This window comes from Scyliorhinus torazame, chromosome 1 (genome assembly GCF_047496885.1).
Source record: "Scyliorhinus torazame isolate Kashiwa2021f chromosome 1, sScyTor2.1, whole genome shotgun sequence".
Taxonomy (NCBI): Eukaryota; Metazoa; Chordata; class Chondrichthyes; order Carcharhiniformes; family Scyliorhinidae; genus Scyliorhinus; species Scyliorhinus torazame.
The window spans coordinates 55,284,459-55,526,600 of NC_092707.1; the positions used below are offsets into that span (position 1 = coordinate 55,284,459).

Genomic DNA, 242,142 nt, shown 5'->3' on the forward strand with positions numbered 1-242,142 from the left:
GCAATATGCAATTGCAGTCCTTGAAGATTCCTGTTTGATAGTTAGTAGGAAGCATTACTACGGAAATAGCTATCACCTCAAGTAAATACTTTTCAAGGATGTGTACAGGCTAATATCTTATGATGAATGTCAAACTGCTTATGTTTATTGATTAGAGCGACTGCACCACTGGGTTCGATTCCGGCCCCAGGTCACTGTCCGTGTAGTTTGTACATTCTTCCCGTGTTTGCATGGGTCTCACTCCCACAACCCAAAGATGTGCAGGATAGGTGGATTGGCTACACTAAATTGCCCCTTAATTGGAAAAAAAAATTGGATACTCTAAAAATTTATTTAAAAAAATGTTTATTGATTAGTTGTCAATTATATGGTTTGTGCACAGAAGCAAAATTAATAACATGCTTTCTGTTATTCAAGACAATTACAAATAATTTCTAAACAAAAATATAATTCCAGAGGAATATATACAGTGAATTGAAGTGAATTTTAACATGCCAAAACATTTTTTGATTGCAACATTAAAGTATTGCCAATTTATTCAGAATTGATTAGCTTTCTAGATATGGTCCTGGAAACCAGAAACTATTATACAATAAAATAATTCGTTTTTTGGATGAGATAATTGAATTAATTAAAAGGCTGTCATACATTAATTTACAAAATATCTTTCTCTTGGATATGTACAAATCTTAAATTAAAATTGTTCTAAGATTGTCTGTGTGGGTCTCACCCCTACAACTCAAACGATGCGCAGGGTAGGTGGATTCACCACGCTAAATTAGCCCTTAATTGGAAACAAAATGTACTTTAAATTAAAAAATGTTCTGATATGGCTTAACCAGGTATGAATTCTAAAAATGCAAATGATTATGTTTTTAAAAATTCTCCCTGCATAGAATACATTTGTAAAAAAACAATAATGGTACCAGACCATTTACAACACAGTTTAAATAGCCCTTAGAAAAATTGACTAATGCTATATACATTTTACAGTACTTCTGTTGTGCTTTACATGTATGTGTTTCAGTGCTGTTAAAATAAATCTCTGTTACTTTAGTTATTGATGCATTTCTTATTCTGTCAATACAGTCCATTCAGAAACCTGAGCTGAAGTTTTTAACAAAAATTTAAATAAAAATGCATATAAAATGGTTTGATTCAATATCTAGCAAGAAAACATAACACTTTAGGGAATTTAAGTTGAAACATTTGAAAAAGTCAGTACAAATTACTTTACAAAGCAGACACTAATTCTGGTTGAATAATTCCAGGTAACAGTTAATTATAATCCTGCCCCCACAAAAGCAGCTCAGAATATTTCACACAAAAGGAAAGAAGAAACCGTAGGGTAATTTGGCATTGATCTTTGGTCTAACTTTGTATCCAGGCTGTGCAGATGCTGACACATCTGTAAAAGTAACTGAGGTAGTGATGTGTAAAGTTTTTGCAGTTTTCAAAGGCATCTAGAAAAGAAAAACAGTTAGCTTACAATTTTGTAATGTAAATAAAATATCAAGAGACTCCAGCATTGTCTGAGAACTGGAATTAGATTTGGACTGGTGTTTGTGATTATTCCTCAGTTCAGGTCCTCCCTGCTTAAGAATTAGGTTTTGTTCACTGGGAATGTTTTAATTAATTGGTGTAATCTCGGAGCAGACCCAATTTCCTAGAACTACTCCTTTGTGTTAACTGTTTCTAGATCTTTAAAAGAGATCTTGCTGATTGCAGTCACTTTTTTTGTTCATCATGTAATGGGTAAATATCATTAATGTTTTTTAATGTGTTACTGATTTTTAATCTAACACTTTTCTTTGTGATTTTGTATTGCTCTTTGTTCTTTAGGGTTTTGGCCAACAGTGGTACATGACTGGCACAGGCTTGGAGGGCCAAAGGGCCTGTTCCTGTGCTATATTGTTCTTTGTTTGTCGGTATGAGTTTTCAAAAATTAAATTTATATGCTGATAAGAAATGTCACTGGTGTAGGCTTCCTCTCCCTTAGTTACTCAGCGTCATACACTTCCTGCATGAGATAATGCAGGGGAAAACTCACCTGTGCTCAACAATGTATGCTAAATTCACACACTCTGGGGATATTTTAGTTTGTTTCCCTTTCTTATCACAAGCCAGCGTCACGGAGTGGGATTGCCAAATTATGGGCATGTTCAAGATGCAACCCATAAGCACTGAGCTCACATTAGGTACCTTTATAAATTACAATTAAGAGAGAAGAGACCTTTAAATCTATCTTGACTGAGTGTAGGTTGCAGAAGTCAAAAGAGAGGATAGGTATGATATTCTATTGTGCTCATTTTGTTTTGAGTTGTATTGGCATCACTAAACTATGTTGTAAAGCTACCTTCACAAACGGTAGTGCCTAATCTATGGCTGCAACTTCATTCCAAAATGATGAAAAATGCAAGCCTAATTTTCCCAAATCAAACTCTGCAAAGGAGACTGATTAAATTAATTTTGTCCTTCTCTTCCCAAAATGCTGCTTTTGTTTTATTATGATGCTTTTTCTACTAGTCTTAACAAAACTATTTTTAATGAAGACTGGAGCACAAGTCCAGAGTGACATGCAAAGATGTTTGTCTCATTTTAGTTTGGTGGCTGTTCCTTTAAATTTAGAGCAGTTAGAAAGAAAATGACTAATTCAGATTTCGGTACCAAGTTTCATCTGACACACCATTGCAAATTTCACCAGTTACAGGCTTGAAATATGCTAAAGTCTGAGTGACTGAGTCAGTTTGTATGTGACTAGAGCTTCCATTAAATTCATGAGGTTAGGTATTCAAACTCCAGGAAGCACTAGTAAATGTTTTGGACGATATAAAGAACAAAGAACAATACAGCACAGGAACAGGCCCTTCGGCCTTCCAAGCCTGCGCCGATCACGTGTCATATCTAGATCAACCGCCTGTATCCTTCTTTACCCCGTCTGTTCATGTGTCTATTCAGATAAAACGTAAAGGTCGCCAACGTATCTGCCTCAACCACCTCATTTGGCAGTGCACTCTTTTTTTTGAAAATATATTTATTCAAATTTTTCAACACATTTTCAACAAGCCGCCCCCCCCCCCCCACAAGAAAAATAAACAAAAACACAGCAAGCAGAAATTATACATTGGATTTCCCCCAACTACAATAACCTCCCATATAACAGTAGAAAACACAAATAGGAAAACCACCCACCTTAACCCAATCGCCACCCCAAAAGAAACCCTCCCCCGCCCCTGGGCTGCTGCTGCTGACCTCCTCCTAACACTCCGCGAGATAGTCTAGGAACGGTTGCTACCGCCTGAGGAACCCCTGCACAGACCCTCGCAAGGCAAACGTTATCCTCTCCAGCTTGATGAACCCTGCCATGTCATTGATTCAAGCTTCCACACTAGGGGGCTTCGCATCTTTCCACAGTAACAAAATTCTCCGCCGGGCTACCAGGGACGTAAAGGTCAGAATACCGGCCTCTTTCGCCTCCTGCACTCGTCCGATACCCCAAATAATGCTAATCCCCAGCTCGGCTTGACCCGGGCGTTCACCACCTTGGACATAGTCCTCGCAAAACCTCTCCAAAACCCATCCAGCGCCGGGCACGGCCAGAATATATGGACGTGATTTGCTGGGCTCCCCGAGCACCTCCCACATCTGTGCTCCACACCAAAGAACCTACTCAACCTCGCCCCTGTCATATGCGCTCTGTGAATAACTTTAAACTGTATTACGCTGAGCCTGGCGCAAGAGGAGGAAGAATTAACCCTACTCAGGACATCAGCCCACAGACTCTCATCTATCTCCTCCCCAAGCTCCTCCTCTCACTTGCCCTTTAACTCCTCCACCGAGGCCTCCTCTTCTTCCTGCAGCTCCTGGTAAATCGCCGAAACCTTGCCTTCTCCAACCCATACACCCGAAATCACCCTGTCCTGAATCCTACCTGCCACCTCACAAACGCCCTCACTTGCATGTGCCTGTAAGCGTTTCCCGGGGGTAGCCCAAACTTCTCCTCCAGCGCCCCTGGGCACGCAAACGTCCCATCGATTAACAGGTCCCCCATTCTTCTAATCCTTGCCCGATGCCAGCTCCGAAACACCCCATCCATTCTTCCCGGGACGAACCGATGATTCTCCCGAATCGGGGACCAAACCGAGGCTCCCACCTCGCCCTGTGTTGCCTCCACTGCCCCCAGATCTTTAGCTTCGCCGCCACCACCGGACTCGTGGTGTACCTTGTCGGCGAGAGCGGCAGCGGTGTCGTCACCAGCGCCCTCAGGCTCGTGCCCACACAGGACGCCATCTCGAGCCTCTTCCACGCCGCCCCCTCTCCCTCCATTACCCACTTACGGATCATCGCCACATTGGCTGCCCAGTAGTAGCCACATAGATTCGGCAGCGCCAGCCCTCCTGTCCCTGCTACACTCCAGAAACACCCTCTTCACCCTCGGGGTCTTATTCGCCCACACAAATCCCATGATACTCCTGCTTACCCGTTTGAAAAAGGCCTTGGGGATCAAAATGGGACGGCACTGGAACACAAAGAGAAACCTCGGAAGGACCGTCATTTTGATCGACTGCACCCTACCCGCTGGTGAGAGTGGCAGCATATCCCATCTTTTAAAATCCTCCTCCATCTGCTCCACCAACCGCGTCAAATTGAGCTTGTGCAGGGCCCCCCCAACTCCTAGCTACTTGGATCCCCAGGTATCGAAAGCTCCTTTCCACCCTCTTCAGCGGTAGCTTGTCTATTCCCCTTCCCTGGTCCCCTGAATGCACCACAAAGAGCTCACTCTTCCCTACGTTGAGTTTATACCCCGAAAAGTCCCCAAACTCCCAAAGGATCCGCATGACCTCCGCCATCCCCTCCACTGGATCCGCAACATACAACAACAGGTCCTCGGCATACAACGACACCCGGTGTGCCCCCCCCCCCCCCCCCCCCCCCCCCCGGAACCAATCCCCTCCATTTCCTGAACTCCCTCAGTGCCATGTCCAGCGGCTCAATTGCCAGCGCAAACAAGGGGGATAAGGGACACCCTTGCCTCGTCCCCCGGTACAGCCGAAAGTACTCCGACCTCCGCCGGTTCGTAGCCACACTCGCCACAGGGGCTCTATTTAGAAGCCTGACCCAACTGATGAACCCCTCCCCGAACCCAAACCTCCACAACACTTTCCAAAGATACTCCCACTCCACCCGATCAAAGGCCTTCTCCGCATCCATAGCTGTCACTACCTCCGCTTCCCCCTTCACCGAGGGCATCATAATCACATTGAGGAGCCTCCGCACATTAGCATTCAGCTGCCTACCCTTCACAAATCCCGTCTGGTCCTCATGAATCACCCCCGGGACACATTCCTCAATTCTCGTAGCCAGCACCTTCGCCAGCAACTTAGCGCCAACATTGAGGAGCGAGATCGGTCTATACGACCCACATTGCAATGGATCCTTGTCCCGCTTCAAAATCAAAGAAATCAGTGCCATGGACATTGTCGGGGGCAAGGTCCCCTCCTCCCTCGCCTTATTAAAAGTCCTCACTAGCAACGGGCCCAGCAGGTCCACGTATTTCCTGTAAAATTCAACCGGGAACCCATCCGGGGCCTTCCCCGCCTGCATGCTCCCCAATCCTTTAACCAGCTCCTCCAGCCCAATCGGCGCCCCCAAACCAGCCACCTCCTCCTCCATCCTCGGGAACCTCAGCTGACCCAGGAATCATCGCATCCCCTCCTCCCCCGCTGGGGGCTCAGACCTGTTCAGATCCCCATAGAAGTCCCTAAATACCTTGTTTATTCTCACCGCACTCCGCACCGTATTCCCCCTCTATCCCTAATTCCACCAATCTCCCTCGCTGCCTCCCTCTTACGAAGCTGATGTCCCAGCACCCGACTCGCCTTCTCCCCATACTCATACGCCGCCCCTTGTGCTTTCCTCCAGTGGTCATCAGGTTGAATTCCATCTGGGGGTTCCGTCGCTCCCTAAGTAGCCCCTCTTCGGGGGTCTCTGCATAACTCCTGTCCACCCTTAAAATCTCCCCCCCCAACCTCTCCCTCTTCTCCGTGGGCCCTAATGGAGATTAGCTCTCCCCTGACCACTGCCTTCAATGCCTCCCAGACTACCCCCACCTGCACCTCCCCGTTGTCGTTGGCCTCCAAATATCTTTCAATACACGCCCGCACCCGCCCACACACACCCTCATCCGCCAACAGTCCCACATCGATGCGCCACAGCGGGCGCTGGTCCCTCTCCTCCCCCAACTCCAGCTCCACCCAATGCGGGGCATGGTCCAAGATGGCAATGGCCGAATATTCCATTCCCTCCACTTTTGTGATTAGCGCCCTACTCAAGATGAAAAAAATCTATCCGGGAGTAGGCTCTATGGACGTGGGAAAAAAAGGAAAATTCCCTGGCCAGCGGCCTGGCAAACCTCCATGGATCCACTCCTCCCATCTGGTCCATAAACTCCCTGAGCACCTTGGCCGCAGCTGGCCTCTTACCTGTCCTGGACCTAGTACGGTCCAGTGCTGGGTCCAGCACCGTGTTGAAATCCCCCCCAATTATCAAGCTTCCTACCTCCAGGTCAGGAATCCGACCCAGCATGCGTTTCATAAATCCGGCATCATCCCAATTCAGGGCATATACGTTCACCAGTACCACGCGCACCCCTTGCAACCTACCACTCACCATCACATATCAAGCTCCATTATCCGCTACAATATTCAGTGCCTCGAACGACACCCGCTTCCCCACCAGTATTGCAACCCCTCTGTTCTTCGCATCCAGCCCATCCCCACCCAGCACCAAAACAAAAAGAACATTCCCCAAACGCAGTAAACACCCCCCCCCCCCACGACAAACCCTCAGTTTGAGTCCAACATTTCAGACTGAATAAAGTTCCATGCCCCATCAGGCATCTCAAAATAGTGGTGCCGATCTTGGAATGTGACCCACAATCGCACTGGCTGCAGCATCCCCAACTTCACCCCCTTCCGATGGAGAACCGCCTTAGCCCGGTTAAAACCAGCCCTCTTCCTAGCCACCTCCGCACTCCAGTCCTGGTAGATTCAGATCCCCATATTCCCCACCTGCTGCTCCGTTCTTTCTTGGCCCATCTCAGGACGCACTCTCTGTCCATAAAGCGGTGGAACCTCACCACTACAGCCCTTGGCGGCTCATTGGCTTTGGGTTTCCTTGCCAGGACCCGATGAGCCGCATCCAGCTCCAGGGGCCTCGGGAAAGCTCCCGCAAACCATCAGCGAATTGAGCATCGTGCCCATATATGCCCCGGCATCGGGACTCTCCACTCCTTCAGGGAGACCCAGAATCCGAAGATTCTTCCTCCTCGACCTATTCTCCAGGTCCTCAAATTTTTCCTGCCACCTCTTGTGCAGCGCCTCGTGCACCTCAACCTTCACCGCCAGGCCCAAGATCTTGTCCTCGTTCTCCGAGACTTTTTGCCGCACCTCCCGGATCGCCGCCCCTTGGGCCTTCTGGGTCTCCACCAGCTTGTCGATCAACGCCTTCATCGGCTCTAGCAATTCTGCCTTCAGCTCCGCATAGCAGCGTTTGAGGAACTCCTGCTGCTCCTGCGACCACTGCGCCCACGTTGCTTGGTCTCCACCTGCCGCCATCTTGCTTCTCCTCCCTCGCACTTTCCGCTGCACCAAAATCACTTTCTTAACCGCTCCGCTCCTGGTCCAATCCATACAGTGCCGGGGGAACCTTGCGGTCACCTTCCCACACTGGGAACCGTCGAACAAATGCCGTTGGGGCCCCTCTAAAGAGCCCAAAAGTCCGTTCCTGGCGGGAGCTGCCGAACGTGCGACCTACCACGGCATAGCTGCAACCGGATGTCTGGCAGTGCATTCTCGGTCACCACCAACCACTGTGTAAAAAAACTTCCCTCGTACATTGGATTGGATTGGATTTGTTTATTGCCACGTGTACTGAGATACAGTGAAAAGTATTTTTCTGCGAGCAACTCAACAGATCATTAAGTACATGAAAAGAAAAGAAAAGAAAATACATCTCCACTGAACTATGAACTTGTGCCCCTTTATAATTGTCATTTCCGCCCTGGGAAAAAGCCTCAAACTGTTCACCCTATCTATACCCTTCATAATTTTATAAACTTCCATAGCAGACTATTATTTAAAAAAGACCCACTTCTGTTTGAATTTGAGAGCTATTTGAAAATCTGATAAAGAATCACTCAGTTTGAAGCTTTTCTAAGAGTAATATCATTGATATGTGGAAAATGTATGGCACATTTGACCCATCACATCAGTGCTGGTTGAAAAAGAGTAATCTATCCAAATCCCACTTTCCGGCTCTTGGTCTGAAGCCCTGTCGATCAGGGCACGTCAAGTGCATAAGGGCTGGTTCAGCACACTGGACTAAATAGCTGGCTTGTAATGCAGAACAAGGCAGCAGTGCGGGTACAATTCCCGTACCAGCCTCCCCAAACAGGCGCCGGAATGTGGCGACTAGGGGCTTTTCACAGTAATTTCATTGAAGCCTACTTGTGACAATAAGTGGCCTACTTGTGACACTAAGTGGCTATTATTATTATATCCAAGTATTTAGTAAATGCAATTAGGATTTTGCCTCTACCACCCTTTTGGCTGTGAATTCCAGATTCCCACCACTATCCTATATACACGGTTTTAAACGAGGGTCTTAAAGACGGAGAGAGAGAGAGAGAGAGAGAGAGAGAGTTGGTGAGAGTGACAGAGATGGACAAGTATAGGGAGGAAATTCTGAACTTTGCCGCAAATTCACTGAACAGCAAGTCTTTCGGGACATGTGGGGGGAGGCCGGAGCGCCCGGAGGAGGCCCACGCGGACGCGGGGGGTGAACGTGCGGGCTCCGCACGGGCAGTGGCCCAGGCTGGGAATCGTACCTGGGGCCATGGCGCTGTGAGGCAACGGTGCTAGCCACTGCACTACCGTGCCACCATAACCAGGGCTGGAGGAGGTTACAGAGATAGGGAGCGGTGTAGGGGCTGGAGGAGGTTACAGAGATAGGGAGGATTGTAGGGGCTGGAGGAGGGTACAGAGATAGGGAGGGGTGTAGGGGCTGGAGGAGGTTACAGAGATAGGGAGGGATGTGGGAGCTGGAGGAGGTTACAGAGATAGGGATGGGTGTAAGGACTGGAGATGACAGAGATAGGGAGGAGTGTAGGGGCTGGAGGAGGCTACAGAGATAGGGAGGGTTGTAGGGGCTGGAGGAGGGTACAGAGATAGGGAGAGGTGAAGGGGCTGGAGGAGGGTACAGAGATAGGGAGGGGTGAAGGGGCTGGAGGAGGTTACAGAGATAGGGAGGGTTTTGGGGGCTGGAGGATGTTACAGAGATAGGGAGGGGTGTAGGGGCTGGAGGAGGGTACAGAGATAGGGAGGAGTGTAGGGGCTGGAGGAGGCTACAGAGATAGGGAGGGTTGTAGGGGCTGGAGGAGGGTACAGAGATAGGGAGAGGTGAAGGGGCTGGAGGAGGGTACAGAGATAGGGAGGGGTGAAGGGGCTGGAGGAGGTTACAGAGATAGGGAGGGTTTTGGGGGCTGGAGGATGTTACAGAGATAGGGAGGGGTGTAGGGGCTGGAGGAGGGTACAGAGATAGGGAGGGGTGAAGGGGCTGGTGGAGGTTACAGAGATACGGAGGGTTGTGGGGGCTGGAGGAGGTTACAGAGATAGGGAGGGGTGTAGGGGCTGCAGGAGGTTACAGACATAGGGAGGGTTGTAGGGGCTGGAGGAGGGTACAGAGATAGGGAGGGGTGAAAGGGCTGGAAGAGGTTACAGAGATAGGGAGGGTTGTAGGGGCTGGAGGAGGGTGCAGAGATAGGGAGGGGCGAAGGGGCTGGAGGAGGTTACAGAGATAGGGAGGGATGTAGGGGCTGGAGGAGGCTACAGAGATAGGGAGGGTTGTAGGGGCTGGAGGAGGGTGCAGAGATAGGGAGGGATGTAGGGGCTGGAGGAGGGTACAAGAGATAGGGAGGGGTGAAGGGGCTGGAGGAGGGTACAGAGATAGGGAGGGGTGTAGGGGCTGGAGGAGGTTAGAGAGATAGGGAGGGTTGTGGGGGCTGGAGGAGGTTACAGAAATAGGGAGGGGTGTAAGGACTGGAGGAGATGACAGAGATAGGGAGGGGTGTCGGGGCTGGAGGAGGGTACAGAGATAGGGAGGGTGAAGGGGCTGGAGAAGGGTACAAGAGATAGGGAGGGGTGTAGGGGCTGGAGGAGGTTACAGAGATAGGGAGGGTTTTGGGGGCTGGAGGATGTTACAGAGATAGGGAGGGGTGTAGGGGCTGGAGGAGGTTACAGAGATAGGGAGGGTTGTGGGGACTGGAGGAGGTTACAGAGATAGGGAGGGGTGTAGGGGCTGCAGGAGGTTACAGAGATAGGGCGGGGTGAAGGGGCTGGAAGAGGTTACAGTGATAGGGAGGGTTGTAGGGGCTGGAGGAGGGTGCAGAGATAGGGAGGGGTGAAGGGGCTGGAGGAGGTTACAGAGATAGGGAGGGGTGAAGGGGCTGGAGGAGGTTACAGAGATAGGGAGGGGTGTAGGGTCTGGAGGAGGGTACAGAGATAGGGAGGGATGTAGGAGGTTACAGAGATAGGGAGGATTGTGGGGGCTGGAGGAGGTTAGCGATAGGGAGGGGTGTAGGGGCTGGAACAGGTTACAGAGATAGGGAGGGTTGTAGGGGCTGGAGGAGGGTGGAGAGATAGGGAGGGGTGTACAGAGATAGGGTGGAGTGTAGGGTCTGGAGGAGGGTACAGAGATAGGGAGGGATGTAGGAGGTTACAGAGATAGGGAGGATTGTGGGGGCTGGAGGAGGTTAGCGATAGGGAGGGGTGTAGGGGCTGGAACAGGTTACAGAGATAGGGAGGGTTGTAGGGGCTGGAGGAGGGTGGAGAGATAGGGAGGGGTGTACAGAGATAGGGTGGAGTGTAGGGGCTGGAGGAGGGTACAGAGATAGGGAGGGATGTAGGGGCTGGAGGAGGTTAGCGATAGGGAGGGGTGTAGGGGCTGGAACAGGTTACAGAGATAGGGAGGGTTGTAGGGGCTGGAGGAGGGTGGAGAGATAGGGAGGGGTGTACAGAGATAGGGTGGAGTGTAGGGGCTGGAGGAGGTTACAGAGATAGGGAGGATTGTGGGGGCTGGAGGAGGTTCCAGACATAGGGAGAGCCAAGTCCATGGGGGAATTTCAACATTCCTGATGTGGCTAAGAGCTAACAGATTGGCCTCTTACAGCGTGGGTGGCCCGGGAGGCGTGGTGGTGGTGGTGGTGGGGGGGGGGGGGTCGCAGTGGTGAACCGTTTCTGGGTGTCTTGGTCTGTCGAAGGAGGGGGGAAGTGAGATTGAGGGTCTCTCCGTGGAGGTTGGGGGGGGGGGTGGGAGGAGGAGGTGAGATTGAGGGTCTCTCTGTGGCAGGGGAGGGGTGTGAGATTGAGGGTCTCTTTGTGGCAGGGGAGGGGTGTGAGATTGAGGGTCTCTCTGTGGAGTGGGGGGGGGGGGGGGGAGAGCTGTGATTGAGGGTCTCTCTCTGGAGGGGGTGGGGAGTGAGATTGAGGGTCTCTCTGTGGAGGGGGTGGGGAGTGGGATTGAGGGTCTCCCTGTGGAGGGGGTAGGGAGTGAGATTGAGGGTCTCTCCGTGGAGGGTGGGGGGGGGGGGGGGGAAGGTGAGATTGAGGGTCTCTCTGTGGAGGGGGTGGGGAGTGAGATTGAGGGTCTCTCAGTGGAGGGGATGGGGAGTGAGATTGAGGGTCTCTCTGTGGAGGGGATGGGGAGTGAGATTGAGGGTCTCCCTGTGGAGGGGGTGGGGAGTGAGATTGAGGGTCTCCCTGTGGAGGGGGCGGGGAGTGAGATTGAGGGTCTCTCTGTGGAGGGGGTGGGGAGTGAGATTGAGGGTCTCTCGGTGCAGGGGAGGGGTGTGAGACTGAGGGTCTCTCGGTGGGGGGGGTGGGGAGTGAGATTGAGGGTCTCTCTGTGGCAGGGGTGGGGAGTGAGATTGAGGGTCTCTCAGTGGAGGGGTTGGGGAGTGAGATTGAGGGTCTCTCTAGAGGGGGTGGGGAGTGAGATTGAGGGTCTCTCTGTGGAGGGGGTGGGGAGTGAGATTGAGGGTCTCTCGGTGGCGGGGGTGGGGAGTGAGATTGAGGGTCTCTCCGTGGAGGTTGGGGGGGGGGGGGGGAGGAGGAGGTGAGATTGAGGGTCTCTCTGTGGCAGGGGAGGGGTGTGAGATTGAGGGTCTCTCTGTGGCAGGGGAGGGGTGTGAGATTGAGGGTCTCTCTGTGGAGTGGGGGGGGGGGGAGCTGTGATTGAGGGTCTCTCTCTGGAGGGGGTGGGGAGTGAGATTGAGGGTCTCTCTGTGGAGGAGGTGGGGAGTGGGATTGAGGGTCTCCCTGTGGAGGGGGTAGGGAGTGAGATTGAGGGTCTCTCCGTGGAGGGTGGGGGGGGGGGGGAGGTGAGATTGAGGGTCTCTCTGTGGAGGGGGTGGGGAGTGAGATTGAGGGTCTCCCTGTGGAGGGGGTGGGGAGTGAGATTGAGGGTCTCCCTGTGGAGGGGGCGGGGAGTGAGATTGAGGGTCTCTCTGTGGAGGGGGTGGGGAGTGAGATTGAGGGTCTCTCGGTGCAGGGGAGGGGTGTGAGACTGAGGGTCTCTCGGTGGAGGGGGTGGGGAGTGAGATTGAGGGTCTCTCTGTGGCAGGGGTGGGGAGTGAGATTGAGGGTCTCTCAGTGGAGGGGGTGGGGAGTGAGATTGAGGGTCTCTCTGTGGAGGGGGTGGGGAGTGAGATTGAGGGTCTCTCTGTGGAGGGGGTGGGGAGTGAGATTGAGGGTCTCTCGGTGGCGGGGGTGGGGAGTGAGATTGAGGGTCTCTCTGTGGAGGGGTCGGGGGAGGGGAGTGAGATTGAGGGTCTCTCTGTGGAGGGGTCGGAGAGGGGAGTGAGATAGAGGGTCTCTGTGTGGAGGAGTCGAGGGAGGGGAGTGAGATTGAGGGGATCTTTGTGGAGGGGTTGGAGAAGGGAGTGAGATTAAGGGGGTCTCTGTGGAGAGGTCAGAGAGGGGAGTGATATTGAGGATCTCTCTGTGATGGGGGGGGGATGAGATTGAGGGTCTCTCTGTGGAGGGTTCGAGGGAGGAGAGCAAGATTGAGGGGGTCTATGTCTTTGGGCAGCACAGTAGCATTGTGGATAGCGCAGTTGCTTCACAGCTCCAGGGTCCCAGGTTCGATTCCGGCTTGGGTCACTGTCTGTGCGGAGTCTGCACATTCTCCCCGTGTGTGCGTGGGTTTCCTCCGGGTGCTCCAGTTTCCTCCCACAGTCCAAAGATGTGCAGGTTAGGTGGATTGGCCATGATAAATTGCCCATAGTGTCCAAAATTGCCCTTAGTGTTGGGTGGGGTTACTGGGTTATGGGGATAGGGTGGAGGTGTTGACCTTGGGTAGGGTGCTCTTTCCAAGAGCCGGTGCAGACTCGATGGGCCGAATGGCCTCCTTCTGCACTGTAAATTCTATCTATCTATCTAATTAAATCTCCCCTTTGCTTCCTCTGTAATAAATAAAAGCACCCTCAGCCTATTCAATCATTCCTCATTCAAGGGCAGTTTTTTTTTACATCTGACAACGTTCTGATAAATTTCCTATGTACCATTTCCAGTGGGATCACATCCTCTCAGGCAGTGCGTAGAACTGTACACAGTACCCTAGCTGTGGCCATTTTCTTTTATATAAACAGTTCTCATATAACCCCACTGCTCTTCCACTGTATACCCCAGCTAATAAGGAAGTATTTCATATGCCTTCTTAACTATGTCATCTGCCTATCCTGCCACCTTCAGGGATCTGTGGACATACTCCAAGGTCCTCCTGTTCCTCTAAATTTCTCAATAAGCTTCCAATTATTGTGTATTCCCCTGGCCTTGTTTGTCCTTCCTAAAAGCATTACCTCACATTTCTCTGGACTGAGTTCCATTTAGCATTTTTCTCCCTACTTCACCAGTTCATTGATATATTCCTGCAGAGTACAGTTTTCTTCCTGAGCATCAACCACAGAGCCAAAATCAGCACAAAATTAAAGAGAAAACCCTTCAGGTTAATATAGGTACCCAATGTTTTTAAAAATAACAAGACAAACAAAGAGTTAATGCAGCTCTTGAGAGTTGGCTATGATCGATTGGGGAATGTTACTTAAAGGGGTGACAGTGGATAGGCAATGGCAAATATTCAAAGAGCGCATGGAGGAACTTCAACAATTATTTATTTCTGTCTGGCACTAAAGTAAAACGGGAAAGGTGGCCATTCCATGGTTTACAAGGGAAATTAGGGATACTATTCTATCCAAGGAAGAAGCATATAAATTGGCCAAGAAAAAGAACGGGTCTGAGGATTGGGAGCTGTTTAGAATTCAGCAAAGAAGGACGAAGGAATTGATTAAGAAGGGGGAAATCAACTCCGGTGGAGGAGCTTAAGGGCAAGTGGGAGGACGAGCTAGGAGGAGAGATAGAGGCGGGTCTATGGGCGGATGCCCTAGGTAGGGTTAATATCTCCTCATCATGTGCCAGGCTTAGCCTGATACAATTTAAGGTAGTCCACCGGGCACACATGACAGCGGCTAGGATTATCAGGTTTTTCGGGGTAGAAGATAGGTGTGCAAGGTGCGCGGGAAGCCCAGCAAATCATGTCCACATGTTTTGGCCATGCCGGAAGCTTAGAGGGTTTTGCTAAGGCAATGTCCACGGTGCTAAAAACACGGGTGGTGCCGAGTCCGGAGGTAGCGATCTTTGAAGTGTCGGAAGAGCCGGGAGTTCAGGGGGCAAAAGAGGCTGACGTCTTGGCCTTTGCCTCCCTGGTAGCCCGGAGACGGATCTTGTTAATGTGGAGGGACACAAAGCCCCCGAGTGTAGAGACCTGGGTTAGTGACATGGTTGGGTTTCTCAGTCTCGAGAAAATAAAGTTTGCCTTAAGAGGGTCAATGGTCGGGTTCACCCAGAGGTGGCAGCCGTTCGTCGACTTTCTCGGGGAAAATTAAAATGTCAGCAGATGCAGTATTCCAAGGGGGGGGGGGGGGGGATTGTTGTTGTATGGTTGAGGTGCGTGAAGATTGGGCTGTGGGGGAAAATGTTTATTTTACCATGTTGATGTCATTGTTTATGTTATTGTTATAAAAAAATTTCAAATACCTCAATAAAATATTTAAAAAGGGGGAAATAGAGTATGAAAGTAAGCTTGCAGGGAACACTAAAACTGACTGTAAAAGTTTCTATAGGTACGTGAAGAGAGAAAGATTGGTGAAGACAAATATAGGTCCCTTACAATCAGAAACAGGGGAATGTATTATAGGGGACAAAGAAATGGCTGAGCAACTAAATACATACTTTAGTTCTGTCTTCAGAAATGAGGACACAAATAAGAGACCAAAAATGTTGGGGAATGCAGAGTTTAGTGAGAAGGAGAAACTGAAGGTGATCAATATCAGTAGAGAAATAATGTTGGGGAAATTGATGGGATTTAAGCTGATAAATCCCCAGGCCTGATAATCTACATCCCAGAGTACTGAAGGAGGTGGCTCTAGAAATAGTGGGTGCATTGGTGGTCATCTTTCAGCAACCTGCAGAACAGTTCCTGCAGATTGGAGGCCGGCTAATGTAACTCCGCTATTTAAAAAGGGAGTAGAAAGAAAGCAGGGAATTATAGACCAGTAAGCCTGGTGTCAATAGTCAGGTAAATTCTAGAATCCATTGTCAAAGATTTTATGGTAGAGCATTTAGAAAACAAGTGGCAGGATAGGACAGAGTCAGCATGGATTTATGAAAGGGAAATCATGCTTGACAAATCTACTGGAATACTTCAAGGATGTAACTAGTAGAATTGATGAAGGGGAGCCAGTGGGTGTGATGTATTTGGACTTTAAGAAGGCTTTTGACAGGGTCCCGCATAAAAGATTAGCGTGATAATTAAAGCGGATGGGATTGGGGGTAGTGTATTGAGATGGATAGAAAACTGGTTGGCAGACAGGAAACAAAGAGTAGGAATTAATGGGTCTTTTTCAAATTGGCAGGCATGTGACTAGTGGGGTACCGCAGGGATCGGTGCTGGGACCCCAGCTATTCACAATATATATTAGTGATTTAGATGAGGAACCAAAATGTCATATCTCCAAATTTGCAGATGGCACCAAGTTGGGTGGGAGGGTGAGCTGAGAGGAGGATACAGAGATCCTTCAGTGTGATTTGGACAAGTTGAGTGAGTGGGCAAATGAATGGCAGATGCAGTATAATTTGGATAAATGTGATGTTATTCACTTTGGTAACAAAAACGAGAAGGCAGACTGCTGAATGGCCATAAATTAGGAGAGGGGAACATGCAATGGGACCTGGGTGTCCTCGTACACCAGTCACTGAAGGTAAGCATGCAGGGGCAGCAGGCGGCAAAGATGGCAAATGGTATGCTGGCCTTCATTGCGAGACAATTCGAGTACAAGAGCAGTGCTGTCTTGCTGCAATCATACAGGGCCTTGGTGAGCCCACACCTGGAATATTGTGTGCAGTTTTGGTCTCCTTTTCTGAGGATGGATGTTCTAGCTATAAAGGGATGCAGCAAAGGTTTATTAGACTGATTCCTGGGATGGCAGGATTGACGTACGAGGAGCGATTGAATCGGTTAGGATTGTATTATCTGGAGTTCAGACGAATATGGGGGGGGTCTCATAGAAACCTATAAAATTCCAATAGGACTGGACAGGATAGATGCAGGAAGGATGTTCCCGATAATGGGTGTGTCCAGAACCAGGGGTCACAGTCTGAGGATACGGGGTAGACCATTTAGGACAGAGATGAGGAGAAATATCTTCACCCAGAGAGTGATGAGCCTGTGGAATTTGTTACCACAGGAAGAAGTTGAGTCCAACACATTGTATGGTTTCAAGAAGCAGTTAGATATAGCACTTAGGGTGAAGGGGATAAAAAGATCTGGGGGAGCTGATCTGTCAAGGTGGGATGGTCACCCTCTGTCACTGGCGGGTCGGGTACAGGTGGTTAAAATGAATGTGTTGCCATGATTTCTGTTTATTTTCCAATGCCTGCCGATTTTCCTGCCAAAGGCAATTTTCAGAGATTGAAGGAATGATTACCTCGTTCATATGGGGGGGGGGGGAAAAGGTGGCCAGAGTTAGAAAGGTGCTGCGACAGAGGGGAAGGCAGGCAGGGGGTTTGGGTCTTCCGAACCTGATGGGTTATTACTGGGCAGGCGGCGAATGTGGAGAAGGTGCAGAGCAGGATCAGAGGGGTTGATTCCCAGTGGGTCAGAATGGAGGAGAGTTTGTGTAAGGGGTTGGAATTGAAGGCACTAGCAACAGCCCCCCACGATGGCCCCAGGGAAGTACTCGGGGAGTCCGGTAATAATAGCTTCATTGAGAATTTGGAGGTAGTTTCGCCAACACCAGGTTGGGTCAAGGGAAATGCCGATTTGGGGGAACCACAGATTTGAGCCAGGGAAGTGGGATGGAAATGGGAGGAGAAGGGGATTAAGACACTAAAAGATTTGTTTCTTGGGGGTCGGTTTGCAGGATTGAAGGAGCTGGGAGCGAAGTATGGGCTGGAGCAGGGGTAAATGTTCAGATACAGGCAGGTTCGATATTTTGCCAGAAAGGAGATAGAGTTTCCCGGTGGAGCGGGCCTCCACATTGCTGGAGGTGGTGCTGACGACAGGGGGACTGGAGAAGGGGGTAGAGTCGGCGGTTTACAGGGCTATTTTGGAAGAGGAGAAGGGATCAAAGCAAAGTGGGTGGAAGAGTTGAGAGAGGGTATGGAGGAGGGGTTCTGGTGTGAGGTGCTCCGGAGAGTGAATGCCTCCACCTCGTGCGCGAGGTTGGGGCTGATACAGCTGAAGGTGGTATATAGAGCACATCTCAAAAGGGCAAGGATGAGCCGGCTCTTTGAGGGGTAGATGATGTTAAATCACGTTCATATGTTTTGGTCCTGTCCAAAGCTGGGGGATTACTGGAAGGAGGTTTTTAGGGTAATGTCTAAAGTGGTGCACGTGAAACTGGACCCGAGCCCTCGGAAGATCATATTCGGGGTGTCGGACCAGCCGGGGTTGGAAACGGGTGCGGTGGCAGATGTTGTAGCCTTTGCCTCGTTGATCGCCCAAAGGCGGATCCTGTTGGGATGGAGAGCAACCTCTCCACCCTGTGCCCTGGCGTGGCGGGGGGGGATCTGTTGGAATTCTTGACTCTTGACATTATATTCGTTACTGCTTATTGTTTATTGCTGGGGGTGCAAATTTGGGAGAAAATGTGAAAAAGGAGAATAACAATATTTAAAAAAAAAAGATATGGGAGAAAAGCGGGATTCGGCATTGAGCTGGATGATCAGCCATGATCATAATGAATGGCAGAGTGGGCTTGGAGGGCCAAATGGCCTCCTCCAGCTTCTATTTTTTTCTATGTTTCTTGGTTGTGATATGGGAGGGCAACACGGTGGTGCAGTGGTTAGCACTGCTGCCTCATGGTGCTGCGTTCGATCCCAGCCCCGGGTCACTGTCCATGTGGAGTTTGTACATTCTCCCAGTGTCTGCATGGGTCTCACCCCCACAATCCAAAGATGTGCAGGATAGGTGGATTGGCCATGCTAAATTGCCCCTTGATTGGAAAAAAACCGAATTGGGTATTTTAATTTCTTTTTTTTTAAAGTTGTGATTTGGGAGATTAAGATAAGACTTACTGTTGAAAATGGCTTTAGTCTTGTTAAGCAATCATGAAACAAAAAACATACGTTTGGTTTAATAGTTTGAATTTAAACAGGATCCAAATGAAGCTCTGCCACTTGAAAGGAGATCCTGTGGAGCTATGTATATATTCTAGTAGCAAAAATAATTAGTAGACAAAGAGTTTGGTGATCTCAAAGGGACACATTTCCCACAAGAGTCATCTATGATTCAAAGGACAAGATAGAAAAGATTCAAAACGCAAAAGTAATCTAGGTGGGAAGCTTAGTTTACTGTAAACTTGAAAATCTTAATGGTTTGGTAAGACTATGCTGAATGCATTAATAAGCCTCAAAGGCAAAATACGTATTTAAGCAATCTTAATATCTGTAGTCAATTTAGAGGCTTGTGTGTTCTTAACACTTCTCATTTTAGCAACTAACAAATGCCAGTTTTCAATTTTCTTTTCAGCTGGTACTGCACTGTCTTTAAAAAGGGTTAGCTTTTTGTTCACATACCATAATGCAGGTTTCTCGGATTGTTCGTGTGGCTGCTACTACTTTAGCCTGTGAGTTTATTAAGGATCCATACTTTGTCCACTTCACCTCCAGGGCTAAAGACTGAGGAAGGTCACAATCACAACTCTGCAAGCAAATGGTACTTTTAGTTATTTTATTGATTAGAATATAATTATGAAATCACATAAACTTCCACTTGTAACAAAACTAAAGTTGGAATAATTTTAAAGGCTTACAGCACCCTCACAAGCATTTCCCTACAGAGTTCAGAATATATAGAAGACTTACTTGGCCTTAGAGAATGTATATTCCTAGTATTTATGGCTAACACTTATTCAAGACACTCTCTAATTCCTTGAATGGAAGCTATAGGAGGAGGACTTAATTATTCTGCAGGTTACAAATAAGTGATGGGAAGAAAGGACCTTTTTGATGCTGCAAGTCCACATATAAAAGATTTTTAAAATGATTTTTGTGGCAGGACAATAAGGCATTGCAGAATTTGCACCAGATTGAAATTATAATGGACACACTTTTATCTTTATATCACAGTAAATTGCTTGAACAGAACAAAATTAAAACCACAGAGTTTGAACAGCACACTGGTGGGAGAGGTTGAGAAGCAATTTAATCAGCTGGTTGACATTTTTTTTGAAAAAATATTTTTATTGGAATTTTGCACTTAATGTCAAAACTTTGCAGAACAATACAGAGACGACAATAATAATCAACACTGTAACAACACCGACACAGGCTGTCCCCGTGTCTGTGACAGTGGTCCCAGTTTTATCGTTTCCTTACTCTATACATTAGTGTGTATCTTGTAGTTTTTTTTAAAGAAGCGTTCTGGTCAGGACTCTTGGATACGCATTACACACAACTTTACATATTTATTTACAACTGTTGTCAGGGCTCTTTACATCATTCATTATCTATTACAGTTACGTTCATTTTGCTGGGGAGGGAAATCCTATTCCCCTTAGAGTTCTCTGGGTAGGTTAGACAGGACCGTTATCTTGGTTTGGCCCTGTGGGCAGAATCTATATCCCCTCCTGTAAATGGACTCACTCCCCGAACGTTTTCTGCTATGTGCGGGCTCCTTTTCGTCCAGGCAGTGTTCCCTGCCTGCCCGTAACCGCCCCCCCCCCCCCGTGTACCACCTTGAGCTGCATCGGGTTTAGCCCAAAGAGGTGGAGTTGATCCTGTGCAGCGCCTTGATCCAGAGTCCTCCCCCTATCTCTGCCCAGCCCCTCCTCCCATTTCCATGTGTCCTCGTTTAGTGGGGTCCTGACCTTTTCCATGACTCGTTCGTAGATGTCACCACATTTGCCATCCCCTAGCCGTCCAGCCCAACCATAGTGTCCAGAAATGGGTGTCCGGTCTCTGGGGGAATGCTTTTGTCTCCTTGAGGAGAAGTCACACACCTGTAGGTATCTGAGCTCGTTCCCTTTTGGGAGTTTGAGCCTCTCTGAAAGTTCCCCCAAGGTCGCCAGTCTATCATCCACGTACATGTCCTTCACTCTCTTTGACCCTCTGTCCCCCCTCTATGTCCCGAATGTGGTGTCTATCCTCGCCAGTGTGCACCTATGGTTGTTGCGGATGGAGGTCTCTAAAGACATCGCAGCAAGTTTGAAATGGCTCCAAAACTGGTTCCATGTCCTTAGTGTGGCCATTACCACCAGCCTCCTGGAGTGTGTGCGTGTGCGGCCGGGAGTGGAGCGGTGGCCAGTGCTTGGAGAGATGTCCCCATGCAGATGGCCTCCTTCATTCAGACCCAGTCCACCTCCAATTCCCTTAGCTACCCCTCACCCACTCTGCACTTGCCGCCCAGTGGTAGAGTAGGAGGTTCAGCAGGGCCAGGCCTCCCATGTGTTGCCCTCGCTGTAAGATCGTCTTTCGTATCCTAGGGACTGGCCACGGGGTTCGACACAGAGGAGCAGGTCATCCGTATAGACTGAGACTCTATGTTCTCCACCCCCTCTTTGAATGTCCGTCCACCACTCTGCCAATCTAGTGGTTCGATTGCCAGTGTGAACAGGAGCGGGGATAATGGGTAACCCTTGCTTCATTCCCCTGTGGAGCCGAAACTATTCAAAGCTGGTGGCATTCATCCATACGCTTGCCGTAGGAGCGCTGTACAGGAGCTTCACCCACGCAGTGATCCCTGCTCCAAACCTAAAACATTCAAGTACCTCCAGGAGGGACCTCCATTCTACTCGATCGAATGCTTTCTCAGTGTCCAGGGAGATGATCACTTTTGGTGCCTTTTCCCCGGATGGGGTCATTATTACATTCAGCAAGCGTCTGATGTTCACTGTTTGCTGTCTGCCCTTGACAAACCCAGTCTGATCTTCCGCGATCACTTCTGACAGGCAGCTCTCCAGGCGCCTCTCCAGTGCTTTCACTAGGACTTTTGCATCAGTGTTTAAGAGCGAGATTTAAGCGTTGCGCAGGTCAAAGAGATACAGCCCGAGTGAGACACATCCAGAGGGGGAATTTGGAACAGTGAGGTAATCAGGAAAGGTAAGTGGCAAGTCTAATTCTGCTGTTTTTCAGTCAAAAGTACAGTGTGTAGATTAGTGTCCGATTGGCTGAAGCTGCCCCCACCCTAATTGCTGAGGCGCAGTTATCTGGCAGTCACCGGAGGCCTGTTTAGGGGCACAAAGGTACACATTGTATTCTTCTCTTTGAAGTTTAAGTAGTGCGAGTCATCGTGTCAGCTAAAGTCTGTATAAAAGACAGACAGAAAGCGCACTCAGTAAGCGTTGCGCAGGCCAAAGAGACACAGCCGGAGTGGGAATTTGGAACTTGGTAATTTGGTGCAGTGAGGTAATTCGGTGCAGAGTGGGAGAAGATGCTCTTTCCCTACTGTTTTGTTCTTTCTCTTTCTTCTGGCCTGTAACTTTTAATCTGCAGGGAGAGAACCAGAGAGCATCTGAGAACCTGGGAATGCAAGTGATTTTTATTTATTTTTATTACCTTTTCAAATTGTGTGTTCGTGTGTGCGTGTGTGTGTGTGTGTGTTGGGGGGGGGGGGGGTGAAGTGACATCACAGTAAAGCTGTGACCTGATTGGCTGGTTGGGAAGCTACACTAAATTAAAAAAATTAAGCATTGTTAAACTAATTAAACATTGTTACTTATTACTTAATTATAATTTAGAGGGGTCTCCAAGCCAGAGATTGGAGAGTACTATATTTAGCTTTCACATTTATAGTAGAAATCCAGTGCTAGGAAACATATAGTTAACAGTAACCTTTTAAAAAAACTTTTAAATTTAATTTACTAATTAATTGACGCAATGTCAATTAGAGGGGCGCAGTGCTCTGACTGTGAGATGTGGCAGATCCGGGAGGCTTCCAGCTTCCCGGATGGCTTCATCTGCAGAAAGTGCACCCAACTGGAGCTCCTCACAGACCACATGGTTCGGTTGGAGCAGCAGCCGGATGCACTTAGGAGCATGCAGGTGGCGGAAAGCATCATAGATAGCAGTTATATAAATGTGGTCACACCCAAGGTGCAGGCAGAGAAATGAGTGACCACCAGAAAGGGCAGGCAGTCAGTGCAGGAATCCCCTCTGGTTGTCCCCCTCTCGAACAGGTATACCCCTTTGGATACTGTCGGGGGGGGGGGGTGGAGAGATAGCCTATCAGGGGAAAACAGCAGCAGCCAGAGCAGTGGCACCACAGCTGGCTCTGATGTTCAGAAGGGAGGGTCAAAGCGCAGAAGAGCAATAGTCATAGGGGACTCTATAGTCAGGGGCACAGATAGGCGCTTCTGTGGACGTGGAAGAGACTTCAGGATGGTATGTTGCCTCTCTGGTGCCAGGGTCCAGGATGTCTCCGAACGGGTAGAGGGCATCCTGAAGGGGGAGGGCAAACAGGCAGAGATCGTTGTACATATTGGTGCTAACGACATAGGCAGGAAGGGGCATGAGGTCCTGCAGCAGGAGTTCAGGGAGCTAGGCAGAAAGTTAAAAGACAGGACCGCTAGGGTTGTAATCTCGGGATTACTCCCTGTGCCATGTGCCAGTGAGGCTAGAAATAGGAAGATAGAGCAGTTAAACACATGGCTAAACAGCTGGTGTAGGAGGGAGGGTTTCCGTTATCTGGACCATTGGGAGCTCTTCCGGGGCAGGTGTGACCTATATAAGAAGGACGGGTTGCATCTAAACTGGAGAGGCATAAATATCCTGGCCACGAGGTTTGCTAGTGTCACACGGGAGGGTTTAAACTAGTATGGCAGGGGGGTGGGCACGGGAGCAATAGGTCAGAAGGTGAGAGCATTGAGGGAGAACTAGGGAATAGGGCCAGTATGGCTCTGAGGCAGAGCAGACAGGGTGAAGTTGCTGAACACAGCGGGTCTAGTGGCCTGAAGTGCATATGTTTTAATGCAAGAAGTATTACGGGTAAGGCAGATGAACTTAGAGCTTGGATTAGTACTTGGAACTATGATGTTGTTGCCATTACAGAGACCTGGTTGAGGGAAGGGCAGGATTGGCAACTAAACGTTCCAGGATTTAGATGTTTCAGGCGGGATAGAGATGGATGTAAAAGGGGTGGCGGAGTTGCGCTACTGGTTAGGGAGAATATCACAGCCGTAATACGGGATGACACCTCAGAGGGCAGTGAGGCTATATGGGTAGAGATCAGGAATAAGAAGGGTGCAGTCACAATGTTGGGGGTTTACTACAGGCCTCCCAACAGCCAGCAGGAGATAGAGGAGCAGATAGGTAGACAGATTTTGGAAAAAAAAAAGAGTAAAAACAACAGGGTTGTTGTGATGGGAGACTTCAACTTCCCCAATATTGACTGGGACTCACTTAGTGCTGGGGGCTTGGACGGGGCAGAGTAAGGAGCATCCAGGAGGGCTTCTTAAAACAATATGTAGACAGCCCAACTAGGGAAGGGGCTGTACTGGACCTGGTATTGGGGAATGAGCCTGGCCAGGTGGTAGAAGTTTCAGTAGGGGAGCATTTCGGGAACAGTGACCACAATTCAGTAAGTGTTAAAGTGCTAGTGGACAAGGATAAGATGGGTCCTAGGGTGAATGTGCTAAATTGGGGGCAGGCTAATTATAACAATATTAGGCGGGAACTGAAGAACCTAGATTGGGGGCGGATGTTTGAGGGCAAATCAACATCTGACATGTGGGAGGCTTTCAAGTGTCAGTTGAAAGGAATTCAGGACCGGCATGTTCCTGTGAGGAAGAAGGATAAATACGGCAATTTTCGGGAACCTTGGATAACGAGAGATATTGTAGGCCTTGTCAAAAAGAAAAAGGAGGCATTTGTCAGGGCTAAAAGGCTGGGAACAGAAGAAGCTTGTGTGGAATATAAGGAAAGTAGGAAGGAACTTAAGCAAGGAGTCAGGAGGGCTAGAAGGGGTCACGAAAAGTCATTGGCAAATAGGGTTAAGGAAAATCCCAAGGTTTTTTACACGTACATAAAAAGCAAGAGGGTAGCCAGGGAAAGGGTTGGCCCACTGAAGGATAGGCAAGGGAATCTATGTGTGGAGCCAGAGGAAATGGGCAAGGTACTGAATGAATACTTTGCATCAGTATTCACCAAAGAGAAGGAATTGGTAGATGTTGAGTCTGGAGAAGGGCGTGTAGATAGCCTGGGTCACATTGAGATCCAAAAAGACGAGGTGTTGGGCGTCTTAAAAAATATTAAGGTAGATAAGTCCCCAGGGCCTGATGGGATCTACCCCAGAATACTGAAGGAGGCTAGAGAGGAAATTGCTGAGGCCTTGACAGAAATCTTTGGATCCTCACTGTCTTCAGGTGATGTCCCGGAGGACTGGAGAACAGCCAATGTTGTTCCTCTGTTTAAGAAGAGTAGCAAGGATAATCCAGGGAACTACAGGCCGGTGAGCCTTACGTCAGTGGTTGGGAAATTACTGGAGAGAATTCTTCGAGACAGGAGCTACTCCCGTTTGGAAGCAAATGGGCGTATTAGTGAGAGGCAGCATGGTTTTTTGTGAAGGGGAGGTCGTGTCTCACTAATTCGAGAGTCTTTCAAAGAGGTCACAAAGATGATTGATGCAGGTAGGGCAGTGAATGTTGTCTATATGGACTTCAGTAAGGCCTTTGACAAGGTCCCTCATGGTAGACTAGTACAAAAGGTGAAGTCACACGGGATCAAGGTTGAGCTGGCAAGGTGGATACAGAACTGGCTAGGTCATAGAAGGCAGAGAGTAGCAATGGAGGGATGCTTTTCTGACAGGTGGGCTGTGACTAGTGGTGTTCCGCAGGGATCAGTGCTGGGCCCTTTGCTGTTTGTAGTATATATAAATGATTTGGAGGAAAATGTAACTGGTCGGATTAGTAAGTTTGCAGACGACACAAAGGTTGATGGAATTGCGGATAGCGATGAGGACTGTCCGAGGATACAGCAGGATTTAGATTGTTTGGAGACTTGGGCGGAGAGATGGCGGATGGCGTTTAATCCGGACAAATGTGAGGTAATGCATTTTGGAAGGTCTAATGCAGGTAGGGAATATACAGTGAATGGTAGAACCCTCAAGAGTATTGACAGTCAGAGAGATCTAGGAGTACAGGTCCACAGGTCATTGAAAGGGGCAACACAGGTGGAGAAGGTAGTCAAGAAGGCATACGGCATGCTTGCCTTCATTGGCCGGGGCATTGAGTATAAGAATTGGCAAGTCATGTTGCAGCTTTATAGAACCTTAGTTAGGCCACACTTCATAGATTATCATAGAATTTACAGTGCAGAAGGAGGCCATTCGGCCCATCGAGTCTGCACTGGCTCTTGGAAAGAGCACCCTATCCAAGGTCAACACCTCCATCCTATCCCCATAACACAGTAACCCCACCCAACTCTAAGGGCAATTTTGGACACGAAGGGCAATTTATCATGGCCAATCCACCTAACCTGCACATCTTTGGACTGTGGGAGGAAACCGGAGCACCCGGAGGAAACCCACGCACACACGTGGAGGATGTGCAGACTCCGCACAGACAGTGACCCAAGCCGGAATCGAACCTGGGACCCTGGAGCTGTGAAGCAATTGTGCTATCCACAATGCTACCGTGCTGCCCTTGGAGTATAATGTTCAATTCTGGTCGCTACACTACCAGAAGGATGTCGAGGCTTTAGAGAGGGAGATTTACCAGCATGTTGCCTGGTATGGAGGGCATTCGTTATGAGGAGCGGTTGAATAAACTTGGTTTGTTCTCACTGGAACGACGGAGGTTGAGGGATGACCTGATAGAGGTGTACAAAATTATGAGGGGCATAGACTGAGTGGATAGTCAGAGGCTTTTCCCCAGGGTAGAGGGGTCAATTACTAGGGGGCATAGGTTTAAGGTGCGAGGGGCAAGGTTTAGAGTCGATGTACGAGGCAAGATTTTTTACACAGAGGGTAGTGGGTGCCTGGAACTCGCTGCCGGAGGAGGTGGTGGAAGCAGGGACGATAGTGACATTCAAGGGGCATCTTGACAAATACATGAATAGGATGGGAATAGAGGGATACGATCCCAGGAAGTGTAGAAGATTGTAGTTTAGTTGGGCAGTATGGTCGGCACGGGCTTGGAGGGCCGAAGGGCCTGTTCCTGTGCTGTACTTTTCTTTGTTCTTTGAGATGGATCTGTAACTTCCACTCTCTGTCGGATGTTTGTCCTTTTGGGGGATCGGTGAGATCGAGGCCTGGGCAAGCGTGGGCGCAGGGCCTCCTTCGACAGTGAGTCTTTGAACATCTCCCGCAAGTGCAGGGCCAGTGCTTTTGCTAATTTTTTGTTAAAGTCTGCCGGGAACCCATCCGGTCCTGGGACTTTCCCGGACTACTTGGAATTAAGATATTCCATGATTCAGGCCAGTTCTAGAGGTGTTTCCAGCCGTTGTTTCAAGGTCCCTAGTCGCCGTCCCCTGGGCCTCTAGCCTCCGCTCCATATTGTCCATTGTCTCCTTCCTGTACCAGCCTCCCTGCATTTGAAGCCTACTTGTGACAATAAGCGATTTTCGGAATGTGGCGACTAGGGGTTTTTCATAGTAACTTCTGTTGAAGCCTACATGTGACAATACTTGTGACAATAAGCGATTTTCATTTGCATTTCTTCTTGACGGCTGCCATGACGTCCCCCACACACACCCCCACACACACCCCCACACACACCCCCACACACACCCCCACACACACCCCCACACACACCCCCACACACACCCCCACACACACCCCCACACACACCCCCACACACACCCCCACAAAAGAAATGGAGTTTCCCTCAAAATAAAGTTCAATGCTAAATTTTTACTTTTAAAGGAGGGGTAACTTAAAGAGCACTGTTACGGTCATGAATTGCCTCAGTGTGAACAAAGTTCATTAAGCTGGTTCCAATGTAATTGCAGGCTCCTTTCAACAGGAAATACATTTCACAAACTGTCAGGAAAAAAACGTAATGAAACATTTGATTTATTTCATGCAAGTTAAAGAATTCAAAATTTTCTTCCTAGTTATTTTCTATTGCTTGAAAGCACAGACTATAAACCTTTCAAAGATAGCAATAAACACATATTCATGATTGTTGAAATCTGCCTTTTCAACAGTAGTGCACCCCGGTATCCATATATTTATCTGCTGATCTGATTAATATTGCAACATATTACAGATCTTCATAGAAAGACATGAAAATGGTGACCCTTTTTCCCTCTTTTCGTATTTTATTCAGCTTATTACCTGAGCTGCAGACGTAACTTGCTCAATGGCCACCCAATCTTTCATATTCTGCACTGGGGAATTTCCAAACGATGCCACAATTTGAGGAAAGTTTTGTCCAAGTAATAGATTCATGATGATTCGTATCCAGTGATGGCATGCTGTCTTGTTGTTTAGTCTTTAAAGATATATAAGAAAAACCTTGGTAACTTATAAATGAATGTTTTTTGTTCAAAAGGACTATAAATAAACCCTTTCAGCCAATGAGATAATGGAGCTGATTTTACTCAAGATCAGCATCCGGGGAATGCATATTTCCCAGTTGCAAAGTTCAACAAGAGGGGATTGGAGCCTCTTTACGACAAATCTCTACATTCTTTTTGCAGCACATGGATTTCCAGGCTTTTGCCAATGGTCAGGACAATGCCTGCAAAGGATCCATGTCAAATATTTTCATTTAAATTAAGTGTGATGGCATATTCTTGGGCCATCTGCCTCGTATTTATCGTATATCCTATGTTTTTCATGTATGGATCTGCCTGGACTGCACGCAGAGCAATACTTTTAACTGTACCACCGTACTTGTGACAATAAATCGTGACAATAGGGGCTGGTTTAGCACAGTGGGCTAAATAGCTGGCATGTAAAGCAGACCAAGGCCAGCAGCGTGGGTTCAATTCCCGTACTAGCCTCCCGGAACAGGCGCCGGAATGTGGCGGCTAGGGGCTTTTCACAGTAACTTCATTTGAAGCCTACTTGTGACAATAAGCGATTTTCATTCATCTAAATCAAATCAAATTTTTCTGTGGCTCTGTCAGCAGGGTGCTCAGCTGCAGAAATGATCCGAGGGAGAAAGACAACATTTCAAGGAACGCTGAATAAGGCTTAAAATCCTTTGCTTTTCGTTTTTTTTATATAAATTTAGAGTATCCAATTAATTTTTTCTAATTAAGGAGCATTTTAGCGTGGCCAATCCACTTAGCCTGCACATCTTTGGGCTCTGGGGGCGAATCCCACACAAACACAGGGAGAATGTGCAAACTCTGCACGGATAGTGTCCCAGAGCCGGGATAAAACCCGGGACCTCGGCGCCGTGAGGCAGCAGTGCTAACCACTGCACCGCCTCCTTTGCTGTTCTGATGAAGTCACATGCTTGAAACATTAACTTGTTTATTCTCTCAATAGAAGCTGTCAGACCTGTTGAGTATTTCAATAATTTTCAGTTTTTATAGCACTTTTTGCTTACTGCTTCCACAGTAATCATCAACATTGGAGACCATGAAAACAGTCAGAAATTCCCGGCCATAGTAAAGCAGCAGTCATATTTCCTGCCTGAATTCAATAGACATTCCCACCAAATTAACCTTTTTTGAGATCTAAACACAACAGATGCTGAATTTGAAATAAAAACAGAAAATGCTCAAAAATCTCAGCAAATTTAGCAGCATCTGTGGAAAAAGAAACAGAGGACGCGATTCTCCAGAAAGATTTCCAAGTGTGATAGCGAGCGGGAACTGCCGCGAACTGCCCGGTATTCGGCCCGGCAAGGACGGGAACGCTATTCAGCGTTAATTGGTCCACTTAATGAGGCCCCTTGTGCTTCATGCTGCAAATGAAGGCTCATCAGCCGATTCGCCTGGACCGTGCTCGCCAGTCCCCCCCCCCGCTAACAAGGTCGAGTAGCACTTAAATTGCAGTTGCACAGCCAGGCCCCACTCTACTCGCAGCCATGGCGCCAAGAAGACTGCCCCAAGTTTTGGAGCTGCAGAGGCTCCTACATGCGGTCAAGGCCAGGAGATTTGTTCTGTTACCCAGAGGGTCCCGGAGGGTGAGCCACAGGGCATCCAGTACGCCTGGGATAAAGTGGCAGCGGCTGTCAGCTTGGGAAGAGTGACCAGGAGGACTGCCTACCAGTGTTGCGAGAAGGTCCATGACCTACACCGGGCAGCACAGGTGATTGACAACAACCCCTCCCACCCAGAGACATTTCTGCCCCCACGCGAGCATCCACTCCCCAACCCTCCATGCAGCCCCCAACCCTCCCTTCCTTCAACCCTCCCACCCCCCCCCCCCCCAACCACTGTGAGCCACGCGTGCAGTTAACGATGCTCTTCTCCACAGGAGAAGCTTTCCCACAATCGCCGGGAGAAGGCCCAGACTGGCGGAGGGGTGCTGGACAGAAGGGCCAGGATTCTCTGAGCCTCCGCGGCAAAATTGCGTTCAGCACGGGGCAGAGAATGGGGTCTCAGACCTACGGCGTTGGACGCGATTCTCCGCAGATCGGAGAATTGCCGCCAGCCGCACGTGTGCAGTCGACGCGGCGCCGGTCGGGGGCCATTGAAAGAGGCCCACGCGATGATTCTCAGCGATCGACCAGCCAAGTTCCCGCCAGCGTGGTTCCAACCTGGTTCCGCCCGGTGGGAGCTCGGACGTGCGGCCCCGCTGGCCGTCCTGGTATGGGGAGGGGGATCAGACTCTGGGAGGCTACCAATCGGCAGGCACTTGCAATCCAGGGTGGAGCGCTTATCTTCTGCACCGGCCCGCTGCATGGCTCCGCCATATTGCGCGGGGCCGGCGCAAAAACGGCCGCTGCGCACATGCTGGGACCCGCAGACAGAAGTGCAAGGCCCCATATCGGCAGCAGGTGCTGCGCGGCACACGCTGTGGCCCTGCTATCCCTCTTAAAACCGGAGAATCACTCCGGACTTTTTGAACAAAGTCTGGAGTGAGTCGAGCCCGTTTTCCAGCGGGCGTGGGGATATAGCCCTATTTTCGGAGAATCCCAGCTTTTTTTTTTTTAAATTAATTTTTTTTTATTCTCCTCCTTTTTCACATTTTCTCCCACATTTACATCCATCAACAATAATCAACAAGATATGTCAATCCCCATAATAACAACGATCCCATCCGCCCACCAACCCCCAAACATCAACCCGCATGTTTACATAAATAAATGACAAAAAGGAATCAGGGATTACCCGTAGTCACCCTTAATCTTACACAGCTCTCCACCACCACCCCCACCCCCCTCCCCCCAAAAAATCTCCAGCTCCTCCCGTCCACTGCCTCTTGTAAAACTCCTCCTCCTAACCTCGGTTCCTCCCCCCAACTTTCCACCCCGGCTAGACCACTCGGACCCTGTTCTGCCAGGCTCCGATGGCCGCAGCCCCTCCCCCCACCTCACTCCCGTTCACTGGCCGGCTTAAACCGGCCAGCGTGGAGGCCCCCGCCCGGGTCCCTTTCCCGGCCCTAGGAAAGCCCAAAGATCCCCTTTTAGCACACAAACCCCACATATCCACCAACACCCCAAAGAGCCCTCCTTTCGAGTGAAAGTCCGGTCCCTTCCCTTGTCCAAATATATGCAACATTGGCTCCTTTAGCCTCTACACCCGCACGCAGTGATACAAAAAAAGAAAATACAGTCATGCGGTTACATCGGTACATGACCATTCCTCAATTTGTCAGTTCTGCCACAGTCCTTCTGCCTTCGCAAACTCCTCCACTGCTTCCGCCGTTCCAAAATAAAAGTCCCTGAGCTTATAAGTCACCCTCAGCTTCGCTGGATATACAATGCCGCACTGCACCGTACCAATGTACAGTGCCCTCTTCACCCGGTTGAAGGCAGCCCGCCTCCTCGCCAGCTCCACCGTAAAGTCCTGGTATACACATATACCAGCTCCAGCCCACTGCACCACCAGCTTCTGCTTGGCCCAGCTCAGGACCTTCTCCTTCACACTGTACCTACGGAAGCACAGAGTCACTGCCCTTGGCGGCTCACTCGCCTTTGGTACAGGCCTCCACGACCGATGAGCCCGATCCAGTTCATATCGGGAGGGGTCCTCCCCACCCCCCCAATAGTTTTGCCAGCATCGGGGCAAAATACTCAGTCGGCTTCGGTCCTTCAACTCCTTCGGGCAGCCCCACGACCCTCAAATTCTGTCGCCTGGATCTGTTTTCCAGATCTTCCATTTTTCCTCGCAGATTCTTGTTCGTGTCCATCACCTTCCGCATCTCCTTCCCCATCGAGGCAAGTTGATCACCGTGCTGCAATACGATCTCCTCCACTTCCTTCAGCGCCTCCCCTTGCTCTCGCACCTCCGCCACTGCGCTCGCCACCGCCGTCTTCACCGGGGAAACCGCCTCCTCCACCAGCACATTCAAAACCTCCCTCATCTCCTTCCTCATCGTCTCCATGCATTTCTCAATCTCCGCCAACTGCTTTTGGAATTCCGCAGCCATCACCTTAGTTATTTCTTCAGCCGTAAGCACTGTGGCCTTCCCTGATGCTCCAGCCTCCATTTTCTTTGTTGACCCCGCGGTGACCTTTCCACTATCCAACAGACTTTCATCCGCTTTTTTCCCGGCCGTTTTTTTGGTGTTTTTCGACATCCTTCTCCTTGCGCTGTCTCTCGACTTTTACTGCCGTCGCTGGCCCTAGGACTGGGCGTTAGTCCCCGAAAATGCCGTTCCCGAACAGGAGCCCTCCAATGTGCGGCTGCCTCCTGCCCGCCGTCACCAGAAGTCCCAGCCAAGAATCCTGACGACCTTCGAGGATGGGCCCTGGAGGTGACGGGGACAGAGATGTCACCAATGTGGAGGTCGGCGCAAGCTGCAGAGTTGAGGATCCACCGGGCCCCACCCGCAGGATCTGCCACACGCGAGTTGTTATTGCCATACACACTGACCCATCCCTCCCACTTACCTTGTGTTCATTCTCCCGCAGGCTCTCCAGCCGACGGTGTTGGCCCATCTAGGGTGGCCCCCTCCCTTGCCTCCCATGAGACCACCTCGGAGGAGAGCTCAGAGGATGCCAAGATCGATGTGTCACATCTGTCATCGCCACATTCCACCAGAGCAGATACACACACCTCGGTGGGCAACATTAGTTCTTTAAAAATATATATATTTTTTTAATAAAAGAGTACCCAATTCTTTTTTTTTCCAGTTAACGGACAATTTAGCATGGCCAATCGACCTAACCGGCACACCTTTGGACTGCGGGAGGAAATTGGAGCACCCGGAGGAAACCCACGCAGGCACGGGGAGAAAGTGCAAATTCTACACAGTCACCTGAGGACGGAATTGAGCTGTTAAGCAGCAGTGCCTCTGTGCCACTCTACATGGAGAAAAGAGCTGAACACAAGCTGCAAGGTGACATCAAGGCAGCATTTGAGCAAGTGTGGCATCAAAGAATACCAGCAAAATTGAAGTCAATGGGAATCGGGATAAACCTTCCACTGTTGAGTCATATCCAGGACGAAGGAAGACAGATATGGTTGTGGGAGGCCAATTACTCAAACTCAGAACAAAGCTGCAAGAGTTTCTCAAGGCGATGTCCCATCCCAAGCACCTTCAGCTGCTTCAATCACCTTTCCTTCAATATATGGTCAAAATGCAGTTGAATTCACAGTGTTCAGTACCATGGCGACATGGTAGCACAATCGTTAGCACTGTTGCTTCACAGCACCAGGGTCCCAGGTTCGATTCCTGGCTTGGGTCACTGTCTGTCTGTTCTCCCTCTGTATGTGTGGGTTTCCTCCGGGTTCCCCGGTTTCCTCCCACAAGTCCCGAAAGACGTGCTTGTGAGGTGAATTGGGCATTCTCATTTCTCCCTCAGTGTACCCGAACAGGCGCCGGAGTGTGGCGACTAGGGGAGTTTCACAGTAACTTAATGTAAGTCTACTTGTGACACTGATAAAGATTATTATTATTGCAATTCCTCAGATGCTGAAGCAGTCAGTGTCAGCATATAGCAAGATCTGAAATACATTCAGGCTTGGGGTAAGTGGCAAGTAGTATTCATGCCACACATGTGCCAGACAATGACCAACTCCAACAGGAGAGAATCTAACCATCTTCCTTCAACATTCAACAGTATTACCATCAGTGAACTCCCAAACATCAATATCCATTGATCAGAAACTGAACTGGTTCAGCCACATAAATACTGTGGCTAGAAGAACAGGTCAGAAGCTGGGAATTCTGCAATGACTAACTTGCTTCCTGACTCCTCAAAGCCTGTCCATCTACAAGGCACAAATCTGACATGTGATGGAATATTCTCCACTTATCCAGATGAGTACAGTTCCAACATTCAAGAAACTCAACACTGTCCAAGACAAAGCAGCCCACTTAAGTAGCATCCCATCCACCATCTTAGATATTCACTTTATCCACCACTGGCACATAGTGGCAACAATGTGTACCATTTACAAGATGAATGCAGCAATTCAGCAAGATTCCTCTGATGCCATTTTCCAAACCCTCAACCCCTACCACCTAGGACAATGGCACTAGATGTATCGGAAAACCACAACCTGCAAACTCCCTCATTAAGGCACACACCACCCTGACCTGGAACTGTCTCTGTCACCCTCACTGTCACTTTATCAAAATCTTGGAACTTCCTTCCTAACAGCACTGTGGGTGTATCTACATTACATGGACTGCAGCAGTAAAGAATATGGCTCTCCACCACCTTCTCTAGGGCAATTAGGGATGGGCAATAAATGCTGGCTTTGGCATCCCAAGAATTAATTAAAAAACAGAAGCTGCAGAGGCACCATCCTGGGTGGAAATAACATCAGAAGCGAGAGTTATATCCAAATGTCACCTGTTGCATTAACTAGCAGTGTCAAAACTCCAGGTGGTTGGATAAAGCTGGAACCTAGTCTTTATACACCTTCAAGTTTTCACTTACAGAGGGAGGCATTATAAATAGTGTGCCTCCAATCCAACAACAACTGTTTAATAAGAACGCAAGACCTAGGAGCAGGAGTAGGCAATTCAGCTCCACGAGCCTGCTCCATCATTCAATACAGTCATGGTTCAACTTCACTTTTCTGCCTGTTCTGAATAACCCTTCAGCCCATTACTAATTAACAATCGGTCTATCTCCTCCTTAAATTTACCCAAGGTCCCAGCATCCACTGCATTCTGGGTAGTGAATTCCAGATTCACGACCCTTTGAGAGAAGTCATTTCTTCTCATCTCTATTTTAAATCTGTTACCCCATTTCCAAAACTATGACCTCTCATTCTTGATTGCCCCTCAAGAGGTAACCTGCTCCTATATGGATGGGTACAGGTGAATCCCCAGTGAATGCCTACAATTGGAATGTGATTAAACACTTAATTAGTATACAGTTAACAAATAGTGTCATCACAGAAACTCATTCACATGTACGTTAATTTTCTACATTGAAATAAGGCATCAGGTAGCTTCCCAAAATGTACAGAGAAAAAAAAAAATCAGAGGATAAGACACAAGCATTGCTTATTGTAACCAGTTGAAGTGGTATCAACATCGGTCTGGCATAAATCATTAGGTCTGGCATAAATCATTATACGGTATGTAGAGCCTGGCAATACGCATTTAAATTTATGTTTGAACACGATGTGTGACGATTTGAAAATTTTAGGAATACTGGCTTCTAAATATTGGGACAAGAGTTAAAAACAGAGGGATATAGGGTGCTTGGCTGCAATGGGTAGTGTTTTAAAAAGGACTTTGTTTTGCATCTAGGAAATAAAAGCTAAAATTGACGAAGGGATGTGTTTTTCAGTCTAGGCTATTGGACTGTGGTTTGACTGAGGAGGTCTCTGCCTCCGGAGTTAATGTGATTTTGCAGTCTGCAGAGATACTTTGTCTTTGAGAGGGAGAGAGAGACACAGAGACAGAGCGAGAGAGAGACAGACAGACAGAGAGAGAGAAACAGAGAGAGAGAGATCTGCCTGACTCGGAGTCCAAAGTAGAGTAGTCTTGCCTGAAGACAAGGGGGTGAAACAACCAAGTTGAAGCAGCTATTTAAAGATACTCAGCCAGAGTCTGAAGGGGTTACAACCAGAGCTAAATCTGTTTTATAAAGCAAGTATTACTCCATGCCTTGCTAATTTCAAGATAGATTAAGAACTGTATGTTTCTTTTCTTATTGTTTAATATGGAACTGTATAGTTGTGTTAAGGGGTAAATGTAGGCTGTTCTTGTGAAGGGTGAAGTTAAAAGTTTAATATTGTAATCATAATAAAGTTTTGTTGCAGAAATACCAAAGCCCTATTTTATTATGCAATTATTCCTGGAGTAATCATTTTTTCCATACAGTTTTAAAATAAACTAAAGTTTTGGGGTTTCGGTATCCTAGCCACAGTTGGGGTCTGGTCTGGGATCGTAATAAGAGCCCCATCAGCATTGCTGCAAGCTAAACTCATTTTCCTGATTTAGAGAACATTATTTATCAACATCCGGTTTATAGCGAGATTTCTGCTTCCGAGAAATGCCCCCAGGTACAGAGGAAGAACATTGGGAAAAGCTGCTACAATAACTAGGAGCAGAAATCTGATTTGCCACTGAATAATATCATGGTTGATATTAGGCTTTTACTCCACTCTCCCACCCATTCCCGACATTGGTAGATTCCCTAATGGACCAAAAATCCGTCCCTCTCGGCCTTAAATATAGTTCAGTACGAAGTCTTACAACACCAGGTTAAAGTCCAACAGGTTTGTTTCGATGTCACTAGCTTTCGGAGCGCTGCTCCTTCCTCACCTGAGGAAGGAGCAGCGCTCCGAAAGCTAGTGACATCGAAACAAACCTGTTGGACTTTAACCTGGTGTTGTAAGACTTCATACTGTGCTCACCCCAGTCCAACGCCGGCATCTCCACATCTTAAATATAGTTAGCAGTGGTATGTCCGTAAGCCTCTTGGGTAGAGGATTCTAAAGATTCTAAATCCTCTAAGTGAAGAAATTTCTCCTCATCTCAGTCCTAAATGGTCAGCCCCTTATCCCGAAGCTGTGCCGCCTTGTTCTAGATCCCCCTGTCAAGGGAAACAAAGGCTCAGTGTTTACCCTTTCAAGCACCTTCAGAATCCTGAATGTTTCAATGAGATTACCTCTCTTTCTTCTAAACCCGGTATTCACTTGGGCTCCTATATGAAGGAACAGACTAGAACTGGGCTTTGAATTTAGGAGCGGTGTGTTTGTACTGTGCATCTCTGTGAATAAATTATCATAAAAGCGTGCAAAGACTGGCTCCCTAGGGCAGCACGGTGGTGCAGTGGTCAGCACTGCTGCCTCACAGCGCTGAAGAATCAGGTTCAATCCTGGCCCAGGGTCACTGTCAGTGTAGAGTTTGCGCATTCTCTCCATGTTTGCGTGGGTCTATCTCACAACCCAAAGGTGTACAGGGTAAGTGGATTGGCCACACTAAATTGCCCCTTAATTGGAAAAAAGAATTGGGTGCCCTAAATTAAAAAAAACAACAAAAAACTGGCTCTTGTTCCATCCTTCCCCATTGGGTTTTCTGGAGGGTAACAAGTTGGTATTGCAGTTTTATAAGTCATGCCAAAATTTAGATTGAGGTCGATTGGGGGCTGGGTGAGGGAGAAGAGAGGCCCCTTCTAGAACCTGGGGCTGGGTTCTCCGTTCCTGCATCTAAGTGTTGATGCTAATGGAGGATCTGTGGAGTTCCACGACTGAAAAACCGGTGCCACACCTGCACCGATTCTGCATCCGCAGGGTCTAGCACCGGCGCCGCGTGAAACACCCTCAGAACATGCGAAAAACGGTGCGAATCGTTGGGTCCGTGATCAACACGCTGACAAGCTGCAGCCGCGGATACACTTACACCCCCCACACACACCGATTGTGCCTGAACAGATGGCGCCGGTTTTGCTGGACAGCGAACCCGTCCACCCCAACCCCACAGCCCACCTCCTGGCCACCCCCTACTACTCCCGGCCAGTGGCAATACTGTCCGTACGCCCTCTCTCTCTCTGCAGCTGCCACGCCAGGCTCATGGCTGTTGAGAGCACACGTGGACCGCACCATCGGGAACATGATCCATCGGATGCGGAGCATCGCGGGTGGGCCTGATAAAGAGATGCGAACGGGGTTGCAACTGCGCGAGTCGCAAAAACTCCGATTTGGAGGGGGCGGCGCATTGCAACCCGGCATCTGCTGCGATTTAGACGCAGGAGCTATTCTCCGCCCAATCGCCGTTCCCGATTTCAGCGTCAGGCAACGGAGAATTCCGCCCTGGGTCTTTTATTTGCAAATTGACATCATTGACATCACTTTCCGAAGCCTAGTGCCACAAGAAACACCTGGCCAGAACCAGTAATAGACAAGGGCAGGCTAGAAGGAAATGGCACAGGAGGCTGGCTGTGCCTCCCTTCTGTTCTTACCTGCTGCAGATGGGCTGGAGGGGACTTGAACTGTCCCTAGTGTAGCTGAAGAGAAACATATCCAGCAAAGTGACTCAGAGGTCTGAGCATTAGGCTGCTCTTTTTTCCCCACTATCAAAGCAATGGTGGAAAACCCACTCCCAGGCAGTGCTTGCTGAATAGTCTGGAGTTTCCTTTCCCCCAGTCTGAAAACCCACTCCCAAGCAGTGCATGCTGAATAGTCTGCTGTTTCCTTTCCCCCAGTCTGAAAACCCACTCCCAGGCAGTGCTTGCTGAATAGTCCCCAGCAGTACTTGCTGAATAGTCCCCAGGCAGTGCTTGCTGAATAGTCCCCAGGCAGTGCTTGCTGAATAGTCCCCAGGCAGTGCTTGCTGAATAGTCCCCAGGCAGTGCTTGCTGAATAGTCCCCAGGCAGTGCTTGCTGAATAGTCCCCAGGCAGTGCTTGCTGAATAGTCCCCAGGCAGTGCTTGCTGAATAGTCCCCAGGCAGTGCTTGCTGAATAGTCCCCAGGCAGTGCTTGCTGAATAGTCCCCAGGCAGTGCTTGCTGAATAGTCCCCAGGCAGTGCTTGCTGAATAGTCTGCTGTTTCCTTTCCCCCAGTCTGAAGGTTCCAGGTGCACGAATTTATTTGATGTAAATTAAGATAAACACTTTATCAGTTTAATTGTCATAATACTGGCTTCTATAACACTAGTGGCATATCCTTGAACTGTTGCCAGCACTGAATCTCAAGGAGTGTTCATGAATACAGTAAAATGATCTTGTATTACCTACCGCAATAAACAACCAGACTTTAAATTATACCCAAAAAGTACTGGTGTCCGAAGTCCTTCCATTTGTAAACAATCCTGATTGGCTGAACTTTTAATGACAGTCAGCTGTCCAAGTCTGTTTTTGCTCTGAATTATGCCAAACGTGGAAAGAGTCAGTTAAGGGTAAGCTTCCAGACAAAGTATGAAAAGATTAGGGCCGTAATTCTCCGACACCCCCGGCCGGGTCGGAGAATTGGCGCCGCGCGAATCGTGCCATGCCACCCCGATGCAATTCTCCGCATTCGCAGGCGTGGTCGGCGTGGCGCCGGTCAGGGTAGGCGCCGACTCTCTGGCCCGGGCCGGCGTGCCGCTTCTCCGGGCCATATAGGCCGAGCTGCCATCAACAAAAAGCCGAGTCCCGCCGGCGCCATTCTAACATCCTCTGAGCCGATCAGCGGGCCAGCATCTCTGCCCCCCCCCGGCCTCCATTCCTCCGCGTTGGCTCCTGTAGCCCTGCGCCATTTGGCGTCGGGGCCGCCGTGCGGAAGAAGGCCACTGCGCATGCGCTAGTTGGCGCCGGCTCAACTGCGCATGTGCGGATCCCGCGGCGCCAGGTTCAGGCCGGGATCGGCAGCTGGGGCGGCGGAGGCCACTCCAGCACCATCCTAGTCCCCTGTGGGCCGCAGAATGGGGTCCCAGAACGGGCGACGCCGCTGGAGTAAAACACTGCCCTAGATTTCTGCAACCAATAATCAAATAAATGTTGAACTAATTTATATTTTTTCAACTATGCTTATTTAAAAAAAACTATTTTAGAAATTCCCTACTTTTCCCAGTTTCATGGTTTGTTTAATTTACTCCAAGGCTTTTGACATGGCAACAAGGATCTAATCCTTTTTCATCCTCCCCCAAAACCAAAAATAACACCCTTTTGTTTATGTCACATGCTAAAGAAGTACAAGCCAAGTTCAATATAAAATTGAATCAACTGAACTTCCCCTACATTGACCGGGACTCACTTAGTGCTAGGGGCTAAGATGGGACAGAGTTTGTAAGGTGTATCCAGGAAGGCTTCTTGATGCAATATGTAGATAGTCCAACTAGAGAAGGGGCAGTACTGGACCTGGTATTGAGGAATGAGCCTGGACAGGTGGTTGAGGTTTCAGTAGAGAAACACTTTGGGAGTAGTGACCATAATTCCATCCGTTTTAGGGTACTTTTGGATAGGGATAAGCGTTAAGGTGCTAAATTTGGGAAAGGCAAATTACGATAACATTAGACAGGAATTGAAGAATTTGGATTGGTGCGGCTTTTAGAGGGTAAATCAACATCAGACTTGTGGGAGTCTTTCAAGCGACAGTTGATAAAATGAAGGAAGTGAGCCTTGGATAACGAAGGACATTGTGAACCTTGTCAAAAAGAAAAAGGAGGCTTTTGTACAATCTAGAAGGGTGAGGACAATCAAAACCCTTGAGGAGTATAAAGAAAGTAGGAAGGTACTTAAACAGGAAATTAGGAGGGCTAGGAGGGGTCATGAAAAGTCCTTGGCAAGTAGGATTAAGGTGAATCCCAAAGCTTTTTATTCATATGTAAAAAGCAAGAGAGTGACCTGGGAAATGATTGGACCACTTAAGGACAGTGGGGGAAATCTATGTGTTGAGCCAGAGGAAATGGGGGAGGTACTAAATGAGTACTTTGCATCAGTGTTCACCAAAGAAAAGGACTTTGTGGAAGATGATTCTTGAGTAGGGTGTGTGGATAGTCTGGGTCATGTTGACATCAAAAAGGAGGTATTGGGTGTTTTAAAAGACATTAATGTAGGTAAGTCTCCTGGGCCGGATGAGATTTACCCCAGAGTAATGAGGGAAGTAAAGGAGGAAATTGCTGGGGCCTTGACTGATATCTTTTATCCTCATTGGCTACAGGTGAGATCCCAGAGGACTGGAGAACAGCTAATGTGGTACCGCTGTTTAAGAAAGGTAGCAGGGATAATCCAGGAAACTATAGGCCGGTGAGCCTCACTTCGGTAACAGGTAAAGCATTGGAGAGAATTCTCAGGGACAGGATTTATACCCATTTGGAAACAAATGGATTCATCAGAGTAGCAGTAGAAAGGTGTTTTACTAAAGGGCAGCATGGTGGCACAGTGGTTAGCACTGGGACTACGGCGCTGAGGACCCGGGTTCGAATTGCGACCCTCGGTAACTGTCCGTATGGAGTTTGCACATTCTCCCCGTGTCTGCGTGGGTTTTGTGAAGGGGAGGTCGTGCCTCACTAACTTGATCGAGCTTTCTGAGGAGGTGACAAAGATGATTGATATGGGGAGGGCGGCGGATGTTGTTTGCATGGACTTCAGTAAAGCCTTTGTCAGAGTGCCTCATGGTAGACTGGTACAAATGGTCTGATTAGCAAGTTTGCGGATGACACTAAGATTGGTGGAGTGGCAGATAGAGTTGAGGATTGTCAGAGGATTCAGCAGGACATAGATAGGTTGGAGACTTGGGCAGAGAAATGGCAAATGGAGTTTAATCCAGACAAATGTGAGGTAATGCATTTTGGTAGGTCTAACATAGAGGTGAAATATATAGTAAATGGCAAAATTCTTAGGAATATAGAAAGTCAGGAGATCTGGGCATACAGGTCTACAGATCTTCGAAAGTGGCAACACAAGTGGCCAAGGTAGTCAAGAAAGCATATGGAATATTTGCCTTCATTGGACGGGGCATCGAGTATAAAAACTGGCAAATCATGCTACAGTTGTATGGAACCTTGGTACGGCTGCACTTAGAATACTGCGCACAATTCTGGTCGCCCCACTACCAGAAGGATGTGGAGGCTTTGGAGAGGGTGCAGAGGATGTTTACCAGGAAGTTGCCTGGTCTGGAGGGTGTTAGCTATACGGAAAGGCTTAATAGACTCAGACTGTTTTAATTAGAATGACGGAAGTTGAGGGGGAACTGATAGAAGTCTACAAGATTATGAGGGTCAAGGATAGAGTGGATGGGCAGGCGCTCTTTCCTAGGGTGGAGGGGTCAATCACTAGGGGTCATAGGTTTAAGGTCTGTGGGGCAAAGTTTAGAGGAGATGTTCGAGTCTGGGTTTTTACACAGAGGGTGGCGAGTGCCTGGAACGGGTCGTCAGGGAAGGTTGTGGAAGCAGGTAAATTAACGGCGTTCAAAAGGCATCTCGACAAATACATGGCTAGGATGGGTCTAGAGGGATACGGCACCAGGAAATGTTGAGGGTTTTGGCCAAGGGTGGTATCATGCCGGTACAGGCTTGGAGGGCCGAAGGGCCTGTTCCTGTGCTGTATTGTTCTTTGTTCTATGGTCAAAAAGGTGACAATGAAAAATAAGTTGAAAAAAAGGGGAATAAAATATTTCTCTAAAGATAGGGACCAAAAATGGCCATAATGATGGAGAATGAAGTAAAACAAACTTATATCATCAGACCCTTGAAACACATTCCCATTCATTGAAGATTTCTTATGTTCTTTACACAATGATGAATACATAGAATGGACTTCCAGGCAAGGTACGGAGGGGTAACCTGTAAAATTGTTCAAGAAACAACTCAAGCCTTATGATAGAGTGTGTGGGAGGAGGGAGTGGTGATAACAATTAAACCGGAAAGACTCTGCATTTGCAGATGAGCTGAAAGACTTTCACCGCTTGTATTTATTTTATGATCTGAAAGGCAGCGTGTGAAGGATATGAGGTGTTTGGTCCAAATCCAGCCACTAGAGGGAGTCCAACAACATAGCCTGGATTTCCACTGAGAGCAAGTGATGTAGTATTGTACTGAAAGTTAAAAAAGCACATTTATTAGTGGTAGATAAGACTAGCAGAAATGAGATACATAATGAAGGTGAATTATTATTAAGTCTGCCAATAAGTGAAAATCACAATAAAACATGATAATAAGTGGAATAAAAGCAAAACACTGCAGATGCTAGAAATCTGAAATAAAACAGAAAATGCTGGATATACTCAGCAAGTCTGGCAGCATTTGTGGAGAGAGAAATAGAGTTAATGTTTCAAGTCTGTATGACTCTTCTATAGAACTACAATAAGTGGAATGTTGGTCTATCAAAAGAATCGATGCTACTGAAATGGTGCAAGTGAGATATGAGAGCGGAAAACATTAAAATGTGTCAGCCCTCTGGCAGTTTCTCCGAGAGGGATTATTATGCATCTCTTAGCTATTGACTCAATCATATCGAGGGCCTTGAGAGAAGGTCATTTCCATCTTATTCCGTCAACATTGGTGTCTTCGAAGCATATAATTATGGATTTGAGCTCCATATTGTAATTTGTGCACAATTACAGGGAGTAGCTGACCTCTGGATGAGATATTAAATCAATGCCCATCAGTTTGTTCTGTTCACATGAGAAACTCCACAGCAGTATGTGGTGATCTTTGTGAGGGGTTTCCAGGATGGAAGGTGTAGTGATCACAAAGATACACAAAGCTCTTTTGAAGAACTAAACTAATTTTCTTAACACTACTAAATTTGATTTGACACTTATTCTGAATAGCAAACATACATGTAAAAATTAAACTACACTCACTAATACTATCTTTATCTACTAATTATAACTATTATATCTTAACTAACTCTGGAATACACTATGAATTTTATCTTTGTCAGCTCCAGTTTAATCTCCTCTCCTTAGCTTAAGAGTTAGTGCAATTTATAGTACTGTCCCTTAGCTCCCTATAGTGGCTAGGCTTAACATAACATTAACTCTTCACATTAACTCTTCACATGCTGTTTATTTCTATAATGTCACACAGTACTGATAAAAGAAACATGGAGTTTCCCCTCTGTCCAAGCCAACATTCTTCCTTTAACTGTGAAAGAAAAAGGTCATCTATTTCCTTACTGTTTGTAAAATTAATTTTCATAATTTGCTATATTTTCCTTCATAACAACAGCATTTCGTGAAGTGCATCGAGATATTTTGAGAGATGATAAAGCATTATAATAATGCAAATCGGAGAACCGAAAACCCTTAAAAAAAAAACTGAAATTATATATTTTGAAAAGTTTTAAACCAAAAAGGCCCAAGAATGGTTTCACATGCTTGCACTTCAAAAGTGGCTCATGGATAACCTTTTTAATATTAAATTTTGAAAAGGCATAATCCTGATGAGCCAAATCTTTACGTTAGTTCAGTTCATACCATAAAAAGATACAAACTCAAAATGCTGCAGTCATGGGGATTAACTGTGTTTTAATCAGAAAAAAAAAAGTTGTAGAGGTTCTCACAAAACTACAGCAAACCTCTTAAATATCCTGTCCTCATTATTCTCTCCCCCTGCCCCAGATTAAAGAATAAGGCCACCCTAAGGAATGTGAAGAACATAGAACATAGAAAATACAGCACAGAACAGGCCCTTCGGCCCACGATGTTGTGCCGAACCTTTGTCCTAGATTAATCATAGATTATCATTGAATCCACAGTGCAGAAGGAGGTCACCCGGCCCCCCCCCCCCCCCCCCCCCCCCCCCGAGTCCACACCGGCCCCCGGAAAGAGCACCCCACCCAAACCCAACACCTCCACCCAACACCAAGGGCAATTTTGCACACCAAGGGCAATTTATCATGGCCAATCCACCTACCCTGCACATCTTTGGATTGTGGGAGGAAACCGTGGGAGTTAAGCAAGAATAAGAGAAAAAATAAGAAATCATGCAAATCACAGTGAACGCCAAACATATTTTGAGAATTATATCGCTAATGCAGGAGTCCCTAGGTTCCAATAACAATAATTGAGCATTTACTCAAAACCATCATTTAAAGGGTCGAAAAAAATGGCTATAATTACACTAACTCACATTTTCCAAAAATTAATTTTTCCAATTACTGTACCTGAATGAAAGTTATCTGGAAGTGTTGTTGTATTGGTACCATGCTATTGCTAATGGTTCCAAGAGTGAAAGCAGCAGAGGCATTTACAATTTTTCCTTTATCATTATACACAATGATATAGTTCACCTACCAAGATAAATAAAAAACATGGTTTAAAGAAATCATATGGGCTTTCTATTACAAAATTCAACAGAAACACCGAACATGTTACATTCTGCAGAACTTGGAAGCAGTAATAAGACTAAAAAATGTATGATAATGATATAGCAAGGTGTGGCTTTAATAAGCAACCAGTAAAACTAAACTTACCTCTAGCACTACATTTCTACACACATTAACATGCAATCTAGGCGTCCAATCATTATCAGCTGGATCATTTAGACGTATTTGTGTTCCATTTAGAGATCTCAAAGTTATAGAGGCAAGAAAGAATGGGATCTGTAAGATAGATAAAACTAATTAGTAAGTGCGTCTATTTGTCCATAATATGGAACACAAAACTGTGTTTAGGTAGAATATACTCGCAACATTATAGACCTGTTGCCAGGACATTTAGATTTAAAAATAAAATGTTGTTGTATCCCAAAGAAAGTAAAAGGTCATAATTTAATTAGCTCCTTAATATGTATATTTTAAACAATTGAAAATCTAGGCCAAAACTAGAGGTAGATCTTGTTCCCTGCTCTTAAGCTATATTTGCAAAACTCAAAAAACAGGAACTGAAGTATTAATAAAACAAGGCATGGAGGATCAATAGTCCTATTAAAACACATATGAGCCATCGGAAGAATGCAACACAATGAACCTACTTTATCTTTAGCAGGCTTCCTCCATAATGTAAGAATTCAGACCAATTTACCAACATTTCTATAACACACAAGATTTAAAAGTTAAATACTTACACTCTTGTTCAATTTTGGATTAGGGCTCTGAAAAAAATGTATTTAAATACATCAGTTTCTAGTGTTTTAAAGGATACGTTTTGGAAAACTTGGACAGAATTATTATTTTATTCAATACAACATTAAGATATTTATACCAACAGGTTTCAAACTTTGGAAACACCCTACAAATCTGGGCACAATCCCAGAAAATCTCTTTCCTTAATTAAAGAAAGACAGTGTCAATACTACGCAAAGCAAAACAATGCTATCATTGCAGAAAATGTATTTATTAAAAGATAAATAAATTGGTCATAGTACAACTAACTTAATTAGTTGGTCATAAATGTTTCATATAATCATACACTTGGAAGTCAACAAATACAGAAATTGGATGATCTGGCATCAATTTGAATTGTTAAAATATTGTAATTGATGTTAATGAGCAATTCATTAACTAATCATGATTATTTAGTACATTTTACGTCAGGATGACAACTTAAATATTTCTAATGAAGTATAGCATTCATAACTTACTGGAAAAATATTAGAACCGAGGTAGTTTTTCATGCTTAATGCTGGGAAACTACCGCAATCTATTACAATGTCAAACTTTCTACTGCAGCGTGTTGCCTGATTTACTAAAAAACCTACAATCCAAAGAAACAAGAGTCAACGGTCAATAAAATATAACTTTACATAAAATCAAAACTATATGTTTGAGGTGGTTCATCATTCACAGTATTAAGTTATTATGGATTAGCAGTATCAATGCACGTTGTAATGGCCTGAATTTTGTGATAGATAATGGTGAGGCTATCAGCATGAAATCAGAAAATTACTGTTTGAGATGCTCTGCTGCCCTCAAAGCAGAGATATACCAGTACCTTGTTGAAAGGCTCTGCAATGAAATATATAGAATGGTGTGAAGTTGCAGTACCAATGTGATAGATATGCACAAGATTCACCAGAAAAAGCAGGGCCTGACTGCTCCAGTGTAAAGAGAGCTCTGCGCTGAAATTACTCTCTGTCAGCAGGGTCAGTAGGCAAGCATAAACAAAATGGCACCGACTGACTCACCACTGACCATTAATTCCAACCCAATGCTCCAAAAAAATAAGATTTAAAAAATCACTTAAATTTTAATACAACTAAATGCAGCTTCAAATATGAAATTTCCACGTAAATACATTTCTGCTATCCTACTCTAGAAAAATTAGATAAATACCTCTTACCTGCAGGGTTGTTGTCAGCACATGCAGATGTTGCCAGAGGAGCAGGAAGTCTCAGAAAACCATCAACAACTTTAACAGGAACACCATACTAAGTTTAAAAGAAAAAGGAGTAAGTGGATTAGTATTCACCATTTGTTTTTGTCTATATTGTTTTGAGATACTTCTATATGTCACCATACACATGATTATCTAAAACATTTGCTCATTTAGATGGTGAAATCAGTTTTGGCATTGACAGTGCTGAATAACAATTATGAAATACCTCCATGACAACTAAATGCAGCTTAGTTAATATAAATGTTTTTATTGGTTTTCACATTTTTATGCTACACATTTCAGTTTGCATGTTAAATTACAAGTGTCATAACCGTTCATAACATCAAACAAAAGCAACCGAGGAAAATTAAAAGTACAAAAAAAGACAGACTAAAGAGTAAGAAAAAACCCACAAACGAGGATCACTATAAATATTTATATCTACATGTTTTGACCCTCCCCGTGGCCGTCGGCCCCATTTGGCCAATCCACGTTGCCCAGCATGATGTTGGATCTAGCGTGTATTTCCCTGTGTATTGCTGCTCCCTCTGGTTCTCCGCTTGCCCTTGGACCGGTGTCCTGCGGCTATGCCCCTTGTATCCAGTTGTCTTTTTTTAAAAATGAATTTCCTCCCCCCTCCCCACCCACACGATCTGTGGCTTGTCTATGCACTCCCTCCCCCTCCCCCCCCCCCCCCCCCAGCTTTATTGGCTGTGCTGCAGTGCATCAGGTGAGTCAACATTCACGTGATGAAGGAACTGCGCTCCAAAAACTAGTGACTCCAAACAAACCTGTTAGACTTTAATCTGGTGTTGTAAGACTTCTTGCTGTATCTGAACAGGAAGAGGAACCTGGGCAACAGGTTCATCTTGATCTTCTACACCCTCCCCGCCAGGGAGAGTAGGAGCGTGGCCCACCTCTGCAGTTCCTTCTTTACTTCCTCTACCAGACTGGTCAGGTTCCATTTGTGAATCCGTGTCCAGTCATGGGCAATTTGGAACTCCAGGTAGAGGAATTTGTTTTAAACTTGCTTGAATGGCAGCCCCTCCAGCTCTGCCCCTCACCCTTGCGGAATCACCAGGAAGATTTCACTTTTGCTCAGTTTGAGTTTGTGGATATGAGAAGGCTCCAAACTCTTTCAGAAGCATCATGATTCCCCCCCCCCCCTGCCAATGGTGCTTTGGGGGTCCAAGACGTAGAGGGGCAGATCATCGGCAAAGAGATGCTCTATATTCCCTCTCTGGATCCCCTTCCATTTTTTTGCCGTTCTGAGGGCGATCGCCAGGGTGAATAAAAGCAGGCATAGCCGGAATCCTGGCCATGGGAGTTCACCCATGCGTGAACCCTGCTCCAAGCCTAAACTGCTCCAGTACCTCTATGAGGTACTTCCTCATTTGGATCTTCAAACTTTTGGATCTTCAAACTTCAGAGAGTCGTGAACACTGCCCAGTCCATCATACAAACTGGCCTCCCATCCATTGACTCCATCTACACCTCCCGCTGCCTGGGGAAAGCGGGCAGTATAATCAAAGATCCCTCCCACCCCGCTTACTCACTCTTCCAACTTCTTCCATTGGGCAGGAGATACAAAAGTCTAGGAACATGCACGAACAGACTCAAAAACAGCTTCTTCCCCGCTGTTACCAGACTCCTAAACAACCCTCTTATGGACTGACATGATTAACACTATACCCCTATATGCTTCACCCGATGCCGGTGGTATGTAGTTACATTGTGTACCTTGCGTTGCCCTATTATGTATTTTATTTTATTTTCATGTACTTAATGATCTGTTGAGCTTTTCGCAGAAAACTACTTTTCACTGTAGCTCGGTACACGTGACAATAAACAAAATCCAATCCAAATCCAAATCTACTCGATCTGTCGAAGGCCTTTTCTGCGTCCAGGGAGATGATCACCTCTGGTGTTTTTTGATTTGATTTACTATTGTCACATGCATTAGTATACAGTGAAAAGTATTGTTTCTTGCATGCTGTACAAGACCATACCATACACATACCATACATAGGGAAGGAAGAAGAGACTGCAGAATTTAATGTCACGGTCATAGCTAGGGTGTAGGAAAAGATCAACTTAATAAGAGGTACGTCCATTCATAAGTCTGATGGCAGCAGGGAAGAAGTTGTTTTTGAGGCGGTTGGTAGGTGAGCTCAAACTTTTGTATTGTTTTCCTGACGGAAGAAGGTGGAAGAGAGTATGTCAGGGGTGCGTTGGGTCCTTAATTATGCTGGCTGCCTTTCCGAGGCAGCGGAAATTGTAGACAGAGTCCATGGATGGGAGGCTGGTTTGCATAATGGATTGGGCTACATTCACAACCTTTTGTAATTTCCTGCAGTCTAGGGCAGAGCAGTATCCATACCAAGCTGTAATACAACCAGAAAGAATGCTGAGAAAGTAGAGTCTTTGGTGGACTTTCTTAACTATAGTGTCAGCATGCGGAGGACCAGGACAGGGTGTTGGTGATCGGGACACAAAAACTTGAAGCTCTCGACCCTTTCTACTTCGTTCCCATTGATGTAAACAGGGGCATGTTCCCCACTCCGTTTCCTGAAGTCGATGACAATCGCCTTTGTTTTGTTGACATTGAGGGAGATTATTGTCGTCGCACCAGTTCATCAGATTCTCTATCTCGTGTCTGTACTCTGTCTCGTCATTGTTTGAGATCCGACCCACTTCGGTGGCGTCATCAGCAAATTTGAAAATCGAGTTGGAGGGGAATTTGGCCACACAGTCATAGGTATATAAGGAGTATAATACGGGGCGGCGGACACAGCCTAGTGGTGTTGAGGATGATCATGGAGGAGGTGTTGTTGCCTATTCTTACTGATTGTGGCCTGTGAGTTAGAAAGTTCAGGATCCAGTCGCAAGGGGAGGAGCCGAGGCCCAGGCCACGGAGTTTGGAGATGAGTTTCGTAGGAATAATGGTGTGAAGGCGGAGCTGTAGTCAATAAATAGGAGTCTGACATAGGTGTCTTTGTTATCTAGGTGTTCCAGGGTTGAGTGCAGGGCCAGGGAGATGGCATCTGCTGTGGACCTGTTGTAGGCTGGTAGGCGAACTGTAGTGGATCCAGGCAATCCGGGAGGCTGGAGTTGATTCGTGCCATGACTAACCTTTCGAAGCACTTCCTAATGATGGATGTGAGAGCCACTGGATGATAGTCATTAAGGCACGCTGCTTGCTTTTCTTTGGTACAGGGATGGTAGTAGTCTTCTTGAAGCAGATAGGGACCTCAGATTGTTGTAAAGAGAGGTTGAAGATGTCTGTGAATACCCCCGTCAGCTGATCCGCGGAAGACCTCCGTGCTCGTCCGGGTACCCCATCCAGGCCAGTGGTTTCCGTGGGTTGACCTTCGAGAATGCTGCTCGGACATCTGCAATGGTGACCTCAGATACAAGTTCATCCGAAGCTTCTGGGGTGGAGGGCGTGCTCTCCCTGACATCTTGCTCAAAGCGTGCATAGAATGCGTTAAGCTCATCAGGGAGGGGTGCGTTGGAGCCGGCAATTTTACATGCCTTCATCTTTTAGCCCATTATGTCTTACAGACCTTGCCATTGTCGGCGGTGGTCTGTGTGGCTAGTCTGGGACTCGAGCTTGGTCCGGTACTGTCCGGTTTGCTCCCCTGGTAGGGTCATTACTACGTTCAGCAGGCGCCTAATGTTGGATGTTAGCTGCCTACCCTTAACAAAGCCCATTTGGTCCTCTGCAACCACCTCTGGTACACAGTTCTCCAGTTGCCTAGCCAAGATCATGGCCAGTATTTCCACGTCGACATTGAGCAGCGAGATGGGACTGTAGGACCCACATTCAGTCAGGTCCTTGTCTTTCTTGGGTATCAGCGAGATTGAGCCTCGTGCTACCTTTGGGGATAGGGTGCCCTTTGCTGGTGAGCCTATGAACATCTCCCGCAGGTGCTGCAGTGAATTTTTTGTCGAAGTCCACTGGGAATCCATCTGGTCCCCGTGCCTTCACCACCTGCATGGAGTTAATGCTCTCCATTGAAATATTCTGTAGACTGGCCAATATGAATAATGCACTGCAGAACATCTAGTTTAAATAATTTATTATGAAAAAACTGCATGGTAAAGATAATTGGAATAAATAAACAACAAACTACTGACACAAACTATTATAGAGCTACTGAAAAATACATCTATCCTCCAACACGACTTACTCCCAACTGCCCCATGCACAGAGCCGCATGGTAGACTTATATTGCCACGCTGCCACCTGCTGGGCGGGGGTCGTGTACAATATTATATACAGATTTGCTTTTATGCATATCATCACATCCCCTTTCCTTTGAACAATGTAATTATTTACATTAATTAGATAATTTTCTACAATTCAAGATGATATGCATAAACATTTAAATCTTTAAACTATTTACAGTCTGTCACAAATTCAGTCTCTTGGGGTTACGCCTTAGCCTTGTTGATCTTCTGAGTGGCTGCTGAACTTGTGAAGTTACTTCATCTTTCTTTGTAGTTGTGGATGCTGCTTGTTGTTCTTCTTGTACTGTTGTGTCTGTATCTTGTTGTTGTTGCTCTGTATGCTGCACTGTATCTTCTTCAGCTACCTTCAAATTATTACCTACTTCTTCATAGAATCATAGAGTTTACAGTGCAGAAGGAGGCCATTCGGCCCATCGAGTCTGCACCGGCTCTTGGAAAGAGCACCCCACCCAAGGTCCACACCTCCACCCTATCCCCATAACCCAGCAACCCCACCCAAGACTAAGGGCAATTTTGGACACTAAGGGCAATTTAGCATGGCCAATCCACCTAACCCGCACATCTTTGGACTGTGGGAGGAAACCCACGCACACACGGGGAGGATGTGCAGACTCCGCACAGACAGTGACCCAAGCCGGAATCGAACCTGGGACCCTGGAGCTGTGAAGCATTTGTGCTAACCACAATGCTACCGTGCTGCCCCAGGTTCGTGCTGCTGTTGGTTGCATTGCAAAAAGATGCCAAACTTTCAGCAGAGCTCTTCTATTCCTTCTTAAAACACCATCATCCGTGATGATGAGATACGAGTTTGGATCTGCATGACACAGTACTTTCGCATACTTAGACCATCCATTCCCTATGGAATCTTCCAGTCTGACTATATCAGCTGGATGCAACGGTTGGAGTCTTTTCGCGGATCTATCATAAAATCCCTTTTGCCTCCTTTTTTGAGAGATCAGTTGCCTCTCTAATGTATAGTTCACTGGTTCTTGTGGGATATAGGAGAAGGTCGTTCTCAGTTGCCTGTTCATCAGCAACCGAGCTGGTGAACGCCCATTGATTAATGGTGCAGAGCGATAAATTAGGAGTGCGAGATAGGTGTCATCTCAGCTATCTAATACTTTTTTCAGGAGCTGTTTAACGTTATGAACGCCCTTCTGAGGGTACAGAGGACTCGAGGTGATGTGTTTGAAATCATACTGCTGTGCAAATTCTGTCCACTCATAACTGTCGAAATAGGGATCATTGTCGCTCCATACGAAGTTCGGTATCCTGTGGCGCACAAAAATCTCTTTAACATTCTTAATGACACATCTGTCTGTGGAATTCGATAGCTGTGCTATCTCCGGATAGTTAGAAACGTAGTCTATGATCAGCAGTTATTCCTTTCCATTCAAGTGAAAGAGATCCATGACAACATTCTGCCACGGAGTTGTGACTATCTCACCCATATGCAATGGCTCTTTGCTTTGTTTGCGTTGACATTTTTGCCGGGTTTAGCAATTATCCACCATCATTTCAATGTCGTGGCATAAGGATGCCAATAAACTGCATCCTTGGCTCTTCGCTTGCACTTTTCCATCCCCAAGTGCCCTTCATGGAGTTTTGTTAGGATCATTGACCGTAATGAGTGTGGATTTTTCCACACCAAAAATTCATTCACATCACTTAACTCTGCTCGTACATTGTAAAAACTAGAGCAGGATCCTTTAGGCCATCCTTCGTGGAGATGTTGTCTTACTTTCTGCAAGACCATGTCTTTCGTGGTTTCTTCTTTAATTAGTTTGACTTCTTGTCAGATACGGGCAGGGACTCAGTGAACAGGTTTATATGGACCTGCATGTCCTCGTCCAACTGGTGTGTTTCCTCTATGCTTACAGCTCTAGATAGTGAATCAGCAACAATGAGATGCTTGCCCGGTGCATAAATCAGTTCAAAGTCATATCGTTGCAACTTCATGGTCATTCGCTGAATCCTCGGGGACAACTTGTTAAGATTTTTTAAAATTATAGCGACCAATGGTCTGTGGTCCATTTCCATTTCAAATGTTGGAAGACCGTATACATAATCATGGAACTTTGTGAGCACATGAATCAGCCCAAGACATTCCATTTCAATTGGCGCATATCTGCAGTCCGTATCAGACATTGATCTGGATGCGTACGCTACTGGAAGCCAGTTTCCTTCCAGATCTTTTTAGAGTAGGACCGCTCCCAATCCATCCTTTGATGCGTCCGTCGAGAGTTTTGTGTTTTTGCTGGGTCAAAAAACATCAGGACTGGCACTGTTGGCAATGACTCTTGCAATGCTTGCCATTCTAGTTCATGGCTGGTGGACCACTGGAATGTTGCGTCTTTCTTTATAGTTTCCTCAAGGTGTGCAATTTTATCTGCAATATTGGGAAAGAATTTGCCCACAAAATTTATCATCCCTAACATTCTTAATATGCCTTTTTCATCCTTGGGACATGGTATCTGCAAGATTGCCCATATTTTATCTTGATCAGGCCGAACGCCTTGTGCAGAGAGCTTGTCTCCGAGGAAGGTGATGCTGTGCACACCGATTTGACATTTCGTCCTGTTCAACTTCAAGCCATTTTTCTTAATACTCTTGAAGACCCCAAGAAGCCTTTTGTCATGTTCTTCCCGTGTTGATCCCCATATGATGTCATCCACATAAACTTGGACTTGATCCTTTCAACTATGTGCTCTGTGGCCTGATGAAAAATCTCTGAAGCAGAAATTATGCCAAATGGCATCCTTAAGAAGCAATATCTTCCGAAGGGTGTGTTGAACGTACATAGCTTTGTGTTTTCTCTATCTAATTTAAGTTGCCAGGAGCCTTGTGAAGTGTCTAATTTACTGAAACAAGTTGCTCCTGCCATCTTGCATGCTATTTTCTCCCTTTTTGGTATAGGGTAATGTTCTCTCATAATGTTGAGGTCCAGATCTTTAGAGTCCATACAGATTCGTAGGTGTCCATTATGCTTCTGGACACAAATCATAGAGTTTACCCAGTCCGTAGGTTCTTCTATGCGCTTAATTACACCTAAAACTGTCATCCTCTCGTGCCCAGCCTTCAATTTGTCTCTCAATGGAGCTTGTACACGTCTTGGTGCGTGAATCACTGGCTTAGTGTTCTCCTTTAATTGGATTTTGTATGTGTAAAGCAAAGTGCCGAAGCCTTGGAAAATCATTTAGTATGGAGTCTCCGGAGACATGTGGGCTTGTTGCAGAGCTGTCTACACTGTAAACCCGTTTAACTAGCTGCAGTTCCTCACACACTTCTACTATCAGAGATTCGCATTCCGCCGCCACAACGGAAAATTTCAATGTGTGAATTCTGTTTTTAACATTGACATTGAGCTCGTATGCACGGTAGCATGGTGGTTAGCACAATTGCTTCACAGCTCCAGGGTCCCAAGTTCGATTCCCGCTTGGGTCACTGTGCGGAGTCTGCACATCCTCCCAGTGTGTGCGTGGGTTTCCTCCGGGTGCTCCGGTTTCCTCCCACAGTCCAAAGATGTGCAGGTTAGGTGGGTTGGCCATGCTAAATTGCCCTTAGTGTTGGGTGGGGTTACTGGGTTATGGGGATAGGGTGGAGAAGTGCAGTTGGGTAGGATGCTCTTTCAGAGAGCCGGTGCAGACTCGATGGGCCAAATGGCCTCCTTCTGCACTGTAAATTCTATGATAACAACGTAATTTTATTTCCATTGTAATCTATTAACAATTACTGTTTGTAATATATATGAATGACTTGGAATAAAACGTAGCTGGTCTGATTAGCAAGTTTGCGGATGATACTAAGATTGCTGGTGTTCCAAGGACAGCATGGTGGCGCAGTAGTTAGCACTGCTGTTTCACTGTGCCGAGGTCCCAGGTTCAATCCCAGCTCAGGGTCACTGTCGGTGTGGAGTTTACACGTTCTCCCCGTGTTTGCGTGGGTTTCGCCCCTACAACCCAAAAGGTGTGCAGGGTAGGTGGATTGGCCACGCTAAATTGCTCCTTAATTGGGAAAGAAATAATTGGGTACTCTAAATTTTTTTTTCTCTTTTTTAAATTGCTGGAGATGCGGATAAGACCATAAGACCATAAGACATAGGAGCGGAAGTAAGGCCATTCGGCCCATCGAGTCCACTCCACCATTCAATCATGGCTGATTTCAACTCCATTTACCCGCTCTCTCTCCATAGCCCTTAATTCCTCGAGAAATCAAGAATTTATCAACTTCTGTCTTAAAGACACTCAACGTCCCGGCCTCCACCGCCCTCTGTGGCAATGAATTCCACAGACCCACCACTCTCTGGTTGAAGAAATTTCTCCTCATCTCTGTTCTAAAGTGACTCCCTAAGGCTGTGTCCCCGGGTCCTAGTCTCCCCTGCTAATGGAAACAACTTCCCTACATCCACCCTATCTAAGCCATTCATTATCTTGTAAGTTTCTATTAGATCTCCCCTCAACCTCCTAAACTCCAATGAATATAATCCCAGGATCCTCAGACGTTCACCGTATGTTAGGCCTACCATTCCTGGGATCATCCGTGTGAATCTCCGCTGGACCCGCTCCAGTGCCAGTATGTCCTTCCTGAGGTGTGTGTGAGTATTCTAAATGGGGCCTAACTAATGCTTTATAAAGCTTCAGAAGTACATCCCTGCTTTTATATTCCAAGCCTCTTGAGATGAATGACAACATTGCATTTGCTTTCTTAATTACGGACTCAACCTGCAAGTTTACCTTTAGAGAATCCTGGACTAGGACACCCAAGTCCCTTTGCACTTCAGCATTATGAATTTTGTCACCGTTTAGAAAATAGTCCATGCCTCTATTCTTTTTTCCAAAGTGCAAGACCTCGCACTTGCCCACGTTGAATTTCACCAGCCATTTCTTGAACCACTCTCCTAAACTGTCTAAATCTTTCTGCAGCCTCCCCACCTCCTCCATACTACCTGCCCCTCCACCTATCTTTGTATCATCGGCAAACATAGCCAGAATGCCCCCAGTCCCGTCATCTAGATCGTTAATATATAAAGAGAACAGCTGTGGCCCCAACACTGAACCCTGCGGGACACCACTGGTCACCGGTTGCCATTCCGAAAAAGAACCTTTTATCCCAACTCTCTGCCTTCTGCCTGACAGCCAATCGTCAATCCATGTTAGTACCTTGCCTCGAATACCATGGGCCCTTATTTTACTCAGCAGTCTCCCATGAGGCACCTTATCAAAGGCCTTTTGGAAGTCAAGATAGATAACATCCATTGGCTCTCCTTGGTCTAACCTATTTGTTATCTCTTCAAAGAACTCGAAACAGGTTTGTCAGGCACGACCTCCCCTTACTAAATCCATGCTGACTTGTCCTAATCCGACCCTGCACTTCCAAGAATTTAGAAATCTGATCCTTAACAATGGATTCTAGAATCTTGCCAACAACCGAGGTTAGGCTAATTGGCCTATAATTTTCCATCTTTTTCCTTGTTCCCTTCTTGAACAGGGGGGTTACAACAGCGATTTTCCAATCCTCTGGGACTTTCCCTGACTCCAGTGACTTTTGAAAGATCATAACTAATGCCTCCACTATTTCTTCAGCTATCTCCTTTAGAACTCTAGGATGTAGCCCATCTGGGCCTGGAGATTTATCAATTTTTAGATCTCTTAGTTTCTCTAGCACTTTCTCCTTTGTGATGGCTACCATATTCAACTCTGCCCCCTGACTCTCCGGAATTGTTGGGATATTACTCATGTCTTCTACTGTGAAGACTGACGCAAAGTACTTATTTAGCTCCTCAGCTATTTCCTGGTCTCCCATCACTAGATTACCAGCGTCATTTTGGAGCGGCCCAATGTCAACTTTTGCGTCCCGTTTGTTTTTAATGTATTTAAAGAAATTTTACTATCATTCCTAATGTTACTGGCTAGCCTACCTTCATAATTGATCCTCTCTTTCCTTATTTCTCTCTTTGTTATCCTCGGTTTGTTTTTGTAGCCTTCCCAATCTTCTGACTTCCCACTACTCTTTGCCACATTATAGGCTTTCTCTTTTGCTTTGATGCATTCCCCAACTTCCTTTGTCAGCCATGGCTGCCTAATCCCCCCTCTGAAAACCTTTCTTTTCTTTGGGCTGAATCTCTGTACTGTGTCCTCAATTACTCCCAGAAACTCCTGCCATTGCTGTTCTACTGTTTTTCCCACTAGGCTCTGCTCCCAGTCGATTTTCGTCAGTTCCTCCCTCATGCCCCTGTAGTTACCTTTATTTAACTGTAACACCTTTACATCTGATTCTACCTTCTTTCTTTCAAATTGGAGATTGAATTCGACCATATTATGATCACTGCCTCCTAAGTGCTCCCTTACTTTAAGATCTTTAATCAAGTCTGGCTCATTACATAACACTAAGTCCAGAATGGCCTGTTCCCTCGTGGGCTCCATCACAAGCTGTTCCAAAAAACCCTCCTGTAAACATTCAATGAATTCCCTTTCCTTGGGTCCACTGGCAGCATTATTTACCCAGTCCACCTGCATATTGAAGTCCCCCATGATCACTGTGACCTTGCCTTTCTGGCATGCACTTTCTATTTCGTGGTGCATTTTGTGCCCCCGGTCCTGACCATTGTTAGGAGGCCTGTACATAACTCCCATTATGGTTTTTTTGCCTTTGTGGTTCCTCAGCTCTACCCACACAGACTCCACATCATCTGACCCTATGTCGTTTAGTGCTATTGATTTAATTTCATTCCCAATTAACAAGGCAACCCCGCCCCCTCTGCCCACCTCTCTGTCTTTTCGATAGGTTGTGAATCCCAGTATGTTTAAATGCCAGTCCTGAACCCCCTGCAACCATGTCTCTGTGATGCCTACCACATCATACCTGCCAGTCACAATCTGGGCCACAAGCTCATCTACCTTGTTCCGTACACTGCGTGCATTTAAATATAGCACCTTTAATTCTCTATTGACCGTCCCTTTTTGTTTTCTTAGTGTGGTGGACCTTGGTTTACTGAGCCTTTCCATACACTGTGTCATATTTTGTGGGATGGGGACTATCGTAACCTCTCCTGAGTTTTGTCTTTTCGTGCTTTTATGTATTCCTAAGCAGCTACGCTTCCCTCTGATTACTTCACCTCTTGGTTCCCTGACTTTCCCTTCCCCCCCAATCTTTAGTTTAAAGTCCTATTGACCACCCTATTTACTCTTTTCGCCAGAACACTGGTCCCAGCTCGGTTCAGGTGGAGACCATCCCAACGGTATAGGTCCCCCCTGTCCCAAAACTGATGCCAGTGTCCCATGAAAAGGAACCCCTCTTTCCCACACCACTCTTTCAGCCACGTGTTAACTTCCCTTATTCTTGCCTCCCTATGCCAATTTGCACGTGGCCTGGGCAGTAATCCGGAGATTATGACCCTTGAGGACCTGTTTTTTAAATTTGAATCCTAGCTCTTTATAATCTCTAAACAGGTCCTCTTTCCTAGACTTGCCTATGTTGTTGGTACCGACATGGACCACGACAACTGGATCCTCCCCCTCCCTCTCCAGTGATGAAGATTGTCAGAGAATACAGTAGGATGTAGATCGGCTGCAAAATTGGGTGGAGATATGGCAGATGGAATTTAACCCAAACAAATGAGAGGTGATGCATTTTGGTAGATCAAATTCAGGTGGGAGCTATGAAATAAATGGCAGAACCATTAAGAGCAGAGACACAGAGAGATCTGGGCGTGCAGGTCCACAGATCCTTAAAAGTGGCAGCTCAGATGGAAATGGTGGGAAAGAAAGCATATGGCATGCTTGCCTTCATCGGACGGGGCATCGAGTATAAAAGTTCACAAATCAATTATATAGAACATTGGTGAGGCCACATTTGGAATACTGGGCGGGATTCTCTCACCCCAGACCAGTACAGAGAATCAGCAATCGTGCCGTTTTTTTTTTTTTTAAGCGACGCGGGTCCGCCATTCTCTCAACCAGCGAGAACAGAGTCATTGTGATCGGCACCGCACCTTCCGGAGAATCGTGCTGGCTGACAATGCGGGAGAGGAGGTGAGCGGCCGGCGTGTGGGGGTACCCGAGTCTGTCAGGACGGGCACGGCCGGGGCTGGGGGCGAGATGCCAGCTGGCCTGGAATGGCCTGCCATGGCAGGGCGGTTCCAAAGCCACGGCAGCCAGGCTGATGGGCATCGACTCTGGGCGCTGGCTGCCCGCAAGCCTCCCACCTTGTCCATGGAAGCCGGATCCCCTAGGGGCCGGACCGCCTCCCAGCCGGCGGCACCCACCGGCGGGCAGGTTCAGGGCCGCACCCATGACAGCCCCCCGTGAGGGCACAACAATCCAACAATGGCGCTATCAGGAGGGATGGGCAATAGTGGGCGGAGCACAGAGGGTGTGGGCAGGGGTCTGGGTGCATGCGTGGCTGTGGCGCAACCAGGGCAGACATGTAGCAAATGGCACCTGGCTGTAGAGGGGGCCATGCGCCATCCCTAAACATGTTGTATACCCACCCCCCGCAGATCATAATGTTTGGGCACCAGCCAGCGATGCAGCGATGTTGGCCGCCGTGGCGGGAGCCGCTGCCCTGCATGTGGCCCAGTGGCAGCACCAGGGGCTCATAGTGGCTGCAGCAGCAGTGGCTGCAGCAGAGGGGCTAGGTGGCATCCGCTCAGGCTGCAGGGCCTCCCGCTCGACAGGCGCAGGAGGACGAGGAGGCGGACGACGACCACAACAACGAGGGGGAGACACAGGATGCAGATACCCATGTGGATGAGGAGCAGGATGAGGAGGAGGAGGTGGTAGTGGTGCCAAAGCACCGGAGGCGTCCAATGAGGCCTCGTGTTTACCGTCGCCGCATTTCCTTTGAGGACCTGCCAGAAAGGACATGCAGGAAGAGACTCAGGATGAGTCGGGAAACCGCCACCCATATCTGCCACCTGATGGCACACCTGGCACCGCGTGGCACTGGGGGAGGACATGCTCTCCCGGTGGCCATGAAGTTTACGGTGGCCCTGAACTTTTATGCGACGGGGTCATTCCAGTCGCCGAGTGGGGACCTGTCCGGCATCTCCCAGCCATCTGCGCATCCGTACAGTGACTGACGCCCTGTATGACATCGCGGACCGGTACATCCAGCTCCCTGTGGACCGCGCCCACCAGAATGCCCAGGCAGTGGGATTCGCTGCCGTGGCCAGGCTACCCATGGTACAGGGGGCGATCGATGGGGTGCACATCGCCTTGCGGCCACCAATGGAGAACAGGGGCGTGATCATGAACAGGAAGGGGACCTACTCCATGAACATTCAGGTGGTCTGCGACCACTGCATGAAGATCCTGCACGTCTGCGCCCAGTACCCGGGCAGTGGGCATGATGCATTTATCCTGGCACAATCGTTCATCCCCGCCATGTTCTAGGGACACCCCCCCCCGCTCCAGCTGAGGGGCTGGTTGCTGGGCGACAAGAGTTACCCATTGCGATCGTGACTGGTGACACCTATACGGAGGCCACATACCGACGCGGAGACCCGCTAGAATGAGGCCCATGCAGCAATCAGGGGTAGGTTCTTTGGCTTGCTGAAGATGCCCTTCAGGTGCCTGGACCGCTCTGAGGGGACCCTCCAGTACCAGTCGGAGAGGGTCAGCCGCATCGTTGTGGTCTGCTGCGTCCTCCACAATATAGCACAGCAGAAGGGCGATGTGCGGGAGGAGAAGGAGGCAGAGGGCGAGCCCGAGGAATGGACGCCTCTCCAGATGAGGAGGATGGGGACGAGGGCGGCAATAGATGCGACATGGGGGCTGGATATGCACAGGGGGCTGCACGACGCCACCAGCTTGGCCAGCGAGCACGCGAGGCGTTGATTGCCGCACGTTTCACCAACTAGGGGGTGTAGGGGAACGCTGAGCAGGGGCACTGGCACCACTGTACCGCCCCACCTCCCCACCCAGCACCCCCACCTCCCACAACACCCATGAGACGCACCTCCCACACCACCCACCAACCTTGGATCCCACAACACCACATGCACAGCACCCTCCACCATGCATCCACCTGCGGCACAACGGGCTGGTCTCACACGATTTCCTGTGGAAGCGGGTGTGATCAGTGCCATTCAGGATGATGACAAGCCGCTCTGCGATGAGCTGTGAGAACCAAATCGTTAGCCAATGTCTGACTCATGGCCACAGCTACACCCTCCACCTGGGTGGTCTCTGTATGCGTTCTGGACACTCCATTACATGGCCATGTTGAGTAGCTGGCGGCGGTGTTCTGTGGACAGGAGGGGGTGGAGAGATTTACACCCACCAGGGCTCAACGTTCCATCGCCCTTCGACCACAATGGCACTCAGTCCCCTACACGACCCCGCACAGAGGCATCTTGCATTGCTGCAACAATGAGTTTAATTGGAACGGTAACATACAAGTGCCCTAGCCCCTATAACTAAACTGCCCTGCACCCGTGCCAACTTACTAGGTGTCAAACTTCCTGACCTTACAGGCCCTACCACTACGTCTCGTTTCCCTAGGCAGTGCATCAGGAGTGGAGGTGGAATGCGGAGACTCCTGCCCTGCGACCTGGCTCCCCGTTGGCGCCCGTTTCCTGGGATGGCTCAGCTTGGATGGGCCAGGCTGCTCCGCGGGCATGCTGGATGGTGTGGTGCCATCCTGTTCTGCCCGCTGCCCACCAGATGCACCACGGATGGAACGGGGGGGGGGGAGTCCGAGGATCCGCGGTGTTCCGGAACCTCCCCTGAAGAAGGAGTCACCGGAATGTGTCCCAGAACCTCCACCTCACTCGGGGTGCCCGGTGGCCCCCGGGCCTCTCTAAGGGACGGGGGTGCAAGCGGAGACAAGCCCCGAGGCACCACCGACACCTGGTGCTGGCAGTCCTGGAGGCCCGGTGGTATTGACCAGGGTTCTTATGTCAGCAGCGATGGAGCTCAGGGCATGGGACATCCCTGTCTGGGACTGCGCCTCCTCCCTCAGGGCTTGTGCGACGCCATCCAGCATCTGGGCAAGGCTGCCGATGCTCTCAACGATGGCCTGCTGAGACTGGACCATGGCCTGCTGAGACTGGGCCAGACTGCGGAAATGTCCAGCTGGCTCTGGCACATGGTTACCTGTGAGAAGGCAGCCCTGTCCTGGGCCACGGATGACGCATGCATATGAAGCCCCACGCCTTGCATGACCTGACCCATGGCCAAAACCGTTGCACCCATTCCCTCCACCGCTCCTACCTTCAACTGCTGTACCGATACAGCTGTGTGATGCGCACCAGTGAGTCAGTGAAGCCTCTTCACTAAAGTGCCCAACCGAGGTGATAGTCTCTGCGATGGTGGATGGTGTGGGAGACAGCAGTGATGCCAAGTCCATCTCCTCATCGGAGCCAAAGTCAGGGGTCACCTGCGTCGACCCTTGGCCTGATGGACCTTATCTCGCCCCATCTGAGGGTCACTGTCCGGTCTGTCCGTCAACTGTGTCCTCGTCCTGTGTGTGTCACTGGCCTGGCTGTCATGTCCGTCCGTGTCCTGGGTGTCCATCCGTGTCCTGGGTCCCATTGTTGGAGGAGGACCTTCCTTGCAGTCTACCCTCCCTGCCGTGGCGTGCGTCCCTGGGGGCCTCTGGACCTGGCACTGTCTTGGGCGAGGTACGCCAGATGGGCCGGGACGACCGGCGGCAGGTTCTGGAAGACACAAGACAGCATGTATCATTAGACATGCGGACTGGGTGAGGGGGTGGAGTTGGGGGGTGGGTACTTTCACATGTGTGGGTGGTTGGGGTTGGGTGGTGCCAGGGGCACGTCTCAGTGTACTCACCCTGGCTGCCCTCATCAGGTCATGCATCTTTTTGCAGCACTGTTGGCCAGTCCTGTGGGGTGTGCCCCACTGCGCTTACGGCATTGCCCACCTCCCTCCATGTTCGCCGGACTGTGCTGCCCGGGCAGCGGTGGCCCCGTCTAGGGCACAGGAACGCCCGCCTCTCCTCGACCGCGTCCAGCAGGGTGTTGAGGTAGGGGTCCCTGAACCTCGGGGCGGCACGGCAGACATCTCGGGGGGTCTCGGGACTCCGCGCCGCTCGCGCACCTTAAGCGACACGGTGCCACGTCATTGAGGCGTCGCGCGTATCCGACGCCGGTCTGGCACCACGCCCCCCGCACTTCTCGCGGCACCAGTGCTGGTCCAATTTGCAGGCCAGAATCCGTCCTCGGAGCGGTCCGTTCACGCAGTCATAAAACGCGACAGCGTGAACACTCTGCCGCGGGATTAGAGAATCCCGCCCACTGTATCCAATTCTGGTCACCACACTACCAGAAGGTCGTGGATGCTTTGGAGAGAGTACAGAAAAGGTTTACCAGGATGTTGCCTGGTATGGAGGGTATTGGCTATGAGGAGTGTGTGTGTCAGGATGAAGGCATCATGAACACTGCCGCGTATCAGGTGCAGACGTGAATGATGCACAGCTCATGGTCACACACCAGATGTACGTTCATCGAATGGAACTGCTTTGTTTGTGAAGACCGGTCTGTCATGGGTCAGTACTCGTAGGGCGACATGCATCCCGTCAATCAACACCTGGGCCTCTGGCAACTCGGCGATGATGGCGAACCCTGCTGCTTGTGCACCCTTGTGGGCTCTGTCCACATTGAATTTAATATATTGTGGCGACCGGGCGTATAGATCCTCCATGAAGGCGCGGAGGCACCTGTGCACCGAGCACTGTAAAATCCCGGAAAGTCCCCACTCAGCACCTGGAAGAGTACCATGGGGTAAGTGTCACCTTGACGGCCACCAGGAGCGAGTGTCTTCCCCCCATTCCCTCGCAGTGCCAGGTGCGTCATGATCTAGCAGATATGTAGCACTGTCCTCCTGCTCAGTCGGAGTCTTTGACAGTATGCCTGGTCTGGTAGCGCCCGCAGATCCTCGAATGAGTTGCTGGTACACACGAGGCCTCATGCGGTGTCTCCCTTGCACCTCGCCTTGGCCTGTTGGGTTTCAGCTCTCCATCGTCACTGGTTGCCTCCTGTTCCTCCGGGGCAGGCTCCACTCCTACAGGGTCCCCCTCGAGCAGCTCCAGCTTGTAAAGCCTCAGTGCATCCTCAGGGCTGCGGGCATCTAGGCCGAAGGCCACCATTCCTGGTTGAATTCCGAAGTCCACTGTCTGCATGGGGTGACAGTCAGACATGTTAGCATGATGCGTATGCCCAGGGGATACGGGAATACCAGGTCAGGCCGGCTAATAAAAATAGAAGAATCTTTATTGTCTCAAGTAGGCTTACATTAACACTGCAATGAAGTTACTGTGAAAAGCCCTTAGTCGCCACATTCCGGTGCCTGTTCGGGTACACAGATGGAGAATTCAGAATGTCCAAATTACCTAACAGCACGTCTTTCGGGACTTGTGGGAGGAAACCAGAACACCTGGAAGAAACCCACGCAGACACAGGGAGAACATGCAGACTCCGCACAGACAGTGACCCAAGGCGGTAATCGAACCTGGGACCCTGGCACTGTGAAGCAACAGTGCTAAACACTGTGCTACCGTGTCGCCCTGATGAGATATAATGACATATAAATGGCATTTACTGTACATGTAGAGTAGAACGCATTGATGCCGCTTGTCGAGGCAACTGGAGCTTGGCAATTTGGTGTGCGCCTGGTGCCCGCCACGATTTTGGCATCACGACCAGGTCTCCGCCCAATCAGCTTTCCCGATTCCGGCATCAGCCCAGGGAGAATCCCGCCCTGGATGCGTGACTTGAAAAATATAATATTCCCATACACTTCCATCCAGATGGTAGAGATTGTGGATTTGATAGTTGCTGCTGGAAAAACCTAGTGTGTCCTTGCATTACGTTTTTCAGGGAAAGAATTTAGGCAGCTATGGGGAAAGAACAGAGGAATAAGACAAATTGTTTAGGTCTATTAAAAGAGTCAATGCTGTGGGTGTACCTACACCATATGGACTGCAGCAGTTATAAGATAGTGACTTACCCTTCCTAAGGGCAATAAGGGATGGGTAATAAAAATCCTGGCCAAGCCAGTGATGCCCACATCCCCCAAAAATAATAAAAATATTTGCACGATAAGCTGAATAGCCACCTTCATGCTGTATCAATCTATGATTCTAATGAATAAGGACCAACGTGACCCTGTTGACATGGAAAAATACGCTAGTAAGGAGTTGAAGTCTTCAGAGAACATAGAACATAGAACGATACAGCGCAGTACAGGCCCTTCGGCCCACGATGTTGCACCGAAACAAAAGCCATCTAACCTACACTATGCCATTATCATCCATATGCTTATCCAATAAACTTTTAAATGCCCTCAATGTTGGAGAGTTCACTACTGTTGCAGGTAGGGCATTCCACGGCCTCACCACTCTTTGCGTAAAGAACCTACCTCTGGCCTCTGTCCTATATCTATTACCCCTCAGTTTAAAGCTATGTCCCCTCGTGCTAGCCATTTCCATCCGCGGGAGAAGGCTCTCACTATCTAACCCCCTGATCATTTTGTATGCCTCTATTAAGTCTGCTCTTAACCTTCTTCTCTCCAACGAAAACAACCTCAAGTCCATCAGCCTTTCCTCATAAGATTTTCCCTCCATACCAGGCAACATCCTGGTAAATCTCCTCTGCACCCGCTCCAAAGCCTCCACGATAGAACATAAAAGTGAGCAACAAACATAGGTGAGGCAAGAAAAAAAGTATCCAACAGTATTCTGTCTTGTATTATCCATTTCCATTGTTTAGCATATAATTATAATCAATGCCCAGCTCCCAAATTCCATCCTGGAAATATTTGTACATTTGTGATAACTGATCAGTTCTATGGAAAATATATATTTTGAAAGAATCATAGAATGCTTACAGCAAAGGATGCCATTTGGTCCATCAACCCTACACCAGCTCTCTGCAAGAACACGGGAAGCACAGCAGCACAGTGGATAGCATTGTGGCTTCACAGCGCCAGGGTCCCAAGTTCGATTCCCCGCTGGGTCTGCATGTTCTCCCAGTGTCTGTGTGGGTTTCCTCCGGGTGCTCCGGTTTCCTCCCACAGTCAAAGACGTGCAGGTTAGGTGGTTTGGCCATGCTAAATTGCCCTTAGTATCCAAAACGTTTAGGAGGGGTTATTGGGTTATGGGTGGAAGTGAGGGCTTAAGTGGGTTGGTGCAGACTCGATGGGCCGAATGGCCTCCTTCTGCACTGTATGTTCTATGTAAAAAAGGTTAGGAAAGGTTATTGGGATAGGGTTGAAGTGAGGGCTTAAGTGGGTAGGTGCAGAGTCGATGGGCCGAATGGCCTCCTTCTGCATTGTATGATCTATGTAACACTTCAGCTTGAGCCACTCAACACTTTAGCTAGTGCCACTCCCCCATCCTTTCTCAGTAAACATGCATTAAAAAAAAAATCTTCAGGTGCTTGTCTAATTCCCTTTTGAAAAACACAATTGAATCTGCCTCCACCACATTCTCAGGCAGATCCTAAACACTCACTGCATAAAGGAAATTCCCATGTCACGTTTGGTTCTGGTGCTAATCACCATACATTGGTTTACTCTGCTTCTCAACACCTTTGCCAAAAGGAACAGCTCTTTTCTTTTATACTGTTTATATACTCTTGTCTAATCTACCCTACCCCCATGGTTTTAATCACATCAATCAAATCTCCTCTCAACCTTCCCTTCGTTAGGGAGAATAACTCCAGCTTCTCTCCAAATTATCCTTGTAATTGAAGTCTTCCATTCATGGCAAAATGCAGATCTCATAAGATTTGATAATTTCCGAGGTTCTCATAATTATTACCTGATAGCCACTTGGCGTTGTACCAGATTTACTTGTAGATGGTGTATTAGGAGGTGCTTCAGCAGGACTAAAGGAAAACCCACCAAACTGTTTCATTAAGTTGTCAAAGTTATCAGTGGTTGGCACTTCTGGGGCAAAAAAGGATAATCCTGCCCTGTCTGAGGGTTAAAGCATAAACACAAGAACAGTTAGATTTGAATAAATGTTTGGAAACAAACTGCTACTTATGGAAATATAGTGCCATCTCAAAGAAACTTTTGCAATAGCATGAAAACATTTAACATTAATTGTTCATTTACAAAAATAAACTACTACTTAAGGTGTGATGTATCTGGATGTTTCAACCTGGGATAATAAAACATTTATTTTGTGGTATTAATTCTTTTGGTTGTCATTAGCATTGGCAAAGATATTAGACTCTCAGTCAGGTTCAGTCTTTTCTTGCAGACAGATAACTTGATACAAGTGGCTTCATTCGCCACATTTTATTGAATGACAGGAAATGGAAAAAGTAATGTAGAAACTAAATTAAAAAGAAATCCAAATGTAACTCCTTCTGTGCCTAACTATATAAATGCAATGTCTGGTGAAATACTGAATCACAGGGAATAGGAAGATACCAGTTTCTATACTAGAACTACAACACCCATTAAAGACACACATCTTTTGTTTTCAAAACCCTGACTGAAAAACAAAATCAGTCACGATTTTCATTCTCAATTGCTTTTGAAGACCCATGCCAGAAAGCGTGCACATGTGATTGTCAGGTGAAGATGTGGCAGAATAATATGCCATTGCTTATTGTACACGCTCACATTAGAAGAAAAACCAAGTGGCTCAGGTGTAGGTTTACCAGCATCAATGGAACTGTACTCCAGCTGAAATCAAAACTTCAGGAGAGGCAAATCAGAAGTTCGGAGTATGATACAAGTTGATTTTGAAAATGGTTAGAAAATGTAATTGCCGTTCAATCATTCAGATTGACAAAAATGCTACAGTTAAGAATGCCTATAAACCAGAATTCTATCAAGTGTCCCATTTTCAGAAACCGTATTGATGATGAAATATTTCATAAACTGATCAAGAATACGGTTCTGATTTTTAGCTCCCATGATGGATCTATTTTTGCTATAGGATTGCTTGTACATGCTCCTATGCCCAATGTGAGTGGTTTGATTTCATTGCCACATCCGAAATATCAAGATTAATGTGCAAGTATAACTATTATAGATAGTGCCATTTTTAATTTAATGCACATAAAACAAAACATTTAAGAAAATAGATCATATGCTGCCCTGTAGTGCACTTACAGTTGTTTGTCTCAATGCAAAAGATGCTGGGGTTAATCAAGGATACAGATTTGTTCACATTCAAGAAGTACTTTGTTGCCTCTGGATTGCAAAGTTTACGGTCAGCCCTGCACAGAGTTGAAGAAATATTCATACATCAAAAGATTAGAAATGTATGTTTAATTCATAAGGAACAAATGGAGACCAAAAACGTAAATAAAATATTTATGGGTGCAGCGTGATAGTAAAAGTTACAAGGTAGTAAAAAACCTTCAAAATCATAATTTGAAAACACAATTGCTGTACCAGATGGCCAAAAAACAGAGTTTGATTTGCAGCCCATTACAACATCCATATTCAACCACTTTCCCTGTTGGTGTTTTTCCATATCTCAGGCAGATTGTTAGATAATCAATGCAAAGTGACAAAGCTTTCCACCTTCAGTAAACTGAAGAGATTAGACCTTGCTTTGCAGAACCACAATACTTCATAAATCACTCCATAGATCATGGAAAGCTCTGGAACTCAGGGCTAGTAAACTTGAAGACTATAAAATCCATTCTTTAAGGCACCACCAAATCTGACAAATAATGAACAAAGAACAAAGAAATGTACAGCACAGGAACAGGCCCTTCGGCCTGGAGGGCCGAAGGGCCTGTTCCTGTGCTGTACATTTCTTTGTTCTTTGTTCATTATTTGTCAGATTTGGTGCCGACCATGCTGCCCGACTAAACTACAATCTTCTACGCTTCCTGGGTCCGTATCCCTCTATTCCCATATTTGTCAAGATGCCCCTTAAATGTCACTATCGTCCCTGTTTCCACCACCTCCTCCGGTAGCGAGTTCCAGGCACCCACTACCCTCTGTGTAAAAAAAAACTTGCCTCATACATCTACTCTAAACCTTGCCCCTCTCACCTTAAACCTATGCTCCCTAGTAATTGACCCTTCTACCTTGGGGAAAAGCCTCTGACTATCCACTCTGTCTATGCCCCTCATAATTTTGTAGACCTCTATCAGGTTGCCCCTCAACCTCCGTCGTTCCAGTGAGAACAAACCAAGTTTATTCAACTGCTCCTCATAGCTAATGCCCTCCATACCAGGCAACATTCTGGTAAATCTCTTCTGCACCCTCTCTAAAGCCTCCACATCCTTCTGGTAGTGTGGCGACCAGAATTGAACACTATACTCCAAGTGTGGCCTAACTAAGGTTCTATACAGCTGCAACATGAATTGCCAATTCTTATACTCAATGCCCCGGCCAATGAAGGCAAGCATGCCGTATGCCTTCTTGACTACCTTCCCACCTGCGTTGCCCCTTTCAGTTACCTGTGGACCTGTACTCCTAGATCTCTCTGACTTTCAATACTCTTGAGGGTTCTACCATTCACTGTATATTCCCTACCTGCATTAGACCTTCCAAAATGCATTACCTCACATTTGTCCGGATTAAACTCCATCTGCCATCTCTCCGCCCAAGTCTCCAAACAATCTAAATCCTGCTGTATCCTCGGACAGTCCTCATCGCTATCCGCAATTCCACCAACCTTTGTGTCATCTGCAAACTTACTAATCAGACCAGTTACATTTTCCTCCAAATCATTTATATATACTACAAACAGCAAAGGTCCCAGCACTGATCCCTGTGGAACACCACTAGTCACAGCCCTCCAATTAGAAAAGCACCCTTCCATTGCTACTCTCTGCCTTCTATGACCTAGCCAGTTCTGTATCCACCTTGCCAGCTCACCCCTGATCCCGTGTGACTTCACCTTTTGTACTAGTCTACCATGAGGGACCTTGTCAAAGGCCTTACTGAAGTCCATATAGACAACATCCACTGCCCTACCTGCATCAATCATCTTAGTGACCTCCTCGAAAAACTCTATCAAGTTAGTGAGACACGACCTTCCCTTCACAAAACCGTGCTGCCTCTCACTAATACGTCCATTTGCTTCCAAATGGGAGTAGATCCTGTCTCGAAGAATTCTCTCCAGTAATTTCCCTACCACTGAAGTAAGGCTCACCGGCCTGTAGTTCCCTGGATTATCCTTGCTACCCTTCTTAAACAGAGGAACAACATTGGCTATTCGCCAGTCCTCCGGGACATCACCTGAAGACAGTGAGGATCCAAAGATTTCTGTCAAGGCCTCAGCAATTTCCTCTCCAGCCTTCTTCAGTATTCTGGGGTAGATCCCATCAGGCCCTGGGGACTTATCTACCTTAATATTTTTTAAGACGCCCAACACCTCGTCTTTTTGGATATCAATGTGACCCAGGCTAGGACCCTAAACCTCCAAATTAAATATCCAATACTATCATATTATAACTTCTATTATAATTTTTATTGCTACTTGAGAGACATTTTCTGTGTTTTATATGGACACCCTGGTCAAGTTGACAGTAATCTGTATAATTGTACAATGTGCTTGATTGATACCACAGGTCCAGCAACAACTTGCATTTATAGAACGTGCTACAGTAGCAGAATTAGATAAAAATTGACATGGTGCCAAAGAGGGAAATAGTAGGTGGAGTGAATACATTTTTAGATCAAAAGGTTTTTAAGGAACATATGAAATAAGAGCAGAAGTAGGCCATTTGACCCTGAAGCCAGCTCTACCATGTGATAAGATCATGATTGATCTGTTTTTGTTTCAAGTTCGACATTCCTATATAACCCCAATAATCTTAGATTCTTATTAGACAAGGGAACCAATCTACCACCACCGTAAAAATATTCAATAACGCTCCACCTCCACCACCTTCTGAGGCAGAAAGTTCCAAAGCTGCACAACTCTCGGAGCGAAAATAAAATTCCTCATCTCGGCCTTAAAAGGGCGACCCCTGATTTTAAAACAGTGCCCCTAGTTCCAGACTCACCCACAGGAGGAAACATCCTTTCCATGTCCACCTTGTCAAGACTATTCAGGATCTCATATACTTCGACCAAGTCATGCCTCACTCTTCTAAACTCCAGTGGATACAAGCCTAGCCTGACTAACGTTTCCTCAATAGACAACCCGTTCATCAAAGGCATCAACCTAGTAAACCTCCTTGAACTGCCTCAAATGAATTTACTTCCTTCCTTAAATAAGGAGACCAAAACTGTACACAATATTCGAGATGTGGTCACCAATAATGCCCTGTATATCTGAAACATAACATTCTTACTTTTATGTTAAATTTGTCTCATAAAGAGGATAGCATGGCTCAGCCATGATGCCTTGGAGCAGTTTCAAAGTAACAATGGTCACCATTACGACACCCTGGGCTAGTGCACGGTCATTTCTAGCCCCACTTATCCTGGAGTCACAACACAAGTGAATTAACCAATCATTTTTAGAAGAATACCCAAAATCTTTGCCCTTAGCTACCCAATAATTACAGTCACCAGGTTTGTAAATGCAAACACAATTATTGTTTACTTATAACAAAAACTATAATGAAATATGCAGCAAATACAACTAGTTAACTTTAGTTAATTTATAATCCTCACTTTAACCTGCTCCCACCCTCACTTCTGGATTCTTCTGCTTGAATTAAAGATACAAGCTTCTTGCCTTAAAAAGACATGTCCATTAATCATCCATGGATCAAAAATGTGACAGCAAAATAAAAGGGGAAATAGGGAATAAATGGTGGAATAAACAGGAAGGACCCTTACATCATGGCAATGGGTCCAGCTAACTCTGAACAAAGAAAAACCTTTGCAAGTCATCATCTTCCACAATGCTGCTAATGGGCAAAGCATTAGCAGTCCTAACACAATGATTTCGACAAAGAGAGAGTCAGTTAAGTTAACCCGACACCCAAGACTCCAAAAATAAAAGGAACCCCAACTCCAATTAAACACCTAGATTCCAGCTTTGGGAATAAACATTCGGTGTCCAACATCGAGGGGATATGTTACATGACGTCCCAAAAGCTGCAATGTGGTCTCATCTGTTGGAACTGAACACTGGGAGATACTGTTCGACTTACTCAGTGAACAGAACTCCAGAAAACAGTCTGTGCTGGCTACCCTGAAGCCGATAGCAGCAGCAAGACCTCAGACCCTCATCGAACCTGCTGGAACGGTGGAACTTGTGCCTGAAGACTAACACATTCTATGTGCCTTTTCCTGTTGTGCAAGTCTCTGGAGGAACAAAGCATTCTACAATCAGCTAACCTCTCCTCAGAAGGAACATTCCAGTTTGACTTCAGATTCCAGAATCTGGACACATGTAAAACCGATACTTGTATTTTTATTGTGGTTGTGCCTGGAACCCTCTTCCTTTTTCCTTATCCCCTATTCATTGAGTGAGTGTAAAAGGGGTGGACGTTGCAAAACCCCATGTGTGTGTATATAAAAATAATCCAATCATTTTATTTTCACCCTACTTCTAGTTTGATGTGAAAATCATTAACAGAGGATGGGAACTTTTCCAAATTTAAGGGTGGGGAAATATGTCACCATTTACAAAGGGATCCAGGATAATGGGAAAAAAACTCTCCGTTTACGGATGGGTAGGGAGTGGGGAAATAAGAGCAGTTTAAATTGACCCCCCCCCCCCCCCCCCCCCCCCGGTTCCCCCCCCCCATCCATGACAGTATTCTGAAATATCTGCCACTGCTTCTCCATTGATGTATCCCCTAGCCTTGTGATCCAGTTCACTTCAACCAGGTCAGCTTTCATGCCTACATAGTTACCCTATTTAAGTTTAAAATACCTAGTCTTAGACACACTCTTTTCTCTTCCAAACTGGATGTAAAATTCAATCATACTGTGGTCACTGCCATCCAAGGATTCCTTTACTCTTCGAGGTAATTAATTAATCTTGTCACATTACACAGCACTCAATACAATACAACCTGATCTCTGGTTGGTTCTGCGCTGCTTTCAGAAACTGTCTCGAAAGCATTCTAAGAATGCCTCGTCCAGGCTACTACTGCCAATCTGATTTTTCCAGTTGTACGTAGATTGAAACAACCCATGATTATTACCATCCCTTTATCTCAAGCACCCGCTATTTCTTCTCACATACTTTGTCCTACCTTCCGGTTATTGCTGAGGGAACCTGAAAATCACTCCCACTGGAGATTTCTTTATCCTTCTATTCTCAACTCCACCCAAATTGATTCTACACCCTGATCTCCTGAACCAAGGTCATCTTTAACTATTGCACCAATTTCATTCTTGACCAACATTGCTACTCATCTACCTAGCTTCATAACCTTCTTGATTGTCATATACCCCTTAATATTCAGTCTTTGACATCCTGCAGCCAGGTCTCCGTAATGACGATCAGTTCATATTTATTTACTTCAATGTGTGTTGTCAATTCATTTACTTTGTTCTGAATGCCACATGCATTCAGATGTAGAACCTTTAGGTTTGACTTTTTGTTTTCTTTGTGACATCTTGTCTTGACTATTTGTGTACTCTTAACATTTTGTCTCCCTATCCCTTCCTGCTATTCTATGACCCCCATTTCCCATATTATGGTCTTTGCCTGGAATCCACCACTTGATTTACGGCATCTACCCAAGCTTGGTCCCCACCTTCCCTACTTCTCCAGGTGTATAATTCGCCAGGACACTCATCCCAGTAAACCCCAGGTGTAGACCTTCCAATGGTACAGCCCCCACTGTCACCAGTACTGGTGTCAGTGCCACTCAAACCGGAACCCACTTCTCCCACACCAGTCTTTGAGCTAGAAAGAGCTGGATAGGTAGAGGGAGTTAGGAGGGCATAAGCAACTAAAGATATGCAGGTTAAGTGAGTTGGCCATGCTAAATTGCACCTTAGTGTCCAAAAGGTTAGGTAGGGTTACTGGGATAGGGTGTGACATGGGCCTACTGTTATGGCCAGGGTTTAGAGAACACCAAAGTGTATCATGGAGTTCATCTGATCCACAACTGTTTATAGATTTTGGTTATGAGGAGCATAAGGGCCTACCTTTCAGGTGTTATTCAATAAGGCCTTAAGCACTTTCAAACAAAACAAAGTTTATTTACATTAGTTAACATTTTATAAACACACCCAATAAGCATTTTTATCAACTACAAACATAAATCCCCCACACAGCTCCAGTTCTCTCTCTCTCGAATTCCACACGGACAGTAACCCAAAGCCGGGATCGAACCTGGGCAGCAATGCTAACCACTGTGCCACCGTGCTACCCGAGAAAAACCCTTTTAACAAAATAGTAGGTTTGAATTCTTTACAGAAAACAGGTATCACTTTTAAATTATCAAGTGATCTGAACACCTTTTAACATACAGAGAGAGACGAGAAGCCTTTTTTTGTCTGAATCCAGCTTCCAACACTGTAAAACTGAAAGTAAAACTCAGAGCCACAGCCAGCCCCCAGCTCAAAGTGAAAGTAAAAGTCAGAGCCACAGCCCAGCTCCACCCACACAATGACATCACTGAAGCCATTTGATAAGGCACACATTTCTTAAAGGGACATTCCTATGACACACATAGGGATGCTCTTTCCAAGGGTTCAGTGCAGATTTGATGGGCTAAGTGGCCTCCCTATGCACTGTAGGGATTCTATGATATTGGGAATATTCACTCCCTTTTCAGCTATATACTGAAGATATGCCTTCTCAATTTTGCCCTCATTTCTTTATACATTATTGTGAAGGTTTTTAGTGAGAGTGCAGAAACGATTCATGAGACTGGTTTTTGGGATGAGATACTTCAGAGACATAGATAGAATAGAGAAGACCATAAGACTTGGGGGCAGAATTAGTCTGATCCACCATTCAATCATGGCTGATATTTTTCTCATCCCCATTTCACTGCCTTCTCCCCATAACCCCTGATCCCCTTATTGATCAAAAACCTATCTATCTCTGTCTTACAGACACTCAGTGAATTGGCCTCCACAGCCTTATGCGGCAAAGAGTTCCACAGAGTCACCACCCACTGGCTGAAGAAATTCCTCCTCATCTCTGTTTTAAAGGATCGTCCCTTTAGTCTGAGATTGTGCCCTCTGCTTCTAGTTTTTCTTACAAATGGAAACATCCTCTCCACGTCCACTCTATCCAGGCCACACAGTATCCTGTATATTTCAATAAGATCCCTCCCTCATCCTTCTAAACTCCAATGAGTATAGACCCAGAGTCCTCAACCTTTCCTCATAAGATAAGCTCGTCATTCCAGGGATCATTCTTGTGAATCTCTTCTGGGCCCATTCCAAGGCACATCCTTCCTTAGATACGGGGCCCAAAACTGCTCTCAATACTCCAAATGGGGTCTGACCAGAGCCTTATACAGCCTCAGAAGTACATCCCTGGTCTTGTATTCTAGCCCTCTCGACATGAATGCGAACATTGCATTTGCTTTTCTAACTGCCGACTGAACCTGCACGTTAACCTTAAGAGAATTGTGAACAAGAACTCCCAAGTCTCTTTTGTTTCTGATTTTCTAAGCATCTTCCCATTTTGAAAATAGTCTATGCCTCCATTTCTCCTTCCAAAGTGCATAACCTCACACTTTTCCACATTGTATTCCATCTACCAAATCTTTGCCCACTCTCCTAGCCTGTCCAAGTCCTTCTGCAGCCTACCTGCTTCCTCAATACTACCTGCTCCTCTACATATCTTTGTATCATCTGGAAACTTAGCAACAGTGCCCTCAGTTCCTTCATTAATGTATATTGTGAAAAGTTGTGGTCCCAGCACCGACCCAAGGTACACCACTAGTCACCGGCTGCCATCCTGAAAAAGACCCTCTTATCCCCACTCTCTGCCTTCTGCCAGTCAGCCAATCCTCTATCCATACCAGAACCATACCCTGAACACCATGGGCTCTTAATTTATTTAACAGTCTCCTATGCGGCACCTTGTCAAAGGCCTTTTGGAAATCTAAATAAATCACATCCACTGGTTCTCCTTTGTCTAACTTCCTTGTTATTTCCTCAAAGAACTCTAGCAGATTTGTCAGACATGACCTCCCCTTGAAGAAGCCGTGCTGACTCAGTCCTATTTTATCATGCACTTCCAAGTACTCCGCAATCTCATCATTAATAATTGACTCTAAAATCTTACCAATGACCGAAGCCAGGCTAACCGGCCTAGAATCTCATATCTTCTGCCTCCCTCCCTTCTTAAACAGGGGTGTTACATTAGCCACTTTCCAGCCCTCTGGGACCCTTCCTGCCTCCAGTGATTCCTGAAAGATCATCACCAATGCTTCCACAATTTCCTCAGCTATCTCTTTTAGAACCTTGGGGTGTAGTCCATCCAGTCCAGGCGATTTATTTACCTTCAGACCTTTCAGTTTCCCCAGAACCTTCTCCTTAGTAATGGTCACTGCACTCACCTCTGCCCCCTTGTTCTCTTGGAGCTCTGGCATCCCACTGGTGTCTTCCCCAGTGAAGACTGATGCAAATTAACTATTCAGTTCGTCTGCCATTTGGCAGGACTATTTTCCTCAGAGAAGAGGAAGTTGAGAGGCGATTTGATTGAGGTACTATATTCAAAATCATACGGTCTGGACAGAGTAGAGAGGGAGAAACTGTCCCCAATGGTGAAAGAATAGAGAACCAGAGAGCACAGGATCAAGGTGATTGGCAAAAGGAGCAACGGCAACATGAGGAAAACCTTATTCACGCCACCGTTGGTTCTCACCTGGAATGCACCACCTGAGAGTCAAGTGGTGGTACAAAGAACAAAGAAAGAACAAAGAAATGTACAGTACAGGAACAGGCCCTTCGGCCCTCCAAGCCCGTGCCGACCATGCTGCCCGACTAAACTACAATCTTCTACACTTCCTGGGTCCGTATCCCTCTATTCCCATCCTATTCATGTATTTGTCAAGATGCCCCTTAAATGTCCCTATCGTCCCTGCTTCCACCACCTCCTCCGGTAGCGAGTTCCAGGCACCCACTACCCTCTGTGTAAGAAAACTTGCCTAGTACATCTACTCTAAACCTTGCCCCTCTCACCTTAAACCTATGCCCCCTAGTAATTGACCCTTCTACCTTGGGGAAAAGCCTCTGACTATCCACTCTGTCTATGCCCCTCATAATTTTGTAGACCTCTATCAGGTTGCCCCTCAACCTCAGTCGTTCCAGTGAGAACAAACCGAGTTTATTCAACTGCTCCTCATAGCTAATGCCCTCCATACCAGGCAACATTCTGATAAATCTCTTCTGCACCCTCTCTAAAGCCTCCACATCCTTCTGGTAGTGTGGCGACCAGAATTGAACACTATACTCCAAGTGTGGCCTAACTAAGGTTCTATACAGCTGCAACATGACTTGCCAATTCTTATACTCAATGCCCCGGCCAATGAAGGCAAGCAGGGTATCAAAAGGCTTTCAAAAGGAATTGGATGATTATCTGAAAAACAAAAATGTTCAGGATTACAGGGAAAAGGCAAGGGGGTAACAATAGGTGAATTGCTCCTTCAGAGGGCTAGCACAGGCAGGGTGACTCTTTTTGTGCTGTCACCATCATGATTCTATATGGCGCCTTACGTAGTAAAATATACCAAGCCAGTTTTCACAGGAATCTCAAACAAAATTTGATACTGAGCTGCACAAGCAGATGTGAGGGACAAAGTAGGTTTTAAAGAGTGTCTTAAAGGAGGAAAGTGAGATAGAGCGGTGGAGAGGTTCAGGAAGTGAGCTCCAGAGCTTGTGGTGTGGTAGCTGAAGGCATAGCCGCCAATGGAGCAGTGTTCAACAGGTCAGAATTGGAGAAGCGCAGAGTTTCATCAGAGCCAATGTAGGTCAGCAAACACAGAGGTAATGGGCGAATGAGATGTGCCATGAGCTGGGGTACAGGCAGCAGAGTTTTGAATGACCTCAAGTTTACAAGAGGGTAGAAGGCGGGAGGACGGCCAGGAATGCATTGGAATAGTTAAGTTCGGAGGTAACAAAGGCGTGGGTAAGGATTTCAGCAGATGAGCTGAGATAGGGGTGTAATTAGGCAATGTCACGGACGGACAGGGAGCAAAATGATGATTGAAGTTTTGAAAAAGGAGAGCTTTGGGGCAGCATGTGGCGCAGTGGATAGCACTGGGACTGCGGCGCTGAGGACCTGGGTTTGAATCCTGGCCCAGGGTCACTGTCCGTGTGGAGTTTGCACATTCTCCCCATGTCTGCGTGCGTTTCACCCCCACAACCCATAGATGTCCAGTCGATTAGCCCAGTCGATTTCGGCGTGAGAACAGCTGGTGAGTCAGTTTCAGCGGGAGCATTGCGGAAGTGGTTGCTGGGAGGTAAGTCTGTCCTTTAAAAGCACTTGTCTTTGCAGGGGCAGGCCAGTCGATTTCGGCAGGAGTGGAGCTGGCTGGTTAGTCAATTTCAGCAGGAGCTGAGAATTTTTCTTTTTTTTTTTAAATTAGTTTTTTAGGCGGGAACAGGAAGTCGACCCGCGGACGTCTGGGAAGACCCACACCAATAAATTCTGGTGGAGAGGAAACCAGAGACACTACACGTGTAGTGTCTCCCACCCGCCCTCCTCCTCTAACCTAATAATAAAACCCATTGGTCTGAGGTAAGTACCATATTTTATTATATTATTATTATTTTTTAATAAAAATTTAATTTAGTTGTTAGCCAGATCTTGGTAGAAAGTTAGAGGAATGGCAGGGAAGGGAGTGCAATGTTCCTCCTGCAGGATGTTTGAGGTGAGGGATGCAGTTAGTGTCCCTGCTGATTTTACCTGCAGGAAGTGCTGCCATCTCCAGCTCCTCTAAGACCGAGTTAGGGAACTGGAGCTGGAGTTGGAAGAACTTCGGATCATTCGGGAGGCAGAAGGGGTCATAGATAGCAGCTTCAGGGAATTAGTTACACCAAAGATTGGAGATAGGTGGGTAACTGTAAGAGGGACTGGGAAAAAGCAGTCAGTGCAGGGATCCCCTGCGGTCGTTCCCCTGAGAAACAAGTATACCGCTTTGGATACTTGTGGGGGGGGGGGGGGACTTACCAGGGGTAAGCCATGGGGTACGGGCCTCTGGCACGGAGTCTGTCCCTGTTGCTCAGAAGGGAAGGGGGGAGAGGAGCAGAGCATTAGTAATTGGGGACTCTATAGTCAGGGGCACAGATAGGAGATTTTGTGGGAGCGTGAGAGACTCACGTTTGGTATGTTGCCTCCCAGGTGCAAGGGTACGTGATGTCTCGGATCGTGTTTTCCGGGTCCTTAGGGGGGAGAGGGAGCAGCCCCAAGTCGTGGTCCACATTGGCACTAACGACATAGGTAGGAAAGGGGACAAGGATGTCAGGCAGGCTTTCAGGGAGCTAGGATGGAAGCTCAGAACTAGAACAAACAGAGTTGTTATCTCTGGGTTGTTGCCCGTGCCACGTGATAATGAGATGAGGAATAGGGAGAGAGAGCATTTAAACACGTGGCTACAGGGATGGTGCAGGCGGGAGGGATTCAGATTTCTGGATAACTGGGGCTCTTTCTGGGGAAGGTGGGACCTCTACAGACAGGATGGTCTACATCTGAACCTGAGGGGCACAAATATCCTGGGGGGGAGATTTGTTAGTGCTCTTTGGGGGGGTTTAAACTAATGCAGCAGGGGCATGGGAACCTGGATTGTAGTTTTAGGGTAAGGGAGAATGAGAGTATAGAGGTCAGGAGCACAGATTTGACGTCGCAGGAGGGGGCCAGTGTTCAGGTAGGTGGTTTGAAGTGTGTCTACTTCAATGCCAGGAGTATACGAAACAAGGTAGGGGAACTGGCAGCATGGGTTGGTACCTGGGACTTCGATGTTGTGGCCATTTCGGAGACATGGATAGAGCAGGGACAGGAATGGATGTTGCAGGTTCCGGGGTTTAGGTGTTTTAGTAAGCTCAGAGGAGGAGGCAAAAGAGGGGGAGGTGTGGCGCTGCTAGTCAAGAGCAGTATTACGGTGGCGGAGAGGATGCTAGATGGGGACTCTTCTTCAGAGGTAGTATGGGCTGAAGTTAGAAACAGGAAAGGAGAGGTGACCCTGTTGGGAGTTTTTTATAGGCCTCCTAATAGTTCTAGGGATGTAGAGGAAAGGATGGCGAAGATGATTCTGGATATGAGCGAAAGTAACAGGGTAGTTATTATGGGAGACTTTAACTTTCCAAATATTGACTGGAAAAGATATAGTTCGAGTACAATAGATGGGTCGTTTTTTGTACAGTGTGTGCAGGAGGGTTTCCTGAAACAATATGTTGACAGGCCAACAAGAGGCAAGGCCACGTTGGATTTGGTTTTGGGTAATGAACCAGGCCAGGTGTTGGATTTGGAGGTAGGAGAGCACTTTGGGGACAGTGACCACAATTCGGTGACGTTTACGTTAATGATGGAAAGGGATAAGTATACACCGCAGGGCAAGAGTATAGCTGGGGGAAGGGCAATTATGATGCCATTCGACGTGACTTGGGGGGGATAAGGTGGAGAAGTAGGCTGCAAGTGTTGGGCACACTGGATAAGTGGGGCTTGTTCAAGGATCAGCTACTGCGTGTACTTGATAAGTATGTACCGGTCAGACAGGGAGGAAGGCGTCGAGCGAGGGAACCGTGGTTTACCAAGGAAGTGGAATCTCTTGTTAAGAGGAAGAAGGAGGCCTATGTGAAGATGAAGTGTGAAGTTTCGGTTGGGGCGATGGATAGTTACAAGGTAGCGAGGAAGGATCTAAAGAGAGAGCTAAGACGAGCAAGGAGGGGACATGAGAAGTATTTGGCAGGAAGGATCAAGGAAAACCCAAAAGCTTTCTATAGGTATGTCAGGAATAAGCGAATGACTAGGGAAAGAGTAGGACCAGTCAAGGACAGGGGTGGGAAATTGTGTGTGGAGTCTGAAGAGATAGGCGAGATACTAAATGAATATTTTTCGTCAGTATTCACTCAGGAAAAAGATAATGTTGTGGAGGAGAATGCTGAGCCCCAGGTTAATAGAATAGATGGCATTGAGGTATGTAGGGAAGAGGTGTTGGCAATTCTGGACAGGCTGAAAATAGATAAGTCCCCGGGACCTGATGGGATTTATCCTAGGATTCTCTGGGAGGCCAGGGAAGAGATTGCTGGACCTTTGGCTTTGATTTTTATGTCATCATTGGCTACAGGAATAGTGCCAGAGGACTGGAGGACAGCAAATATGGTCCCTTTGTTCAAAAAGGGGAGCAGAGACAACCCCGGCAACTATAGACCGGTGAGCCTCACGTCTGTAGTGGGTAAAGTCTTGGAGGGGATTATAAGAGACAAGATTTATAATCATCTAGATAGGAATAATATGATCAGGGATAGTCAGCATGGCTTTGTGAAGGGTAGGTCATGCCTCACAAACCTTATTGAGTTCTTTGAGAAGGTGACTGAACAGGTAGACGAGGGTAGAGCAGTTGATGTGGTGTATATGGATTTCAGCAAAGCGTTTGATAAGGTTCCCCACGGTAGGCTATTGCAAAAAATACGGAGGCTGGGGTTTGAGGGTGATTTAGAGATGTGGATCAGAAATTGGCTAGCTGAAAGAAGACAGAGGGTGGTGGTTGATGGGAAATGTTCAGAATGGAGTACAGTCACAAGTGGAGTACCACAAGGATCTGTTCTGGGGCCGTTGCTGTTTGTCATTTTTATCAATGACCTAGAGGAAGGCGCAGAAGGGTGGGTGAGTAAATTTGCAGACGATACTAAAGTCGGTGGTGTTGTCGATAGTGTGGAAGGATGTAGCAGGTTACAGAGGGATATAGATAAGCTGCAGAGCTGGGCTGAGAGGTGGCAAATGGAGTTTAATGTAGAGAAGTGTGAGGTGATTCACTTTGGAAGGAATAACAGGAATGCGGAATATTTGGCTAATGGTAAAGTTCTTGAAAGTGTGGATGAGCAGAGGGATCTAGGTGTCCATGTACATAGATCCCTGAAAGTTGCCACCCAGGTTGATAGGGTTGTGAAGAAGGCCTATGGAGTGTTGGCCTTTATTGGTAGAGGGATTGAGTTCCGGAGTCGGGAGGTCATGTTGCAGCTGTACAGAACTCTGGTACGGCCGCATTTGGAGTATTGCGTACAGTTCTGGTCACCGCATTATAGGAAGGACGTGGAGGCTTTGGAGCGGGTGCAGAGGAGATTTACCAGGATGTTGCCTGGTATGGAGGGAAAATCTTATGAGGAAAGGCTGATGGACTTGAGGTTGTTTTCGTTGGAGAGAAGAAGGTTAAGAGGAGACTTAATAGAGGCATACAAAATGATCAGGGGGTTGGATAGGGTGGACAGTGAGAGCCTTCTCCCGCAGATGGATATGGCTGGCACGAGGGGACATAACTTTAAACTGAGGGGTAATAGATGTAGGACAGAGGTAGGTTCTTTACGCATAGAGTAGTGAGGCTGTGGAATGCCCTACCTGCTACAGTAGTGAACTAGCCAACATTGAGGGCATTTAAAAGTTTATTGGATAAACATATGGATGATAATGGCATAGTGTAGGTTAGATGGCTTTTGTTTCGGTGCAACATCGTGGGCCGAAGGGCCTGTACTGCGCTGTATTGTTCTATGTTCTATGTGCAGGTTAGGTAGATTGGCCACTCTAAAAATTGCCCCTTAATTGGAAAAAAAATAATTGGGTACTCTAAATTTATTTAAAAAAAGAAAGAGAGCTTCTGACGAACATGGTACGGAGAGGTATAGGAAATAATTAAATATGAAAGTGAATACTTAGGTATAGACACTGTGGATGTTGGTCTTAGTCAGTTCATAAAAGGTAACTGCAAAATAATACAACAAAAATCACACATTATGGAAAGCAGTGAATTATGAAAAGGGTTAGTTACAATTTGAGTGGGCAAGAAAATCTACATTTACTGGATCTCAGTTAACATGCTGCATGTGGGTGGCACGTTAACACAGTGGTTAGCACCATTACATCACAGTGCCACGCACCCAGGTTCGATTCCCGGCTTGGGTCACTGTCTTGTGGAGTCTGCACGTTCTCCCTGTGTCTGCGTGGGTTTCCTCCGGGTGTTCCGGTTTCCTCCCAAAAGACGTGCTTGTTAGGTGAATTGGATATTCTGAATTCTCCCTCAGTGTATTCGAACAGGCGCCGTAGTGTGGCGACTAGGTGATTTTTACAGTAACTTCATTGCAGTGTTAATATAAGCCTATTTGTGACACTAGTAAAGGTTATTTTAGACTGTCCTTGTGGAGTTTGCGCATTCTCCCCTTGTCTACGTGGGTTTCACTCCCATACCCAAAGATGTGCAAGTTAGGTGGGGTAGCACGGTAGCACAGTGATTAGCACAGTTGCTTCTCAGCTCCAAGGTCCCAGGTTCGATTACCGGTTTGGGTCACTGTCTGTGCAGAGTCTGCGCGTTCTTCCAGTGTCTGCGTGGCTTTCCTCCGGGAACTCTGGTTTCCTCCCACAGTCCAAAGATGTGCGGGTTAGGTGGATTGGCCATGCTAAATTGCCCTTAGTGTCCAAAAAGGTTAAGTGGGGTTCATGGGCTACGGAGATAGGGTGGAGGTGTGGGCTTGAGTAGGGTGCTCTTTCCAAGAGCCGGTGCAGACTCGATGAGCCGAATGGCCTCCTTCTGCACAGTAAATTCTATGATTGGCCGTACTAAACTGTCCCTTAATTGGAAAAAAATAATTGGGTACTCTAATTTTTTTTTTTTGTTAATTAAATAAGCTGCAGTATCAATCAATTAAAGTTTAGACAATGAATAAATGAATCAATCTCTTAGATAAACTTACGTGACAATCTGAACATCACATGTTGTAAAAGTAGTTAAATCATACTCTGTACAGTCTGTATCACAGCAGCAATTTACATCACACTGTTCCACCAGTAAGTTGCAGACACATAAAGTGTAAACTGAAAGAGCAAAAGCGAACATAAGACCATAAATTTAAAAGAAATAAATGGTCAATTAATCACTTCCTGTGGATTTGATTGATGGATAATATTGAGCTATCCAGAAACCACATCTCTTATAATACAGCACCCTCAGTAATGCACCAAAATGAAAGATATGCTCAAATTCCAGCACTGAACCCATGATAGGGCTAAGTGCACTACTGAGCCACAGATGACAACAGAATGTTTTTAAAAATTGGATGTATAAAATCTCTTTTTCTTTTCTACCCATTTTTGCTGGCTATTACAATATTTTTAATATTTTCGCAGAATATGTGGGCCGTATAATACGTTATCATGGCAAATTAAACATACACATATTAACGTACACATATGAAGCTCACTCCGATATAGAAACTAATAGACCAGGAAGGTCAAAGTTTCAAAATAGTTCCGATCATAACTATAAATTGTGTCAAGGAAAAACATCCGTCCCTTCAAAACCTCAGCCTAAATTAGTTTCCATATGGGGAGGCACATTTTTCCCATCTTAATTTGATTTGGATCAAATATCTATATCCATACCAATTAAAAAACAAAATAATGCAGATGTTGGAAATCTGAAATTAAAACAGAAAATGCTGGAATACTCAGCAGGCTGGGCAGCATCTGTGGAGAGAGAAACAATTAACGTTTCAGTCATTGATTTTGTTTTGATGAAAGCAAATATTTGATGGGTGGCATGGCAGCACACTGGTTAGCACAGTTGCTGGGCGGCACAGTAGCATAGTGGTTAGCACAGTTGCTTCGCAGCACCATGGTCCCAGGTTTAATTCCCGGCTTGGGTCACAATGTGCGGAGTCTGCACGTTCTCCCCGTTTCTGTGTGGGTTTCCTCCGGGTGCTCCGGATTCCTTCCACAGTCCAAAGATGTGCAGCTTAGGTGGATTGGCCATGATAAATTAACCTTAGTGACCAAAAAGGTTAGGAGGGGTTATTGGGTTATGGGGATAGGGTGGAAGTGAGGGCTTAAGTGGGTCGGTGCAGATTCGATGGGCCGAATGGCTTCCTTCTGCACTGTATGTTCTATGATCTAATCTAACGTGGAGGCTAGGTGGATTGGCTATGCTAAATTGCCCTTAGTGCCCACAAAGGTTGGATGGGGTTACTGGGTTACGGGGAAAGGGTGGAGGTGTGGGCTTAGGTAGGGTGTTCTTTCCAAGGGCCAGTGCAGACTCAATGGGCCGAATGGCCTCGTTCTGCACTGTAAATTCTATGATTCTCCGAAAGGTACTGCAAGTGCTTTCTGTACTTCCCCCTCGCTCTCTAATGTTTGAAGACAAAGAGTAGACAGTTCTATATTCACTTTCTTCCTTTTCCTGAATGCAGTATAGGCATCAATGAAACAGTACTGTTGTCACAGCAGTCTCCATTCTATCTTTACTACAATCACAACAAACAAAGAGGTGCCTGAAATATGCTCCGTTCCACGGTTCAGTTATCATACTCGTTCTCATTTTCCCCTCTCTGATTCTTTAAATTACTGAGAAGAGTTTGATAAAGGTATTTCAAAACAAGATATACGTTAACTGGTTCAGTCACGATTCCCACAGTAGCTGATTCCATATAACTGTACACAAAAATGACTTACAGGCATTTTGGCAGGCGCTGGTGACAGCACCACTGCCGCTCCCGCCGACAAGGTACACCACGAGTCCAGTGGTGGCGGGGACCCTCAAAATTTGGGGGCAGTGGAGACGCCACAGGGGGGAGGCAGAGGCTTCAGTGTGGTCCCCAATCCGAGAGAACCATCGGTTTGTCCCGGGGAGAATGGATGGGGGGGTTCCTGAGCTGGCACATGGCAGGTATTAGAGGGAATAGGGACCTGTTTATAGATGTGACGTTTGCGAGCCTTGGGGCGTTGGAGGAAAAATTTGGGCTCCCCCCTGGAAATGCCTTCAGGTACGTGCAGGTAAGGGCTTTTGTAGGACGGCAGGCGAGGGAATTTCCGCTGCGGCCAGCATGCAGGATCTAGGATAGGGTGCTCTCGGGGGTGTGGGTTGGAGAAGGCAAGGTCTCGGCGATCTACCAGGAGAGGCAGGAGGAGGAGGAGGCCTCGGTGGAAGAGCTGAAAGGTAAATGGGAGGAGGAGCTGGGAGAGGAGATAGACTAGGGTATGTGGGCGGACACCCTGGGTAGGGTAAAGGGTAAATTCTTCCTCCTCTGGCGCCAGGCCTAGCCTGATACAATTTAAGGTTCTGCAAGGCGGAGTCATTTTTTTGGTGTAGAGGACAGGTGTGTGAGGTGTTCGGGGAGCCCAGCAAATCACACCCACATGTTCTGGGCGTGCCCAGCGCTGGATGGGTCTGGAGGGGCATTGCGAGGACGGTGTCTAAGGTGGTAAACACCCGGGTTCAGCAGAGTTGGGGGCTCACACTATTTGGGGTACTGGATGAGCCAGGTGTGCTGGATGCGAAAGAGGCCAGTTATCTGGCCTTTGCATCCCTGGTAGCCCGGCGGAGGATTCTGCTACAGTGGAAGGATGCGAGGCCCCCAAGCGTGGAAGCCTGGATCAGCAACATGGCAGGGTTCATTAAATTGGAGAGGGTAAAATTTGCCTTAAGAGGATCTGTGCAAGGGTTCTTCAGGCAGTGGCAACCATTCCTAGACTTTCTAGCGGAGGTTTAGGAGGTGGACAGCAGCAGCAGCAGCAGCAGCAGCAGCAGCAACGGGGGGGGGGGGGGGGGGGGAACTACTGTGTTTATTATTTAATGGGGGGGGGGGCTTGTATATTGGGGGAATACGTGACATAGCTATAAGATGTCTATTTATGTGTTCTTTGATTTTTCTTATTTCTGTAAGAAAATAATCTGTTTGATGTGTTTGATCTGTTTCATCTGTTTGATGAAAATGTAAAAATTTGAATAAAATTCTTTTTTTTTTTTTTTAAAAGCATTTTATTCCTTTACTTCAGATTTCCAACTTGCATTTCTTTTGAATTCACCATGTTACATAACCTTAACATTTACTGAACCAAATCAGTGGAAAAAAACCATTATTGATACGGAGCCTGGTGTCGAGTGTCCAAGGTTCCCTCTGAATGCTGACTTTGGGAACACAGCAATATGCTGTTCCACTTCGAATGCTGCCCCGCGGGTTTTTAAAAACATAGGGGCAAGGAACAGGCCATTCAGCTGACTTCCCTTTAAAAGAAAAAGCAGCCGAGCAATACAACAACATAAACCTACCGTTTATTTGAAGATTTGGCAGTGTACCTGCCTGGGGCAGGGCCCCGTCTGGAGCTTCAGAAAAGGACGTTGTTAAATATGTCGAATTATCCAAAAAACCCGTGCTATTGCCAGATGTGGAATTAAACTGGCGTGAAGTGCTCACGCTTCCAGGAAAGTTACCATCGGCGAGCACGTTACCCCCACTTTCGATCCGTGCGCTGATTAGCAAGAGTCCCAAAGCGATCAGTAGGGAAACGGCCGAATCCATCACTGTGGACAACCATTAATAACAACCATTAGCATCCGCTTCCTGTCCGTGGTGGGAAGGGGTCACGCGCGATAAGCAATCTGCGCCAATATTTATAATTTTAAAAAATCCAGCGCTTCTCCATCAGTGAGGCGTATATTAAAACAAAAGAGGGAGATAAATAAAAATCCGGCGTTAAGTTTCAATTCGCATGATGTCACCACGCGTCATCACGTCGTTTGTAAAGTCAGTTAATCGGCAAGAACGGCGGTTGTGACGTCCGGACGGCGATGACGCACAGCCCAGTGAGGTAAGAGCGGCGGATGACGACACCCAGCCCCAGTCACGAGAACGGCGGGCGACAGGGGCGTTGCTGGAACGTTTGGGAGAAGTTCGCCTGCTCGGTGCCGTAGCGTCTTACGTCAGGAAGATGGCGGGTTGCCGGTCGACGGGGACGGCCGAGTCCGGCTGCACCAGGGACTTTGAGTGACGAGAATTGTTTTTGTTTCCGCCGGCGAGCAAAGAAGTCCGAGAGGGAAGAGCCCGGGAAGCCCGGGCGTTGAGCGCTGTTGCGAGAGTCTGGGGTGTGTGTGTGGGAGGGGAGGAGGTTCCTGCCCGCCCCCCCTGCCCGCCGCTCCTGTCACTAAGGTGCCAGTCGGGTCCCCCCGGCGGGTGGGGGTGCAGTGATGTTCTCAATTTTGTCTTACGGAAGACTGGTGGCCAGAGCGGTGTTGGGTGGACTCTCTCAGACGGATTCTCGGGATTATAGTCTAGTTACAGCCAGTTGCGGCTTTGGGAAGGACTTCAGGAAAGGGATTTTAAAGAAAGGAATGTGTTACGGAGACGACGCGTGTTTCATTGCTCGGCACAGGAGCGCCGATGTCTTGGGTAAGCCGCTCGCTTTTTATTATTTCTTCCCAGTCACAAAAACAGCAGCTATGACTAGTTGGTGTAAATGGGAACGAATGGGCTTGGGGGCGAGCGCAGCTTTGTGGTAGATACCAAAGGCCCTGTTCAGCATCCCCGCCGATGGAAGAACAAAACTCAGCGAGTTATCAAGTGCCGCTTATAACACATTTGTTATTTACCATCGTTTTTACTTTCGATACCGTCAACGACATGCTAGCCCGCAGCCAGTGCTGATCGGGTAAGTCGTGGGCCTCGATTTTCAGTCGCACTTCCGATGTTTTTATGTGATGTGTGACATTCTCAAACTTTTCGCTTCTCCCTAATCATTAAAAAACACACTTGTGGCCAAAAATAGCTTCCAGCTGAGAATAAATAGCACATTTTTCAGGTTGAGACCTTTTACCGACGAGCTATGAAAATTATGTTGAGGATGCTGTTTACGTTCATCGCAAAAAAAAAATTGTAATTCCCACAATTTAATAGGGGGGAAAAACACCCCGGTGCTGACACTTGGTACAGTACTGTTAACATACTGCAGTTTCAAACGTGTCTTTGAACAAAGAAGACAATCACTTTCTGTATTTGCACTGGTGTACGGAGATTGACTTCCGCATTTCTGAGCCCCATCGGAAATATGAAATCGACCGCTTGTTGCAATTAACTTGCGACTCCATTGAGATGGCATGCTTTGAAGTTTCATTCGGAACAATGTGATTCAATTTAATTGACTCGATCCGTTCTGGTTTAGTAAAATCATAAATGGTGAACATCAGAGTATGTGTATGTGCGCAGTAAATATCTACACAAATAGAACACGGTTGCAACGACTGCCTCTGCCTTTTGTCTCCGTTATACTGTCACGTCTATTTTAATGGCGCCATTCCAAGATGTGATTATAATATCCAGAAATAAAGTTTTGCTTGTTTAAAATTTTAACTATAGAGTCGAGCAGTGTGAGACATGGGAAATAAGACATGGACACTGCAGGGAGTATGATTGTATGGGGCAGCACGGTAGCACAGTAGTTAGCACTGTGGCTTCGCAGCTTCAAGGTCCCAGGTTCCATTCCCTGCTGGGTCTCTGTCTGGAGTCTGCACGTTCTCCCCTTGTCTGCGTGGGGTTCCTCCGGGTGCTCCGGTTTCCCCCCTCGAGTCCTGAAAGATGTGCTGTTAGGTAATTTGGACATTCTGAATTCTCCCTTGGTGTACCCGAACAGGTGCTGTAATGTGGCGACTTGGGGCTTTTCACAGTAACTTCATTGCAATGTAAGCCTACTTGTGACGATGAAGATTTTTTTAAAAAAAATTAATCTCCAAAGTGGTTTAAATGTTTTGAGACTGGGCACTTTTTATTGATTAGAACTCCCTTTCGGCCCTGAAAACCCAATTTGTACTTGGGCGGCACAAGCAGAGCCTTGCCAGGATGTCATTGATTTTACAGCCACCAGTCAGAACTGGATCAACTGTATAAATCCCAGTTTTGGGTGTTTTGACGAATGCTGATATTTGAAGAGCCTGTAGTTCAGTATTTACAGTACCCAAGATGGCGACTCTCTGCGAGCTCTTCCTAACAGGTCCACTTTTTACTTAACTTACAATCAATCTAATTTTTAAAAATTTAATTCTAAGACTAACATTATTTACTAACTCCTCTCTTTTACCTTGTGTTGCCCTATTTAGTATTTTCTTTTCCTTTTTTGAAAAATACTTTAAAGGTATTTGCAAGTTTTTATAATAATAACAATGACATAAATATGGTATGATTAAACATTTCCACCCCCATCCCAACCATAAAACAACAATCTGCCCCCCCCCTTGGAAGACTGCATCTGCTGACATTTTAATTTTCCCCGAGACGAACGGCTGTCACCTCCGGGTGAACCCTCCCATTGACTCCCTTAAGGTGAACTTTATCTTCGAGACTGAAACCCAGCCATGTCACTAACCCAGGTCTCCACACTCGGGGGCTTCGAGTCCCTCCACATTAATAAGATCCGTCTCCGGGCTACCAGGGAGGCAAAGGCCAAGACGTCAGCCTCTTTCGCCCCCTGAACCCCCAGCTCTTCTGACACGCCAAAGATCGCAACCTCTGGACTCTGCACCACCTGTGTTTTTAGTACTGTGGACGTTGCCTTAGCAAAGCTCTCTAAGCTTCAGGCATGCCCAAAACATGTGGACATGATTTGCTGGGCTTCCTGCGCGCCTCGCACACTTGTCCTCTACCCCGAAAAACTTGCTCATCCGAGCCACTGTCATGTGTGCCTGGTGGACTACCTTAAATTGTATTAGGCTAAGTTTGGTACATGATGAGGATGTATTAACCTTGCTTCGGGCATCCACCCACAGATCCACCTCTATCTCTCCTCCTAGCTCGTCCTCCCACTTGCCCTTAAGCTCCTCCACCGGAGTTTCTTCCGCCTCCGAAAGCTCCTGGTAAATATCTGATACCTTCCTCTCTCTCACCCAGGTACTGGAAACTACTCCATCCTGCAGTAGCGGAAAGGTCGGAACCTGCTTTCTCAAGAAGTCTTGCACCTGCAATACCTAAACCCATTCCCTGCTGGCAATTCAAATTTATCCTCCAAGGCTTTCAAGCTGGGGAATAAATAGATCCCCCATCCTCCTGATTCCTGCCCTTTGCTATCTCTGGACCCCACCGTCCAGCCTACCCGGTACAAACCGATGATTATTATAAATCGGGGTCCAAACCGATGCTCCCTCCACTTCCTTATACCTCCTCCACTGCCCCCAGATTCTCAGAGCCGCCACCACCACTGGACTTGTGGAGTATCGGGCCGGCGAGAACGGAAGAGGTGTTGTTATCGGTGCTCCCAAACTTGTGTCTTAACATGCCGCCGCCGCCTTCTGCTCCCACACCGACCCCTCCCCCACTACCCATTTCCTAATCATGGCTATATTAGCCACCCAGTAGTAGTTGTAGAAGTTCGGCAGTGCCAAATGACCCCCCCCCCCCCCTGGACTGCGCTCCAGCAATATTTTCTTCACTCGCGGGGTTTTACCCGCCCACACAAAGTCCAAAATAACCTTATTCACCCGCTTGAAAAAGGCCTTTGGGATGAAGATTTGGAGGCACTGAAAGATGAACAGAAATCTGGGAGTACCTTAATTTTCACGGTCTGTACCCTCTCCGCCAGTGATAGCGGGAGCATGTCCCATCTCTTAAAGTCCCCTTCCATTTGTTCTACCAACCGGGATAGGTTTAAATTGTGCACTCCCGGGCCACCTGGATTCCCAAATACCGAAAGCTCTTCCCTACCATTTTAAGTGGCAGCTCTCCCAGTCTCTCTTCCTGCCCTCTTGCCTGGATCACACCCCGAAAAATTGCCAAATTCCCCCAGGATTCGCATAACTTCCCCCATCCCATCCAACGGATCTGAAATGTACAAGAACAGGTCATCTGTGTAAAGTGAGACCCGGTGCTCTTCCCCCCCCCCCCCCCCCCCGCCCTTTCCAGTTCCTAGAGGCTCTTAACGCCATGGCCAATGGCTCTATGACCAGAGCAAACAGTAGTGGGGAAAGGGGGCACCCTTGCCTCGACCCTCGGTGTAGTTTAAAATAACCCAACCTCAGCCGGTTCGTACGCACACTCGCTACTGGTGCCTGATAGAGCAACCGCACCCAGTCAATGAAACCCTCACCAAACCCAAACCTGCCCAGCGCCTCCCACAGGTAATCCCACTCCACCCGATCAAAAGCTTTCTCTGCATCCATCGCTACCTCCATTCCGAGGGCATCATAACATTTAAAAGCTTTCGATCATTGTCCTTGAGTTGGCTGCCCTTTACGAATCCCGTCTGGTCTTCCCCTATCACTCCCGGGACACAACCTTGTGGTCAGTATCTTAGCCAGCCGTTTGGCGTCCACATTCAGCAGTGAAATTGGTCTGTATGACCCGCATTGCTCCGGATCCTTCTCCCGTTTCAGGATCAGTGAAATCGAGGCCTGCGACATTGTTGGGGGGAGGACTGCCTTCTTTCGTGCTTCATTAAATGTCCTCACCAGCAGTGGGCTCAATATCTCTGAAAACTTCTCATAGAATTCCACCGGGTAGCCGTCCGGCCCCGAGGCCTTGCCGACTGCATGCCTTCCAGTCCCTCCATTATTTTCTCAATCTCAATTGGGGCTCCTAGCCCTTCCACTAGGTCCTCCTCAACCCTCGGGAACCTCAGCTGATCCCCAAACTGCCTCATCCCCCTCCACCCCCGCCGGGGGTTCCGACTCATGTAATTTGCTGTAAAAGTCCTTAAACACCTCATTCACCCCCACTGGGTCCAGGACCGTATTCCCACCTCTACTCTTTACTCTCCCTATCTCCCTGGCCGCCTCCCTTTTTCTGAGCTGGTGCGCTAACATTCTGCTTGCCTTTTCCCCGTACTCCTAAATCGCCCCCCCCTTGCCTTCCTCAAATGTTCCAAGCTTTCCCTGTAGTCAACAGCCCAAACTCTGCCTGTAACCTCCGCCGCTCCCTCAGTAGCCCCGCGTCCGGGGCCTCCGAGTATCTCCAGTCCACCTGGAGTATCTCCTCAACTAACTTATCCCTCTCGGCTCGTTCCACCTTTTCTCTGTGGGGCCCCTATCGAGATTAATTCCCCTCTGACCACTGCCTTCAATGCGTCCCAAACCTTCGCTGCAGAAACCTCCCCGTATCATTTGTTTCCAGTTCTGGATGGACTTGTTCACCTGCCCACAGATCGCTTCGTCCGCTAGCAACCCCATATCCAGCCTCCACAGCGGGTGTCGTCCTCCCTCCACACACCCGTAGATCCACCCAGTGTGGTGTATGATCCATCACTGCGATTACCGAGTACTCAGTATCCACCCCCCCCCTGGTATTAACGCCCTGCTCAAAACAAAAAAGTCAATGCGAGAGTATACCTTGTGGACATGGGAGAAAAAAGAAAACTCCTTCGCACTTGGCTGTGCAAACTTACATGGGTCGTTCCCCCCCCCCCATCTGTTCCATGAACCTCTTCAATTCCTTTGCTGGCACCCTCCCTGTCTTGGATTTTGAGCGGTCCAATTCTTCAATTCCAGATCAATGACTGTGTTAAAATCACCTCCCATAATCAGGTTATGTGACTCTGGATCTTGCCTAGCACCCGCCTCATAAATTCCACATCGTCCCAATTCGGAGCATATATGTTCACGAGTACCACCCGCACCCCCTCCAGCTTCCCACTCACCATTATGTACCTACCCCCCTTGTCTGACACGATTCCCCCTGCCTTGAATGCCACTCGATTATTGATCAAGATTGTTACCCCCCTGGTCTTCTGAGTCCAGCCCTGAGTGGAATACTTGGCCAACCCACCCCTTTTTCAATCTAGTCTGGTGTATAACCTTTAGGTGTGTCTCTTGTCGCATTGCCTTGTCTGCCTTCAGCCCCCTCAAATGCGCAAACACGCAAGCCCTCTTGACTGGCCCATCATTCAACCCTCTAACATTCCATGCAATCAGGCCCCCCCCCCCCCCCCCGCCGACTAGCCACCACCCTTTTTAGGCAAGCTCTCCTCCCCTTTGTCCCCTAGTAACAGTTCTTCATCCCCTGTCAACAAAGCAGCTCCCCCTCTCACTCTCTTTCCCCCCCACACCCCCCAGCAACAGCACTAGAAACCCAACCCCCCCCCCCCCCATCAAACTCCAGCTTAACACCTCGCCACCCACTGCTTCCGTGAGTCAGCTGACCTGATAACGCACGCCCATGGCACCAAGCAGTCTATCTCCCCATTGTTCTCTCCCCTCTTTGCACCCCCCCCCTGCTTAAACAAACATTTTCAAAGCATCACATTCCCCAGTAAACACACATCAGAAAAAACTGCAAAAACAACCACAGAAGCAGAAGAAAAAACAGCCCCAGAAACCACCACCCCCCAACCATCTCCCTGTAAGACTAAGTTAACTTAAGCCATCAAATCAGCCCCTTATTGCAAATAACACGACTTCTCCAACCCAACACAACAAATCGCCACCACAGTACTCTCCAAGGCTTCAGTGTCTTTTAGTTCACCTCCAGTCTTTTTTCTTTGATAAAAGTCCATACATCATCCAGCGTTTCAAAGTAGAAGTCCTGTTCCTCATGTGTGACCCACAGACGGGCTGGGTACAACATCCCGAACTTCGCCCCCTTCTTAAAGAGGGCCGTTTCTGCCCGATTAAACCCAGCTCACCTCTTGGCCAGATCCAAGCCCAGGTCCTGATAAATGCACAGCTCTCAATTCTCCCACTTGCTGCTCCATTCTTTCTTGGCCCACCGCAGAACGTGTTCCTTGTCTAGGAATCGGTGTAAACGTACCACCATCGCCCTCGGCGGCTCGTTTGCTTGGGGCTTCTTTGCGGGGGCTCTACCCACTTCCAGGGGCCGAGGGAATGCCTCAGTCCCCATCAACTTCTCCAGCATGTTTGTCACATAGGCCCTTGCATCCGATCCCTCATTGCCTTCAGGGAGGCCGATGATTCTCAGATTCTGCCTCCTGGACCTGTTCTCCAGGTCCTCCAGCTTCTCCTGCATTCTTTTCTAGCGGTCATTCATCAACTCCACCTTGGTTATGTATTCCTTGTGCTCAGACACCTTTTTCCCCACCTCCTGGATCGCTCGTCCGTGGGTCTCCTGATTCTGCACCACCTGATCAATCAAAGCCTTGATCGGGTCCAACGAGTCCTCCTTAAGGTTGGCGAAGCAATCTTCAAAAAACTTCACCAGCTGCTCCGTCGACCACTGTGCCGTCTCACCGCAGCCCTTACACTCCACCGTGCTTTCCCGAGTCGCCAGCTCTACTCGTGCCTTCCTTATAGGACTTTGTCTTCTCACACGGCCACTTCTGGTCCAATTACCCATACACTGGAGGGGAATTTCTCCACACTCTCTCACTCTTCACCGATTTATCCCATAAAATCCGGAAGAAAACGGCGGGAGCTATCAAATGTGCGACCTACTCCATGGCCACCACCGGAAGTCCATGTATTTTCTTTTATTTCCTTTTCTTTTCATGTACTTAATGATCTGTTGAGCTGCTCACAGAAAAATACTTTTCACTGAACCTTGGTGCACGTGACCATAAACAAATCCAATCCAGTACAGGAGGATCTGTTCATTAAGTATCTAGACTAAAGGGAGAGAAATGATTTGTCTATATTAAACCACCTCCACTGTGGAGTTATTTTTTTCATGTTTCTGTCGGAAACCTACTTGCGTAGATTTGTCACACTAATTACCATTGCTACCTTTCTACCTATCAATGAAGATGCTGCGGTGTCATTACTGGCGGGTGCAATATCATCTAAAAATGCAAGTCAATTACACTTGAACCCTAATACTCCACTCCTCCTGTCAGGTCTGTCTTGCACAATCTGACATTTCTTCCATTTAAATAAATAAACCTCATTTGTATTTTTTTCCAGGCTGTTGCCTTTTGGTGAAATCCGATTGTGTGCAATCTAGGCACTTCATTTTGAGTTGAGCTTTTTACCCTCTAGATTCTCCATAACACATACCACCTACTAACACTAATCAATTTGTGGCAATGCCTGCTGTCAGAAAACTGATGTAGTTTAAGTGATCTATAATTGGGTTGTTAAATATTAGAAGTGTAGATTTAAGTGGGTTTAATTTAGTGTTTTGGGGTGCATGCTAGTTAGATTCATGTAAAACAAGGTGTACGGCGGGGGGGTGAGAAAGAGTGTTGGTTTCAGTTCAAACTATGGCTATATTGTGCTGAGTGGTTGGGAAAAGGAAAGTAGGTTGGGGAAAGAATGAGATGTTGCTTAGCAACCGGGAGGCCACTTTTAAGAGACAGACCTTGTTTTAGCTGAATTTGTAGCAGTTGGAACTCGAAGGTCAGAGAGAAAACTGTTCTCCATTCTGCCAGAAGCCGGCAGACCTCTTGAAAAGAACCCCATAAACAAATGAAGAGCTACTTTTATGGAAAGTAGAGAATGAACAGATGTTCCAGGAAGTTTGAAGTCAAAAGAACAAACCGAATTGGAATAAGGTACTGTTCATGGAAGTTTTTAAAAATTATATTTTATTACAAACTAATCAAAACAAGTTACTGAAAATAAACACCTGGGAAACATAAACTTCTCAGCAATCAACTATACAGTCTGTACAAATTTTTACCCTGCCCGCCGCCGACCAGCTCCTCAAACACGGTCATGAATATCTCCCATCTTTTCCCAAACCCCCCTGCAGAGCCCCTTAACTCATACTTTATCTTCAACCGCAGGAAGTCGTACAGGTCACCCAACCAAGCCGCTGCCCCTGGTGGCGATGCCGACCACCACTCCAGTAAAATTCGGCCTTTCTCCTCTTCCATGAGCTCCGGCTTCTCTGAAACCCCAAATATCAACACTAAAGGATCCTCCTCCACCACTATCCTGCCTAAGACCGCGAACACTCCCGCCGAGAATCGTCCCAATTTTTCACAACCCCAAAACGTGCACTTGATTCGCTGGCCCCCGCCCACACCTCTCGCACTCCACTGCTACCCCCAGAAAGAACACACATTCTCGCCCGAGTCATGTGCACCACTTTAAACTGTAACAAGCTCATCCTTGCACAGGAGGAGGTCCCGTTTACCCTACACAGTGCCTCACTCCATACTCCCCAATTGATCTCCCATCCTACTCCGCTTCCCATTTCTCCTTGATCGTCACCACCCACTCTCCTCCCTGCCTCCCCCCAGCCACTTGTGTATATATCCCCAATTCCTCCCTCCCCCTTCCACATCCAGAAGTAGGTCGCTCCAGCAGGGTGTATCGCGGCAACCTAGTGAACCCCCTCCAGATGCTTCGCACAAAGTCCCTAACCTGCAGATACCTGAACTTACTGCCCCTCGGCAGCTCTACCCTCTCCCTTAGCTCCTCCAGACTGGCGAATCCTTGCTCCAAATACAGATCCCTCACCTTGACCAGCCCAACCTTTTCCACCTCCTGTGCACATTGTTCACATGCTGCGCCCCCCCCCCCCCCCCCCCCCTCTGCTCAAACCCATGATTCTCGCGCAGTGGTGTTAACACAGACATCCCTTCCACCCTAAAACTGCTGTCACCATAGCCCTCAAACTGGACCCCCTACAAGATCCCTCCTCTGCCTCTACCCCTTCTCCTTCCCACCACAGCTGCCCAATAATAATGAAGCAGGTTTGGCAACCCCCCCCTGCTGCCTCTACCTCTGTAGCAGGGTCCTCCTGACCCTCGGCACCTTCCCCGCCCATACAAAGTCCGAAATGAAAAAAGGACTTTGGTATAAAGATCGGGAGAGCCTGAAAAATAAACAACCCGGCAGAATATTCATTTTCACCACTTGGACCCTCCCCGCCAATGTCAAGTGCAGTGTAACCCACCTGCTAAGAACCTCCCTGGCTTCCTCCACCAGCTTTGTTAAGTTCCACTTATGGAGCCCCGTCCATTCCCTCGTGACCTGAATCTCCAAATAGCAGAACCTATCCCTTGCAACTGTAAATGACATTTTCTCCCCCCCCCCTCAAAAAATTAGCCTGCTGTCCCTGCTCATTCACCAGGAAAACCTTGCTTTTCCCTACATTCAGTTCGCACCCCGAGAACCTTCCAAACCTCCCCAGCAGCCCATAATCCCCATTCTCTCCAGCGGATCTGAAACATACAGTAAAAGGTCATCGCCTAGAGCGACATCCGATGCTTCCTCTGTATCTCCATAATACCCTGCCACTCCCCCGACCCCCTAAGAGCCATCGCCAAAGGCTCTGACCAGTGCAAACAGCAATGGCGACAGCGGTCACCCCTGCCTCTTACCCCTGTGTAAGCCAAATCTTCTCGAACTCGTATTATTCGTTCTCAAACTCGCCCTTGGTGCCTCATACAGCAACCGCATCCATAAGACAAATCCCGTCCCAAAACTTTGAACAAGTACCACAACTCCATCCGATCAAATGCCTTCTCCTCGTAAATGGACGACACCACCACCTCCGGTACCAGAGCTCTCTACGGATTCATCAATACATTCAACAGCCGTCTTTTATTACTCACGAGCTGCCTGTCCTTCACAAAGCCTGTTTGATCTTCTGCAACCAGCTTGGGGACACAATCCTTCATCCTCCCCGCCAACAACCTAGCCAATACTTTCACATCCGTGTTCAATAGTGATATGGGCCTATACGACCCACATTCCACCTGGTCCTTCCCCTTTTTCAGGATTAGTGTAATTACTGACTGCATCATCATCTCTGGCAGTTCCCCCTTCTCCAGCACTTCATTAAACGCCCCCAACAGATGTGGTGCCAGGTCTGTCGCAGATTCTTTATAAAATTACGGGTACCCATCCCTTCTTGGGACCTTCCCTGACTTCATACCCCTGATACTATCCAGCACCTCCCTCAGCCCCAGGGGCTCCTCCAACGCTTCTTTGCTTCCTCCACCTGGGGAAATTCCAGCTTGTCCAAAAACCACCCCATGTATGTGAAAGCCTTCAATACAAATGAAATACTGAAAGGAGAATTGTAAAACTTCAAAGCGGATCCTTGTTGGGAACAACTGAGGAAAAGCATTGTTTGAAAGAAGATTCTCAAGCATGTTTTCCTGGAGTTTGGGCTCACTCGTGCGGAAGCCGGAGTCCACTGAGATAAGTGGGCCCATGGCGTTAGAATTGTCTGTGTGGGGGGGGGGGGGGATTTGATAGATATTCACTGCCACTTGATTTCAGAGTGGACTGTGTCTGACCACAGTCAGCCTGTGGATTTGAGGGGTCTGTGTTTACCAAAAACATTATAGCACAAGGTATGTCTTGTAACCTGTTTACATTTGTGAAGATAAAGGACAGGGGTGAGGAGTATTGTAGTCACTTGATGTTTAATTTTATTTTTTTTGTTAAAAGCTATTTGGTGGTCCTGAGACTCTGTTCCTCCACGGTGTCTAAATAAAATCAACTGGTGGCTACGGAGGTCTTCATGAATGCCTTTGTCATCCTCAAATCACAACTGTTTCAACCCTCCTGGCTGTTGTCCTATTTTCCAGTCTCCATATATTTCAGCTCATGCAAAACGCCATTGCTTGGATTTTATCCTGTACCACTCCTCTCTTTGCTTAACTGTATACTACAAAGACTGTGGATCCTGACAATGTTTGGCAGGAATAGTAGACATGTGTTCAAGAACTGATTGTCCCTAACCAAACCTTTCTAGTACAGCTACAACATCCTCATCTACCTGACAGTGGAATATTGGTTGTCTTGTTTGCAAAATGCAGGACAAATTCACCCTGATCTAGTCCCATCCCATTGGTCTACTCTTGATCACAGCAAAGTGATGGAAAGTATTGTCAACAGTACCATCAAGCAAAACTTAATCAGAAATAACTTCCTCACTGGTGCTCCGTTTGGGCTCCATTAGGGCCATTCAGCTCCTGACTTCATTGCAACCCTGGTCCAAACAAAGACAAAAGAGCTGAACATGAGGTAAAAATGTCTGCCCTTAACATCAATGCTGCATTTGAGCCAGTGTGGCATCCAGGAGCCCGAGAAAAACGTGTCAATGGGGATGCGGTGGTCTAGTATTGTCACCTGAGCTCGTAATCCAGAGACCCAGGGTAATGCTCGGGGACCCAGTTTCAAATGCCATCACGGCATATAGTGCACTTTGAATTCAATAAAAAATACCTGGAATTAAAAAATCTGTAATGACCATGGTCTATTCATTAAAACCCAACTGGTTTGCCAATGTCATTTAGGGAAGGAAATCTGCCACCCTTGCCTGGACTAGTCTGCATGTGACTCCAGACCCATGGCAATGTGATTGACTCTTAAAATGCTCCCTGAAATGGCCAAGCAAGCCACTCAAGGGCAATTAGGCATGGACAATAAATGATGGCCCAGCCAGTGACACCCACATCCCATGAAAGAATAAAAATAAATCGGAGGAAATTGCCCTCCAAGCCCCCCACCATCCTGACTTCAATCTGAACTCCAATACTTCACTTGTTGGGTCAGAATCCTAGAATTCATTTGCTGTGGATGTACCTACACCACATGGCCAGCAGCAGTTCAAGAAAGTGGTTAATCACCACCTCTGGGGAAATTGGGGATAGATGACAAATGTTTGCCTCGCCAGTGATGCCCACAACCTGGTTTTGACCCTCATTTCATCACTGTTTTAAACTGATGCTTTTTCACCCCCAATTTAAGGGGCAACTTAGCATCACCAATCCACCTGGCCTGCACATATTTGGGTTGTGGGGATGACACCCACGCAAACACTGAGATGATGTGCAAACTCCACGGACAGCAACAGGGGGCTGGATCGAACCCGGGTCCTTGGCGCTATGAGGCAGCAGTGGTAACCACTGGGCCGCCCAGTCCTCCTGTCATTTTTGTTTTATATTTCAATGGCATGTGTCAGTAGCAAATGCAGCTGACTGTCTGTGATGCTGAAAGGTTGCGGGTTCTATTTTTCCAGAACAGAAAATGAAGTACTGGCTGGAAAACTTCCTTTTCCTGATGACCCCCAAGCTCCCTCTCGCATACAGCAGTAGACTTTCAACTTTTTTTCTATGCCTCCACAACAGTTGACCCACTTCCTGGTCTTTACTTTAGTGGATTCGGACCTTTTTCAATTCCTCTACTTACCTGTACTTCAATTCATTTAGTTGCCTGTTCCTGGGAATGTGGGGGCAGAATCAAGGACCCCATAATTTCTATCCTCCATAGGGAATCAGTCTGATCTCCAGTGTTTCATTTGAATAGGATTTCCTTCATCTGCCTTCCTAATCTTTGTTTTACCTTCATCCTCCTGTCCCCGACTCCCTCTAAACTTTGTCTTACATGAAACCCATCTCTTGGAAACGTAGCATAGGAATTAGGAGCCTAAGGAGGCAATTCAGCCTCTTGACCTGCCCTGCTCCGCAATTCAATCAGATCATAGCTGATCTCTGGTCTCAAATCCACCTCCCTACCTGTTCCCCATATGCCATTAAGCTGATCAGAAAAATATTTATCTCCTACTTCAAACCATTTAATGACTCCGACTCCATCGCACTATGGGGCAGAGTACCACAAATTCACCACCCTCTGAGAAGTAATTCCCCCTCGTCTCAGTTCTAAATTTACCACCTCAAACCTATATTTGTGACCTCCCATTCTAGATTACCCCACAAGGGCCAACATTTGGTCTACGTTTACTCAAATCCCTTTTTAGTAATTTTATGCACCTCAATCAGATCCTCTCTCATCCTTCTAAACTCCAGCAAATATAAGCCCAAATTGTTTAATTCTTTCTCGTACGTCAACCCTTTCATCCCTGGAATCAATCTGGTGAGCCTCCTCTAAACTGCCTCCAATGCCACCACATCCTTCCTCGAATAAGGAGACCAAAACTGGACACACTACTCCAGATGTGGTCTCACCAACACCCTATGCTACTGCAACAACACTTCTCTCCTTTTATACTCCAGTCCTTTTGCAATAAACGTTAACATGCCATTTGCCTTTTTAATTGCATACTGACTTTCTGCGATTCATGAACAGACACCCAGATCCCTCTGTCCAGGTGCTTTTTGAATCTGCTTTCCATTTAGATGACTTGCCTTTCTATTTTTTTGACCAAAATGGATAACCTCACGTTATCCACAGAAGCGTATCTATATCCGTCTGTAAAATATTTATCTACTTCACTGCCTGCTTTCCCACCCATCATCTGCAAACTTTGCTATGTTGCACTGTTCCTGCTTGCAGATCATTTATATAGATTGTAAATATTTGAGGTCCGGGGATTATTCCTGCAGCACCCTGCTAGTTGCAGTTCGCCAGCCAGAGAAGGACCCATTTATCCCGACCCTCTGCTTTCTGTCAGTCAGGCAGTCCTCAATCCAATCTAGTACCCTGCCCCCAATTCCCTGCAATCTCTCCTTCTGTGACGTGGAAATCATAATAAAAACAAATTCCTCTAGGTTCGATTTAAGGAAATTTATTTACACAAATATATTTGCGGAGAGACCGTGTTCTAGCTGCAAAGCCAGGGCACCGCACTGAGTTATACAGCCGAAAACCATTATATTTATAGTGTGAAATAAACAACTTTGAAGAGATAAAGCTTGGGAACATACGCAAGAGGAAATATGAATGTTTTGCCCTTGGTTTAAAAACAATTCGAGTCCGCATTTTGTTGTCCTTCGGAAGAACAACTTATTATCATAAGGCCGAGTACAAAATACTAAGCCGTATTTAGTTTACATTACTTGACCTACATTTTTTGCTCAAAAGCAGTGTTAAAATATAGTCAATATTCCCAGCATGCTTCTAAATTGGTAACTCATTAACTTCCCTTCCACATTCTGGATCAGTCTTTTATGCAGCACTTTGTCAAGCGCCTTAGTCTAGATATACCGCGTACTGGTTCCCCATTATCCACCTTGCTGGTTACGTCCTCAAAGAACTCGCGCAAGTTTGTTAAACATGATTTGCCCTTCATAACCAATGCTGACAATTGTGAATTGAGCTTTGTATTTCCAAATGTTCAGTCATCTACTCCTTAATGATTGATTCCAGCAACTTCTGCACCACAGAGGTCAAACTAACTGGTCTATAGTTTCCTGTTTTTTGCCCCTCCCTTTTTGAATAGGGATGTCACATTAGTGTGTTTCCAATTCACCGGGGCCCTTCCTGAATACGGAATTCTGAAATATCATAACCAATGCATTCATCATCTCCGCTGCCACCTCCCTTAATACCCTAGGGTGCAGACCATCAGCTCCCAAAGACTTATCTGCATTTAATCCCATTAGTTTATTCAATATAGTCTCCCAAATGATAGTTACTGCATCAAGTACCTCTGCATTAGCTGCAGTTTTTGGAAAGTTTTTATTGTCCTCGACTGTGAAGACGGAGACAAAATATTGGTTCAGTGCCTCAGCCATGCCATCAGTTCCCCATTATTACCTCACCAGTATCATCCCCTAAAGGGCCAACATTTACTTTAGCTATTCTCTTTGACACCAAAAGTTTCTATAAGTATGTAGTGTTTGTTTTCTGCTAGTTTCCTTTTGTAGTTCATCTTGGCTCTTTTTAGTAGCCTTTTGCTGAATCTTAAAGTTCTCCTAATCCTCCAGCGTGCCTCTGTTTTTGCCTTTGTCTTTGTTGACTTCCTTGTTCAGCCGTGGAATGTTTTTCTCACTTTTACACTTCCTCTTCCTCTCAGGAATATACTTTAATTGAGAGGTGTTTAATATCTCCCTGAAAATCCACCATTATTCTTCAACTGTCCTATACTCAATTATTTATTCCCAGCCTACTTGGGTTAATGAATACTGCCACAGGTTGCTTGGCTTTTGTTTGGTAGACTGTACTATGAAATGCCATTTCATTCTCCAGAGAATTAAGTGGAAAATCATATTGGCTAACAATGATGTAGAGAAGCAGCGCAATGGGCAAACAAATAAAATGGAGTTCAACGGTTCAGGAAAAATAGATTCTGATAAAGAGCAGGAACAAAAATGTGAACAGGTTAAGGAAGCTGTTTCATGCTGCTACTACGCTATGCTCATGGTATTTTCCAATAACGAGAATGTTGCCATTGAGTCCAAAAAGACATTTTGGCCTACCACAATTGAGCCATGTTGTGAATGAATTTGAAGTTTATTGCGAGTGTGGTTCCAGGTACATTGGTCGTATGCCCCAACAATTGGCTGATCGAAGTCAAACAGCATGTTCCTTCAGTTGTTCGTAAAAGGCAGAGTACAGACTGTACTCAACCAGCCCATGCTTGCCAGACCAAGGCAACCTGTCTGCTGTTGGATGTGATTTTGTGATTGGGCAAAACTTGCTTAACAATTCTGGTGTTTGGGTGTGGGAAAACAGTCATTTGTTGAAAGTCAGAGGAATAATTTAAGAAGCATTATCAATATCTGTATTTGACAAATTTCCAATAGGTTTCAGAAAGTGCATGAAATTTTGCGACTAATTCTCAGCAGGACCTTTTCTGAAACTATTTCCAATGATTTTGAAAGTTGTGTCCTGTGGAAGATTTTCTGAAGGTGGTTAAAATAAATTGACACTCATGGGCACTCTATTAGAAAACTGGAACCCACCAAATTCTGCAGAACATTTGAGTTGAAGCAAATTATCTGTTTATTGTATCTGTCTGGCAGTTTCAAATCTCTGAAAGCTAAGCTGAAAGATTCTCTTGCATTTTCATTTGTGCTGAATGGATCGTGAGACACTTACGGCACTGCTTGGTTCGTACTCCGTACACAATTTGTTAGGAAGACGAATGCCAAAAGTTGCTGATGTGTATTGGACTGAAACACTGCACAAGGTTCAGAGCCTTTGGCTGCTGCAAAACATTGAGGGATTTGCGCAAATCCTGGAACGTTTGCTTTCAGCCACCCAATCTATGATCTATGTGATCTATGATTGGCCAAAACTCTGATAAAAGGATTGGGCGTATACAAGTCTTCACTGTATAATTCAAGAATTGTATGCTTAATGGCAGTTCATAGAATTTACAGTACAGAAGGAGGCCATTTGGCCCATCGAGTCTGCACCGGCTCTTGGAAAGAGCACCCTACCTAAGGTCAACACCTCCACCCTATCCCCATAACCCAGTAATCCCACCCAACACTAAGGGCAATTTTGGACACTGAGGGCAATTTATCATGGCCAATCCACCTAACCTGCACATCTTTGGACTGTGGGAGGAAACCGGAGCCCTCGGAGGAAACCCATGCACACACTGGGAGAACGTGCAGACTCCGCACAGACAGTGAACCAAGCCGGGAATCGAACCTGGGACCCTGGAGCTGTGAAGCAATTGTGCTAACCACCATGCTACCGTGCTGCCCAGTTGGTAATTCATATGAAAGATCTGATGACTTGGCAAACAATAATATCTGATCCAATGTACTAAACCATTGGCAGTTTGTTGAGTTGCAGAATCATAGATTTAAAATTATGTAAATCACAAATATGCTCTGGCTGAGTATGACGAAGTTCTGGGAGGGTTTGTCAAACTGCTGCAAACAATTAACCTTTTTTGACAAAACAGCTCAACAGCTTTCACAAATTAAATGATAGAATGTGATGGGTCGAATGGCCACCTACAGTGCTGGAGGGATTCTATGATTTGTTCTTTTGTAATTGTTGATATGAGAATGAAACTGGGCAAGGAAATTATGGTCTGAGTAACAGTGACTGGGCTTTGGACAACTTGATGATCAGCCATGATAATGAATGGTGGAGCAGGCTCAATGGGCTAAATGGCCTCCTCCTTCTGTTTCTATGATGTTTGTTAAATAGAGCAAACATTTGCAGTAATGTGCTGGTGAGCATGATGTTGAAAGTGATGTCTTGAAACTGATGACAGAGGCAATTGTGTACTGAATTCCCACATCGGTGCATGGAGAGAAGGACTTAGAAGTGCTTGTAAAGGCAGACACAGAAAGACAGAGGAGGCTGGGGCTGAAGCTGCAGCAGGAGACAGCATGGCGGAGGACCGGACCTCTGGTTTGTCAACCCAGCGGTCACTGGAGCAGCTAATGCAAGTTATTCAGGAAGGCTTTGCTAAGCAGAAACGGGACTGCCTGGGCCCAATAAAAGTCAATTGAGCGGCTGGAGCTTCGATTGGACGCCCAAGATCGGGCCGGTGTTGATGAGGAAGGTCAATGAGGCAAGGGAAAGAGGGGTACTGCCCCCGACGATGTCACAGGACACGCTTTTGCTGGTTCTGAAGCGGGACAAGATCCCGGAGCTCAGTGGGTCCCGCAGGCCGATCTCCCTGTTGAATGTAGATGCCAAGTTGCTGGTCAAAATCTTGTCCTCCAGGATTGAGGATTGTGTTCCAGATGTTATTGGGGAGGACCAGACGGGGTTTGTTAAGGGTAGGCAGTTGGTGGCCAATGTAAGAAGGTTGTTAAACGTGATCATGATGCCCCCGGAAGGTAGGGAGTAGGAGGTAGTGATCGCAATGGATGCAGAAAAGGCTTTTGATTGGGTAAAATGGGATTATCTGTGGGGGGTACTGGGATGGTTCGAATTTGGGTGGGGCTTTATTGACTGGGTCAGGTTGCTGTGTCAGGCTCCTGTGACAAGCGTACAGATGAATAGGCCAACATTGGACTATTCTAGGCTGCACCGAGGGACAAGACCGGGATGTCCCCTCGCCCCACTTGTTCGCGCTAGCTATAGAGCCGCTGGCAATTGCTCGGAGTGCCTCAAGGGGCTGGTCCGGGATGGGGGGTGGAGCGCAAGAGTCTCGCTCTATGTAGACTACCTGCTTCTGTATGTATCGGACCCAATAGAGGGGATGGAAGAAATCATGAGGATTCTAGGGGAATCTGACCAGTTTTCAGGGTGTAAGCTAAATATGGGGAAAAGTTAGATGTTTGCTGCCCAGGCGAGGGGACAGGAGAGGCGATTGGGGGAGCTGCAGTTTACATTAGTAGGGGGCAGCTTTAGGTACCTAGGAATTTAAGTGGCGCGGGAATAGGACCGGTTGCATAAATTAAATCTGACCCGACTAGTAGACCAAATGAAGGACTATTTTCTGCGATGGGACGCGCTTCCGTTTTCACTGGCCGGGAGGATGCAGATGGTGAAGATGACAGTCCTCCTGAGATTCCTTGTTTGTATTTCAGTGTCTCCCCATCTTTATTCCAGTCTTTTTAAAAACGGGTCAACAAAGTGATCACTGGCTTCGTTTAAGCGGGCAAGACCCCGCGAGTAAGGAAGGTAATGCTTGAGCGGAGTCGGGGAGAGGGCAGGCTGGCGCTGCCAAATTCTAGTAACTATTACTGGGCGGCGAATATAGCCATGATCAGGAAGGGGGTGGTGCGGGGAGGGTCGTCATGGCAGCGTATGGAGGCAGCTTCATGCAAGGGCACCAGTCTGGGGATGTTGGTAACTGCGCCTCTGCCGTTCCTGCCGGCACGGTACTCCACCAGCCCCGTGGTGGTGGTGGCCCCGAGAGTCTGGGGGCAATGGAGGAGACATGTGGGAGCAGAGGGAGCATCAATCTGGTCCCCAATCTGTAATAATCACCAGTTTGCCCCGGGAGGTATGGATTGGAGGTTCCGGATATGGCGGAGAGCAGGGATTGAGAGGATGCGGGATTTGTTTATAGAGGGGAGCTTTCTGAGTATGAGGGCGTTGGAGGAGAAGTTTGGGTTGGCGAAGGGAAACAAATTCAGGGTATCTGCAGGTGCGGGACTTCCTACGTAAACAGGTGTCAACCTTCCCGCTCCTACCGCTAAGGAAAATTCAGGACAGGGTCGTTTCCAGAGGGTAGGTAGGAGAACATAGAACATAGAAAATACAGCACAGAACAGGCCCTTCGGCCCACGATGTTGCACAGAACCTTTGTCCTAGATTAATCATAGATTATCATTGAATTTACAGTGCAGAAGGAGGCCATTCGGCCCTTTGAGTCTGCACCGGCTCTTGGAAAGAGCACCCTACCCAAACTCGAAGAAGTTTGAGCGTTCGAGAAAGGAGCGTCTTTGACATTTACAAGGAACTTATGGGATCAGAGGACACGCAGACCGAGGACCTGAAGCGCAGCTGGGAGGAGAGATAGAGGATGGTCTATGGGTGGACGCGTTGAGTAGAGTCAACGCGTCCGCAACATGTGTCAGGCTCAGCCTGATACAATTTAATGTTGTTCATCAGGTTCACATGACAGCGGCCCGGATGAGCAGATTCTTTGGGGTGGAAGACGGATGCGCAAGATGTGTGGGAGGACCAGCGAACCATGTCCACATGTTTTGGACATGTCTGAAGCTTGGGGGATGTTGGCAGAGGTTTGCAGATGTCATGCCTGCGCCGCGGTGTTTAAAAACAAGGGTGGCACTGAGTCAAGAGGTGGTGATTTTCAGGGTGTCGGAAGACCTGGGAATCCAGGAGGAGAAAGAGGCAGACGCTCTTGCCTTTGCTTCCCTGGTAGCCCAGAGACGGATACCATTAGCTTGGAGGGACTCAAAGCCCCCAAAGTCGGAGACCTGGGTATCGGACGTGGCTAGCTTTCTCTGTTTGGAGAAAATCCAGTTTGCCTTGCGAGGGTCAATGTTAGGGTTCACCCGGAGGTGGCAACCGTTCGTCGACTTCTTTGTGGGAAATTAATCGTCAGCAGAAGGGTGGGGGGGGGGTTAGTTTAGCTAAGAGTAGGAGGTTAATAAAGGTGGGACCTGTCAGGAAGGGAGACTGCTTTTGCACTGTTTCTAGTTTCATGTACATTGTTTATTTTGTTGTTGTTACAATACCAAAAATACCTCCATAAAATGTTTATTTAAAAAAAAAAGAAAGTGATGTCTTGGGAGACTTGGATTCTGTGCCCTTCCCATGAGCTCGACTTCGTCTGCTGGGCCCACCTCAGGATCTTTTCCCGGTCCGATGCAGCTTAGCGATTGCTCTCTTGTTCTTCTGCTTTGCGTTTCGGCTGGAGCGACTTGTGTGCCCTGTCGAGTTCTGGGGGGTTGGGGAAGCTGTCTCTCTCTTGACTAAGTTACCCAGGGACTTCCGGTTGCGGCGAGGATGAGCTAGCCGCACGTTTCGGCGGCTCCAGCTCCGACGGATCTTCAGGCTCTTAAGAGCCCCAACGGGGATTTTGCCGGCCGAATAACCCGGTGTGGGGCGTGTGGGAAGGGAGTCGTCGTCCCCGTCCCGTCCCCCCCCCCCCCTCCCCCCCCCAAACGACGAAAGGAAAAACTGGCGGTGGTGGCTGCAGCCCGAAGAATCTTCGACCACGAGGTCAGAGGGAGTGGAGAACAAAATGGCGGCGGAGAAATCGCAGGCGACATGGGGGCCTGAGCAGGATGAAGTAGTGAGACGGTGCGTGGACCTGCTGAAGAGGGAGGTACTGACCCCGATGCTACAGGCAATTGAGGGGCTTAAGGAGACTTTAAAGACCCAGGAGACTGAGCTCCGCGTGGTGGAGCAGAAGGTGTCAGATATTGAGGACGAGGTCCTGGGCCTGGCGGTTAAGACTCAGACGCACGAGGCACTTCATAAAAAGTGTGCTGACAGGATTGAGGCCCTTGAAAACGGAGCGCGAAGGAAGAACCTTAGGATACTAGGTCTCCCTGAGGGTGTGGAAGGAGTGGACTGTGGAGCGTACGCAAGTAAGATGCTGAGCTCACTGATGGGTGCTGAGGCCCCTGCGGGCCCCATGGAGGTGGAGTGGGCAAATCGGTTCCCGGCGAGAAGACCAAATGCGCGAGAACCACAGAGGGCGATAATCGTGCGATTCTACTGCCTTAAGGACAGAGAAGAGGTCCTGAGATGGGCTAAAAAGGTGCGGAGTAGCAGATGGGAGAATGCAGTGGTACGGGTATACCAGGATTGGAGTGCGGAGGTGGCGAGAAGGAGGGCGAGCTTCAACCGAGCCAAAGAGGTTTTGCACAAAAGGAAGGTGAAGTTTGGGATGCTGCAGCTGGCAAGACTATGGGTCACGTATCAGGAGAGACACTATTATTTCAAGACGGCGGAGGAAGCATGGTCCTTCATCAACGAAGAGAAACTGTACCGGAACTGAGGGACTGATGCTGCAGGGAATTGTTATTGTTATTGTTTTTGATAATGTTATGGTGAAAGTTATTCGAGAAGTAAACAGGGAAGGGGGGAGACACTGGGGAAATGTGGGCGCCGGTGAGGGGGGAAAGACGGGACATAGTCGGAGGAGGGGGAGGGGAAAGGGAGCTGCGCCATAAGAGGCGGGTCAGGTAAAGGGATGTTCCCGCGCCAGAAAGAATAAGGCGGGAAAACAGGCACAAGGCGGATGGGAGTTCCCTCACACCGGGGGGGGGGTCGAGGAGTGAGCAGGAGTAGCCGGGGTCAGTTGAAGTCAGCTGACTTAGGGAAGTGATATGGGGGGAGCAATCAAGCTAGATGGGGATCTAGCGGGGGGGGGGGGGGGGGGAGAAAGGGAAAGGGAAGAGAAGGGGACAACTGGGTTGCTGCTGCGGAAATCCAAAAGGAAATGGCTAAAGAGTGGGTGGTCGGGGACGGTGTGCGACGCTGGGGGAGCGAGCGGGAGCGCGGAGGCGGGATATGGGACTGGCCTAGAGAAGGTAATGGCTAGTCGACACTGGAGGGGGGCAGGTAGTCCCCTAGTGAGGCTGATCATGTGGAACGTGAGAGGCCTGAATGGACCGATTAAAAAGGGCCCGAGCGCTCGCGCATTTGAAAGGACTAAGGGCAGACGTGGTTATGCTCCAAGAGACGCACCTAAAGGTGGCGGACCAAGTTAGGTTAAGGAAAGGATGGGTGGGACAGGTGTTCCACTCAGGACTGGATGCAAAGAATAGAGGGGTGGCCATTTTGGTGGGGAAACGGGTAGCATTTGAAGCAAAGAACATCATAGCAGATAGCGGAGGTAGATATGTAATGGTGAGTGGCAGGCTGGAAGGAATGGAGGTCGTGTTGGTTAATGTGTATGCCCCAAACTGGGACGATGCGGGATTTATGAGACGGATGCTGGGGCGTATACCGGACCTAGAGGTAGGAAACTTGATTTTAGGAGGGGACTTTAATACGGTGCTGGACCCGGGGCTAGATAGATCCAGCTCAAGGACCGGAAGAAGGCCGGCAGCGGCCAAGGTACTTAAGGGGTTTATGGACCAAATGGGGGGAGTGGATCCATGGCGATTTCTTAGACCTAGGGCTAGGGAGTTTTCCTTCTTCTCCCATGTCCATAAAGTGTACTCCCGGATAGATTTTTTTTGTTTTAGGAAGGTCGTTGATCTCTAGGGTGGAAGAAGCTGAATACTCAGCCATAGCAGTTTCGGATCATGCCCCACATTGGGTGGACCTGGAAGTAGGAGAGGACAGGGAGCAGAGAACACTCTGGCGATTAGATGTGGGACTGATGGCGGATGAGTGAGCGTGTGCAAGAGTGAGGGGGTGTATTGAGAGATACCTGGAGGTCAATGACGACGGCGAGGTCCCTGTGGGAGTGGTCTGGGAAGCACTAAAAGCGGTGGTCAGAGGAGAGCTGATTTCTATTGGGGCCCACAAAAGGAAAACAGAGGCCAAGGAAAGGGATAGATTACTGGGGGAGATTTTAAGGGTGGACAGGGAATTTGCAGAGACCCCGGAGGAGGAGCTGTACAGGGAGAGGAGACGACTCCAGACCGAGTTTGACCTTCTGACCACCAGAAAGGCGGAGGTACTGTGGAGGAAGGCACAGGGGAGGAGGTATGAATATGGGGAAAAGGCTAGTCGCCTGTTGGCGCACCAACTGCGAAAGAGGGCAGCAGCGAGGGAGATAGGAGGAATTAGGGATGAAAGGGGAGACACTGTGCGAAGGGCAGGAAAGATAAATGAGGTGTTCAAGACCTATGAGGAACTGTATAGGTCTCAACCCCCAGAGGGAGGGGAGGGGATGCGGCAGTTCCTGGACCAATTGAGGTTCTCGAAAGTGGAGGAGCAGGAGGTGGCAGGCCTGGGGGCGCTGATTGAGGTGGACGAGGTTATTAAGGGACTGGGAAGCATGCAAGCAGGGAATGCTCCGGGGCCGGACGGGTTCCCGGTGGAATACTACAGAAAATATGTGGACTTGTTGGCCCCGTTGATGGCGAGGACGTTCAATGAGGCCCGGGAAGGGGGGCCTCTACCCCCGACGATGTCGGAGGCGACGATATCGCTAATTTTGGAGAGAGACAAAGATCCGTTGCAGTGCGGGTCATATAGACCTATTTCACTATTGAACGTGGACGCCAATTTGCTGGCAAAGGTACTGGCATCGAGGATAGAGGACTGTGTCTTGGGGGTGGTGCACGAAGACCAGGCAGGGTTCGTAAAAGGGAGACAACTGAATGTTAACGTGCGACGACTATTAGGGGTGATAATGATGCCCCCAGTGGAGGGGGAGGCAGAGATAGTGGCGGCAATGGACGCAGAGAAGGCATTTGATGGGGTGGAGTGGGTGTATTTATGGGAAGTGTAGGAGGTTTAGGTTTGGGAATGGGTTTATTCGATGGGTTAGACTTCTTTATGGGGCACCAACGGCAAGCGTAGTTACAGGTCGACATAGATCGGAGTATTTCCGATTATATAGGGGAACAAGACAGGGATGCCCGCTGTCTCCATTGTTACTTGTGTTGGCAATTGAACCGCTGGCCATGGTGTTGGGAGACTCCAGGAAATGGAGAGGGGTGATTAGAGGGGGAGAAGAACACCGAGTCTCGTTATACGCGGATGACCTACTGTTATACGTGTCGGACCCAGCGGGGGGGATGATCGAGGTTATGCGAATTTTGAGGAGGTTTGGGGAATTCTCGGGGTATAGGCTAAACATGGGGAAGAGTGAATTATTTGTGATACATCCAGGGGACCAGAGTAGAGAGATAGAAGGCTTACCGCTAAGGAAAGTGGAAAGAAACTTCCGATACCTGGGGATTCAGATCGCTAGGAGCTGGGGAACCTTGCACAGACTTAATCTGACACGGCTGGTAGAACAAATGGAGGAGGACTTCAAGAGGTGGGACATGCAGCCTTTATCGCTGGCGGGTAGGGTGCAAACAATTAAGATTATGGTCCTCCCGAGGTTCTTATTTGTATTTCAATGTCTCCCTATATTAATCACCAGGACCTTTTTAATAAAATAGATAGGAGCATCACGAGCTTTGTGTGGGCAGGGAAAGTTCCGAGAGAAAGGAGGGGGTTTCTTCAGCGTAGTAGGGATAGAGGAGGACTGGCACTACCGAACTTGGGAGATTATTATTGGGCCGCCAATGTGGCAATGATACGTAGATGGATGATGGAGGGTGAGGGAGCGGCGTGGAAAAGACTGGAGAGAAAGTCCTGTAAAGGGACGAGTTTAGAGGCGCTGGTGACGGCACCGCTACGCTCTCACCTAAAAAGTATACCACTAACCCGGTGGTGGCGGCAACACTGAACATATGGGGACAGTGGAGGCGACAGAGAGGGGTGCGGGGAGCCCTGGTGGGGTCCCCTATCAGGAACAACCATAGGTTCGCCCAAGGAAGAATGGATGGAGGATTTCAGAGCTGGTACCAGTTGGGAATTAGGAAGGTGGGAGATTTATTCATAGATGGGACTTTTGCGAGCTTGGGAGCATTGGAGGAAAAGTATAAGTTACCCCGGGGAAATTTCTTGAGATATATGCAGGTGAGGGCGTTTACTAGACAACAGGTGAGGGAAATTCCGTTGCTCCCGACACGGGATACAGGACAGGGTGCTTTCAGGGGTGTGGGTCGGAGAGGGCAAGGTGTCAGAGATTTACAGAGAGATGAGGGAAGAGGGGGAGGAGTTGGTGGGAGAACTAAAGGGAAAGTGGGAAGAAGAATTAGGGGAGGAGATAGAAGAGAGTTTGTGGGCTGATGCCCTAAGCAGGGTAAACTCCTCTTCCTCATGCGCCAGGCTTAGCCTGATTCAATTTAAGGTGCTACGTAGAGCACACATAACAGGGGCAAGATTGAGCAGGTTCTTTGGAGTGGAGAACAGATGTGGGAGGTGTGGCGGGAGCCCGGCAAACCACGCACATATGTTTTGGGCGTGCCCGGCACTGGAAGGATATTGGAAGGGAGTGACGGGAGTGATCTCGCAGGTGGTGAATGCCCGGGTCAAACCAAGCTGGGGGTTAGCTCTATTTGGAGTTGCGGAAGAGCCGGGAGTGCAGGAGGCGAAAGAGGCCGATGTCGTGGCCTTTACATCCCTAGTAGCCCGGCGTAGGATCCTACTCGTGTGGAAGGAGGCAAAACCCCCCCGGACTGGAGGCCTGGGTAAACAATATGGCGGGGTTTATTAAACTGGAGCAGATAAAGTTTGCCCTGAGAGGATCGGCTCTAGGGTTCACCAGGCGGTGGTAGCCATTTCTCGACTACCTAGGGGAATGTTAGAGGGAAGACAGATGACCAGCAGCAGCAACCCAAGGGGGGGGGGGGTTTAGTTTAGTATAGGTCAATAGATAATGGGGTTTTGTTACTTGTGTATTGTTAAAAATTTCTATTTTGTTATTGTTCCGTTTGTTTTGTAAGAGGGAAAAATGTTGGTTTGAAAAAATTTCCAATAAAATAAATAAAAAAATAAATAAAAAAGACTAAGTTACCCAGCATTTGGGCAATATAGTCTGTTGGGTCTCTGCCCCTGATGCCCTTTGGAAAACCCACAATCTGAATATTTTGCCGCCGTGGCCTGTTCTCCTGGTCCTCTACCTTCCTCTTCAAGTTCCCCTGGGCCGCCACAAACCTTTTCACGTCTGCCTCCAGAGCCACGATCCTGTCTGACAAAACCTTTTCAAGGTCCAGGATTGTTTTCTCCTGTGCCTCCACCACCTTCCCCAGGCTGTCTGTCGTGTGCTGAAGGGAAGCCATCGCCTCCCGTCACCGCCTCCTTTACCACCACCTGGAATTCTGTTTTCATCTCCCTCATGGCGGTCAGCTCCCTTTTTAAGAAGCTTTTCCTTCCGTCCCCTGGTGGGGAGGGAGAGGCTGTCGTTTGCATCAGTGTCGTCGGTCTTTCCCGCTCTTGGGCAGCCAGGGCTTCCACATCGCCTCGTGGGTCCTTCTGTCCGCCCGTTGTTTGTGCCCTTTTCTGCCACTCCTGCCTTCTCGCGGCCAAGTGCTAGGCTTAAATGTGCTGGACAATTTTGAGCTGGTTACAGTTTGATCTCCCAATTCAGACTTCATAGAATCCCTATAGTGCAGAAGGAGGCCATTTGGCCCATTGAGTCTGCATCAACATCTGGAAAGAGCATCCTACCTAGGCCCCCATCCTATCCCCGTAACACAGTAACCCCACCTAATCTTTTGGACACGAGTAATTTAGCATGGCCACTCCACTTAACTTGCACATCTTTGGACTGAGAGGAAACCGGAGCACCTGGAGGAAACTCTCGCAGGAGGGGTGGAAGTGCAAACTCCACACAGTCACCCATGGCCAGGATTGAACCCAGGTCCCTGGCACTGAGGCAGCAGTGCTAACCATTGTGCTACTGCTTTTACTCAAAATATAATTAGTGGAAACTATTTCAATACATAGGTATGGACGGGAAATTGGTTTGTTTACACTGCAAAATAAATGCACTACTGATGCAACTGCGTAGGAAATTCTTGGGGTGGCATTGCAGCACAGTGGTTAGCACAGTTTTATAATATTAAATTTAGAGTACACATTTCATGTTTCCAATTAAGGGGCAATTTAGCATGGCCAATCCACCTACCCTGCACATCTTTGGGTTGTGGGGCGAAGCCCACCCAAACCAGGAGAGAATGTGCAAACTCCACACAAGTGACCCAGAACTGGGATCGAACCTGGTACCTTGGTGCTGAGGCTGCAGTGCTACCCACTGCGCCACCATGGTTAGCACAGTTGCTTCACAGCTCCAGGGTCCCAGGTTCGATTCCCGGCATGGGTCATTGTCTGTGCAGAGTCTGCATGTTCTCCCCGTGTCTGCTCCAGTTTCCTCCCACAGTCCAGAGATGTGCAGGTTAGGTGGATTGGCCATGATCAATTGCCCTTAGTGCCCCAAGAGCTTGGATGGGGTTACTGGGATAGGGTGGAGGTATGGGCTTAGGTGGGGTGCTCTTTCCAAGGGCTGGTGCAAACTCAGTGGGACAAAGGGTCTTCTGCACTTTTATGACTGGAGGTGATCCAGTTTTTGAAATTGTGGACCGAACTCTGCTTCCTGTTACGCTGAACTTGGTTGTTTGAGTTTACATTCTCAGTTACTGATGAAGTCAAAATGCCACTTGAAGCTGTAAAAGATGCAGTGGATCAAGTAAATTTGCACCAGAAATCCAAACTTTGTTGAGAGATATTAAAATATTTTGATTTTTGGTAAAGCGTGTGTTTTCTACTAAAATGTGGCTTAAACAATGTAACTAACTGCACTTCTAGTTAGCCAGCAAAACCGAAGTATTTGTGTCTCGTTCTAATTCAAATCCATCTCCCATGAGATTAAATTTTGAGAAACCAACAACAGTAAACGATGAAAGTACCCGGCTTCAGCAAAGGACCCAACACTATTTTTGACTTGTCTGTTCTTTGCATAGATGGTACCTAATTGCGTCCTTTTGTTTCCGATTTCTAGCATTTCGTTTTTTTAGTTTCAAATGAATTTTCATCTTTTTTTTTTATATGAATTGCTTTTCTCTCAGGAGTGGCAGATGGGGTTGGTGGTTGGAGAGATTATGGAGTTGATCCTTCCCAATTCTCAGGAACCCTGATGCGAACTTGTGAGCGTCTGGTACGGGAGGGACGCTTTGTACCAACCAACCCCGTAGGAATCCTTACTGCAAGCTATTGTGAATTACTACAGAACAAAGTGCCATTGTTAGGTAAGGACTAGATGTGTTTTATTATTAAAAAAGTTTTGCTTTCTTGTACTTTCAGAACCACTTCTGCTTATTCTACTGCCTTTTTAACTTCTGCATATGAAGTCAACTCCCGTCATTCATGACCCTCTAATTGTGAATTGTTTACCCGTGCGAATGTATTGTACACAATCACGGTTCGCAGCCCTAAAACCTCACTCATCCACTATTTACAATGTTGAACTCACTATTATAAAATGTTGAACTCTTTTGGATAGTGTTCACTTGCGCATGTGTTGACTGCACATACACAAGTGGTTTGCGATTTCACACTTTGCCAGAATTCATGAGGACAAAACTGCTGCCAACAGTGGAAGTTGACTGTACTGTGGTTAATCTAAATTTTATTATTTTGCATTATATTGCAGGAGTTGGGTGCCAGTTACTTAACTTGCTGCCAGAATCTTTCCTTTTGGCACATTCTTATGTACTTATGATTACCAATCATGGGAACAGAAAAGTGCATCTTGGCCCAGAGAGGATGATGTTTGTATGTGTATGAGCCCTACCATTGTTTTATTGGAAAAAATTATTAGCTCAAGCCAGCTGCTCCATTTATTGTTTTAAGTTTGGGAATAAATTACAACTGGTTAGCCAGTTGATATTTGACATTCATCAAACTACTTTGCATTGCGTGCTATATGCTCACATTCTTTTTCCATGCAATTGTAGAATCACACTTTTACACCGTTCAGAGGGCAGTGCATCTTGCTTTCAGTTCCTTGTAGCCAATTCTTGTGTTGCTTATTGAAAAAACTCTTGGTGTTTCAGTAAACTCCACCGTTAGTCTATCAAGCTTCACTCTTCAGCTATCTACTGTATTCTTATTTTCCCTACTCTTTCTTGAGTCCCCTTTGAATGCTTCAGTTGTCATATTATAATCCTTTGCATGAAATAATTTATTTTGTCCTATGGTGTTCTATTTTGCACTTTGTTTGCCTATACTCCAATATGCTTTCAAATCTGCAGAAAGTACCCCAGTTGTCCTTTAATTGTATCCATCTATCAATGTTGCCTTTCCTATGGCCAGCAATAAGAAGTCCTCAGCACAAGACTTTGATGTTTGTATAGCAGGAATACAATGATCATCCAGATTCAGTTCAAGAAAGCATGGGTGACAATAGAATTAATTAAACCCATTCAAACCTGTTCCCAAAGACATTATTGTGCAAAAGGGGTTCAAAGAAAAAGTCAGATTATTTATGTTGAATGAGATTGAGAGATAGTGTATGAGGTGTTGGGTGCTCTGAGGTACAGACAAACCAACACGGTTGCGATTGGTACAACGCAGTTTTATTCCATCCAACTATTTATACATCTGACTTGGTACTCAGCACGTTGTGACTGTGTGAGTGTCTTGCTAATGAGGTCCTGGCCCTGTGCTGTCTCCAGATGGGCTGCCCAGGAAGTGTCGTGTTTCTTGTCTTATACTGTGTCTGCTCGTCTGTGATTGGCTGTCGTGTTATGTATGCTAATTGGTCCGTTGGTCGGTCTGTCCATCATTATGTATGTTTGAATATCATGACAGTGTAGACTTTGTGCTGGTTTTACCATTCTCCTGAAATTGGCCAAATCAGTGCTAGTGATTATGGGATTTTAAGCGCACGTTGTGGTGATATGCATCACTGTAGATACACAAGGGGTTAATGTAGATAACTAGGTAAACACTAGAGGAAGCACCAGAGTCACCATGACACAAAGACGTTCAACCAATAGGTCAGTAAGGTAGGGAATGACCAATGGGCAGTCAAGACCCACCCAGAGGTGACACTACCACAAGGGGGCTACCCATATAAAAGGACAGGGCACACATGCTCTTTCTCTTTCCATAGGTGACACTCTGAGAGACAGGGACAGATCAGGAAGCATCACTGGTTAGAGCAAACTGGTTAGTTAGACTGAGTTACTATAGTAAGATTAGCAGGAGAGTCAAACTCAAGTAGGAGAATTGTTAACTGTTCAATAAACGTGTTTATCTCCAAGTCTGAATCTTCCTTTGTCAGAGCAGACATCAAGGAAGCAGCTTATGCTACATGAAGAAGCATAACACAACACACATTACATTAACAGTTTCCATGATCTTGAAGCCTGGTTTAAAAAACATTCTCCTGGAAATGGACCCTGCCCACAACTTGCCACACCTTCACATTGGAATAATGAATATGACCGGGTTCCACTGTGCGGCACGGTGGCACAGTGGTTAGCATTGCTGCCTATGGATCTGAGTACCTGGGTACAATCCTGGCCCAGGTCACTGTATGGCGTTTGTACATTCTCCTCGTGACTGTGGGTTTCACACCCACAACCAAAGATGTGCAGGTTAGGTAGATTGGCCACACTAAATTGCCCCTTAATTGGAAAAAAAATAATTGGGTACTCTAAATTTACCAAAAGAAAATATAAATAACAGGGCTCCACCAATTGCACTCATTTGCAATTATTCAAAGATATTCTTCAAAGTGAGCCTTTTTTGTTGTGGTACAAGTGCTCTTGCAGGCATGCTTAAAGACTTTAAAGATTAGTTTCAAGCTAGGCAAATCTTCCAGCGTGCTTCCTTTCATGAATGCCTGTCTCCAAACCCAACCACATTCTCTGCAATGAATGGTAAAGTTAGTATTTTCTCTGCTTTAAAGTGCAGGCCTCACTAACATTTATCCCTTTTGCTTTCTAGACTCTGAGCTGAAACTCTTTGTTCTTACTGCTGACTGCTTGCTTCTGTGAGCAAACGCCCATTCTGTATAATTTTATTATTTTCTTGCAGGGAGTAGTACTGCTTGTTTAGTTGTACTGGACCGTAGTAGTCATCAGTTACACACAGCAAACCTAGGAGACTCTGGATTTCTGGTGGTTCGAGGCGGAGAAGTGGTTCACCGGTCAGATGAGCAACAACATTACTTTAACACCCCCTTCCAACTGTCAATAGCACCACCTGAAGCAGAAGGAGTTGTCCTGAATGATAGGTAAAATACCAGCCTTTATTAAGTGTACATAAATCATGATTATATCAAGTGCTATATTGTACAAGAGTCCAATTAATCACAATTCAAAAAATTGTGGTTCTTAAAATAGGGCCACTTGAATGCCCCATTGAATGGTAAACATGTTGGAACATTATTTTTCTTCCTGAAGGTATTAATTCTGCTACATTATGGTTACATCTGCTTTTATCAGAGTCAACCTTTTCCTTGTGTTAACCCTAGGTGCTGACAGTGGAAGGGTACTGGGCTACGGGGAATTGCAGGCAAACCATCTTCAGATGTGCACTTCTATATTGCAGGAATTGCAAGAGTTGGGTATTGTCCAGCACCCAGCCCCATTGCAGGAATCAGGTCCTTTATACTACCCATAAGAAATAGTTCCAGTAGGTCATATTGCCCCTTGAACCTACTCAGGCATTCAATAAAATTATGGCTGGTCTATGTCAAGTCTGCTTCTCCCCTATCCCCCATTTCCCTTTTTTGCATCCATACGTCTATAAACCTCAGTCTTGAATACACCAGACTAAATGTTAAAATAGAAATTAACTGGATGCTATTGGATGAAAATATAATGCCACTTTGCAGAAATCATCTAACTTGGGCTGAATAGCTAGTTGCTGCATAATTTATTCACCAACATGTGTATGAAAGGAGTCGAAAACTTTCTGTAAGGTACAGCAATCCAGCAAGTACCACAATCAATGCACTAGTTTCAAAAGTTTGATTAGTTTTGAGTCTCTTCCAATACAGTGGAAGCTGCTTAATTGCAACTGCTTAGGAAAACTTGCTTACTGCAAGTTTGTTATTGTCTGCTTTTTCACCACACCTGGACAAGGTTGTGCCTCACTTTCTGGTGGCACAAGGATTTAAAGCTTTCTATGTTGAGATAGAAACAGCAGTCTTTGTGACATTTTTGAAGGACAGCACGTTAGCAAAAGGTGATGTTAACTAAGGATGACAGTACAATAGTTCTAGATCAAGATGCAGAACCAGAGGTAAGAAATAGCAACGGCAAATAAGTAAATTGTGAGAGTTGTTTATAGGCCTGATGGTAATACTCGAGGTATACAGGATGAAGTAGCTGGGCTTTTAAGGAAGGTACGGAAATAATCATGGGCGATTTTAATGTAAACAGATTGAACATATCAGATTGGTAAAAAGTAGCATGGGACATGAGTTCATGGAATGTTTTGGGGATAATTCCTTAGAGCAAGCATGCTCGAGAGCCCAACCAAAGGACAGGCTAATCTAGACCTGATAGTGTGCAATGAGGAAGGATTAGTTAATGACTTTCAAGTAAAGGAGCCTCTTTGTAGTGGTGATCTTAAAATGATTGAATTTTACATTTAGATTGAGGGAGAGAAGTCGCTTTAAGGATAGTTTTTTTAAACTTAAAGCAATTACAGGTTGTGAAAACAACTGCCTAATGTGAACTGGAAAATTGGGTTACGGGGTAGGTCATTGGCTGGAGGAATTTGTAGCATATCCCAGATGAATGCTGGCCAATCACTGACAGCAGAGAGGAAGTTGAGCAGTGAGACAAGTGGTGGAGAGGTTGGTCTGCATATCAGTACACCAGTGGGTGCTGACCTAAGACTGTGGATGATATTGTCAAAAAGTAGCATGTACAGGAGAGAGCCAAGCTGAGTCCTCTGGAGAAAACAATACATGGTTGGGGAAGAGAAACTGTTTTAGATCTGATTGGGGGATTAATGAATAGTTGAGAGTGGAATCAAGCTGGGCAATCAGAATAGAATCCCTGCAGAGCAGAAGGAAGCCATTCGGCCCATCAAGTCTGCGCTGACCAGAGTACCTTAGCTAGGCCCACCCCCCTGTCATATCCCTGTAACCCCACCTAATCTCTGGACACTAAAGAGGCAATTTAGAAGGCCAATCCACCTAACCTGCACATCTTTGGGAAAAGTGGAGGAAACTGGAGCACCCAGAGGAAACCCACGCGGACACTGGGAGAACGTACAAACTCCACATGTTGGAATTGAACCGGGGTCCCTGGCATTGAGGTAGCAATGTGAACCACTGCCACCCAATCCACTAAACTGAACAACAAGCGGTATTGTGGGTTGATGCTTTAAGTCACGAGTTGCAGAGCAGACCAAGAAGGATAGTGCAGATGAGAGCCTGGAATGCTATGAGTTCAATTCTTTAATGGATTGGTGGATTGAGGGAAAGTTTTGAAACTTAAATTTAGCTTGGGAGAAATTTCCTCCTGTTGCCATACTCTTATTGAAAGAGAAAAATGGTAGGAAAGAATCCACAGTTCCTTTTTGTTAAGGTCTGGAATCTTTCCTAATGCATTATCTTCGATCTAGGTCAAACAATTATGTTGGCTTACTGCATAAAAGATTGTTACTCCTACCCTTTAGTACAATTCTCAAATGAACAAGGAAAAGATCAGCATTGTTTGAGTTCTTTACTTAAAATGTTTTCTGGCAAAGACAAAAGTTATGGCTCTTCAGAAATGCGACCATGTGATCCCCAGTTCCCATTCCATGCTGCTGGAATTTGCCAGCAGTGTGCACAGTGCTGCCAGGGAAAGTATAACTGTATCTGGCACTGTTCCTGGTATGTAACTTTGGAGAATCTAGAGTGCCAGTGAGTCTTCATATGGCACTATCCATTATAAAGCAGAAATGGGTGAAATGTGCCAAAAAATAGTGGATTATTGATGAGTTTGATTTAAGCTAAATTTTTATGTTTATGGAAAAAGATAAAATTGAATTAGTTTACTGCTAGAGTATTAGATTCACTGTTCCCATGACCAATTGACTGAAAATGCCTTTTCTGACATGAATTACTTGAAAATTATATTTGCATTATTTCACGAAAGTATAAATTCCAAGGATTTAAGCATCAGTTAGAAATGTGGTTCAGCAGCAGTGGTTGCTTTGATCAGATTTGAGATGGTGGAACTTTTCACAAGAGGGAAGTTGAATTTTTAAGGCATTTTATCCCTTTACAAAATACAAACCATACAATCTTCCCACTATAACATCTAGCTGTTTCCTCAGTTAATTGTCCATGCCCAACAACTATTACTGCTAACCTATTCCAGCTTAAGACATTGATCCACAATTTTCCTGTCAACTTTTGTATTCGGTTCGGTCCTGGTGATTCTGAATATGTTTCTGATTTACTGTAGATCACGCTGTACAAGTTGACCCAGTGTAAAAGACAATCCCTTTTCATGTTTATGCATATACTTTGCTTATAAGACAACCGTCCCTTCTTCAGCCATGATTTTGAAATTGTAAATATATGCTGACATTTATGATAATTTCACTTTTTTATTTTGGTAAGTACGTTTCATTTTTATAAAGCTCAAGTTATCGTCCCAGTTGATCCCAAAAGGCAATATGGATCATCTTTGTTGCTCTCTGCACTGTCTACAGGTTCTGGATCATTTGATGTATCGTGACTGGTGTCATGTGTCGGACTCTATAGGAATCTTTTAACTTCATAATTTCCTGGAACTTGCACTTGTCTGATTTTTTTTTTTCCCAGGCAAGTTATGCATCCATTTAACTAGAAAAAATGCTGTAAATCATTCAATTCAAACTTTCCATACATTATAAATGACTGGCATTGGACATTTGAATAGCTGTAAAATTAGCTATTGTTTTGTCTGGGTTTCATCGTTGGAATAGAGCTTGGTTGAATGCACTTTATTCTTGAGAATCTGGCAGGAAAACTTTATCTAATACAGTGTGTCTTCACAGCCCTGATGCTGCTGACAGTACTTCCATTGATGTTCAACTGGGAGATATCATCTTGACAGCAACTGATGGTTTATTTGATAATATGCCTGACTACATGATCTTACAGGAGTTAAAGAAACTGAAGGTATTTTTGTAAAATTTATTCGGCTGCAAAATTTGTCAATTCATATTTAATTAGTGCAATGTAAAATATTTCACTTGCTTAAGTTTCCCCCCCCTCCCCAATAAATCACTATTCCATGGTAGATTTGACTATTTTGCAACAAACTGATGCAATATACTGTGTTTTTTCTACTGAGTCACTGTATTTTTTCTACTGAGTCACTTGAAGCCAAATGAAATCTGGTGTAATTTGTAGAACTATTTTACATATTAGAGAAGGTTTCTAAAAAATGCAATGAATCCAAGGGCGGCATGGCACAATGGTTAGCATTGCTGCCTCACCTGAGTTCAATCCCAACTCTGGGTCACAGTCCCTGTCTGCATAGGCCACACACACACACTTACTCAAACCCCCCCCCCCCCCCCCCAAACAACTTGAAGATGTGCAGGGTAAGTGGATTAGTCACACTAAATTGTCCCTTAATTGGAAAAATTAAAATAAAATCAGTATGTAATTCTCTAGGCTTCAAACTCGCTATTGATGCAAAGAGCAAGTTCTACTTGTTTTTGTTGGGCATCATTGGGTTCAGTTTACAATTTAGATCTGGTTTTGAAGCAGAAATGTTTTTATGCATTTCAGTTTGCTATTTAGATCTCTCCCCTAATGAGCTTTGAAGCACAAATGCCTTTCTGTGAGAATTGCCTTCAGTTACTGGGTTTTGAAGTCTGAAGACATTGATGTCAAAATACTTTTGTTACTACAGATGTTCACCTAATGTGAAAAATATTTTTATTCACCTTCTCACATTTTACACCCAACAATAAACAATCCGTAACAAATGTGTCAATCCCCATATCAATAACACTGATCCCATGCTCCCACAAAACCCCCAAAACATCGGCCCGCATGTTAACATAAACAAATGACAAAAAGGAATCAGGAATCACTCCTGTGCAGACCCCCTCCTCCCAGCCCCCTCCCCTAATGTTCGATGTAATCCAATTCTCGAAAGTGCATAATGAATAACGCCCATGAATTGTAAAACCCCTCCATCCTTCCCTCAGTTCAAATTTGACCTTCTCGAACGTCAAGAATTCCAGCAGCTCCCCCTGCCACGCCAGGTCACAGAGTGGAGAGGTAGATTTCCGCCCTAACAGGATCCGCCTTTGGCCGATCAACGAAGCGAAGGCTACAACATCTGCCTCCGCACCCGTTTCCAACCCCGGCTGGTCCAACACCCCGAATATGGCCTCCTGAGAGCCCGGGTCCAGTTTCACGTGCATTGCTTTAGAGATTACCCTAAAAACCTCCTTCCAGTAATCCTCCAGCTTTGGACAGGGCCAAAACATATGAACGTGATTTGCAGACCCCCCCCCCCCCCGGCAACGTTCACACACGTCTTCTACCCAGTCAAAGAGCTGGCTCATCTTCGCCCTTGTAAGGTGCGCTCTATACACCACGACCTTCAGTTGTATCAGCCCCAATCTCGCACACTAGGTGGAGACGTTCACCCCTCCGGAGCACCAGAAGTTCACATTTTCATCACTAAAGTATTTGACTTTGCACTGTTTCAAGATTATAAAATAGATGCTCCGTATGGGTTATATTAAATACTGCACTGCAGAAATGCTTTTTCCGTTTGAGGTGTGTGTTAAGTGTGTTGCTCTTTTTAGCCTTAGTTTTATTAGCTCTGATAATGTCACCTTTGCTCACGAGTCACCAGGTATCTTTCTGATACCGCCACGTAGTTCAAGCTCGAGTTATGATTAATAAGTCAGCACACCGCTTAGTAAGATTGAAATCAACGGTCATTTATTATGTACAGCAATAGATACTTGCACAATAATCCTACTATCTATATCAAAACCTACTACCGGCCAATACTTAACTTTTGGGGATGGCGCACCAGGTCAGGGAAACAAATGGTTTATCAAATTGGATCTGGCCTGCGGGATTCAAAAGGCTGATACGGGTCGATGGCTAGGAGTTTCTATCGGGTAGCGATCGCTGGAATCAAACTTACTGTTTCTGGTCGATGTTCTTGCGTTTCTGGTCGATGTTCTTGCGAAGATTGCGAGCAGGAGAAGAAGGGAGAGAGCGCGAGATCTGAACTTGGCCCCTCAATTTATAGGGCCCAGGGGCATCCTGCCTCTCGGGGCGGCCCTTGACCCTGAGTCCCAAGTGATTGGACTTGTTCCCAATCACTGGGTTCGATATGCTCCAATAAAGGGGCGATTCCTCGATCGGGGGGTGGTCGTTCACCTGTCTTTGTTTCGGACACTGCAGGCGCCGAGAGGTCTGGCCCGGCATTCAATTGCTAATATGTTGCAATTGTTCCCGGGGATAGCCGATTAAACTGCAGATGTCTGGGTTGATGTGCTGCTAATAGTCGTAGGTATCGATCTGGGCCGACTTCCCCAGAGCCAAATACGCTATTCTGTCTGCAGCTGTCCGTTTGTGGCCTGTTGGCTGCTTTTCCCATCAGCCTTTTCGGTTAGCCATTTTATATCGGGTTTTGGCCAAATTAATAGGGAATCAGCCATTTTAGGTGGCGACAGTCCCTCCTTGTGATCCTAACGCGAAGCGTGAAGGATCACATAAATTTTGTCCTTTCCGTTCCCTGACCGGGGTGGGGGGGGGGACACCTCCTACATGGCCACTACTCTGACCCTAGCTATGCACAAAAATTTACCTAAACAATTCTTGAGGGCGCTATGTCAGGCAGGGGCATGCATCTACAAAATAAAAACTTGGAACCTCTAATTTTACCTAAATACACTCATCAAGCATTGCATCATCCTATCTCTCTAAAACATACAACAACAATCATAACATTCCATATACTCTTTCCTGGCTTGGCAGTCAAGCTCAGGATCATACATTTTCTGTTGATGAGGTTTTGTACATTTTTTTATTTACAGAAAAACGCAAGTGCATGTTTTATTATTCTGGTTTTATAGGTCGCTGGGGTCTGGTCATACCTGAATATAGGGGATCGGATCCGATGTACCGGGGTTCGAGCGCGGTACGCTCTCCTTCTCCATTTGCGGAGGCGCGTAGTCTGCACTGCACAGCAGAGTATTGCCAACGCTAATAGTCCTTCAATTACATACGACAGGGAGTACCAAGTTATGAACTTGGCACACCAGGATAATGCAGCGTGGCTGGTGACTGGGCCCTCGGTACTGCGGGGCAGTGAAACATTAACGGCAGGGGGGTTTGGAGTAATGGGGTCCGTGTTCCCGCGCAACCAAATGTTCATCATAAAAATTTTGATCACGATGAAAGAAGGCCTCATGGCTGTCCTCCTTTTTCTTTCTTTGTGTTCTCTGTTTCCTCCGGTCCTGGAGCTTCTGGAGTTCTGTAAAACAAGCATAGTATCTGTAACTACCTTAGTATAATATCCGATATATTAGTGTGTCTGTCCTTCTTGGGGCCAATTAAACCCTTATAATTGGTCACAATATGTGACTCCCCCGTTTTTTTTTCAAAACAAATGTTAGGACACGGCACACTTCCCAATTGTGGACCAGTGCTAAGATTATCATCCAAATGTTCCTAGATGTAAATAGCATGAGGCAGCAACCCAAGGGTCGCCTAAATAAATAAAACTGTTTTGAAAGGAAAAGGTCGAATGAGGTGCGTATGGGCCGCGACGGGTAAGATTTGGATGTAGTCCCCGGGTAGGACGGCTACCAATACCGTATGTCCCCTACCAGAGTGTTTTTGACCAGCGGGGGGTTCCCAGGCAGGGCGGGTCTAACGCCGTTTCTCCACTGCCTGAGCAACCGACAAGAACGGGCAAAAATGTAGTCATCATGGTGGGGTTGCTGCTGTGATTCTACCGTCAAATCAGATCGGGCATCTGGCACTTGAACCAGTACCAGCTGAAAAGCTAGTGCTGTGCTTCTACCCTCGAATGAGAACGGGTGTCTGGTACCCGAACAGCTATCAGCTAAAGTGTCTGCAGACGAGCTAGTTCCACTGAACAAGCGTCTAGTCTGTTGACCAGGTATCTGTGGACAAGTTGGTACCATTGTGGTATCTGTGGACAAGTTGGTACCGCTGAACAAGCGTCTGGCCGCGGTGGGTGTTCGTTGGAAAGAACGAAAAGGTTTCAGGTGAATGGGTGTGTGACGGTGAGAAAAATTCTCCTGTCGGACGAACAACACTTAAACAAACATACAAGCAACATAAAACATCCTGCAGGTTCCATCAGGAAGGACAACACCTTTCCCCAAGTGTCTCCTTTAAATCATCATGTGGACACCTCAGTTCTCTGTTGCGAACAGGGTCGCAAAGGGGTTGGCGGATTGGGGGTCTGACTCGAGGTCGTCCCCTTCTCCCGGGTGCCAAATTCTGGAGTGAATTAATGTTGAGAGGGCTGCGTGGTATGAGTTGGGGTTGCTTTCGTCGTTGCGGACGAGTCTGTAGGAGTTGTCGCAGTGCCAATGGCGTTCGTCAAGTTGTGTGGGGACAAAGTCGGTGTCGTCCGTATGGTTCGGTGGTGTGGTTTGTTTAAGAAAGTGATCAGGACGGGATCACTGGAGTCGAACTCGGAGTCGCTGGGTGTGGGTCCAGGATAGTAGGGAGGCGTGCTGTGGCTGTCGTCAGAGTCACAGTCGTTGTCTCTGCTGCTGCAGTCTGTGGGCGTTCCGGAGCGGAGTGTAAATTTTGAGGGTGGAGTCGGGGGCGTGTCAGTGTCTGGGCTGGATGTGGTGGGGGTTGGTGTGCTCACGTTGGCTGTGGGCGGGGTTTGGTCTGCCACGTCAAGCATGACGTGGTGGGCGTGGTTTGACTGTGCTCCATAAGCCTTTAACTGGTTTATGTGAAACCACGCAGTCTTACCATTTTGGTATTTGATTTTGTATACCGATGGGCTTACTTTATCCGTAATGGAGTACGGACCCGAGTATTTCGGAGACCGAAATGTGCTGGGGTTATACACAGACAACATCACTTGTTGTCCTATATTATACTCCGTTGCATGTACTGCCTTATCAAAACAGGCCTTGCTCTGTTTATTTTTAATGCCCAATTTAACAGCGGCTGCTAACTGAGCCGTTTTAACATTTACAAGTAATTGTTCAACGGCTTTCTCGTGGGTGAGAGCCGTAACTTCAGGGCTGGTCAGGTCTAAACCCAACAAGTACTCTGTCCCTTTCATGGGGCGTCCGGTCATGAGGGTGTGTGGGGTGTAACCTGTGGAGGTGGAAACAGTGTTACGCAAAAGCATCAGCGCAAAGGGGAGGACAGAATCCCAAGTGGTGGTGTTTTGCTGGACCATTTTACGGAGGGTGGTTTTTAGGGTCCGATTCATGCGCTCCACTATACCACTCGACTGTGGGTGGTACGCAATGTGGAATTTTTGGGTTATGCCAAATATCGTGAGGACGTTCTGCATGACCCGTCCCGTAAAGTGAGAACCTGTGGTCCGATTCAATACTGCGGGGGAATCCCCATCTTGTAAAAATGTGGTGGGTTAGGATTTTGGCTGTGGTTTTCGTGGTGTTGGTGCGGGCTGGAAATGCTTCCACCCACTTTGTAAAAGTGTCTATGACCACCAGAACATATTTATAGCCATTCCTGCAAGGGGGCAATGGACCTATAAAATCAATCTGGAGGTTAGTCCAGGGGCCGTTAACGGGTCGGGTGTGGCTGAGGTGTCCCTTTTTGGCATGTCTATCTGGGTTATTCTGAGCGCAGATGAGGCAATTCTCAATGTAATGGGATACATCCTCTTTGAGATTTGGCTACCAACAAAGCTGTTTGAGGTGGGCTGCAGTGGGATCGATTCCCTGGTGTCCATGACCATCATGGAATAAACAGATTAATTGGTTCCTATCCTGCTTCGGAACTACATAAAGGGTGTCTTTCAACACCACACCATCATGTGTGGTTATCATATTTCTGTACCTCACGTATGAGGCTGGAAACAAATCCTCTTGTTTCCCAGAGGGGTAGAAATTCGGTGAGACTGTTGCAAACGTATAGACTGTCTGAATATGTCTGCTGGGCTGGGGAAGGAATCGGGGTGCTCTATAACGTAAGCGATGGCCGCGAGCTCTGCTGCCTGCGCGCCTAAGTGTCCGGGTAATTTTAATGCGATTTCCTTGAGGGCGCGTCCCTGCGCGTCCTCCACAAATCCCACAACCTGTTATGCGTTGCCCATCCAGGACTGTGGAAGATCCATCCACATAGATCCTAATGGGATCACACGTGTCTGGGTGAGGGGGGCTTTGAGATGGAGTGGCTAGTTTTCTAGGGGGTGTTTTCGCGATAAAGGGGCCTGTATTATGGTGGGGCGAGATGATTTCATACTCATGGGGGGGTTCCGGGGTACTGTAGATTGTCCGCTAAGTATGTGTGTGTCTTGGTCCGTTTGACTGTGATGTCCCGTCCTTGTAAGAGAAGGGTCCACCTAGCAGCGCGGATTTGGCTGACGGTACTGTCTTTGAGTCGTCCGTCTAGTAAAAGTTGGGTGGGGGTGTGCTCGGTCAAAATGGTGATGGGGTTCAGTCCGGTAATGTATGAAAAGTACTGAACTGCCCAGAAAACTGCGAGCAAGTGCCTCTCACAGGCTGAGAATCCCTGCTCCACAGCATCTAAAATTCGGAAGGCATAAGCCACGGGTCTTAGCTGGCCGTGCTGTCCCTGGAGGAGCACGGCTGAAAGGGTGCGGTCTGTGGTCGCTACCTCTATGGCGTAAGGGGAAAGCGGGTCGGGACCTTGTAGTGCGGGGGCGGCTATGAGCGCCTGTTTTAATGATTCCACAGCATCCGTATGCTGCGGAAGCCACTCCCAGGGGGCTCCTTTCTTTAAGAGCTCTGAGGGGCGCTGCCTTGCTGGCGAAACCGTCAATGTGGTTTCGGCAGTAGCCAACCAGTCCTAAAAACGACCGGAGGGCTGAAATGTTTTGGGGAAGGGGTAATTTAGCGATCGAGTCAATTCTTTTGTGCTCGATCTCGTGTTTGCCGTGTGTGATGATAGTACCCAAATATACCACCTTTTCTTCCAATATCTGGGCCTTTTTGAGGTTGACTTTACAGCCAATGGAATGTAGTAATTCCAGGAGTTCGGACAGAAGCTCAATGTGCTCCTCCTTTGTGTCTGTCTGCAGTAGTAGATCGTCTACATAATGTACCAGACATTCGGGGCGAGAAAATTTCGCTAGTCCATTTGCCAGCTGTCGGTGGAAAATGGAGGGGGAGTTGTGGAAGCCTTGTGGCAGGCATGTCCACGTGTATTGCTGCGCTCGGAAAGTGAAGGCAAATTTGTACTGGCACGCCTTTGCCAATGGAATGGACCAGAATCCATTACTGACGTCCAAAACCGTGAAATATCGGGCATGGAGTCTCTGTTTGAGCATGGTCTCGGGACTTGTTGCAACGGTGGGGGCTGCTACGGGGGTGACTTTATTGAGTTCCCAATAATCAATGGTCAAGCGCCATGATCCGTCGGGTTTCCTTACTGGCCAAATCGGGGCATTATTAGTTGAGGCTACCGATCTTAGGACGCCCTGCTCTAATAAACTTTCTATAACCTTTAGGATTTCTCCCTCTGCTTCTTGGGGGAATCCGTACTGCTTTTGGGGTCTAGGGTCCGGTCCTGTAATTTGTACGGAACCGGTCATCCGTCCACAGTCGTGTTTGTGGGTCGCGAATGCTGCCCTGTGTTTTTTTTTTTGCAGGACTGCCCTAACCTGTCGGTCCATGCTGAGTGTGGTGGGGTTGAACCAAAACTCGCCTACTGCGCTAATTTTGTTCATATAATCCCCTATATTGAGCGTTGCGGGGGCTCTAGTGGATTTCACCATCTTCCAGACACACTGGTTGACTGGATCGAAAGAGAGGTGGTGAGAATTCATGAAGTCGATCCCCAAAATGTGCTCTGCTGTTGGCGGCAGGTCGACTAAAACTACGGGGTGTTTTGTGTTAATGGTTCCGATTTGGATGGGTACAGGGGTTGTGATGTGTCCCTGCTGCAAGTGGCCTGTGAAGCTGCTAAGGGTGATAATGGCTGTAGTGGGCCACGTGTCCTTACCAAGGGTGGAGGAATTTAAGGTGGTGCGGGACCCTCCTTTGTCCCACAGAAGCTCGATCGGCTGTCCCCTAACCTTTGCTGTGACTACGGGACGTCCTGACCTATCCCAAAGGGTATCGCAGACCCAACTGGGGGAGCCTGTACACAGTCAGTCCGTTCCGGTCAAGTCTGTCTGATTGGACTGAGCGCTAACGCTATGTATGGGCTCTGCCTTTTTCTTATTGAGAGTGCCTGTAGCATTCTTGCGGTTTTGCTGGGGAGCTGCTCTTTCCCTCGTTTACCCAGGCGGGGTTCTGAAGAGTGGTTCTTACTGCCTGCACGTCTGCGGCGGCTTGTTTTTCCTCGGGGGTTCTAGCGGCGGGTTTACTGTGAGCCAACTGTTCCCAAACGCGGGACAATCTTTTGACCACCCACTTCTCGTTATGAGCCTCCTCCGAGGGGTCATAATTACTACAGGCATTCTGGCCTGCTTCCGTGGCATGGGAGATAAGGGTGCGGGTCCATTTGGCCATATTGTCTGCGGACAAATGGGCACGGTCTACGTTGCCGAAAACGGCTTCAAAGTGAATCCACAAGCGACCTGCGAACGCTGTGGGGTGTTCAGACTTTTTCTGTCTGCACTTATTTAGGCCATCTACGGGGTCGCCCCGGTTATACCCGATCGCATCCAGGATCGCGGTATGCATTTCTGCAAGGGTGCCTCCTCCTATGTTCTGTGGGTAGGGAAGAGCTGCTGCTACCGATGGATCCAAACTTAGAACCATGAGCTTTACATGCTCTCTCTCATCCAGGCCGTACAAGGTCGCCTGGTGTTTGACGGTGGCAAAGAAATGGTGTGGGTCTGAAGCGGGGAGGAACGGTGTGATTTTAGCACACGCGTCCCGTAATTGGGTCACTGAGGGGGGTAGAATATAAGACTTCCGCCTCGTCTGCTGTGGCTGTGCGGTGGGTTGTTACAGGGTTCATGGGAGCCTGAATTACCTGCTGTGTGGGGGGTGGGGGTGCTTTCCTCCTTTGGGGCTTTCCCTGCGCATATGTTCCCTGAACATATCTCTGCGCTGTCTCTTGCAATTCTTCCCAATCAGGGCCGTCTTCTTGTTCTAAACTTTCCCCAAAGGTTTCTTGGAATCCCTTTTGGACAGAAAGCATTGATTGCAGGTCTGCAATTTGCTTTCGGCACTTCGCATGGTCTAAGGTACTCTGCCTTTGTTCCGTGGTTACAGCGTGGAACGCTCTCAAGGCTGCCTTGAGATCACTACATTGCTTCTGTAGAGTCTCCACCTACTTCTCTGTCTCTTTCTTAACCAGGTCTGCACGCTGCGTGTCCTGATAAGCCTTCTCATACTGGGATTGAAAACTGCTTAAATGCGCCAGGTAAGACTGGTGACCCTGTTTGGCGTCAGCCACCTCTTCGTCCTTGGCTTCTAACTGCCTTTTCAATTCCAGTTTCTCTTTTTCCATCTCGCATACATCGATTTTATTCATACGATGTATGCCTTCTATTTCTTTTCGGAGCGTCCTGACGACCTCCTCTGTGCCACGCAATTGTGCCATACAGGACACGATTGCCACCGGCTTGCGTGCTATCGCTAAGCTTTTCTTATGAATTTCACTCGTTCTCCCACCAAGTATGCCCTAAACTCCCGGGACCTGAGTCGTCATTATTACAGAAACCGCTCCACACGGGCCATCCTTTGCCCTGTAGAAATTTCCGCTTCCCAAATGGGACACTGTCCCACTTTAATGCTGCTGATCGGTGCGACCGCAAATTCTTCGGGGTTCATGAGGCATTGCATTGCCTGCATGGCCATCTCTCCTATCTGCTCGCTTAGTTCGAATTTGGAACAGGGGGCTAAGGTGGTGTCGTAGATGCGGGTACGGCTTGCGCTAATTTCCGAAAATACCGACTTCCGGCAGTTTTGACGCAACAAAAATCTATCAGTTTTACCTTATAACCCTGTTAGTTACGCATGCATACACACACTTCCGAATTGTGAATTATTAACCAGAACCGCTTGAACACTTGTGGTTTTTTTTTTTTGTTTTTGTTTCCAATTGGATTCTATTCAAATTTCTGGGGTTCTCCCGGAGTGGTTTTCCACTTCTAAGTCGGGTCCCGGCGGAGTCGCCAATTATGTTGCTCTTTTTAGCCTTCATTTTATTAGCTCTGATAATGTCACCTTTCCTCACGAGTCGCCAGGTATCTTTCTGATACCGCCACGTGGTTCAAGCTCGAGTTATGATTAATAAGTCAGCACACCGCTTAGTAAGATTGAAATCAACGGTCATTTATTATGTACAGCAATAGATACTTGCACAATAATCCTACTATCTATATCAAAACCTACTACTACTGGCCAATACTTAACTTTTGGGGATGGCGCACCAGGTCAGGGAAACGAATGGTTTATCGAATTGGATCTGGCCTGAGGGATTCAAAAGGCTGATACGGGTCGATGGCTAGGAGTTTCTATCGGGTAGCGATCGCTAGAGTCAAACTTACTGTTTCTGGTCGATGTTCTTGCGAAGGTTGTGAGCAGGAGAAGAAGGGAGAGAGCGCGAGATCTGAACTTGGCCCCTCAATTTATAGGGCCCAGGGGCTTCCTGCCTCTCGGGGCGGCCCTTGACCCTGAGTCCCAAGTGATTGGACTTGTTCCCAATCACTGGGTTCGATATGCTCCAATAATGGGGCGATTCCTCGATCGGGGGGGTGGTCGTTCACCTGTCTTTGTTTCGGCCACTGCAGGCGTTGAGTGGTCTGGCCCGGCATTCAATTGCTAATATGTTGCAATTGTTTCTGGGGATAGCCGATTAAACTGCAGATGTCTGTGTTGATGTGCTGCTAATAGTCGTAGGTATCGATCTGGGCCGACTTCCCCAGAGCCGAATACGCTATTCTGTCTGCAGCTGTCCGTTTGTGCCCTGTTGGCTGCTTTTCCCATCAGCCTTTTCGGTTAGCCATTTTATATCGGGTTTTGGCCAAATTAATAGGGAATCAGCCATTTTAGGTGGCTACAAAGTGATTATTTTATATTCACCATAGAGTTGAAATGGGACAAGTGTCAATTGCAGCTACAACTTGCATTTCTAAAGCATCTTTAATATAACCTGATGGCAGTGCAGTACTGAAGGAGTGCTGGCCATAGACAGGTGCTGTCTTTTGGGTGAGACATTAAACTGGGACCCAACAGCCCCCTCTGGTGGGCCTAAAGAAATCCCACTGCACTATCTCTAAGAAGAACGGGGGGTGGGGTGGTGTTAACTCCAGTGTCCTAGCCAATATTATCTCAGATCGGCAGATGAGCTGATCATTATTGCGTTGCTGATTCTGGGAGCTTATTAGTTGTTGCTTTTCCTTCATTATAACACTAGAAATGTATTTCATTGGTTATAAAGCACTTTGGGACAATGTTGAGATCATGAAAGGTGCTATAAGAATGGATTTCATTTTGCTTTATAGAAAATGTCTCAATGCACTTGGGATTCCATTTAAACAAATGTTTCTCCAAAGGATATATTGGTGATGTGAATCTAAATCTAATTGTGATGCAATGTGATTGCAGAAGACCAATTATGAGAGTATTCAGCAAACGGCAAGGAGCATTGCAGAACAGGCTCATGAACTAGCGTATGATCCAAACTATATGTCACCATTTGCCCAATTTGCTTGTGATAACGGACTGAATGTACGAGGTAAGATCACTATTATTTTGAATGTACTTGTATAGAAAACCTTGATTTTAATTTGTGCTCCAAAGTAAGGAATTTTCATGTTGAGGACCTTGGACCAAAAGCAATAATAAGTACATTCCAGTTGCTTAAAACTTTGCAGTAGAGCATCACACAGCCAAAACAGGACCTTTGCAGTTTTGTCATTGCTGGATACTCAGCCAGGTATCTCGTTTCTGCATTCTTTTTTGATAAAACCATACAACACAAGTAACCAAAATTACACAATAGAACAGAGACAAATCAGCAAAAGCACATATTAAATTTAGTCCCAAAAACTAAATTTAACCCCCAAAAACTGAATTTAACCCTCTAACGGCTGACAATGACTAGCTCCTTAAAGGAAATTAATGGCTGTCAAGGTAAGTAGATCACTTCTACCGACCCTCTAATGGTGTATTTAACCTTCTCCAAATATAAAAAAAAGTCATCCAACCGAGCCCGGACACCAGGCAGAGTAGGAGACCTCCACGCAAGCAGAACTTGAAGTTGTACAAGACATTGGTACGGCCACACTTGGAATACTGTGTGCAGTTCTGGTCACCCTATTATAGAAAGGATATTATTAAACTGGAAAGAGTGCAGAAAAGATTTACTAGGATGTTGCTGGGACTTGATGGTTTGAGTTATAAGGAGAGGCTGGAGAGACTGGGACTTTTTTCCCTGGAGCGTAGGAGGCTTAGGGGTGATCTTATAGAGGTCTATAAAATAATGAGGGGCATAGATAAGGTAGATAGTCAACATCTTTTCCCAAAGGTAGGGGAGTCTAAAACTAGAGGGCATAGGTTTAAGGGGAGAGGGGAGAGATTCAGAAGGGCCCAGAGGGACAATTTCTTCACTCCGAGGGTAGTGAGTGTCTGGAATGGGCTGCCAGAGGTAGTAGTAGAGGCGGGTACAATTGTGTCTTTTAAAAAGCATTTAGAGAGTTACATGGGTAAGATGGGTATAGAGGGTTATGGGCCAAGTGCGGGCAACTGGGACTAGCTTAATGGTAAAAACTGGGCGGCATGGACTGGTTGGGCCGAAGGGCCTGTTTCCATGCTGTAAACTTCTATGATTCTATAACTAGTTTCCGGGCTATCAACGAGGCAAAGGCGAAGACATCCGCCTTCACCTCTAACTGAAGCACCGCTGAGTCTGATACCCCACAAATGGCCACCAGTGGACACTGATCCAAATCAACATTGAGTATCTCTGACTTGGGGTTGAGGAAAGAGGCCCCGAAGCTTAACGACATGGGACAGGACGGAAATGTGGTTAGCCAGCCCCTGAGAGCAGTGCTCACACTTGTCCTCCACCCCAGCCCTGAGAGCAGTGCTCACCTCACTTTAGTTAGATGTGCTCTATGCACCACCTTGAATTGAATCAAACTTAGCCAAGCCCATGAAGGCGTGTGATTGATCCTGCGAAGGGCCTCACTCCAAACCTCTCCATCCAGAATGGGACCCAATTCACCCCCTCATTTCATCTTCGCCTCACTCAATGGAGTTGACTCTTGTGAGAGGGTACGGCCAAAATAGTCCCGTTCTCTTTTCTCCCCCCCCCCCCCCCCCCCCCCCCCCCAAAAAACCATTAGACCCGACCAAAGACAAAATCTTCTTCAACAATGAAGAGAGTGGTGCCGAGGGAAAGAAGGGGAAAGTCGTGCGCAAAAAATCACATGAAGTACCTGAGAAGACTGGAACCAGGCAGTTGGAATGTCTCTGCCAACTCCTTAAAACTAGCAAACTCCCCTCCATAAACAGGTCTTCAAACCTTTCCCCTTCCATGACTTAAATGTGGAGCCCAAACCTACTGGCAGATAAGGTGGTTGTTGAGATGGCGGCTAACTAAGATTGTGAACAGAGCTTAAAATGCTCTCTGAACTGTTTCCAAATTCTCAAAATGGATACCACTGGATTCGGGGTAAATCTTACGGAGAGAAAAGCAACAATGAAGGAATTATTGCACCAAGGCGAGAAACGGTGTCGGAGCTCGCTTCCATTTGTTCCCAAATGGAGCCAGGATTGCTGAACTACAACAATATCATCTTGACATTGACTGCCCATTGTTAAACAATAAATTGGGTGGGGCCAAGCCCACGGCTGCCTATCTTTCTGGAGGAAAGCCCCATGGATCCTTGTCCAAATAAAGAAGTACATTAATTTTTTGACTTTGATAAAAGGATGGGGAGAAAATTGAAGCGACATTGAAAAATAAATAAAAATCTCGGCGTATATTCATTTAATAGTCTGAACCCTGCCTGCCAAGGACAGAGGGAAATTATCCCACCTCTTAAGTCTAACTTTACACTAGCAACCAGATTGGTGAAATTTAACGAAGCCTAAACTGTGGGCCACCTGGGCCCACAGGTGGGGAAAAGGGCCACTCTCAATGTTGATGCAGACCCTCCCCACTCCCCCTGCCCAACCACCACCACAAATGAGCTTTCTCAAAAAGTCAGTCTTTTTTTTTCAATTTAGAGTACCCAATTCATTTTTTTGAATTTAAGGGGCAATTTAGCGTGGCCAATCCACCTAGCCTGCACATCTTTGGGTTGTGGGGGCGAAACCCACGCAAACACGGGGAGAATGTGCAAACTCTACATGGACAGTGATCCAGAGCCAGGATCGAACCTGGGGCCTCAGCGGCGTGAGGCAGCAGGGCTAACCCACTGCGCCACCATGCTGCCCTAAAAAGTCAAGTCATGACCAATCCCTCAGCCGGAGGCTCCGATCTATAGAGACCCCAATAGAACGATTCAAAAGCTGCATTGACCTGAGGAGGTGCAAAAATAGGCTGCCCCTGTTCGATCTCCTGGGAAGTTACCTGTTGCTCAAGCTGGTGAGCTAAAAGGCGAGTGGCCTGCTCCCCGTATTCATAAAATATGCTGCTCGAGTGTCGCAGCTAGCCCACCATTCTCTGTTAATAACTTGCATTGTCTGTGGCTTTTTCCTACTTGCCAACAACTCCAGGGTGGTGGCAAGTGAGTACTGGTGATCAACCTCCAGAATGGAGTCCACCAACCTCTGCTCTCCCCTTGCTGCCTTCACCATGTGCACTTTATAGAAGAGCTTCCCACAGCGTTGGATGTGAGATTGACTCACTTTTGAATTAAATTTTATGTAGTCCCCAATGGAAGTTGACATGGGTTCACAAAATGTCTTGTCCACTAATAATGTTGTGTCCATCCTCCATGGCTGACGTTGGGACAGACCTGACTTGTGCAAAATCGACAATATGGGGCGTGGTCCGAAATCGCAAGCCACCACAAGGGAAGAAAGACCTATCCACTGCAAATTGATGCACATGTGAGAAAAATGATTAGTCTTTGTCACCTGAGTGCACAAGGATCTAGACCCCCCCCCCCCCCCCCCCCCCCACACACACACACAAAAAAAAACAAAGCTCTGGCCACCCTTGGTGGAGTTCGAGATTTGGGATTAGACTGATCCAGACCAGGGTTCAAAACACCATTTAGGTCCCCATTCGCTGATGCAAATTCAAAATCTGGGCGGGAGGCCAGCAGATTATTAATAAAAATCATATCGTCCCTATTTGGGGTGTAGTAATTTACCAAAACCACGAGTGCCTGCCAAAGCGCCACAGACAATAACCTATCTGATGTTGGAGTCAGTCAAAATCTCAGAGGCAGGAAACTGAACCCTTTTTATTAAGTTGCCGCACCCCTGGCCCTACCATCAAAACCCAAATGAAAGACTTGTCCTACCCATCCCTTCCACAGCCTTGTCTGGTTGCTGACCCATAAATGAGTCTCTTGCAAAAACAGCACATCAAAATTTAAACTCTGCGCAAATACTCTTGTCTTTTGCACTGGGCCATTCAACATCCTGACTTTCCAAATGACCAAACGAATCGGGGTCTCCAAAGAACTATCTGCAGGCACTGTCAGCAAACTACCCCACCCTTGCCTGTGGACACCACCCAAATATGCATACAAATAAAAGCAAGATGAACACAAAACAATCCACCTCTAACAAACCTAAGCCCAAAGAAAACAAGAACTTTTTTAAAAAAGTATAATGTGATGCAGCCAACCCTGCAACACTGCTCCTGTTAGCTAACTATTGGGTTAGCAGGGAGGCTCCCAACTAGAGTTAAGAAAAATGGTTACAAACTAAAGCCCCATAAACTATTGCACTCTGACGGGGAGCCATATATTTTCATAATCAGGACAGAACCCCACATCAAACTAAAGCCCAAACTGTAAAAATTCAACTCCAACCAGAACAGGAAAAACATGGAATCCCAACGATGCAACAATCAACATCCTGGGGGCTAATCAGAAACTGAACTGGACTAGCCGTATTAATGCTGTGGCTACCAGGGCAGGTCAAAGGCTAGGAATCCTACGGCGAGTAACTCGCTGCCTGTCCGCCATCTACAAGGCACAAGTCAGGAGTGTAATGGAATACTTTTGACTTGCCTGGATGAGTGCAGCTCCAACGGCACTAGCTCGACTCCATCCAGGACAAAGCATCCCACTTGATTGCTCCGCCTTCCACAAACATTCAAACCCTCCACCACTGAACAGAGGCAGCCATGTGTACCCAGCTACAAGATACACTGCATTATCTCACCAAGCTTCCTTCACCAACACCTTCCAAACCCACGACCACTACCATCTAGGACAAGAGCAGCAGATATCTGGGAACCTCACCAGCTGGAGGTTCCCCTCCCAAGTCACTCACCATACCAACTTGGAAATATATTGCTGCTCCTTCATTGTCACTGGGGCAACATCCTGGAAGTCCCTTCCTAACAGCACAGAGGGCGTACCTACCTCCAGGACTGCAGCAGTTCAAGAAGGCAACTCACCACCACCTCCTGAAGGGCAACTAGCGATGAGCAATAAATGCTGGCCTAACCAGTGATGCCCACATCCCATAAATGAAGTTTTTTTTTTTAATTTTAAATTCGACATGCCCACCCACCCCCAACATCCAAAAAGCTCAAATTGCACCAGGCCCAATCTGTGTTCGTTAACAAAGAAGTCTGCTTCTCCTGGCACACCAAATACTCTGTTCCCTCAAAGGTCACTCTTAAGCTGAGCTGGGTACACCTCACTGAACCGGACTCCACTTTTGTACGTGGCAGCTTTGGCTTTGTTTTTTACCCAATTAATTTTTTCTAAGTAAGGGGCAATTTAGTGTGGCCAATCCACCTACCCTGCATATCTTTGGGTTGTGGGGGTGAAATCCACGCAAACACTGGGAGAATGTGCAAACTCCACCCGGAGAGTGACCCAGAGCCGGGATCGAACCTGGGACCTCGGCGCCGTGAGGCAACAGGGCTAACCCACTGCGCCACTGTGCTGCCAGCCTTGGCTTTGTTGAACATAGCCTCTTCGCCAGCTCTTCTCTCATGTCTTGGTAAAACCTGATGGCGTGGCCTTCCCATTTGAAGTCATGATTCTCCCTCGCCCATCTCAGAACCCACTACTTTTTTTTTCTTGGAAGCTATGGAACTTTACTTTTACCGCACATGGTGGATTCTCAAGGCGAGGCCTCTGTTGAAGTATACAGTGGGCTTCATCCAACACCAGTGGGGATGCGAGTCCACCCTCTTCCACTATCTTCCTGAGCATCTCTGCAGAGTACTCCGTAGGAAGGGCAGCATGGCGCAGTGGTTAGCACTGTTGCCTACAGCGCTGAGGACCCTGGTTCGACCTCTGCCCCGGGTCACACTCCATGTGGAGTTTGCACATTCTCCATGTCTGCGTGGGCCTCGCTCCCACAACCCAAAGATGTGCAGGGTAGGTGGAGTGGCCATGCTAAATTGCCACTTAATTGCAGAAATAAATTATTGGGCACTTTAAATTTATTTTTTTTAAAGAAAAACAAAAGTACTCCTTGGGTTTTGGGCCTTCCATCCCCTCTGGCAGCCCCACAATTTGAACATTTCTGCCTCCTGGACTGATTCTCTAAATTATTTACCTTGGCCTTCAACGATTTATTCGCTTTGTGGGTTAGCAATAAAATGCCCCCTGAAATTAAAACTGGCAAAAGCGCAGTACTTGGAGGGAGCCACCTCGTCTTCTCCCTACATTGCGCCACCAGAAGTCCTGTTTCTGCATCCTTAACTAATTTTAACTCTTTACTTTCTTAAGAGCTGATAATGGGGCTTTTGGCTTTTGGGGATATGGCGAATAATAAATTGACCTCTCTTTACAGCCTATGTATTCAGTTGATTCTGACTGAAGAAGAAATATAGTTGCACAAATGGGGGACGTGAATAAAGGATGTAGAGCCTGTGTGTCCTGTGCTATGTTAGAGTTTTCAACCTTGTCTTTCCTGTGATCCTTTGGAGCCATTGTGTATTTTGCTAAGAAGTAAAGAGTTCATAGTTTGTAGTTTAAAAGAGTACAAATATACTTAACTGGTGTAGATAAAAGCATGTTTTATATGAAAATTTGCTTTACATTGCAAATTATTTTTGTATTCCAGGAGGTAAACCAGATGACATCACTGTTCTACTATCAATAGTAGCAGAATATACAGACTAACTATTTCAAACGCATAGACACTTCAACCTAAACGCTCGATTCTGGTTTCCTGCTGGCAGGACCTTATTTCCCTGACTACAACTTCGCAAAGGCTAGTCATTCCCACGACACAATTTCTCTGCAGTTCTTATGGATATTTAATACTCAAAAATCATTATTTTTGTCTGTTTCTGCCAGCAAGATTTTCTAAATGTCCTCTATCACAGAAACCCCCCCCAAAAAAAACTTGCAGTACCACTTCAACAGGTTGGTAATTCAGAAGGAATGTTAGTCTGTTACGGATTGCGCATTGATGCCTTGTCTATATAGAGGTGATTGCTGCATGCTCATTATGAAATTAGGTGCTACATGCACAGATGGGCACCATCTCAGTATTCATTTCTGATCAGAAATGTAGAAATATTGTGAACCACTTGATAAATTTCAGTCCCCTTGGGAACTATTTGGGTTTGACTTAATTTCTTGCCTCTAATAGTTAACTGGTTAATTTTCCTGGCAGCAGAAGGGCACAGAACTATTTTGGGTGGACTAGCTTAGCTGCTCTGAATCTGAATAGTTTTGGGTAGAGAACAATTGACTATCAAATGTTTTAATGTGCAACCCATGAATTAAAGCCATGTTTTAACTTTATACATGATAAATCAGGTAACTTTTGAGAAAAATGTGTTAATTTGTTTTTAATATTTTTCTGTGCAGTCTTTTTCATTGTAGCTGTACTGTATAATTTAAATCATTTACATGTACCATGTACATGTCATTTTACTATTTAAATAGACCTGCTTGTAACAGGCATTTCATTTTATATTTTATTAGTTACATAAACCAGAATAATTTGTACTCTATTACTGGTTTCGCACAAATTGTTTGCATTCATGTTTAGAGACTGGATCAGAATTTCAGTTTTGCTGTCTGAATGCTTTGGAACAGAATTGCTTTTTCTAAAATTCAGTATTTTGATGAACAGACAGTACAAATACTTAACAGCATTTTGTCTATTGATTCTTCATTAATGTTTAAAATTATTCCGGAAACGGTTTGTTTTTGTCAAAATTTGCAAGTCTGACAACTCATTTAACATCACATGTCCCAAGGTGCTTCACAGGAGCATCAGAAAATTAAATATACCAAGTCACAATATATAGGTCAGATAACCAAACACTTGTCAGAGGGTCCAAAGGAGTGTTTTAAGGGAGTAATGTGAGGCAGAGCAGGGTAGGGAGGCTATTAACTTTGAAAGACATTGATTCTGTGCTAATTTTTTTGCCGATGATTCTATAATATTGAAGAATAGAAGTGCGTTTTCCCAGATTGGAAAATGAATTAACTATATTTGCAGAATTTCTTTTTTTATAAATACGGTATTGAAATTTGGGATGTAATTCTATTATTTTCCTTTTTAAAAGCTTGTGATATGCAAAATACATTTTAGTTTTCTCAAGCTGCAAAACAATTCAGTAGTAGTCTTCCTTCATTTCTTTTTTTAAATAAATTTAGAATACCCAATTATTTTTCCAAGGGGCAAATTAGCATGTCCAATCCACCTAACCTGCACATCTTTGGGTTGTGGGGGTGAAACCCACGCAGACACTGGGAGAATGTGCAAACTCCATACACTGACCCAGGGCCGGGATTCGAACCTGGGTCCTCAGCGCTGCAGTCCCAGTGCTAATCATGTGCCACCTGCTGCCTTGTCTTTTTCTTCATTTCTAATCTGAATTTGTGGAGTTACAAGAGTTGGCAGTATGCACTGAATCTTGTTTTGAATTTTTCTAACGGTTGAATGTTATATTTTGTACAGATCAATCCAACCTGATGCAAAAATGAAAGTAGCTTGCTTAAATTCAATGTTATCTAGGTTAGTTATACTTCATTGATTATGCACATTGACCACTTTCTTGGTAAGAGGTTAAGTGGCTTTGGCAACATGAGGCCTTACATTTCACCAAAACAAAACCCATCGAGGGAGGATCCGAATTTGCCAGATGTTTGGTCTACTTAACAGTTTTAATTTTTAGGGTAGTTTTATATGAATAGATTCAAGTACCAAGATTTCTAGTGCAAAGTTCAAATGAACTGTTTGCCACACTTGAATGCTGGTTTGCAAAGCAAAAGTGAAGCATGAATGTATTATTCCTAATGGGAAAATACCTTTCACATCCCTTTTTCTTGGTCCTGAGTGCACACCAAAGACCAGAATGCATTTTTCTCTTTCTTTCCCCACAAATAACCAATACTGTGTTTAAGCAATACTGTACTGAAACATTTAAAAAATCTGCTTTGGGCTAGTGTTTTAATTTTAGACTCTTGTTCTACAATGCACTATCATAAATGTCGGGGATTTGCTCTACTGAAGTCAAGTTTTCATTTTTTTTAAATTAACTAATGCTCTTTGCGCACAAGTAAATATAATTGGACAGTCTTGGTAGCAGTCTTTTGACAATATTCTTTTCGACAGGCTATTTTTTCAATTATTGTCGCAATTGCCAGGAAAATTGTGAAAATTCAGTGTCCTTCATCAAATTGGTTTGTTGTGAAGAAAGGGTAGAATAAGAATTGGTATGTATGTAGAAGTAATAACTTGGCAAGAAAAGGGCACACTCCCCCCTCAATGAAAGGAGATGTTTTAATTACCTGTTACTGTAGCTAGTATGTGCTTTAACTGTAACGTAAATATAAATGCAGGAATAGTTGTGTACATATGTTGAGAAGCTGTGCAAATGATATATTTAATAAAAGTATAGTATTTATACTAAGTGTTTCTATTTTATCAGTATGCAAGGGAGAATATCTGGAAGTAAAATTTAATCTTTGAAGCGTACTTAAAAGTAAGAAACACATGACAAGTCTGTTTTAAAATAAATTTTAATATCTGAAATTGCTAACAATGTGACACACAAATCAATCATCGATTGTGAAATTAATGTTTAACATTACTAAAGCGCTTTAAAATTGGACGGTCCTTAAATTGCAATGTTTCCAAAGTCCAAGTGGGTTTTTTCAGTCTTAAATCATCATCCAGGTATTGGTGTAATTTTTAAAAATAAAATCAGTTTCCCACAAGTAGTCCAAAGGATGAATCCTGTTTTTCCCCCACAAGTTATCAGTAGTGTGCCCCTATTAAAGCAATGTACTGTCCCACCCTCTCTCGTGTATCTTTTCTCCCGTTGCTGCTTCACACCAAAAATAGTGACTTTATTTTCACAGCACACTCGGCCTTAAACCGGAGCTGGGGAAGAAATGTCGGCAATTTCCAGGGGTGCCTTGTAGAATTGCTTAGTTAAAATCATTTAAGGAAATCCTCCTTCCCATATTCCCTTAAATTGAGGTAATGCTGCCCAGTTCAAATTGATACCCAACATTATATGGTCATTATATACTTGCAATGTGGTATAATGCAACATGGTGCTATCATTGCACATCTTGGATTTCTGTTAATGTTAAATTACATGTTCTCAAGGTCACCATTTAGTAAACTTTATTGCTGCTTGAATTTCAAAAGAAGGATTTTGCATCCTTGATTTGTTCCAATTACAAAGCACTCTCCCCATCAGCCAACTGGTCAAATCTACCCATACGTTAAGCTAAAAATGTTTTAAGTTCAGGTACAAGTTGGGCTTGTCCTGCATATTGCATTTGCTGTCTAATGCTCAACTCTTGCCAATTTGCACAACATGTATAGCAGCTTTTCAAACTTAGTTGTGTAGAGTATACATTGGATACTAAAAATCCAATTAGTGACATTGGTTATTTACACAAACATGGAGGGTATTGTAGCATGCCCAACTGTGCTATTTGGTTTGCAGTTTTTAAGGGCTCAATCATGAATAGACTATTTAACATGACAGCACAGTGGTTAGCACTGTTGCTTCACAACGCCAGAGACCCAGGTTCGATTTCCTGCGGTCACGGTCTGTGCGGAGTCTGCACGTTCTCCCAGTGTCTGCGTAGGTTTCCTCCAGGCGCTCTGGTTTTCTCCCACGTGTCCCAAACGACTTGCTGGTAGGTGAATTAGAGATTGTAAATTTTCCCTCCGTGTACCCGAACAGTTGCCAGAGTGTGGCGACTAGGGGATTTTCACAGTAACTTCATTGCAGTGTTAATGTAATAAAGATTATTAAAATTCTATTAAGTAGTTTGAATATAATCTGTTAGCAGAGGTCATCTGTGGTGCTGTACCTATGCTGCCAAGTTTCCACTGCTGTGAATAGCAAAAAAAAATGCTCCAGTGGTAGTGCAAGACATCATGTGAATCTTATTTTAGTTGTACACTATGCAGCGCTTCATTTTTGCTGTAGTAAAGCCTGCATGTATCATGGGCCAAATTGCATAATTCTCTACTGCAAAAGCATCTAGTTTATTTATAAGCATGTTATTGGAGCCACAAGAAGTTGGCGCCTGAATTTTTTACCGCTTATTAATTAAATGTTGACACCTGTTCAAAGCTTGTATGTTACATTCTTTTTCCAAAGGTTTTGGATAATGCTGCAAGTGACATCTTGTTCTAATCATTTATGATCAAGCATTCTTAACCTTTTGCAAACTGCAGTACACTACATTTTTAAAAGTTAAAATGTAATGGTAAAACTATTGGCAATTAAACCTATACTTGTCTTTAAAGCTTCTAGTTATAACCGATTAAAACCAGATTCTGAAACTTCTGGTGGTGTAACGTAGGGAAGACACATACGAGGTGACTCCAGCTAGAACATTGTACTTTTTACCCCTTTTTCTTAGATTCAGGGGTGTTTTCTTTTGAAAACCCACATAGTTAATGGAATAAGGATCCTGTATGACTGAAATGCCCAGAAATGTTAGTAGAAAGAAGGTAGACAGCAGAAGTGTGTTGACTGAGTCAGCCTCAAGTGCCCCAGTAGCCCCAACAGCAGACATGTTATTGACTGTGGCTCTCTGGTGGGCACCCTGGTGGTTATGTTTAATGTCTATGCCCTGAACTAGAAAAAAATACTCTGCTGGCCTCCCTCCCTGATTAGATTCTCAGCAGCTCATTTTAGGTGGGGAGCAAAACTGTCCTGGCCGAACCCTAGACTGGATCGTTCAAAGCCCAAATTTCTGATTCCATCAGGGGTGGCTTTATCTTTCATGGAGATGGGGAAGAATACATCATGGCTCTTTTTGCACCCAGGTGATTAGAATTTTCATTTTTCTTGCATGTTCATCAGGTAGCTTTGCGGATTGATGTTTTGTTTTTTGTGGTAAAGGTGTCTCTTTCCTTCAGTGGTGGTGGCTGATCTATAAAGGGCATTTTGTGAAGGTAGTGAGGGTGGAGCAGCAGAGGCTGGTAGACTTTATTCTAGAGGTGGACCACCAGTACTCACTTGCCAACAACTTTGGGGTAGGATCAAGTAAGAAAAAGCTGCAAATACAATTCGAGCTGTTATAGATGGGCAGGGCAGTAGACCAGATGCAACGCTCAAGGGGCATGTTTTACAAATATTGGGAGACTGCCAGTTGCCTTTGGGCTCAACAGCTTAAGCGGCAGATGGCCTCCCAGGCAAACATACAAATACGCAATTAGACTGGTAGCCTAGTTTCCGCCCCTCAGGTTAATGTGGCTTTTGAATCGTTCTATCATGATCTGAACCTCCGGTGGAGGGGTCGGTATGTCCTCCTGCACTATAAATTCTATGTCTGGATTTTTGTACAGTCTATCCATCCCAGCTGTGAGGTGGAGAGGAGCGATTGAGTTGGAGTCCCCATTAAACCCAGATGAAATTCTCCAAAGAGAGACAATTGTGGAGCCTGTCCCAACCCTATTATTACTTAATGCTTTCCCCTCCTTTCCTTTGGCGCCACTCTTCCCTGTTTTTTAAAGGAGTTAGTCACAGTCAGTTGTTAGGGGGGTTTAGTTAAATGTGTTTTGCTTTTTTTGTCTCTTTCTATTGTGTTTCAGCATGTTTTGTTTAAATGTCTTTTTTTAATCCAAGGTTACTTTCACCTGAATTTCTCCAACTAATTGCACTTGTTACAAAACCACGTTGTAAATGTCTCAAACTGATTCACAAAACAAACTCTGAAGTACTTTGAGTTATGTAAACATTAGCAAAAATTGCTCATCTGAGCTCGATTTGCTGTCTGCATTTTGTCTTGGTTTCAAGTATACCTATAGATAATAGCTGGGCGAGTTGAAATGGATGCAATTTACATTTTGCAAAATTTGATTCTTTGTATTTTGATTCTTTGTGTTCCATAGTGCTTAAACAGCATGCACATTTGCAGCAAAAAATTGGGATTGTTTCAATAACATTTGTATACCAATCATTGTGACCGATATGCTTATGGTATTTTAAGGTGGTGAGAAAACACTGGTTGCTCCTGAAACTTGGATTGGAGCTAATGTTTTTAACATTAGTCTGATAAATATGCAACCTGGGGGCAAAGAAAACTACTGTATATATCTAATGGAGTAATGTTCCATGGTTCTTCAGACTGATAATCGTAACAGTTGTCTTAAAGCTCTAATCCATTTATTCCCATAGAACCATAGAATTCTGAGGTCATTTCGGCCCATCAGGTCTGCACCGACCCTCTGAAAGAGCATCTCCACAACCCCAGTTAACTTGCACACCTTTGGACTGTTGGAGGAAACCTGAGCACCCGGAAGAAATCCATGCAGACATGAGATTGTGAAGTTTGCACTCAAGTCACCCAAGGCCGCAATTGAACCCAGGTCCCTGGCACTGAGGCAGCAATGCTGCTTCTTTCCCCAACACTGAAAAAAGTATTCAGTTTCTGGGTATCACATCTGCCTTCCAAAAGGGAAAATGAGGCATGTAAAAAAATTATGAAAGGAGTTGCCTGGAATTGATTCGTTTGAGATATAGATTTAATTTTAGTTCAAATTTGGATCATGAGATTTAATGTGAACGAGCATTCAGATTTTCAGATTTCAAAGCTTTAAAAGAAAATTGAACGAAGCAATAAAGTGAGGATCCAGACCTTGTGTGGATAACATGCGTGCTGTATATCTTCTATAAAGCACTATTGTCTTTCCCTAGTATAATTTGCTCCCCACACGATGTCTGAATCCCTAAGTTCAATGGTTATAATGTTAACGTAATGAACTCCGTCTTTGTTACGCCTCGCTGAAAAAGTGCACTACTGTCATGAGACTTTTGCTGATTTCTCTGGTGGGAGGGGGGGGGGAAAACATTTTTCCCCTCTAAACTTTAATTTTCCAGATCCTGAAACTGCTCAGCAAGAATACTTCCAGGGCGTCGATTCCTGAGTCCTTAGAAATTCTGTGCAAGTCTGTCTTCCTTTATATCCTCCTCTTCACTGCAAGTTGCTAAGGTCAATAACGTTTGAGAACTGTTTCTCTGATGTTTGGACAACACCGCATTGAAGAAGAGTGAACACAACTGCATATGTTTTTGAAAACAAACGTGGTTAAGGCATCTCAGAAAAAAAAAAATCAACCGAGCCTGTAAATTCAGTAAAATTATTTACTCGAAGGCTTGCATTTTATATGGCATCCAATTGCTTTACTCAACATATTTGAATGTTCTGAACATGATCGACTGGGCACAATATCAATATTTGTAGATGATTAATCCAAGGAGTGTGGGTAACAACACTAATACTAGACTAGGAAAATAAAGGTAAAGTAAATGTGGAGAAGTGAGAATTTGCATTTTTGGAGAAAATAATCTAGCACAAATTTGGCAGTTCAGATATGCAGGAGGTCAAGTTGATGGGGAAAAAATACTAAAGCAATATATATGTGATCTTCTGTTTTATAAGTCTGGACACTACCTACAAAAACAACTGTTGAACCCACATACATCATTAATTAGGCTGCAGTTAGAGTACTGACCCCAGCATCAAGGACTACTAAGTTGAGGCAGGTACGAAGATATTTAATAAAATACCAGGAATGAGCGATTTTAATTATTAAGAAAGACTAGAAATCAGGTTTTGATCCTTTGAATGAACATTAAGGGGATGGGGGGGGGGAATTTATATATTCAAGTCCCTCCATTTCAATAAGGTTTAATCAGAAAGATTGCCCTTTGAATTTCGGCGGGAGCGGTGCGCAGGGGCCTTCTGGGAGGTAAGTTTTTGCTTTAAAAACCCTTACCTTTGCAGGAGCAGCCCTTTGAATTTCGGCGGGAGCAGTGCGCAGGGACCTTCTGGGAGGTAGGTTTTTGCTTTAAAAACACTTACCTGGTCCCGTTTCTGTTCTTTTCTGTTTTATTTTTTTAAAATTTTTTAATGTAAGGCGGGAACCGGAAGTTCGACCCGCGGACTTCTGGGAAGGTCCCCCCCCCCCCCCCCCCCCCAACCAATAAATTCTGGTGGAGAGGAAACCCGAGACACTACACGTGTAGTGTCTCCCACTCACCCTCCTCCTCTAACCTAATAATAAGACCCATTGGTGTGAGGTAAGTGCCATATTATATTATTATTATTTATTTTATTTATTTATTTATTAACCAGATCTTGGTTAGAGGGATGGCAGGGAAGGGAGTGCAATGTTCCTCCTGCAGGATGTTTGAGGTGAGGGATGCAGTTAGTGTACCTGCTAATTTTACCTGCAGGAAGTGCAGCCATCTCCAGCTTCTCCAAGACCGAGTTAGGGAACTGGAGCTGGAGTTGGATGAACTTCGGATCATTCGGGAGGCAGAGTGGGTCATAGATAGCAGCTTCAGGGAATTAGTTACACCAAAGATTGGAGATAGATGGGTAAGAGGGACTGGGAAGAAGCAGTCAGTGCAGGGATCCCCTGCGGTCGTTCCCCTGAGTAACAAGTATACCGCTTTGGATACTTGTTTGGGGGGGGGGGGGAGACTTACCAGGGGTAAGCCATGGGGTACGGGCCTCTGGCACGGAGTCTGTCCCTGTTGCTCAGAAGGGAAGGGGGGAGAGGAGCAGAGCATTAGTAATTGGGGACTCGATAGTCAGGGGCACAGATAGGAGATTTTGTGGGAGCGAGAGAGACTCACGTTTGGTATGTTGCCTCCCAGGTGCAAGGGTACGTGATGTCTCGGATCGTGTTTTCTGGGTCCTTAAGGGGGAGCAGCCCCAAGTCGTGGTCCACATTGGCACTAACGACATAGGTAGGAAAGGGGACAAGGTCAGGCAGGCTTTTAGGGAGCTAGGATGGAAGCTCAGAACGAGAACAAACAGAGTTGTTATCTCTGGGTTGTTGCCCGTGCCACGTGATAATGAGATGAGGAATAGGGAGAGAGAGCAATTAAACACGTGGTTACAGGGATGGTGCAAGCGGGAGGGATTCAGATTTCTGGATAACTGGGGCTCTTTCTGGGGAAGGTGGGACCTCTACAGACAGGATGGTCGACATCTGAACCTGAGGGGCACAAATATCCTGGGGGGGAGATTTGCTAGTGCTCTTTGGGGGGGGGTTTAAACTAATGCAGCAGGGCCATGGGAACCTGAATTGTAGTTTTAGGGTACCAGAGATTGAGACTATAGAGGTCAGGAGCACAGATTTGACTTTGCAGGAGGGGGCCAGTGTTCAGGTAGGTGGTTTGAAGTGTGTCTACTTCAATGCCAGGAGTATACGAAATAAGGTAGGGGAACTGGCAGCATAGGTTGGTACCTGGGACTTCGATGTTGTGGCCATTTCGGAGACATGGATAGAGCAGGGACAGGAATGGTTGTTGCAGGTTCCGGGGTTGAGGTGTTTTAGTAAGCTCAGAGAAGGAGACAAAAGAGGGGGAGGTGTGGCGCTGCTAGTCAAAAACAGTATTAAGGTGGCGGAGAGGATGCTAGATGGGGACTCTTCTTCCGAGGTAGTATGGGCTGAGGTTAGAAACCGGAAAGGAGAGGTCACCCTGTTAGGAGTTTTCTATAGGCCTCCAAATAGTTCTAGGGATGTAGAGGAAAGGATGGCGAGGATGATCCTGGATAAGAGCGAAGGTAACAGGGTAGTTATTATGGGAGACTTTAACTTTCCAAATATTGACTGGAAAAGATATAGTTCGAGTACATTAGATGGGTCGTTTTTTGTACAATGTGTGCAGGAGGGTTTCCTGACACTATGTTGACAGGCCAACAAGAGGAGAGGCCACATTGGATTTGGTTTTGGGTAATGAACCAGGCCAGGTATTAGATTTGAAGGTAGGTGAGCACTTTGGGGACAGTGACCACAATTCGGTGACGTTTACGTTAGTGATGGAAAGGGATAAGTATACCCCGCAGGGCAAGAGTTATTGCTGGGGGAAGGGCAATTATGATGCCATTAGACATGACTTGGGGGGGATAGGTTGGAGAAGTAGGCTGCAAGTGTTGGGCACATGGATATGTGGAGCTTGTTCAAGGAACAGCTACTGTGTCCTTGATATGTACGTACCGGTCAGGCAGGGAGGAAGGCGTCTAGCGAGGGTACTGTGGTTTACCAAAGAAGTGGAATCTCTTGTTAAGAGGAAGAAGGAGGCCTATGTGAAGATGAGGAGTGAAGTTTCAGTTGGGGCGCTTGATAGTTACAAGGTAGCGAGGAAGGATCTAAAGAGAGAGCTAAGATGAGCAAGGAGGGGACATGAGAAGTATTTGGCAGGTAGGATCAAGGAAAACCCAAAAGCTTTCTATAGGTATGTCAGGACTAAAAGAATGACTAGGGTAAGAGTAGGGCCAGTCAAGGACAGGGATGGGAAGTTGTGTGTGGAGTCTGAAGAGATAGGCGAGATACTAAATGAATATTTTTCGTCAGTATTCACTCAGAAAAAAGAGAATGTTGTGGAGGAGAATGCTGAGCCCCAGGCTATTAGAATAGATGGCATTGAGGTACGTAGGGAAGAGGTGTTGGCAATTCTGGACAGGCTGAAAATAGATAAGTCCCCGGGCCTGATGGGATTTATCCTAGGATTCTCTGGGAAGCCAGGGAAGAGATTGCTGAGCCTTTGGCTTTGATTTTTATGTCATCATTGGCACTATTCCTGTAGCCAGAGGACTGGAGGATAGCAAATGTGGTTCCTTTGTTCAAGAAGGGGAGTAGAGACAACCCCGGCAACTATAGACCGGTGAGCCTCACGTCTGTTGTGGGTAAAGTCTTGGAGGGGATTATAAGAGACAAGATTTATAATCATCTAGATAGTAATAATATGATTAGGGATAGTCAGCATGGCTTTGTGAAGGGTAGGTCATGCCTCACAAACCTTATCGAATTCTTTGAGAAGGTGACTGAGCAGGTAGACGAGGGTAGAGCAGTTGATGTGGTGTATATGGATTTCAGTAAAGCGTTTGAGAAGGTTCCCCACGGTAGGCTATTGCAGAAAATACGGAGGCTGGGGATTGAGGGTGATTTAGAGATGTGGATCAGAAATTGGCTAGCTGAAAGAAGACAGAGGGTGGTGGTTGATGGGAAATGTTCAGAATGGAGTTCAGTTACAAGTGGCGTACCACAAGGATCTGTTCTGGGGCCGTTGCTGTTTGTCACTTTTATAAATGACCTAGAGGAGGGCGCAGAAGGGTGGGTGAGTAAATTTGCAGACGACACTAAAGTCGGTGGTGTTGACAGTGCGGAAGGATGTTGCAGGTTACAGAGGGACATCGATAAGCTGCAGAGCTGGGCGGAGAGGTGGCAAATGGAGTTTAATGTAGAGAAGTGTGAGGTGATTCACTTTGGAAGGAATAACAGTGCGGAATATTTGGCTAATGGTAAAGGTCTTGGAAGTGTGGATGAGCAGAGGGATCTTGGTGTCCATGTACATAGATCCCTGAAAGTTGACACCCAGGTTGATAGGGTTGTGAAGAAGGCCTATGGAGTGTTGGCCTTCATTGGTAGAGGGTTTGAGTTTCGGAGTCAGGAGGTCATGTTGCAGCTGTACAGAACTCTGGTACGGCCGCATTTGGAGTATTGCGTACAGTTCTGATCACCGCATTATAGGAAGGACGTGGAGGCTTTGGAGCGGGTGCAGAGATTTACCAGGATGTTGCCTGGTATGGAGGGAAAATCTTCTGAGGAAAGGCTGATGGACTTGAGGTTGTTTTCGTTAGAGAGAAGAAGGTTAAGAGGAGACTTAATAGAGGCATACAAAATGATCAGGGGGTTAGATAGGGTGGACAGTGAGAGCCTTCTCCCGCGGATGGAAATGGCTAGCACGAGGGGACATAGCTTTAAACTGAGGGGTAATAGATATAGGACAGAGGTCAGAGGTAGGTTCTTTACGCAAAGAGTGGTGAGGCCGTGGAATGCCCTACCTGCAACAGTAGTGAACTCGCCAACATTGAGGGCATTTAAAAGTTTATTGGATAAGCATATGGATGATAATGGCATAGTGTAGGTTAGATTGCTTTTGTTTTTTGACTTCCCATGTCGGTGCAACATCGTGGGCCGAAGGGCCTGTACTGCGCTGTATCGTTCTATGTTCTATAGGTCTACATGGCACAAAACAGGCCACTCGGCCCAACCAGTCCATGCTAGTGTTTATGCTCCATTTTTAACAAATAAATTTAGAGTACCCAATTTTCTTGTCCAATTAAGGGTGCAATTTAGCATAGTCAATCCACCTACCCTGCACATCTTTGGATTGTGGGGGCGAAACCCACGCAAACACGGCGAGAATGTGCAAACTCCAGAGGGACAGTGACCCAGAGCCGGGATTGAACCTGGGACTTCAGCGCTGTGAGGCAGCAGTGCTAACCACTGCATCACCTTGCTGGCCCGTTTATGCTCCATTTGCGCCTCCACCATTGTAATTATCTTTCATCCTCTCTTGATTGTCTAACTGCATCTTCAACCATTCCCTATGGTATTGAATTCCACATTTTTACCACTGCGTAAGTTTCTTGAGAAATATCTATTGGATTTTGTGGGGACTGTATTTGTAGCCTCTAGGCTATGTTCTTCCCCACAAGATTTGAATACTGTTATCAAAACTTGGAAGATTTCTATTAGGTCACTATCCGTGTGTTACACCCAAGCAAAAAGAAACCCATGGATAAAAGCAAATTACTGCGGGTGCTGGAATCTGAAATGAAAGAGAAAATGCTGGAAAATCTCAGCAGGATTGGCAGCTTCTGTAGGGAGAGAAAAGAGCCAATGTTTTGAGTCCGAGAAACCCAGCCAGTTGATCCTTGCTTGATATATAAATCTACGCATTTCTGGTGTTGTGCTTGTAAATCTCTGCGTCCTCACCATTTTATTTTATTTTTATACTATAGTGACTGGAACTGCACGCAGGGTCTGACTGAGGTTTGATACGGATTTAGCATCACTTCTCTACTTTTCATTTCAAAACTGGAAATAAAGCCTATTGCTTGCTTTTCTTTCTTTATGGTCTTGCTAAACTAACGACTTTTAGTATTGATGTCTTTGTACTCCCAAGAGCCCTTTGTTCCTCTATCGGTCTAGACTTGCACCTTCAAAGTAATAAGTGACCACCCTATTCTTCCTACCAAAATGTATTACCTCACTTATTTGTATTGAATTTCAGTTGCCAATGTTTGTCCATTTGTTCTAAGACATTGATAGAGACCTGAACAGCCGTATGAATTTATAGTGTCCGATTTTAAAAATGGTGTCAATATACATTATTTTAAAAATTTATTATATTTAGCTAAAGTTTATTTTGATACCAGTACAAAAATATTTCATTAACTACAAATCAATATACTACCTTTTTATTTGGTGGAGGAGTTGCAGGCACCATCTCATTTTCCAATCCGTCGTCTAAGTCATTATTTAACATGGAAGAAACCTTATTTCTTGTCAGGTTTTTATGTATGGGGGTTTTGGCGTCATCCTTTACTACTTGAATTCTGAACTGTACATCTTTTTGTGAAGTGGTTATAGCTACTACAGGTGAAATCATCTCAATATCTTCGGTTTGCTTATTTTTCGGATTTGCACTGTTGGCAAAATACCAGTAGTTAATTCAATATTAATGCATATATATGATTTCATAAAACTTGTATAAATGTGAGCCTTCAGCAAACTGAAAATTACTAGAGTTTACCTATTTCTATACACTTTTATACAAAGTTTATTCGTCACTTGAATGTTGTGAGTGCCTAATAGAAATAGATTAGGCACCTAAATTCCAATTTTAACCATATAGGAAAATATTTGATTTCGCTGGTCGACAGTGAAGAGAAACATGTACAGTAATTTCAATAAGAAATTACATTTGGTTCAAAAGTAATGGGAGGTGGGAACATTTTTCCCACTCCTATCATCAAGCGGTGGCTTATGAGAAAGTAAAGCTGCTAAGTGATGTTGCTACTGCATGACTACATAACCAGGATTGTGCATTTTTAGGTGAATTCCTGCTACAAAGGTGATTAAGGATACACGACAAGTTAATGTTGTCTGTGTCATAAGTGATTTTTGTTCCTATTAGCCAGGTATAAATGTTTGTTCCAAATGGCCACCTTATGGAGCTGGGTATAAATACCATTGGTGCTGCAAACTGTCTGGAGTTAGGAGATCAATATAACTAACTATTCACAATGAGGGTAATGAAAGTTCAATGTTAAATAGCAGCAAGAAAGCATCACCATGAACAAAACAGTGAAAAGTGTGGCATGCAAACGGTGAACAGCTGGGACTTTGGTGAGTGAAGAAAAATAGATTAATCTCCTCCAAATGTAGTTTACATTTTAACCAAAAATCACTGATTAAGGTAAAATTTCTCCAGTCTTAAGCAGGAATGAACAAGCTCTCTAGAGACCAGCTGTATTTAATTAGGTAGCTAGCTTAATATGGCAGAGCTCAGGGCAGCACAGCGGTGGTGATTAGCACTGCTGTCTCCTCACGGCGGCGAGATCCTGGGTCACAGTCCGTGTGGAGTTTGCACATTCTCCATGTCTGCATGAGTCTCACCCCCACAACCCCAAAAAAAGTGTTGGTGAATTGGCTACGTTAAATTGCCCCTTAATTTGGAAAAAAAAATTGAGTACTCTAAATTTTCTTTTAAAAATTAAATATGGCAGACTTCACTCGAGTCTCAGCTAGTATAAATACAGGGATCTCAGTAAGGCTTGTAGACTGTGCAGTTTGATGAGTAAGAAAGTTCAGTGAAGAGGGGAAGGAGGTGCTTTTGCTTTTTCTACCTTTTTTCAGGTTCTTCGGTATAGAGGACGAAGCTGGTGAGTAACTGGCAAGTTATTCTACTTGTAATAAATAGTTTGTAATGTTGACAGATCAACTGTGCAATGTGCCTCCTGTGGAAAGTCATAGATGCACTATTTGTCCTGGACATCCACATCTGCAGAAGTGTCACTGGCTACAGGAGCTTGAGGTCTGGGTTATGGAACTCGAGTAATAACTGGTGTCACTTGTGCATCTGTGAGGCACAGAACTATGTGGATAGCACATTTAGGGAGATGATCACACTGCAGCTTAGGAGCATGCAGGCAGAGAGGGAATGAGTGACCTCCAGGCAGGCTGGGGGAACCAGGCAAGCAATGCAGGAGTACCCGGAGTTGATTTCATTCACCAACCAGTTAAAAAGCAGAACCTCCAAAGCAGTCCATCTCCGAATTAGTCCCAGTACCACATGCTAGTAAGAATTGGAATAGGAGGACGGAGCGATTGGACACATGGCTAGAGAATTAGTATAGGAGGGAGAGCATCAGATATCCGAGGCACTGCAACCAGCTCTGGCGCATGTGGGATCCGTAAAAGGAAAGGCGAATCAACTGGTTAACAAATGAAGTTTTAAAAATTGCCTTTGATCAAAGGAAGTGGCTTTTTAAGGTTACCAGAAAATGTGGTAAGCCTGAGATTCGGGAGCAATGTAGAATCTAGCAAAGGAAGACCAAGAAAAGGAAAATAAACAAAAAGGGTGTTCTCGGTATGTGAAAAAGATGAGATCAGTAAGGACAAATGTTAGGTCTACTATAGATTGAGATGGGGAATTTCTAATGGAGAACAGGGAAATGGTGGAGAAACTAAATAATTACTGTCTATTTCCCCGGAGGAAGATACAGAAACTCTCCCAGAAATACTCGGGGCTTGTGAAAAAGGAACTGAAAGAAATTAGTGGTAATGAAGAGGTAGCATTCAAACCTTATTGGATTGAAGTTTGCTTCCACTGGACCTAATGAGCTACATCCCAGAATGTCAACGAGATGGCTATAGAGATAGCGGATGCATTGATGGTTAGCTTTCAAAATTCTATAGATTATGGAAAGGTTCCTGCAGGCCTGAAAGTCACAAATGTAAACTCCACTATTTGAAAATGGAGGATGAACAGGGAACTACGGACCTGTGAGTTTGATGCCAGAAGTAGGGAAAATTTTAGAATCTATCGTAAAGAATGTGATAGCTAGATACTTGGGAAATAATGATAGGATTGGCCAGAGTTAACATGGATTTATGAAAGAGTATTGTTTGGCAAACCTTGAGTAGATGTTATTTGTAAAATATATAAAGGAGAACCAGTGGATTTTCAGACGGCTTTGATCAGATCCCACACGGGTTAGTAAACAAAATTAGATCACATAATAAGAGGGGTAATATACTGGTTTAGATTGAGAATTGGTTAACAGACCGAAAACAAAACCGGAATTAATGGGTCATTCTCAGGATGACAGGCTGTTATTAGTTGGGTTCCACGTAAGATCCGTGCTGGGGCTACAGCAGTTCGCAATCTGTATAAATGATCTGGATGTGGGGACCAAATATAATATTTTCAAATTTGCTGATACAAACCTGAGTAGGATGCAAGGAGGTTTCAAAGAACTTGGACAAATAAGTAAATGGTCAAGAATATGGTAAATGGAATACATTGTGAATAAATGTGAAGCTAACCACTTCAGTGGGAAAAGGCAGAGTAGTTCTTCAACACTTCTCTCCAATGGACTTGGGTGTCCTTTTTCATGAGTCACTAAAAGCTTGCAGGTAGGCACAGCGAGCAGTAAGCAAGGTGGCAAATGATATGTTGGTCTTCAATGCAAGGGGATTTGAGTACAAGAGTAAAGAGGTCTTGTTACAATTGTAATGTGTCTTGGTGAGACCATACCTGGAGTACTGTGTACAGTACTCATCTAAGGAGGTTCATCACATAATCTCTGGGCTGGGCTGATGGGATTGTCCTATGAGACAGCTTTCAGGAAACTGGGCCTGTAATTTGAGTTTTGAAGAATGTGGTACTCGAATTAAATTTACAAAACCTTTACAGGGCTGAACAGAGTAAATTAAATGAAATGAAAATCGCTTATTGTCACAAGTAGGCTTCAATGAAGTTACTGTGAAAAGCCCCTAGTCGCCACATTCCGGCACCTGTTCGGGGATGCTGGTACGGGAATTGAACCGTGCTGCTGGCTTGCCTTGGTCTTCTTTAAAAGCCAGCTATTTAGTCTAGTGTGCTGAACCAGCCCCTGTGGATCGGATGTTTCCCCTTGTTGGTGAGTCTAGAACCAGGGAACAAAAACCATTTAAAAGAGATGGGAATTTATTCATTCAAAAGGTGGAGAATCTTTGGCATTCTCCACCTCCGACAGCTGTTGAAATTCGATAATTGAGATTGTTCAAGATGAATCGATCGATTTCTGGCTACGAATGCCATCAAGGGATTGGGTAATAAAGTAGCAAAGTTGTATATGAGGTGGATGATCGGCCATTATCTATTCTAAGTGAATGATAGAGGCTCAATAAACCAAATGGCCAAACCTATGTTCCTGAAGCAGCAGATCAGAATTGAAGCAAATTAATGTATGAAGCGTAGGGGGAAAATATTACATTGTCATCTGCCAAGTCAACAGAGGAAGGAGGTCAGAATATCTACACAACTCTGCAGGATATGGATATTTTGGGATGTAATTCTCAACATCAGGACCATGATCATACTTTGGTCCCAAGCATGATGGGCAATCTTCCTGGTGGCGGCCTTTTAATTAGCCACCGCCAATTAAGATGACATGCTGGTTTATCACACTTGTCAGTACAAAGGGCCAGAAGCTCAGCAGCATTGGCAGCGTACCAGCCGAGGTGGCTTACTGCTGAGGTTGCAAAGAGAACGAGAGGCTAATTGATACTGGATTAGTAATCCAGAGGCCTGGCTCTAGAGACAGGAGTTCCAATCCCACTAAATCTTGGGAATGCAATTTAATAAACCTGGAATAAAATTCCAGATTACGTAAAAGCTCATCTGGATCACATACCTTTAGACCGCAAATCTGCCATACCTACCTGAATTGGCCTACATGTTACTCCAGACCCAAAGTGGTGTGGTTCAATTTTATCTCCTGTCTGAAATGGATTGTAAGCCACTCGGTTGTATGAAACCGCGAACGGTTTAAGTAGGCAGTTGCGTGCTGACTTCTCCTGGGTATTAGCGATGGGGTATAAATGCTGGCTTGCCCAGCATCCCTCGCGTCCCAAGAACAAATAAAAATGGTGCCTCCACTTTAAGGTACTCCCAAAGATGAGGAAATTATTAATTTGTCTGCTGTTTCAATGCTCGAGAGGGAAACCTATTCAGCAGTAACCTCTGGGCTGTGGTGTTGACCATGACCAGCCCCTTCTTTGGGTCATTGGCACCTCTGGCTCTGCCCTCATTCCTCCAGGAGGACCTGGGGAAGCTATTTCAATGCAGGTGACAGCCTCCCAAAGCAAGTAAAGATGTTCTCAGTTGGGCTGTTGGTTGGTTAAATTGGCAACCCACCACTACCATTTGCACCTCTGGGATATTTTCCTAACAGTCGGATTGCATTGAGCAGCCACAGCTCTGCTGCATTTAACCAGCCTATCCCGTCTCCCATCCTGCCTCTTCGGGCCTGTAAAACTTTGGTTATAGTTACAGCACTGGTCCACACGATTGTTGGGTTAAAATGTTCATGTTTGTAATGAATCTTTGTAAATGAAGCTTGTGTAAATATTAAGCTCCAGTTTCAGTCTTCACACCCCTGGCCTCCTGGAATGGAACCTGCCCCATCTTTTGTAAATTGAATACCCAATTCTTTTTTTTTTCCAATTAAGGGACAACATAGGGTGACAAATCCACCAACCATGCACATCTTTGGGGTTTGTGGAGATGAGACCCATGCAGATACGGGGAGAATGTGCAAACTCCATACGTCAGTGCCCCGGGGCCGGGATCGAACCCAAGTCCTTGGCGCTGTGATGCAGCAGTGCTAGCCACTGTGCCGTCCTAGGAACCTGCCCCACCGATATACTTCCTGGAATGGAATGGTTATGTTAAAAGACATGTCTAACACCAAAAATCTTTACAGTTTTACATTCCTATCAACAGTAGTGGACTTTAGCTGAGCAGATGTCATTGAAATCACTTCTGATAGTCAAGTTTAAAATTAAGAGTAAACATGTCCCCCTTAAACAAAAGGATCTTGTATTGTTAAAATAATAGGAATTGAAGAACTGAAGAGACAATCTATCCTGAAATAATAGGATAAGTATTCCAGTGTCTTTGCTATTAAGTACCTCTTACTGTTAAAAGTCATTAAGTTCTGAGTGTGCTGTGATGATGAGCAGCTCCCTGTGTCAGCTAAAGTAGCCAGTACAAAAATAGCTTCAATCACCATATCGTCGATGCTAAATGCAATTGGCCTGTAAATCACAAACAAAAATGTTTGCAATTTCATGAAAATAAGAAATGGGCAATTATGTGGCAGCCAGCTAATTAGATGTTCATGGATGTGTGCCTGGCCAATTGGGTGTCAGGAAGTCGATGACCCTGCCATTACTTCACTGGGTCGAAGGTCCAGGCACAATACCTAAAGGGCACCTGGACAGACATTCATTCATTCCCTGAAACCAGCAGCATTAGTCTGGCTATGTGAGTGAATACCTTGAGACTACAACTGCTGCTAGAACATTGTGATCTCTTTCTCTTCATCCACACACACCCTGCCCCCCCACCCCCATAACCTCTACTATAGTTCCTTCCTCAAGTCACCTTTGACCTTCCCGCCATCCCCCTTGGCTGTCCCTCAAAATACCCACCATCATCCTAAGAATTGTCCTTCCAGTCACCATAGATAACCCCATTAATCTTGATCATCTAGCCATCAATATCAAAGGTCTATCACCCTTGACCTGCCCTCTGGTACCCTCAATTCTTGGGACATCACCAATAACGTTCCCTCCATCACCCTGGAACTCCCCATCAACATGCTTGTCCTCCTCCTGTATATATTGACCTTCCCCATGTAGTCCAGTTCTCTGCCCCTTGCCATTGGGAAGATCAACTTGCCTTCAATCTGTCATTGGGAAGCTAACATTTCACCACTTGCCTTGTATCCAACTGCTAGTAGCAGCACACAATTCCAGCCCATGATTGGAGTGTTGAGTACTAGAGGAATAACTTTAATGGATTGAATAGTTTTTTTTCTCATTTACAACTTTTCCTATGATCTTCATTATGAGGAAATGGACATTTTCAGGCAAATTATATTTTCAAATTCGCAGGTACTTAACAAGTATTTCATTTCTTAAAAGTATCTGTTTTCCGACAAACCTGCAGAACTGCTTGGAACTGAGAGACCTATATGAACACATGCGTTACCTGGAGCTGAAAGTAAAACTCACTCCCACGAGTTTTAAACTAGCAGCCAGGTTCTTATATCTATTGTATTATGGCAGAACATCACTCCTTGTACTTGCCCTGATACAAGTGCCGTTGCTTTAAGACTTCTATGACTTGATAATAACCACTAACCCAAACCAATTTCCACAAGCATGTTTTCCTCGGCCTTTCTCCAAGCCCGCATCTTCACGGTCCAGTTGAGCATATTTGCTCTCACATTTTGTTCTACTTTTAATCAAAGGCCAAGTAATTCAGCAATGTTCTTTTTCTGGCCATGCAGTTTCCACCAGAGTCCATCACTCTATTTTCTATCCCTTGGCAACACTAGCCATAAAGAAGCAGTGACAACCAGCTCTTTCTTTCTCCACCATCTCTGTTTACCACTCAAGTTGTGACTTGGGGGGGGGGGGGCAGCACGGTGGTGCAATGGTTAGCACTGCTGCCTCACTGTGCCGAGGTCCCAGGTTCTATCCCGGCTCTGGGCCACTGACTGTGTGGAGTTTGCACATTCTCCATGTTTGCGTGGATTTCGCCCTACAACCCAAAAATGTGCAGGTTGGGTGGATTGGCTCTGCTAAATAGCCCCTTAATTGGAAAAATGAATTGGGTACTCTAAATTTAAAAAAAAAGTTTGTCAGACTGCTTATCCAAGATTAACTGCAATTTCCTCTGACACAACATTGTGAAGACCAAAGCCTACATCTTTGACGCTATGACAAACACTTCCTTTTCCTGCTGCCTTGGGAAGCGGGCAGCTTAATCAAAGAACTCTACCACCCGGTTGTTCTCTCTTCCAACCTCTTCCATCGGGCAGGAGATACAAATGTCTGAACATGTGCACTAACAGGTTCAAACACCGCTTCTTCCCCGCTGTTACCAGACTCCTGAATGACCCTCTTATGGACTGAACTGATCTCGCCACGCATCTTCTCCACTGAGTAGCATTACACTCCATGTGCTTCACACGATGCCTATGTATTTACTTTGTGCATTTATCGTATGTCCTATGTTTTTCATGTATGGAACGACCTGTCTGGATTGTATGCAGATCAATACTTTTCACTGTCCCTCGGTACATGTGACAATAATTCCAAATCCAATTCCATCCTCCCGGTGAGTTTCCTGCTTACTTCCATTTCCATAACATTGTACAACTTTGGTGCTACTGGAACTTTTAGCTGTGCCTTGGTCAACTTCAATCCTGACTAATGCAATGCTCTTCTAGCCAACCAAGTCTTGCCCTTGGTTAACTTCAGATCCAAAACCCAGCTGCCTGGATCCTACCCCATAATGAAGTCCCACACACTTATCACATGTCTTTACTGACAGGATTGGCTCAGAGCTGCCAAATCTTCAAATTTTAAATTTCTCATGCTCCTTTATATCCCTACACACCCAATTATTTGTCAATGTACTTTGTCGATTATTCTTTTTGTCTACTCTGTACGTTCACGTGGCCACAGAAAAATACTTTTCACTGTACTTCGGTACATGTGACAATAAATCAATCAACCCACCTATCTCTATAACCTCCTACTGCCTCTCTCCTGAACTCTACATTCCTTCAACACTGACCTCTTATTCAACCAACCCCATGGGGCTGTTTAGCACAGGGCTAAATCACTGGCTTTGAAAGCAGACCAAGGCAGGCCAGCAGCACGGTTCAATTCCCATAACAGCCTCCCCGAACAGGCGCCGGAATGTGGCGACTAGGGGCTTTTCACAGTAACTTCATTTGAAGCCGACTTGTGACAAGCGATTATCATTATCATCATTATCATTATCCTCTTCACTCCACCTGTCCTAGATGCTCCTTTGGTTTCATTAACTTATGACTACACCTCTGAAGTATTTTGGATTAAAGGTGCCAAATATATATAAGTTGTTAAACTTGGTGGCCACAAATACAAATGGTCAACCCTAATGGTTTGCTAACCACCTACAAATGAGCACATACACTATTAGTTTTTATTTTACTACCATAAAACCCTTGTCTGTAGAAAATAAATTTACCTTCCAGCTGTTCCAAAATGGATTGATACGGAAAGATTCATAGACTCTGCAAATACTAGCAGACCCTAAAAATACAAAATTTCAATACATGTGCAGCAATATGTGGTAGCATACAAGTTCAAAAATAATGAGGTGGTCTCTAACAGTGTAATGTACAGTTGTATGATTTAAAGAAACTGAAAAACATTTTAAACTAAAATGGATTTTCATTATATCATTCATGTATCTTTCAACCATAGCAGTTTTATATATAGTTCCATCCTCCCAAGCATAGTTAGCAAACCAATGGATGACCAAATATAAATTTTGACAAATGGAAATCCATTCAAGATAAATCTCTTGGATATAATACAGTTGTGATAAATGCCCCTAGTGAAATTGACACTTGTGTTATGAGTGCCACTGATGAAACTAGAACAAATAGCACATTTTAAAATCACTATTTACTTTAATAACTGCAGAAGGACATTAAAAAATTAAACTATTAACATCTCATCAGAAGTTCTTAATGGCATCACTGGGAGATGAGGGATGAAATTACAAGATATTATAAAAATGAAAGAATAACTTTTAATGCTAACTTAAATCCATAAATTAATGCTAACTTAAATCAATAAATCATAACCAATGAGGTTGTTCTGCATATTTAAGAAGTATATTTTGCTACAGATTTGTCTTATTTTTTAAATATGGAAATTATTTCCCACCTGTATAATTAAGCTCGGAAACTCAATCAACAGCTGATATTTACTTGTCCAGATTAATTGTCCATCCATTGTTTCTACCCTTTGATTTGAAAAATATAGCTCAAGTTGATAGAGCTAACTCTAAGTCACAGAACAAAGATCCCACGTTCCATTGATGGTCACTGTTAAATTGACTAATCTCCTATTCGGGCAGTAATTGGGATGCCGCAATTTTTTTTTTTTAATGATTCAAATGTGGGTGTTGCAGGCTAGGTCAGCATTTGTTACCCATTCCCTAATTACCCTTGTGAAGGTGATTGTGAGTTACCCTTGTTGCTAACTTTTGGTTCATTCAATTGGCTGTTTCATAACCTTTGCTCTCGAGTCGCCAGGTATCTTTATGATATCGCCACGAGGTTCAAATTCAAGTAATGATCAATAACTCAATACACCGATTAGTAAGATTCAAATCAAAGCACATTTATTATACACCGTAATCGCTACTCATGCACAAAATTCTACGTCTAAGCTACTTCTACGACTAACAGGCCTATACTTAGCTTCAGACTGGCCCACCAGGTCAGGGGAACAAATGGCCTTTCGTTCGGGTTCTGAGTCTGCGGGATTCGAAGTTTGTACGGATTGGTAGCTAGGAGTGCCTATCTCTTAGCGAGCGTTGACTTAAGACTTACTGGGTATCGGCGGCAGTTGAATCGGTCACGGTCAAGGTTGGTTTGTGTTGCAGGATGGTGAGTAGCTTGGAGGGGAATTTTCAGATGGTGTCCCATGCATCTGCTGTTGTCCTTCTAGATGAGAGATGTCATGGCTTTATCCAAGGAGGCTTGATGAATTCCTGATGAATTTTAGCAGGCTGCTTTGTCCTGGATGGTGTCAAGCTACTTGTGTTTTTGGATCTGCACTCATCCGGTCAAGAAGAACGATTTGAACTTGGGGGCTTAACTTTATAGTCCCCAGGGGCTTCCTGCCCTTCGGGGCGGACCCTGTACCTGCTTCCAAGTGATTGGACTTCGTTCCAATCGCTTGGTTCGATTTTTCCAATACTGGAGCGGTTCCCTGATTGATGGGCGGTCTTGAGGTGTCCGTTAACCTCTTGTGTTGGCTCCTGCTGGCGCCGGGGAGTCTGGCTTTGCTTTGTTTGTCCCAAATGATGCAATTATTCCCGGGGATCGCTTATTAGTATGTAGATGGCTGCTACATTATTATGCAGATGGCTGCTTGTATCGATGCTGTCTGGGCTTTTGCAGAGTTTAATACACAGTAACTTGCACCTGCTGGTTTCTGCCTGTGTTGGCTGAATTTCCCTTCAGCCTTTGCTGTTCTCCATTTTAAATCGGGACTTGGCCAACCCAGGTGGCTACACCCTCTTGAACCGCTGAAGTACCCGAGGTGTAGGTATACCCATAGTGATGTTGGGGAGGCAGTTCCAGGATTTTGGCTCACCACCAGTGAAAGAACAGCGACATACTTCCAAGGCAGGATGGTGAGTAGCTTGGAGGGGAATTTTCAGATGGTGTCCCATGCATCTGCTGTTGTCCTTCTAGATGAGAGATGTCATGGCTTTATCCAAGGAGGCTTGATGAATTCCTGTAATGCATCTTGCAGCTGGTGCATACGGCTGCTACTGTGTGGAGTTGATGGTGGGAGTGAATATTTGTAGATGGGGTGCCAATTTAGCAGGCTGCTTTGTCCTGGATGGTGTCAAGCTACTTGTGTTTTTGGATCTGCACTCATCCAGGTAAGCAGAGTGTATTCCATTACATTCCTCACTTGTGCCAGGCTTCAGAGAGTCAGAAGGTGAGACGGCAGGAGAATGGGGATGGGAAACATATCAGCCATGATTGAATGGCGGAGCAGACTCAATGGGCTGAATGGCCTAATTCTGCTCCTATGTTTTATGGTCTTATGAGTTACTCACTGCTGGATTCCTAGCTTCTGACCTGGTGTCAGTGAAGCCAAACTGCAGCAAGCATTGGCATCACTGGGAGACGAGGGATGAAATTACAAGATATTATAAAAATGAAAGAATAACTTTTAATGCTAACTTAAATCAATAAATCAAAACCAATGAGGTTGTTTTGCATATTTAAGAACTATACTTTGCTACACAGCTCGCTAGAAAACAACTGGAATTTTTTAAAGAAATGAATAACAAACAGAGGGCTTGATTTTATGGCCCTTTGCTGGGTGTATTTTCAACAGGGGAAGGGGTGTTGAGGCACATCAAATGCAAAGGGTATCCAGCTCGCCCACCATGTCTGGATACTGCAGTGAAAGCTGGGTCTCCAGATATGAAAAAGAATGAAAATCGCTTGTCACAAGTCGGCTTCAAATGAAGTTACTGTGAAAAGCCCCTAGTCGCCACATTCCGGCGCCTATTCGGGGAGGCTGGTACGGGAAGGTCAGCTTGCTAGAATGGAAGCACAGCCTGCTGCCATCATAGCTGCAAATATCAAAGTTGAAAGGGGCTTGCAATGTCTCACAGCAGTCCAACAAATTTCTATGAATTCTGAGGCACCATCCCGAGGAGTGACCGTGGCTCCTGAAGCATGAATCTGTTGTCCTCTCAATTAAAACATTTTTCCTCCCACCCCTGCCATGCCTTTGCTTGTCGGACAGCAAACCCAAACTGCTGCAGTCTGAAACTAGGGGTTCTACAGCCAAAGCTGTTCAAAGGGGCTGGTTTAGCACAGGGCTAAAGAGCAGCACAAAAAGGTGCCGGAATGTGGCGACTAGGGTCTTTTCACAGTAACTTCATTTGAAGCCTACTTGTGACAAGCGATTTTCATTTCATTTCATTTTCATGGCATTCTCCAAGGACAGCTGCATTCTCCTTCACTGAAAGTCAGCAACCTTTCATCAGCCATGCTGCAATTACTGCTTAGGAGCACTGGGTTAGGCAAACGTACGTAACAAGCATCAAGGCAATACTGAAGAGAAATTTGTTGGTGTTTGTATGCAATATGGCATACTTTTGAACTTTATTTTGGTCTGAAATGTTTATTTTGGATTGGCTTTTAGTTTTGAATTGTGATCAAGTGAATAACGGAAATTTAGTTTTTTAAGTTCATTTTAGCCCAACCCTAATTGCCTTTGAGAAAGTGGCGGTGAGCTGCCGCCTTGAACTCCTGCAATCCACCTCCTGTGCTATTAAGAACGGGGTTCCAGGATTTTGACCCAGTGACAGTGAAGGAACGCTGATATATTTCATCAGGATGGTGAGTGACTTGGAGGGGGAACTTCCAGGTAGTGGTGTTCTCATGTATCTGAACCCAAACTGAGCATCAATGAGCAGGTTATTATGCTTGAATTTTAAAAAATTTGGAGTACCCAAATAATTTTTTTTTCCAATTAAGGGGCAATTTAGCGTGGCCAATCCACCTAACCTGCACATCTTTGCGTTGTGGGGGTGAGACCCACGCAGACACTGGGAGAGTGTGCAAACTTCACACCGTGACCCTGGGCTAGTATTGAACCTGGGTCCTCAGTGCCATAGGCAGCAGTGCTAACCACTGTGCTACCGTGCTTCATTGTTCCTTCAAATGGGCCAGCCAAGTCGACATGAATGTGCTGCCAAGGATTTGGCAGCCAATTCCATGGATGGAAGGGTGCCAACTGAGGCATGGTACTCACACATTGACATGAAGAATAAGATTTTGTCTTGATTTCAATGTCTTGGTCCAGGCCACCAAAAGTAGCTCCTGGCAATTTCTATTGCCAATTATTCCACTGTGTCTTGAATGTAGTTGGTCCAACAGTGGTTTCCACAATGTTGGTGGATTAATAACCTGCATGCCTCAAAGCAAACATCCTTGAGGACTGATAACTCCACCCTCCTGGAAACACAAGGATGAAGGTCAGGTGAGGCTTGGAAGTACAGGGAAGAGTTGCCATGCATCACAAGGATTTTGGACAATGTTGGGTCCACCTGAGTGCCCTTGCTTTGGACTGAAGTGATGAATGTTATCCATGTGTACAAAGTAGTAGATGCCTTTACAAGCAGTGTTCCTATGGCTGATTGGTAGGGACAGCCTCGGAAGACCATCTGCATTGTCATTTTTGGTATTTCATGTCATATGTCTGAGCACTCAACATCAATGCCCAATCCTGCATTCTGCTTGCAGCTAAAGTGACACATAAGGCGTTTAGCAGGTTTGTCAGCTGTGAAGCTATGTACCAAACGGGCTTTCTTAAGAGTAGGCAACTCACAGCACACATCAGGCGGATGCTGAATATAATTATGAGAACACCAGAGGTGATCGTCTCCCTGGATGCAGAAAAGGCCTTCACCTGGGTCGAATGGAAGTACCTCCTTGAGGTACTGGAACAGTCTGGGCTAGGAACAGGATTCATCGCCTGGGTGAGACTCCTGTACAATGCTCCCCAAGGCGAGCATCCAAACCACCACCACCAGCTCTGAATACTTCCAGCTACAAAGAGGCACAAGGCAAGGATGCCTGTTGTCTCCGCTCTTGTTCACGTTAGCAATCGACCCCCTGGCGATAGCCCTGCGGGACGCAAAAAACTGGAAGGGCATCCAGAGAGGAGACAGAGCATAGAGTCTCACTCGATGTAGATGAGCTGCTCCTAGATGTCTCAAAGCCGCAGAAAAGACTGATGGCAATCATGCAGATCCTGAAAGAGTTCGGAACATTCTCGGTTACAAACTCCATCTGGGCAAAAGTGTGGGAGGGTAAGAACCCTAGAATTCCCAAACCGAAACTACAAAGGAGGAAAATCCAAATCTAGTACTACCACTGGACAGCAATGACGGAAAGAGTGAGGAGATGGGTAAATGAACCCAACTCCGTGTGTGTGGATGGAGGAGGCCTTCTGCAAGGGGACGACTCTCGGGCCTTGGCTACAGTAGCACTCCTTTCCCCCTTCCCGGAGGTGGAGGACAAATGTGAATGGTGCCAGAGGGGCCCGGCCAGCCACACCCACATGTTCTGGGCTTGTCCCAAACTTGCTGGGTTCTGGACAGCCTTCCCTGAGGCAATGTCCAAGGTTGTGGGGTTGAAGGTGAAACCATGCCCAATAGTGGCAATCTTTGGGGTATCAGAACAGCCAGAGCTACACATGGGGAAGAGCGCTTATGTCCTAGCTTTCGCTTCCCTAATCGCACGCTGAGGAATCCTGCTTGGCTGGCAATCAGCAGCACCACCCACAGCTGCAGACTGGTTTGCTGACCTTTTGGAATTTCTCCACCTGGAGAAGATTAAGTATGCCATCCGAGGGTCGGAGGAAGGCTTCCTAAACGCATGGAGGCAGTTTGTCGGCCTGTTCCAGAACATGTTCGAGGTCAACAACGACTATATGGGGAAACCGAAAAGTTAGAAAGAAAAGGGAGGGAAAATAAAGACTGGGAGAAACCATAGGAACGTGCAACCCGGGGGGAGGGGGTGAAAGATGGGAAAAGGCTAGAGAGACTGGGACAACATGGGAGGGATGGAGTAACCCCCCCCCCTACCACCTGGAGGGACAACACACAAAGCCAGAGGGCAGCGGAATGTAAATAGGGGAAATTAAGGGAAGGAAAAGACAAACCTTTCTGTATTGTACAGTGAATAAACAGCCAATACTGTACATAACTAACTTTTGAAAATGCCAATAAAAAAAATTTTTTTTAAATGGTTTGTCAGCTGTGCAATGAATCTCCTGTAATAATTCAACAACCCTAAATGAACAAAGCTGTTTGATATTCTGAGGAGCTGGAACCCAGCAGCAACACCGACGTGCCCCACACATTCCACAAGAGCTGAAAAAATTCATTTGTCTTGCGAACCCGTAGATCATACTCCTCTAGCCTTTATGGGGTGGTATCCAAGTTCTTGAGACGATCCTTATCAGTCTTGCCTATTACCAAGATGTCATCAAGGTAACAGTGAACTGTAGGCAAGTCACTCAGGATCTGGTCCATGGTTTTTTGAAACAGGGCTGTAGCGGAAGAGTTCACCCTCCCTAGGGCATCTGCCCACGTCCCCTCTTCGATCTCCTCTCCCAACTCCTCCTCCCACTTACCTTCCAACTCCACCACCGAGGCCTCCTCCTCCTCCAACACCTGGTAAGTTTCCGAAATCTTCCCCACTCCACCCCCTCCACCACCACCACCCAAGAGCACCCTGTCCTGTACTGTGCATGTCAGCAGCCGCGGGAATTCCACCACTTGCAGCCTGGCAAACGCCCTTGCCTGTAAATATCTGAAGTTGTTCCCCGGGGGGGGGGGAGGAGCCGCCCGTACTCCTCCTCCAGTTCACCCAGGCTCGCGAACTTCCCATCCACAAACAGGTCCCCCAACCTTTCTTATCCCTGCCCCACCCCAAAAATCCTCCATCTAATCTCCCTGGGACAAACCGGTGGTTCCCCCGTATTGGGGTCCACACCGAGGCCCCAACTCTCCTCCACCCCCCCCCCCCCCTTGTGCCGCCTCCATTGCCCCCAGATTGAGGGTAGCCGCCACTACTGGGCTCGTGGTATACCTCATTGGAGGGAGCGGCAGCGGTGCCGTTGCCAGCGCCTCAAGACTCGTACCCTCAAGACGCCGTCTCCAGTCTCTTCCATGCAGTCCCCTCCCCCTCAATCACCCACTTGCGCACCATCGCTGCATTGGTGGTTCAGCAGTACCCACCGAGGTTGGGCAGTGCCAGCCCCCCCCCCCCCCCCCCCCCCCCCCCCCATCCCTACTCCGCTCCAGGAACACCCTTCTCACCCTCTGAGTCCCTCGCGCCCACACAAACCCCATTATGCTCCTATTGACCCGCCTAATTAACATGCATTTAGAAGTAGGCCTGGCATAGGTCTAGTTTGCTGAATTTCTGTCCACCAGCCAGGGCAGCAAAATTCTTCACCAGAAGTGGATCTTGTTCAGCACACAGCATGGGGTTACTTTGAAATTCCCACAGAAGCGCTGGGAGCCTTTCTTGAGCACTCGAGCGATGGGTGTTGCCCATTCACTATGGGAGATCAATACCAAGACTTGTTTCTTAACCAGATGCTTCAGACCAGCTTTGACATTTGGTTGTATGGCATAAGGCACAGTTCTGTCCTTCAGAAACTTTGGTTGAGAGTCAGCTTTGATATTCAATTGTGTGGTAATCCCCTTCATGCTTCCCAAATCTATTTTTGTATAACAGTTGTCAGACCAGTTTCTTCTGTCACAATGTTATGTACTCAGTTTAATGGGCAGCACGGTAGCATAGTGATTAGCACAATTGCTTCACAGCTCCAGGGTCCCAGGTTTGATTCCTGGCTTGGGTCACTGTCTGTGCGGAGTCTGCACGTTCTCCCCGTGTGCGCATGGGTTTCCTCCGGGTGCTCTGGTTTCCTCCCACAGTCAAAAGATGTGCAGGTTAGGTGGATTGACCATGCGAAATTGCCCTTAGTGTGGGGTGGGGTAACTGGGTTATGGGGATAGGGTGGAGGTGTGTGGTTGGGAAGGGTGCTCTTTCCAAGAGCCGGTGCAGACTCGATGGGCCGAATGGCCTCCTTCTGCACTGCAAATTCTATATAATTGAATCTTCTCCAGCCATGATTGTTCAACTAAAGTTAGGTATTTGTCTTTCACCACAAACAAGTGGTAGCTTAGTATTTAGTTCCACATTAAATTCTGTTTTGCTCATCACAGGTACAGATTCCCCTGTATAGGTTTTCAGAACCGCTTTTGCAGGCATCAAGGGAAGATGTTTAAGCTTTTTCTTACACACAGCATCTGGAACTAGAGAAACGATTGCTTCTATATCCAGTTCGACACACATTGGATTGCCCTCTAGCAGCAGTGTTACCCAGTAGGCCCATTGAACTACCTACCACTGACAAGACGTGGAGGGCCCTTCTTGGGACAATTTCACTCTGGCCCTCCGTTCCTGCTGTATGACATGCAAATTCTTGTTACACCAGCCTGAAGATGGCTTTTTCTCTTGTTTGCTTTTCAGATTCAGTGATTCTTTTTTGTTTTTACATGCACACCTCTATCTCCCCTCTTGCCACACTGTCAGCATTCAAAGTCTCTTCACAGGCATTCAGATGGATGGTGACCAGGTGTTCCACAGTGGTAACATTCCCAGCTGCTTGCTATCTTGTGTGTATGCTCAATTGTCACGTTATGCAGTCGAGTTGACACATTCAGCTGCTGTGCGTGTTTTACAGCCAGCTCCATGGAGACTGCAATCTCTGTGTATTGCTGCTTTAAGACTGTCACTTGTTTTCATGCAGCTGTCTGTTTTTCCCCATGCTTTTTGGGGAGACTTGCCATCGTGGCTATGATTTTTTTATTTTTTTAATTACTTTTGAGAACTTCTCACTTACCTTTCCAAACCACTGAAGACTTTCTTTGTACATTGGGAGCTGTTTGAAGCCTGTCAGAGACGTGTGGGGAAAACCTTTTCATGCAGAGTGGTGAGTTTGTGGAATGCGTTGCTAGTGGAAGTGGTAGAGACATGCACGATAGCAACATTAAGCTGTATCTTGATAGACAGGTGAACGGGCGGGGAATGGAGGGATATAGATCATTTGGGGGCAATAAGTAGTAGGTTTAAATAAGGAATCTGTATCGGCGCAGGCCTGGTGGGCCAAAGGGCCTGTTCCTGTGCTGTAATGTTCTTTGAGTCTTTGTTTCTGTATATAGAACCAAGAGCCATAACATACAAACCGTGATGTAATAACATATCATACAACATAGCAAACCCTACGTATATACAATCCCATTTCCCTCCCCCCTTAAATTTTTATTCAATATAACCCCTGACCCCCCCCCCCACTTACCCAAAGGCAAAAAAGACAAGACCCTCCCGTCGCTGACGTTTTGAAGAAATCGATGTTTAGCTCCCACCTCATTAAGAACCCTTATCGATCCCTCTAATGACAAACTTAATCTTTTCTAAGTGGGTCCGTCACCCATATCCCAACCCTTGGTGGCTGAGTCTCTTCAACTCAGCAAGATCCTCCTCTGGGCTATCAGGGAGGCGAAGGCAACTCCATTGGCTTCTTCCCCTGGATTATCAGATACTCCAAAAATTGCTACCCACTGGCTCTGTGTTACCTCCATTCCCAAAACCTTTGACAGTATCTCTGTGACCCCCTTCCAGAACCCCACCAACTTGGGACATGCCCAGAATATGTGGGTATGATTCACCCGGGTCCCAGCACAGTGCGTACATTGGTCGTCCATCCCCGGGAGAAACCGACTCATCCTAGCTGTTGTCATATGCGCTCTGCGCACCGGCTTGAATTTGATTAAGCTTAATATGCTGCATGACAAAGAAACAATACTCCTGCACAGAGCCTCCTTCCAAGTCCCCTCCCGCATTGTTTTCCCTTCTCCAACCTCTAGTTCCTCCTCCCATTTTAGCCTAATTTCCTCCACTAGTGCTTCTTCCTTTTAATTATCTTTACTAATAATCTTTATTATTGTCACAAGTTGACTTACATTAACGCTGCAATAAAGTTACTGTGAAAAGCCCCTAGTCGCCACACTCTGGTGCCTGTTCGTGTACACCGAGGGAGAATTTAGAATGTACAATTCACCTAACAGCACATCTTTTGGGACTTGTGGGAGGAAACCGGAGCCCCCCGGAGGAAACCCACGCAGGCACGGGGAGAACGTGCAGACGCCGCATGGACAGTGACCCAAGCCGGGAATCGAACCTGGGATCCTGGCGCTGTGAAACAACAGTGCTAACCACTGTGCTACCATGCATCCTGCTCAGTCCCGCAGAGATATCAGAGATCCTGCCTTTCCCAAACTTGTCCTCTGAAAGGAGCCTGTCTTGTATTCCTGAGGGCGGCAACATTGGGAACAAACCCACCACCTTTCTCAGGAAGGCCCTATCTGAAGGTATCTGAATCCATTTCCATTTGGCTACTGGTAAACCTTACCCAGCTCCAACAAGTCCACACACTTCTGCCCCACAAACAGGCCCTCAAAGCACCCAATCCCCAACCGGTCCCCATCCTGAAACCTAGTGTCTAGCCTCACCAGGAAAAATCGGTGGTTGCTGCAGACCAGTGCCCTCATGTACATGTCCTCATTCCTAAAGTGCTGCCGGCACTGGTTCCACACCGTCAATGCAAAGATTACCACTCCATTCGAGGAATATCTGCTTGGCGAGAAGTGAAGAGGCCCCAAACTAATGCTCTCAGCTTTCCCGGCCGCCACCATCCTGGAGCAGGCGCGGGGGAGATGGCGTGTTCTCGACCATTAATAACTGTGTACAGCGACAGGGGTGAAATATCAGGCAAAAATGTTGCTATGCCTACTGTTTTCAAGGCTCCTAATCAGCCAGACATCATAAGCTTTGTGCACACAAATCTATGTTTAAAAACAACAGACAGCCATATGCTGTGAGTGCAGATGCAGGCCACCAAACCAGTGCTGAATCGTGGGGTAGTGGCAGGGCTGTGGCTCGTATTCCCCGCATACAGGGTGGTGGAACCCATCGCTCTGGCCAGGGTGCTTTTGGCAATGTGTACAGGTGGCCGGATATTTTCTCCCACAAAGACTTGGCGTGTTGGCACCACAGGGTGAATGTTACCCAGAAGCGATATGCCATCTGTTCTTCTCTGGCTGCATCTGCCCTCCCTGCTTTGGTCGTGCCAAAAAGTCATTGCATTGAAGAAATCCCAGAGCTCCCACTTGTGGTTGAAGATAAGATTGAAAGCTATAAAAAGACAAAGGAGGCTGCTCTGATGCTAAAGAAACAAAGCCTGGAATGATATCAAAAAGGTTTATGGTAGGGCAGCACGGTGGTGCAGTGGTTAGTACTGCTACCTCATGGCGCCGAGGTCCCAGGTTCGATCCTGGCCCTGGGTCACTGTTGTGTGGAGTTTGCACATTCTCGCCATGTTTGCGTGGGTTTCGTCCCCAAAACCCAAAGATGTGCAGGCTAGGTGGATTGGCCACGCTAAATTGCTCCTTAATTGGAAAAAATGAATTGGGTACTCTAAATTTATTTTTTTTAAAGGTTTATGCTTCCCAGCGTATGCATGCAGGCAAAGGTAAAATGAGGAACCATTGTCGCATCCGGCGGAAGGGCAATTGTGTTATCTATAACGAGGACAATGGTGTTGTAAGAGCTTTCAGAAATATGCCAGGCATAACTCTTATCAACATCAACAAATTATATCGTCCAGGCAGCATGGTGGTGCAGTAGTTAGCACTGCTGCCTCATGGCGCCGAGGTCCCAGGTTCGATCCCAGCTCTGGGTCACTGTCCATGTGGAGTTTGCACATTCTCCCCATGTTTGCGTGGGTTTCGCCCCCACAACCCAAAGATGTGCAGGCTAGGTGGATCGGCCATGCTAAATTGCCCCTTAATTGGAAAAAATGAATTGGGTACGCTAAATTTTTAAAAATCAAACAAATTACATGTCCTGATTCTTGCTCCTGGTGGCCACATAGGGAGGTTCTGCATCTGGACAGGGTGCTTTCCATAAGCTGGATGACCTGTATGGAACTTGACGCAAGCCTTCTAAATTGAAGATTGGATACAACCTTCCTATTCACAAGATGCCAAACACAGATCTGAGTCACATCATGAAGAGTCAGGAAATCCAGAAGGCTCTTCACCAAACAAAATAATTCAGCGCAAGGTACTCAAGAAGAACCCACTGAAGAACTTGAGGATCATGACCAAATTGAATCCATATGCCAAAACTGCACGACGCCGTACAATTCTCCTGCAGGAAAAGATTTACAAAGGCAAGCTCAAGAAGCAAAAGGTGGCAGCGGCAGTGGTGAAAAGCTGAAGCTCTTGTTCTATTGGCATATGCTGAACTGCCATATGGATTCTTTACTTTGCTATATGGATTTGATCTAAATAAAGCCGTATTTATTTTTAAACTAATGCTCTCAAAGTGGTTCCCTTACTTGCGGCCTCCTCCACTCGTCCCACATTAACCCGTAGTCGTCCATCCACTTCCAGAGCACAACAATTTTTGCTGCCCAATAATAGTTTTGTAATTTTGGGAGCGCAAGCCCCCCTCTGTCTATTTCTCTTTCGGAAAGCTCTCTTGGTTCGAGGAATCTTCCTCACCCACACACAACCCAGGATCTTCGCCCTCCTAAAGAACGACTTGGGCAGGGAAATTGTGAGACTACGAAATACATAGAAGAATTTTGGCAGAACCATAATTTTTACAATCTGAACTCTTCCTGTCAAGGACAGTGGCAACATATCGCATCTCAAGCCCTCCTTCATCTCCTCCACAATCCTCATCAAATTTAACTTATGGAGTTGGGTTCAGTCTTGCGTCACATGTATTCCCAGATATCGGAAACTCAATCCTCCAAACTGGAACAGCAGCTTACTCAAACTACCCTCCTGGCCCCTGGTATTAATCAGAAATACCTCACTTTTTGCCATATTGAGCTTGTATCCTGAGAAGGTGCCAAACTCTTTCAGAATCCCCATTATCTTACCGATGCACCCCACAGGGTTTGATGTAAGTGGCCATCTGCATATAGAACAGATTTCTCCTCACCTCAGTCCTAAAAGGTTCACCCCTTATCCTCAAACTATGACCCCCTAGTTCCGGGCTTCCCAACCATCTGGAACACTCTTTCTGAATCTACCCGGTCTAATCCAGTTAGAATTTCATAAGTTTCCATGAGATCCCCTCTCACTCTTCTAAACGCCAATGAATATTTTTAATTTTTATTTATTTTTAAAATAAATTTAGAGTACCCAATTCAGTTTTTCCAATAAAGGGGCAATTTAGCATGGCCAATCCACCTAACCTGCACATCTTTGGGTTGTGTGGGTGAAACCCACGCAAACACACGGAGAATGTGCAAACTCCACACAGGCGGTGACCCAGAGTAGGGATTGAACCTGGGACCTTGGTGCCATGAGGTAGCAATGCTAACCACTGCACCATCATGCTGCCCAAAGTCCAATGAAAATAATCCTCACCAACTTAATCCCGCCATCCCAGGAATCAGCCTGGTAAACCTAGGCTGCACTCCCTCCGTAGCAACAACATCCTTCCTCAGATAAGGACACCAAAACGTTCCAGGTGTGGCCTCACCAATGGCCTATACAGTTGGAGTAAAACACCCTAGCCTGGATTCTCTGATCGCCGACGGTGAAATCTCATTTGGCGATCGGCCGGAGAATCCCCGTTTAAACCGGAATCGGGGGCGGCGCTGTTTTTGTGATGCTCCGCCCCGTCAATAAACAGCATTCTTGGTGTCGCTCATGTGAGCTCACACCATTCAGGGACCTCGTGTGGCGGCTGCAGACTGAGTCCAGCACCACCACAGGGAGAAGAGGGGGGCAGCCATTCCGCTGTCAGGGTGGTCTTTGGCAGGAGCTGGGGGTACTGGTGGGGGTGGCGAGGCTGGTTACAGGGGGGCAATGTTTGGCAAGCCGGGTTTGCGCGCGGCTGACGCCATGTTGCATAGCGTGGCCACTGCAGGCCACTGGCGTGCGCATGCGCGGCCACGGACCCAGCTATTCTCCGGCCGTATCCGCAGGTTTAAAAGCCGTTATGCTGCACGGCTGCTAGCCCCCCAACGGACGGAGGATCGGTGCGGGGACGGCCGCCTGGTCGTGACGGATCCTGCGGGCATTGCAGCAGGATCGGAGAATCCAGCACCCCATTCCTGTACTCAAATCCTCTCGCTATGAAGGCCAACATATCATTTGCCTTCTTTACTGCCTACTGTACCTGTGCACTTACTTTCAGGACTCATGCACAAGGACACCAAAGTCTCACTATGTATCCACCTCTCTCAACTTACACCCATTCAAATAATGATCTGCCTTCCTATTTTTGCTAACCTCACATTTACCATCGTTATACTGCATCTGCCTTGCATATGCCCACTCACTCAGCCTGTCCAAATCCCACTGAAGCATCCCTGCATCCTCCTCACAGCTCACCCAAATTTGGATCATCTGCAAATTTGGAAATACTACATTTAGTTCCGTCATCCAAATCGTTAATATATAATGTGAACAGTTGGGGTCCTAGCATAGATCCCTGCGGTACCCCTCTAGTCACTGCCTGCCACATTTTGATTCCTCTCTGCTAACCAGCTTTCTATCCATCTCAAGACACTACCCGCAATCCTGCTTTACCTTTACATAGTAATCTGCTACGGGAGACCTTGTCGAAAGCCTTCTGAAAGTCTAAACCACATCCACTGGTTCTCCCTGGTCAACTCTACTAGTTACATCTTCAAAGAATTACAGTAGATTTGTCAAGCATGATTTACCTTTCATAAATCCATGCAAATTTGTCTGATTATACTATTGTTTTCCAAATGCTGTGCTATGAAATCCTTGCTAATAGACTGTAGCAACTTCCCTACTACCGATGTTAGCCTCACTGGTTTATAGTTACCTGGTTTCCCTCTACCTCCCTCAGTGGGATTATATTAGCTACCCTCCAATCCATAGGAACCATTCCAGAGTCCAAAGAATTTTGGAAAATGACCGCCAATGGATCTACTATTTCTAGGATGACTTCCTGAAGTACTCTGGGATGAAGATTATCAGGCCCTGGAGATTTAGCTGCCTTCAATCCCATTAATTTCCCTAAAATTATTTCTCGACTAAGACGAATTTTCTTCAGCTCCTCACTGAAACTTGTGTTTCTGTGATAAAGCCAGGGGAGTTCAACAAGCTTCTTAAAAGTTCTTTATTTCAGCAACAGCATCATACATTCACAGCGCCCAGTTACCTTTCACCAGGTCCTCATTCCTTTTTTTAAGCTGGCTCTACAGCTGTCTGCCTTTTATGCTAGTGCTGGGTTAACTCAGTCCAATTGAGCACAGGGAACAATCATCCTCAGCTGGATGAGTCCTGTGCAGGTTACTACAGGTTATTACAGTTTCTCAGAACTTCCAGTACACTATTCACGTCTTCTTTGTGAAGACAGAAGCAAAGTACGAATATAGTTCCTCAGCCATTTCTTTGTTCCCCAGAGACCAAGCTAAAACTCTGGGGTTCCGGGTTCGAATCCCACCATGGCAGATGATGAAATTTGAATTCAGTAATAATCTGGAATTAAAAGTCTAATGATGGCCATGAAACAATTGCCGATTGTCGTAAAAACCCATCTGGCTTATTAATGTTCTTCAGGGAAGGAAATCTGCCATCCTTACCCAGTCTGGCCTACATGTGACTCCAGACCCACAAAGCGATACGGTTCACTCTTCCCTGCCCCCTTCTGAAATGGTCTAACAAGCCACTCAGTTTAAGGGCAATTAGGGATGGGCAACAGCCAGCAACGCCCACAACCCAAGAACGAATAAAACATTTTTTTAAAGTTATGAATTCCCCCATTTCTGACTGTAAGGGGTCAACATTTGTTTTTATCAGTCTTTTTCTCTTTACATACCTATAGAAACTTTTACAGTCAGTTTTTATGTTCCCCGCTAGCTTACCTTCATATTGTATTTTTCCCTTCTTAATCAATCCCTTGGGCTACCTTTGCTGAATTTTAAATTGTTATCAATCCTCTGGTCTATTGCTTTTTCTCTCTAACTTGTATGCCTCTTCTTTGAATCTAATACTATCTCTAATTTCCATTGTAAGCCCTGGTTTGGCCACTGTTCCCTTTCTACTCTTGCGCCAAATAGGAATAAACAACTTTTGGAGTTCATCCATTCATTCCTTGAATGCCTGTCATTGCCTGACCACTGTCCTTCCTTTCAGTAATGTTTCCCAGTCCTTCGTAGCCAGCTCATGCCTCATACCACCATAGTTACCTTTATTAAGATTCAGGACTTAGAATCAACCAACTCACTGAACACTATGATAAAGAATTCTATCATTTTATGGTCATTTATCCCCAAGGGTTCTCTCACAACTAGGTTGTCAACTAATCGTTTCTCATTCCACAACACCCAGTTGGCTTGTTGGTTCCTCAATATATTGGTCCAGAAAACCATCCCATACACACTCCAGAAATTTCTCCTCTAATGTACTGTGACTCACTCAATCTATATGCGGATTAAAGTCACCCATAATCATAGATGTTCCTTTAACGCGTGCATCTCTGATTTCCTGTCTAATACTATTCCCAATATTACCACTGCAGTTTGGTAGTCTGCATACCACCCCTACGAATGTTTTTTGCCCCGTGGTCTTTCTTAACTCAACCCATAAAGATTCCACATCACCTGTGCTAATATCTTTCCTCAATATTGTATTAATATTTTCTTTAATCAACAGTGCAACTCCACCACCTTTTCCTTTCTGCCTGTCCTTTCTAAAAACTAAATAGCCCTCAATGTTTAGTTCCCATCCTTGGTCTTGGAACCATGTCTCCGAAATCCCAACTATACCATACCCCTTTACATGTATCTGCGCGACTAATTCATCCATTTTATTTTGAATGTTCTGAGCATTCAGGTACAAAACCTTAAGGCGAGTCCTTTTAATGTTCCAATGCCCCAGAAATCTGAAACCCTCCCCCTCACACCATCACTTGAGCCTCGTATGCCTAGCCAGCGAAGCCCACATCCTATAAAAATGAATTTTTAATAAAAGTGTGGAAACAGATTCCCCTGCATATGCTTGAATAAAGGCAGAGTTAAAGGAATACTCTGAGTGTTGTCTGATTTCTCGAGAGGAACAAAGTACGTAGTAGCAGGATAGCTGGGAGGTTCCTTAACAGTATTGCATCCATTTTACACTGAAAAATACCTTTTCAGCCAAGAGTCAATTGGTCCAATGAAAAAGTTAAATTTCAGATATATCCTTATTAAACTAAATCATTGCTTCAGACATGCACTAATCTAGTCTGCATCTTTGCATTAATTGAATTAAAATGTTTTTTGTGGTTCTGTAACATTGCATATTCAGAAGCATCAATCTACCAAGTAATATAAATTCACGTACCCTAAGCTCTTTCAAGCAAAACGTAATCTCAGAATCAACTCCAACCTGAAGGTATTCAAACTCGTTGGTTTTTAAGCTCATTTCAGTTTGCATTACCTTTGTGAAATCTGAACAACAACGGAAAAAGTATACAGTAATTTTTTTTTAAATCTAATTTGCAAAAAAGGTCATCTTTATTGGTGCCACATGTAGGCTTATATTAACACTGCAATGAAGTTACTGAGAAAATCCCCCAGTCGCCACACTATGGCACCTGTTCGGGTACACAGAGGGAAAATTCAGAATGTCCAATTCACCTAACAAGCACATCTTACGGGAAAAACCGGAGCACCGAGGAAACCCACGCAGACACGGGGAGAACGTGCAGACTCCGCATAGACAGTGCCAGGTCCCTGGCACTGTGAAGCAATAGTGCTAACCACTGTGCTATCGTGCCGCCCACTAAAAAGATTAAAAGGATTTAATCTCTTTTACTTGATATAAAAAAATTTTTTTTTAAATTCAGAGTACCCAATTCATTTTTTCCAATTAAGAGGCAACGTTAGCGTGGCCAATCCACCTAGCCTGCACATCTTTGGGTTGTGGGGGCGAAACCCACGCAAACACTGGGAGAATGAGCAAACTCCACGCAGACAGTGACCCAGAGCCGGGATCGAACCTGGGATCTCGGCACCGTGAGGCAGCAAGCTAACCACTGCGCTAATAAACATGGAAAATGTTGAAAACACTATTTAGAAATACGGATATTTCTTCCGTATCCGCAGAAATAACAAAATAAAGCTTCATATGTTATCCTTTGATACAATTAGTCCTGATATAAATAATTTAAACCAGGGTTTCCCAAACTTTTCCAGCTGCGGAATCCTTATGACCTCCCAAGAATCCTGAAGGAACCCTAAGAAACATTCTCATTATATTGAAGAATTAAAATATGACTATTATAGCACAATGGGTATAAATATACAAAAATAAGCTTGAAAGATATTTCCATGTATACATTTATTATTATAAAAATGTAATACAACAAATGCTGCCTCGTCTTACCGTCAATTTGTTATCCCCCCCACCCCCGGCACTTCTCAGGCTCCGCTGAACCGACTGCGGAACTCCTGCAGGGGTCCAGATTCCACAGGACCCAGTTTGGGAACCTCTGATTTAAACTCTATTCATTCTGCATAGCAGTGAAAGTTAAATTAAGTTGACTTGCCTTTGTCTTCATCTACGTAACTCTTGAATAATACTTTCAGTGGAGTCACAATCAAAGTAATCTCCTCTTGTGACATTGGAAAATGAACGGCTATATCAGCCAGAAGCCTTTAAGAAAATTAGATCACACATTATCATTTGGTTTCAAAAAATGTTGATTGTTTCTCAAATTATATTTGCTTCCTAACGTTATTCTTCTTTTAGTAGTGTTTCCATGTGGTTGTAGTTCACACCTATTTTCAAACAGTATCTCTGTTGTTTGCCAGATCTTGCATTCCCACAAGTCTTTAGTGTTTCATAACTAGTGAATAAAGGGTGTCCCTCTTACATTTTGGTGCAAGGAGGAACTTGGCCGTAGCTCAACATAAATAACAAGAAACTGCAAATCATGAAAATCTGAAATAAACATGGAAAATGTTGAAAACACTAAAGTCATTCCGTATCCATAGAAATAACAAAATAAAGCTTCATATGTTATCCTTTGATACAATTAGTAATCATTTTCAGTTCATGTTTCGAAGATACACTAATGTCAGGAAACACCATTCTATTCCCAATGCACTAATAGCATGATTGCCCCCTACCTTGCTTGGGATCTCAATACATTTGGGCTCGAGTGTTTTGAAAACACAGCCTGAAGGGATTCGCACTCCTGAAATGCCAGGTTATGAGCTTTAGTAATACCTGTATGTAATAAAATAGAAAGTGATTACATTGAAAACCAGAGTAAAACAATAATGCCTCAATTGCACTGTTTGAAACATTGACACATTCTAAGCCTCAAGGGATTTATGTATTATCATAAATGAAAGCCATGCAAGAGTTAATGAAATGTATACTGACAGCCACCAGAGGAAGCTAGTCCCATTAGTATATAAGAGATGGGGCTAGGCCTTGTGGGTCAGAAGATCGACAGATGAAGATACAGAAGGACAGATGAGGAATGAGAGAGAGAGCAGTTGTGTACTTGAGAGTTCTGCAGTTAGAGATAGCATTGTTTAACATAGTAACCTTCTACTTTAGGTATGTGAATGAATCTTAGTAGTGTAATTAAATTTATAGTTTTGTTCATTAATAAAGCTTTGTGTTCTTTATTCAATACTATGCATCCAAGCCATCCAGGTAAAGCAAAATAAAGAAGAACAGGATTATGTAGCACAATACTGCTCTCTATGTATAAGATGGTAAAGAAAGAACCTGCAATTGAAAAAAATCTTTCATGGTCTCTGAATATCCCAAAGTACATAATAACAAATGAAGTATCTCTGAAGTGGAGTTAGACAGTCATGAATTTAGACTCCTCTCCAGAAATTAGAATACATAATTGAGCCTAATATTTCAGTGTATTACCGAAGGGCTGCTGCATTGTCCACCTTTCAGATGAGATGTTAAACTGAGTTATCATACTTTCTTGACTAATATTTATCCTTCAAGCAATATCTTTAAAAAAAAGATGATCTTGCCATTTAACTCATTGCTGCCCATGGAACCTTGCCGTGCATGAATTGCCAACCATATTTCCCCAATGTTTCTTAAGGAATTGGAACTTTTCAGAATTAAGAGGAATAGTTCAAGAAAGAAAGATTACAAACCGAAATAACACATAATTGCTGTAAATTGTTCAATCATTAATGACACATTCTAAAATCATGTGATAGACTGAAGAAAGTATTTTCCTACCGTGCTTACAGTAGAACTGAAAAACAACACGGCAATCCTGGGAATTTACAAATATCTTGCATTTTTCCACATTTCTCTCCAATGTAGTTAGGCATCGAAACATGGGAAGAACATACTGAAAAAAAACACAGCCAGCCAAGCAAGAAGGAGAGTCAAGAAGTACGAGTCTATCGGCTGAGTGCTCCAGAGTGTAAATTACAATTTGCTACCCCAGTAGCCACCCCAGTGATACATACAACAGATGTTTTTCATTAACAAGGAGGCCACAAACTCAAGTTCCAGTGATACCATTAATACTAACTAGACACTGGTGATAGTAAATGAATCAATTCTTAAAGACAATCTGAAAGCCAACCTCAGAGTTTCCAAGTTGGCTCCTAGTACAGGATTCTCGGGGGGGAAAAAACATTGGAAAGACCCAGTTGGAGAGGTCTCTGTCATCAAGCGATTTTGACATTTGAGAAGAGTCAAGTGCCTTCAGGACAACTAAATGTAGCACAAAGCTAATGCCTCCATCCATCCCTCCAACATTGACTTAAATGCAGTATTTGCAATCATGTAAAACAGCAAGCTGAAAGGAGCTGGTGTACTACCTGCTTTGCAGTCAACAATTGCGGGTTAACCACACATTCCAACTCCAGGTCTAATTTCGGGGTGGCTACTGAATTCAGTCCTGGAAATTTATTTAAAAATCGGTTGCCTCAGACAATACTGAAGAGGCAGAATTCCGAACGGACTACAGAAGATACAAAATAGATGCCGCCTGATATAAAATAGACTGTCAATGTTCTTGACCCTATGTTATTATCAGTGTCTGCTGCTGAAGTAATAAAGCTTTGTCCAAAACAAGTGATCCAAACCAGATGCATCCGGAGAGATAATGAGCCATTGGCAACCTTTGCCCAATGTCTGTATTCTTAGCTACTTGTAACTGACAAATGGGCCCAAAATTAAGGAACTAGCAAGGAATGAGGAAGGACATTTTCAACGTGGCTGGACTATTGACCCCATGACTTTATGTAACCATTATCTATGTAACAAATTGATCAGGTACGGCAAACTGCCAATTAGACGCTCTAGCAGCTAACATGGAGCCATTTATGGCATTGAAGATGCATGTTATGAATTGTGACGCGAACAGAATTGATTGGGTATATGTAAATGCGAATGCAAACTAATTCCGCTTTTCTTCTGTATATTAACCCAGTGCGGCCTCAGCTCAGGCGAGAAAAGGTGCTGTACAGACCATGGGGGTCAAAGGCCTTTTCTGCCAGAGCTCTGAAAATTAATAAATTGCTTCTTTACTCACTCAAAGGTCTATTTGTGAATATTTTCACCTACAATATGGCGTAGTCGACAGGATGTCATGGAACTGAGCAGTCGTTCGGGTCAGTGAACGGGGTGAGTAGTCAAACTTTGACCACCCAGAAATTAGAGACACTCGGCAAGATGACTGATCAGGGACATGGCACCAGAAGAACCAAAATAATAGACAGACTACGTGAGTGAGAGAAGTGACCTAACTGGTTTAACTTTAATGTGATACTGCTGCGTTGAGAATTAACGAATGAGATTGTTTACAGGTGCGAGAGGTGATTGATGGTGGTATGTTAAAGAACGATGTTGTGAGGCCCTGATCAGGTAAACAGGCATTGGAGAGAAAAGGGGGATGTTGTGGAACCCGCCCGCGGAGGCAAGAGTTACACGTCCGGACCGTCTCGGGAACGCAGGAGGACGCTGCCGGACCTCTGAAAACCTTGCCATGAGTACGTGAGTACTATAAGAAGTCTGTGTATTTTCGGTAGGAAAGAATAGGGGGACTGTCTAGATATAAGCTTTCTCCAATCACACAGGGCGGTAGATAAATTAATAATGGCGGCGAAAGAAGTTAAAAGGGGATCCCCGGGCTCCCTGATAAACTCTTATATGACAGACTGACAGTCGTTAATTAAAAAGGTGCAGAAGGACAGCTGGGATGTATCACATACTTTGGAACTCCAGAGAGATTGGTTGACAAAACAAACTAAAGACAAGATCAAGAAAACAGGGGTACTTTTGGTACATCAATTGGCGGGACTAATAGAACAAGTAAATGTGGTAAAACAGAAGAAGACAGAACTAGAGACGAGATTGAAATGTCAAACAAAAATCATAAAGTAATTAGAGTATAAATTGCATGAGGGTGGAAGAATGGGGCCGTGTCCGGACACGACCTCCCTGCCCCCATATGATAGTATAGAACCAACTGCCCTTCTTAGTGAGGAGACTGAGGAGACGGTTGATGTGGCACCCGTGGGCCGAGGGGGTACCTTGGCAAACCCGACCTCCAGTTACAAACCATTCACCCCCGGAGAAAGACAACAGATTATGACCGTCCTGGGAAAACTTCAGCCCCGAAGCCAGAATGTAAACTTTTAAACTGAACTCAATGCCATCTGGGTGGGTCACCAACTACACTTCAGAGACATTCACCAACTAGTAAAGGTAGCATGTCCGGCGGACAAGTGGCGACTTGTGGCCGGCGGTCCTGCGGTTGCTGCAGCCCAGGATTTTAGCGGGTGATGCTGGACCCACGCAGTGCCTCTCACAGATGAGATAGATGTCCAACAGCCAGCTTTTGCCCTTTTTAAGGCGGAAGTCCAACGAGTCTTAGGTGATTCACCCACAAATTGGAGTAAGATCACTACCACCAAACAAAGAAAAGGCGAGGGAGCGTCATAATATGGGGAGCGGCTATTTACAGTTTATCAAGAAAGTTCAGGTCAAGCCAACGCTGTTAGGACAGACCCGGCGTTCATACAAGCCTTCAAGGACGGCTTGTCAAGTAAACATCAGGCCATCATTAAACTGGGGGTAGTGACCGCCAGGAACTATGATGACTTAGTGGGATGGGCGTGCAGGGTAGATGGGTGTTCTGGTGAAGACACTGACAGAGTTAAGATAAAACAGTAAAAGGTGGCAGCCGTGGCCAAGTGGGAGTCCGGAGCGAAGCCCAAGAAAGGGCCATGCCACAATTGTGGAAAAATGGGCCACTTCGCGAAGGAATGTAAGAGCAAGAAGGTTGAGAAACAATGTAACTATTGTAATAAACGGGGCCATCTGGAAGCTGCCTGTTTCAGCAAAGGTGGCAAGCCGCCTAGAGGCCAAAATACCCTATCCGCTGCAGAGTATCAGGAATGGACAGAATGGAAGGAAAGCCAGAGCTGATGCCGGCCCCCATTAAAAACAAAAGGGAAGGAAGAATCTATAGAACATAGAACAATACAGCGCAGTACAGGCCCTTCGGCCCACGATGTTGCACCGAAACAAAAGCCATCTAACCTACACTATGCCATTATCATCCATATGTTTATCCAATAAACTTTTAAATGCCCTCAATGTTGGTGAGTTCACTACTGTAGCAGGTAGGGCATTCCACGGCCTCACTACTCTTTGCGTAAAGAACCTACCTCTGACCTCTGTCCTATATCTATTACCCCTATGTGTCTGCACTAGTGGGGTGCCAACAATGTGAAATGCTGGTGGACACAGGAGCATCGGTCTCCATTACAAACCTCCCCCTCCCTATCACCAATAAATCAATATTTTTACAGGGAATTGAGGGCACCAGAATGACCGCTTACTTGAGTACCACGCAGGTGGTAGAGATTGACAACATATACATACCTATGAAATTTTATGTGTGTAAAAATAATGAAGGCACGATTTTGGCAACGATATCATGAGGGAGTATGAAACTATAATTGATTGTAAGAAATGAAAATTGACCTGGCCAAAGCCGGATGGTAGTAAGGGAAGGTATGGACAGATGGCCAATAACACTGGCATTGTCGGGTTGGCCACCATAACCACCAGGGAATGGAGCGAAGAACTGGGCGGATATGGGGCCATTTGCGGGTCAGTAAGCAATGTTTGGGCAAAAATCAAATTAGACATCGGAAAAGCCAGCATTCAGATTCCCGGGCCAGAACATAAACCACACCGCCAATACCCGATCAAGACAGAAGCTAAAAAGGCGGTTGTGGATATAGTAGAAGGATTAGTAGAAAGGGGTATCCTGAGGGAAACCACCAGCACTACTAATTCTCCCACGTGGCCGGTAAAGAAGCCTGACGGGAGTTACCGGCTGACCATAGACTATACAGCCCTTAACAGGGTGACACCCAAATTGCATCCAATCGTAGCCAGTCCCTCAACCATCCTAAACGGACTATCTCCCAAACTGCCCCAGACATATCCAATGGTTTTTGGCCACTCCCCTTGGATCCGGTGTGCCAAGAGAAATTTGCGTTTACAGTAGGGGATAAACAATATACGTGGACTTGATTACCACAGGGCTTCCATAATAGCCAGCTATTTTCACCGCGTAATGAGTGACATTTTAAAACAGATAAAAGTGCCCAAGGGGTGCGCGATCTTGCAGTAGCCTCGGAAACAAAGGCAGACCATCTGGCTACCCTGTACTTAGTATTGCGAACCCTGGAGACGGCTGGCCTCAAGATGAGCCCTAAAAAGGCCCAGGTAGGAAAAACACAAGTTCTGTACTTGGAACACTTAATCTCCCAGAAACTTAAGGAGATGCCTTAGGACAGAAAACATGCAGTCCAGGGTATGCCAAAACCCGTTACTGTACGTGAAGTCAGAAAGGTGTTGGGACTCTTTAACTACAGTTGGAACTTTATCTTGGAGTTTGCTAAAATAGCAGAACCAATACAAAGATTAGTAAAAGGAGGTAAGGCCGTACTAGAACCAGTGGAGTGAGGCCCAGAACAGGAGGAAGCGTATACCCAATTAAAGTCTGAGTTAATGTCGGCCCCAGGATTGGGTTTAGCGGACATGAGTAAAGACTTTCGCATACACTGCAACAATGAGGACGGGTTCTATACAGCAGCGGTCCCACAGGACCATGGAGAAAGAAGACGGCAGAGGGACCGGTAGTCACTGGATTCTCCCGGTGCATTGCTGCACTGGATTGCGCGGCCTGGGCTGTGAAAGTTAGTGAACCAATAGTTATGACAGGAAACATTATACTACACACGAAACATACCCTGGTAGAAATGTTGAACACCGGAAAGCTAAGATCCATCTCGAATATGAGGCGGGCCAAGTGGGAGGCGGTCCTCCTCCCTCCAACTAAGTCAGTAACCATTGTTAGGGACATGGGGGAGAACCCAGCTGAGGGAATATTAGGAACAGGGGAACCCCACAATTGTAGGGATGTAGACATGAATTTAGAGGAAGACAGGATTAAGGATACTCCTCTGGCAACAGCGGAAGAAACATTCTATGTAGATGGGTCACATAAGTATGTCGATGGGCGGCCCCGAACAGGGAATGGAGCATTGGAGACAGTGGAATCAGGACGAATTGATGGAGGCCTGTCTGTCCAAATGGCAGAACTAGTGGCGCTCACCAAAGCACCAGAGTTATCAGAAAACAAGACAGTTTATACAGACAGTAGGTACGCCTTTGGAGTCGTACATGACTGCTTGGGATAGGAGGGGATTTATTACAACAGGAGGTAATCCTATAAAACATCAATTGAGAATAGAAGCCCTCTTAGATGCTAGTAACAAACCTCAACAGGTAGCAGTGATTAAAATTAAGGCACATCAGAGGGAACCGGACCGGAACAGTTTGCACTGGATAAATCACCAGGGGAATCAAGCCGCAGACCTAGCGGCACAATAGGCGTTAGAACAGAATGAGGTTGAGAAAGCACCAATCATCCTTGTGGACCACACGGAGAAAGAGATAAGTATTAAAGAACTCCATGAGGACACCCCCGACGGAGAAAGGGGTACGTGTGAAAAGCAAGGCGTGGAGAAGGGTAGTGATGGAGTTTGGCGAAAGGATAATCGGGTAATTGCCCCCAAATGTATTCAACATACATTATTGGAGCTCCACCACGGGCTTGGACACGCAGGCAGGGAAGCCATGTTAGGGAGCCTAGGAAGGGAGTGGTGGTGAAAAGGAATGGGGCGAGATGTTGCACAATACTGTCATCGGTGCGTCACCTGTGCCCAGCATAATCCGGGGAGACCCATAAAAGTCAGAATGGGACACCAACCAAACCACGGGAACCATGGGAACACTTGCAGATAGATTTTACAGGTCCCCTGCCACCATCACATGGCAAAACATACTGCCTCGTGATTATCGATCAATTCACCCGATGGGTGGAGGCTTTCCCTCCGGGGAATTGTACCGCCTTGACAGTCGCCAGAGTCTTAGCTGAAGAAATAATTCCCTGATGGGGAGGGACTATTCAAATAGACTCAGACCAGGGTACCCATTTTACTGGAAGTGTTATACAAACAGTGTGCCGATTAATGTGAATAAAGCAGAAATTCCACATTCCCTACCATCCCCAAAGCTCGGGAATGGTGGAGCGGATGAATCGAACTCTTAAAAATCCACTAGCAAAGGCAATACAGACGTCAGAAAAAAACCTGGACCGAAGTATTGCCTATTATCTTAATGAAACTGCGGGCCACGGGAAACGGAACCACGGGCTTAACCCCTTATGAACTAATGACAGGAAGAGCGATGCAATTACCAGAAGGCATCATAACAGGCGGGGCCGATGTGGGTCCCCTAAAAGACAAATTAAAACGGTACGTTCTAGAAATGAGTACACAACTCAAAACATTGCGACAGAACGTTCGTGACAATCAGGAAAATAAGGACCTGGCACAAGAGCTTGCGATGGCGGCTTACGTTCCCCCGGCGGGTAGTAAGGTCATGGTAAAAACCCTGCCCAGTAAACCAGGGTTCGCCCCAAAATGGAGCGGGCCTTACGAGATTATAATTAGTTGAGACACCTGTGCCTGCCTGGACATAAGGGGAAAAGGAGTGTGGAAAGATTGGACACAATATGAGGAAAAGACAACCTCATAGGGCTTCTCTCATTCATACCGGCTATGCGCAGATGAAAGGTTGGACGCGGTTGCTTAAGTCTAAATCAGATAACCAAGCTACGAAGCAATGGATGATGAACTAATGCTTGCTTTTGTATTTATCCTCCAGATCGTTCAATTTATGATTATGTAATTTGTAACTACTGGGATCCTTGTATTGTGGTCGTTGCTTGGCTTAGGGATAAGCTAAGGGAGTGAATAGAGATTGTGGTAGTCACCACTGTTGTATTATATTGTGTATGCTGCACTGCATGCGAGGGTATTACGGTAAGGCCCTGTACTAAAGGTACGGGGGTAGATCCCTGCCTGCTGGCTCCACCCAGTAGGCGGAGTATAAATGTGTGTGCTCTCCGAACTGCAGCCATTTCGGCAGCAGCTGTAGGAGGCCACACATGTCTGTGTAATAAAGCCTCGATTACTCTCTACTCCCGTCTCGTCGTAATTGATAGTGCATCAATTTATTACAGAGATTTTACAAAGATGGATCTCCCCATCAAGCCGGTTCGCCTGCAGCTGCATCCTCAAGCAGACAACGCCAAAGAGGACTTTGCACATTGTATGCTACAAAGCAAGCTAGCCATCGACAGACCGAATCCCAGAAGCACAGAAGCTCCAGATTCTGTACACGCGGCTGAGCTCCGATGTCTTTCCCCTCATCCAGGACGCGCCTACCTACGCAGAGGCCATGGCACTACTGAAGGAGAACTACGCTCAACAGACCAACAAGATCTACGCCAGGCACCTCCTGTCCACGCGGCACCAACTTCCCGGTGAGTTTGTGGAAGGTTTCTGGCATGCTCTGCTCGCCCTGGTGGGAGACTGTGATTGCCAGGCCGTTTCGGCCGCTGAACATTCTAACCTGCTAATGAGAGACGCGTTCATTACGGGCATAGGGTCTGCCTACATCCGCCAGCACCTCTTAGAAGGGGCTACACTTGACCTTGCAGCAACCAAGAAACTAGCGCTCTTGCTCACAGTCGCCTCACGCAACGTACAGGCGTATGCCCTTGACCGCCCCCAGCCAACCCCACGCCTGCGCCGCGCGACAGCCAACCAACCCCAGTGGACCAAGTGCTACTTCTGCGGACAGACAAAATACCCCCGGCAGCGCTGCCCGGTGCGGAGCGCGCTCTGCAAGGCCTGCGGCAAGAAAGGACATTTCGCTGCAGTGTGCCAGGCCCGCTCAATCGCCTCTATTGTCTCTGCATCCCCCGCGTGCGGCCAGTGGGTGCTGCCATCTTCCTCGCCTCGGACCACGTGTGGCCCGTGGGCGCCGCCATCTTGCTTGCCTCACAACCAATGGGCGGAGCCGTCTTGCCTGCCCCAGGACACGTGCGGCCCGAGGGCGCCGCCATCTTGGCTGCCTCAGGACATGTGCGGCCCGTGGGCGCCGCCATCTTCCCCGCCTCAGGACCCCTGCCCGTCGGGCACCTCATCGGGCCGCTCATCGCCTGCAACTGCCGATGACCAGCCACGTCTCGCCTCCGTCACGATCGACCAGTCCCGACTGCACAACCTCGCGACCGCGTCGGCAAAGGGGAGAGCTTCATCCTCAGCTATGTGGTTCAGAACGGAGTTCTAGGGCCCGATCCCGGTAGCATGCGCCCCCTCATGGATCTCCCCCTTCCCTACTGCCGCAAGGCCCTCAATGATGCCTGGGGTTCTTTTCGTACTACGCCCAGTGGGTCCCTAACTATGCGGACAAGGCCCGCCCACTCGACCGGTTTCCCACTGACGGCCGAGGCTCACCAGGCCTTCAACTGTATCAAGGCCGACATCGCCAAGGCCGCAATGCACACGGTCGATGAGACGCTTCCCTTCCAAGTCGAGAGCGATGCATCAGACATCGCTCTGGCCGCCACCCTCAACCGGGCAGGCAGGCCCGTGGCATTCTTTTCCCGCACCCTCCATGCCTCTGAAATCCGGCACTCCTCCATCGAAAAGGAGGCCCAAGCTATCGTTGAAGCTGTGCGGCACTGGGGGCATTACCTGGCCGGCAGGAGACTCACTCTCCTCACAGACCATAACACACAGCGGGGTAAGATCAAAAATGATAAGATCTTGTGGTGGAGGATCGAGCTCTCCACCTTTAATTACGAGATTTTGTATCGCCCCGGTAATCTCAATGAGCCCCCCGATGCCCTGTCCCGAGGTACATGTGCCAGCTCACAAGTGGATCGACTCCGGACCCTGCACGACGATCTCTGTCACCCAGGTGTCACCCGCTTTTATCACTTCATTGAGGCCCGCAATCTGCCCTACTCCATCGAGGAAGTCAGGGCTATCACCAGAGACTGCCAGGTCTGCGTGGAGTGCAAACCGCACTTCTACCAGCCACACCATGCGCGCCTGGTGAATGCCACCCGCCCCTTTGAACACCTTAGTGTGGACTTCAAAGGGCATCTCATCTCCACCGACTGCAACACGTATTTTTTCAATGTGGTCAACGAATATTCCAGATTCCCCTTCGACATCCGATGCCCCGATATGACGTCTGCCACCGTCATCAAAGCCCTCAACACCATTTTCGCTCTGTTCAGTTTCCCCGCCTACGTCCACAGCGACCGGGGAAGCTCTTTTATGAGCGATGAGCTACGTCAGTACCTGCTCAACAGGGGCATTGCCTCGAGCAGGATGACCAGCTACAACCCCTGGGAAACGGGCAGGTGGAGCGGGAGAATGGGACGGTCTGGAAGGCCGTCCAGCTGGCCCTACGGTCTAGAAATCTCCCGGCCTCCCACTGGCAGGAGGTCTTTCCCGATGCAATTCACTCCATTCGGTCGCTCCTGTGCACGGCGACTAACGAAACCCCCCATGAACGTCTCTTTGCCTTACCCAGGAAGTCCACCTCCGGAGTTTCACTCCCAACGTGGCTGGCAGAGCCAGGACCCGTTCTCCTCTGCAAGCACGTGCGGCTCCACAAGGTGGACCCGTTGGTTCAGAGGGTACAGCTACTCCACGCAAACCCGCAGTACACCTACGTAGCATACCCTGACGGCCGCCAAGACAGTCTCCCTCAGGGACCTGGCACCAGCTGGGTCCCCACAACCCCCCCCCCCCCCCCTCTCTGCCCCGGCACCACCCTCTCTTCCCCCAGCACACCCCACCATAGCCCCCGCTCCAGGACAATCCGTCCTTTCCTTGGTCCCACCCGGGGATGAAGAGGATGTCGACACGCTCCCGGAGTCACCGACGACCGAGCCGACGCCTGACTCGCCACCAGCACTGCGGCGCTCTCAACGACGGATCAAGGCGCCCAACCGACTAAATTTGTAACCTTCTCTGAAATTTTAATGACAGCCTGTATGTAAATAGTTTTCCATCACCCCCGCTGGACTCATTTTTAACAGGGGGTGAATGTGGTAGTCACCACTGTTGTATCATATTGTATATAATGCACTGCATACGAGGGTATTACGGTAAGGCCCCTGTACTACAGGTACGGGGGTAGATCCCTGCCTGCTGGCTCCGCCCAGTAGGCGGAGTATAAATGTATGTGCTCTCCGAACTGAAGCCATTTCAGCAGCAGCTGTAGGAGGCCACACATCTCTGTAATAAAGCCTCGATTACTCTCTACTCTCATCTCGTCGTAATTGATAGTGCAGCAGAGATCAGGATGGGAAGCAAGATGATGTGTTTCCCCAGTCTTCTAAGGAATGTAGTTGCGTTAATATGTATCGTCACGGGTGTAAGGGTGATGGGGTTGGAAGGCAATCTTTTTTATAAAACTCATATATGATTGTAAGGAAAGCAGTCTGTGTGTTATCCGTTGGCCAAGTCTGTACAGGCCTTGTTTGTGGCCACCCAGAGTTGGACCCCCTCCAACTATACACTGCAGACACGTCAGATAGACCCTGTGTGGGACAGACGGGCAGCTATAGTAGGAGCATACAAGGAAGATGAGTGGAACTAATAAACTCCACGCATCCCACTTGCCGGGGAATACAGGGGACTGGAGGGACAAGATGTTCAGAGAAGGCGCAGTATCCCGTTTTACGAGGCAGGGATGGAGATGTGTTTATACCCTTGTCCCCCAAAATTCCACATGTGTACAGAAACAGTGTGCCCACCAACATTGTCGAGTACATCGGGGCCAGTTCGCCTGTAATTGCGATAAGGAAAGATATTTTATCGTCACAGCGGGGAGACAATTTATGTGCGGCCACTGTAACGGAACCCATGTAATCTCCGCTGCCTGGGCGTACCCATTCGATTCTTACCAATTGATCGGTTTTAATGGGAAATCAAACAACCCCCGCAATTGGTGGTATGCACAGTTCGTACAGCCCAATAACCGAGCCGTTAAATGTTACCGAGCCAAGGAGGGATTTATGTTCCTCTTCAACGGTACGTTCACCACGGCGACACCTACCCTCCCTGTCCTTTTCGCGGTGGGAGCAATAGGGCTGCTTACCGTCCCATGCCCTCAAGAAGGTCATATCCGTAGGAGAATAGTGACTCGGGCAATTGGCACGGAATTCTGCACTGATTGGAGAGATCCTGTTACTTTAGGCTCATCACTCGGCTACGGGCTCCTTAGTTCCCTATCGTTGGGAGGATCAGCGGGGATGATCAGTGTGTGAAAAATAGGAATTATCTTATTTGCAACCTGACCATCCTGGGCGATAATACTCAAAAGGGATTAGAGGCCATTCATCGGGAGTTGTCTGAGTTGATGGTGGGATGCGTGGAGTTTATTAGTTCCATTCATCTTCCTTGTATGCTCCTACTATAGCTGCCCTCTGTCCCACACAGCGTCTATCTGACGTGTCTGCAGTGTATAGTTGGAGGGGGGTCCAACTCGGGGTGGCCACCAAGCAAACCCGTTATGCAGTGGACTATCAACAAGCCCAGCAAGGGGGAGTATGTACCATCGTGGGGGCTAAATGTATGACCCATGTTACAGATGTGTCTTACAATATCACGGAAGCTATTGACACAATTAAAAAAACAACTCAATGACTTTAAGCAAGGCCCCAGGGGGGGATGGCTGTCTCCATTGGCCTTTTGGAGGAAGATGGGGAACATGGATCATGCATTCTCTGATAATAGTTGCTGTTTTGTGTTTGCTTTTTTGCTGTCTTATAAGCATAGTAAAGCTATGTTGTGCTAAGCTAATGGGACAGGTGCAACCAGTCGCGCCCGTGCAGAACAAGGACGTCTATGATGAATTACTACCGCAGAGACCCCTCCGACGTGCCTGTCCCCCGTATAAACGACCATGACCTCCCAGACAGGGAAATATCGAGATGGATGTGAAGAGCCCAACTGGAGATTTGGTCAGCTTGGGACATCGGGATGTCCAAGGACCTACAGGGGGGACTGAAGAGGTAGAATTCCGAACAGACTATAGAACATACAAAATTGATGCCGCCTGATATAAAATGGACTCTGTCAATGTTCTTGACCCTATGTTATTATCAGTGTCTGCTGCTGAAGTAGTAAAGCTTTGTGCAAAACAAGTGATCCAAACCAGATGCATCCGGAGAGACAATGAGCAGTTGGCAACCTTTGCCCAATGTCTGTATTCTTAGCTACTTGTAACTGACAAATGGGCCCAAAATTAAGGAACTAGCAAGGAATGAGGAAGGACATTTTCAACGTGGCTGGACTATTGATCCCATGACTTTATGTAACCGTTATCTATGTAATGAATTGATCGGGTAAGGCAAACTGCCAATTAGAGGCTATAGCAGCTAACTTGTAGCCATTTATGGCATTGAAGATGCATGTTATGAATTATGACGCGAACAGAATTGATTGGGTATATGTAAATGCGAATGCAAACTAATTCCGCATTCCTTCTGTATATTAACCCAGTGCGACCTCAGCTCAGGCGAGAAAAGGTGCTGCACAGACCGTGGGGGTCAAAGGCCTTTTCGCCCAGAGCTCTGAAAATTAATAAATTGCTTCTTTACTCACTCAAAGGTCTATTCGTGAATATTTTCACCTACAATACCATACCTTGTGAACAGTAATATCCTATTGTTGAATGGCACAAGACAAGCCAAAGGGATTCTGACATCTTGTATAAAATAACACTTTAAACAAATTCAGAACACATGTTAAGTCCAATATTACATTTTTTGACTTAAAGTAATTTTTACACTGCTTCTTCTCCAGCAAAAGGATTTAGAGATTTGTCAGATCTATTCTCTGTAGATCAACTCTAGAAAATTAGGTCAGAAATAGATTCAATTTTTTTGCAACACACTGTAACTACTATGAAGTAATACAATTTATCAGCTTTTAAAATTTATTTCAATAGAAATACTTTCTGGCTTTGTTGTCCAATGTTTCAGCCAGTAGCTCCTAAATAACCAGAGCATACCTTAATTGTCATCTTACAGATAAGGGGTACACTTTCAGTCTCATGGGTATCTTGCTCATATCTATCCCCCCTGCTGTAATGCAGGAAGAAGAGTGGAGAGAACAAAAAGCAGGCATACGCTGACCCAGATGAATTCACTGACCTCAGTGCAAGCTGCAAAGAAAGGGAACCAAAAACATTATCTATAGTAATATGCTGAAGTACAACTAATAAACTTAAAATAATTTTCACAAATTAAAATTTCAAAACAATTCCTATATTTCAAATAATTCAAGCTGTCTTCCGCCAGTGTGTTGAATTTTAAAGGTCTTCCCCATTCCATAATTTGATTTTTCAAGATTGAAGGGAAGCCTTTCCTTTGGGGAAAGACCTCTTGTTCTAGATTTTTTTTAAATGACTTGTTTGCCCTACTCTCCTGAAAGCCCTAACTTAAGGTGGAGTACTGCTGCACAGATTGCAGCTACCTTAATGTAAGCAGCCATTCTCCAAATATAATGTTGAACAGTGAATGTTTGAATGTTGTTGTGGGGATTAAATTAAAGCTGAGTCATATACTGTCCTCCTCCGTAAATTATAAATGTACTTTGCAGGAATCCCTCACTCATTAATTTAGGTTTAGATTTATTGTCACAGTGAAAAGGATTGTTCTGAGTTCAATCCAGGCAGATCGCTCCATACATGAAAAAATAGGGCGTATGATAAAAACAAAAAGTAAATACATAGACATCGGGGGAATGTGAGGTCCATGAAATTTAAACTTGTAAGCATCGACGATGCAATCCCAAGCAGATTCCCACCTATAACCAGACAGAAATCAACAGCCAAAGGTGGACTGTTAGTAGGAAGCCATCACCAGATACCAAAGGGACAGTTCAGAACTCAGGTAAATTACCAAAAGAGGATTAGGAAGGACCTCACATCCAGAGAGAGAGGATCATAGACTGTGCAATCATTAACATGTAAGGACCTGAAAGTACTCCTGCGCCACCCGGTCCGACAAGAAAAGTCAAATAAAGTTTTTACTTGGTCTATTCTGCCTCAGACTCCTTTACCCACCCCATCAGTCTAGAAAAGCCACAATGGTTTCTCCAAGTAGGTCCCTGCGTAAAATAGTAATTGCCAGATTTAAACAAAGATCCCATTGGTTTTTGGTTTTGAAGAGCAGGTTAAAATTAGAACCCGTGAGTAGGGAGCAGGACCCTAGCAGTTGCATTCCACGTGTGATTTTATTTGTCTACCTGGTTTAAGTCAACCCTTCAGTATCACAAAGGAAGTGCTAATGTAGATGACTTACCCCTTTCTCTAAAGGATCAAACCATACCTCATCACCAATTCGGGATAAGGCATGTAATGCCTTTCCAAATGCTGTAAAATACAAAACTTCTTTTTACATTATGTATTACCTAAAATGGAATAAGAGTTTCAATGTCCTACATTCTGATGAAAGGTTAACTGAAACATCAACTTTGTTAATCTCTCTGCAGATGCTGCCTGAACTGCGGAATATTTCCAACATTTTGTGTTAGTTCAGATTTCATGTTTTCCAATCTCAATTATGACATGCTGGAAAGACATTGATCTGAAAGAGCAGGAGGATGAGGTAACATGAGGGGGAACAAATCAAACAAGTAAACCCACCAACTGACCCTTTTAAGGCAAACTTGATTTTCTCCAGCCTTAGGAACTCCGCCAGGTCGCTCACCCGATTTTGTTGGCTCCAAGTTCCTTCACTCCAGTGAAATTCGTCTCCGGGCTACCAGGGAGGCAAAGGCCAGAACATCGGCCTCTCTCACCCCCATATAACAAACTTTTTTTTTTAAATTTAGAGTACCCAATTCATTTTTTCCAATTAAGGGGCAATTTAGTGTGGCCAATCCACTTACCCTGCACATCTTTGGGTTGTGGGACGAAACTCATGCAGACACAGGGAGAATGTGTAAACTCCACACGGACAGTGACCCAGAGCCAGGATCAAACCTGGGACCTTGGTGCCCTGAGGCAGCAGTGCTAACCACCATGCTGCTCTCCCATATAAAAAAAACTTAACCAAGAGGTGAACAGCGAATTTGATTTCTGAACAGCTAGTAGTGATGGAAACCATTCATCGACTTCTTCAAGGACAATTGAGGTGTCAGCGGGGGGGGGGGGGGGGGGGGGGGGGATAAAGGGGTTAAAATGGGGAAGGCAGGAAGGGAGGAGGGGAACAGCAGGGGGTTTGGGTAGTTATTTGTTTATTATGAAGTTCCTGTTTGTTCTTGCTCCTGTGTTGGTTTGTGTTTAATGTTCATATAAATGCCTCAATAAAAATATATTTTTTAATTAAATATATTTTTTAAGTTTGTTATATGGGATATGGGAAGAGCACAAAAACGGTTGACTTTAGACTAGACAATTCTAGCTTGTCTAGAATACCAAGCATCTTGTCCAAAATACGATTGACGCAAAAGATCAGAGGGGAAAGATAATCTTGAAACACAATTAAATCACTTTTGAGACAGCCGAAGGTAAGGACTTCATACAACAGGTAGGCAGGTTAACAACTAGGTTTATTTACTCTACTCATAATACTACAATTACACTCCTCCTCAGCCTGCAGGGTCACCTGGTTGGGGTGCATATCCTGTGGTGTTCCTCCCAATTAGGGGGGATTCTCGGCAATCTCAATCACCGGTTTGGCCCCTGAGGGGATCTTAAGAACTTTTAAACCCAGTCTCCTAGAGAACAAGATAACCACAGGTGACCTGCGTAACCCCGCCCGCTCCATACTGTATTCTCCTTGATAATCACCTCAAACACACATATGTAATTATTTGTGGTAATTATACATCCAGATTACCGTTCAGTAACAGTTCACATTTTGTAAACTACCTCTCAAGTTGTTTCCAGGTATGATGCACTTCATGTTCAGGTGCTTTTCGCACCTTCCCCACTCAGGTCAAACTGTCCAATTCTCCTTTCACTTGCTACCAACCCCACAACCATTACATTTAACAAGTCAGTCGGTAAAATTACTTCAAAATTTAATTTCAGAACATGGAATAAAGTCGTTCTCCCCTATAAAATAATTGTCAGGGGAATTTAATCTTCGGAGATTCGTCAACGACAAGCAACTGCTCAAACTCCAGTTTTGCCGCCGCTTTCGCCTCGCTCTCCGCCCCGCCCACTCACCATCATTCGCCCCGCCCACTCACCATCATTCGCCCATTGCACCGCCCACTCTGCATCTGCAACGATTTGCCCCGCCCACTCCATCATTCGCCCGATTGCCCCGCCCACTCCACCCCCCCCACCCCCGGCAGTTTGCCCCGCCCACTCACCGTCAATCGCCCGATTACCCCGCCCACTGTCTCTGCGACGGTTTTCTCCGCCCACTCTTCGTCCCGCGGCCAGTTGCCCCGCCCATTCAGTCCCCCGCCGGCCGTTTGCCCCGCCCACTCCATTCTCCCGGCCGTTTTCTCCGCCCTCTCCATTCACCCAGCCGTTTGCTCCGCCCACTCTTTGCCCCGCGGCCTGCTGCCCCCGCCTCCGCCCCGCCCACTCCTGATCGCGCGGCGGTGTGCCCCGCCCACTCCTGATCGCGCGGCTGTGTGCCCCCCCCCCCCACCCCGGCAGTTGGGCAGATTATGTCCCTTGAGTTCCCAGTTTAAATAATCCCAGCGCCCCGGGCAGTCTCCCCGCCGAAGCAGCCAGAGCTCATCGGGTCACTGGCACACAGCGATTCCCATTCTTCTGACCACCTGGGGCACATTTCAATCCCCTGCCAGCCACCCGAGTGTTCACAGAAAATACACATGCCCACTGGTTCGTTTGAAGCTTTTCCTGGCTGGTGGACACCGGGGCCGATCAACAATTTGGACAGGCGTTTTCATTTAGAAAAGTGAAATGCTGAGGATCTAAAATAAAGAGATAAAATGCTGGAAACACTGAGGCAGCATCGGTGGAGAGACTAAAACAGTACATGTTTGAAAGGTCATGACCTGCTGACCACCTAATTTCCTTTCCTGACATCCTAGCTGACAGTAGAAATCGTTTCCTCTCAGGTACTATCACACTCCAATTCAAAGCCACTGCCATCATAGAATGAGGTCGTGTCTGTGCCAGCTCTTTGCTCGAACAGCTCTGTTAGTCCAACTTCATGCCCTTTTTCTGGTAGCTCTTCCTTGAACATGGTTTCATTTCCCAAAACCATCCTCATCTTTTCTACAGCTCAATGTCGACTGTTGACAATCCCAGACTTCCGCCCCTACAACAGGACTGATCTGGACGCTAATACAGGCCCGAGACTGACTTATCAAGGAGAACTGAGGGACTGCTGTGTGCTCTGGTTCACGGAGACATGGCTCACTCCTGCTTCACCGGACTGTGCCCTACAACCAGAGGGCTTCTCAATACACCAAATGGGTACGGTGGCCTCAAGCAAGGCTAGGGAAGGTGGGGTCTGCTTCCTAATCAACACCTGGTGCATAGATGCAGCAACACTGGCATGTTTCTGCTCCCCTGATCTCGAATACCTGACGCTAAAATGCTGCCCCTATTACCTTCGGCGGGGGTTCAGCTCCGTAATCCTGGCGGCAGTTTACATCCCACCCCATGCGGACGTGAGAATCGCGCTGGACGAAATATACAGCACCACAAATAGCCTTGAAATGAATCATCTGAGGTCTTGTTCATCATGGCCGGGGATGCCAATCAGGCCAATCTCAAGAGTGTACTACCAAGTTGCCACCAACACGTCACCTGTTCCACCAGAGGCCCAAACATCCTGGACCATTGCTACTCAAATATCAAACATGCCTCCCGCTCTATCGCCTGCCCACACTTTGGCAAATCTGACCACAGGCTGTGCTCCTGCTCCCGGTTTATACGCAAAACTGAAGCGGGAGAATCTGTCAAAGAAAGTAATGCAATGTTGGTCTGAGTAATCGAATGATCTCCTATGGGACTGCTTAGAGTCAGTGGACTGGTCAGTATTTAAAAACTCTGCGACCAGCCTGAACGAGTACGCCACTACAGTAACTGACTTCATTAGTAAGTGTGCAGAAGACTGTGTGCCAAAGAAGCAAATCCGCGTGTTTCCCAACCAGAAACCCTGGATGAACAGGAATATCCACTGTTTGCTGAAGTCTAGGTCTGAGGCATTCAAGTCAGGCGACCCTGACCTATACAAGAAAGCCAAATATGATCTAAGGAGATCCATCAAAGAGGCCAAAAGATAGTACCGGACCAAGCTCGAGTCCCAGGCTAGCCACACGGACCCCGCCTACTACGGCAAGGTCTGCAAGACATAACGGGCTACAAGATGAAGGCATGTAAAATCGCCGGCTGCAACACACCCCTCCCTGGTGAGCTCAACACATTCTATGCCCACTTTGAGCAAGAGCAGGCCCTCCACCCCGGAAGCCTCGGATGAACTTGTATCTGAGGTCACCTTTGCAGATGTCAGAGCAGCCTTCTTGAAGGTCAACCCACGGAAAGCCACTGGCCCGGATAGGGTACCCGGACGAGCACTCAGGTCTTGCACGGATTAGCTGTCGGGGGTATTCACAGATATCTTCAACCTCCCTTTACAACAATCTGAGGTCCCTATCTGCTTCAAGAAGACAACCATCATCCCTGTACCAAAGAAAAGCCAAGCAGCGTGCCTTAATGACTATCGTCCAGTAGCTCTCACATCCATCATTAGGAAGTGCTTCGAAAGGTTAGTCATGGCACGAATCAACTCCAGCCTCCCAGATTGCCTGGATCCACTACAGTTCGCCTAACCGTTGCAATAGGCCACAGCAGACGCCATCTCCCTGGCCTTACACTCAACCCTGGAAAACCTACATAAGAAAGACACCTATGTCAGTCTTGTTTTTATTTTTTTTAATTATTTTTTTTAATTTTTAGAGTACCCAATTATTTTTTTTTCCAATTAAGGGGCAATTTAGCATGGCCAATCCACCTACCTTGCACATCTTTGGGGGGGGCGAAACCCACGCAGACACAGGGAAAATGTGTAAACTCCACACGGACAGTGACCCAGAGCCGGGATTTGAACCCGGGTCCTCAGCGCCGTAGGCAGCAATGCTAACCACTGTGCCACCGTGCTGCCCACAGACTCGTTTTTATTGACTATAGCTCAGCCTTCAACACCATTATTCAACACATCTCCAAACTCCATGGCCTGGGCCTCGGCTCCTCCCTCTGCGACTGGATCCTGAACTTCCTAATCCACAGGGTACAATCAGTAAGGATAGGCAACACCACCTCCTCCACGATCATCCTCAACACCGGTGCCCCACAAGGCTGTGTCCTCAGCCCCCTTCTATACTCCTTATACACTTCTGACTGTGTGGCCAAATTTCCCTCCAACTCGATTTTCAAATTTGCTGATGACACCTCCGTAGTGGGTCGGATCTCAAACAATGACGAGACAAAATACAGGAATGAGATAGAGAATCTGGTCAACTGGTGCGACGATAATAACCTCTCCCTCAATGTCAACAAAACAAAGGAGATTGTTATCGGCTTCAGGAAGCATAGTGGAGAACATGCCCCTGTCTACATCAATGGGAACAAAGTAGAAAGGGTCGAGAGCTTCAAGTTTTTAAGTGTCCAGATTACCAACAACCTGTCGACACTATAATTAAGAAAACCCACCATCTACTTTCTGAGAAGACTAAGGAAATTTGGCATGTCAGCTACGACTCTTACCAACCTTTACAGATGCACCATAGAAAGCATTCTCTCTGGTTGTATCACAGCTTGGTATGGAGCCTGCTCTGCCCAAGACCGCAGGAAACTACAAAATGTTGTGAATGTAGCCCAATCCATCACGCAAACCAGCCTCCCAACCTATTGACTCTGTCTACAATTCCCACTGCCTCGGAAAGGCTGCCAGCATAATTAAGAACACCATGCACCCCAGGCATACTCTCTTCCACCTTCTTCCGTCAGGAAAAAGATACAAAAGTTTGAGGTCACATATCAACCGACTCAAGAACAGCTTCTTCCCTGCTGCCATCAGACTTTTGAATGGACCTACCTCGTATTAAGTTGATCTTTTCTCTACACCCTAGCTATGACTGTAACATTACATTCTGCAGTCTCTCCTTCCTTCCCTTTGTATGGTATGCGTTATCTGTATAGCATGCAAGAAACAATACTTTTCACTGTATACTAATACATGTGACAATAATAAATCAAATCAAAATCAAATCAAATCAGACTGTGGGGGACTATCCCATCCCATCCCATCTTTCTGAAACTGAAAGCACAAGTTGTAAACATTATAGCCTAAGTCAGGGGATGGCTGAAAGTTTAGAAAAGACCATGCCTAACCAGTTGACCAAGTAGCAATCATTTGAAGTGACAAAAGCAAATTGTTATTTGAGTGACAATCACTAACTTGGTTTAAATGACCTATTCTGATATATGCTATTTTTATTTTAAAAGTCCATATGTTTACATAGAAACATAGAAGATATGAGCAGGAGAAAGCCATTTGGCCCTTCGAGCCTGCTCCACCATGCGTCACGGTCATGACTGATCGTCCACCTCAATAGCCTAATCCTGCTTTCTCTCCATAACCTTTGATCCCATTCGCCTCAAGTGCCATAACTAGCCGCCTCTTGAATGTATTCACTGTCTTAGCCTCAACTACTTGCCTGCAGTAATGAATTCCAAAGGCTCACCACTGAACATAGACCATACAGTGCAGAAGGAGGCCATTCGGCCCATCGAGTCTGCACCGACCAACTTAAATCTTCGCTTCCACCCTATCCCCGTAACCCAATAGCCCCTCCTAACCTTTTTGGGCAATTTATCATGGCCAATCCACCTAACCTGCACATCTTTGGACTTGTGGGAGGAAACCGGAGCAGACACGGGGAGAACATGCAGACTCCGCACAGACAGTGACCCAGGAGGGAATCGAACCTGGGACCCTGGCGCTGCAAAGCCACAGTGCTATCCACTTGTGCTACCATGCTGCCTCATGAGAGATGTCTCCTCATCTCTATACTAAATGGTCTACCCTGAATTCTCAGGTATAAGTTTCAAATCGCATTACTCTTGCCTATTAGAAATGTGACTTTTTAAAATTTATTTCTGTAAACTGTGGCTATATGGTCGTACTCTAAATTACAAGATTCTTGGTTCACTCCAGGACTTGAGCACAAGAAGTCTGTAGTGACCTCTGTATATGTATATACATGGAGGGTTAATGTGTAGTCAGTGTAGTCAGATGATCACTAGAGGGCAACACTAACAGGGGGTATAAATACAAGCTCAATCTGCTCTCCCGCTCTCTTCGGGTGTGTTGTGACTCGAGAACAGAAGTGTATAGTTAGCTCAGAGTGCAAGTATAATATTCATAGATAATCTAATTCTATCTAGTGTAATTGAACTGCTAGTAAAAGTATTGAAGAATCAAACTCACAAGTTAATTGATTAGTTACTCAATAAATTATTTATCATTGGGCAACTTTGAGTATTCATCATCATCAAAGTTAAGAACTTCTCGCCATAAACAAATGAGTAACAAATATTACTTCAAGTAATTTAACAAAGTCGAGGCTGACACTCTGATATCAGACTCAGGGAGCACCGCGCTGTCAGAGCTGCTGTCTTTATAATAATAATCTTTATTGTCACAAGTAGGCTTACATTAACACTGCAATGAAGTTACTGTGAAAAGCCCCTAGTCGCCACATTCCGGCATCTGTTCAGGTACACAGAGGGAGAATTTAGAATGTCCCATTCACCTAACAGCACGTCTTTTGGGACTTGTGGGAGGAAACCGGAGCCCCCGGAGGAAACCCACGCAGGCACGGGGAGAACGTGCAGACACCGCATGGACAGTGACCCAAGCCGGGAATCGAACCTGGGATCCTGGTGCTGTAAAACAACAGTGCTGCCCACTGTGCTACCGTGCCGCCCAGGCTGAGATGTTGAACCGAGGTCCCCACCTGCATGTTCGTGTGGATGTAAAGGACCCCGGAGCACTATTCAAAGAACAAAGAACAAAGAAAAGTACAGCACAGGAACAGGCCCTTCAGCCCTCCAAGCCCGTGCCGACCATGCTGCCCAACTAAACTACAATCTTCTACACTTCCTGGGTCCATATCCCTCTATTCCCATCCTATTCATGTGTTTGTCAAGATGCCCCTGAAATGTCACTATCATCCCTGCTTCCACCACCTCCTCCGGCAGCGAGTTCCAGGCACCCACTACCCTCTGTGTAAAAAACTTGCCTCGTACATCTACTCTAAACCTTGCCCCTTGCACCTTAAACCTATGCCCCCTAGTAATTAACCCCTCTACCCTGGGGAAAAGCCTCTGACTATCCACTCTGTCTATGCCCCTCATAATTTTGTAGACCTCTTATCAGGTCGCCCCTCAACCTCCATCGTTCCAGTGAGAACAAACCAAATTTATTCAACCGCTCCTCATAGCTAATGCCCTCCATATCAGGCAACATTCTGGTAAATCTCTTCTGCACCCTCTCTGAAGCCTCCACATCCTTCTGGTAGTGTGGCGACCAGAATTGAACACTATACTCCAAGTGTGGCCTAACTAAGGTTCTATACAGCTGCAACATGACTTGCCAATTCTTATACTCAATGCCCCGGCCAATGAAGGCAAGCATGCCGTATGCCTTCTTGACTACCTTCTCCACCTGTGTTGGCCCTTTCAGTGACCTGTAGACCTGTACACCTAGATCTCTCTTACTTTCATTACTCTTGAGGGTTCTACCATTCACTGTATATTCCCTACCTGCATTAGACCTTCCAAAATGCAAAGAGGAGTGCCCTGGCCAATGTCACATTCATTAATGTTAGGGGGGATAGGGATGTTAATCTGTGGCGCCAACACAAGCAGAAGATTACAGGTGACTTAAGTAAGGCCGGCACGGTAGCACAGCGGTTGGTACTGTTGCGGCACAGCGCCAGGGTCCCCAGTTCAATTCCCGCTTGGGTCACTGTGTGTGCGGAGTCTGCACGTTCTCCTGTGTCTGCGTGGGTTTCCTCCGGGTGCTCCGGTTTCCTCCCACAAGTCCCGAAAGATGTGCTTGGTGGGTGAATTGGACATTCTGAATTCTCCCTCAGTGTGCCTGACGAGGCGCCGGAATGTGACGGCTAGGAGCTTTTCACAGTAACTTAATTGCAGTGTTAATGTAAGCCTACTTGTGACAATCAAGATTATTATTATTTAGAATTCGAAACAGAGTCATTTTCAATTCTCGTTGTTCTAAGATTGTCCAATTGACTGCGCCGTAGGGACCTGTTTCTAATCTGGAGAGTGATTGGCTGAGTATTTGCTGGGTGCTGAATCCCTTCACTGAGGAGCTGCTTTCTGCTTCGCCGATTGGAAAATGGTGAGTTATAGACTCAGGCTCCCGAGATGACATCGCCTTAAACCACCTCGCCCTGGCTGAAAGCGTGTGTGTATAAATCGAGGATCACCGCGGCCGGTGCCTTGGGGCCGGGTCTGAGCCCAGGCCTGCGATGAGTATCTGAGGCCTGCGCTAGGATTTGGAAACTATCACATGATGTCCGTCAGCTGGCGGGTCCTGAATGCAAGTGGCAGGCAAGGAGTTGGTGGCTTTTAGATCACTTTGTGAGCAACCGAAAATAAGAAATGTCTCTTCCGCGTTCTTGATGTAGCTGCCACACACCGTGTGTATATCCCAATATCCGTGTGTAGATCCCAATATCCGTGTGTAGATCCCAATATCAGTATACAGTCACCATTAAGTGTCCCCATTCTTGTTTATTTTAATAGAAAGGCGTTTTGCCTCCTGGAAAGATGTCTCTCCTGGTGTGGTTGTAATTTTTCGTAGTCCAGTACTTCCATTTAAAAAAAAAACGTTTAGATTGTTTTTGCTGTAGAGCAGTGGCGTAAACCTCGTAGAACAGGCCGTTTTACACCACAGGAAGTGCTGTTAAACCTGTGCACTTCCTAAATTGAATCCGAGTTTGTTTCAAAAGGAAAATGAACGTTGTTCGTGAACATTTAAAGTTTACAAGCAAGGTGGGGGCAAAAAATAGCTACCTTCTTGTTTAGGAAATTTAATTTGGCAGGCAGGGAGGAAATGAGGTGCTGTTGGTTCTCGGTCACTAACTACAATCCTAATGCAAGAAAGAAATGCATTTATTTCAGTGTTTGCTACGTGCTGTTTTAATTCTTGTGGAATGGAAATGTTTTTGTGTTTGCGATTAATATCTCTGTGAAATGGAGAATTTTACAGTAATGCAACTCAATAGTTTTAGTTCTGATAGAAATTGGACTTTTAGGAGCAAGATCATCAATGTTTGGTACTGTAAATATCTTTTGGTTAAATGAGTATAGTACTCAATTTTAAAAATATATATATTAAAGTTTTTTAACAAAACAATTTTTTCCCCTTGCAAACAATAACCCCCCCCCCCCCCGTAACAAAGTAACACAAAATCGCCCTAAGCAAGATATATACATGGTAAGATGATATATTTACAGAGCTTTCTACACTGGCTCTCGCCCGTTCGTGCCAGTTTCCCCCACCCTCCATGTTATCCCCCGCTCGTCCGTCCCCTCCTTCACTTCTCTCTTCTCCTCCACCCACCCCCAACACCCAGAACAAACTTCAATATTCTCATACAGCCAGTCGATTAAGAACTTTTGCTCAGTATTTTTATACTGATGTAGACCTGCAGTTGGTCAATGAAGAATTACAGTGACAGTAGAAACATCCACCATTAAGATGGCCTTTGAAGAATAGCTTAATAAATTCTTAGTTTATGAAGGTGAATGAATACCAGCTGTTTACATTTCTGTCCCTGGCAAATGTAGTGTTGCAATGATTGTACCATTGCAGGTTTTGGGGAAAACAAACCTGGTTTGCAGGATAGCTTTCTATGGCTTAGGATGTGAAACAGCACATTATTTAAACTATTCTGCCAGAGGACTGAGCAGTTGTGTTAAAGATTAATAACCTAGATAGTGGGGAATCTGGTATCCTAGAAGTAAAGGCATTTGCTTCATTAATGTCCTTGCATTCCAGGATATTGACAATTAAAATTTAATTAACAAATTGTTTAATTTAAGATGTCTGCCATTATTGCATTTTGTTTCTTGCTCTCCCTTTTCCCTGGGCCAAGCTAGAATGGTGTCGTAATCACTGCATACTATCTAGCAGACTTGGTCAGTTTTTTTTGATTTTTGTTTTTGACTGTTTCATGAGATCTGTTGAAATGATTACCTGAATTAAGTCGATACGGCATGGTAGAACAGTGGTTAGCAGTGCTGCTTCCCATCTCCAGGTTCGATTCTTGGCTTGGGTCACTGTCTGCGGAGTCTGCACTTTCTTCCCGTGTCTGCGGGGATTTCCTCCGAGTGCTCTGGTTTCCTCCCACAGTCCAAAGATGTGCAGGTTAGGTGGATTGGCCATACTAAATTGCCCTTAGTGTCCAAAAAGGTTAGGCGGGGTTACTGGATTACAGGGATAGGGTGGATGTGTGGGCTTAAGTAGGGTGCTCTTTCCAGGGGCCGGTGCAGACTCGATGGATCAAATGGCCTCCTCCTACACCGTAAATCAATGATTCTAAATGTATGGGTTGTAGTATGCCAAGAGCTGTTTGGTACTTCTATTATATAGTTGTAGGGGTAGTTTGCAATTAAATTCTCTCATGTGACTTGCAAATGTTCCACTAAACATTTTGCGCATTTTTGGTTTGTTTAAACTCACAATGCAAGAGAAGTTTTGGCGTCACCTTTTCAAACTATCTTTTCCTCCTTGCTGGGGTATGGTTCGACATCGCTCCATGCATTAATTTTCACATGACAATTGCCTTGACAGTGTCATCAGGATATTTTATCATCACAAAAATCTGATTCTGCCTTTGTACGAAACCCAAATACATTCACTTTTTATGGATAGTGATTAGAAGGAGGAATTTTGGCCACTCTTCCCCTTCCTAACCCAGGGCTGATGAGGCCAACTGTATGCTCCAATCCTCTTTACTGGCAGACCCGAGAACCATCTCAGTTCAAACTACCTAAAAATGTTGTACTCCTGTAGCTTGACTACTAATTGGATTAATTTCATGAGTGACCAGAAGTCTAATAGCTTGAGTTTTGTGATTGCACTTCAACATTGAAATAAATTGTCTTTATGTGCAGTATAGAGCTTATGAATAACTGATCTGTTAGACCAAAAGTTACAAATTGAGAATGTGACTGGTTCATGAGGAACACAGAATACAGTCTAAATCATTGTTCACTAAACTTTACATGAATTGGCATTCTGGAGACTGTCTCCAAGCACAAAATTGTTCACCTCTGCAAGGTAAATGTTTTTATGTGGTAATTACGGGGGAGACTCTTTGCTTATCCTTGCAAGAGATCCCTAATCACTTTATTCAATTCCTACCATATAAATCATATACAAGTTTGGGTGTCCAGTTAAATTATTAGAAATGGTCAAGCAATTCTCATGATGGCTTGAATAATTGAAGATGGGGCAATTACTTTTGTTTCCTGTTACATGTCATGCAATAATATGTCTTTACACCAACATTCTAGATTTTGCTTGCCGCAATGCTCTCTTAAATAGGAGTAAGATCAGATTCCAGGCTGGACATCTTCTCAACCTTGGATTATAAGCTAACATAAAGGCGCTGGAAGAATTTAGTCTTTAATTTCTATTTGCTGATGACATTGCTGTTTTGGCACATTCCCAGGATGATATGCACGATGTTATAAACCACCTTGCCAACAATGTTGCATAACCATAGATCTTTAAATGATAGTGGTACTCTTCCAATCCAGCAAGGATTAAAGGTCAGCAAAGATCAGATACTTCAAGCTGTGTAGCACCTTTTATAGAAATCCATATTAATACAGAAGTATCCTGCGGAATCACCAAAGCCAGCTTAACATAGCTTTTGGCAAACCCCATGAGCTGAACGCATTCAGAATAGAGTTTTGGGCTGCAGGTTGAGCTCAAAGGATGCTCCGTATACAAAAAAGGGTACAATTCTGATTACCCGGCTTGTGGCTGTGAAACTTGGGCAACATGTTCACACCATGCTAGGATACCGAATAGCTTTCACCTAAGCTAAGATAACTAATGATCAAAAAGCAAGACCGGATCCCTGAGAGGAAAGTTTATAAAGCTGATGTGCCATGCATAGGTGCTTTGATCATAAAGACATAGATACAATGATCAGGACATTTTCAACAAAAAAGGTCCTGAACATCATCTGTGATATGTTGAATTCTGGCTATCAAATTCAGGGGATGAATGATCTGTTTTGGCTTTGAGCTTTACTGCATTGACTATTATTAGCTACATTTTGTACATGGCTCACATTATTTCCATCTTAATCATAATAGGATATTACGGGATTTTAATTCTGAATTACCTTTGAGTAATTTATTACGGTTTCACTATTACTAAACAAAACTTTTAAAAAGCTCTACTGATATAATACTTTGTGCGCAGCATATTTTCCTAGGAATCTAAGTGAGCAATAAGGTTCATGAAAAGCTTATTTTATGTCCTTCTGTTTTTAAAGTTGGTGCTGGTATTGGGAGACCTTCACATTCCTCACCGCTGTAATACATTGCCAGCCAAATTCAAGAAGCTGTTGGTACCTGGTAAAATCCAGCACATCTTGTGTACAGGAAATCTTTGCACTAAAGAAAGTTATGATTACCTTAAAACACTGGCTGGAGATGTCCACATTGTCAGAGGAGATTTTGATGAGGTAAGGAATGCTTTGTTTTAGAAATGTACTTTTTTGTGTTTAAAAAAAAAATAAAAATCAATATTTTTGATTGAATAATGAAATGTGAAAATGGAAAGGAATTGCTGTCATGTAAGTGTCATGTGAGAGTACCTTTAAGAAATGGGTGTTGAAGAAATGTACCTTTTAAGAAATGGGTGTTCATCACTGATGTCAGAGTGTGGGTGGAGCTGGGCTGTCTCAGCTTTTTACTTTCATTTTAGGCTGTTTGCTGCAGGGTGTGTTTTAATTTTGTTTTCAGTGTTGGAGCTGAAGCCAGACCAAGCAGGTGTACTGCTGTTCTCTCTGCCATCAAAAGACTATCTCTTGATCATTTGGTGAATTCAGAATTATACATGTTTTCAGTGGTGACTTTAACCTGATGTGCTTCTGTTAAAGGTTATGTTTTTTGTAAGTCTTCTTGATGTTAAAAGGACAGCGTAAGCATTACTTAGTGTTGTACTCTTTGGGGGTTGTATTTGAATTAATGGTTGTTAAGATGTTCACGGTTTGTTTTAAAAAGGTTAACTTGAGTTCATAGAATAAACATTGTTTTGCTTTAAAAAATACTTTTCCATTTCTGCTGTACCACACCTGTAGAGTGGGCCGTGTGCTCCCCATACCACAATCTATTAAAAGTTGTGGGTCAGGTGAACTCCATGATACACTTTGGAGTTCTAAACCCTGGCCCATAACATAAGTAAAACTGCCCCCAACCACCACAAACCTCCCATGAAGCCATTGGCTCCTTGCTAGAGTAGTGCATCAGAGGAACACCTTTCCGCCAGTATTGAACCCAGTATGTATTTGTGTATGAATGTTGACAAACTATTTGACCACAAAGGATTGCCGTAGCAGACCTGACCTCTTGGATTTTCAATAGAGATTACTGTGTAATCAACAACATGAATCCTTCACCTTTACTCTCTCTAACTAGAGGTGCTGTAATGCCCCAACCATTGCTACGTTGAGATCAGTGAATCGAGCACAGGCCACTTAGTTTGGGATGTTACTGATCTATATGGCTTAGCTACTCATTGGATACTTGGTTTTGTTACCAAAGGAGTGATTGAAGCAGTTCTCTTAATTCATAGAACACTTTCACTTATGCAAAATTGCATGGATAAGCAGTACCATTACTAAGTGCAGTCATTCTGCATCAAAAACTGAAGTGGCAAGTTGACCAATTCTACATCAAAAACTGAAGTGGCAAGCTGATCCAGCCATGGTCTTCATATTTTTGCTACAATGAAAAGTGAAAGTCGCCATAGTCCTGGACCTAGGACCATTGGCTGCCCTTTTTTGAGAGAGCTGACTAATGGTGATTTAACCTGAGGATCACCACACCTCAAGCAAGGGTCCTCAGCCGGTATGGAACTTGAACCTGTGCTGTTGGCGTCGCTCCGTATCACTAAACAATCGTCCAGCCAACTAAGCTGACCTCACTACCGCTTATAGACACTTCTCACACTCCTCAGCAAGATCAAAGAATGTGTAGTTGGTAATTTTCACCTCCTAGCTATATTTCTTACCTTTGCAGTATTTATTATTGCTCTTTTTCTCATGGATACTGCTACACCTTGCAACGTTAGAGTAAACTGCTGCATTAGCTTACACATGGTTGGTCTCTGGCATTTTAAAAACATCATCTAATGGAAGCAGACTGAATTACACCAAGAGAGCAGCGTATTAGGAATATAGCTTCAGATGAGTATCATACTTTTGGTTTTGCACAAAAACTGGTTTTAAGCCAGAAATTCCAGAAGGGAAGGTGATGTGCATTGTCAGGATGGGGTTTGGCGGGGAGCCCCCGGGGCCCGTGTAGTGGACCAGGGGCTTCTGAGTTGTATCTGGGTTGCTGTGAGCTGCCCCATTTAAAGCATTTGTTACAAAGTGGAGAAACCTGGCCACACCATTGCTGATTTGTCACTATATTTGCTGTGGCTCATTCTAATTATAAATAAGGGAGAAGATGAAGGATGTAGCGATCAGTGCACTAGACAGTTAAATTTACCAGGGATGTCTTAAATCTTGCTATTGCACAAAACCTGGGCCATTATATTCGTTTCTAATTTGAGGCAATTTTATGGGCAAATTCAAAATTCCTTACAAATTATTTGCTTATACATGTTATAAATTTTATTTGGTACTTATATATAGTAGGCTGGCTAAAGAAATGTGATCAACAAAAGGAGTTTGATTTTTTTTTCATACTCCTTGCTAATTTTATTACAAACTTACTGTGGGATACATTGTTCTGATACAATGGCCCAGATCTTCCAGAGCCGAAACACCTGCTGCTGACTGTGATTATAAACTGCCTACTTGCTTTTTTTATGCTGAAGTGTTAGGACTTTCCGGTCCCAGCAACAAGCTGTGGTCAAAGCGTGACTGCAGTGGAATCACAACCCCCTTTTCACCATGAACCGCAGGCGTGCTCCTCCAGGTCTGTCTTCAGTCCATTGATTTGCAGAGTTTTTAAATGGACCTGTCACCTATGACACTGCTCAGCCTTTCCTCCTGACCAATGCTCACCCCCACTTTTGGCTAACCTTACCTGCACCCCAACAATGCTCATTTTCCCTTCCTCTCACACCCTCAACAATGCTGACTCTCCTGACATTGGCTAGTCAGAAGCCAGGAATCCCACAATGGAAGATGGTGACCATTGTCATGATGGGGGCCGGCGCAGTGTAGTGTGGGTGCTGCTGAGCTGTATCAGGGTTGCTGTGAAATGCCTTGAGGCTCCAGCTGATTTATTTAAGAGCTGTACACCTGAACAGACATTCGGAAAACCTATTTTTTTTGTAGACAACATGGTAAACATCCTGTAATCATGTCAGTTTTGTTCTGGCATCTCATTCCACTGTCATAGAGAATGGTGCAGGTGTCCAAGTAGGTTAAAACCAGCAATCAGAAGTTTAAGCTTCCCATTTAAGTACTGCGCATGAGCTGCGTCAGGACTCCCTCCATCTGGGTCCTGAGGTGCTTCATTGTTTACAAGTTCAGTAATTCATCACTCCTGATATTGGATAATTCAAGCCAACATGTTGTTAAGCCAACTCTCCAACACCAAACTAATTCGATTTTATGGTTTGCCTCATTCAATTTTAATTCCCAGTAATTAGTATCTTTTTAACAGTGCAGCAGGATTGAGATGAGAACCACAGCTGGTGACCATTGGAATGAATGCATTCATTTCTTCACATTTTATTAAAGATTGGTTCACAGAACTTTATTCCTTTTTAATATATAACCAGTCTTATCATCTTTTTCAGAACCTGAATTATCCAGAACAGAAGGTGGTAACAGTGGGTCAATTTAAAATTGGTTTGATCCATGGTCACCAGGTAATTCCCTGGGGTGATATGGCCAGCTTGGCTCTACTGCAACGACAACTGGATGTAGATATCCTAATTTCTGGTCACACGCACAAGTTTGAAGCCTTTGAGCAGGAGAGCAAGTTCTATATTAACCCAGGCTCTGCCACAGGTGCATGCAATGCACTGGAAGGGTAAGTGCTCCAGAATATCTAGTAAATTCTTGGCATCTTGGTGACCATTTAGGTTTTCTTATCACTCGTAACAGCATAAATTATTTAGAAAAGTGCATCTCATTCATTCACACCTACAATCTTTTCTGTTCACTGCAGTGTGAAAGGGGTAGCCTATGAATCAATAGAATCCCTACAGTACAGAAGGAGGCCAATCAGCCCATTAAGTCTGCACCGACGCTCTGGAAGAGTACCCTCTAATAATAATCTTTATTATTGTCATAAGTAGGCTTACATCAAGACTGCAATGAAGTTACTGTGAAAGAGCACTGCTCCCTTACCGTATCCCCATAACCCCACCTAACCTGGACATCTTGGGACACTACGCTTGGCCATTCCACCTAACTTGCACATCTTTGGATTGAACTGCTCCAGGCAGGAAATCTCACTTATGCATGCATGGAGGGAGAGACTGAAAACTTGTTCTTTCAGTTTGGAGAAAAAAATCTAGCTTTCTACTTGACTCATCCCAACCAATGCCTGAATTCGATCACTAATCCTAATTAATTATAAGGGTGGAAACCAATTAGCTAAATATGTATACAATTCATTCAAATGTTGTTGTTTTTTTGGGGGGGGGGGGGGGTGTCATTAACCTCTCGAAGTCCAGGTTACTGAATAATGCAGTTGATTGAGAATATTTTCCAAACAGCTCTAAGGTTGTGACACTTTAGGGTCAATTTGTAATACACTCACTTGAGTAAGAAAGTTATTCATTTTGTATCCCAACTTCCAAGTAACTGAGGTCTGCTTGTTCTGTATTTCAAGTTGGTATTAAAGATCCCATGACATTATTTTTTTTAAGAGTAATGAGTTTGCCTGGTGCCTCAGTCCATATTCTTTCCTCATGATTGCCACTAAAACAAAATGAATTGGTTGTTCATCTCATTGTCTGTGCAACATTGTTAAAATAACTAACTTTGATTGTGCTTCAAAACATTTTGGTGTATGTGAAGAGCTTTGCAGCATAAGACACATTTTCAGCACAAGCTCCTTGCCTGATATGGGGCAGTAAATATATTTAGGCAATAAAAATATTGCCACATAAATACTTACATGTTAAAGCAAAAGCCAACAATGAAATCTTTAAAAATTCCCCCTGTACTACTTTCTACTCCTAAGATGCAGATGGGTTTAGTGCAGTCATTCAAATTACAGAATATGTAGTCATGGATAAGCATTTAGTTTGTCCATTTAAATCCTAACTTAAAAACTAAACTTGCTGAATGTGAACATTTTGCAGATATTTAAATGAAGTTAATTAATGATTATTCGGTAATTTATGTTGAAAAAATTATCTTGGGTATAATGCAACATATATGAAAGTGAGATATGATTTAATTGGTCACAGATCCAACTATGGTACTAAGAATTTGTAAAGAGGAACATTTTTCTTGCATTGTGGTCACAGTTTAAAGAAACTGATGCTATAACTTCTGTATGTGGAAAATATAACCAGTTTGTCTTCTTTCCTTTCCAGTAATATCATCCCTTCATTCGTATTGATGGACATTCAAGCATCCACAGTAGTCACTTATGTTTATCAGCTGATTTCTGATGATGTAAAAGTAGAACGAATTGAATACAAAAAATCCTAAATTTGTCTTGGCTGCTTTTTTTACAGTTTCATTCCTTGTTCCTTTTTGAATCATTTTTCCTTTTGAACCTTGATCAAGTTAACAAGTCTTTAAACGTATTATATATTGTGAATTATAAGATTTAGTTCCACTAGTACCTGTTGTTAACTATTTCAGCAATATGAAAGGAACCTTATTGCACACATTTATGTAAGGTTAGTTTAGATCCTTGCTGAAAAGGGTGCTATATTCTTGAATTAAAGGGTTTTCAGTCCTGTAAATATTTTCTTTCAATGCTTACAGTAATGGAGTAATGGATCATGTAATATGCATGAAATTCTTTGCCAAAGGTTTTTGTTTCTGCCTTTGTTTGAAGCCCCACAGCTCCATGTAAAATGTTTATCTTCCCACAAACGCTAATAAATGTTATTTCAAATGCTAACATTATATAATTGTTTCCTATTTTGCTGAAGAAAATTAATGAAATATAATTGTGCATTTCACAATCTTTGACCAATTTCATTAATTGGTTTATATTCTGTTTGTATTTTCCTATTAACTCTTAGCTAATATATAACATAGAATATCGCAAATGGTTTGTTAACGGGGGTGGCACGGTGGCACAGGGGCGGCGTGGTGGTACTGTGGTTAGCACTGCTGCCTCACAGCTCCAGGGTCCTGGGTTCAATTCCAGCCTCTGGTGACTGTGTGGAATTTACACTTTCTCCGTCTGTCTGCGTGAGTTTCCTCCCACAGTCCAAAGATGTGCAGGTTATGTGGATTGGCCATGCAAAATTGCCCTTTGTGTCCAAAAGATTAGGTGGGGTTACTGGGTTGCGGGGATAAGGTGGAGGTGAGTGCTTAAATAGGGTGCCCTTTCCAAGGGCTGTTGCAGACCTGATGGACCGAATGACCTCCTTCTACACTGTAAATTCCATGAAATCTATGAAATGTTCTGTGTGATCATCTAAATCTGTTCATCAAAATTAAATCCTTGACAGATGTTGAAGGTGACAAATTACTTCAGGGTTTCAATGCTAGAACTTTTGTATTCTTTCTGCAACAATGGCTGACTTTAATTTAAAGTAATGGCATTGAGAATTTGAGGTGCATGTTTTCACTTTTATTTTATTTGACAATTATCATAGATGTTGACTCAGGTACTCTGTCTTGCTGAAGTAGCCTCTACAACATCTGAGGCTACTTGCCCCATGAGCAGCACAGCTGAGCAAAGCTTGGCTTGTATTCCTGTACATGGAGTAAGGACAATGGCTAACCTTTCAGTCCCTTCCCTCCATAGAGACCAGGACACACCCACAACTGTTCTAACTTATCTGGCTCAGCCACTGGCTGATTGAAAGCACTGAGCATTGGGAAGATGCACCTTAATTTCACTTCCAGCTTTTGAAAACCATTTTACTCTTGTAAAACAGTATCTTCTATTTTTCTGCTAACAATCTAAATCTATGGAACAATATTGATATTGAATTTCAATGTTCTCATCAATTTAATTTGAGGTCTGAATATTGGGCAGCTGTGAAAGTAATTTGGTTTGCATGGTGAGTGGGGTCATGCAAACATAAGCTGAATCTTGCAGTTGAGATGAGTTTGGAGACTGAGATAAAGCTAGCCAGGGTTAGGAGGGGGCAACAGAGTGTTTTGATTGGAACGTAAATTTAAAATTGAAGATAAAATGTATAGATTAATGAAGATGTCAGAGCCTGGGACTTGGGATGTCTCGGATCGTGTTTTCCGGGTCCTTAAGGGGGAGGGGGAGCAGCCCCAAGTCGTGGTCCACATTGGCACTAACGACATAGGTAGGAAAGGGGACAAGGATGTCAGGCAGGCTTTCAGGGAGCTAGGATGGAAGCTCAGAACTAGAACAAACAGAGTTGTTATCTCTGGGTTGTTGCCCGTGCCACGTGATAGTGAGATGAGGAATAGGGAGAGAGAGCAATTAAACACGTGGCTACAGGGATGGTGCAGGCGGGAGGGATTCCGATTTCTGGATAACTGGGGCTCTTTCTGGGGAAGGTGGAACCTCTACAGACAGGATGGTCTACATCTGAACCTGAGGGGCACAAATATCCTGGGGGGGGAGATTTGTTAGTGCTCTTTGGGGGGGTTTAAACTAATGCAGCAGGGGCATGGGAACCTGGATTGTAGTTTTAGGGTAAGGGAGAATGAGAGTATAGAGGTCAGGAGCTCAGATTTGATGTCGCAGGAGGGGGCCAGTGTTCAGGTAGGTGGTTTGAAGTGTGTCTACTTCAATGCCAGGAGTATACGAAATAAGGTAGGGGAACTGGCAGCATGGGTTGGTACCTGGGACTTCGATGTTGTGGCCATTTCGGAGACATGGATAGAGCAGGGACAGGAATGGATGTTGCAGGTTCCGGGGTTTAGGTGTTTTAGTAAGCTCAGAGAAGGAGGCAAAAGAGGGGGAGGTGTGGCGCTGCTAGTCAAGAGCAGTATTACGGTGGCGGAGAGGATGCTAGATGGGGACTCATCTTCCGAGGTAGTATGGGCTGAGGTTAGAAACATGAAAGGAGAGGTCACACTGTTGGGAGTCTTCTATAGGCCTCCAAATAGTTCTAGGGATGAAGAGGAAAGGATGGCGAGGATGATCCTGGATAAGAGCGAAAGTAACAGGGTAGTTATTATGGGAGACTTTAACTTTCCAAATATTGACTGGAAAAGATATAGTTCGAGTACATTAGATGGGTCGTTTTTTGTACAGTGTGTGCAGGAGGGTTTCCTGACACAGTTTGTTGACAGGCCAACAAGAGGCGAGGCCACACTGGATTTGGTTTTGGGTAATGAACCAGGCCAGGTGTTGGATTTGGAGGTAGGTGAGCACTTTGGGGACAGTGACCACAATTCGGTGACGTTTACGTTAAGGATGGAAAGGGATAAGTATACACCGCAGGGCAAGAGTTATAGCTGGGGGAAGGGAAATTATGATGCCATTAGACGTGACTTGGGGGGGATAAGGTGGAGAAGTAGGCTGCAAGTGTTGGACACACTGGATAAGTGGAGCTTGTTCAAGGATCAGCTACTGCGTGTTCTTGATAAGTATGTACCGGTCAGGCAGGGAGGAAGGTGCCGAGCGAGGGAACCGTGGTTTACCAAAGAAGTGGAATCTCGTGTTAAGAGGAAGAAGGAGGCCTATGTGAAGATGAGGTGTGAAGTTTCAGTTGGGGCGATGGATAGTTACAAGGTAGCGAGGAAGGATCTAAAGAGAGAGCTAAGACGAGCAAGGAGGGGACATGAGAAATATTTGGCAGGAAGGATCAAGGAAAACCCAAAAGCTTTCTATAGGTATGTCAGGAATAAGCGAATGACTAGGGAAAGAGTAGGACCAGTCAAGGACAGGGATGGGAAGTTGTGTGTAGAGTCTGAAGAGATAGGCGAGATACTAAATGAATATTTTTCGTCAGTATTCACTCAGGAAAAAGATAATGTTGTGGAGGAGAATGCTGAGCTCCAGGTAAATAGATTAGATGGCATTGAGGTACGTAGGGAAGAGGTGTTGGCAATTCTGGACAGGCTGAAAATAGATAAGTCCCCGGGACCTGATGGGATTTATCCTAGGATTCTCTGGGAGGCCAGGGAAGAGATTGCTGGATCATTGGCTTTGATTTTTATGTCATCATTGGCTACAGGAATAGTGCCAGAGGACTGGAGGATAGCAAATGTGGTCCCTTTGTTCAAAAAGGGGAGCAGAGACAACCCCGGCAACTATAGACCGGTGAGCCTCACGTCTGTAGTGGGTAAAGTCTTGGAGGGGATTATAAGAGACAAGATTTATAATCATCTAGATAGGAATAATATGATCAGGGATAGTCAGCATGGCTTTGTGAAGGGTAGGTCATGCCTCACAAACCTTATCGAGTTCTTTGAGAAGGTGACTGAACAGGTAGACGAGGGTAGAGCAGTTGATATGTATATGGATTTCAGCAAAGCGTTTGATAAGGTTCCCCACGGTAGGCTATTGCAGAAAATACGGAGGCTGGGGATTGAGGGTGATTTAGAGATGTGGATCAGAAATTGGCTAGCTGAAAGAAGACAGAGGGTGGTGGTTGATGGGAAATGTTCAGAATGGAGTTCAGTCACAAGTGGAGTACCACAAGGATCTGTTCTGGGGCCGTTGCTGTTTGTCATTTTTATCAATGACCTAGAGGAAGGCGCAGAAGGGTGGGTGAGTAAATTTGCAGACGATACTAAAGTCGGTGGTGTTGTCGATTAGTGTGGAAAGATGTAGCAGGTTACAGAGGGATATAGATAAGCTGCAGAGCTGGGCTGAGAGGTGGCAAATGGAGTTTAATGTAGAGAAGTGTGAGGTGATTCACTTTGGAAGGAATAACAGGAATGTGGAATATTTGGCTAATGGTAAAGTTCTTGAAAGTGTGGATGAGCAGAGGGATCTAGGTGTCCATGTACATAGATCCCTGAAAGTTGCCACCCAGGTTGATAGGGTTGTGAAGAAGGCCTATGGAGTGTTGGCCTTTATTGGTAGAGGGATTGAGTTCCGGAGTCGGGAGGTCATGTTGCAGCTGTACAGAACTCTGGTACGGCCGCATTTGGAGTATTGCGTACAGTTCTGGTCACCGCATTATAGGAAGGACGTGGAGGCTTTGGAGCGGGTGCAGAGGAGATTTACCAGGATGTTGCCTGGTATGGAGGGAAAATCTTATGAGGAAAGGCTGATGGACTTGAGGTTGTTTTCGTTGGAGAGAAGAAGGTTAAGAGGAGACTTAATAGAGGCATACAAAATGATCAGGGGGTTGGATAGGGTGGACAGTGAGAGCCTTCTCCCGCAGATGGAAATGGCTGGCACGAGGGGACATAGCTTTAAACTGAGGGGTAATAGATATAGGACAGAGGTCAGAGGTAGGTTCTTTACGCAAAGAGTAGTGAGGCCGTGGAATGCCCTACCTGCTACAGTAGTGAACTCGCCAACATTGAGGGCATTTAAAAGTTTATTGGATAAACATATGGATGATGATGGTATAGTGTAGGTTAGATGGCTTTTGTTTCGGTGCAACATCGTGGGCCGAAGGGCCTGTACTGCGCTGTATTGTTCTATGTTCTATAAGTAGCAAAATGAATATTTAGCTGGTTTCAAGGTCAAGAAAGCAGAGTTTAGTAGTAAATGGTGGCTATTCAGTGGCAGAGCTAGCAAGTGGGGTCCCACAAAGATCATTGCTCGGACCACTGTTTGCAATAATAACAGGTGGCACCAAATTAGATGGGATAGTCAAATACTGAGGACTGCAAATTATGATAACATTTAATAGGAAAATAATCTAAATGGGGTAGAGTAGTAAGGGAATATCTCAATATAATTAACACCCAAAGTAGTAATGCAGGTTGATGAGGCCATTTTAGGGGAAAAAAACAAGCTCTAGTTTGGATTCATTTCCAGAGGGGTAGAATTGAAAAGTCATGCTAAACTTGTAGTGAACCTTGGTTAGACCTTTATGCAAGTGAGGAAAGGATGAACAGGTTGGGTCTCTTTTTGAAAAGAGAAAGCTGAAGCTAACCTAATAGATGTCCTTATCAAAAGTTTTACCATTTTTAAATTAAGTCTCTAGAGTGATTTCAGTTGTAAAAGAGCAAAACTTGAGGCCATCAGTATAAACTAGTCACCAAGAAATCCAATGAAGAATTCAGATAAAACTACCCCAGAGATGAAAATGTGGAGCTTGCTACCATGGGGAATTGAGGCGAGTAAGATAGATGCATTTAAGGGGAGCCTCGATCAGCGTATGTACTAGCAGGGAATAGAGAATTATGAACAAAAGTTGAAGCCCAGGAATAAAAGGGTAAATACAGTGAGTTCCACCACTGCTCTTCTTGAAACAAAAGATCAAAATTAATCACCTAGACTTGGGTCTGCAGGATACAATTCCAAATTTGTAGATGGCGCAACCTGGAAGTACTCTAAACTGTGAGTAAGATCGTGAAGGACTCGAGAGAACATAGGTGGCAGATGAAAGTTAACAGAGAAATGTGAAGTGATTACATTTTGGCAGGAAGAACGAGGAGAGACAATATAAAATAAAGGATACAATTCTAAAGAGGGTGCAGGTGCAAAAGGACCATCTATATATATATATATATATATATATATATATATATTTATGCCCCAAAATGTTGACTGTGAATAAAGCCCAGAATCCCATGTGCCTTTTTAACCACTTTCTCAACCTGTCCTACCACACAGGCATGGGGCTGGATTTTCCGTTTTTGGGTCTATGGCCCCACGCCGGCATCAAAACGGTGGAGTTTTACTTCTAAAAATCCTGGATTAAAGGGACACTAATTCACAGCCCTGCAGGGGGCTAGCAGGGATCCGGAGTAAATCTCGCAGCTTTGCTGCAGGTACGGGCCCCTGCACTTCTGGGTCAGAGACCGCGTATGCGTACGGCGGCGGCCTCACCGTGCTCCATGGCGGACTCGGACCGCGGAGGTAGACCTACAAAGGGAGACCCCCAGATCGGCCGTGCGCCCGACCCTTAAACTCTGCACAATCATTCCCCGGTCACCTATAAAGCCCCCTCTGGCCTCCGAACCACCCGCCCCGACCAGGGTGGCCATGGACTGAGTCCGCAGCCGTCACGCGAGTATCCCGACCGGCTGGACCAGGTTAGTTCCACGCCGTTGGGACTTTGGCCGTTCAGAGGTGGATAATGTCGGAGTGGGCCTCTGGCAATAGCACCCGGTGGTGCAACATACTCCCCGGTGACGCCGCTTTTTGGTGCCCGGAGAATCGGCAAACCGGCGGCAGTCCCGATTTCCGCGCCAAACTGGATTCTCCACCCTGGCGCCGGCCGCGATTTCTGTGTCAGGGTGCGGAGAATCCAGCCCATGGAGTAAAAAAAAAGCAAGGAAGTTTTGATGAACCTTTATAAAACTCTTGATTTGGTCCCAACTGGAATAGTGTGTCCAATTTTGGGGACTGCACTTTAGGAAGGATGTGAAAGCTTTGGAAAAGGTACACAAAAGATTTACAAAATTGATTTCAAGGATAAGGCACTTAATTACATGTGTAGATTGGGGAAACAGGCTTGTTCTCCTACAAGGCACTTTTAATGAAATATTCAAAGTTATACAGAATCTAGACCGAATTGACAAAGAAATTTCCTATTGAGAAAAGGGTTGAGAATCAGGGACATTGATTATAAGGTGTTTGAGATGACAAAATCCATCTTTTGCACAGCGAGTGGGTAGGATCTGGAAGACGCTGCCTGAAAATATGGTGGAGGCAGATACAGTCAGGACATTCAATAGAAATTGCATAAACACCTGAAGAGGGAAAATTGCACGGTTATGGGATAAGGGTGGCAGAGTGGGATGAGTCAAATTGCTTTTTCAAAGAGCTGATATTGGTAAGAGAAGCCAATGATGTAGGTTTGCTTATGCTCGTTCTCTTTCCTGTGAGGAATGGGTTTCTGAATGTACTTTGTGTTGTACCTTACAGTTGACTATTCATCTAGTGGAATTACTAAGTGCAAATACAGTAGGACTGATTTTTCTCTGCTTTTTATTGACTTGTTTATGCTGTAGCATGCTGGCTTTCATCTGAAAAGAATGCTGGAAAATAAAAAAAAGTGCCAATACAGTATTTAATATAGAATCAATGTGCCAATTGCATAGAAAATCCATGTTTAAATATTTTAATAAGACTTGGACTCTGAAATTCAATTGTACAAGTAACAACTCAATTCTGCAAACATAGACAACTCAAATTTTGTTGCTGAGTTCCTAACAAGGTTATATTTTTTTATAAAAACTAAATGCTGGAAATACTCAGGTTAAACAGCATCTGTAGAAAGAGAGACAATTGACATTAAGGTTGTATCACTTCAGAATATATTTTAATATTGCCTTTAAGTAGAGTCTTAAACACATCAATCTTTTTTGACCAATTAAATATCAGTATTTTACTCCTATCTTTAGCCAAACCTATGATCTTGATTTCTTGTGAAAGTATCCCCAATTAATTACTTTACAAATTCTTGTTCTGATATTAATGTGTAAACAACAAGCATCTCTAATGAAATAGGAATGCAAAGTTCTGAGGTAATATTTTGGGAATTTGTATCCAATTTTCATTACTTGCTCTTTCCTTATGATTCTTGCTTAGCTTGTTCTGAATTGTTCAGCTACTGATATGGAACTTGCAGAATCAACCAGTGTGTTCTTCATTCTCTTCTGTCATTTCGAAGGAAATATTGCAGCTTAAATTTTGAAATTCTTGCAAAACAAAGCTACATATATTAAAGCTGTAATATTAAATGCAATTTATTGTAAGAACTATTTTTTAAAACTGTACTTTGCAAAATGATGTGCTTAGCATATCAGCCATGATCTAAAAGCAACATTATGCCATTTAATAGATTCAGTCTTAGTCTTCAGGGTATGACTCAAAGGTCTCGTTGGTTGGGGACAGGGCAGGATGGCCCCCTGACTCTGGCACCATGGCACTGCCAGGTTGATAGGGGCACTGACAAGGATCTGGGTGGGTGATTCCCATGAAAGGGAGGGTGGGGGAGGTGAAGAAGCCTCAAAGGTTGACCCTGAAAAGGGTGGGGGTGGGAGGCCTCAGTCACCCCCATAGCAGGGGAGGGGTCCAACACTCACTTAGAGATCGGGGCACCGTTTCAAAATGGCACCCTGATCTTTTGAGCTGGCTCGCTGACGCGATCAGCTCCCCAATGTTGAAAACATTTCGAAGTGTAGGCTTGATGGGGGAGAAACTCCCCAAGGCCCCAAAAAATTACTCTGGTTGATTGGCGGTGTGGATCTTGCCCAAAAAGCCGGCGCAAAACACCCCGTCAAACTCGCTCAAAATGACACTTAGAATTTTTTTAGTTGAATCACGCCTCAAAATTCTACACTACCTATTCCGATTCCACTGGCTCTTCATTATTTACATCGTCAATTTAATTACTGTCAAAGGCTCAATAGGTCATAATAGAAAAAACAAGGAGAAATCACAATGGTATGGCTATTCTTTTCCATTCAAATTCAAAGATTAAAAGAAAGCAGCCAAGACCATCAAAACTGTTTTATGTAGCAATTTGGCAAAAGTACAAAGTTAAATGTTTGTTAGTCATTCTACTTATCAAACTATACTGGATGCTGGCTATTGCTTCAACACAAAAGATGTGGTTCTCCTACTAGCCACAACCAGCTGAATATTTTGCCAGGTGATAACCTGGGATGGCAGACAACCTAATTTTCTTTTACTTGCAGGAAGGTTTGCTTCTGCTCTGCAGTCCATCTCTTTTTTGACCTCCCCCCTTCCCAAAATGCTCAGCTAAAATATAAAACTTGTCATTCAAAGCATTGGTGCACCACCTGCTGTGTAGGCAGCTTCAATTCTATTTCAGACTGGAAGGGAAACGAGCAATAGATTAGAATTTGTACAAATAAATGTGTTCTTGTTTGGGGAGGATTCAAGTCAGATTAACTTTGCTATGAAATCACGTTCAATTATGTGAAATGTTAGATAAAAGCAAGATATTAAAATTTTGCTAGATTTTCACATATTTTGATTATAGGAGCTTCATTATTGCAAAACAAAATATATCTTGGAAGGTGAGGTGACTGGTACTTCATCTTTTGCCATGATTGTGCAAGAAGTACTAATGCTGGTTTATATATATGATGTGGAGATGCCGGCATTGGACTGGGGTGAGCACAGTACAAAGTCTTACAACACCAGGTTAAAGTCCAACAGGTTTGTTTCGATGTCACTAGCTTTCGGAGCGCTGCTCCTTCCTCAGGTGAATGAAGAGGTATGTTCCAGAAACACATATATAGACAAATTCAAAGATGCCAAACAATGCTAGGAATGCGAGCATTAGCAGGTGATTAAATCTTTACAGATCCAGAGATGGGGTAACCCCAGGTTAAAGAGGTGTGAATTACATCAAGCCAGGACAGTTGGTAGGATTTCGCAGGCCAGATGGTGGGGGATGAATGTAATGTGACATGAATCCCAGGTCCCGGTTGAGGCCGCACTCATGTGTGCGGAACTTGGCTATAAATTTCTGCTCGGCGATTCTGCGTTGTTGCGCGTCCTGAAGGCCGCCTTGGAGAACGCTTACCCGGAGATCAGAGGCTGAATGCTTGAGCATACATGTCGAGCCTTCCGGAGGGGTCCAATTCGACTCTTTCCTCTTCGGTTGCCGCACCGCAGATTTCTCGGTCTGCTGTTCCGGTTCATTGATAGTCTGCTTGGGTTCGCTTTTGGCCTCTTGGTTTATATATAATAATTGAGATATAAAAGCCATCTGGACAGGAGAACTGTTGCCCGCGTGGCAATTGTAACAAATAAAGCAAATGAATGAGCTTTCGGGTATCATCCCTTTCACTGTGTAAATGAGCTTGCATTATTATACCAGAGTAATAATTGAGAGATTTATGCAAAACAATTTTTCTCAGACCAGAGTGTTCTCATCTTTTACCTGACATGAATTAATCTATTTATGCTAATAGGTTGAGGACATTTTAGACAAAACTACCTGTACTTGCCTTTTGGATTTGTTCACTTCGATTGACCTGAAATTGGGTTCTTTTAGCCTTAAAGTTTACTTTTGTTGGGGCTCGAGAACACAACCTGTAGTGGTTTTTTTAAAGTATTTAATTTTTGCATTTATATTGCATCTCATCATGCCACTCAAATGTTCAAAATACTTCAATTATTTTTCAGGCTTTTAAGTAGGCAATTCTTGCATTAAAATAGGAATAGTGAAGACGGCCTCAGGGTCATAGTACAGCACAGAAGACGGCCATTTGGTCAGTGTGTAGACGCACGTGTTGGATCTGCAACAAATTTTGATTTTTAATATTTTAGTACATTTGGTTCTGTTTGGATATTGAAAGACTAATGTCTGTCAAGTTGCTGTTTGTCCCAATCAAAAATGTTACTGAGTTCCTAGATTAGGCTGTGTCCCTTGTGAGACTCCTTTGTTCAATCCAGAAAGCGATAGGAAAAGAAAATATGGTTAAATTTTAAATACTCTTAGTTGAAAATACAGCAAAAATTAACTAACTTTAAATATCTATCTAATGCTGCATATTTACTCAACTTTGCTTCCATATCTCTTTTTGAAACTCTTGAAAGATAATCTGTGTACTTCTGCGTGGGTTTCACCCCCACAACCCAAAGATGTGCAGGTTAGGTGGATTGGCCATGCTTAATTGCCCCTTAATTGGAAAAAATATATATAATTGGGTACTCTAAATTTATAATTTTTTTTTTAATCCACCATCTGCATGGTGGATTTGAACCCAGGTCCTCAGAGCAGTACTCTGGGTCTCTGGGTTACTAGTTCAGTGACAATACCATTACATCACCATTTCCTCCTAATGAGCATTAAGGTATAAAAATTCAATTGTGTAGCTATTGTGGGTGCTGTTTTGGTCTCAATGCCATTTGCACACATTTACATTGCAACAATTGGTAGTTTCATGGTCACCTTTACCAAAACTATCCTTTTCAATTCCAGACTTTGGCCGCCATGGTGGGGTTTGAACCCATGTCCCCAGAGCATTAGTCTTGGATTCTGGATTACTAGTCTAGTTCCATTACAACTCCACTATTATCTCCTGTAAAGTTACTGAATTAGCAGGTTAATTACCAGTACAAACCCCCAAAGTTGGTGATGTCTACGAGGAATTGTCTGGACGTGCTCAAAGATGTGATCTTAACTTGTTCGGAATTGGTCCTTTTCACACCAGTAGTTCCCAGTCGTGAGTGCTGTTTTCTCTATACATCTTGGTCGACAGCGTGAAAGGAAGAATGAATAGAGCCAACACAGAAGGACAAGCTTCTTGAGGAGGGAAAGAAACTGGGCAGCACGGTAGCATTGTGGATAGCACAATTGCTTCACAGCTCCAGGGTCCCAGGTTCAATTCCGGCTTGGGTCACTGTCTGTGCGGAGTCTGCACATCCTCCCCGTGTGTGCGTGGGTTTCCTCTGGGTGCTCCGATTTCCTCCCACAGTCCAAAGATGTGCAGGTTAGGTGGATTGGCCATGATAAATTGCCCTTAGTGTCCGAATATGCCCTTGGTGTTGGGTGGGGTTACTGGGTTATGGGGATAGGGTGGAGGTGTTGACCTTGGGTAGGGTGCGCTTTCCAAGAGCCGATGCAGACTCGATGGGCCGAATGGCCTCCTTCTGCACTGTAAATTCTATGATACACTTGGTTGACAGATCTATACTAGAGGATTGACATGTGAAAGATGATTTCAGATCACAGAGGTCCTAAACTTACGGGTTATGTTATAGAACAAGATATTGGGCAGCACAATAGCACAGCGCTAGGGTCCCGGGTTCGATTCCTGCTTGGGTCATTGGCTGTGTAGAGTCTGCACATTCTCCCTGTATCTGCGTGTGTTTCCTCCGGGCACTCTAGTTTTCCTCCCACAAGTTCCGAAAGATGGGCTGTTAGGTGAATTGGACATTCTGAATTGTCCCTCTGTGTACCTGAACAGGCGCCGGAGTGTGGCGGCTGGGGGATTTTCACAGTAACTTCATTACAGTGTTAATGTAAGCCTACTTGTAACAATAATAAAGATTATTATGAATTTGAATAATCAAGCTCAGAATATCAATGACTGGCCGAACAGACGTTCTGTAATCAAGATCCATACGAATCGGCCAATACTATGTAAAATTGGTCAAAACAGATCAATAAATAGTCCTTAATTGTGCAAATTCCTTGGATTTCTATAAAAATGGAAGAAAACTTATAATAGCCACAGGAAATTAATATAAAATACACAAACCTCTGTCTGTGGTCCTCTAAGTTGGGGAGGAAAAGTGGTCTTCCAGATTGTGGGATTGGTGACTGCTTAACAGAGCTTTGAGCTGTTGATAGCCTGCTACTGCTTTGCTTCCATATCTCTTTTTGAAACTCTTGAAAGATAATCTGTGTACTTCTGACATTCATGTGGGCTTATATACCCTGATGTGGATAAATAAAAATACATGATTGAACAAAATGGACATTCAAGTTATTAAAATTGTCACAAGTTATTAATTATAGCACTCTACATTTGAAAGGGTAAAATATGGGGAAAGTGTGGCATAGTGGTAATGTCACTGGACTAATAATCCAGAGGCTCAGACTACAGGCTAATGCTCCAGAGACATGGTTCAAATCCCACCACGGCAGCTGGTGAAATTTAAATTCAGTTAACACATTTGGAATATAAAGCTAGTCTCAGATTGTCACGAAGACCCATCTGGTCACTAATGCCCTTTAGGGAAATAAATCTGCCATCCTCCCGCTACATGTGACTGTCACACCCCAATGTGGTTGGCGCTTAATTACCCTCAAATGTTTAGCTGGGCAACAAACAAACGCTCACATCCCATGAAAGAATAAAGAAATAAAATTCAGTGGTAAACATATCCGAGCTTCTTACAAGCTGGGATATAGATAACTCCTCTAACCTTCTTATCCTTAGCTACGATGGGGAGCTCCACTTCAGACACGTGCTAAACTATGATCGTAGTAGCACTGCTGCCTTAAGGTCCCAGATTCGATCCCGGCCCTGGGTCACCATCCGTGTGGGGTTTGCAAATTCTCCCAGTGTCTGCGCGAGTCTCACCCCCACAACCCAAAAAGATGTGTAGGGTAGATTAATTGGCCATGCTAAATTGCCCCTTAATCGGAAAAAAAGAATTGGGTACTCTAATTTTTTTTTTAAACTATGATCATAGTTGTAAAATTCATTCCTTGTGTAGTAGTTTAATGGGGATGTTTGCCAGAGGTAATGTCCCATCTCCTTAATTTATCAGTGTTTCTTAGATTATCTTTCAACTTCATTTTGTGCTGACAGAAATGCTGGATTATGGCAATAGACGACCATAAAGCCCAATATTTAAGTTACCTCAACTATTTTGTTCAGACTTTGTTAGACATTATATATCAAAAAGTATTTTCATTTGTCAATAAATGTTTGCTACTTACCAAAAATGTTTTCTACTTACCAAGTTGGGTACGATGTTGCAACATGCTTCGGTACTGTCTGCATCAGTCTGTGCATTTGTTCTGTGCTGTAGATGTTAGCAATACTATATAGATATCGTTTCTGGCCTATTTTCAAGTCTGGATGCTGGAATACAAATACTTGCGTTAAAAACTTTGGATCACATTACCCTTTTCCAGTGAGTCTGTAAATTGTTGAAGTTAATATAGTTAATTTTAGGTCATTTTGAATTGAAGCACAACTACCCAAATTCTGTTCCATTTGGATCAATTCAGATTCACATTGCTTTTTATTAATAGGTAAAGATATTGAACATGTACGGAGGACCATCTTCCTCTTGTTTGAGGTAAAAGGTGCAATACACAAGTGTTTCACATCCATTTAATTATTTAAGTAGTGTGATTATGTAAGAAAATGGGAAAACCATTTGTGTACAAGTTGCAACACCATTTGTGTACAAGTTGCAACAAACAATAAGAATGCAAAATCAATTGATCAGTTTTTAATAGTGATGGCCAATAGAAGAATGCTGACCCATTCACTGATCGAGCTGCCTGCTCTTCGACACACTGCTAAAGATTTTTGAAAAATCATGCACCGAGATACTGAAGCATGCAGATGGGGGTATTACACCTCACCTGGAGGAACATGCTTTCAGTAATGTTGCCCTCCCTCAGCACTTCAATGAAAAGCCCTCTTAGACTGCAAACTCATGAAATGAAATGAAAATCGCTTATTGTCACAAGTAGGCTTCAAATGAAGTTACTGTGAAAAGCCACTAGTCGCCTGTTCTGGGAGGCTGGTACAGGAATTGAACTGTGCTGCTGGCCTGCCTTGGTCTGCTTTAAAAGCTAGCTCTTTAGCCCTGTGCTAAACCAGCCCCTATCACCATCAATTTCTCTTATCAGGGCGGAAAAAGAATGAGAAGGAAGTCGTCCGTAATATCACCAAACTACAAACAAAATTGTCTATACACCTTGCAATGAGGGGCGGCAGTGGTTAGCATTGCTGCCTATGGCGCTGAAGACCCGGGTTCGTTTCCAGCCCTAGGTCACTATGTGGAGTTTGCACATTTGCCCCCGCAACCCAAAGATGTGCAGGTTGGGTGGATGGGCCATGCTAAATTGCCCCTAAATTGGAAAAAATAATATATTTTTAAATAGTAGAAAATACACCTTACAATGAACCAAACCCAAAAAGTAATGTGATAGGAAATATGAAATAAATTGTAAAAGTGGAACACTAGAGATTGGTAAAAATCCATGAGTTAACAATTCTATCAACCTCCAGTATATTAATAATGGGGAATGTCTTATTCTTTTCTTTTCTTGCTCCAGTGGTGCTAGTGGCCTGCTACAAAAACAATAACTAATGTACCATTTCTTCCACTAACACAGAATGTTCACTAGCTTACACAAAGGTTTTGAGAACACCTGTTAGATTTGGCAAACAACAAATCATCAACTGAGAAATTCTTAAAAAGAGATCATGATTTTTTTTCTGATTGAGATATGATAACGCACAGAGGTAGTGAGATATTAAGAAGAGGGGTTAAATAGCTGCCAATCCAAGTAAGTATTCAACAGCAAAGGTAGTTTCCAATTGATGTCCAAACATATTGAAACAACTTTTACACAGGACTACCTGAGTGAAGACCTCAAGGCATAAACTTGTCAGCAGGTAAACTTTACACATCACTCCTCAAGCAAATATGTTGGTGTATTATATATTTTTTCAAAATATTTTTATTCTCCTTTTTCACATTTTCTCCCAAATTTACAACCACCAACAATAATCAGAAACAAATGCAATGTCAATCCCCATATCAATAACAATTCCACCCTCCTACCAAACCCCCAAACAGCATCCCGCATGTTAATATGTTAGCGTATTATAAACCAGTGGATGAATCATGGAAATGTACTGCACTCACGGCACTGAGGATGGGTTCAATCTCGACCCTGAGTCACTGTCAGTTTGGAGTTTGCACATTTTCACCGTGTCTGTGTGGATCTCACCCCCACAACTCAAAAGAAGTGCAGGGTAGGTGGATTGGCCACGCTAAATTGCCACTTAATTGGAAAAAAAATAATTGGGTACTCTTTTTTTAAAAAATGGATTTTTTTTTTTTAAAAAGGAAATGTACTGCACAATTAACTACTTGTACTACATTCTTAGAGCTATGCTAGCTACTGTATAAAAACTGAGCAAAAATATTTTAGAAGCTTGCATTTGTGTAGCTTATTTTACATTCTCAGGACATTCAAAAGTAATTCTTTGAATGAATTTATTATTGCTATGTAGACAAAAATAGCAGCCGATATATGTACAGCCAGATCAGACAAATAAAGGAAATAAAGGACCTGTTGAACTACTTTTGTGCTGTTTGGTTTAGGGAGACCATTGGACAAGTCAAATCCTTATTCATCTTCAAATTGGTTTATTCATGTGCACCTGGGCAAGCAAGCTTGGCCTTGATTTAATTTCCCACCTTAAATAATACATATTTGCTTGGGGAGTGATTTAATTTCCCACTCCAACAATGCTGTGCTCCCTCTGCACTGCACTGAAAAGTCAACTAGATTACCTACTTAGGTTCTGGAGTACAACTATGAATTCAAGTCCTCCTGACTCAGAAATTGTAAGTGTTACCACTGAACAAAGGTTGATACAATGCGAATTTGTGCAAATAGTGCAACTATTTGACTTCACCGCACCTATACGGTTCCCGAAACACCTGCGAGTAATTACTGAAGTATTGAACACATATTACTCAGCCAAACGAGTGTCCCTTTAAGAAATGTTTTGTCTTTGTTTTTGATTAAAAGTGTTTAAGGCCTCTGTTGTATAACACCTGAAAGGTAGGCCCTTGGGCTCCTCATAAACAAAATCTATCAACGTTGTAGGTCAGGTGAACTCCATGATATACATTGGAGTTTTCTCAACCCTGGCCCATAACAACAGGTCCTGCAAGATGCTGCACTTCAGGCGAATTATCAATAAACACACAGACAAGAGGCTGGTTGATTGTTCTTTCCTTAATACCTGTTTCCCATGGACATGTGTAATTACGACAAGATTCCCAACATAATCAGATACCAATCCGCCTCTCTAACCAAAGTGAGAACAATTTAAAGCATTCAATCTCATTCCTACATTGTTGTTAGAGATTTTAGGAAAAAAATTGCTTACTTCTTTTCCTACCTCTCTTAATCTGATTTTTATTTCCCTCTTTATTTCTCTTTCTGTATCTGATTTGATTCTGATCCACCACTCCACGTTCCTTCTGTCATTCCTTGGTTTCTTTCTCTATCTTTCAATCTCATTCATTACACTGTTGGCCCCACCGCTAGCAAAAGGTCCCAGGTGTTCTGCTGCCCTTTCCACAATGTTATCAGCTCACATTTGACAAAGTTACTATGAAAATATTTTGACCCAAAGAATGCAGAAAAAGGTCCAACTAATGGTGGATGCTACATGATACCCTGCTCCAGCAAGATCAGGCCAAATATCTTCAAATGGTTGAAGGTGAACAGCGACTAAGCAACTATGTTCCAGAAAAGAGTTAATACCTTCAGCAAAAAGAGAGAACATTGGTTGGTTAAAAACAAAATACACAATGTGTACTGGAGCAGGGAGATCAGCTGCAAGGGAGTCATGAGCCGCCTTGTGCTGTGCAGGAGACAGCTGCATTTGTTGAAGGACCGGAACGTGGTCGAGGTCTGGGACATGAATGGACGGCATCGTTGTCTTCAGGGTGCGACACATGAGCAGCTGGGCTGGCGACAGGCCAGTGGACAGTGGGGCCGAGCGATAGGCCAGCAAGGCGAGGTAGAAATCGGACCAAGCATCGGCAGCCTTGCAGAGGAGCCGTTTCACTATGTGGACATCCTTCTCCGCTTTGCCGTTGGATTGGGGGTACAGGGGACTGGATGTCACATGCACAAAATTGTACCTCCTGGCAAATTTGGACCATTCCTGGCTTGCGAAGCAGGGGCCATTGTCCGACATCACAGTGAGTGGGATGCCGTGTCGAGCAAAGGTGTCCTTGCAGGCACGGATGACTGCAGACGATGTGATGTCGTGTAAACGTACCACCTCCGGGTAGTTTGAAAAGTAGTCTACAATCAGGATATAGTCCCTGCCCAGCGCATGGAACAGGTCGATGCCCACCTTGGTCCAAGGGGACGTGACCAACTCATGGGGATGTAGGGTCTCATGGGCCGGCTGGAAGCGCTGACAAGTGGGGCAGTTGAGCACTGTGTTGGCTATGTCGTCATTGATGCCGGGCCAGTGCACAGACTCTCGGGCCTGTCGGCGGCACTTTTCCACCCCAAGATGGCCCTCGTGTAGCTGTTCCAAGACGACCTGGCGCATGCTATGCGGGATGACAATGCGGTCCAGTTCCAGGAGAACACCATCTACTATCACCAGATCATCTCTGACATTATAGAACTGCGGGCATTGCCCCTTGAGCCACCGTCTGTTAGGTGGCGCGTGACACGTTGTAGCAAAGGGTCAGCCGCCGTCTCGCGGCGAATTTGGACGAGGCGTTCATCCGTGGCAGATAGATTGGAGGCCACGAAAGCCACATGGGCGTCAACCTGGCAGACGAATCCCGCTGGGTCACACGGAGTGTTGACAACCCTGGAGAGAGCGTCGGCAATGATGAGGGCTTTGCCTGGGGTGTATACCAGCTGGAAGTAGTATCGCCGAAGCTTGAGAAGAATACGCTGGAGGCGAGGCGTCATGTTGTTCAAGTCTTTCTGTATTATATTGACCAGCGGGCGATGGTCGGTCTCGACGGTGAATTGAGGAAGGCCGTACACATAATCGTGAAACTTGACGACACCGGTCAAAAGGCCCAGGCACTCCTTTTCTATCTGCGCATACCGCTGTTCCATGGGGGTCATGGCGCGTGACGCATATGCAACGAGGGGCCATGATGAGGCCACATCGCGTTGCAGGAGCACTGCCCCAATGCCGGATTGGCTGGCATCGGTCGAAATTTTGGTCTCTTTTGCTGGATCAAAGAAAGCTAAGTCCGGGGAAGTGGTGAGTTTGGTTTTGAGTTCTCTCCATTCGCGCTCGTGGGCAGGAAGCCATTGGAAGTCTGTCGTCTTCCTGACCACGTTCCTGAGAGCCGTGGTATGAGAGGCGAGGTTAGGGATGAACTTCCCTAAAAAGTTGACCATGTCCAGAAATCGGAGGACCGCCTTCTTGTCCTCTGGCGTTTTAATGGCTGTGATAGCAGCCACCTTGTCCACATCTAGCCGCACACCCAACTAGGAGATGTGGTCCCCTAGGAACTTGAGTTCCGTCTGACCAAAGGAGCATTTGGCTCTGTTGAGGCGTAGGCCCTGCTCACGTATGCATTTGAACACGCGCTGGAGGTGACTGACATGCTCCTGCGGGGTGGTGGACCAAATGGTTATGTCGTCGACACAGACGCGAACACCTTCAATGCCTTCCATCATTTGTTCCATGATCCTGTGGAACACGTCTGAAGCAGATATGATCCCAAACGGCATCCTGTTGTAACAATATCAGCCAAAGGGGGTGTTAAATATACAGTTTCCTGCAGGATTTGTCAAGCTGGATTTGCCAGAATCCTTTTGAGGTGTCGAGTTTGGTGAAGAGCTTGGCGCGAGCCATCTCGCATGTGATCTCTTCGCGCTTGGGAATTGGATAATGCTCCCTTGTGATATTGCGATTCAGATCCTTGGGATCAATGCAAATTCTCAGCTCGCTGGAAGGCTTTTTTACACACACCATGGAACTGACCCAGTCGGTTGGTTCCGTAACCCTGGAGATCATTCCTCGGTCCTGGAGGTCCTGCAGCTGCTGCTTGAGGCTGTCCTTAAGGGGTGCTGGGACCCTGCGAGGTGCATGCACCACAGGCGTGGCATTCTGTTTGAGTAGGATCTTGTAAGTGTATGGGAGAGTGCCCATGCCTTCGAAGACGTTGCGGTGCTGGTCGATGATGGCGTCGAGTTGCGCCCTGAAGTCAGCGTCCTGGAAGGCAGACGTGTAAGCAGGAGAGAGAGAGTGCACTCTCTGAACGAGGTTCAACAGCTTGCATGCCTGTGCGCCAAGCTGGGAGTCTTTCGAGGAGCCCACAATCTCGAAAGGAAGGATGGCTTTGCGTGACCTGTGTGTCACTTCAAGTTGGCACGAACCGCTAGCAGGAATGACGTTGCCATTATAATCCAAAAGCTGGCAGACTGATGGAAGGATGGCTGGTTTGACACGAAGGCTTTGGAAGTCAGACCACGCCATGAGATTGGCGGAGGCACCAGTGTCCAGGCGGAAAGGTATTTGGGACCGGTTGACCGTCAGGGTGGCACACCACTCATCGTCTGGATCGATGCTGTATACCGACAGCGGCTGGTGTCTTTGCTTCGGGGACAGCCTGTTTTTCGTTACGACACCGACTCGAAAAGGCGCCTTCGGGTCCTCGGTGTCACTGCTGTGTGGAGGTCCGCATCGGACTCGGTGATCGAATTGCCCGAACATTCCTGCGAGGCTGGCTGAAGCGATATGAAGTGGCAGGCTGAGCTGCTCGGCAGAAGGCAGCATAGTGGCCAAGTCTGCCACATCGTAGGCATTGTCGAGATTTTGCAGGGCATTGCCGCTTTAAATGGGTGGAGTCACAGTTGCCGCACGTCGTGACATCAGCACGTTCGCTGCATCACCGCGGATGCACGGTGCGCTCGTGCGTGGTCCGCGCCTGCGCATTACGTTCCTCCACGTCGCCGTCCCCTCGTTTGGTGCACACAAGCGTGGGAGTCCGCGAAAAGCGCGTGAAATGGCCGCCCTCATCCAGGTTGAGGCCCTGGAGGTGCTCAATCACTTGGACCCGTTCCGCCTTGTGGGGACCTTGCCGCGCCGTTTCAGCCGCTTGTATATGGGAATACCGACTCGTGGCATTTTCATGTAAGACACAGGTCTCGATGGCGGTCGCTAGGGTGAGTTGCTTTACTTTGAGGAGCTGCTGACGTAGGGGGTCCGACTGAACACCAAAAACAATCTGGTTGCGTATCATGGAGCCGGAGGTGGGCCCATAGCTGCAGGAATGCGCAAGGATGCGGAGGTGTGTGAGAAAGGATTGGAAAGGTTCATCCTTACCCTGCAAACACATTGTGAACACAGAGACACAGACAGGCTGCAACTTGCAAATATACAATGGCCGCAGCCCGGACCTTGCAGAAACTGACACAGGGAAAAGGCCGTTGAAAGGCCATCCCAGGACAATGGGCTCCAGGTAGAAACTAGCAATATGTGGCAGACCTGGTGGCGTCGGTTTCCTTATTTGGGAAGGCCTATGTGCCTCGGACACTAACGGTCATGGCCGACTGGGACCCACCCTGCCATCGAGGTGTCCACCACCAATTGGTTGAGATCGATCAGGGTGCTCAAGCCCTGATCGATCTATTGGACATCTACCTGGGACCGCCCAAAAGCGCGCAAAACCTGTAAGGGATAAAAGGTGCTGCGCAGCCCACCACCCGCTCACTCGCCGACCGATGACAATAACGGTGATACCTGCACCAGCCGAGGAGGGGACCATCCACACCTTCCACAGAGGGACCAGAGCCAGGGACACCGACAATCAGCAACAGACATCCAGCACTGCCAGACGACGGATTACAGATGAGGCCGTATCTGCTCTGCATTTGCCAGTCACCTGGAGGTTAAGTTGATCTTTCTTGTGTGTTAGTTTAGTGTCCAACCTGTATGTGTGTGAGATTGACTAATATTAACTCTGTCTGTGTATTGGACTAGTATTATTTTATACAAGTTGTGTGGTCATTTGTCCATCGTATACAGGTTGGAGACACACTGTGGTTCAGAAGGTACAACAAATCTGGCATTCCCGTACCAGCCTCCCCGAACAGGCGCCGGAATGTGGCGACTAGGGGCTTTTCACAGTAACTTCATTGAAGCCTACTTGTGACAATAAGCGATTTTCATTTCAAGTTACAATTGTTGCTGCAAAAGATCCCACAGGAAATATATTTTGGAGATTTCGCCTGAGCCCGAATTAGGATGGCAACTGACCCACATAACGGCCCGGATTCCAAGTAAATCGAAGGGAATATAAAGTTCTCTATTCTTGAGGATTTTTCATAAATAAAAAAAACCACAGGTGTAAACTCTGTATTGGGCAAATCACCGAATTTCAGAAGTGTGTACTAACTGCATGCGTACCTAACAAGGGAGGATAGGGTCAACTCTGCAAATTTGCGCGCAGCTTCAGAGGGATTAGGGCCGGAACATAGCCACAAGCCGTACCTGCTGACCAATCGACCCTCTACCCCTTTGTTCCCTAACGTCAATATGGCAGCTCAGACAACAGGTAAAGATGTAGAGGCGCAGAAGACAGGAGCAGAGAGGTGTCCCATATGGGAAGGGGTAGTACGGAGATATATCAAAGGGAAAGGTTGGCCCATGTGGTCAGACTTTTGATTAGGCACCGAGGCAGACCCCGGGCGGTAGGGCACACTGGCGGGAAGACGTGAGCGAAGTGCACGTGAAATGTCCGCCGAACTATAAGAAGCCACTGGCCGCACCTACGGCAGCATTGAGGTGAAGAGCCATCACCGCACCTCCCCACCCGGCACCTGCAAGGCTGGCGCCTTAGCGAGAGCCGGTGCCCGTAACAGACATTTCTGGCAGCCATCCAGAGGTGAGCCGATGCATACGGTTGACGTCTCCCAGACTAACATAGCCGACCTAGCTCAGTCCCAGTGCACAGACGATTCTCTACAACAAATTCTGAATGTCAATTACCGGCCCCCTATGATATATGGAAGGACGAGCTGACCATACAGGACGGATTTGTTTAAAGGATGGGAATGGTGTAGTCCCTACCCAGTACCAAAACCAGCACATATACCAATACCATGATGAACACGGACACCAGGGCATGGAGACCAGTACGGACCACCATTATGTTGGTGCCCGGAATTAAAGGAGGATGTCACTTATTACATTGAGGATTGCCTCATTTGCGCCCAGGATATTCCCGACGGTTGCGCCAGGACAGCGACATATTGGAAACACCTGTCCTGTGGAGGGTCCCTGGATGAATCTCCATGTGGATTACATTGACCCACTCCCACCATGCAGAAATGGGTTTAAATATGTACTGATTATCATTGACACATTCACGAAGCAGTTCCCACCCGCAACGCAACCGTTCCACAATCACTCACACGCCACAATCTCCCTATTGGAGAGGGGCAAGGTTTAGAGTAGATGAACGAGGCAAGTTTTTTACGCAGAGGGTAGTGGGTGCCTGGAACTCGCTACCGGAGGGGTGGTGGAAGCAGGGACGATAGTGACATTTAAGGGGCATCTTGACAAATACATGAATAGGATGGGAATAGAGGGATACGGACCCAGGAAGTGTAGAAGATTGTAGTTTAGTCGGGCAGCATGGTCGGCACGGGCTTGGAGGGCCGAAGGGCCTGTTCCTGTGCTGTACATTTCTTTGTTCATACCAGACGATTGGTTGGTCAGAGTAGCCGAATGACTCGAGAACCAGGATACGGTAACCCTGAACCCAATGAACACAAGCAACCGGCAGTCGCAGGTCTGGCGACCAGGGGAGGTGGATGATTCCATGGATGAACCTCCCATGGGGGTATTACAAGTGTTCTGAGGTGTGTGGAACACAAACATTCTGAGGAGTCCAGATGATGACCATCGACGCCTCCCAATAAGCATGGTCCACGATTTCTTGATGGAACCTGCCCCATCATCTGTGCTCCACGCATGCTAGTGTTCTTTGTTTGTGCATTGTTTCACCCTCGTCTCCCCATCTCTTCCTCTACTCCCTGCATCTTATTTGCAATTCGAACTGTCCCTCGTCACTCACTGATCATACTCTGAGAGCACCTTCATCATCAGCTCTCACACTGAGCTGTCTTTCCGTCCACGGATAACAGACTACCAACCCATACAACATTGTGTGCCTGCCACACAACTCCACGATCGGCGCCCACTACTCCCCCCCCCCCGATCAGAGTCCGATCTTCACCGTCGTTGTGCATGGGGATCACCCTACCTTTCACAGACTAGGAGATAGTCCCTCATACACCCTCATCCTAGTTATCTGTCCTTGGACACCCAACATATCGCCATCACGTTCCTGCCAGTTCCAAGCACCGGTCTGTTTAGACCTAGGAAGTAACCTCTTCCTCGGAATACACACTCGTCCTGTTCTTCAACACACTCGGGTAGTGGAGTAACGGCATTTTTCCTGCCCTACCCCACACATTCTTCGCCCACCGTGGCCCATTCGCCCCTCTCTCACCCCTAACCCCTCTTTCCCTCCGACTCCCACTATCTGGAATGGCTACATACAGTACCAAACACTT

General features: G+C 45.9%; 4 protein-coding genes and 1 pseudogene across 6 annotated transcripts; 3 read left to right on the forward strand and 2 right to left on the reverse strand.

Annotated features, from left to right (window-relative positions):
- Nucleotides 1-328: 328 nt before the first annotated feature.
- tctn1 (tectonic family member 1) lies at nt 329-87,603 on the reverse strand. 2 transcript variants are annotated; one of them, XM_072495101.1, is made up of 14 exons: nt 87,158-87,603; nt 83,808-83,928; nt 68,172-68,278; nt 66,862-67,019; nt 46,792-46,879; nt 46,094-46,206; nt 45,578-45,604; nt 44,985-45,113; nt 44,676-44,801; nt 42,515-42,600; nt 38,823-38,963; nt 27,886-28,042; nt 19,191-19,316; nt 329-1,463 (listed from the first exon to the last, which is right to left on the reverse strand). In XM_072495101.1, the coding sequence occupies exons 1-14, from the start codon at nt 87,405-87,407 to the stop codon at nt 1,320-1,322; spliced, it is 1,773 nt and encodes a 590-aa protein (XP_072351202.1). In that variant the 5' UTR covers nt 87,408-87,603; the 3' UTR covers nt 329-1,319. The 2 variants fall into 2 exon arrangements, with proteins under 2 accessions (XP_072351202.1, XP_072351204.1); XM_072495103.1 differs by lacking the exons at nt 83,808-83,928; nt 87,158-87,603 and adding an exon at nt 82,773-82,791.
- A 143-nt stretch (nt 87,604-87,746) lies between these two features.
- Nucleotides 87,747-144,446, forward strand: LOC140407902 (protein phosphatase PTC7 homolog). The gene is made up of 6 exons (XM_072495111.1): nt 87,747-88,274; nt 116,383-116,562; nt 119,360-119,558; nt 123,314-123,437; nt 135,023-135,152; nt 141,635-144,446. The coding sequence occupies exons 1-6, from the start codon at nt 88,073-88,075 to the stop codon at nt 141,691-141,693; spliced, it is 894 nt and encodes a 297-aa protein (XP_072351212.1). The 5' UTR covers nt 87,747-88,072; the 3' UTR covers nt 141,694-144,446.
- Nucleotides 144,447-175,058: 30,612 nt separating this feature from the next.
- LOC140429430 (large ribosomal subunit protein uL4-like) lies at nt 175,059-176,622 on the forward strand (annotated as a pseudogene).
- Nucleotides 176,623-181,329: 4,707 nt separating this feature from the next.
- Nucleotides 181,330-202,059, reverse strand: LOC140429019 (cell cycle checkpoint control protein RAD9B-like). Its single transcript, XM_072515565.1, has 8 exons — nt 201,909-202,059; nt 199,159-199,229; nt 197,865-198,017; nt 184,614-184,728; nt 183,518-183,617; nt 182,935-183,041; nt 181,728-181,834; nt 181,330-181,350 (listed from the first exon to the last, which is right to left on the reverse strand). The coding sequence occupies exons 1-8, from the start codon at nt 202,057-202,059 to the stop codon at nt 181,330-181,332; spliced, it is 825 nt and encodes a 274-aa protein (XP_072371666.1).
- A 6,000-nt stretch (nt 202,060-208,059) lies between these two features.
- vps29 (VPS29 retromer complex component) lies at nt 208,060-218,186 on the forward strand. 2 transcript variants are annotated; one of them, XM_072495059.1, is made up of 4 exons: nt 208,060-208,224; nt 212,405-212,596; nt 215,893-216,128; nt 217,648-218,186. In XM_072495059.1, the coding sequence occupies exons 1-4, from the start codon at nt 208,222-208,224 to the stop codon at nt 217,763-217,765; spliced, it is 549 nt and encodes a 182-aa protein (XP_072351160.1). In that variant the 5' UTR covers nt 208,060-208,221; the 3' UTR covers nt 217,766-218,186. The 2 variants fall into 2 exon arrangements, with proteins under 2 accessions (XP_072351160.1, XP_072351159.1); XM_072495058.1 differs by lacking the exon at nt 208,060-208,224 and adding an exon at nt 208,827-208,880.
- Nucleotides 218,187-242,142: the final 23,956 nt, after the last annotated feature.

What these genes read in the sequence shown, in the direction of transcription:
- vps29 (XM_072495058.1), top strand. Translation starts at nt 208,842, where the DNA reads ATGAACGTTGTTCGTGAACATTTAAAGTTTACAAGCAAG. An exon ending in ATTTAAAGTTTACAAGCAAG is followed by an intron (nt 208,881 to 212,404) that starts GTGGGGGCAAAA and finishes CTGTTTTTAAAG; the next exon opens with TTGGTGCTGGTATTGGGAGA. An exon ending in GCATGCAATGCACTGGAAGG is followed by an intron (nt 216,129 to 217,647) that starts GTAAGTGCTCCA and finishes TTTCCTTTCCAG; the next exon opens with TAATATCATCCCTTCATTCG.
- LOC140429019 (XM_072515565.1), bottom strand. Translation starts at nt 202,059, where the DNA reads ATGAGGATGGTTTTGGGAAATGAAACCATGTTCAAGGAAGAGCTACCA. An exon ending in TCTGTAAGATGACAATTAAG is followed by an intron (nt 184,729 to 197,864) that starts GTATGCTCTGGT and finishes GTTTTTTTTCAG; the next exon opens with TATGTTCTTCCCATGTTTCG. An exon ending in TTTGCTTGAAAGAGCTTAGG is followed by an intron (nt 181,351 to 181,727) that starts GTACGTGAATTT and finishes TCATTTTTATAG; the next exon opens with GATGTGGGCTTCGCTGGCTA.
- tctn1 (XM_072495101.1), bottom strand. Translation starts at nt 87,407, where the DNA reads ATGGATTCGGCCGTTTCCCTACTGATCGCTTTGGGACTCTTGCTAATC. An exon ending in TCGGTTCTAATATTTTTCCA is followed by an intron (nt 45,605 to 46,093) that starts GTAAGTTATGAA and finishes CATTTTTTTCAG; the next exon opens with AGCCCTAATCCAAAATTGAA. An exon ending in AAGTCTGGTTGTTTATTGCG is followed by an intron (nt 28,043 to 38,822) that starts GTAGGTAATACA and finishes ATATCTTTAAAG; the next exon opens with ACTAAACAACAAGACAGCAT.
- LOC140407902 (XM_072495111.1), top strand. Translation starts at nt 88,073, where the DNA reads ATGTTCTCAATTTTGTCTTACGGAAGACTGGTGGCCAGAGCGGTGTTG. An exon ending in AGGAGTTAAAGAAACTGAAG is followed by an intron (nt 123,438 to 135,022) that starts GTATTTTTGTAA and finishes ATGTGATTGCAG; the next exon opens with AAGACCAATTATGAGAGTAT. An exon ending in TAACGGACTGAATGTACGAG is followed by an intron (nt 135,153 to 141,634) that starts GTAAGATCACTA and finishes TTTGTATTCCAG; the next exon opens with GAGGTAAACCAGATGACATC.